The following is a 288,358-nucleotide window of genomic DNA, read 5'->3' on the forward strand; positions in this document are numbered from 1 at the left end:
AGCATCATGTCATCTGCAAAGAGTGAAAATTTAACTTCTTCATTCCCAATTTGGATGCCTTTTATTTCAGTCTCTTGCCTGCTTGTTCTGGCAAGGACTTCTAACACTATGTTGAAAAGCAGAGGTAATAGGGGACAGCCTTGTCGTGTTCCTGAACGTAGAGCAAAGGGCTTCGGTTTTTCACCATTAATTATGAGATTAGCGGAGGGTTTGTCATATATGGACTTTATTATGTTAAGGTATTTTCCTTCTATATCTATTTTATTAAGTGTTTTCATCATAAATGGATGTTGTATCTTGTCAAATGCTTTTTCTGCATCAATTGATATAATCATATGATTTTTGTCCTTTATTTTGTTTATGTGATGTATCACATTGATGGATTTGCAGATGTTGAACCATCTTTGTGCCCCCGGGATGAACCCCACTTGGTTGTGATGAATAATCTTTTTAATGCATTGTTGCATTCGATTTGCTAGAATGTTGTTTAGGATTTTTGCATCTGTATTCATCAGAGATATTGGTCTGTCAATGAGTTTTTTAAAGTTAAAAAAACACACATTGTTATATTTACTTAATTTGCCTCTCTCATGCTCTTCTTCTGCTGTTTTACCATTTTCTTTAACTTTTCTTCCACTGACTATGTGCCTACCATATTTCTATATAAACAAGCTTCAATGTGTAATAGTATATATTTATATAACAAATTTTTAATAACTATATTTTAGGTTGCTCATAAAGAGCTGCATAGTCTTCAATGTAACCAAATTTCCAGTACTTTCTTCATAAATTATTCAGAATTTTTTTTATATAAGAAATACTGAATGTAAATTGAAGGGAAGGATGTGCTTATTATTTTTCTTTGTGTCAGGCACAGCTATTTGCTCATAAATGGTGTTCAGTAAGTACTTTTAGATATGATTTACTTGCTTTGTAGATAGATAAATGTAGCTAAGATGTGAAATTTGGTCTTCATGACAAGAAATAGTAGAAGGCTCTATATAAATTTTCTTAAATCAAATGTCAAAAAAAAAGTTTGGGATGATTGAAACATTTTATCCTTTACAGTAATATGTTTTATTCTTTTTATATTTCAAAATTGTTTTTATATACATTAGTCACAGTGTCCTCACAATAACCCTGTAAGGTTAAAAGGGCAGATCCCAATATCTCACTTCAAGGGAAGGAACAAGCCTTGAGGAGACACAGAACTTGTTCAGAATTTAATGATTAGTAAAGTACTGACCATGACTTGGAACCAGTGTTTCCTAGTTTTATGTCCAGAGCTTTTGCTCATGTACATCTGAGTAAATTCTGAACACTCTTCCAAGCCGTAAACAGTGGGTCATCAACTGATATAAGAAGGACATATCTCAGGGTTTGCTCTAAAGAGCATGAATGTGTACAAGCTCTTTATCTCATGCAGCTGTCTAAGGACAAAGTTAACACTCTGTGGTATCTTGAAAGTTAAAAAGGTGGTAGCAGAAGGCATTTGATATGTTTACCTTATTACTCAAGGTTCTCATATGATAGTGAATGGCTATCATTCGCTACCAAGGCCAAACACCTGTGTCCACTGCCAAAGGGTTTCCTCTGACCACAATAGCAACGTAGTTTGTGCATAGGGAAAGTTGTATCTGTCAGGAGGAGCCGTCCACCATTTTATTCCTTCTCTGGTGGCACTACTCTGAGGCATGCTGACCCAGCCTCCTAGCAGACCACAGAAGGTTTGATCCTTGGGTTCCCATATGGTAGCCTACCTATTAATATACCTTATATCAGTTTTCTACCCCTCCCCATTTTCCTCTTCATATTTCCTTGGATCATATCCCCCCAAAAAAACCAAATAATCCATGTGACTCACTTTATTGAGATATTTGCTTCATTGAGGTGGTCTGGAACTAAACCCACAGTATCTCTGAAGTATGGCTGTTATGGCTAATAATTTCTAAATTTAAACAAATGTTTATATACATATCCAAAAAGCTGAATTAAGTCCAAATAGAATAAACCCAAAGAGATCTATACCTAGTTATGTCATAATCAAATTGTTGATAGAAGAATACAGAAAGAACCTTACAACAAAAAGAAAAAGGGGGTTTGTTATATACAGTAATCTTTAATAAGATTAACAGTTAATTTCTATTCAGAAGCCATACAAATTGGAAGACTGTAGGATGACATATTCAAAGGGTTGAAAATAAAAGACTGTAAACCAATGATTCTATATCCACCAAAACTATCCTTCAAAAATTAGGGAGATATTAAGACCCTCCCAGATAAACAAAAAGTTAGAAAATTTTTTATTAACAAATCTTCTGTATAAGAAATGCCTAAGAGAATCCTTCAGGCTGAAATTAAAGCACATTACAAATAATTCAAGTTGATATAAAGGTATAAAGAGCAGCAGTAATGATAACTACATAGGTAAATATAAAAGTATAAATGTTTTGTTTTGCTTATTTTTTCAATGTGATTTTAAAAACAACTATACAACTAAGTAATTATAATTATGTGTTGATGGATATGTAATGAATAAATATGTAATTTTTTTGTCAGTAATGTTACATAGATGGGACAACAAATGAAGATGCATAGTAATAATTTTCTGTGAACTATTAATAGTACTTGGTATTAATTAAAGCTAAAGTTAATTTATAAAAATTAACTTTTTGTAAATTAGGACAACTTAAAATGTTAAGAAGAAAACAGAAAAACATTATAAAGAAATAACAAGTGAATTAAAATGGTTCAGTGTAGTATATCTATTTAACAAAAAAAGGCAGTAATGGAGGAATAGTGAAAAAAACCACTAAGGACATAATAGAAATCAAATAGGAATATGGTAACCATAAATCTTAACATGTAAATATAAATGGATTAAATACCCCAAACAAAATGTACACATGGGAAAATGGAATAAAACATCATCAGTCATCTGTAGAACACTCTACTCAGAACAGCAAATACACATTCTGTTCAAGTGCACATTGATCATTCTCCAATCTAAACCATATTTTGGCCATAAAACAACTTCAATAAATTTAAAATAAATGCAATGTTCAAAGTATGCTTTCTGAACACAATCAAATTTAATTAGAAATCAATAACAAGAAAATTGGCAAGATTCATAAATATGTGGAAATTAAGCAACACACTGCTAAACAACCAATGGTTCAAATGAATATTAGTGGAACTATCACTGCATGCTTTGTAGTCACTAAAAACACAATAAGGTAATGTTAGGAATAACTTTGTGTTAGTAGCTCCAATAATGTAAATGAAATAGACTCATTTCTTAAAAAATAAAACCTACAATTGACAGAGAGAAATATTAATTTAGAATATTCTATATCAGAAAAATAATTAAATTTATAATAAAATCTCTTTGTACCTAAAAATATTCCTGATCCAGATGGCTTCTCTGGTGAATTCTATTAGACATTTAAGGAAGAATTATTGCTGACCTTATTAAAAACAAAAGCAAGCAAACAAACAAACAAACAAACAAACCTTGTTGAGAAAAATAAAAGACAAAATACTTCACAACTTAATTTGTAAGACCAGCATAAACCTGACACTAAAAATTAACAAAATATTTCAAGAAAGGATAAATAAAGACATAAAATATTCTCCCCAAAGTATTAACAAATCAATTTTAGCTTTGTATGAAATAATACTATATTACATGTGGATGGTGTTAATCTCTGAAATACAGTTTAGTTTTACATGTATACCAAAAATAAATTAATGCAATTCATTATATTAACAGAATAAAAGAGAATCCGTTTCCCTAGATGTAGTTGGGATTTATAGATGATATAATACAGCATTGCACACCTGAAATCTATGTAATTTTACTAACAATTGTCACCCCAATAAATTAAAAAAAAATGCATTTAACAAACTTCAATATCCATTCAAGTAAGAGCCAAGTATCTTAGCAAACAGGGAACATAAAGAGTATTCCTCAACCTGGTGAGTGACATCTTTGAAAACCTTACATTGAACTTTATATCTGATGATGGGAGATTGAGTGCTTTCCCTCTAAGGTCAGGGAAAAACAAAGATTCTCTTTCTCACTACTTCTATTCAACATTGTGCTGGGAAACTTTGGAAAAAAAAAGTGAATGGCATAAAGACTGAAAGGGAGAAACCATGATTATTAACATAGAACATCCAAAAAAATCAACAATACAATCAAAATCCATCAACAACAAAATCACTAGAAGTAATAGAAGAATTTGGCAAAGTTGCAGTAAAAAGTGAACATAAGAAATCAATTCTATTTCTGTGTACATGTTCCAAAACATTTTTAAAAAGAATTTAACCACTTAGTACATATAACACAAAATACAGAAGAATTATTTTATGTATTGCAGCTCATTCATACTGCTGGGAATTGTTGCCAGCTCTAGTGGGGAGCCCAGCATAAATGACCACATGTGGCAGAAAATTACTGGTATTCCCTTATTGTCTTACTGTATTTAAGCTGTTATAACAACAATACCATAGACCAGATGACTTAACAAACATTTATTTCTCAGAGTTCTGGAAACTGGGAAATCCAAGATAGAGGCACTAGCAGATTCCATGTCTGGTGACAGCTGTCTTCCCACTGTGTCCTCACATGGAGGAAAGGAACAAGATAAACTTTCAGGGTCTTTGTTACAAGGCACTAATCCCATTTAAGAGGACTCCACCCTCATGACTTATGCACTTCCCAAATGTCTCACCTCCTTATACCATCACATTGGAGATTAGGATTTTAACATATAAATTTTGTGGGGACACAAACATTCAATCTGTAACACAAAAAATTTACCTCAGGTATAACTATTATAGGACTTTACAGCAAGGAAGAGATAGTCTCATCTGACAGGGAGAAGGAACTTCTCTCAGCTCCAAATCTAACCTTTTCTGTCCTTGATTATTCTGAAAGTGAACCAGAAAGATGTAAATAGTGTAAATCCTTCATCTTTTCTTCCCTTTCAAGATTGTTGTGAATATTCTTGGTTATTTGTATGTCTATTTTAGCATTACCTGCTTACCAATTTCTACAGAAATACCCACTGAGATTTTGATGAGAAATGTTATCAAATATTTTTTTTAATTTGGGAAAATATAAAAATATTGAGTTTTCAATCCAAAAGGACAATCATTTTCTGCACATCTGGTATCATCCTACATGGGTCACAGACTTTTTTCTAGAGTCGATTCCAGCCAACCCTAGACTTGCAAGGATGTCTGTCCCAGGAGGGGAGGTCATGCATGGCAAAGAATTGCACAAGTTTGTTAAATAAGGTTTGCAGAAACCTGGAAATACATGTGAGGATATAATATGAGGTGTGTACACTAGAAGAAAACAGTGCATTCAGAGTGCATTTATGGATATTGTTGCTCTAACCAGACATTTTAGAATTTAACATGCTAGATTCATTATCTGAGAATGTTTCTCTTTTTTCAAGGACCAGTAGAAAACCAGCCTCAACAGGCACCTACCCTACATACATTTAAGGCGCCAGGAGTTGTTTGCTAGACTATGTAGGAAATAATCTAATACCTAAGGGTATGTTGGACAGGTTGGAGTTGATTGATAGTATGTGTCCTGAATCCCATTTTCTTACCACATACCCTGACAATGTTCAAAGGACAATTCCTTTATCCACCATTGATAATTACACAGGGGAGTAAAATGCAAGCAATTTTGAAAATCGCTGAAGTAGACGCTTCAGTTGGGTGACTACAGTAGAACAATGTTGTTGAGTTGGGCTCTTAGAGTCCAACAGAAATTATTGAAATCTATGGTAGAAGATGCTTAATGGTCAAAAGAAACACAGTTGGCATTATCGCAGAATAGGCTTTCTTGCAGGATCTTTGAGGGTTGCTAATTATTCAATGCATGCACTTACAGGTTTCAGTAGATAGGTAGCAGGTTTTGTGGACCTTCATATTTACTGTATACAGGCTAGATTTGAGTTACTGTGAGGGATACTTGTCTTACCTACTTTCAAGGATTGTTTGTTCATAGACACAGAGCAATTTGAAGGACAAACTCTGGTAATCCTGAGGATTGTCTTTGTTATAACACCTCAATTACATACATAAAAAAATCAAATAAACCAGAGAAAATAATTACAATCTGTCCCAGCCATTAAAAGCTGTTGCATTTAATCTAGTATCTATGGTAACTCCTCTTATATCAAGATTATTATGTCCATATAAGGTTATTTCTTTTTCTACGTTAATAAAGAACATTCTCATTCTATTCTCACAAATAATATCTGCCTTCCCGTCAGGATTTGACTGAATTTTCTGCTCTTGTGCGTCAGAACTAGTTCCATGAAAAGAATACTGTTGCTGTTATTGTGCCAGTAGAAATGGAAAAAATTTAGGGTTCTTTGCTCCTTGTATATATAGATGTCATTTAAGTTCCAGATAATTAAATCCGATTGCAGGAACCAGAGGGTTATCTGCAAGGGTGACTTGGAAAGTAAGTAGCCTACATTTTAATAGTCTACAATGTGTGGTATCCTTTGTTCCTTTTTAAGACTCATAATGTGCGTGGTGTGGGGGGGAGAGTATTGGGCTCCTTCCTTAACATAGAAAAAATTTAGATTCTGGTTGAGAAAAATGAATAACAAATGACCATATGGTTTCCTCTAATTTGTGATGGGAGTGAATTTTATTTGATGAGACAGGAACACATCTGATTGGCAGAGCTGAATACTACTGAAAGAAGGCATTCCTTTGATCATTAATCTAGTTGACAGAAAAGGAACTTCTCTAAGGGAACCATTGATTTGAGAGCTTTCAAATCCCAGATATGAAGACATTCCCTGCTAAATTGTTTGAAGTCTTATCAACATGCCAGGTTCCAGCAGATGCTCAGAGGGTATAATTGAATCTGAATGAGAGTTATAATCTCTTCAGAAACTCATGGTTGTATTTCTCCTGTCTATTATATTTTATTCCTACCAATATCCACTTGTTTAGGAAATAATAATATTCTTTATTGCTTATTCAGTATAAAAGTTTGTAATTATTTCAATATAATTTCTCCTCAGAGTGTAGCGAAGTGCTGTGTGCTCAGCTCTAGCTTGCCAACCTAATGAATTGAATATTGCTCACATTACACTCTGCCCAGAACTTGGTTCTAGATTTCACAGACTGATTTCTGGCGTATTTCTTTTCTGATCTCCCAAAGTCCTCTCCAATTTCTCCAAATTATTGATATGCCAGTACAAGACTCACCTGCACTTAACTTCACCCATTATGCAAAATTAACTGAAAATGGAGTACAGATCTTAATGTACATCTTCAAACTAATGATTTTAGGAAGAAACATAGAAAATATTTCTGATCCAGGATTGGGCAAAAATGTTCTTGATCAAGTTAACAAAAGCAAGGCCCTAAAAGGAAAAAAAACAAAACAAAACAGAATTTGACTAAAACCAAAAACTTTTGCTCTGTAAATCTCCCTATTAAGAGAAATAAAATGCAAGCCACTAGAAGAAAATATTTCCCAATTGCATGTCTCTCAAAAAATTTGCATCTAAAATATATGATGAAAACTCTAAACCCAAGAGTAAAAAAGCAAATAATTCAAACAGAAAATGAGCAAAAGTCTTTGATACTTCACCAAAGAAGACATATAAATGGCACATAGCAGGTATATAAAGATGATCAACTTTGTTAGTCATTGTGAAACTGTAGATAAAGCTATCATGAGCTATCACTTCAAACCTAATAGAAAATTTTAAAACTACAGACAGTATTAAGTTCTGGAAAGGATGCAGGGACACTGGATCTCTCATACATTACTAGTGGGAATGTAAAACAGTTAAAACCAATCTGGAAACAGTTTATAAAGTTAATTACATACTTAACATATGGCTCAGAAATTCTTCTGGATATTTACCCTAGAGAAACAAAAACCAATTCACGCAAATACTCACATATGAGTCTTTATAGCATCTTTATTTTCAATAGTCAAAACCTGAACATAATATAAATATCCTTTAAATGGTGAATGGATAAAAATACTCTGCGCACTAATCATTAGGGAAACGCAAATCACGACCACAATGAGGCATCACCTCACACTCAGAATGGCTAGCATGGAAAAGACAAAAGATAAGTTTGGCGAGGATGTGGAGCAAAGGGAAACCCTCATGCTCTGTTGATGGGAATGTAAGTTGGTGCAGCCACTATGGAAAACAACATGGAGGCTCCTCAAAAAATTAAAAAGAACTACCATATGATCCAGCAATCCTTCTTTTGGCTATATATCCAAAGGAAATGAAATCAGTTCTTGCAAAGTTATGTGCACTTCCATATTCATTGCAGCATTATTCACAATAGTCAAAATATCAAAACAATCCAAGTGTCTGTCAGTGGATGAATGGATAAAGGAGATAATGTGTATAATATATATTCATATATATAATACACACATACGCACACACACGCGCACACACACAATGGAATGTTATTCAGCTTTAAAAAAAAAAAAAGGAAATCCTGTCATTTGTGATAACATGGATAAACCTGTAGGACATTATTCTAAGTGAAATAAGCCAGACACAGGAAGACGAATACCGTATTCTTTCTTTTATATGTGGAATCTAAAAACGTCGTACTCATAGAACCAGAGAGTAGACTGGTGGTTACCGGGGGCAGGAGGGTGAAGGAAATGGGGAAATGTTGGTTAAAAGGTACAAAGATTTAGTTATGCAGGATGAGTAAGTAAGTTCTAGAAATCTAAAGTACAGCATGGACTAATAATAACTAATAATACTCTATTTTATACTCAAAACTTGATAAGGGAGTATAAGTTGTTTTCACACACACAAAGTAACTATCTGAGGTGATGGATATGTTAATTAGCTTGATTATGCTAATCATTTCACAATGTATATAAAAACATCATGTTGTATACCTTAAATATATACAATATTTGTCAATAATACCTTGATAAGCTAGATAAAAAAGATTGCGTACGTACATACATAGAATGGAATATTACCCTGACTTAAAAGGAATGAATTATTGATATATATAGCAACTTGGACCGATCCCATGAGCATTATGCTGAATAGAAAAAAGATAACTTCAAAAAGATACATGTGGTATGATTTCATTTATGTAATATTTTTTGTGAGCTATTACTCTGTGACTGATATTTCCTGAGTGATTTGTTGATAATTGAATATTTAATCCTCAGAACAAGCCAAGGAGATAGATATAGTTATTATCCATATTTCTTAGACAAGAAATGACAACACAAAGAAGTTAGAATCTCCTGCAGTTTGCATGGCCGCTAAGTGGCAGAACAAATGTTCATATGCCGGGAGTCTCTTTCCAGAGCATGAAACTCAAGGCGTTAATACCACAGTGTCACTCACATATCCTAATGGCTTGTCCTCAAGTTTTCTGCCTTTTCAGGGAGGCATTTCCTGACCATCCTGTCTAATGACATTCCAGACTTCTTCCTCTTTATTCTCTTAGCAGTCTTTATTTTTAATCACAACGTTTGCCCCTGACATATTATGGAAGTATACATTGACTTACTAGGTCTGCCAATTAACTTTGTGAACTTGTTGCAGCGATGTTGATAACTTTTTTTTTTTTATATCGGAGAGATTATTCATTATGAATTGTACCAACTGGACAAACATTTAACCAACTTTACTATTTGGAAATGCTGAAAACGCTGCATGAAAAAGTTAAACGACCTGAACTTTTCACCAACAATTCGTGGCTCTTGCATCACAACAATGCATCAGCTCACATGGCACTATCTGTGAGGGAGTTTGTAGCCAGTAAACAAATAACTGTATTGGAATACCCACCCTACTCGCGTGATCTGGCCCCCAATGACTTCTTTCTTTACCCGAAGGTAAAGGAAATATTGAAAGGAAGACATTTTGGTGACATTCAGGACATCAAGGGTAATACAACAATAGCTCTGATGGTCATTCCAGAAAAAGAGTTCCAGAATTGCTTTGAAGGATGGACTATGCATCGGTACATAGCTTCCCCTTGGGTCCTTTGAAGCTGACCATAGTGATATTCAGCAATGAGGTATAGCAGTTTTTCTAGGATGAGTTAGAGAACTTAATTGTCTGACCATGTGTTATCTAACTTCTCTTTCTAGAAGTTATGCTCATGAGAAAAGGGAACTTTCTCTATGTTGTTCACTTCTGGATTTGTACTGCCCAGAAGAGTAACGGACAGAGGAGTTAATTACTTATTGAGGGTTGGAAGCAACTTTTTTGGGATATATATTCTTTTCACATTTTTATAATTGAAAAGGCTAAGCAACTCACCTGGTGTCACACCACTAGTGAATAATTTAGCTGAACTTCTAATATAGTCCTGTGGTATGAAACACAGTACTCTTAGCCACAATAAAATATTACTTCTTAATGTAATTGGAGTTGAACTTCCTGTCTGAAATGTGCTACCATCAGCTCTCATTTTATTAAAACATTGCCCCAAAGTCTTCTATGAAACTCCCCAGCCTCTGATAATTATTTTTGAGCTCCAACTTCCTCAAATGTCTACAAAATGTATTTCCTCTCAAATACTAGCTCTTGAATTTATTATTATTTTTAATTACACATCTGCTTCATCTTAGAATAAAAGTCTAAGTTCATAGTGTTGGTAAAGTTCTCTGAAAGTTAAAGGATTAAGAGAGATAACAAACCTCGGAAAACAAAGGCAACTGATTGTCTTGCACATGTGAGGATTGGCAATGGTCTCTGTTGTCTTGGAACCATGTTTGAGAAAAGTAAGTTCTTCCTTCATTGTGGGATGCATAATCTTCAAAGACAAAAGAAATAGAAACACACTTATGATATTACATTTGGGTATGGGCCAAGAATGAAGAAAAAAGTAAGAGATAAGGAAAAGAAAAACTGTGCTGAGTTTATTAACTACAATCATTTTTTGATCTCTCCACATCACTTTACATCCCTACTTAAGAACCAACTTAACCGTGATTTTTTTCGGTAAATTCATATTGATAATATCCTTGAATCCTTTTGTGGCTCTTTATATACTTTAGAGCTGTACTGGCCATTATGGTAGCCAACAGTTGCCCATGGAGTGCTTGAAATATGGCTGGTTTGAATTGTGATGTCCTGTAAATATCGAATATATACTGGGTTTTAAAGACTTAGTATGATAAAGAGAATATAAAATATTTCAACCACATTTTATATTAATTATATGTCAGTTGCTAACATTGTATACCTATTAGGTTAAACAAAATCTTTAAGTTTATATCACCTGTATACTTTTACGTGTTTTTAATACGAACCACTATAAATGGAAACTATGTGGCTCTCATATTTTTCTATTGGACCACAAAGACTTAATATTTGCACACTTTTCATCTCATTTTAGTTGGATATAAATTCTATGATGTGTTCACTGGCATTATTAAGATCATTCCCATTTTACAATGTGGAATATACCCCTGAACAAGCTTAAATACCCACATAAAATTTAAATTATTGCTCACTACACAAAGAATCTTCCATCAATGACACTCTGGAAGGAATCGGTTCTTACTTACTCACATAGCTACTTTCATATTAGGTATCTTGTATTAATTTTCTTATGTATTTGTGAGTCTTTGACTAGAATTGGTCATATCTTGGTCTCTTGTCACACTTCCCACTTGGTCCCTGGCACAAAGATTATACTGAAGGAATTTTTCTTTATGTTTCCAAATATTACTTCATTGATTTCTTTGAATTTACTAATTTTCCCACAATATCTAGAAATTGCCATCCCCCAGTAACACTGGCAAGGGAATGCAAAAAACCTGCTCTTCTCCAGATTTTCGTCATCTTCTTAATCTGAAAACTTCATATGATGGAACCAAGCCCAATTGTCAACATGAAAGCAAGTACAAAACCTTACTATGGAGATTGCCTATGGTTTATATAGTCACATACACACTGTGTATGTAGTGTATTCACTATGGCTTAGCTTGAAATATAGGCCCTTAGCTCTTAGAATTAGTTATTTCATCATTAACCCTTTCTTGAAAATCATCAGCAAGTCTCTTTCTATTACAGATTTCTGTCTAAGTGACATTTCAGGGCAGCCATGTAGGCTAGATTTTTAAAATTTGTCTCCTATATCACCAAGAGGGATAAGCCCTGATTAGATTTAACTAGAAATTAATAAAGAGATTTTAGGGTAAATGATACCAGTTCCATTATTTAACTTCAGGGGAAACTTTCTTAAAGTGAAGTCTATCTTTTGTAATTTTATCATTCTTAAATTCAGTTACTGTGATTCTTTCTTATCTCATTAAATACCTTTCCAGACACATTATATCAAGCTGTGTTTTAATAGCATAATCTTTTCCTTCTTTACTAATAGGATTAATTGCATGGTCAAAAAACAATGTTATTGACCATATTTTGGTTTGATACTTTTGGTTATTATGGTTTTAATCCTTTTTTTGTGTGTGTGTGGTGGTAAGGCTTATTTGTTTATTGACTACATTTGTGGAGAACAAACATCAAGCCATTTATTTATTTTTCCTTATTTAATGCCCAGACTCTAGGCAGCATCTTTTCTTCCATTAAAGTTGGCTATATTCTTGAGTGTTTTCATGCTTTTTGCAGTTTTTCTAGATGCAATCAGCCTGTGAACAGACTCTGAAGGCATTCTGTTTGAAAAGGGGCAGGAATATTAACACAGCGTAGGGAGGCACCTCCAAACCAGATTAGAATTAAAGGGATCCCAATTCCTCTCACTGATGTTATATATTTCTCTAGAAATTCAGAAGTGATAATTCTGGAATTAATCCAGGGTCATTTTCCCCCTCTAAACCCTTAGTTTATAGATATTTTACTTTCCATTCTTATTTTTAGATCTGAAATGCCATTTCTGCTTTTTAGGAAAAAAATTCTTACTAACAGATAAACTATCGAATGCCTTTTACAATTTAGAATTTAGTGCTCTCACATGCTCATAGCTCATATGCTAAAAGTTCCATAAGTTGTCCTCCGTAAAAACCAGCATGTTTCTGGAAATTTTCAGTTTATCCAAATTAAGATCATTTCTCAATAATAGCCACTTTTCTGTGATTAAACATAATTCCTTTTAGTTATTCTTCTGGCAGTAATATGTGTGTGTGTGTGTGTGTGTGTGTGTGTGTGTGTGTGTGTGTGAAAAGGCCTAAAATACATAGTTTCTGATAGATTGATATAGGTCAAAATATTATAATAAATAAAAATTTATAGCTTAGAAATTTGTTGAATTTAAGAACAAAGAATCTTCTTAGCTCAAAGAAACGATTACAAACACATCCAAAATCATAAAATAATGTACAAATAATATGTAACTTGCACATAATAATTAGAATATGTAAAAATACCACATTCTAGGATTAATAACTTTTTTTTTTTAGAAATAAATGGCTTGTTATTAAAGGTCACAGAAGATATATATATATATATATATATATATATATATATATATATATATATATATATATATATTTTTTTTTTTTTTTAAATTGGGGAAGGCGAACAGGAGTTTATTGGGGAACAGTGTGTACTTCCAGGACTTTTTTCCAAGTCAAGTTGTTGTCCTTTCAATCTTAGTTGTGGAGGGTGCCATTCAGCTTCAAGTTGTCCTTTCAGTCTTAGTTGTGGAGGGCGCAGCTCAGCTCCTGGTCCAGTTGCCGTTGCTAGTTGCAGGGGGCACAGCCCACCATCCCTTGCGGGAGTCGAACCAGCAACCTGTGGTTGAGAGCCCGTGCTCCAACCAACTGAGCCATCCGGGAGGCAGCTCAGCTCAAGGTGCCATGTTCAATCTTAGTTGCAGGGGGCGGAGCCCACCATCCCTTGTGGGACTCGAGGAATTGAACTGGCAACCTTGTGGTTGAGAGCCCACTGGCCCATGTGGGAATCCAACCTGTATCCTTCGGAGTTAGGAACATGGAGCTCTAACCATCTGAGCCACCGGGCCGGCCTAGGGTTAATAACATTTTAAAAGTGTTTAATCAGTTCAAGTCATTCATTCTATTCCTAGAAATCTCTGTAAGCACGTATTAGGTTGGTGCAAAATTCATTGCAGTTTTGCAAATATTTTTAACCTTTTAAACACAATTACTTTTGCATCAACCTAATAATGACTATCAACAGTGATTGATCATACAGCTGGATAAGTCAAAAGTTCTAAATTGTATGAGAATACAACATATAAGGGAATAGATCAAGATATTAATTCTATTATTATAGCGAGTTTCTTGCCAAACACTCCTGGTACAGTAGAATAATCAGTAAAGAGAAAGGTCAGTGAAGAAAATTATGTATTTGTGGCCTAATGAAAAAGGAGGTAGGGTTGCTGTTATTTCAAGAACAGGGTCCTTGTAAATGGTGCTAATACAACTCCTGGAATGTTTCCTGTTTGAAAATGTTATAGCCTGTCTTAAACCAAAGCACATACTGACTCATACATCTGATGTCTTTGAGATTACAGAGCAAATATAAATCAACAAATAATGGAAGAAGAGAAAGTAAAAAGAGAGTGCACGTTTCCAATTTCATTTAAAAATTAATATTTTTTTCATTACTCAGTGAACATCCTGGATTAGCCCAGGACAACACAGTTTATGAGAATAGTTTTTAAATTTTTAAACAGGTTCAATATATTATGTAGCAGATAGGAAATATTCTTTTTTTTTTTCTCAGCACTATCTTCAGATTCTATATTTGATCCTCTGCTCTGTCCCTGGATGACACAGCAGACAAATCTATAGAATTCCTATTATTTGGGGGCAAAGTCATATTTTTAGAGACTACAAAGTGCTGTTGCATTTTGGGGCTACAAGATTAATACTGACTTGTTGAAAAACAAGAATCCTGTTTAAAATAAATAGAAAATCTAGACAAAAATGTAAAAAATAATTTTGTTTGAAGAAATTGAGGAACACCAAGGCCTTGAGAAATCTAGAGGCAATGATCATATGAAAAGTAAAGCACAGAGAAGGAGCTTTAAATTTAATGTTGCTTTTCCCTCAAAGGCAGTTACAGATTCTAAAACAGAAGTGCGTGGGTTGAGCAGGAAGTGGCAGCTAAGAAACTATAGAGCTTGAAAGTCTCCTGGAGCTGGGGAACAAAGTTGATATTCAGCACACAAGTAAGTGGGGGACCCCTGGTTTTCACCTGGGGTTTCCCTTGGGGCTTCCAGATGGTTATGACCTAGAGGTGGAGCTGATCCTGTGAAACTCTTTAAAGGTCTAGATTATCTTGTTTCCAATTCGCTCAAACTCTGTTTGGATTTCGATTATTTATTTATATGTACTGATGTAAATATCATAGCTTCATCAATTACGTTGCCGTTCCATGTCATGGATTGCTAGCATCCCATTGGTGAGCAGATCTGCACTTTTCTAAATCTAATGGGCATGCTCAAAATGATTCCATTAGTTAGACAACTGTTTCCTATAGAACATAAGAAGTACTAGTAATTAAAACATGATAAATCTTCATCAAAATTTAAAATTTCTGCTCATCAAGACACTGAAGTAAGTAGACAAGACATAGATTGGTCTAAAGTATTTTAAAATCATATGTCTGACAAAGGAATTGTATCCAGATTTTGTGAATTTCTCTTTTAACACACTAATAAAAAAGAAAGATTTCAATTACAAAATGGGGAAAAGATTTGAACAGATCCTTCACAAAATAAGACAATTGAATGGCCATTAAGTACATGAAAAGGAATCCAACATTGTTCTATATTAGGTTGTTGAAAATGCAACCACTGTGAGATACCACTAGAAAAGCTAAAATTAAAAAGACTGACCACATCAAACTTAGACAGCAAGTAGAGTATCTTGGACTGTCATACATTGTTGGTGGTTGTGTAAAATAGTATAATTACTTTGTAAAATACTAGGCAGTTTCTATTTAAAGTTAAACATATACGTCTATCAGCAATTATACACCCAAGTTTTAAGCAAGAGAACTGAAAAATTGTGTACACAAAGACTTGTACAAATAATTTTATAATAACCTGATTTATTATAGCCCAAACTAGAAACAGCACCAATGTGTGTCAATAGATGAGGCAATAAACAAATTTTGATGTATTTGTGCAATAAAATGCTATCCCATAATGAAAGAACAAATATTTTGTATAAGAAATAGTACTGATTGCAAAACATGTTGAGCAACAGAAGTCAGGCATAAATGTAAAGATTCTATTGGTATGAAGTTTTTGAATAGGCATAACTCATTTATGATGCTAGAAATCAGAAGAGTTATTAACTCTGGAGAGAGGAGGCAATTGCCTGAAAAGGCAAGTGAGGGAAATTTGAGGATATATGAAATGCTTTGTAATTGATTGAGTTGTAGTTTCCACTGGTGGATATATTTGTCAAATCTCACTGAACTATATCTTTAAGATCAGTGCATTTCACTGTAGGTATATAATACTACACCAAAAAATAAAAAGTAACAAATTGTCAAAAAGTAATATGTGTTCCTTTTTTCAGTCTTGTTGAAATTAGAGTTTATTTCTTTTTCTATGCTGAATATTGGTATTTTAGTTATCTATTGATTCATAACAAATTATCCCAAAAATTGGCTTTTTAAAAGTGGCTATAAACAACAATAAATATTTGTAATATCACATAGTTTGTGGGGGTTCAGGAATTTGAGAATAGTTTAGCTGGGTGTTTCTGGTTTTGGGTATCTCTCAAAAGGTTAGAGTCCAGTTGTTGGTTCCTGGGTCTGAGGTATTGCATGGATCTGAAGGATCCACTTTTAAGATTCACGTGGCTAGCAAGTTGATGCTGACCATTGGCAAGAGATCTAAGTTACTCACCATGCAGACTTCTCCATGAAGTTACTTGAATGTCCTCACGTTATGACCTCTGGTTGTCACCTGAGAGAATGTTTCAAGAGAGGGAGGAAGCCAGACAGAAGCCATGCTGTCTCTTATTTATTAATTAGTTTGATGCTGTTAATTATTTGGGGAAATTATTGGGGTATGAATTATGTTGTGGAAATTGAAAAATACTAACCCTTCAAATATTGTTTCTGGTCCTTTCTCTCTCATGTCCTTTTTGAATTTTGAAAAATGACTTTTAAAAAATTGTGGTTTTTTTTCATTGTTCTTGGATGCACGGATCCAATATTTTTCACTATCTTTCCCTTTGTGTTTCATTGGGGTAATTTCTAATGACCTTTCTACAAGTTAACTGATTCTTTCTTTAGCCATGTTAAGTTGAGAATGAGCCTGTCAAAAACGTTCTTTATCTTTTACACATGTTGTTTATTTCTAGAATTTACATCCAATTTAAACAATTCTGGCCATTATTTGTTCAAATATGTTTGTTTGTTTGTTTCTCTTCCTTCCCCTTCAAGTTCTTAATGACAGAAGTGCATGAATTTGTTCTACCACTTACCAATGCTATGTTCATTTACTTTTCAATATTTTCCTTTCTGGGCTTTATTATGGATGGTTATTAATGCTATGTCTTCAAATTCAGTAATATTTTCTTTTGCTGTTAATTACATGCAATATGGTTTTCATCTCTACAAGTTAAATTTGGGTATTTTTATATCTTCAGTGTCTTTTCTTAACATGTTCATACTTTTCTCTGACTTCTTCACCATATGGATATTATTAATAATAATTTATGTAATGCCGGTGTTTACTAATTCTATCATCTTTATTATGGAGTGACTTCAGTGAGCAAGAACATTTTTAAAAATAATTTTTGTATATTGTAACTTGGAAACCTTACAATAATTCCATGAGGATAGTAACATTATCTTTATTATAAATCAGGAAAATGAATGTTACAAGCAATAAGACCCATAAAAGGTATCATCTAGTTTGAAACTTCCAACCAGATATTAAATACATATCTACACAAGTCTAAAGAAACTTTTAAATTAATTTTTCTTCCTTATTTAAGTAAATTTTATATTACTTACAAGGCTTGAATATATCTTTCGTATACATTTCAAAGATTTTTAACAAGTGAGTATTCTTGTGTAACCAAAGCTCCAAACAAGTTATTGAATGTTTTATTACCATAATAAGTTATCTTTTGCTCCCTTACAGTCAATCTTGTGTATTGGTAACTGCTGGTCTGTGTTCTACAGCTGAGATTAGCTTTATGTTACCTTTAACTTTATACAAATAGAATTCTGCAGGATCTATGCAACTTCACTCAATATAATACTTGTGAGATTCATTCAGGTATCCAGTTTATCAATTGGGTGTATATTAAATTATGTCTTACTTTGGCCCTTATAGGTAGTTTTTGATCATTAATAGAGCTAGAGAATTCTTCTAATCAACATTAGTCATATAATATCAATCTACTGTAAAATGGCTCTTCACATGTATTTTTTTTCACATTTCTACTGGATTGCTTCTTCTGTGTGGTTTGTAGGAAATCATATGTTATAGATATTAACCTTTTCTTGGTTCTACATATTGCAAATGTTTTCTCCTAGTATATAACTTGTCTTTTCAATATTAAGGTCATGTTTGATGAGTGGAAGTTTTAAATTTTGATGTATTCAAATCTAGCAAAAAATTGCTCTTATAGTTAATGTTCATGGAATTGTCTGATTTCCTTCAATAAACAAAAAATATTAACCATTAATTTATATTTATATTTGCTTTTGGCATTTAATTCTTGAGGAATTATTTTTTATGATATAATATAGGACTTGATTTTAATTTTCTACTCAGACAAGCATTTTTTAGTGTATCCTTTACATTGTTACTTCCTTCTTACAGATCTACTTAGCTATACTATTCCTGATGTATATCAAAGATCCATCACCCATAGTAGGGTAGGTTCATTGTATTTCTGAGATCCTTATTTTGTTCTACTGGTTAATTTGTTTTTCCTGTTTTAATACTATACTATCTTACTTACTCCAGATTCATAGTATATATGATATATGGTAGGAAACTGTGTCTCTTCTTTTTTTCTTATTTGGAAATTCTTTTGATATTCTTGGCCATTAATATTTGATATTCTTGGCCATTAAGTTTTTGAATCAAATTATCAAGTTTCATGAAAAATTCTATTGGAAATTTTAGTGGAATGCCACTGAATTTATAGAATGTTTGGAATTCTTACAATACTAAACTATATCCATAAAAATACTGTTATTTTTTAATATCACTCAATAGAGTTTTACAATTTTTCTCAAATAGGTCTTGCATATCTTTTCTTAGATATCGTTTTTTACTATTGCAAATAGTATCTTCCTTTTATTAATACTTTCTAGAGTTATTTCTAGTGTATAGAATTGTGATTGACTTGTACATATTGTTTAAAAGAAACTTCCTTAATGTACATTAGAGAAAAGTATAATTATTGTTTTCAAAATAGGAACAGTTAAAGAAACCCCTCTATGGCCACTTATATGCAACACTGAAATGTTGTATAATAAAAAAAGAAAATATCTAAATGGAAGATTTGCCGATTGATTATAGGATTGTAGATTTCAAACCCTAAAAGAATCTGTGAGTAGCATAAAAAATTATAGGACAAATGAACAAGCTTCTGGATAAAATAACTCATTCTCAAACATTTACAAATTAATTTTATACACTTTTCTCATAATGTTCCTCTGAGGTAGAAAAGGAAGACCCTATTATCCTATTTCAGAGATGAGAAAAAAAATCAACCTTAATTTGCTCCTAATACAACTCAACCTCTCCCTGGCCCTGAAATGACACCTGAATTTATTTTCTTCAGAACACTTATAAACTGGACTTTTGTTTGTTTATTCATGTGGGTCACTGAGGGTCCAATGAGGGAAAAGAAACCATACCAATTATGGGGCAGGTATAGTTTAATGTTAAAAAAAAAAAAAAAAAAAATATATATATATATATATATTAACTCAGAAACTGAAAAGTCAAGAGGAAAACACTCAAGTGTCCTGTAGGAAACAATTATAGGAACCAGATACCATTGATAGACCTTGGAAAACCCTTCCATTTCTCTTTCTGGGTCTGGCTTATTTCACTAAGCACAATATCCTTCAGGTTTATCCATGGTGTTGCAGATAATGAAAAATATTAAGACATCACTATTATTTGAATGTTAATACATAAATTTATAGAACCTATGCAGATAAAAATATACACACAAGATGCAATTGGAAATATTTATCCAAAAGAGAAAAACACATATATGTACCCACTCAACGACCTATATGTAAATATTTATAGCAGATTTATTCATAACAGCCAAAATTGCAGATGACTCAAGTGCTTATTAACTGGTTAAGAGATAAAAAAATCTATGGTACCTCTGTAAAATGGGATACTATTCAGCAATAAAAATAAATGAACTACTGATACATGCAACAATATAAAGGAATATCTAAAGCATTATGCAAAATGACAAAAGCCCAAAACAATATAAATCCCATATATATGACAATGTGATTTCATTTATATGGCATTCTGAAAATATAAAACTACCGGGCCAAGAACAGATTAATATTTACCGGGAGTGTGTGTGGGGAGAGGGTATTAACTGCAGTGGACCATCAGAGACCATTTCGGAGTGATTGACATTTCCTGTATCTGGATTGTGGTGTCTGGGTGATGAAATACATTGCGGAAAGTCACCAAATCACATACTTTAAAAAGGTGGAATTATTGTGTGCAAATGATAATCCCTTTAAAATAAGACAATGAAGACAAAGTAGATTGGGTAGTTCAGATGCTTTTCTTAGTTGTGGAAAATTCATAGGCTCTGAATTATGTAAAAAATGGAAAAAATATTTTATAAGATGCATATAAATTTAGTATAATTCTCACTGATGCTGCCACATGTTATTAGCTAAGGGATTTACTATCTCAGTGTTCTGATCTGCTGCTCTTCTACTTTTCACACTCAAGATCCAAACCCTTACCAACCGTTCTACTCTCTGCTTCCTTGAATTCAATTTGTTTTAGGTTCCACGTGTAAGTGAGATCATGCAGAATTTTTCTTTCTGTGTCTGGCTTATTTCACTTAGCACCATGTCCTCCAGATTTACCCATTACCTTAAATATATGCAATTTTTATTTTAAAAAACAACTCTATTCATTATCTTCAAGGCTCTCTTCAAACAGCAAAAGACTCCCTCCTTCTGCATGAAAAAAAATCATGTCTTTGTTAAGAAGGGAATTAGGTTTAAAATTTTTTTAAAATGCTCCTTATTGAGGACCAGCTCTATGTTACATAAATTTATGCACATCTGAACATCTTTTGAATTTTTGCTTTTTAATAGTGTTTCTAGTCCTCGAGGACAGTCCCTCCACCTGCCCTGTTGATTTTCTTGTTGTATCTGTTAGATCGTAGTGGGGAAAACAGAGCCCAGGCAAAGTAGCTCAGTAGAAAGACTTTAACAGAAGGAAGCAGTTACAAAAGGGTTGGAAAGGCTAAAAATGCAAATGGGATACTGAGGCAACCCAGAGATTAGCGATGAAAAAAGCCACCGCTGGCCATGGTATTAGAGGGACAGAGGAAAGTGTTGATGTTATCAGAGAACAACAGCCCAGACATTTTATTTCTCTCCAGAAAAGGGAAGAGACTGCTGTGGGAGAATCTGCTGGAAGCAGAAAGATGAGAAAAAAAATGCAGCTTCTCTTTACTTTGGTGTTGGATCTCCCATTGGTTTTTTCACACTGGGGGAATCCATTCAGAAGTCACCTGTGAAGCCATCTAGGGACGTGTACTTTTAAGAAGAGTGGAGATTACATCTGAGAGCAAACAAGCAAAGGATTAGTGCAACCCCCTTCACCCCTCCCACTGTAGCATTTTATGGATTTCATTGTGCTTTATGGCATCTTGAAAGTCTGTGTCTTGGCTAGTTTTTCACCCATGACTTTTAAAATAAACAATTTTGAGTTTTAAAGATGGACACACAAATATACATTTGTCCCTGGCGTCTGCTCAAGTTCAACAGTTTCATGAACACGTCTTTTGCTTTTTTCTTACTATGAGGACACTCAAATTCATGTCTGTAGACCAGGACTGAGCTAATCACTATGTTGTTTTGTACACCTGAAACTAACAAAAAAGAAAAATATTGATCTTGCTCCTCAGATTTCAACCTTTCCATCCTGCTACTTAAGAAAAGTTCTTTTTTTTTTTTTTTTTTGGATGACTCTTAAAGCACATGCAAATCAACATGTTCAAAATCAAACTTACCTTATTTCTAACATACGCTATTCTCCTGTGTTCTTGTTCTCACCATCCAACTAGCTGACCCAGTGAGAACCATGGATGCCACATCCTTGACTCAACCCTCACTGTCGATATGGGTGCCTCTGAATAAATACATCTTGTAGATAAAAAGGGTTATCTACCCTTTTTATTGAACCACCTTCCACCAAGTCTTCCTAATTTTTTTTCTTTTTTAGTTACAACTTGGGTTGGAGGTGCTACAGACACGTAAAGGGTAGAGGCCGGGGACGTTGCTAACTATCTTACAATGCAGAGAATGGTCCCTCTACACAAAGGATTAGGTCCATATGTCAATTCAATAGTGCTGATAATAAGCAAACCTGAGCTCGACTACTCAGAAAAAAGCAAGAAAAGCTAGCTACCATATATAAGGACATTACCAGGGAGCCTACAATAATAAAAGAATAACAAAATAATATATGAACAGCTCTACGTCAATAAATTTTTTAAATGTAGATGAAAGAATCCTTTAAAGACAAAATTATTAAAACTGATGAGAAAAATAATATCAGAATAGCTATTTAGATATTAAAAATTTTCATTTCCAAATTTAAAACAAAAATGCCACCTAAAGTAGCATTAAAAATAATCTACATATGCTATATGTATATGTGTCTGTGTATATGTATACTCACACAAAACTATACTGAGCGAAATTAAAGAAGTCTACATAAATGGAAGGATATGACCATCTATTCATTTATTTGAAGACTCAATATTCTTCAGACGTTAGTTCTCCATGAATTTTTGTATGTATTTGACAAAATCCCAATCAGTAGCATAGCAGGATTTTTATAGAAATTTACAAAATGATTCTAAACATTTTACGAAAATACATAGTTTTCAGATTAATGAAAACAATTTTGAAAAAGAATACATTTAGCAGATTTATAGGGTTACAGTGAGGAATAGAGTTTGATACAGTATCAGGGACAGACATGGATTAATGTAACAGGATAGAATCCAGAAGCATATTTGCACATACATGAAAAACTGATTCTAGAAAAAATTAGAAAATAAGAGTAAAGAGGTATTAATTGCCATTTATGTAAAATGCCAATGGGGAAAAATATTCATTTTAACCAATGGTTCTCTAAGAAATGAATATATCTGAAGAGAAAAAAAAGAAAGACCTTACTTCAAGCCATATACAGTCTTAATAAGAAATGACACACAGACTGTTTCTTAACAATAGGCAAAATTGAAGAGCTTATAGAAGAAAATATAAGAGGAAATATTTTTAAACTTATGTAGGTAAATTTTACTTGGACACAAAATGCATGAATCATAAATGAAATGATAAATGAGACACTTTATAAGCTCTTTGTGATGTCTCAAGTTACAGTAAACTCATTTGTCAAAATGATTTTGACGTTTTCTTTGATTGTCATGACTTCTTTCTTTTTATTTTTTTATTTTTATTTTTTTTGCATTAGCCATAATATTTTAGCATCTTTTCCCTATTCAACAGTTCACTATTATGTAAGATGTTTGCTATAGGTTTATTTTAAAAGATACATAGATATTTAAATAAATTAAGGGAGTTCCCTTCTATTCCTAATTAAGATTTTTTTATTGTGAAAGGATTTTGAGCTTTATTATTGTTCTCCATATCTATCATTATAGTTATATGATTTTTCTTTTTTAATGTCATTCGTATTGACTGATTTTCTAAATAAAACACTTGTGTTCTTGTAATAATCTACATTGTTCAACATATATAACATTTTAAAATAACACTAGATTTGTTTCTTAATATTTGATTTTTTTTATATACTCTAGTTCTCTAGTGAATTATCCAACTTTTCATTTACCTCTCCCCCTTGTTTCTGTTTTTTATGTATCATATTTATCACAGTGATTTTGAAGTCCTGGTGAGCTAACTCCAATAGCTGAATCAAACCTGATTTAGTTTTTAATGTTTAGATTTCTCCTCATTTTCAGTCATATTTACTTGTGTTTACCACATGCCTGCTACATTTTTTAAATAAAAATATGGAAATTGTGCATAAAAATTGAACACGCTCTCTATAATGTCTTCTTCCTCATAAAGAGGGTTTATAGCTCCCTCTGCTGGGCAGGTAGAGTGGTGACTGTTCTCTACAATCCAAGCAGGACGTGAGTTGACGTCGGTCCGCGTTGCAGCCTCGGTGTCTCAGTCTCCCTCTGATATTTGCCTGTGATCTATGTCTGGTGCTTTATTGTCTTTAACTAGGACCTTCTGCATTCTGCATCCTGTCTCTTCCTGTTGTGTCCTGACTTCGAATTTGGTTTCCAGAGATAACAGTGCTTTTCTCTTCAAATGCTTTCTGCTTTCTTTTTAACTTCCCATATCGCATGCCAAATATCCTGAGGCGGGGATTGGTGTGGGGTGTGGGGGACTGTTAGGTGCTTAAAGCCCCCTTGGGCTGGTAAACACTCTGGTACTTTTTCTCTGGGTTTTTACATAGGAGTTGGAGACTATGTATAGGGTCTCCAAGTTCTCCAGATGATGCGGGAGTTAACTCCTTTGCTCTCTCCAGTCCTGATCTTCCTTTTTCCTCTTTCCAGCATTTCTGTGCTTTCTCTGAGCATGTTACTACACTATTTTGATGTGGCATTTCATTGCTTTAGATAGGCATATTCATCTCTTGACAGCTATCCCACACCTCCAGTAAGAAACCTCCGATTTGCTTTCAAAACATAAATACGCATTTTAACCTTCTGAAACAGACTAGTAAACACCTTCATCCAATTAGTAGGGGAATTAATTTGAAATGAGGAAACAGTTTCCCAAACACTTGGTTTTGTGAAACGAAAAGGACAGGGTGCTAGCTTGGTCAGTTGAAGGCCCTCTTCTGAGTCACAGACTTTTCCTGTAGCCTCACAAGGAAGGAAAAAGGGGGTTAGAGATCTCTCTGGGGATTCTTTTATAAGGGCACAAATTCCATTCATAAGGGCTTCACTCTAATGACCTAATCATTTTCCAAACGTCCCACCTCTTAATACCATCACCTGAGGGTTAGGTTTCAGCATATGAATTATGGGGGGACACAAATATTCAGGCCGTAGCACTCGCCCACACAGTAATGGAATGACATGTGTCACTTTATATGGAAATACAATATTCTGATAAATGTCCATTTGCTTCACTCAATGTAATCTATTTAGAGTCAGGAAATTGTATTATTCATCTTTGTATTTTCAGTATCTAGCCTAGCATCATATACACCAAGGATATGGAGAAATGTTTGCTGTACTGCTTTACTGAAGAAAAGCTCTTTAGTCATACGTTGTCGGAAATAAGATTTTTGGCTTCACTCTACCCTGTGTTTTTAATTCATCTTATATGCAACAGTACAATGCCTTCACACTTCTTAAATATTTTCAATATCACTCTGCACTCCATCCGGGATGCAATTATAACCCACTCCTTCCCTAGACTCAAACTTCTCCCATCTCTGTTCAATTTTATTTCCTCTACACTCACTGTGGTCATCCTGAAGTTCAGCGTAGTACACACAGATTTCTAACTCTCTTTGTTATGTAATTTGCCTGTTCTATTAGAGCTCAGTTATTTCAGACACTGCCCACCTTCCGTGCCAGCCTCAACACAGCATATTGTTCACCCTCAGCTTATTTTATGCCATACAGAAATGAGTAATTTTCTGTTGTACGTTTTCAGCACAGAATTAAATTCAAACCCCTGAGCCTAACATAGAAAATTTGTTTGATGCCTTGATTTTTAACATTGAGCTTCTATTATAAACTCATGTATATGTCTCATTCTAATTACTTTATGTTAGTTTTCTTTTTCTAACTTAAACATATTTTTACTGAAATTTGTCCTGTTGCCTGAGATTAAGTAGACCCTTGACTTCTCTTGATCTCTCATGTCCTTTGGAAAACTTTCCCACATCAGTGTACCTACTGCTTCTTCCTAGGGAAAAGTGGTTTTTTTGTCTACCCCTCCACTAACGACTTGATACATTCTTATCTATTGGCAGATAGGGAAACATTCTCTTTTTTTCAATAAGTCTCTTTTGTGCTTTCTTATATTCCAACATAGTCATTTTTATTTAGAAATATTTTTTGTGTATTTTTAAATTCTGAATGTGGGACTCACGTGTCAGAAAAATAACCCAAGATGAGGGACCAAACATAACAGCTGACATGAAAATAAATGGGGACAATAATTTGAGCAACTGAGAATCACATCCTAAGTCACGCTATTAAGAAATAGTAGGGAACAGCAAGGGTTACAAACACACCTAAAATATTAAAAATAGATTTAAAAAACTGCCAATTAGAAAAGGGAGGGCAAAAACCTGTTTGAATAAGGTTTTTTTTTATTGTTTTAAACATTGTAACATATTTTCAAATTTGTATCACGGTCCACATACCAGATTCTTCCTGAGGAACACAAGATTTGGCAGTCTTAAAGATCAACACGATTTCTGTTCTCACTTTGCTTAGAATCTGGTAGGGATGACAGTTGCGCACAAATACTTACTAGTGCGAAGAGGGCTAGGAATGATTATATAGTACTCTGGGCATGTATGATTTCTTTCTTCCTTTCTTTTTTTCTGGTAGAGCACGTTGTTTAGTCTGAAAAGTAAAAGATGTTTAGGGGAAACTAGGAAAATATTGATTATCAGCTGGGGGAAAGCATTATGGCCAGAAAGAACAGCTTTCCCATGGATCCTGAGGCAGGTAAGATAACACCACTTCAAAACAATGAAGAAAAAAAAATGCAGAGTGTCCATGCACGTGAAGAATAAGGATAAGTGTGGAATGTGGAAGCCAGATCATTTACAGAATTTTAGAACTAGACTTTGGACTTGATCCTATTTACTACGAGAAACTTTGGAGAGGTTCAAGTTCGCATTTCCTTTACAGAGTTATTAGATGGAACACAATGGAATAAATTGGTTGCAAAGCAACAATGGATGATGGGGACTGGTTAAAGGACATTGTTTAAGGTGACAGATGTTAGAAGATCTGGCTATATTTAACACAATGAAGAGCAAACATTTATGGTTATCCATTTATTACAGTGATAAATTATAGAATAATTTGAACCATATTGGATTTTTAAAAAAGGAAAAGCAAGGTTTATTATATTTTTAAAGCACAAACTGCCTGCCAAGTTTTTGATTAGAATAGAGAGTATAAAGAACCTAGCAGTGAGCAGAGGATAACTTGAGAACGAAGATAAAAGAGAACGATCATGTGAAAAGAAAATTTTAAGGGTATTCAGGCTTTTAAGGCATGATAAGGAATAGGTGCTTTTATATGCTTTTCTCATTTATTTTTTTTAATTTTACTTCTCTAATACTTAATATTGTTATTGCCATGTAGTATAAGGCATGTGGGCATATGAATAAATGAATACATTAATACATAAATAAAAAAACAAATGAACTCAACATTAAATACAATGTTATGATATAGATAGATGCCCAATTCAAACAAGATGTTCTAAAAAGAAATTTAAGTAAGAGCCTCATGGTTCTGGTTTAGTCAAACCTGTTTGTGTTAAACGTAAACCTATTGTATTAAACTTAAAAGAGCACATTTTAATTGGGATCGTAAGTAACTAGCGTGTGCTCAGATGAAGGAAATCATGATGCTCCAAAAGATCCAGTTTGGGGGAGTAAGAAATATTTTACTTTTTTTTTTTTTAAGCATTGCTTGTGTTTATTCTCTCAGTTGTCTTCAAACACGCATTTATGGAAAGGTTTCTCCTCTTTCCCTTACAATATAAACAACCAGAAAGGAGCGCGGCTTCCAACATAACATGTTCCAGAAAATTTGTAACATCACAACTTGTCTTGAATGCATCAGGGCGCTGAGGTCACAGTAAAGCCAGCTAAGCCCAAATCGAAGGAAATATGGGCACCACTACGGAGGGATCGGCCAACAGGACTTGCCCATCTGGAGCAATCACTGGATTCTGGATGACAGTTCAGACAGTAGGAAGAATTCAGCTAAAATTTTTAACGGAATGTTAATGGCTGATGGAGGACTGGTCTGAGAATAGGGGATCCCTCAGCTGCACAGACACAAGGGGATCCCCACCCACTTGCAGACTCTCTTTCACGGACCTCACTGAGTGTCCACAAGAAAAACTGGGGGCCAGGCCAGAGAGAGCTGAGAAAACCTCCCTTTGAGACAGACCTGGTGATGAAGGACACATGCTGCTGAAAGAAGCATGAAGCCCTCCTGTATCAACCTGAAGCCAAGGGAAGAAGAGCAGATCATCCCCTCATCCTTTAGGACAAAGACAAAGACCCATTGTAGCTCAGGGAAGAGAACAGAAAACCCACGTGTAAACCAGGGCCAACGAACACATCCAGGGCCCAGACCACTAATGGAGAGAATCACTCAGAAGGCCTCACACCAAGCTCCAATGTTCCAGTAACTGATTCATTGCTTCTCAAGTCCAAATTCACACTTCCTTGTCCTGAGTGATGCTGAAACTTTTTTTTTTTTGCCCCTTACGAGAACACGGGAGGAGGAAGGGGCCTTTCTCTCTTCCTGGTTCTGGTCTGCTTTGTTCTTTTTTGTTCCAGTGATGAGGGTCTGGTGTGTGGACATCTGATGGAGCTCACCCCAATGAATGTCAGTGGCATTTTGCAGGTGTCTACACTGACAGCTCCCTCTGTAAAATGGCCCTGCAGTCACCTTTTTTCATCCTCGTATGGGGCCCCCCGGCAGCTTCTCAATTTCCCGGCCCCTTCTGCTCTGCTAGCATCTTCCCAGTAACGTTTTGGTGAGTCCAGCTGGTGTCCAGCCAGGTTTCCCTGCAAGTTCAACAACACACCTGGCTGACAGCTTGACAGCTTCCTGGTCAATTTCCTGCTCACCCACTTCAGCCTACTGTGACATTTTTAGAGGTAACAAAAGTCACGGTTGCCACTCCTGGCTCATAGTCCTCTGTCCAGGACTCAATACCTCAAATCAGCAGTATTCCAAGGGAGACCTCTAGCTTGTCAACCCCAGTTTATAGTTTCTACCCACCAGCTTCAGCCTACCAACAGTTCAGCAAAAATAACAAGAACCCCAGATACTCCAATGAAATCTGAATCCCAGGCTTGGAAGGATTATCCTCATTCAAAGCCTGTGTCTTCCTGGAGTACTCCCTCTCAGCAGGAGATGAGTCTTTTAGAGTTTTCTTTTATTCCTGCATAGTAGTCAATTTCTTGGAAATAGTTCATAATTCTTTCATATTATTGTATGATTTCCATCTCCTGACTTAAATGATACAGAATTGACGCCACAAGTGTCCCAGGAGATAGATTCCCAAAGATGAGGTTTGGGATTGATCTGATCCTGCTCTTAGGCCCAACAGATAAACTGAAGCATTTATTAATGTCTTACCTCTCAACCCTAAATTCACCAAATTGCCCTGTGATACTGAAACTTCTTTTTTGTTTAAGTTTTGACAGCAGAGGGCACTGGAAGGACATTCTAAAAGAAGGGGTTTATTTTTTGTCCTGGTTCTAAAGTGCATCGTATACTTCTGCTTCCGGGAAGGTGGGCAGGTATGCATGACCCCAAGGAGGAATAACTCAGTGAATTTCTGTGGCACTCTCACAGTTGGTTTTACAGTTCAGGTGGTTTTCTAGACAGTACAGCAGCACCACTTACAGTTTCCCTACAGGGGCTCCAGCCCCAGCAGACTTCCTTGGGGTAGTTTAGCATTTCCTCTCCTACAAAATAGAGAGTTCCAGAAATGCCTCAGCTGACTTCCCTAAGGCAAGTCCAACGGCTCTCCCCAATAGGATTATCTGGGCAAGTTACATGGGTTCTCCCTCGAATTTTCTAGCAAGTTTAGCAGCCACACATGTGGATGGGTTCCCATTAAATTCCATAGTTGGCTTCCCCAGGCTCAGTAGTGTCTCTCACAGTCAGTTTCCTGGTTCTGCAATCTCCCGAGACAGATTCCCAGAGAGTTTAATAAATCCCTTCCCTCCTCAGCTCACTGTTTCCCAGAAGCTTTCTGTTGAATCCAGCTGTACCCTGTCTAAATCTCCAGCAAGTTCAAAACCACTCCCACAGGCAAATTCTTAGCAAATTTCTTCAGCACCCTGGAAAGTGGTTTCCTGCCCACCAAATGTGGCCTTCTGGCATTCTAGTGGGGGAATTTCCCACATACGATTCCCAGTTCATCCTTATTTGCCCACCAATGTCATTCCACAGGCACCCCAGTGCCAACTGTGGAAAATCTCTCACCTAGGAGTAACTCAGGAGACTTCTCCACTATCCTGTAGGCTGTGATCACACCCATTTCAATGATGACTGAATTCTAGCCTTGGGAAGAGCCCATGATTCAATATGTTTCACGCTTGGATACTCCCCCTCAAGCAAAGGCTATTCTTTTAAGTTCTCCTTTATCTCTTAGTAATATTTAATTCCTTGTTCATAGTTAATCATTCCTTACATTAAAAATTCCCATTTCATTACTCTGAGGTCTCTGTCTACTGACTGGGCCTGACTGATACATTCAAAATGGCAGTGCCTAACTAAGATTGATGTTAAACCCAAGAAGCATAGAATGCCTTCCCTGCTCCATACTTCAGCTAGTATGTATCAACTACCCAAAAAAAAAAAAAAAAATCACACAACAGTCTATGGATTGGAAGCATCCTGTGTAAGACAATCTCAAAGGCAAGAACTAAAGCCAACATTGAGAAAAACTGTATCTCATTTTAAACACAAAATAATGTTAGAAGAATCTGAAAACTTTGGTACATTGAGAATGATCATATAACAAAATCCAAACCGAGAACAACTCACAACTCACCCGGCCCCACCTATCTGGGCAGATCCCTGCAGGAGTAAACAGAACTGCTGAAGCATACGGCTCCGAATCTGGTGCAGGAAGAGCTTTGGAACTGCAAAAGCTCTCCGCATACCCACAAGGACACTGCGCCCTGTGACCCAGGTGAACTATTAACAGAAGAGGAGCCCGTCTCCCAGGGAATCCCCCCATTTTGTGAGAAGCTGGAATAGTGCAGAGGAAACATAGCACTACCATGTGAGAGAGAGAGAAAAAAGGCTGCAGTCGGAGAGAAAATAAAACATTCTACCAACAAGTACTGGAAAACAAAAGAAAGACCTCTTCTTAGCAACCTATTGCAGAAGCCACTCCTGTAGATGTCTAGGAAGAGAAATAATAAATCAGTAATTGCCATGAATAAACAAGGCAACAAGACAGCTCAGAAAGAAAGTGAAAAGTCTCCAGAAAAGGAGCTTAAAGATATGGAAATATGTGACTTAAATGACAGAGAATTCAAGATTGCAGTTCTGAAAAAACTCAACGAGATACAAGAAAACACAGAAAGGCAGTTTAATGAACTCAGAAACAAAATCAAAGAACAACATGAGCATTTTACGAAAGAGATTGAAATTTTAAAAAGAACCAAATAGAATTTCTGGAGATTAAGAACTCAATAGAAGAAATTAAGAATGAAATAACCAGCTTAGGTAGTAGAGTTGACCAGATGGAGGAAAGAATCAGTGACATCGAAGATAGAAACCTGGAAATTACACAGATGGAAGAAGAAAGAGACTTGAGACTTAAAAGAAATGAAAGAATTCTACAAGAACTTTCTGACACCATCAGAAAGAGCAATATAAGAATAATGGGCATACCAGAAGGAGAAGAAAGAGAGAAGGGAACAGAGAATATATTCAAACAAATTGTTGATGAGAACTTCTCAAACTTGAGGAAGAACTGAATCCTCGAATCCAAGAAGCAAATAGAACACCTAATTACCTCAATCCCAACAGGCCTTCTCCAAGGCACATTGTAGTGAAGCTGTCTAAAATCAACGACAAAGAAAGAATCCTCAAGGCAGCCAGGGAAAAGAAGACGGTAACCTACAAAGGAAAGCCCATTAGATTATCATCAGATTTCTCAGCAGAAACTCTACAAGCAAGGAGGGAGTGGAACCAAATATTCAAACTATTGAAAGAGAGAAATCATGAGCCAAGAATAATTTACCTAGCAAAGATATCCTTTAGATATGAAGGAGGACTAAAGACCTTTCCAGACATACAGAAACTGAGGGAATTTTCTAACGACCTGCACTACAAGAAATAGTAAAGGAGGCTATTCGATCACCATCAACAGGGACAATTTGTGGCAACCAAAACATAAAAAGGGGGAGAGTAAAGACCTGAACTGCAATATGGGAATGGAGAAAGTAAGCATGCTGGAGAAAATGGAATACTCTAAATATCAAACTTTCTTTTATATAAACTTAAGGATAACCACTCAAAAAAAAATCCAGAACTGAAATATATACTGTAATAAAAGAAGGAAAAGAAGGAACAGAGGGAAACATCATAGAATACTACACAGAAAAGACCACACAGAAATAATAGACAAAAACAAAAAGACAAAGAAACAATGGAGACACAGCCTTACCAGAAAACTAAAGATAGAATGACAGGATATTTTTACATATCAATAATCACCCTAAATGTAAATGGACTGAACTCACCAATAAAAAGGCACAGAGTAGCAGATTGGATCAAAAAACTAAACCCAACCATATGCTGTCTCCAAGAGACACATCTCAGCTACAAGGACAAGCATAGACTCAAAGTGAAAGGGTGGAAATTGACACTCCAAGCAAATGATACCCAGAGAAAATCAGGTGTAGCCATAATGATATAAGATGAAATAGACTTCAGGGTGAAAAAGATAACAAGACACAAAGATGGACATTTCATAATGGTAAAGGGAACTATACAACAAGAAGACATAACAGTCATCAATATTTATGCCCACAATCAGAGAGCACTGAAATATACCAAGCAACTACTAACAGAACTAAAGGGAGAAATTGACCAAAACACAATTATACTAGGGGACTTAAATACATCATTGACAGCTATGGATAGATCATCCAAACAGAAAATAAATAACGAAATAGCAGCCCTAAATGACACATTAGATGAAATGGACATAATTGACATATATAGAGCACTTCATCCTAAAACATCAGACTATACATTCTTTTCTAGTGTACATGGAACATTCTCAAGGATAGACCATATATTGGGACATAAAATCAGCCTCAGCAAATTTAAGAAGATTGAAATCATACCAAGCATATTCTCTGATCACAAGGCTTTGAAATTGGATATTAACTGCAAAAAGAAAGCAAGAAAAACACAAATAAATGGAGATTAAACAACATACTTTTAAAGACCGACTGGGTCAAAGAAGAAATTACAGGAGAAATCAAAAGATACATAGAAACAAATGACAATGAAAATACATCCTACCAAAATTTTTGGGATGCAGCGAAAGCAGTTTTAAGAGGGAAATTTATATCATTACAGGCCTATCTCAAGAAACAAGAAAATTCCAAATAAATAACCTCATGTTACACCTTAAAGAACTAGAAAAAGAACAAGTGAAACCCAAGGTCAGCAGAAGAAAGGAAATAACAAAAATCAGAGCAGAACTAAATGAAATAGAGAACAAAAAGACAATAGAAAAAATTAATGTGACAAAGAGCTGGTTCTTTGAAAAGATTAACAAAATTGACAAACCCTTGGCTAGACTCACTAAGATAAAAAGAGAGAAGACACTAATTAACAAAATCAGAAATGAAAAAGGGGAAGTTATCACGGACACCACAGAAATACAAAGGATCATCCAAGAATACTATGAAGGACTATATGCCACCAAATTCAATAACCTAGAAGAAATGGACAAGTTCTTAGAAACATATAGCCTTCCAAGGCTGAACCATGAAGAACTGGAAAATCTAAACAGACCGATCACCAGTAACGAAATTGAATCAGTCATCCAAAACCTTCCCAAAAGCAAAAGTCCGGGACCAGATGGCTTCACTAGTGAATTCTACCAAACCTTCAAAGAGGATCTAATACCAATCCTGCTCAAACTCTTCCAAAAATTGAAGAAGAGACAGTACTCCCTAACTCATTTTATGAGGCCAACATTACCCTGATACCAAAACCTGGTAAGGACAACACAAAAAAGAAAACTACAGACCAATATCTCTGATGAATACAGATGCAAAAATCCTAAACAAAATTCTAGCAAATTGAATACAACAATGCATTAAAAAGATTATTCATCACTACCAAGTGGGGTTCATACCCGAGGCACAAGGATGGTTCAACATCCACGTAAATCCATCAATGTGATACATCACATAAACAAAATAAAGGACAAAATCATGATTATATCAATAGTTGCATAAAATTATTTGACAAGATACAACATCAATCTATGATTAAAACACTTAATAAAATAGGTATAGAAGGAAAATACCTTAACATAATAAAGGCCATATATGACAAGCCCTCAGCTAATCTCATAATTAATGGTGAAAAACTGAAGCCCTTTGCTCTATGTTCAGGAACACGACAGGGCTGTCCCCTATCACCTCTGCTTTTCAACACAGTGTTGGAAGTCCTTGCCAGGGCAATCAGGCAAGAGAAAGAAATAAAAGGCATCCAAATTGGGAATGAAGAAGTTAAATTGTCACTCTTTGCAGATGACATGATGCTATATATAGAAAACCCTAAAGACTCCACCAAAAAGCTATTAGAAACAGTCAACGAATACAGTAAAGTGGCCGGCTACAAAATCAAAGAATGAAACTGTACTGCTATCTGTCATCATGTACCAAAATTAATTCAAAATGTATCAAAGACTTAAGCATAAGACCTGACACAATAAACTGCATAGAAGAAAACATAGGTACTAAACTTATGGACCTTGGGTTCAAAGAGCATTTTATGAATTCGACTCCAAAGGCAACGGAAGTAAAAGCTAAAATAAACGAATGGGACTATATGAAACTTAAAAGCTTCTGCACAGCAAAAGAAACCATCGACAAAATAAAGAGGCAACCAACTGAATGGGAGAAGATTTTTGCAAACGGTGCCTCCGATAAGGGGCTAATATCCAAAATATAAAAGGAACTCATGAAACTCAACAACAAAAAAACAAACAACCCAATTGAAAAATGGGCAGAGGACCTGAAGAGACATTTCTCCAAAGAGGACATACAAATGGCAAAAAGACATATGAAAAAATGCTCAACATCACTAATCATCAGAGAAATGCAAATAAAAACCACAATGAGATATCACCTCACCCCAGTCAGAATGGCTATCATCAACAAGACAAATAGTAACAAATGTTGGAGAGGCTGTGGAGAAAAAGGAACCCTCATACACTGTTGGTGGGAATGCAGACTGGTGCAGCTGTTATGGAAGGCAGTGTGGAGGTTCCTCAAAAAATTACAAATAGAATTACCATATGACCCAACAATCCTTCTCCTGGATATCTACCCAAAAAATCTGAAAACATTTATACATAAAGACACGTTTGCTCCAATGTTCATTGCAGCTTTGTCTACGGTGGCCAAGACATGGAAACAACCAAAATGTCCTTCGGTAGATGAATGGATAAAGAAGTTGTGGTATATATACACAATGGAATTCTATTCGGCAGTAAGAAAAGATGATATAGGAACATTTGTGACAACATGGATGGATCTTGAGAGTATGATGCTAAGCGAAATAAGTCAGACTTGGAAAAAGCAGAGAACCATATGATTTTACCGATATGTGGTATATAAACCAAAAACAACAAAAGAACAAGACAAACAAATGAGAAACAAAAACTCATAGACACAGACAATAGTTTAGTGGTTACCAGAGGGTAAGGGGGGTGGGGGGTGGGAGATGAGGGTAAAGGGAATCAAATATATGGTGATGGAAGGAGAACTGACTGGGTGGTGAACACACAATGGGATTTATAGATGATGTAATACAGAATTGTACACCTGAAATCTATGTAATTTTACTAACAATTGTCACCCCAATAAATTTTAAAAAAAATTTATGAAATAGTATGAATAACATAATTGAATCCTCCTTGCTCACATTGCTTTCCTCTTTCGTTTCCATAGACTTCATCCCAGGTGTTCCTGTGGTTCGTGGCCTCTTCTTATAAGAATAATTGAGAGAATTTAAAGACTAATTTCTACAAATTATTAATTATGATTTATATGGCCCACTATAAAATTGGTATTATCCTGTGTATTTGGAATGTATTTTCTATAGCTTTTATAATAGTCTTGCAAAGTCGGGATTATTATCCCATTTTCCAGATAAGGGACAGCCAGATGCTCTGAATCTCTTTTGACAGAGTTCATATTCTATACGTCTGGGGAGGCAATGTGTCCTCTCTAAAAGATCCTAGAAATAAATGATAATGTTTCCTCATTATCTGCACCTCTCAGAAATATGGGAATAACTGAACTCTCCACCCTTGTCACACATGGAGTGGATAACTATTTCCACCATATTACTTCTAGGCATGCTGGGAAATACAAGAAGGGAATTTTCAGGGTTTTCTCTTTAAAAAACAAAACAAAAGCAAAAACCAAAGCTAGCAGATAAGTCCCCCAACTTCCTTAGCTTAACAGCAAAGAAGAGTTTGGTTGTGACCAAGAACACAATTGTGCTTCATCTCAGGGCTGTTGCCTTCAGGAAGGAAAAAAGAACATTAAATTTATATTGGTGTCGTGGTTTTGAAACTATAGTATAGCTTTATCCATGAGCCGGCTCTATCTGCCCATCTTAAAACTGTTCTCTACAGCAGCACCTGGTAGATATTTCTAAATAGAAATATTATATTATCTTCATGAACAATCCTTTCATGGTTCTCCTATACCGTGTTGAAGCACAGACTTTTTACCACGACATACAAGATGCTTCAGAATTTGTATCCCACTGGGTCTCCATGCAATTAACACCCCCTTCTTCATCTCTACGTTCTGTGTCTCGGCATATGAGTGAGATTTAGTTGTTCCTGTATATCTTGCTATGCTTGTCTATACTGCTCTCTTTATTCCCATCTCTCGTCCTTTTTGTTTGGAGGATCAACTGTCACAGGTGGAATTGAGTCTCCTCCTTCACATGTTAGGGACAGAAGACAGTTGAGAGTCTCTTCATGTGGGTTTCTACATAATTAGGTACTGTTAACATACTATAGCAATTATATGTTTACCTGACCATCTGTCTTTGCTATAGTAAGGGTTCCTCTATTACACACGTTTGTTTTGCAGTGCCTGGCACATAGTTGGTTATAATTTGTTAGTAACTGAATATGTGATATTAGGTTTTTCAGAAAGATGGCTTGCACTCTTTCTTTTCTTTCCTTTTCTCTTTCCTTTCCTTCCCCTTCCCCTTCCCCTTCCCTTCCCTTCCTTTTCTTTTCTTTTCTCTTCTTTCTTACAAGATATTCAACTTCAGTGCTTACGAAGGCCCCAGTATTTGAGGCTTGTTTTCCTTAAAGAGAGGACACTGTAGAAATACAAATATGATCTTGTCCAATACAGTGCTGCCAACTCCCGCTTGCTACTCTTAACTTGATTAACTTTCAAATATTTTTAAATGTCCCAATCACCAACACAAATACCAAAAAATAGGAGAAGAACCAACCTAGTATGTCTTTATTCAGAAATGAGGGCTGAGTGGTTGTGATGGCATTGGGAATTTGATTTGTGCACAGTTAGAGGGAAAAAAAAAATCTTAAGATGATGACTACAAGTATTATTCAGGATTCTGGTTTCAGCAATTTATAAAATTCAGCTCAAAAGAAAATCTCAAAGGGCACATTCTCAACCAAGATTTGCAAATTGTACGGTCTTCATTAAAAGCTCCTTTTTACTTGAGTGGGAAACATTTCACCGCAGTGATTCCTAGTTTCCAGTAATGTTCTCCCTGCCTCACTGTTTCATCTTTATGTAAATGCCAAGTCTGATTGATGTTGACTGACATACTGTCTTTTTAAAATAGCAGGCAGGTCACAGAGAAGGCCGTTTTTTCAAACAACAGTCATTCTAAAACCACAGATGGATCTGTGGCATCCACACTCCCACGCATCTCGCAAACAATACTTGGCATTTGCATCAGCAGGCAGCCAGAGCTGAGGATTGTGTAGTGTCGGGGGAATCTTGGAGGATTTCTGTGGGCACGAATGAAGACAGCCAACATTGTCATCTGGTGGTTCCTAGGCGGGGGAGGAAAAAAAACCCAAAGTGTTGAATTCAACATTTCAATGAATTAAAGAATTAATAGAAAATGTTGCAGTGAGACCAACTCCCATCTCCAGTTTGCCCAGAAGGACCTCTCGTTTCCTAGTAGCAGAATTTGTATTTCCTTGAGTTTTAGCCTTAATTGGAATAGTCCTTACAGCTTAAGGGAGTAGAGTTTGGATCCTTCTTTAAGTAGCAATAGGTAAATTGTTTATCTATAAAAATCTGGAAGATACTACCTTTTAGGAATTGAATAATGCAGCCAGTATGTACTAAAAGACTACGTACAACTTATCCAGTTAAGTAATAAAAACAAGGAATAGAAATATGGATTTATTTTTCACTGCCCTGAGGCAATTCAAAATTAGGCAGAGACACGGAGAGGCACAGTTATAAACCACTAGAATTTCAAAAGTACATACTGTGAGATACCCATTATATACAAGTCTAGGAAATGCAAACTCAGGTATATAGATACAGATACAGATATAGATGCAGATATAGATACTAGACTTCTATATAAACAGTATCACATAGTATATCCTCTTTTAGTCTGGCATCTTTCACTTAAGATAATCATTTTGAGATTAATCCATTAGTACCATATATCAGTAGTTCTTTCTATTTTTTTATGTGAAGTATATTTCACTGCATGATTTTTATCACAGTTTGCTTCTTCATTTCTCCTGTTGTAGGACATTCAAATTGTCTCTAGTTTTTCGATAATGTAGATAAAGCCACTATAAATATTCATGTTTAAGTCTTTGTGTGGATAGCCTTCCCCTTCTCGAGTAAATATCAGGAGTGGAATGGCTGGATCATATATATGGTAGATTTGCATTTGACATTAAGGAAACTACCGAATTGTTTTACAAAGTGTATGATATATATATTACAAACATGTATATATTGCACACTTTGTAAAACTAACAGTAGTTTTATATAGACAGATTGAGAGATTTTAAGCAATTGGCTCATGCTATTATAGGGCTGGCAAGTCTGAAATCTGCAGGCTGGCCAGCAGGCTGAAAACTGAGGCAGGATTTTTATGTTACAGTTTTGAGGCAGGATTCCCTCTTTTGGAAACCTTAGTCTTTGCTCTTAAGTCCTTCAATGGATCAGATGAGGCCCATTATAATTATGAAAAGTAATCTCCTTTATCTAAAGTCAATTGATTATAAATGTTAATCACATCTGATTGTAAAGGTTAATCACACCTAAAAATATCTTCAGAGCAACATCTAGACTAATGTTTGACCAAACAACTGGGCACTGTAGCCTAGCCAAGTGGGCACATAAAATCCACAATCATGTAATACAATCATTCACACACACACACACACACACTACTAGTACCCTCTCCCTTAAGGAGACAATCCAGAATCACATTTAGTGTCTACTTCCATCTCTAAGTAAAGAATTTTGAGGTGATTTTCATGAGTCTCAGGCAGATCAAACACAGCTCCTGATTATCGTGCAGCCTACGGTTGACTCGAGTAACCACCAGAAATCCTTCCAAAGCATAGAGATCCAGGGAGAACACGATTAAAATGCCAAGGACAAGCGAAGAACATACAACGAATGTGAGTGTAGAGAAGACTTCACATCCTACCTGCCTAATGTAGAGAAAAAGCCCTCCAATAATAACATGAGTTCCTTGGTTTGACAATCTGCCAGCACAGAGTTAAGGTCCCTGGGATAATTGTATTTATGTTTGGCCATCCAATGGTATAACTCAGGGCATTTCAAGTGAACATAATATGGGACCGGAAACCATCCATTTCAATTGGCTACATTATACAGTCTTAGGCAGTGCTTTGCAGTTAAAACAAAACAAAACACAACACAACAAAACAAAACTCAGGCTGTTGTATAAAATTGACTGGAGTTTCTCAGACATAAATGTGGCCCCCTACCAGGCAGCTAGTCAATTTAATTACAACGAGCACCACGAATTAGAAACTAATTATAGAAATGTTGTAAATCCATAATCATGAAATCTGGATCATGCACTTTTTTTTTTTCTAAGCAATAGTTATCTGTTCTTTCTATCCTTTCCTACAGCCCTCCGAGTAATGACATTTATTCTTGTTTGTACCTAGAGATAATACAAAATAGTAAGTATAAGGGATGAAGTATAGCTCAACATTTCCCTGTCACAAGGGTGCATCCATTAAAATGGAAGCAGTTATTACCTCCTCCTTGTGGAGTCGAAAGCAGGAGATGATGGGAGGGTGGAATTAAAAGAATCAACATGACATGTTTTTATAAATACTCCTAGATCCAAAAATTATAATCCCCTCTGCACTTGCCTAATTGTCTGCTTGCAGGTGACCTTAGAGCAAAATGTTTTGTTTTGTTTTGTTTTGTTTTGTTAACTCCTGGAGACCAAAGTCTGATTTGATCCTCTATATTCTAGGACTGTTGGTGTCAGATAGAAAGGGTCTGTCTCTTTTTTTTTTTTTCCAATTAAAAAGTTTCAATTATAGTCAACATACAATATTATTAGTTTCAAGTGTACACCATCGTGATTAGACATTTATGTATCTTATGAAGTGATCACCCTGATAAGTCTAGTATCCATCTGACACCATACACAGTTTTTATAATGTTATTGATTATATTCCCCACACTGTACTTTACATCCCTGTGACTGCTTTTGTATCTGACAATTTGTACTCCTTACTCCCTTCACCTTTTTCACCTATTCCCCTAAACCCTCTTTTATTTGGCAACCACAATTTGTTCTCTGTTATCTACGAGTTTGTTTTTCTTTTGTTTGTTCATTTCTTTTGTTTCTTAGATTCCATGTCACACATGATACCTTAGATAGATGATGGTTCCTTTCTCTCAGGATTCTCCTGGAGACTATAAGCAATAGCTAACATATCTCAACATCCTGAGATATTTCTACCATGTTCTCTACCCTTCTAGGTTTGGTGTGCACAAGGACTGAAATTCAGATAAAAGTTTAACCATCTTTTTTCCTAATGTGTAACCAGCGGGGTTCTCTCTTACTTCTCCCCTCAAAGGATCTCCAATTTATCTTATCTCAATCAGTTCCTTATTTTGAAATATGTTACTTTCAACCCTGCAATCCTAGTCTCAATCTCTATATATTTTGTTAATTATTTGATTTGAAAGTCAATAGAAATCCAACACAAGCTAACGGAAATAAGAGGATTGATTAGCTCTTTTGTCTTGGAAGTTTAGGAGTAGAGGCTGATTGGATGCAGAGACACAAATGATCTCCTGAACTTTCTTTTGTTTTGCTTCCTTCTTCGTACTGACATCATTCAGCCCTTACTTGGCAGTTCTTACACAGATCGTCTGTAGAACAAATTTGCAGAAAAAGTGGTCTGAATCATGACGTTTCAGAAGGAACATTGTGAACCAAGTCAGGGAGTCAACATAGAAGCAGTCAATTCCTTTGTAAAAGTGGGGGGGAGGGGTGTGTGTGTGTGGGGGGAGGATGTGGGTGGGGGGGTATGTGGATTAGAATAGAAAGGAAGTTGCCATAGCAAAGGATAAGGGAAATAGAAAAAAATCTTCACCTGTTCAAAGCTTCCATTGAGGCTGATTCAGCTATTGTAGGTACAAAATCTTACCTCTTTCTATCTCTCTTGGTGGTATTTTATAAGGACAATGAAAGAGAATGGACTTTTCTCTGATTAATATGGGAGATGCTTCATCAGTTAGCAACAAGGATTGAAATTGGGAGGTGGGCTTCTTTCTTTACCCAATGAAAGCTCTTCGTTCTGGGGAAGTGGTGGAAATTAAATTGCCACCAAAACCCACAGGAAGGAGCTCGGTCATAGTCCTTGTAAATTAGGGCCTGAAGAGCAATAAGTACCAGTAAGAAAAGAGCTGAAGAAGCACAAATTGTTGGATGGGTTTTTAAAAATTAATTATTCCCTTATTTTTATGTATTTGACTGCTTGCATTTTCACCACTATAAATAACACTTCCATGCATATACTTGAATTTATATTTCAGACCATATTTTAAGTACTCTCTCAGAACAGATTCCTAAACATAGATTTACTGGATCGAAGTACATAAACATTTTTATGCCAAAAAAAGTAAAATTGGTAAACAGCATGAATAGCGTGCGCGTGCGCACACACACACACACACACACACACACACACACACATACACCTAATTATATTCATATATAACATTGGGTTTTATTTGCATTTCAATGATTGATGATGAATGGACATCTGTAAAAGAGGCTTCTTTGTGAGTTTTATTTGTGTGTGTATATGTATGTCGCCTATTTATACTCTTTACCAATTTTACTTTTGTTGCATTAAAATGTTCTCAATATTATTGCAAACACTTTGCCAGTGTGGTTCAGGAGCTTTAAAATGTTATTTTTCATTTTTTATGTTTTATTATTAAGCAAAATGTATCCCTTTTTCATCAAGTTTTTTTAAGTTTGGGGACAAGAAAAATTTCTTTAAATGTAGGATTTCTGCCCACATCTCAAAATTTCTGTCGCACCACCCTGAACTGTGTGCCCTTCTTGTAAAGTCACATATTATTCCTCTTTTCAAGTAACAGGGAAAGAGAGGGAGAGAAGAAAAATACACTGCAATTTTTTAAATGGCTATTTCTGGGTAGTTGGCTTTGGGTAATTTTAATTTCCTTCTTTATCTTTTTTTAAAAAATTAACTGAATTTTATAATCAATAAAAGTCCATATACTAAAAAAGAAAAACATACAGATACTCAGAGAGCTGAAGTTGATGACTGGGCCTGGTCCAGCTGGGGCACTGCTTTGCAAAGGGCACACACAGCAGGGTGCCCTGTATTGACATGCCTCCAGGGTGCTGGGAAATCGAAGAAAAAACTGTGTGTTTCTCTGGACCATTTGTCGAAGTTCTCATATGAGTCTCCTTTAGATACAAATAGCATGTTGTAGAAGTCTTGCTTAGATTTCCCAGGAGTAACAGTCCAACTATTCCACACGAACAGTCCAACTATTCCAACCCCCACAGCTGAGATGAAAGTCCGGCACTATAACGTGTTAGATGCCTGAAAGCAGTTACAGATTTTCTCCTGGTGACACTTTAGTGGCTTTGGATGGTGTCACAATCCTGGCTACAGGAGTATATTTTGTGGTCAATAGTCTCCTCTTTTATGATGGTCTTGTCTTTATCGGTGAAGAAAAACTTAGCTGACCTCCTCTCTCTTCATGACACTCAAGTTTTTACAAGCAGTGTTCTAGAAAAGCACAGTCCGGGCTGGGTCCCAATAGCTCCCATCTGCTGCTGCCTGATATTTCCCAATGGGGTGGAGTAAATTGTGAATGTTTCAGATGCTGGAGAATAAGGGAACAACAGAGAATTGATGAGCTAGCCTATAAAAAAACTGAGTCACTGAGATGGGGTTTTAATAAAATGGGCTAGAATTTTTTTGTGTGTGTGTGTGAAAGGACAGAATAGTCTTTCATTGTACTTAAAAGTAAAGATTTGATTTGACCATGCAGAGAACATTGTTTCTTTTTTTTCCACCATTTTGATTAGAATGATAATACACGTGTGTTTGGCTTAGATGCTATGGTAGAGATCATGCAGAGATTCTTAGCCCGGGCACTCCCTAAATATTGTCTGATAATAGGAAAATATTTACAGGTTTAGAGATAGGTCATGTCTGATTTGCGAATTTAATAAGTTATGAGAGAGCATCATTAATAAAGAAACAAAAGTGGCCAGGAGATATGCTAAAAGGAGCACTCCCTCAGTCCCCTACCATTTTATTCAGTTAGTTCCTTAGAAACACATAACTGACTCAAGACACAAACACTTAAGTAGAGCAAGAAGGACCTGGAAAGAATTAAAAGAAAAATGACAAAATTATTATAAACATGTAAACCACTGAAAAAAAGCCTAAAAGGATCTATCTCAGATACTTACTAGTTGCTGCCCCTGAGTATCAGCTTTCTCACCTACGAAGGAAGGAGTGGAGATGAATGGCAGGATTTTTCTTGCATGGAAATCCATCTCATTCTAGAGCAATACCCATCTCTTTCTTTTTACTAAACTGTTAAAACTTCCTGCTTATCTAGACTTTTCAGCTCCACACTCTAAGAATTCCCTTCAGGACATTGATTATTTTTTTGTTCCCTCTCCCTTTTCCTCTCTCACTTTATTTCTGTCTTTCTTATATTTTCAATCTCTTCTCTAGTGACTGTTTTCCCTCAGGGAATGAACATGTTGTCATTTTCAAGTAATAATAATGAAAAACAACGTCCCTTGAAAGTTTGTGTCTCTCATTCTATTATATTACCTCTTTCCTTGACTTTCAAGCTAGACTCTGGGGAAGTTTACCCTCAATTAGCTATGTTAACTCACTCTTCACAGGACAGCCATGATCCAGAAATGCAGAATGAGTGGGGCATTTTTGATGCGAAATCATTTCTAACTCAATTAGGTGTGAGGGAAGGCCCAAGTTCACCAGAAAACTTCTCCAAATCCTTTCTCCAATGTGAAATTTAACTTCATCAGAATAAGTTTATGTCAGAATGTAGTAAAACCTGGCAAGATAAATCTGTCATGGTTCTGTACACTGCAAATCACATATACAACCACCCTGGGTGTATTGAATTCAGGTTTTTCACTTTGACTTTGTTCAATCCCCAGCTCTCCCAACACATGTTTGTCTATGTTATCATTGGATATTCACTTTTCAAGTTTTTGTAATCACGGTTCCACACCCCACTGACTCAACTTTTACCAAGATACATAATAATCACCTAATTGGTTTATCTGGTAAGTCCCTTTTAGTCCTCGTTTCATTTGGCTTCACTATGGCGTCCAAAGCTTCTTTGCTATCTATTTCCAGGAACCACAATTTTCTTCTGTTTTGCTTTTTCTTAGTCTCTTCTCAGTTTGCCTTTCTGTGAGCTAAGTTGTTTCTTTTAATCTGTACTTGATAGTCTTCTCTTTTCACTCGATATAGTCTTCATCGGTGAGTTTATTAATTACCTTCTACAGTTTCACTCATGGTTATAGATATATTATTATATATACATATATGTATACATATTTATACAGTTATATGTGGTTATAAATACATATATGTACATATATACTTACAAACATGTTTATGTTTATATATATAAAACATATACAAATAACATATTACACATTTCTGAACCAGATCCCTTTTCTGGTACTGTGTATACCCTGTACAAATATTATAATTTGTTTATAATGTTTAGATCAATGCAAGATATAAATATATTATTTACAATCTCAAGAGTAGCGTCATCATTTGAAAACAATGGAAGTGCTTTCCTATTTTTTTTTTTTGCTTTGGTTACAACAATTAATTTATTTTTAAATTTAAGTAACATATGAAGAGATCAGACATGGATTTTTTTTTTTTTAATGCTGTGAAATACTTGCTACTTGATAGTTCTACTTATTCAACCTCATAAATATTACCTTTGTTCATTTCCTCCTATGTCTCCTCTTCCTCTCTTATTTTTAATAATACAATTCTCTGATTTTAGTTGGGTATATAAATGGTCAGATTCAAACACTTCCCAGGATCCTTTGCAACTAGGTGTGGCAAATGACTAAGTTTGAACCATCAGGTGTCAGTAAAAGTGATGTGTACAACTCCTTGGTCACCTCCCTAAATCACTTGCCATGAGCTTTGGGCTTTTTTTTATGTCCCATAGTAGTGGAACTTCAACATAGCGCTGATAAGCGGGCAGCTCTGGTTGTGCAGACAAGGCCAAAACCAGCAGCATAGTTACAATTAACTTGGAAACCCTAGACAATCTAAGAAGGCAGAGTTGCCTGCCCACTATGAACAATTTTGAACTGTTACATGAGTAACAAATAAAACCTCACTCTTGTTTGAGTAATTATTTAAGTGTCTTTTTGTTTTATATCCTCTACCCTAATCAGTATACTTTTGTTAGTTTAATAAATCTCTCTGTGGAAAGTCACTAAACTACTGACTAAGTTAGTAGAAGACTAAAATAGTGAAATGATTGGTTTTGATGGCATAGAGGTATGTGTGGAATTAAAGGTGTTTGGAATGGGATGGAGAGAGACCCAACTAGACACCCCTTGGGATGACTGACAAAAACCATGACTACAAACAGTTTGCTCGAGAAAAAGGTCAGTTCAGCTCAAATGATTGGTTTCATCTGTTGAAATCTGCTAGACTATGATCTGCTATGAAAGTGAAGATTCTATTTTGATTAGAAATAATAAATCCTATTAACCTAGGGGATTCACAGACCGCTGAGCATAATACAAGAAACTCCCTCCAGATTACTAATATTGCAAGGACTTATCTTCCAAGGATGCTCTTCCTTTTTATTTTTTTCCTTCTTATCAAGAGCAGATGAGTGGCAGGAATAAAAACAAGCAATGTAAGTCAGTAAGTATGTAATACACACACTTACCTGAAAGTCTGTCTCCTCAAAAAATGTGATTATGTTCAGTGATCACAGCTGAAATATTAAGAATCTGAGATGTGATACAGTCGTTTAGCCAAGTTGCTAACCCATAGACAATCCGTGGACTTTGTCAGTTTATCCCAAAACTTTATAATCAGTATATCCAAATTAGAAAGAGTTTCTTCCCCATCAAACTCCTGTTTTTATATTCTTTTCTTTGTGATGTTGGACCATATTATTAACCATCTTTGAACACTTCCTAAATCTCTCTCTCATCACATGGCAACATGAAACTTTTGCATTACTTCATCCCTGATGAGCTATTGCAATAGTGTTTTTATGGTCTCTGCCTAAAATCTTATTCCAACTCACGCCAATCATCTACCACAGTTCTGAAAATATTATATCCCTACCATCAAAATTGCGTATTAGTTTTCTCTCTCCTAAACCTTTGCATAGCTGCTCATGATGTTTCCTAATTGGGCGACTGCCTTCCTCTCTAGTCTCTTTTCTCACTACCTCATTCCTGTACTCTGCCCTTTCATCACACTAACACTATCTTGAGTATTTCCTTTAGACTGGGGCTCTTTCCTCTTGAATCCGCTTTTCCAGCTTCAACCGGCAATAATCAAGTCAAAAGGCGTCTCTTCTGTGAAATTTTTCCTGAACACCATTTCACCTCGTTTAACTCCCATATCTATTGGCACAATGGAATAAGCCAATACCACCTTTTCTCTTCTTTCTATACGTCAGGCAAATTTGTCATATTACCTGTAATATTAAAATGGCTTTTGTGAATTTCTAAACAAAATGCATTTTGTCACCCAACATAATACGTGGCACATGACAGGTACTCAGGAAGTATTTGCTGACTGCAAAAATGAATTCATGAGGGAAGATGGTAAAATTACTATTTTTAGCAAATGTGAAATAGGATCTTAGAAGGCTGCTGATTTGAGTCATAGAATTTAAAAATCTTAGCGAGCTTTTTATTTTATGCCTAATATTAATATGGCCAAAGGATCATTTAGCCGAATAACCAGTTCACTTAATTCACCAAGTTTCTCCAAACTTGTACTTTAATCTACTTCTAAAGTCTACAGCAATTCAGGTGGGATGGATCGGGAAGGCTAAAGTGAGGGGTGTGGAGCTGTGATCTGAGGATATTAAGGTCTGCCATCAAATCCTCCTCTTACCTTTAGAGCCTCCCTACCTTCTGCCCAGCTACGCACCGAAGCTTCTCTAGGATTGGCAGACCAGGCAGCATTTGCACTGACTCTCCCGTCTGTCTTTCTGCCAGCAGAGGGGCCCCTCGCTCTGCACCGGTTTTCAAGATCCAGTGTCAGGGAGTTGGCAGAGACTAGTGAATATTTCTTAATTAGATTGTTATGGTAGCAAAATAAAAAACTGGCCTAATAACCCTTTGTGGAAATCTTCAGACCCAGTTAAAACCATCTAGATTAATATTAAGCACTGTGTATTGTCTAAATAGTTAAAATGAATGTTATTATTTATAAGTAAATAGGAAAATTTTTCAATCAGCAGAATTTGGAAATAATTTTTTTTTAAATGCTAAAATGTTGGAAAATAAGGAAAACACTTCAAGAAGATTAGAAACAAATCAACAAAAAATGACATCCCATAGGAAATGACATTTTATAGTCATGGAGAAAAAAAATTTAAGAGGACAACAAAATAATCCGGTTGGACAAGTTGAACATCCCCTTAAAATATTTTTACAAGTTGATATTGATTAAACATATTTAACAACATTCTTTTAATAATAAGATTTTACATCAATGAGAAGATAGATCATCATCAATGAGATTGTGGTAAATTGATACATTAAGTTGGATTTTCAACAAAATGATGCTTTAATGAATTAATGAATTAATTTCCTCATATGAGAAAATGAGAGCCCTCTCCGCTACAGGATGTGCATGCTGGTGGCCAAGCTGGAAAAAAGAAAATAATATCTTCTGGTTACAATTGACCTCTCTTTCTGGTGTAATGCATTGACCATGTTGATTTCATAGCCACAAAATATAAAAGCAGTTAATTTTCAGATAAAAGAAAGGAATAATTTCTAAGTCCTCAGCATAGTATAGCTTTAAAATAAGGTGAAGTTGCACAGAATAAGACAATGGAAGTAGAACTCATGGGACATCTGTCAGCTGTACTTCATCTATTAGAAATAAATAAATATTTATTTGAATTTCAAGAACGTGACTTTTCCAAAGCCACACAAAGAGTAAGTTTCTGCAGTTCATATCTCATCACTTCCTCTTTCTCTCATCCTCTGCCTCTACTTCATCTAGGATGCCAAGATTTTCTTAGACCTGATTTGGGTGATACATGTCTTCTCATCTTCCATACTTAGCTGAAAACCCAGAGCCATTCTGCTAATGACACATTGGTTCTGTATTCCACACGTGCTCTCTGTCAGTGATGTTTTAGATGTTGTCATGTAAAAGTATTCCTCTCCCATTCTATGCTGTATTCCCATTATGTCTTCCCCACCTTGACTTCAAGCCGAGGTAAGCAACAATGAGGATACTTAAATTTATTTCATCATGATGTACCAACTGTTTGGTAAATGCTTGAAATGTCCAATTAGGGCAGTGCATCATAGACAGTTCCCCAAAGAATAGGCAGGCAAAGGGCATCCTAAAGCCACAGGAAAACCTCAGTTTTCAGACTACAGAGGTTTCACCACAGGAATTTCCACCACATCTTAGGTAGAACTGAATGATTTCCTCTCTAGTGTCCAGTATTGGGCTACTATTCTGTGTAGACTCTCCAAAGGGCAGACTGATATCTGAATCATGGATGACGAAAGTTAAACATCAAAACTAATTTTCAGCATATGACAATTTAGCCCAGGAACACACTCCAACCAAAGGGAACTGAGTCATGGTAGTAGGTAATGCTATGTATTACTGGAATGTTGTTGAAATAATGATGGAGAGATGGAAATTCATGGAAAGTGTTTTATCCTGCTTCTGCAATGACTTTTTCTTTACATGGATATTTTAAGAAACTGAAGCTTTGTCCAGTTTTTCGTATCAGTTTCTGCAGTTCTTCCTGCCAGTTACAGACGCTGATAAAATGCATGGGAACTTGATTTGTTCTATGTCTCCAGTGATAGTGGTATGCTAAAAAGGAAATAGCACACATTTGAGCAAAGCAGGCCAGGTACAAAAGCCTACATTCGTTGTGGAGTCAACTGGTAGAATTCTGAGTCAGTTTAGATGACTTAGTCTAGTACAATACATTCATTTCACATTTTGCGAAATTTAAACCTAGAGAATACCAGTGACTGTTTCCGAGAGAAAAGGAAGTGTTAATTTTTGCTTCTCTATTATGTGTTAAACATTAAATTGATAATTTTTAACATTTGTTTAACATTAACATCATCCTAGAAAGGTAGTATTATTTTCATAGTTTGAAAGACAGAACATGAAGAATTAGGAAATTTAAATAACTTGTCTGAGGTCACATAGATTACAAATGGCAGAGCCACATTTTAATTCAGATTCACTTGATTTAGCTGTCACCTTATTATTATTATACAAAAGGTCTAACAAATTGAACATTCCTTTTAATCAGTTCACCAAGTGGTTCAGAGATGCTTCTAACCTTTTTTTCATAGGGCCTCACTTCTAAGGGTGAATGAAACTACAACACCTTTCATAATTCTACAGTTCAAATATTTATATTAATAAAACCAATGTTCTAAGATATTGATTCAGAACACACAAAATAAATTTATACTAATAAAATGCAACTTTCACCACATATCTTTGGCTTCTGTATAATATTATATTTAAGGCTGAACAAAAAAAGAAAGAAAAAATTAGAAAAGGAAGGAAGGAAGGGAGGGAGGAAAGGAAGAAAGAAAGAAAGAAAGAGAGAGAGAGAGAGAGAGAGAGAGAGAGAGAGAGAGAAAGAAAGAGAAAGAGAAAGAAAGAGAAAAAGAGAAAGAAATGAGGGAAGGAAGGAAGGGAAGAAGAAAGGAAGGAAAGAAGGAAGGAAGGAAGGAAGGAAGAGAAGAAAAAATATTTCAAACTCTTAGGGTTTCTAGGCAGACTTGGCTAGTGTGTGACAGTATAATCATGAATAATGATTTGATTTCCTGATTCTTTTTCCTTTGATTATTTCTTTGCAATATATTGCTTCCTTCAATCACTAAACTCCAGAAGTTATGAATTGACTCTCATTTTAAAATTTGTTCTTTCTCTAATTTAATATGATTGGCAGATTTTCCTCTAAAGTTAATGTATTCAAAAATTATCACTCACAGCAGTTATTACTACGCCATAGATGCCAAATAAAAAAAAAATTACAGCAAGAACATCAACAAGAGAAACTAGGTTTTCAAAAGCCAGGGAAAACTCAAATTTAATTTCTAAGGGACAATTTTAAATTTCAATAATGTAAGATTCAAATTGCAGAAATAAAGACCAGCTTGATTGAAAACATCCAGAAATAAAATAGTAGTGGAAGACTTTGACAGGATGTAAAATCCCTAAAATTAGAATTGTTCTCTCAGAATCTGGTAATCCAAAGGGTTTGTGGAAGGTTTACAGGGAGTCTGTGAATGAAGTAGTTGTATCAAATGTGTGTGTGTGTGTGTGTGTGTGTACAGATACATGTATTTTTCAGGATAAGAGGGTCCATAGTTTTCTTCAGACTTCCAATGAAGCTCATGTTAATTATTTTTACAGACTTCAAATTCAGAAACACAAACATGCTTAAAGGTTCATTCCCACTCAAGGTTCTATGAGTCTCAGATGACCATTTTCTATGAGAGAAAAATCTAAAGATTGATATTATTGAGGGTAAGGTGTATCTTACTGAAGAATATTAATAGTTGGATATGCCTGTTGGAAACTCTGAAAGAGCCTGAAAGAGATGGATGAGATGGAGGGAAAAACAAAACAAAACATGTATCCTGAGTTAAACAAGTCTAAAATCCTTGAGGAGAGTTGCCTGGCTTGATTTAATCTCCTATTTACCTGAAGGCCCACTTATCATGATGTATCATCGTTCACTCATCACTTATTCTGTCAAGTGTAAGTTTTATCCCTAATTCAATGAGATTATTAAATTCATGAATATATTCTTCAGCCCCTAAAATTAATGGTATTATACCTCTTTGCTAATCCTTTCTTTAAATATATGTGACAAAAATAAATTCTACCACTAAAACAGGAAGGATTTTAGTACCACTCTGCTCATATTCTTTTTCTAAAAGATTATACTGAAAGTAGATTCCTCAGTAGACATTCTTTCCTTGGATTCTGGATTCTCAAAGTATTATTTATTGTTCCTTTTGAGACCGCATTCGCCCTCATCACTTTCGTTAATACCTCCAGTCCCCAAAGCATGTGCACAGAAAGATTTTATTTTTGGAAAAGAATATCATTTTATTCCAATTTTATTTATTTACTTGTTTGTTTGTTTTTAAACAACTTTATTGAGTTTACATATTTAATGTATAGAACTTGATGAGTTTGGAGATACACACCTTTGTAATCATCACCATAATCAATATTATAAACATACCCATCATTTTCTGCTCTCTTTATTTATTTGTTTGTTTGTTTGTTTGTTTGTTTGTTTGTGATAAGAGTTTAGATTTGTTTTTCCTTAGTACATGACCAAGCCAAGACCTTATATTTCCAATTCAGGAAGAAGCTTATAGAATACATTGATCTTATTTCTTAATTTGTTCAGTGGTATTAGGAATGCTCCGAATAGCTCTAATTTTCTTCCATTCTCTTAATACAGATTTATTTCTGCCATTCTATTAATAAGAGATTATATGTCATTGCTGGTAAAACTTAGTAATAATAAACCCATATTTATTTGAATTTGGACAATGACTACACATTTTATAGTCAATGGAATGTATCAGTAATGGTAACATTTCGGTTACCTGTGCCATAAAGGCTGGAAAGCACAAAGGGAATTTTAGGTAAGGGTGCCACTTTAGAGGTGTCTTTCATATCAAATCACAAAGGCCATCACCTACCATACCTACAGTTCAGTTAGCCACTCTTGAAAGAAAATATATAAAATTAAAGAATCTCTAATTGTCCCTGTCCCCCAACATTCCTAGGAGTTATAATCCTCTTTCCTTTCCTGGATGGCAAGCCAGATAAAACTTAGTTCCAGTAATATTAAGGAAAGGGATAGGACAGACATTAAAGTAGCAGTATTCATTATCACATAGGGACCAAAACTGGATAGCAGATACTGAAGAATGAGTGAGAAGTGAGGGAATGAATATAGTAGGTATTGTGTTACCAACAGATTGAAATTCCCATGGAGTCAGAGACAGCTTCTCACACTGGTTTTGAATATCTGTATTCTCCTCTTTTCTATAGATTCCTCTTAGTACTTTGCTCAAAGAAGACATTCAAAATATGTAATCTATTTATGGTTTCCTTATAATAACAATTTATTAAACCAAGTGTCCCTATCAGTGATTTCAAAGTATAGTCATTTTCTGATAACTTTTCTATTGGCTTACCACAAACTCCAGAAGGAAATTATGCTTCAAACGTACTGTTAGTCTTCATTTGCTTTTTCCAACTGGACACTCAATATCTTGAGCTCATGTTGTATATGGCTGATGTTGGGATCCATGGGGGTTGTGCTGTGCGGAACTTCCGAGGGCAGGTGCTATTAATTATGTTGCCCAAACATGTCAAATTGTATGTGGTCATTTTGTAATAAAGAATAGATGGTAGAAACTTAACTAAAACCATGAATTATTCAATGTATTTTATTTCAAAGTCTCATCAGATATGTTTTTTTCAGGAATCTTTTGTTTCCAGCTAAAAGTAGGATCCAGGAAAATTCCCAATGTTGGCCCAAAATAGAGTTGTCATTACTCCCATAAGAAGTCATATTGGACACAGATATTGGGAAACAGATCCAAATTTTCACTTGGTGACATTTTGTTATGTCACCAAGTGTGTACTCTAGTCATGAAATTAGCTATTTCTCCAACACCTAAAAAAATAACAACAAAAAACAGGTGGTCCAGATGAACATTAGAAATGACCCAAATTAAAAGATAAAAATTAAAACATTTAAATTACACTTTCTAATACTTGCTTGAATAATTTTTTCACACTCTGTATGTGTGGAAAAGAGCCATGTAGATTAAGTACTAAATGTGTCAGGAAGTGATAGTGGGTTAATATTTGGAATTATAAAAGCTATAATCCTGCCCTAGAGCATTGTTCAGTAAAGAGAAAAAGACAAACAAATAAACACATGATAAATCTTTAAAGTGATGAGTTCAATAAAGCAGAAATTTGGTTGGATCTTAGATGAAGGGGAAAAAATGTCAAATCAGTGATACATGACCAGTTTAAGATTATATGTTATGGAAAGTGAATGGTGTCAGAGATTGAATGAAAAGACTATGGCTTAGTTAGGTAGATATTATTATAACATGTTAAGAGATTGTAACTCTATAATTGAATGATTCTTTTGTTTGGACTGTAGAGAGGTGTAGGGTAAGGGGTGGCACATACTTACCATGTGTGTTTTCCCGAAAATAAGACCTAGCGGGACAATCAGCTCTAATGTGTCTTTTGGAGCAAAAATTAATATAAGACCTGGTAATATTATATTATATTATATTATATTATATTATATTATATTATATTTATTATATTATATAAGACCTTTATATTATATAAGGTCTTATATTAATTTTTGCTCCAAAAGACGCATTAGAGCTGATTGTCCAACGAAGTCTTATTTTCGGGGAAACACGGTTATCAGTTTTAGAACTTCTCAAATGTATATAAATACTTCTGTGACTAATGCAGATTAATACAGAATGCATTGTTGTTTTCATTTTTATTTTTTTTGTGCAATAAAGTAAGAAAGCAAGAAGTAAATAATTAAGGTACAAATAAGGCATACAGTTTGGAACAAAAGATATAAAAGTGTCTTTTTGCCTCTGACATTTACTTTGTATGTAGAAAACCCTGGAAATTATAATTGACCGTTAGAATGAAAAAGTGAATTTTGTGGTATCTCAGTATACAAGGTTAATATTTTAAAAATTGTATTGTCATATACTAAGCACAAAAATATAAAAAGCAACACAAAATTTGTTTTATTTATAATAGCATCAAAAATAAATTGTAGGAACGAATTAAAGAAATACATGATTTCTACACAGAAAAAAAGGTGCACATACAGTATATCCTAGTTATGTAAATCTCTAGAAAACGCAATACTATTATATCTACAATAAGACAAAAATCAGTGAGTGGTTTAATGGGTCTTGGGACAGAGAGTTTGAATTCAAAGAGGCGTAAGAAAAACCTTGCAGGTGAAGCATATAATCTGTAGTTTTATTGTAGTGGTAATTTTGCAGGTGTAACTCATCAAATTGTACATTTTACATGGATACAGTTTGTTATATACAAATTACACTTAAAGAAAATGGATTTAAAAATCACTTCATCGGATATGATTTACTTGATCTCCATTATTAAAGTACATAGCAAACTTTATCAGCTTGTCCTAGTTTTTGTTCATATTTGAAATATTCTTTTTTTACAATTAAATTTATTGGGGTGACGACGGTTAGTAAAATTACGTAGGTTTCAAGTGTACAATTCTGTATTACATCATCTATATATCACATTGTGTGCTCAACACCCAGAGTCAGTTCTCCTTCCATCACCATATATTTAATCCCCTTTACCCTCTTCTACCATCCTCTCTCCCCCCTTACCCTGTGGTAATTGCTAAACTGTTATCTGTGTCTATGAGTTTTGAAATTATATTCTTTATTTGTAGTTTTGTTTGATAATTATGTGGTTCCCTAACATTTGTCTGCCTTTCCATCTTAATAGAATATAAACTCCTTGAGAAGAGTTGTCTATTTTGTTTTTTTGCTGTATTCTCAGAGCCCAGAACAGTGTCAGACATATATGTATTAATACTTTTTGCAGTTAGGATAAATTATATTTACAATTTTCTACCTGTATTGATTAATATTATATGGAAAGCGATTGTCAAGTAGTCAAAAGTTATCAAAAGCATAATTATACAAGTCATAATCATCTTTAAAATAAATGTACCATAAGTTATATAAATATTTTAATGCTGAATATTTAGATGTTTTTAATAGCTTTACATTAAAAAAACAATTTGAAAGAACGTTCTTGCAATTACAATGTTGTTATCCTTTGTGATTGTTTAATATCTACTTTTAAAAGTGAAATTATTTCTATAAAGGGTGTAGGTGTTTTAAAGGCTTGTAATATATATTAGTAACTTCATTTCCAGAAATGAAATGCCAGTTTATCTTGAGTTCCATTTGCTAATGATAGAATCTCTTAAATCCACGTCATCTCCGTTTCTGACTCTGAACAGCAGTGTGTAATATGTCCTGCTAGCAAATTCTTCCTGTAAATCACTCCTTCCAGGAAACACAAACAGCAGCCTCTCGATTTTAGTGGAAAAACACAGTGGAAGCTGTATCCATGTTCTAGAATTAGATGGGCTCTGAAAAAGTGAAATTTAAGAAGGCAGAGAAAATATTGAAAATAAGATAAAAATTAGATTTTTGGGAACCTAGTAGATATTCACTTGGTTCAAGTAGAAAATTTAGGAATTAACTTGATGATTTAGGAATTAATATGAGACATAATTGCCTTGACTGTGAGAAAATAAATTAATTTCATCTGAACACTTATACGATTTATTATCCACCTTTAAAAAATTTTTAGATATAAACATATTCCACAAATTATAAGCACTAATACAATTAAATTGGGCTTGATCTTTCCATTGTAACTATGCCTTCCTAGACTAATATTTTCCTACTTCTTATATAGCTATTTCTCAGTTTCAGTTTTCATATTTAGACATTTTTTATTATCCACATAGAAATACTGCAGCTACAAGATTAGAGAACAGATACTCAAGGACCAAGTCCTAATATGAATTTAAAAAGCCACAGGAAAATTAGAAACAGAATGGTGCGTTGATTAAGCTTCTTTATCTCTATTTTGGCAGGAGGGGAGTTCTGGGTGGTAGGAGTCTGAATGTCTAGAAAAGATTAAAAGATGGTATTTTCTTCTGTTAATCTCCCTATGAAGAAATCACCGGCTACCTTATGTAATGGAACTGAGATTGCTAAGGCATCACTTCTGAATATGAATCATGCTGTGGGGACCTAGCCAAAACCCTGCTCAGAAGTGGTGCCCTGTGCTGAATATTTCATCTAACTCCTATGTGAACACAATAGGTTAATAGTTAACCAATAAATAAAAAATAAAAATAAAAAGTGCATCATAAACAGGGCTACGTTTTTCAGTCTCCTCTGGGCCACCCAATTCAAACCTAGAACAAAGATTCTTAAAGTTGGGGTTGAATAGGAAAGAGAGTTGCAATATAAGCCCTGTTATAGACCTTGTCTCCAGACAGTGAACCCCCATTTTTGACTCTCATACGGTGCTAGTACAGCTGTAATTCATAGGATCATGCTTTGAGAAATGCTGCCCTAGAATATATTGGAGTGTTTTCTTCAAAGAGAGATTCAGCACTCCTTTCTGTACTTTTTGTGTTCAATAGGTCTTAGACTTGTGCCAAAATTCTAACCATTCAAGGAAATGGTTACTATATTTTATACCTATATTAATACATCTCTTCCATGAGGAATTAGTACCACTTTTTAAAAGGTAACTCATATTTTCACCTTAAAATCAGTATGTGAGATCACCTTAGTAATTTCAGGAAATCATGATAACATTTTTAATTACCTTTATATTTAATTATACAATAATTATAATTACCTGTATAATCATAATGTTTAGAAGAAATACTAACCATCTGCAAAGACAAGGGGAAATTTTAAGTGTATATTTTATGTTGTTATCAATGTTTTTATATAGCTCTGTGACTTGGAGTATGTCATTTAAATTATCTGACTCCTAATTTATTAGGGCAAAACCAGCTATTTGAATATTATTTCTGAAAAACTCGTTTTAATTTTTTATGTTTATTTTGTTTGTTTTTCAAACATGTCTCAAAGTGAATACTTAGAATTCGCTTTATTGGTTGATGGTTTCCCATTATTAAAAAAAAAAAAAGTTTGACCAGTAATTCTCAACTGTAGCTGATCATTAAAATCACATGAGGAATTCTTGAAAGGGGCGCACACCAGACCAATTGAACCAGAATCTCTAGAGATGGGATTAGTGTATCATATTTGTTTTAAAACTATCTAGGTAATTCCAGTGGACAGCCTGAGTTGAGAATTACTGGCGTGGATTCTTGACAAAGCAATTTCTGGTTCTAAGATTAAAACTCACCTTTTCCATTAGCTTTGCTTACATTTCTAGCCCAGCTGAGGTTTGGTTTTCAGCTTACCCTTTTTTTCAGTTGTATAAATGCTTTTTTTCCTCTTTCTATTTTCTGGAAATAGGCACAAGTAGAAAGAAACTGTCTGAATCAGTATTTCATAAATGACAAGTTGTAGCTATGACAGAATTTGCAAAAGTCTGCTATAAGAACAGGAAAAAAAAAAAAAACTAGAATAAAATTGTCAGTTTTTCCTGAAAGTCATTTTCTTTCAGCTTAAAGATTTTTTTTCTTTATTCTGAAATAAGTATTTGTTTTACCATTTTGGTGTTAAAATATTTCCTTGAAGAAATCAATGGTAAAATTACATGATTATTTGATGTCTAAATGGCTTAATTTGGGAAAATAAATTTTAACAACTCTATGTCAGACCCTATTTATCTTGTGAAATTTCTGATCAGTAAAAGCATTGACTTAAATAACGGAGCCAGTACCCAACACTTCTTTGACCTACATAGCTCAGGGAAGTGGCTATTTACCAACCATTCCAATTTAACCATGCAACTGATAATCACTAAGTATGAGCTGTGCTTATTTATATATTGTTCTTGTATGATGTCTATATGACATTTACATGTTGTTCTATGACCTGATTTTCCACCTCATAACATATTATGAAAATAATAAGTTTTAATATGAGATATGTAGTATGATTATATTTATTACTATATCATAATTATATTAATTATTCTACTATTGATGAATTTAGGATAGTCTCAGATTTTTGTTACTATATTGATGTCAATCAACGTCCTATTCCATGTATATTGCAAATGTGCACATATTTCTAAAAAGTGTATTTTAGAAATTACTCTTTGGAGAGATACTATTCTTTTCAAACAGTCAGAATTATTTTTCATTCTTAGCAAGAATTTATTAAAGTTCGTGTTCCCTTACATGAGCTATTACCAATATGTATCATTTCTAACAATCCAATAGGAGAAAGTTGCATCTCCAAAAAAACTCATCTTTTTAATTTATATATTTGAACATTTGTAGTTTTTCTTTTGTGAACTGTATGTTTATAGTAATCTTTTTCCATTTTCTGATTGTTTTTCTAATTCAGATTATTTTTCTCTATCGTTCTGATGAGAAAATGGACATTTAAGAGAGACAGTGCACACATAGCTCATTTATTGCAAAGGTCAGATCTAAACCCAAGCAGTTTGGCTCTATTTTCAGAATCTCTACCCCTTTACTGATTGCTGGGCTGGAAAGGCCAAAGCTAAAGAGTAGAGCTAAAACAACAAGGTAGACAGTCAAGGAAATAAAGACCGTGTTTCCCTAAAAATAAGACCAGCTCTAATGTGTCTTTTGGAGCAAAAATTAATATAAGACCTGGTCTTATTTTACTATAATATAAGACCAGGTAATATAATATAATGTAACATAACATAACATAACATAACATAACATAACATAACATAACATAACATAACATAACATAACATAACATACCAGGTCAATATAATATAATATAATACAACATAATGTAATGCTAGGTTTTATATAAGACCGGGTCTTATATTAATTTTTGCTCCAAAGGATGCATTAGAGCTGATTGTCTGGCTAGGTCTTATTTTCGGGGAAACATGGAATTAGATTTCAGAACCTGTTCCTGGAAAAGGCACTTGATCAGAAATCTAGATAGAAAATAGCGAAAGAAAAGAAAATTTGGTGCAAAAATTCTTGAATGACTGTGTTATATTAAAAGTCAGCAGGGCCAAGACAATAAACAAACTTGGGAAACTAGGATTGAGTTTTAGTGAGTTTCCATGGAGTTTGTTTTTCTTCTTGCTCATGGAAGTCATAAAACTCCACACAACTCAGCAAGGAACTTTGTTATAAAGATGTGGCTCATCATCACATTCAGGCACAGTTTGGTCCTTGTCAAATGGTCCCACCTAAAAATTTGCTCTTCTCATGATGGTGCTACTGTCACTTCTTTGATATGTTACCTAATAAATCCAGGTGTCATTTCCCCATAGTCTTTTTTTTTTCAAAGGTTTTACAGTAGGACTCATACTCTGTGCTTCAGACTGTGTGTTTCAAAGAGAGAGATAAAAGGGTTTTACATTTCCTGGCCTGTCTGCTATCTTAAACTTTGTGACACCCAAGCCAAGTGATTTAAACATCAGTGATTTAAGCTTCGCCCAAGAGCTGGACAGAGACTTAAAAGAAAACTCAAACGCCTGAGCAAACTAGCTCCATGGGTGGGGTCTCACAGCCTAAAGCTTGCAGACCCTAATTTAGACTGAAAATACCAAAGGAAATAGAGCAAACCGAGAGGAAATCTATCTGCCAGGGAGACAGCCCAACAGAAACATCTGAGAAAATGATGTCCCATTGTCCTCTAACACACATTTTCTTTAGATGTAGAATTTTCTTTTCTATTTCATTATTTTTTCTCTTTGTTTGCTTGAAAGTTTACATATTCAATCTTCACTGGTACTGGTTATATTTAAATTAATATTTAGTTTATCAAACTTCATACATAGTTTAACAAAACAGTTTAATTTTTCTTCCAAACAAGAATATTAGAATATTGTGGATTGTATTTTCTCCTGAATGAAATGCTATTGCAATTTAGTGATTAAGTTCCATCTTATAAACTGTAAGTCCAAAATTAGATATTATTGTTATGATATTTATAATTGTTGTTTTGTTTAATAGATTAATTTTTCTCAACCAAGCCATATGTTTACTTGTTTTTTCTCTCATTATTCTTCCTTTTTTCATTTCATCTTTATTCTGACATTTTTTCGACTATATTTGTTATCATAATTTTATAAAGTGCATTTTCTTCTTCCTTGAGCATATTTGAATTTTTTTTTAGTAAATCTTTCCAACTTTTGTATGTCTGAATTCTTAATTTGCTCTTGAAATGTGTCCTGAGAGTAGTTTGTTTCATATTGTAGATATTATGACACTTTTTTAAAGTTTCTTTTTTTACTGTTACAAAATCATTTCTCATTCTTGGTATTTGTTTTCCATTTTTGGCTGCTTTTTTGTTTATCACTTTAATGGCAATATTATTTAATTTTACATTAATATTTTGAGGTGTCAATTTTTATAATATTTGAGCTTCCTGAATATAATAATTCTTGTCCTTATTCAGGAGTAAAAGTTTTAAAATTATATTTCAAATATGTGCTTGATCTTATTATTCTGGTTCCTCTGGAATTCCAATTAGGCAGATGTTTTAAAAAATAGTTATTATTTTATTATCTTATATTTCTTTCTTGGCTTAATATTTCTTTCATGGTTTCTGTCACTTAGAACCTCCACGTTGCGTTATAATACTTGAATTTACGAGTATCTTCAAATTACTCTCTTTTTCACTTTGTCTTAATTGATGTTTAATCTACCTATTAAATTTCTAATTTTAATTATCTTATGCTTTTAAACAGTATTGATTTTTTTGTTTATTTTTTTTTAAAGGGCTATTACTGATAGCCTCTGGATTAGGTACCCTATATAAAAACTTTTAAACATTAAAATCAATTATTTTATGTTATATATTTGGTCCTTCTAATATCAGCAGTACTTTTGTCTCCAATTCTGTCACTTAATAGCAAAGCTTTATCTGGATCCTGTTTGCTTGTTCCTTATGTATGTATTGTGAGTTAATAGCCCTTGAACCTTTATCTGTAAATTCTGACTTTTAAGTTCATTTCCCCAGGGACGATTCCTGTTTGCGTCCCTAGAGTCATATAGGCATTACTATCTGTGGTCCCTTTAATCTAAATGACCTGCTTGCAATATTTTTAGGTTGTGAAGGAAGAGTGAATTTTCTGTTCCAACAGGTATGAGGTCAGACTTGTGGCTAAGAAATCTTAGGTGGAAATTTTTTTTCTCTAGTCCTTCTGCTATCCAGATGCCTAAATGCATTCACATCTTCTTCAAAGAATAAGCGTTTGCTTTGTTTTTGCTTGTGTTTTTCCTGGTTCATCCACTGTAGTTATCTTTCTCGGGGTTCAGATTTTATGCAGGGTCTCTGATCAGATAGACATCTCATTTTGCATGGATCTTAGGCTTCCTCTAAGTCGCCAAGGAAAACCAGCATCCCCAGGACAAATGCAGGTTGTAACGATTGTTCACCTATTGAATAGGTAAACTCTCACATTTACTGAAAATATTTTCTTTCTCTACTAACTCAACCATATCTTTTCAAATGTATATTTTACTTACCCATTGAATACTTTTAGGTATTCTACACCTAGAAAGTTTCTCTATACATCTAATCTCCTATAGTGTTGAAAAAAAAAAAAAAAAAAAAAAAAAATATATATATATATATATATATATATATATAATGGGTTGATGTAAAAGTAATTGCAGCTTAAAAGTTTAAAAATAATGGTAAAAACAGCAATTACTTTTGCACCAACTTTATATACATATATATGTATATATATTTTTATTAAGGAAATGCAAGTTTGTGAAATTGTCAATTTACTCTGTATTTATCCATAAATAAAAATTAAAGTCACTGAAGCAAACCATTTTGAGAGATGTTTGATAACATTATTAACCTGAAACACACATGCAAAAATAAATTTGAAATTTAGAAAATAAAAACTTAAAAGGATGAGTAAATGAAGTGAAAGAGCCCTGCCAGTTATTAAGACATATTTCAGAACTTCAGTAATTATTAAATGTAAAATAATGGCATAAGGAGAGACACATCAGATCAACAAAACAAAGTGGATTTAAGTATTATATCCAAGGAGATATGAAAATTGAAAGCAGAATTCCAATATAATGTAGAAAAAATGAGTTACACAGTAGCTGATGTTATAAAGGTTTGGCTAGTCATTTGGAAAACACACATTCCAAAACAAATTCCAGATATACATTTCAATATAATCATAACAATGATTAACATAAAATATTAATACTTAATAGTTATATATATATCTGTATTTAGATTTCACAGGCCATTCTGAATTCTGCTGTTGTATCGATAAAACAACCATATATAATATATAAACAAGTATGGCTGCATTCCAATAAAACATTGTTAAAAAAAAAAAAAAAAAAAGCAGGGTATGGACCAGATTTGATCCATGGACCGTAATTTCCTGACTCCTTATCTTGGCAAATGTCTAGCAAAAAGTGGGTGGTGACTTAAGGCATCTAATACTGAACGTTCTGTAACACCCTTCCCAAGACTCTGTCCATACTCTTACAGCTCCCTCTTCTACACAAGTCAGATTCCAACTGGCCTTAGGATATGAAGAAATTATCTGTGTTCAGATTCCTCCCCTCTTTTCTCTACATCACCATAAGATATCAAGGCCCTCATTCTAACAAAGGATTGGTGACAAAGCAATATTAACATGGCCTTTGAGAACCGGCTTTCTCTTGAAGCCAGGCCTATTTTGTTCTCCTCCTGTATACTTACTTGAACACATATATCCAGTTTTCTTCTGCATACAATTCAGGGCCCTGAGTGTATGTGATTTTTGGACCAGTCCTAACCGAGCATGGGTACCAACACCTCAGAATGTATATTCAGATGCTGTCCCTGAACAAAGCATGTCTCAGAACTCTCTGCTCAAAAGTCAGGAGGATGGGGACTCTGGGTTACTTTGGCCATGTTTTCCAAGTGTGATGTGCCCAGAGAGGACAATTACTTAACGTTCTAATGTCCTTTCATTTCTAGTTCTTCCTGACTTGGCCCTTCATCCTTTCTCTCTCCCCAAGCACTTACTTGTAATGTCCTTGTCATGGCATTATGAAATGCAGTAGCATTATGGCCCTGAAATGCAGTGGAATCTCAGAAGGCATGGAACATTTGAGACTCAGTTTTAATAACACCCCTGGGAAATGGGGTGCCAATGGCCCAGGTATCTCATTTAAACCCAATGACCATTTCAGATTTGAAACAGAAGGGTTTGCCATTTTAGAAGCCTGTCTCCATGGCACTTGCTAACATGACTGAATGAAAATTTGGCTGCTTCTTGGTTTAAAGTCCCGCAAAGCCAAATCTCTATAAGGGGAAAAGTGGGAAGTGGGAACTTTGGTAATTTATCTATAGTACTTGACTGAACAACCCTGAGAAAAAGTTGCTTTTTTTGCTTTTGTTTTAGTTTCGCTTTGCTTTTGTGTTTTAAGAGAATGGGGAGAAATATTTTCTCAGCTTCCCTGATTGGTTCTCACATCTTCCTTCCTAATTTGTAGATTTTGCCTCTTTTATAGCACTGCATTTGACCAATTTTATCAAATACTTATTTAATCAAGTAGTCAGTATCAACTTTTGGCAGTTATCTTAATTGAATATGTGAATAGTTATTCAGTGATTTTAATTGAATATGTGAATTTCCACTACCTTTAAATGGTGTTCAAAATTCTCCTCCCATGGAAAACAGGTAGTTTATTTTACTCAGCAGGTTATAACTGTTGCAATTTTCTTAAGTCTTTATTAGGGGAAGATTTAGCCCTGCATTTAAGCCTAAGTGATTCAGACCTATCAGATTATCCAGGATAATCTTCCTTACTTAAAGTCAGTTGATTAAGGGCTTTAATTACATCTGCAAAATCTGGTGAGTTGAGCTCAACCACACTGACCTCCAAAAAGCTATCACAATTACAATCCTCAAATACTATTTTCCACTTTCCTTTTCTTGCTCTTCCTTTTGTTTTCCTTTCCTCTTTTTAAAAAAAATCCTTCCCTCTCTTTCTCCTTTTCTCTCTTCTTTTATTCTTCCCATGGACTCGACTTGTGTCCACACATATTTCTGCTTCTCCTTCTTTCTAGACAGATGGTGGGTTTCACTTCCTGGGCCTCCAGTAGTCGTATTGGCTCCTGTATCCAGGGCTGGCCAAAGAAATATGAGGGTGTCACTGGTGAGAAATCACCTACAATATAATGGACACAAACTATGACTTGTGTAGGTTATAATCCAGATGGGGAGATAAGCTATACACCTATGAATTATGGACCAATAAGTCTAATTAATTTATAATAAATTCCAGAAAGACAAAAAGTTCAGAGAAAGGAGAAATCCTAGTGAGCCCAAATACGGGTGCACCTTAGCTGGGCAATGGAGTATAACAAATAAAATAGTGTGGGGGTGGAGGGAGTACAGGTTCTGTGAAACATATCTGGTTTCAATTCCTTTTACTATTTAAAAAAAATTTTAAGTGTGTTTATTTTTTCACATTTTCTGTGTACGTAGTTTGCTCTAGATATTATTCTAAGACCCAAGTCCTCCTAGAGATTATGAAGTAAATAAATAAATATATATATATATATATATATATATATATATATATATATATATATATATATATATAGTGTGTGTGTGTGAAAGCTATAGCCTGAGTAAGGAGAAATCTGCTGCATGAAGATCAAGGGAAAGAACAGACACAATGGCCATAAAGTGGAAAATTTTGATAACTGGAAAGTCAGTGGAACTGAAACAGAAAGAAAGGCAAAGAATGGAATGAGTGAGGTGGCGACATAGGATACTATCAGACTTATTTAGGATCATGTAGGCTATAGAAGCCAAGGTAAAGACATTTATTTTTAAATGTGGAAGGCATCTGTGTGACCTAATGTAAGACAGTTCCATCTCTGAACCTCAATTTCCACTTACTTAAAATAAAACTCAACCCCCAAAATCAATATAAGAATTTTAAAAAAGCAAGGCATGTAAAAATCTTAGCATAGTACTGAGCCATTCAAAACATAAAAACCAAAAAAAAAAAAAAATCTTAATATCAGGACCCCATCATTTTTCTTAGTAAACATGATCTTTTATCATTAATTCTAGGGTAACTTAAAAGAGAAAGTTGACCTAGTTTGTATGAAAAATCTTAGTTTGTTTTCTTTTGGCTGCATGACATTAACTTAAGTAGTCATCTCAAGCTATAGCCTACTTAAGAGAGGAAATTTTTTACAAATACTTTAATACTAAAACATTATATATTTTAACTACTCCTTTTCACTCACTGTGGTACCACATGCAAAAAAGTACACAGATGAGTTTTTCATGTCCTTTAGCTCAACTGACATTCAGTGATTTAAAAAATACAATAGTTTCTACATTATTATTTGTAAAGAAAATTACCTGTATTTTATGGGTGACTGAGGTTCATTGTCTAGACATGCGAAAGATATAAAAGGGCGTGGAGTGAAAGCTGTATTTTAAATGACTTTAGGCAAAAACACAAAAAGGGAGAAAAGGAAAGTACTGTACAAACATATGACCATTTACAATTTTTGAAGATATTGTGGTTTGCAGAAAAATATTAGAGAATGGAAGCAGACATATTGCAAATTTTCTATTTCTCAGAGTTCCGTTCTTATTGTATTTCTACTACTCTGTCTCCACAGAATCCCATTATTATTTTTCATTAAGACTTTGCTGCAAATCCACTGTGGAATTTGGCAACTGACATTTAAGCCCTCTCAGACCTAGTTTCATTATAAGTAAAATGAGAAAGTTGGATGAAATGATCTCTAATGTCATAAAAAATTAGGTCTCTCATTTCTTTAGCTCCCAGAGAGATATGTTAGGTTGCAGTTTAATTTGCAAAGTAATTTGACAGCCAATTCTCTTTGATGATATCTTATTGTTGGGGGAGTTAAGATAAAGATGAGGATCTCAAGTCATGGCTGCAAAAGCCAAAATTCTCTCGTATATGAAGCAACCATTTCTTCTCTTTGTCATCCTGTTCTTCCTTCTCCTTCTTATTTTTCTTCATTCTCTTCTTTCCTTCATTGTGATCATCACCAATTATAAAGTTATAATAAAAATGCCTCATTGCATAGACAAAACTCTAATGCTAAACCGTATCCTTTGGAAATGTATCATCTAAAACCAACATCAGGGCGCACTTAACTGTCTTTAACATATGAAGGTACATCTAGATCTAGGTTTACTGAGACTCAAGAAATATCTAACTGGTCTACCAAAAAAAATGACTTTTATCAATTCCGCTTTACTCACTGTGCCCAGCTCTGCTCAGATATAATTTTCTACCAAAAGCCTTTTATCATACCCCCAATACCATACTCATTACGTTCTCCTTTAGGGAAACTTGATAGAAAAAGTAAAGATCATGTATATCTGAATCACCACTGTATCACCTTAATATAATTTCAAGCACAGCGTAGTTTCTTAATCAAAATCTGAAAGGGCAAATGTTTTACAAACGGAAACCACTGAATGCAAATACATTGCAGGTTATATAACACAATCCCCCCCGCCAACATAAGTACACTTAATAAATATTTGTAGCAATGAAAATGGTATCAACTAGAAATAATAATCTTACGTTGACAATCCTGCCAGGATAAAAGGTGGTATCTAGTCTTTTACGCTCCTGCTTGTGCTGTTACCTGCCTTCAATTGCTTCTCTTCTGTTAAATATTCTTCTTTAAAAACGAAATCAAACACCCCTTGCCCAAATGCCCCAATGTCTTCCCAAGCTTTAGGTAGGATATGTATTTTACTGTGTTTTGAACACTATAGCACATTATTTACATTTGAAGGATTATTCTTAACATGTTATAGCTGGTATATGAACCCTTGTAGGGCATTTAAGGATATTTGTATAAATATTGCCTATTATTTTTACTAGTACTGTTATTAGTTTTATTGACAGCTATGTCTCCAGAATCCAGAGAAAGCCCAAGTACATAACCAGTTTGTAATAAATAGCTTTTGAATGACTGAAAAAATAAACCATTTTTTCATACTTCTCTTATATTTATTGCATTTTCATACATAAACTTTTCTTAGAGAAAGCACTGGCTTTCTTCACATCACTTTAAACTTAGAAAATTTATACTAATAATTTGGGGAATTAAATTGAAAATAACAATTGTTGATTTTAAATTTCTTGAGAATATACTTTAAATCACTTAAGTTTTACTTCTGTTGTTTGCAACCAAGAGACCTTAATGGCCCAAACTTATTTAATTCCAAAGGACAGAAACACTCATTAATCAACTCAACATGACCTCCTTAGAGAAGTTTTCCCCAAATTTCCTAGCCAGATTTCCTGCAGCGATTTGTATGTTCCTCTCTCTTGCACTTAGCATGTTTTTCTCTTTCATTATAGTTAGGTATGTACATGTTTCTTCTCCCCTATTAACTAGTAATTTTGCTTCCCTTGTCAATAGTTTTCACAGTCCCTGATGTATTGTAGGCAGTCAATAAGTATACGTTAAATGAATACATTACTGCTGATAAAACATGTCTCAGATTCCCTTCAACTCTAATTTAATAAGTACAATAAATGCTCCTACATGGAAAAGCTTTTCTAAAATTTATAACAGGTCAGAGAGAGATCTTATGTTTTATTTATTTGGCCTGATGTAAGGTTCTTTTTCAAGAGGGGTATGTGTAATCTTACCAAATACAGTACATTCTAGCCTTTTTTCCTATTACAAAGCAGTATTTTATCAAGCAGAATTTCATAGTATATGGGTTTACTGAAGCTATCAATATTTTATATAATATCTCCTTCAGTGTAAGCACAGTACTAGAAAATTTCTTGTCACAAATAGTGATAAAGAAAAACTATTTCAGCTTTAGATGAATTACATTTTTTCAATAGATGGAATTAGATGGACCTCAAATTTCTGTGAGTTCAAAACTCAGCAAAATCCACTTAACATCAGTATTATGTCAACATTCCAGCACTCTGAATCCAATGGTTATTAATGTCATTTTCAACATGACTTGGTTGTGGGCTGCTTTGACTCTGCAGCGTCTGTTGAAAAGAGATGAGATTCTCTCTGGCATTTCTGCAACAAACAAATGTCTTCTTAAGCCACTAACCCCTGGAATTTGGGAAGATGGGAATAGACCATGATTCCGATGTTGGGACGAACCAAGAGATTATCTTGGAGTATAAAATCCTAGTCTTTTGCTGATAGGCAGCAGGTACGTGGGGGCATCAATTGGGTTTGTAGTTTGTCTTTGAGTATTGATATTAGATACATCAACATTGTTTTAATTACTATATTAGGCCTTATGTTTCACAGCTTCATCATAGTTTTGACTATTGGCTCCCAAGATCTTTTGTGAATCTCTCATCTGAATGATGCTATACGAATATAAGACCAAATCCACATTGTTCTCCTCTGTCTGTTAAAATCTGCAGAGTTTCTGGTCCTATTGGGTTACCTGCTCTCCAGTGAAGGTAAATAACCATCCGGATGTGCCTATATTCATGCAGAACGTGGATTTTCTAGTAAGCTAATTCATGTTCACCATAGCTGAAAGGATGCCCGCTCTAGACAGCTTCCGTCTCTCGGAGGCCCTCAGGCTGAGAAGGCAGCTTAACATTTTGTTTTCTTTGTCTATGGAAAATAAGAGCTTGCTAACTTAGGTCAGACTGTGACAACTCTATTTCTGAAAGAATCTATTCATTAGTCACTGAGCCAGTGTTAATGTGGGAATTTCCCAGGAGGTAGAGGGAAAAAAAAAAAAAAGCACTGATTCTTTTCTTTTCCTATAGAGCCTGGGATCTGGCACTTACTAGATATGTGACTGTGGTGAAGCCACTGAACTTTTGGGGGCCTCAATGTCCTCATTATCATTTTTAAATAAGAGCAAAATCACCCCTTGAATAAGTGTGGCACAACTAGAAACATGCTTTGTAAGGTACTAAAGCATAGAAATGCAAAGTGTAATTTTGCTTAGCAGAATTTCTAAATTAACAACAATAATATGTTTTTATAGATTAAATCCATAGATTTGAGAAAAACAGTGTGCTTGAGAACAATTAAGCTCTGGATTCTGAATTTTTCTAAAAAACTCAAAAAATGTAAAAGGTATATTTCTGCTTAAATCAGTCACACAATATATATCATATTCATTTCTTGATTCCTATTTTAATTTTCTTTCCCCTAAATCCATTCACATTATTTTCTTTTCCTTATAAATACATGAGTTATAATAACAATTAGATGCTATTTTTGGTTATCAAATGGACAAAAATGGTAACAAGCCAAAGTGTCCACTGTTGTGTATGTAAGTGAGTGTGTGTGTGAGTGTGTGTATGTGTGGGTGTGTGTATAGGTGAAGGAGATGGTGAAAATGTTTTCCTTGAGTCAGAATTATTACTTTGAAAGAAAAATAGAACTGGATTGTGTTCAGTAGATGAAATAATTGCATCAAGTAGGTAGGTACATTTCACAAGGCAATGAATCTTAATTGTTATGAGATACATGATTTCAGGAACCTTAGGAAAACATGAAACACTTTTTAGAGTGGAAATTCCCCACTGACTCTTCCCAAATAGTTGAGACACTGGACACAGATTCACCCCATTCTCTCTACAAAAGTAGCAGAAACTGGGCAGAAGAGGTCACTGATTTTCAGAGAATTTTAGTAGCTCTTTAGTAGCTCTTACTATCCATTTATTAAATAGATAGCAAATAGGAACTAGAGTATTTTTTTTCTGTAAGAAGGTGTGGCACATCCCAGAAGAGGGTGTAACACAAGATACCAAATGAGAAAGAAAATATTATAGGAGGATTGTAGGCTCCGATGAGTAAAAGGAGATAAAGACCAAGAGAGCACCCCAGTGGACCACTTTAAAGGATCTAGGCCCTGAGCCTTTTTACAAGGTAATAATGTAATTAGACCAGAGGCTTAATTTCTTATTTCCTTCCCCATCCTCCTGGTACTACTATTTGAGCCCTTAATAACAGATGACTTAAACCGTCATCAGAATCCTCTGTAAATCTGGTCCAGAGAAGGTAAAGAAAACAAAACTCAGAACTGACGAATGGTAACCATGGCTTCCTCCATAATTCCACGATGGACATCAGTCGCAGTCTCGTCTACCGAAATATTTATAACTGGTATTTCCAATGGATAATAAGGATGATTTTATTATTGCTGGTTCTCATTTTCTCTTCTTATTATGGTTTATTTATATATATATATTTTTTTACCTAAATTTATCTAATGACAACATAGAATCTTATAAAAAGGGGAAAAAAATAACATAAACTCTGATGGTCAATTTCACTGTAAGGAAATGTTCCTAGTCAAGGCCACGGGACAGGAAGACAGTATAGAAGTCAGTGTACTGGGTGGTGATCAACAGTGAGACCAGGAACGTGGACAGAACAGTCGGACTCTGTGGGAGGATGATGATGGTGGTGGTGACAGTATGTTTAAAATGGTTGCAAAGATGAGGTGTGCGCATGAACTAGGATTTCATGGTAAAACCTACATTTCTCAAGTTTTCAAAGTTTGCTTTTTTCACAGGATTGTGCCCTGACACCCTTACAGGCCTTTTCTCATGGGCTATATTTGGTGTCAGACACCATCCGATGAAGAATCAATCTCGCCTTGTGTGGTGGGTATTTCTGTTAGCTACTCGCACGGCAGGAAACTGCGAGGACTCTTCCTCCGAGCTGAGTTTTGTAGTAGAAACTGCGAGGCCTGAGAAAGAGTATTATTGGCTCTCCGTATGCACAGCCAATTTTGTCCCAATCTCACAGCCCCCTGGGTGCTACCAGTTTGCCCTGATAGTCTAACACATTGGCTCATTTACCGAAACCACTTCCCAGGGGAAGGTTCCCACTCCATTTACCCCAAGAGCCAGACTTCCCTTTGGATTAATGCTGTCCTCTTCATTCCTGATTGGGATGAACAGGATGTGTGTGTGACAGAGGGGAGAGCAGGACACTTGCAAGTATTCATTTCAGGCCCAGTCACAAGCTTTCCTCTGTTTTAAATCCCAACAGAAGAAACCTGCCCTGGTGAAGATGGTGATGTTTAGGTGATCTCTGCTTTTCCCCAGGATTTGTGCATGAGGAAAAGAGAATGGTCTTGAGTTCATTTCCCTATTCCTAGAAGGTGAAAACTGGAACATGGATGTATACCCCCATGTGAAAAGAAATTCACCCACACTACTAGGCTATGTATAGCTAAAGTAACAGCACAGACGAATAGAGTAGATTTCGATATTTGGTTTTCAAAATAATTTTCAAGCTTGCCATATATACGTCTTTACCTTTCTGAGCCTCTTATTTATTTTCTAATATGTGAATATGTTTAAAAAGTCTTTGACTGGATTGTTTTAAGGAATAAATGAGAAAATCTTTGTTAGCTGCTCTATGGAAGCTCACAATTGTAGCTTCATTAGCATTCTCATTATTTGCACCTAGGGAATTTTCTCCTGACCCCCAGATGGGCCTGAACTGCGTGTGTTCTTTCAGAAAGGACCACAATTCTTAATGTTTTGTTTTGTTTAAATCAAAAACACATGACATGGGGCACGTATGACCCCTTCCATGCTTTATCTTGTTCACTGTCTCATTTTTTCCTGCTAGGTTAAAAGCTCTTTGAGACTGGGGATTTTTTTTTGTTTTGTTTTGTTTTGTTTTAATCCTGGCACAGGGCAGACACACAGTAAATATATGTTTAATAAGTAGATAAAAAGATGTATTTGGATACAATATGATGACTATAACGTAATGGATATAAGTACAAAGTGCTCCAGGAATCCAAGGGAGGAATAATTAACTTGGCATAGGAGAATCAGAGCAGGCTTGTAGCTCGTGTTGGGCTCTGTTGTACTCTAGGACTCAATCACCCTGTAATTCCAAAGAGTGTCTTCCCTGTCCAAGGACTCATCGTGGAGGAACTGATAAAAGCATTCAGAGTAGACGTAATCCTACTGTCATACTGGGCTATTTTCAACATCCAGGAAGCAGCATGAGCTCACTTTTTCGTTGGAAAAAGCTGCCTCCGTGATAAGAGAGGTGCCATGCATAGGGCAAAAGTCTATGAATGGAGTGAAAGAGAAGTACAGAAACTGAAAAAAAAAAAAAAAAGCAAAAGTAGAAAGAAAGACAGTAATGAAGGGCATATATTTTGTTGTTGATAGAGTGAAAAAAATTGAATTATGTGCAGACACACACACCATACACACACCAACGAAGTCAAAAAGACGAAAATTCTCTTGAACATTTCAGTCTAAAAGGCCTATGAAATGCAATTTTCTTAGTGGAGATATGTTAAACAATCTTACTTTGGGAATTCTTGACTAAAAAGAGGATTCTACTGGATAGAGCGTGATACTTAGAAAAAAAGTTCCCATTATGCCTTGAAATCTTAGACAAATCATTTAGGCTACACCTCAGCACAAAGGTCTGTGAGAAAAAATAAAATTGAGGTAGCAGATATCAATAGAATATTCTTTTTCAAACACTATAAAAATCAAACTATTATTACTTTCTAAACTAAGTATCATACAAACAAAGCACAATAAAGGTAGACATAAGTAGGCAAAACGTTACTTTTAATATTGTACTTATCAGAGTTGCCTCTAAAAATTAAATCCAACTGTATCAAATATAGGGGCTCAAGCCAGAACTAGAGTACAGAAGACAAATATATCCGGCAGAATTAGTTGCTTTGGCAACTATTAACAAATGTGTATAATATAGGTCAAATTCCCATTACATTCTAAGCAGGGACTGTACAATTGCCAGCATTGTCTTTGATGTTTTCTTCAGATTTGATTGCAGTAAATTTAACCAAAGAGCCTTATCATATCGCAGTAATTTTTGCCAAAAAAAACCAAGCTCCTGAATCAGCAAAATTTTTTTTTTTATCATGTATTCTTTAGGAGGAAAAAAAAAATGTATATGTGCGCAATAAGATAGTCAGTCAGGAAATTATTTAATAATAATAAAATTTGCCCAATAATTCCAGATAACAGCTTTCTTCTCAAGCCAGAGTCTTGCACATTAAGGTCACTGATCAGAAAATTGAGCCATGAGCACCTCACAATCCTAAACTAGGGAATGTATGAAATTGTTCAGTTTTCTCTAAGGCAGAAAAAAAGTAGCAAAGAGCTGACACAGAAAGTAGATTCTGGCAAACACTAAATTGAAATTTTTGTCAGTGATTTCACAAATTTCTTTATTATTTCAAATGTTCTACTTACTATGTGTATAAATTGATTTTTAAAACCTTTTTAGGATTTTTTTCCCAGCAGTGCATGTGATTATTTCTCAGGCTTTGGAAATGTGACAAAGATGGTTTTAGCAAAGAGGGATTGCTATAAACGGTCTAATTAACTAGGTGAGAAAAGAACTAAATTTAAAAATATATCCTACTGAAATAGAACTCTACAATGCATTTTAATTTAGGAGACGAGGATAATTTTATATTATAAGTTTACCTGTTATGGCAAAAATAGTAATAATAATAATTAACATAACCTTAGAAACTGAAAACTCCTAAGGAATGATCTAGACTGAAAGTGAGAAAACCTGAATACAGCAATGCATATGGCAGCAAAAGAAATTTGATCATCTACAAGGCAAGTTAGGAATCAGGAAATGTATCAGGAGTTTCTTTATCCAAAAATAATATTGTTCCAAGATGACTGATCCTTCAATTCGTTTAGAATCCCAGTCATCCAACAGAATCTGCCAATATGAGGGACTGAGTCAGAGTTGCTAAAAGTCTGCACTGGACTATAAGTCCAAGATTGATCCTCACTCATGTCTGGGACCTTAGCTGGAATGAGCTGGGGCCAAGTCATGCATCCCTTTCTCCATGTGGACTCTGCCTGTGGCTTGGGTTTCGGGGAAACATGGTAATAATTTTTGATATTTTATATGTATATAGTTCTTAATGTACATGGATAGTATTGTGGTATACATTTCTCACTTGTGTTCCACTCAGCATTATATTTTTTAGATTTATCACTGTATGTATATCTGGTATTTCCAACCCTTGCACATTTGCCTACTAATACAGTCCTAGTTTGCCTCCATACAAAGTTTGTCTCCAAGTCCTCACCACGTAACTGTGAATATATTTGTCTATTTCCCTTTAAAGACTTGTGCTTTGAGTCAGGAGTGTTATCACTGGGCTTCAGGGATTATGAATATAGATGTACACTAAATTTTGCCAGATAGTTTATCAATTTCTGTGCTAAATTTTATCAGCAGCAGAAGAGATTACTTGTCTTTCCAAATCCCTGCCAATATGCGGTGGTAACCAGGATCTTAATTTTTTCCCTTTGGATACAGGAAAATGACGTTTCACCCTCATTTTTTTCACTGCTACGTCCACTCCTTCCCAGCACAGAACCTAGAATGTAGTGGATGCTCATAAATGTATGTCAAGCCAATACACACGACTGAATGGTAAAACACTTCGATCTGAAATAAATACTTGGCTTTTTATATGAATTTATTATGCTTAAAGGATTCCAATACTCTGGAAAGTTACATCTTTCTGAGCCACTCTTGGAGTTCTCTAGCAGAGAGGTCAAGTTTAGCAGAGGTCAATTGCCATTTGGATCCTCTATTTTATATGCTATTGACGTTCTTAGTCTTGACATTCTGCTAGGGGGTTCTTTTCAATACATGAAATAGCTACGATTTAGTATCAGATTTATTTGTGCGTGTAGTAGACACAATTCTGTGGTTGTCTTCCTAATCGATGCCCCACTTTTCTGAGACGTGACTCCTCCAGTGCTTACAGTATCATAGCCATTGGAAGGACTGTTGTCTGCAATAAATGACATTGCCCCTCTGGCTATTGCTAATCAGACAGGAATGGATACAGAACCTAGGCAAAGTATCTCAGTGATGGCCAAAGGTCTATAGTCAGACTCTCAGACTGTTAAGCGAGTAGAAGGGACTCAGAGGGAAGCCCCAGAATTCCCTCTTCTCTCGGTAGCTGACAGAACCCAACAGTGGGGAAAGAGTATTAGAGTCTATCTCAGCAGGGTGAGGGTTCCATGGAGAATTCTTAATCTTCTTCTAGTTAGGAGTGCACTTCTGAGCACGTGTGGCGGTACCAATATGCCAAGAGCATGGGTTCCTGCTATATAGAGCTGTCCCAGTGAATAAATGGAGTGCTTTTTTCTTATGAGGCTAACTTAGCATAGCTGTGTTCATAATAGTTGCCACTCGATAGAGTCTAAATTTTACTGTTATTCATGCTACATAGGAAAAATTCCGACCAATGATATTGTTAAAAGGGTATAGTTATGCTGATCAGTTTCTACTAATTTAGCCAATAGTCAGAGGATCATCACAGGAGAGTGTCCAATGGCTAATAACTTGGGAAAGCTCGGTTGAAAGGATTTTAGCTCAGTTTCCTCAAGATGAATTAAATGAATTAGATTCTGCCCTAGTTGTTTAGAATTTAGGCATCCAGTTTCAATTAGTCTCTGTAAGCAGCGTGACTTTGGTGGATGACACATGAATGAAGGAGGTAGTATGGCCAAGTTTAGCAGAGGACACGGAAAAGAGAAAACTAGCTTTATAGAAAGAGAACCCGTAGAAACTCATGGGCAATGGCAAATGTCTAGTTTGTCAGGGGGCCTAGAAGGAGAAGAATTGGAAGATCAGGAGAAAAGAGGTCTGGGTTAGAGGCATTTGGGTGTATCTATGAGAGCAGTCACAATGGGTAGAGGTCTTCCTGTCACAAGTTTATGCCACCAGAGAGTAGGTGCTATTAAACAGACATGATTAAATCAACATAATGATTGAACCTGTTAATGTCTAAACCTCTGCCATTGGCCATCCGAGGGCTGGCACAATGGGCATATGAAAGAAGTAGCTATTTGGGCAGGGATGGAGGTTATGCATGTGCCCCAAAACATGAGCTCCCAGTCACAAAAACGTGATCTAGTTGTTGTCCCTGGCAGGTGTCCAACCTGTCAGCAGCAGAGACCAATGCAGACTCTTCAGTACTGGATCGTCCATTCAGGAGACCAATCTCCCATTTGAGGGCAAGTTGATTGCATTGGATCTCTTCCACTGTGGAAGGAGCAATGATTCATTCCATTGACTGGAGTACTTACATATTCTGGATACCAGGTTGCCTTTCCTACCCTTAGTTTCCATTTGTTACCTTCAGACCTTCCACTGACATTATTTCAGGGCTTGCACAGTGTTTGAATCACCAACATGGGATGCTATGTACTATTGGAATAGACCATAAAATCCACTTTACAGCAATAAAGAGGAGGTAATGAGCACTTAAAAATGGGATCCAGTATTCCTATCATCTATTACACAGCCTATAAGATTTTGGCCTGATAAAATGGTGGAATGCCCTGTTGAAAGCACAGATGAGATACCAGAGATAATTCCTTATGAGGATTGAGAGTCATCCTCCTGGATTCATATATGCATTAACTTAATATGCTACTGTGCCCCAACATATGTAATGCATAGGTCTAGGAACCAGGGTAGGAAAGTAGGAATGGACCCATTTATCATTATTCCAATGACTTGCTTATATAACTTATGCTTTCCATACCCAAAAATGTGGCTTTCTGGGTTGAGAGGTCTTGGTTCTTAAAGGAGGAATGTTGCTACCAGGTAGAACTGCAGAAGTCCTATAGCTGCTGCCTGAGTGGTTTGGGGCTCCTCACCCTAAGAGAAAGCACACAAGAAGAGAAGTCACCATCCTAGCAAGGATGTTTGGCACAAGAGTGATCCATTTCAGTAGCTCTTGTCACACTCCTGGCCAGTTTTTATGACAAATGAAGGAGGGTAGTAGTTACATCCTGAGAATGACATGGTGACCAGAGGCTCACATCCTTCAGGAATAAGGAAGGATTAGGAGATAACGAGTACCGTGGGACAAGAACGTTTATTGGGAGCGGGGAGCTACAGTTGGCCCTACTGAACTTGTTTTTATACGTCACACACATCAAGACACCAGCCAGTATCCTAGAGGAGCTGCTCTAGAACTTATTTGAAGAGTTGGATCTACGTGGTAGAAAGAATAGACTGTAGTGGTCTCTGTGCCACATTTCCCACACCCAGCCTGCAGGATTGCAGGATGTGTCCCCCACATTCTGGGAGGACAGATGTCTCACAGCCCTAATCTGTTAACTCTCTCTCTAGAAGTTGCCCTGCCTTAAAAAGAGCCACCTCATCAAGGTCACATCTATTTCCCAGAGGCAGCCTGCATATCATGATGGCTTGACATAGGAATATAAAACACCCTCACCCCAACTCCGGAGGACTAACAATAATAATTCCATCTTCTGAGCTCCCTATGGATTTGACTGAGGCCTTTACTATGACTTCCTCATCGCCCAACCTCCCCCTCTGCCCAGTTCTGTTGCCTTCTTTTCCAAGGTTTAACCTATAAGCACTCTAATAAAATTCCTGCATGCAATCTTAGAGTCTGCATCTCCAGGAACAAGATTTGCAAGAGTAACCATTAATCAATCAAACAATCAAGTAAATAAACACATACATACATGCATAAATGTTCACATGTTTTTTAAAAACATGTCAAAATCCCCAGTCTGCTGGAGACTAACCATATCAAAATAGCTACTATTTCAAAAACACTATGTTAAAATGTTATAGACTTTTCCTCTATAGAAATAGCTTAAAGAGTCCTCTCAACATTTTGTTATTTTTTAAAAATCAATTGTTGATATCTATGTAAAATATAAAAGGAAGGGTAGGAGAAGAAATGAAAATTTGTTGAAATCTGTTCTCATTATACTCTAGGTGATGTAGCATCGCATACAATCTTTATAACCGTTGGCGTGACGTAGATATTGAACTCATCTGTTTCTTTCTCCATTATGCAGGCGTCACAAAGGTGAAGGGAGTGAAGCTTACATTTCAGACCTGTAACTGACACGGGCTCTTGCCAAGATTCTTGCAGTGTGTGTAACACTAAGTGATTGGTTGTATATGTGAATTTTGTAAAGTGTGGTGTTTAAAATTAGTTCTCTATAAGAGGGACCCACAGATGATATAAGTCTCAAGGCCCCACACAGCCTGACTCTGCCTCTGGTGCTATTTATTGCTTTGGGTTTTTTCATATTGGCCCTATGCTCAGTGCAAATTGGGCACTGGCTGAAAATGAGAGCCAGCATTATTTTTACTCCATTGATTTTTCCTGTGATTTGATCAAAGTTTTGGGTGAAAGCTTAGTTTCTTTCATTGGGTTTGGATAGCAGTTCCTCCAGGACTGTCATTATTTTTCAGGACAGAAATACTGGGGCTTTTTATTATCAAGATTTTTAGGTTTTCAGCCTCAGTTTTCTTAACCTCATCATCATGCTGGAGCACGTTGACAGAATGTGAAGAAAGTTGGCCTATACACCAAAGAAATGCTTCAATAACTTTCCTCTGACCTTAGGGGTATGGGAGCAAGACTTGAAAGTGATTCTCTGAGCATTGGTCTTGTCCCACATAAGAAACCATAGCTTTCAGCCAAATCTCTCTTCCAATGCTGTTTGCTCTTGGAAGCTTTATTTTCTGGCCCAACAATTCCCTCTGCCATTTATCACTAGGGCATGTCGTCATTTTCACTTAAAGGTACAGCATTAATTACAACAGTAGAGATGAAAGCTGACTTGAAATTTCTGAATATAAAATAGATAGCTTTTTGTATGTTACCAAAATGAGTAATAATTCACATCATATTCTTTTAAAGCAGCTATACATTGGGACCGGCGTCCTGCTACAGAGAAAGATATAACAATGAATATAATGAGAATATTGTTTGTTGTTGAATTTGTAACATAACATTTTAATTATTTTCAGTTAAAACTACTATTGATCTGTGATTATCCAGGTTTTAATCACATGAGATAGTGTAGCTGATCTGGTCTGACAAAATTCCATGTTTTATAAACGTTCATTTTCCAAGTATATGAATATAGCTTACCTAACTTGTTTAAAAGGTGTTTTTTTTTTCCTTTCTTTTTGGGGGGTTGTTTAGGAGAATGCTATCTTCTGAGTCCTTAATTATAGATACTGTTTATTTCCAGACCCCCTCCAGCTTTCATTTGTTGCTATGATCATCTCACATTGGAATTAGGCTCGTCTCTATCATTTGAACGTGCAGCTAATACTTTTAGAGGTAATCGTAATATAGATTATGGCTTTCTGACTTGGCATGCATCAATCCTTGGTCTAAGAACCGACATCTAGGTCTCAATAAAATCCCTCAAATTGTATCCAAAACCACATGTATCTGTGCATTTTTTTCTTAAATGTCCATGAAAGAGTTAAACTATTTAAAAATAGTTAGGTTAATTCAATACTTAAGCAACATGGCAATAACTCATTCACTCTTTTTCTAGAGACCATAATGCTTTGGTGTTGGTACCTAAATTCAGACATCGTTTATTAACTCAGAGAGAAGTAATTTTATCTCTTAAGCCTATTTTAGTTGAAATTTAAAAATTGATTATAATCATTGTTTGCCCCAGAAATGGCTAGCTTCAAAGGTTGTGCCCCTGTGAGGTGGGTAGAAATGTATTCTCTCAGTGGAGAATACATTTCTCAACACAAATTTATCCCTTTAATCCCCTCGAAATCAAGGAGCCTTAGCTTTTTGTTTTTAAACTTTAGAAGGCATAATGTGTATAGAAAGATGAGTGTGGCAAAGGTTATAAAAACACACAACAAGAGTGAATCTTGCTGGAAAATACATTTTCTGTCTTGAAGCTACATAGTCTTTATTACACTTACCCCAGAGGCAGACATTATTTTTGGACAGGGTCATTCTATGATCTTATCCCATACTCCAATCGCAATAAATTTTAATGACAAAAAATCCAAACACTAACCAAGACAAAACAAACTGCATGATGGAACAATGGAAATGGATATTATATGAGAAAGCAAAAATCCAACTCACTCCTCCTGATCAAATAGAGAAAAAAGTAGGTTCATTCAATGAGATAAGCCTGTAGACTAAGACTAAATATTTGTAAGATATCCATTCTCTCCAAGTTAATTTATAAATGTAACATAATCCTATTTAAAATGCCAATAGGATGTTTTAGCTGAATAGATTCTAATTACTTTTAATTTAATATAAGTAAAATAACATGACACACATTTGTTTCCCCTGACATGGGAAGGCTTCAAACTTATCTTTCCAGTTTTTTTTTTTTTTAATTACACCATCTTTATGCTTTACTGAATACTGTCTATAGATTACATCACTTCTATAAAGCTTTTGGTAATTTCTCCCAAGTGGAAGTAACTGTTCTTCCATTCTTTGACCCCATGAGTAATTTATGTGTACCTTTCTTTCAACATGTATCACTTCTAACCAAGGTTATATTTCTGTGCATTTCACCCCCCTCCTCTACAAACTCTATGATGGCAGCATCTATATTCCCAGTGTAATGTTCATCATCTTTTCCAAGTGTGCTGCCATCTTCTGAGAGCGTCGCCTTTTCCTTTAAAATGTCCTCTTGCAGTTTACTTCCTAATCTCTCGCTCTGCAACAGACCTCCTGTTAGAACTTGTGCTTTCATCATGAACATCAACGTTTTCCAAAACTCAGTCCCCAAAGAATGGTTTTCAGTTGGTTTAAATTGCCAAAAGGCAGAGGTGTGGTTTTCAGAGCATTCCCCCAGCTCCCTTGCCTTGCAAAACTCTGCTGCTTTCCCGTTAAAGATCTGGCTGTGCCAAGTAGGCAGAGCTCCCCAACCCTCAGCTCCTCACCATCCAGATGATAGAAGTTTTCAGCACGTCTCTCGCTGCCATGAGGAAGCAGAGACAGTCATTTTGTTGCTTCTCCCAGATGAAGCCAGAAATATGTCTATACTGGGAGTCCCCGGGTATGTTCTGTGGACTGGTATTCTCAGTGTGGAGAGGACAACATGTGCTCATGCCTCGGTGACATTTTCCTCTTCTTGTGATGTTCTCATTTCTTCAACCCTCTGCTTCTGCTGCTTCCCAATTTTCCTTGGCAATCACACACCCTGGGTACATCTAGGAGCTGCTGAGAGAAAAAGAAAAATGCTTCTAAAAGCTGCTAATTTAGACAGGAAAGAAACTCTTGTCCACATTAGACAAAGTTCAGTTATTTGAAATTTAGTGTAAAAGAATATGCTTTTTTTTCATAATTGAAGTTGGAGGAGACAAGTATAATAGTAAAGTAAGCTCTAATTTAACTCACTGAATTAAAGAATTTTTATCGAGCCAATTCCATATATACAGCACAGGGAACTCATCACCTGTAGGAAAGGAACACTTTTGCCTTCTTGCCTTCTAGTTTCTTTGGCTGGTCTAATAATTAAATTAACATAGGACAGATTAATAGGGGAAAAACAAATTTAATTTTGTACATGGTGGAGCCCATAAAAACGGGAGGGTCAAAGAAGTGACCAAAACAGGTAGCTCTTATAAGTTTTAGACAAACAACAAATGTGTGAAGAATTGACAAGACAACGGGGTTTGGGCTTAGGCCAGTAAATTAGTGAAGAAATAACAAGTTTTGTTTATATAGCCTTCTGGATCCTAAATTCCCTGTTTCTGGTAATATAGATAGCTTTGACCTTCCTGGTACAGGGAGAATACATTTCACCTGGGGGATTTATTTCCTGATTTCAGGAAGACAAAGAAGAGTTAGAGTATCTTTCTTGTACTGGCTGTTTCTTAAATAACTTTAATTCAAAATAATCAGTATGCCAAAGTGGCCTATTTTGGGGTGACATATTCTGCTCCCCTTTACTTATCAGTTGCAATACCTTTGTAACACAATCCCTGACTCAAAGTGCATATCTGTATAATCCTTGGTGATTTATAATAAATCATTATAGTGAGCTGTCTCAGGCCTATTTCAACAAACAATCTAAAATGAGACATAGAGGTTTAAGTGCGAGTTTAACATTTTCTCTAGTATTGTAAGACTTTTCTTACGTTGTTCAGTTTAACATATTTGTAATGCGTAGCTGAATTAAAAAACGTACATCTTATTAATAAGTATCAGCATAAGTCTACTATTTAGTTTAGTAGAAGAGAACAATTCTTCCTGACGACTTAGATGAATGGTTTTCAAATTCTGGCACCTAAAACTCACCCCTACACACACACACACACACACACAATAATCACATTAAATACCAATATTTATAAACTGATTGTGGGGACTAGAGACCTACTTATTTCTCATCATCTTCCAATCTGTGCAACATAGTGTGTCTGTTACCCACATGAAACCCTAGGATTCTGCACTGAACTGTACCTCAGTTCCCAAGGAATTTCTAATCAGTTTTATAGCTGTGATTCTATAAGGCATAAGGACTTCCAAATTATACCAACTGTAGCAGTACCCTAAAGTATATTCAAAAGAACGGAGGGATTATATCAATGATATCAGCAATGATAATATTAATATTAACCAAAATTTATTGTTTGTTTTTGTCTGGAGACTAATACTGCATTTAAGTACTGTACTATAGCATTATTTAATTTTCATAATGACCTTCATATTATGTGGGCACCATTTTTACCTCTAGTTTACAGTTAAATAACCTGGGATTAATGATTTTGAGTAGCTTCCCCAAGGTCACACATCCAGTAAGTTTCAAAGATGAAATTTGAATCTGTCTGATTTTATCTAACTCTTAGCCAGTAATTTTAAATCATATGTTGTAACGATTTCTCCAGCAAGTCCCTTTTGAAGACTCCTCAATTTCCATAGTAGGATGTTAGCATTCCAAATTGTATATGGTTAAATATAAAAATCCACTGTAATTCAGAGCCAAAAAGAACTCACTGTAATATCTTGCAGTGATAAGGAATGTAAATTTCAGCTGTCACTGACCATTTCTAAGAAAAGCCAAAATAAGAGATTTGATATTTACAGAAGATCACTTAAAGACTGTATAATCTATTCATTCTTTTAGATTTTCTACCATTTAGCCATATATCAAACAATATCAGGAGAAATTTGAAGTTGTGATAAAAACAGATTTTGTAGCTGAACACTTTAGGGAAAATGTATCAGTAATTAAAATCGTATATACAGAGAGACAGTTGGATTGAGTTTCGTGTTTGGTTTTGGTTTTCTTTAGTTATACTGTAAATACATTGAGTTTGAGGCTATGGATTATATATAATATACATGTGAGAATTTCTAATATTTCTTGGAGTTATGTATTTGAAATAAGAAAGAAGTCCAGAGCGATGAATAGGGATTTGGTAGTTAGCAATACAGGGGTGACAGTTAAAGGTATCAGAGCAGAATTTTCAGGACAAAAGAAAAAGACAAAAGCTGAAAACTACAGGCCCCAAACTCCTTTGCTTGAGATTTGAAATAATGATATGAAATAGAGCTCTTTTCTGCTGCACTTTCTTTTAACAAGCAAGAGTATGACATGTGACTGTTTAGAAACAATTCAGTCATTGGATTTGGTTTTCTAGTAGCTAGACGCTAGCGTAATGAGTCAGAATGGTATTTGTGGTGATGAAAGTGGCAGGAGTAGAAGCAGCATCCCGACCTCGGGGTCGTATCAATGACGACATGCCCTTGGATTCAACAGTGTAGAGGTGTTCTTTCTGACTTCCACTCTTCCAATCTATCACACAATTTTGTAAGCAATGAATTAGCAGTATTTAATCCCATACTTCTTGAAATATGTAGAGTGGTCTCTGTTTCTGCCCTGGACACTTGCTGACATAATGACCAAGAGGACCACATTTTACAAATGGGAATCAGAAAGAACAAAGATTGATGACTATCTATTGACTTTAAAAGTTAAGAGTTACCAGAGTAAGGGAGGCGGGGGGGTGGGAGATAAAGGTAAGGGGGATCAAATATATGGTGATTGAAAGAGAACTGACTGGGTGGTGAACACACAATGGGATTTATAGATGATGTAATACAGAATTGTACACCTGAAATCTATGTAACTTTACTAACAATTGTCACCCCAATAAATAAAATAAATAAAAAATAAAAAATAAATAAATAAATAAAAAGCGCACTAAACTGAGAAGAAAAAAAAAAGTTAAGAGTTACCAAAATGTTAATGATAATACAGCTTTGGATGCATGGGGAGAACAGACATTATAATGATGGTGGTGATGACAAAGAGATGGACACCTACCAAGTGCTTATTATGTGACAAGCACTCTTCTAATTGTGTTATCTGTTTTAATTCAATGAATCCACAATTACTCTTTGAGGTATTTGTTTTAAATCCCTGTTTTATAGATACAAAACCCAAAGCATCAAGATTTTATATTCAACACCCAATATCATTCGACTATAAAGAGGTGAGGACTTAATTGGAAATAGAGCAGTTTGGCACCAAGAATTTGTGCTTTTAATCATTATGCTATTCTGCTTCAAATTTTGAGAGTACAGAGTTTAAAGGAACAAAATAAATGATGAAACCACAAAACATGAGAATAGACACAAGAGTTTGTGTCCTTGCATAATGGTAGAGAAAAAAAGCAAAAATGTAAGTGATACCTTAAAAGAGCAGTCGATAAATAATGGTTTTTTTTCTAATGGTTGTTGTCAATTATTCAGCATAGGAGATATGTGTACACATTTCAGGGTAAAGTCGGACAAGACAGGACACTGGGAGTAATCAAAGCAAAAGCAGAGAGGATAACATTGGGTACAGAAGAGAAAAAGGGGCAGCATGTGGGAATCAAGATTCACTGTCATGACAGAGAAGTGGTCACTCCTCTAAGAGAAGATATGGGTATAAAGACAGTGAGTGATCAGTGTGAAGAAAAACATACCAAGTCACTGAAGACAAACGATAAACTAATTCACACTTGTGGGACCCAATCAATGTAGGTAAGGGACTACTGAGAACTTAGTTTTTCTATTCTTATGAAAATTTTCTAAAATATACCAGCCACTGTTTTAGCCTTAGTAGGCACAGCATGGTGACTAAAAGTGATCCTTTCATGAAGGTTTGTAGATATATTATCATAATTTGTGGGAGGAAGGCTCACGATTTTGAATTTAAAGCTCTTGGTACAGGCCTGCAGCCGCAGGAATGAAAGCCATAAGAAACTGAATTAAAGGTGTACAGAAGTCAGAGCAGGCCATTGAAGTTTATTTTCAAATTTATTTTCTTGCTTTTTCTATTGTCGTTCTCCTTGGTGAGTGACATGGATAAGAGGAACAATCACTTTCTCCAAAGTGTCTGCATAATGGACATTTCCAATTAGTCAGAACTCTGCTGATGGAAATTTTTATAATAAGTAAAGTCGCAGATGTCTGAAATGATTTGCCAAGATCACCCACCCAGACTGTCATTAAATATTAATGTATAGCCCCTGGCCATACTCATTTCTGATGTCTAATCAGGAGAGTTTGGGTAGAAAGCAGAAAAAAATACACTTGTATATCACTCTTCATTTTCGAGATTCCTCCATTGTGTGTTGAATGTATGCACATATTTGCTTATTCGACATATTGAAACACCTACTATGTGCCAGGTCTGCTTTTAGCAGTTGGAAATCACTGGATATTCTAAGTTTGAAATCTGGGTATGGATGGCTTGCTCTGAAAAGTTACCAGCACTGATGTGGAGGTGATAGTAGTTACACATAAAGGCAAGGACTATGTAGAACAATGCCTCAAGAATGTCAGCGTTAGAGTCAGCCGGCACACTTTTACAGGACCTATAAAGTTGCCTCTTCACTTCAATGTAAATGTCTTAATCAGAAACTGGGAACTGACGTAGCAATATCTGGCAGATAGGATTGCTTTGAAATTCATATCTCATAAGTTTCAGTAGCTGATTCGGATTGCCTGCAAACAGTGCCCTTTTTGACATTTCAGTACAACATGTCAGGACACAAAGACAAGTTACTCTTTTGAAGGTCTGTTGAACCCAGAGCACCAACTCGAGGTAACAACTAAATCAAAGCAAACCCATGATGGTTTAAAGAGAGGAAGTGCACAAGGAAGGAGAAAAGCCCACGACGCTCAAGAGTGTTACAAAGCAGTATTTTATGCGGTGCGCAGGCTGGTCTGCAAGGCCTTCACATGAATGTATACGGAGGAGCAAGTTAATGGCAACCTAAATTTATTCATCTCTCCTACTGACCCAAAATATTTTCTTTTTTTTTTTTCGGTCGGTCCAGTTTTATTGAGATATAATTGACATATGACATTGTATAAGTTTAAGATATTTAATATAATGTTTGATACACTGGGGGGTGCCCCCAAAATGCACACACATGACTTGTATTCATCTTTTGTTATCGGTATACATTGAGTATTATAATTTTAATATACTTTTTTCCTTTCTTAAAATGTGTATACATTTTTTGTCACCTTCTGTGTGTGTATGTATGTACACTATATATATATATATATACACACACACACACGAGTATGTAGTGAAATGATTACATAGTGTATAAATATATATACACACTAGATAAATATATACACATACATACTATATATATATAGTAAAATGATTACCACAATAAGTTTAGGTAACATCCATCACCTCATATAGTAACAATTGTTTTTCCCTTGCGATGAGATCTACTCTCTTTACAACTTTCAAATATACAATATACTATTGTTAACTGTGGTCATCTTGTTGTACATTATATCCCCAGAAATTATTTTTCTTATAACCACAATATTTTCAAAGAATGCACCATTGCTTATATTTCAATCATCAGATGATTTTCTAGAGTACCATTTCTCAAAACATAGCATGAAGGTCACCAGTATTGGAAACATGTAGATGTACGGGGAACAAAAAAAAGTGGCAATTCCTGAAGTGCACTCTAGATCTACTTAATTCAGGTTTCTGTGGTAGGGCTTGAGAAATTGCATTTTAACCACAAAATTTGAGGAATTATGGTAATTTTTAATTCGGGGTTACAATATATATGGTCTTCAGAAAGACATATATTCTTATGCAAATTTTTGAGTACGTGAATATTTGTTTTTCTAGGAAGATTTATAGTTTTCTTTGAACTGTTCTGTGATGTCAAAACAATTAAAATGAAATTTAAATCCTGGACCTGGAGCTCATAGTTCTCTAACCATCTACTTCTGCTTTTATAGTTGTAGTTATTGTTGCTATTTACTCTAATTTATTTTGCAAATAACCCAGTTTAATCTAGGGAGCTGGGCGGGGTTTCCTTCAGAAGTGATGTTAGACCAAAAGAAGCAAGGACAGTGAGTTGATCCTGGAGATGCAGGCCTCACCAGACTATTTGTGATTTCATGGGCATGTTAAGGTTTCCTCTGGGAAGCCATTGAAGTGTTTTTGGCAGAAATACTGATTTCAGGGTTAAATTGGTTTAACTTTGAAGAAAAAAAACTGTTGTCACACTGTAACATATAAGAGGAAGGTAACTGTGAATATAGGAGGAACAATTAGAGGGGGGTGTTAGTATTCTATGTGAGCTATGGTGGTAACTTGAATTAAGAAATATATGAATGGGCGATGAATAGGAGAAAGAGATTAAAGTACAGTAGAAATCTTTAGGTACTGCTGGATTTTATTGAGAGAATGAGGGAGAGAAAGCATCAACTTCCACTCCTGGCTTTCTGGCTTGTTCAACTAGAGTGAACACAGAGCTTTCACCAACACAAGGAACACTAAGAGAGAGAGAGTTTCATGGTGTGGAAAGCAGAATGAGGTGTGTAGCCTTGGATATATTGAGCTTTAGTTTCCTTTGAGAAAATGAAATGGCTACCTCTTGTAGGCAGTTGAATATAGTATGTCTAGAATTCAAACAAGACATCAGAACCGACGGTATACAATTTGGAAAATATTTGGACTCCTAACTTTGTCTTAATCTTACCTCATTAATTCCACGGTCGCCATCCCAATACTTCCAGAGCTCTTCACAAAAGCTTTTTATCTAAAGAAATGCATTTGCTAAATATAAACCTATATGCTTTCAAAAGACAGATGGAAAGGCATCACTTGTTTTTAAGTTTTCCTGTTTAATATCAGTTTCAGAGCATCATCAAATTTACTCCCAATAATCTAAAGTTCCAGAATCCATACTACCAATTTGTGTGTGGGTGACATAAATAATTTTTCCTTATTCTGTTAGATTTTTGTGTTATGTCTCTCCAATGAGATTTCAAAACCCCTAAGGGAAAACAAAGAGCTTTTTTCTTCTATAACATCTTTCATAAAAATGATTTCAGAGCAGAAGGCTGAGACGATGATTCTATTTTTCTATAACTAGCAAAGCCAACATTGGGGGACATTTAATAACAAATGTAAAATATAATTAGAATCACAAGAAAAATAGCAAATGTTGAGCCAGATTTAGGAAAACAGAGTGTGCACAATGGACCATAAATCTTTGCAGTGGGGATCAAATGAAGCAAGTATGAATGCACTTTGGAGTGTCTGAAACGAATTCAACATGATGGAGCTGAAAGAACAGAGATTTTGTGGTCAAACTGGCCTGGAATTAAAGGGATTTTTTCTATTATTTATCATCTGTATGACCTTGGGTTTGTGAATGAACTTTATGAGTTCGTTGGGAGTCCTCTAACAGAGGCACTGGACATCCCTGCCAGTCCTTACTGGGTATCCCAAACTGCAAAGCCTAACTGTCCTCTGACCTTGAAGTGTTCCTTTCTTTTATCTATCATGTTTCCCTGAAAATAAGACCTAGCCAGACAATCAGCTCTAATGCGTCTTTTGGAGCAAAAATTAAGATAAGACCTGGTATTATATTATATTATATTTATTATATTTAGTATAGTATAGTATAGTATAGTATAGTATAGTATAGTATAGTATAGTATAGTATAGTATAGTATAGTATAGTATATTGACCCAGTCTTATATTATAGTAAAATAAGACCGGGTCTTATATTAATTTTTACGTCAAAAGATGCATTAGAGCTGATTGTCCGGCTAGGTCTTATTTTCGGGGAAACATGGTAGTTGTGTATTCTAAGAAGTAGATAAAGACAATCACAGTAATGTAATGAGTGATACTTGCTCCTATCACCTATATAATGGGTGTAATTATTCTATCTCATAGTATTATAACAATGATGCAAGGATTCACATTTTGATAGTCTTTTGAGAAAAGCTAATTCCAACTCTCCCACTTCGTTGTAGCAGAGGTGTCGTCCTTCAATTAAGTTCAAACACGACCAGTTCAGGCATTTACTTTTACCTCAAGGAAGATTGGCAGTAGAATACCGAGGCCTGGAGGCTACGGAACAGAGGAAGGAAAGATGATTTTGTAAAACACAGTTTTCAATGAGAAATGCTTGTGCAAAGGCAGAGGATCATAGTGACTCATTTTATAATTGTTCGCGCATTACATCACTATCGGATACTGTGTACACATAGGGCTTTCATGTTGTAGCCTAAAGGTGCCTTCCGAGAACAGATCTTTTCAAGCTTATCCTTGACGAATGAAGTGTCAGCCTTAATTCACAGGTTTAATCAAGTGAGAGTTTAGATTTCATTTCCAGAGTTAAAGAAAGAAATTTACCTGGTTAAGGTAGGGAGGGCATGATTTCCCTCTGAATTTCCAATGCAATCTTCTGACTGTATTGGGGAGAAAAGATGGAATAACAAGAGTTTTAGGGAATGAAAGCACCACTGAGAGAAGTCACTGAGGACTCATAAAGGACAAAGCATCTAGACTAGGATAATCCTAAATTACCAAACAAACACCACCTTAAAACCTTTGCTTACCTGATTGCAAACCTTTTTTTTTTTCTTTTTTTTTTTGTAATCACTGATTTCATTTAAGGACTGCCTAAGCTTTTGTATAATAGAAATTTAATCATTTTAGATCTTATAAGAATACAATTTACTTCCACAAGATCACCTAAATCTATATTTTCTACAAACCATTTAACTCTCTCACTCCTGACACCTTTAGCCCCACTCATTTACTTTAATTTCAGAGTTTAAAACATAGATGCCTTCCAGGTGGCTTACATATTTATCTAAATTGGAAAGTGCAAACTGAAATTATGTGTCCTTCCACTAAAAGGCTCAATGAGTCATGTTCTATTTCTGATTATTATTAAAATTCTCTGAAATATCATATGCCAACCCTTATCGTCAAAGATGACTCTGCCAGTGGCAACCAGTAAGAAGAAAAAAAACTTGTCATATAACTCTTTTTCAAAAAAGGTGATGAATTTCTGTAAATCTCTCCACGCCTTCTTAGTTTAAGATTTGCACGCAATAGAACTTTCTAAGTGTATAGAGCATATAAAATGTATTATATATGTTGGATTGAGGTTTGCAAAACAAGTTGTTTTCTAGTAGGGACAGGACTATGGCTGCACGTGTGTGAGACTGATAAGAGTAGAGTGAAAGTAAACATGTTTATGTTTAGAGCATATACATGAAAGTAAACATGTGTATGTTTTTGGGTGAAACTGAGCATAACAAAATTGAGTGATAAACACGTTCACCTAAGAGGTAAACAACTCCTGGCAAACAACTCTGGTTATCACCTAAGAAGTAAACAAGTCCAAGGAAAAGAGGATAAAAGCAGAATTCCAGAGCAATGCTGTGAGAAGTCTGACTGGGTGCTCTGGCTAAGATCCTCTACAAGGTGCAAGGACTCTCCTAAGTTCTTTCGTGCAACACCAGCTCGCCTCAGACCCATCGTGGGCCCAGTCGCCTCTCCCGGACAAGGGACCCTCTTCATCCCTATTCACTGTGGGACTTGGTTTGTTATTAAATTCTATCCTATTCTGTATAACCTTCTGTGCTTACCAGAGCTTTGGCTTCTGGAGGGACATTGGTTCCCAAATAAAGCTGTGTTACTCACTCTATCTGAACCTGTGCGTCAGGACTTTGTTCCCCACTCGTGTCAGGAGTACCACACAGGGACGTAGGGCCCAGCGCAGGGGTACCGTCCCCTTGACTTTCAGGAATAGCCTGAAATGTGGCCACTGCCCTTACAGGCGCTCGCGACATTAAGCAAACCGGGGACACTGCCCTAGTTTCAAAAGACGATTTTTTTCAGCATCATTATAAAAATTTAACCTAGTTGTAAATTGAGGATACTAAGATGAAATTAATGCACGTACCTGTTGCCAGAGGCTCACGGGGATGTCCCAGGGAGGACTCAACCCAGAGCAGCGGCTACTGGGTTCTCGTCTCCACGCAAGAAAGAATTCAAGAGTGAGACAGATGCAGGAAAGCAAAAGCAGTTTATTGAGAATGAAAGTGCACACTTGAGAGGAAAGTGTGGGTGAACTCAGAGAACGAGTGGCGCTGAGAAAATCACAATCAGGGGTATTTATCCCTCCTGGGGAGGAGTTGCTGACATCCCATTGATCTGATTCATTCGTCTTCTCCCCGAGTGGGACCTTTTGTTTCCCACGTTTTCTTCCTTATTTGGTTCTCCCAGAACAGTCACGGTGTCAGATGCATGATGGGAGCCGTAGTAACCTCAATGCAAATGACATTAAAATTAGCTAAAGGTCAGGCCCTGGTCATAGGGATTAACCTCGCTGGATGAAACTGGTTCTTATTTTTCTCTGGCTGCAAGTGCTGGATACTTTTGCAACCTGTGAAGTACCTTACATTGTACCCTGGAGAGGGTTGTCCATGTCCTAGGTTATCTATCCTGCTGCATATCCAACAAAGATTTATACAATGAGTCTTATATTCATAGCGCTGTTCAAGACATTGATTGTAAAATTAATTATACAACTTGGTTCTCAAAAAAGTATCAGATAGTAGAGGAGATCAGCATCAAAATATATTTATATTGCTATGTACCAAGAGTAATGATAGAAAGGTAACGGGTTATTATAAAGATTTTAGAAGTAGAAGGGTATTTAACCTGGAGTTAAGAGTAAGGTTATTAAGGAAGATTTTGCCGAGGTTGGCAATCCATAGACTGAGTTATGAAGGACGAACAGGAATCAGCTGATAGGAAGGGCCTCTTCCAAGCAAAGATTCATAAGCACCTATGTCACAAAGGAGACACAGAGCAGTCAGATGCTATTATAGTGAATTACAAACCTGGAGAGGTAGACAGAGGTTATATTTTAGAGAACCCCACATCCAACCTTAAGGAGCTTAACTCATAAATGGTAAATGATGGAAAGAAAGCATGGGGTTCTGAGCAAAAACAAAAGTGGCACATCCATATTTTCATTTTAGTGTGAATGTAGTCAATTGTGGTAAGCAAACTAATGGCAAAATGAACTAAGATAGATGAGGTTGAAGGTAATCCATAAAATGAATAATGACAACATTTAGTTTTTCATATTGGTGTCCACACCAAATATAGCACAAGACTAATATAATGGCTCACACTTATGTAAAATACAATTTGAGAAAGTATATTGCAATGGAAAAGTAATTACATTTGGGCAGTCACTTAATATCTAAGCTTCTGTAATTTGGGGGTGATAATACCTATTTTAATTCATTCATCGGGACTAAAAAAGCTAAACTATAGATAGCACCTGTTCAGCAGTCACTGGAATAGATAGTTGGAAAATAAGGCAGAGTCAAGAAGGTAGGTGTTCTAAGAATATATATATATATGAGTTATAACTCAAAAATGTCATCAAATACAGGAATAAAAACCACAATTCTCAGGACCACACCATTTTAAGGGGTGTAGCCCATCTGTTAGACTTTTACACATAGGTCTTTTATGTAAAATTTTACACATTGGACTAACATGTAAAATTTTTGTTGGATAATGGTTTAACCATTAAAGCAAAGAAGGAAAAAGGGACGGGAGGAAGGAAGGAAGGAAGGAAGGAAGGAAGGAAGGAAGGAAGGAAGGAAGGAAGGAAGTGAAACAAGCCAAAACCTCTTCATTGCATTCTTTCTTCAATAATTATCACTAAGTAAAATTAGTCTTATTAATTTTATATTAATTGTTCTCATACCCTTTCTCCTCCCTACACCTCCCCATCACCTGCCTAAACCATTTTTAACTACCACAACTTGGGGGATACTTACAGTATCTAGTGAGGAGAGGCCAGGGATGCTGTAACACATCCTATAGTACACAGGACAGCGTCTCACAAACAAACATTTCTGGCCCCAAATGCCAATAATGTCAACATTGGAAATCTCTGAACTAGATTAACATTATTTTAGAGAGGCATGAATGGCATTTTGTAAAATAGCCATTTGTCCTCCCTACTGCCACTGAGAAGCTAAGGCCAAAGTAATGAATTATAACAGCATTTATATATATTAGAAAAAGCTTTGTTTCAAAAAATGCAGTTAGTCAAAATACAAATTTAGTTTAAATTATTTTACACAATTTTTTGAACTCAGTGTCACATGATTTCTAATTTTCTAATCAGATCAGCTACATATTTAGCTGCTTCTCTTGCCTTTATTTAAAAGGAGAACTTTTTAAAAATTGAAAGAGAAACAGCCAAAGTCTGCTTTCTCTGTGAAATTGTATACTTTGAGGACCCAGCCCACCAACAGTGCACCTAACAGCTTCCCCCCATTATAAATGAACTTCAGGGTCAGAAAGAGAGAAGGGGGCAGAGGAAGACTTAAGAAGCTGACAGTTTTATTGCTCGTTATAGATTGAAACAAGAAGATGGAAAGATTATCTCAGGACACATTGCTTTGATTCTACTATCAGGGGGAAACAATATCTGAAGGCTAAAAAGTAAGTAGAAAAGTTGTAAACTTGAAAAAAAAAATTCAGGCCATCATTCAACAAATACAGCAATTCTTGACATGTTCAAGTCAGATGTAAAATATGAAAAGTGGCCTGAAGGAAACAACGATGACAGTTTTGAGGAACCTCGAATACCAGGGGATTCAGATAAGGAATGTGATAGTCTGAATAAGTTGCGTAAAAATTGAAAAAAATACACACTGTGTAGAATTTTCTAAAAATACTGCTTGGGTGGATTGGGTGTGTAAATGCAATGACAAGATGTTAAATAATTTATAGTCATAAAAATGTGTTCAAAATACGGCTAAATGTAGTACATTTTGTAAATTAATTCAATGAAGTATCATGTTACACCTTTTTTTTTGGTCAAGTAATATGGAAGGTTGGGGTTGGTTTTCTACCTTATCCCTCTTTAGTTGTTGACTATATTACTTTACTCAAACCCTATCCTAGCACTAGGTGAAAAATTAGTTGAATTGTATTGACTTGCACTACACTGTCGTCTTCTGATTATTTTTAACCTCCTTAAATAACCCAGAAGCTTCTCATTTTTTCCTACTCCCAGGGGTTCAACTGTCATCTATATGTTAATAATTCTTAAACTTGCATTTCTTTCTAGCCTAATTCACTGTTTCTAATTTCTTCCTATGGACAGTACACATCTTCCATTATTTCATCTTGATGAATGCCTTCCGAACTCCCAAAATAGTAATTTGGAAGACATCTGTGATAACCCCTGGGGTCTTGAAAGATGAGCTGAGATTTTGTACATAAAAAGGAAAGGAGGATGACTGTAAGGTCTTGAGAATATGGGTCCAACCTGTCTATATATGTGTTAATATGTTCAAAATTGGCCAAGACAAGTGAGGTAGAGATTGTCCAGTGTACGTGCCATTTGAGTTAGCAATGATCTTGGCAGGAGCTGCTTCCATGGTGTGTTGAGAAAGAATAATCGGACATCGTGAGCAGAGGAAAGAATGGGAGATAATGTCAATTTCACTAGCTCTTTCTGTCCTATTACCTTGCAATGAACATGGTGTATAGTAGACACTTATTAAACATCTGTTGAACACGAGACTAAGCTGCAACTCAGAAGCTCCAATCTCTTTGGCAAGCTTTTTTGTTTGTTCGTTTTTAATGAAAAGGACCATATAGTAAATATATTAGGCTTTGTGGGACATAGAGTCTCTATTCAACTCTGCCTTTGTAGGGCAAATGCAGCCATAAAACATCACTGCATCCCATGGGTTCATTCAGGATAGAACTTCTATTAACACCTACTCTCATATCTATCCACTTTGGATTATTAATGTCTGCATTCTCTGCTTTCTCACATTTTATTGTCTGTCCATACCCCTAGTTAAGGCTAACCCCTTTCTCTCTAAGCTAGATCCTATTCCTTTTTTCTTAGGAATGCCATTCTATCAATTGTCCTCTCTCCCTTGTATTAATTTTTTCTATCTCTTGAATTAATTCTACCATCACACACATTGTTATTTCTCTCATTTTATTGCAAAGGAACTTCCCTTGATTTCACGTTTCCCCTCCTGTTCTCAGTCCAACTTCTTGGTCTCTTTAAAGCAACATTCCTTGAAAGAATTGTCTGTACTGGCTGTCTCCATGTCCTCATCTTCTGTTCTCTTCTAAATCCACCCCTCCTAACAGAATTTTGTCTTTATTACTGCATCACAAAAAAATGACCCTGTCGGTGGTATCAATGGCCTCTGCATTGCTAACCTCAATGGTCAATTCTCATTCCCCAAATTATTTGACCACCGAAATCATTTGACATAGCTGACTCCTCCCTGAAATACTCTTTCCATGGCGTCCAGGACCTCATACTCTCCTTATTTTCTTCCTACAGTATTAACTCCTCATTCTCAGCCTTCTGTGTTTTTCTCTTTTCATCTCTTAAAATGTTTGACAACTGAGTACGCCAAAGAATTTCTTAACTTCTCTACCCTCACCCACTTTCTTGATGATCTGATCAAATTTTATGTCTTTAAGTAATTATGTACTTACTGATAGCTTCCAAATGTATACGTCCACCCATATACTTAAGATTGCTCTGCTCAATATACACTCACAATCTCCATTTGTATGTCTAATACTCTCATACTAAACTGAACTTCTGATAGCTTCTCATACCCGTACCCCACCAGAAAACACCTTCCCACTCTGCCTCATTGTAATTTATAACAAGTCCATCCTTCTACAAAACTTGGAGTCATGTGATCCTTGACTTATTTTTCTCTGACATCTCACATCCAATCTATCATTATTTGTTACCTCTTAAGTCTACAGTCAAAAGAAACACATAATCTTAACCACATTATACCACTAAAAATGCTTCTATTGTGGCCATGTCATCATTTTTTCTCACTTAGATTACTGCAAACACTGCATCAGTAGACTGTTTTCGCCCTTTCCCTAGCCCAGCCACAGTCTAATCTCAACAGAGCTGCTTACGTGATCCCGCTAAAACTAAACTACAACTTTCCAATCATTCTCCCTGTTACTTAAATTAAAATCCAAAGCCCTTACAGTGTATTGCAAGCTTTACATGATCTGGCCTCTGTTAACCACCTGGCCATGTTCTTATGATTCTACTACTTTTTCAATCCATTCCAGCCACACTTGATTTTTACACTCATACACAAACCATTGCAATCACACTGCAGACTCAGGGCTTTTATACTTGCTACTTCTCCTGCCTGCAATGCTCCCTTCACTCCATATACTCACCTGTCTGCAAGCCTTACACTCTTACTTCCTTCAGGCATTTGCTCACAGGGCCCTTTCTTATTGAGACTTCCCCTTAGTACCCTATATAAACTTGCAATTGGGAACAGAGTGAATGCTCAGTTAATTTTCGTTGTGTAAGTGAAAGAATAGATGCATGGATTGAAGAAATTCCATGAATTGAATAGAACGTTATAGTGGTCACAGATATGATCTGACGTTCCTTCTCCCAATATGGACCATTGCCCCCAGTTTTTCTATACCCGTCAATCTTTTAACGATTATAATTTCCCCCTAAAATGTCTCAAGAGAAACCAAGGAGAACACATGTATGTCATTGAGTTACTACTCCAGCTGTTGTATGGACATCCCTATTAGCTACAGAGCTCATAATTAAATCAAGTTCCTGGACATCTTGGTTATGTCCAATATTGGTTTGCTAATCATAGAACTTTAAAATCACAAAGAGCCTAAGTAATATTTTGCGATCAGTAACATTCAAGTACTAACACTGGGTTTTACAAGCTTCTAAATGTTAAAGAATTTTTTGAGTCCAACAGTACTCTGCCTGAGGATGTGTAAGTAGAAGGACATGGGGAATGCACCTTCGGTGGCTCAGTGAGTTAGTCCCTTCTCCTTAAGGTTGTTCTCCAATGACCTCTCCTTTTGCTATTGCTCTTGAATTAGAGTAGGATCGGAAAGGACCTGAGTTTGAGGCCTAGGATGATTCTTACAGAGACCTTAAGAACAAATACTTTCAGAAATTTCCTCCATGTACAGTGATAATGTCTGTACATTTTCCAGACATAATTCATAAATCTAAAATGCTGTTCTACCTTAATCGGGAATTTGATGAATTATTGGCAAGGGTCGGGTAGATCTGTGTTTGAATTTTGGTTCCACCAGCTGGATCTGTGATGCTGAATAAAATATTTTTCCTCTCTCACCTTCAGTTTCCTCACCTGCAAAATATATAATACATATCAGCCATCACGCAGTGTTTTTATGAAAATTAAGTAAAATTTAAGCCCTGTCTCTACCACATGGCTTTTACAAATACGTATTTGTTAATCTCATTCTCCCCTTAGATTTACAAAGATAATTGAGAATACAGACCTAAACTCAAAATTGAGCTTTGGTCCGTACAGAATGAACTGATAGAAGCTAAAATTTCCTGTTTTCACCAAAACACCCATGACACCTTAAATTTGAGTTTATTAGTTTCAAACATGGAGAGCAGAATTCCAAGAGTAAGAGATTCATAGTCCCATTATATTAATTTTCTAAGCCAAAACTTATTTATTATTTATTATGCATGTTATGTTTTATGATTGCTATTTTTTCCATAACATAAAAAAATTGTTAATAGAACTATCTTATGTGGACATTTTGACAAAAGCTCATGTGTATAAAATTCTTCAGGGGTTAACAATTATATTTATTCTTTGATCCTCACAGCAATTCTGAAAAGTGAATGTTATTATTATTGCATTAATAATTTTAAGAAATGATGCACAAAAAATAGGAGACCTGCCATAATCCCAGCTACGTAGTGAATAGAACTTAAGCTCGAATCGAAGTATTTCATTTCTAAAGAAATATCTCATTTTAATTATACTCCTCTTTCTGTAACCTTAATTATCTCCCATTACTACAAATAAACTGTATCCTAAAATTAGGAATTCTGTGTAAGACATGTGTAATAAGATAAATGTGTGGGTTTATTTATTCCTAGTTGAGCCTTGCCTCCATCACGGCCCACCGTTGTCTGTGACTTTAGTCAATGTATGTCTAGTGGTATAGTCACAGGGAAGCTGTGTGGTACAAAGAAAAAAGATTTAGTTTCCACCCAATTATCTGCATGAAATTGGGCACATTCCCTACAAACCATTTTCCATACAGCAGGCAAGGTGTGTTTTGTTTTTTTTTAATGCAAATCTGACTAAATGCCTTAATTTGGGTTTTTCCAAAATCAGACCCCAAAACAAGGGTTGACGGACCTGTAGATTTCAGTGAAGGCAATCCCAGAAAGTACAATGAGGGAATAAGACAGTGAAAGCAGGAAGGGACGAAAGCCTGTAAGTGGTGCGTTAATGGAGAGTTTACCTCTGTGGGTAAGTAGATATCAACTCTTCGGCCAGTCTCAGAACTCATATGGAACACAGCCTAGAATTGTTCCAGAGTGACAAGGGAGCAATTGTCATCCCTTATTGTTTGAGTGCTGTCCTTGAATGTTTAACCCCCTGGCATTTCAGGAGTGCCCACTGTGCCAACACGGCATGCTCCTACAGGGAAAATCCTGGCAGAAAAATATAGGTGCTTGAGGTAGAAACCCAACTGAGAGTGTAAGAACTGTCCAGCAAGTCAGCTGACCTAGAGCATTTGCTGATCTGCAGGGTTAGGGCTGAGCGTTGATAATATCGTGTATAATAGGTGATGACTACGGTTTTAGAACAACTTGTACTTATATGTATCACCTTTTGCTGTAGTGACTTCTTAGGATCCATAGTCTCCACAAGACCTGAACTTGTGATATGAGAACCACTTGTGTCTTATTCACTAGTCTATTGCCAGTATCACAGTTCATAGTACATAGTAGCTTCTCAGTAAATATCTATTGATTCAATGGAAGAAATTTAACATTTTTTAACAACTTTCCTCAGGTATACCTGACTAAATCATACATACTTAAAGTGAATAATTTGTTATGTTGACATATACATATATTTGTGTGAAACCACCACTACAATCAAAATGAATGTAGCCATCAGCTCTGAAAATTTGTGCCTCCTTATAATGCTTTTCTCTTGCCTTTCCCCACAACTATATTATTTTTCATTACCTAGAATTTGTGTAAATATAATCGCATAGTATGAACTGTTTTTTTACTGCTCTGTTTTCTTGGACTCAACATAATTACTTGGACGTTTCTCAATGTTTTTATATGTATCAGTATTTCATTCCTTGGGATTGTTGCGTAGTATCCCATTGTGTGGGTATACCACTTTGTTGATTCATCTGTTGATGGGCATTTGAGTTGTTTCCAGTTTCTGGCGATTAAAAATAAGACTGCTATAGATATTCATATGCAAGTTGTTGTATGGGCATTTGTTTTTATTTCTCTTGAGTAAATATATAAAACGGACTACTGTACCACAATCTAAGTATACATTTAAATTTTAAGACACTACTAACTGATTTCTAAGATCATTTTTATATTTTATATTTGCACCAGTGTTTATGTAAATTTCAGTTCCTTCAGTTTTGCCCCTATTTTGTGGGCTCAGTCTTTTAAATTTTTGTCATGCTGACACACGCTTCATGGTAACCCAATGTGGTTTTAATTTGCTTTTCTCCAATGACTAATGATATTATCTTTTCACATGCTAAATTGCTATTGATACGTATTCTTTGCTGAAGGGTTTATTAGTATCTTTTGCCTATTTTTTTATTGAGTTGTTTCTTTTTTGAGTTTCAGAGGTTCTTCGTGCAAGTCACTTATCAGATATTTGATTTGTGCATATTTTCTCCTTGTCTGTGGTTAGTCTCTCCATTCTTTCAAACAGTGTCTTTTGAAGAGCAGACACTTTTAATTTCAATGAATTCCCAATTTATCTCTGTGTGTGTATATGGGTGTGTGTGTATGTGTGCGTGCATGTGCATGTGTATTTATGAACCATGCTTTTGATATTATACCTATAAAATCTCTACTTAACCACCTAAGGTCACAAAGAATTTTTCCCATGTTTTCTTATAGAAGTTTTGTTATTTTGAGTTTTACAGCTAGTACTGTAATTCATTTTGAGTTCATTTTTTATGTGTTCCAAGGTATGGATTAGAGTTACTGTTTTGCATACGGTTACCTCATCATTTCAACAACATTTGTCAAAAAAATTAATCTCTTCATTAAACCTTTGCACTTATTCAGAATCAGTTCCTCAACAGTGTGAGCCTTCTACACCCTTTTCCCTTTTCATTAGTTTGTCTTTAGCAGCAATGCCATAGAAACTCGAGAGTTCTCTGTGCAGCTATCACGTCTCTGACACTTTGCTCTGCAAATTCCAGCACTTTGGTCTTCCTGGACTCAGCACTATCTCCTGAACTCGGAATTCTCTGGAGTTGTTTTTATTTTTATTTTTTTGTTTTTGTTTTTGTTTTTGATTGGGCTCCTGTTTCCTGCACTGAAGCTTGGAGAGTTTCTCCAGCCAGTAAGTTGGGGCAATCATTTGGCTCATCTTCTTTGGGTCTCATCTTCCAGGAATCATCAACCTTTGTTTCTTGATTTTTCAGTGTCTTCAAAATTTTTTCCTATTTGTTTAGAATGTTTGCTTGTTTCAAGTAGCAGGGTAAATCCATTGCGTGTTATTCCCATTTTAGCCAGTAGCCAAATTTATCATTTCTGAGCCCCATTTTTCTATCCAATCAGAGGCAATCAATAATAATAATTTTTAAAAAATCATTCCAAACTATATAGAGTAATAGAAAGATAAAGTGTTAAGTACTTAATGGATGCACGCATTTGAGAATATCACATATAGAGAGAATCAGAAGACTAATGGAACAAATAAAAGAATTGTATATACCTTGGCTTCTGTATAGCATATAATAACTTAGGGCATTGTCTTTCTGCCACTTGGGCTGTTGGAAGAGAACACATTATTTAGTCTGCATAAAGTTCAAGCTGATGGGTTTTGACTGCTTTAACAATTAAATTCTTTTGGCAGTTGATTGGCCTGTTCGTTGTTTATGAAATGTATTGTGCAACTATCCCTAAAGCCCAGCATGGTGACATGCTGCTACATCTCACTTCTCACTTTTACTTGAGAACTTGGATTGGACCATGACGTTCCTTTGGTTACAGGATTGTTATTGAGTTGTATTTCTCTCCTGTCGAGTGGGAACTATGCTATTAAATTGGAGAAGTCAGCCAAGGCAGAGGAAAGATTACTTCTCAAATGGCTGGTCTGCCATTTGACAAAATAGCCCCAAAAATAGAGCTTGAAAATAGAGCTTCAGGAACAGCACAGAGACAGTCAGGGTTTCATTCAGCTGTATCATCTTATAGCACGTACAGGAGCATGGATTCCTAAACGGTTTAATAACTGTATGTGAAGTTCAACAATTTTTAGTGTCTATAACCAACCTATATTTTCAGGAGTAGAAATTTGGACATAAAGTGGTTAGGAAGTATTTTGTTCAAACTGTGCTCAGGTAAAAAATGTAACTTTCCTCAGTCAACTCCAGGAACAAATGCTTCATTTCCTCTACCTTTGCTTTTCTCTCTCACCCAGTCTCAGTTCTAATAATAATTGTTCAAACAAAAATAGTCTGTTTTTCCCCAACCACTGTGCTAAGTATTAAGAAAATAGACAACTAAGGTTATATGGTCTCAGAATTTTCTTTCTCAAATTAGTGAAGAACAAGTCAAGAACAATAAATCACATAATAATTGTATGGTTTAAATTTTCTTATACATTTTATTCCAGTCCATCTCAAATAGTTTTAGTGGAGGGGGTTGGTTTCAGTATAAATAATTAGATCGAATTGCATTCCCCAGGATCCACTCAGAATAGCATGATACGATAGAACAATGCTTGAACTGGGATGAGAAGGCGTTGCTTTTATCTGAAATAAAGCCACTCATTAGGTAAATGAGTTTAAGGAATTCTTAGTCTTTAGAGTCTTATTTCCTACAACCAGACATTGGAGATAATATACTTCAAACAACATTGGCAGGACAAACTGAAGGAATGTAAGTGAACATTTTTATAACACGTCGGTATTTTGAAAAAGTAAAAGACCATGTAGTATAGGCATACTATTGTCCATTCAAAAATCCTTCCATAGAATAAAATTATTCGTGGGAATTGGATGTCCATTCAGGGACTATGTTTCCTTGTCCCCATTCTATCTGGATGAGATCTTACAGACCTCATCAAAGAGAAGGGATGTCACTTCCAGGCCCAGGTAATTAAAAAACAACGTATACTCTCTGTGATCATTTTTTCTGCCTGCCAACTGGATACAAAATACACTTGGTACCTAGGTAACAAAAGAGCCATTCTCGGGAAAGAACCTGGATTCCTAAATTACCACTCTAGAAGCACCATCTTCCTGGCAGATAATAATCACATTGGATTATGTAAGAAAAAAGTAACTTCTAATTTTTTAAAGAAATGTTGGGGTTTATTTGCAACAATTAGATTTACCTGGCAGAGTAGCAGAAGGGAGAGAGCTACGTGGGAGGAGACCCCAAGAGAACTAAAGAGGATCTCTTCTTTTGAATAAAATAGCGGTCAGCTAAACACTGTTCAGAACTTGTGCATGAGGAAACTGCCTGAGGGGAGGGAAAGAACCACCTGAAAAAATTAGAGGTAAAGGTAAACAACAATCAAAGAGCCAGGAATAGTGCCTGCTTCCACCAACCAGACAGGAAAAAAAAAAAAAATCATGTTTCACAGGATGTTAAATAGAATACACAAAAGAATCATGCTTCAAAAGTAGAGAATAATTAGCCCTAGAGTGAGCATTGTTCTTAAAAATATTTTGCCCCTAATAAATCTTCAAAGCAAGATCTGAAAGTATCAAATTATTTCCAAGTAACTTATTGCATCTGAGAATAAAACTCCAAAATGCAAAATGTAATTATAAATGGAAAAAAAAAAAAAAATCCAGCACCAAGCAAGGTAAAAGTCACAGCATCTGACATTCAGTTAAAATATACCAGACCTACAAAAAAAGCAGGAAAATACACCCCAAATTGAGAAAAAAATAATAATCAGATGTAATGACACCCAGAAAAGACAGATGTTAGAATTACCAGATAAAGCCATTAAAATTTGAACCTAATCCTATTGCATATGTTCAACAATTAAGTAGAGGTATGAAAATAAAATAAAACCTCAGATTGAAACTCTACGGAGGAAAATTAAAATTTATGAGCTCGAAACTACACTAGATGGGAGGAGGGTGGATTAGACCTTGTAAAAGGAAAACTAGTGAACCTGAGGACACACCATAGAAACAAGTCATAATGAAAACAGAAAAAAGCATTATAGAAAATGAATAAAGCATAAGCAAGTTGATTTCAAATGGTTGAATATACATGAAACTGGAGCCCCTGAAGGAGGAGGGAGAAGAAAATGTATTTGAAGAAATAATGCCTACAAATTTTCCAAATTTGATGAAATTATTAACTTACCGATGTAAGAGACTCAATGAACCTCAAGCACGAGAAACAAGAAAAAAAGTAAACCAAGGTGCATTGCTTTGCATATTGCTCAAAAATGGTGATAAATTTGGATTGGAAGGTTCAATGCTGTTATCACTTTTCCCCCCAAATTCATCTATATATTCAAAGAAACCACAACCAAATTTCCACCACAATTCTGCTGCTCCTCTTCCTTCTGTTGTTGAATTGTCCAGCTGAGTTAAAACACTTATGGAAAGACAAAGGACCTAGGTTAGCCTTAATTACTTGAAAGAGAGAGAGAGAGAGAGAGAGAGGAAGGGAGGGAGGGAGGGAGGGAGGGAGGGAGGGAGGGAGGGAGAGAGAGAGAGAGAGAGAGAGAAAGAAAGAAAGAAAGAAAGAAAGAAAGAAAGAAAGAAAGAAAGAAAGAAAGAAAGAAAGAAAGAAAGAAAGAAAGAAAGAAAAATGTTAGAAGATTACTTGATATCCAGGCTTATTTTAAAGCAGTAATCAAATAATGTGATATTGGTGTAAAGATAAACAAATAGATTAATGAACAGAATAGAGAGTCCAGAAATAGATCCCAAAGTCATATAAAGAGAAGAAAAAGGCAAACCCACAGACTGGGAGAAAATAGTTGCAAAGTGTGTAACTAATAATAGAATATATAAAAAACTTTTAAATTTCAATGATAAGAAAACAAAATAAAAAACAAAAAGACAAAAGTTTAAACAGACATTCTATTGTAAGAAGGAAGAGTTTACAATGACTCAAATTTCTAGCCTGAGGAACTTGGTAGTTGGTAGGGACAATGGAATAAAATCGGATTTATGGGGAGGTATGTTCGGATTTCTACATTATGTCGAAGACTAAAGCCTTGACTAGACCCCAGTATTCATATCCCCACTTACGTAGTAATAAATTGCTGATTTTAGTCTGGCACATGGCCACGCAAAGTAAAGAGAACGTTTCACTCTTAGAGCTAGGTGTAGCCAAATGACTAAGTTCTAGCTAGTGGTTTGCAATGTAAATTTGATGTTATGAGTTATGTTTGCAACTTCTAGTGAATGTCCTTAAAAGGAGGAGTGGGTTTTTCTTCACTCTTTTCTCCTTCCTGCAGGGGGAATGTGAACATAATAGCTTGAGCTCTACTCACCATCTTAGTCCAAAAGTTTACCTTAGCCAAGGAAACCCCAAAAAGCAGAGCAGTGAGATAGAAAAACCTGGGACTTTGACTTTTTAAACATGAGCAATAAAGAAATTCCTAATGTTTAAAATACATACATGCATACATACCAGACATTCTACCAAAGAAGACTTATATAGTTGACAAATGAGCACATAAAATGATACTTAATATCATTAGTTGTCAATAAAATATAAATCAAAACCACAATGCTCTTCCTCCATACCTATTAGAATGGTTAAAATGAAAAAACCTGGACCATACTAAATGTTGGAGAGGATATCTAGGAACTGGAGCTTCAATGGAGTGTTTTAGGAAAGCAAAATCGTGCCACCACTTTAGAAAACAATTGTCACATTCTTACAGGATTAAACATATACTAGACATATGATTCAGCCATTTTGCTTCTAGGTAAGTACATGATAAATGAAAATAAGTGCACATACAAAGACTTGTATACTTATGTTCATAGCAGCTTTATTCATAACAGTTCACCACTGGAATCATCCAATCATCTAGCAACATGTGAAAGAACTGTGGTCCTCAAACAATGGAATACTCGGCAATAAAACGGAATATGTTCTCTTGATACATTGTACAACCTGGATCAATCTCAAAATATTTATGCAGTCTTTTAGGTTCCTAGATCCAATACCAACATATATGTGTTTGGGGGCGGGGGTTGTTCCCACACAACACCAAGCTATTCTTGGACTCCAGCAGGATGTTTGAGAATTCAACTTACTTCTGACACTGTCTGCTGGAAAGCAGTGTAAGATTCTACAGGTTGAAGGCTCAGTCCTACAAGACTGCTCCTCAACCTCTTCAAGGTGCCTGTTGTAAGCCTAGGCTGTTACCTGTGCTTCTGACCCACTGGCTACAAATCAGAGATTCCCAGGATCTCCCCCTCGGACTCAATTAATTTGCTAGAGGGGCTCACAGAATTCAGAGAAGCATTTTATTTACTAGATTATGGGTTTATTATAAAAGTCATAACTCAGGAATGGCCAGAAGGAAGAGACACATAGGGCAAGGCATGGAGAAAGGGCTCCCATGCCCTCTTCAGACAGACCCCATTCCCAGCGCCTCCACATTCTCACCAACCTGGAAGTTCTCCTACCCTGTGCCTTTGGTTTTTTATGGAGGCTTCATTACACAGTTATGACTGATTAAATCATTGGCCCTGGGGGGATTGATTCAACCTCTAGTCCCCTTCCCCTCCCAGAAAGTTGGGAGGGAGGTACTGAAAGTTCCAACCCTCTAACTGGTTCCCCTGGCAACCAGCCCCATCCTTGGGTTACCTAAGGGCTTCCCAAAAGTCACCTCATTAACATAACAAAAGACATTTATTGCTCTTATCACGGGAAATTCCAAGAATTTTAGGAGTGCTATGCCAGGACCAAATATATTTCTTATTAATCAAAATATCACAGAGTGAAAGGAAACAGATTTTTTGTGATTATATATATACACTACATTACCCATTTACATTAAATTCTAGGAAACTCAAAGTAATATAGAGCCACAAAAAGTGGATCACTGGTTGCTTGGAAAGAGAGGAGTGGGGGACAAAAGCAAGGGGGATCAAATTTATAAGGAGAGTGATGGATTGGTTCACTTTCTTGATTGTTGTGATGGTTTCACGAGAGTCGATGTGCCAAAATTAATCAAACCCGTAAATGCATGCAGAGCGTTATGTCAATAAAGCTATTAAAAATACAGACTGTCATTATACTCATCAGTGCAATATCTGCCTAATATCTGCTATTTACAGGGCACACCCTGGACAATTGGAAAAGTACCGTCATTCTTTTTGACCTCTCTCCAACAAATTCTTCCTCAGTTTCCAGGGTTTTTTTTCTTCTCTCTCTTTAAGTCTTGTGGAATTCATGTCTTTATATTATGCTGCTCAAGTCAGAAAGAGTGGAGAGACAGACAAGTATACAGGTTGCCCAGGTGCCAGGTATTTAACATAAGGTCCTGGAGACCTATTCACTCTGAGCTATGATTCTAATTGTTTCTCTTCTAGGAGGCATTTCCATCTTAAATGGAAACCCGAGAAGGCTTACTTAGCATAAAGCAATGCATTACACATGGTAAGATGACAGGTAGTATTACATCTTACTGGATGTGGGTTGATTTGGGGAAAGAGGTTTCCAGGGGTCATTTTCATTGATCAACAAATAACATATTCTTTCCTGAAGTTGGCTTTGAGACTTAGTAATAATAATGACTTATATTTGTATAGGATGTTAGTGATTACCAAGTGCTTTCACATTTATTATCTCATTCAGGCATGCAAAGGCCTTTTGAGGTGAATTAGCTTCAATTTATGGATAATAAAGTTGACAGTTAAAGCAGTTCAACAATTTGGTTTCTGTTCTAAGGCCGAAGTGGAATGTGAAGCGAGCTAATTTGACTCCCAGTTCAACAATCTATTCTTGATGCATAGCTGCATCCAGTTTAAGTGAAAATTTCTTGAAAGTGATACACTTCTCCCTCTTCTTATCTTCGTAAAATACTTCCTGAAACAATCAATGCCTTTGCTTGACTTACAGTTCAGAATTTGGGCAATTTTCAATCAACATTTCATTTCAGGCTAAAGAAATGGCCAGAAGAGACCCTGCAAAATAATAAAGTGACTTATAGAGAATCAAACGCTATTGACCCTTGGTCTAAACCACTAGGATTCATGTTTGACTTCTTGTCCTACTGAAAAAAGAGAGGAGAGGCTAACACAAAGCAGTATGTGTATGATTAAGGCGCGTACTCATGTCCCAACATTCCTGACCTCCCCTGAACTTTGATTAGCTTAAGAATTTGTTTATACAGCCAGAGATCCTGCTCTTCACTACCTTCTCTGAGGATTCCACCCCTCCTCCCGACCCTTCCTTCCCCTTCATCTCCCCCACCCCCCCAGTATCTTGTCCACCATAGAACAAAATTTCTATGCTGGAGATTGTGGAAGTAGAAAACAACAACAAAAACAGTCCCTTACTTTAAGGGGCTACCAATCTAACTAGAAAGGAGAGATTGAAAAATTGTTAAAAACAAATAAACAAAAATACCACTTTTGAGTATGACTAGATAATAAAAATTTAATACCTTATTTCACAGAATTATTAAAGAAATCGCAAACGTTATACATTACAATCACTTTTTTCTAAACCAAAACACTGATTCATAATAAATGGCCTTAGAAAGCAAAGCTAGAAAATGAAAGAGACAAATTTAAATTCTAGTACAACTCCAACATTGTAATCTTTCCACTAATCCAAAATGAAAGGTAAGCACTTATGTATACAGAGGGTTCCAACAAAATGTATACACATTTTAAGACAGGGAAAAACTGTATTAATACATACCAATAACAAAAGATGAATACAAGTCATGTTTGACTTCTGCAATTACAAGAGGTACTCAAAGTGGTTACCATCAGCGTCCAAACACTTCTGATTATGGCGAACTACTGCTTGAGCAACGTTGACCAGTGTTAACATCTTTAAAACGTGTATACATTTTTTTTGGCACACCTGGCATTTCCTACTGATTTATGGAAAAGGTGCCAAGGTAATTCAAAGGAAGACTATAATCTGTTCAGCATATAGTTCTCAAACAATTACAACACATCTAAATGCAAAAAGTGAACCTCAGCCCTTACCTCCCACCTTATACAAGAAATAAATCTAAGTGTGTTTCAGACTTAAAAATGTAAAAGGTAAAACTATAAAAGTTCTAGAAAACAACAGAAGAAAACTTCTGTGACTTTTGATTAAGCAAAGATTTTTTAAGCATGACACACAAGAAAACACAGACAAGAAAATAAAAAGAAACACTGGACTTTATCAAAATTAAAAATTTATTCACATAGACACTATTAGACAATGAAAAGACAAGCTATAAACTAGGAGAAAATATGGCCAAAACAGCTGAGTAATAAAGGCATATTTAAAATATATAAATATTCTTAGGTCTCAATAATAAGAAGATAAACAACCCAGTTTTTTAAATCAGTCAAAGATTGAGCAGACACATCACCAAAAGGGATACATAGATAGCAGAAGCAATATTTGATATCGTTAGTCATTAGTAAAATGCAAATTAAAGACACAATTATATGTCACTACACATCTACTAGATACCTTAAAAACATAAAAAAACTGACAATACTAACTTTGTTTATGTGATGCAACTAAAACACTCATACATTGTTTGTTATAATGCAAAATTATACAGGAACTTTCAAAAAGTAGTTGACAATTTTACATAATGTTAAACATGTATTTATACATTATAATCCAGGAATCTCACTCAGCATTATTATCCAAGAAAAATGGAAACACTTTCCACATGAAAATTGATATGCGAATATTTACATAAACTGATTCATAATAGTCAAATATTGGAATCAAGCCAAAGGTTTATCGACTTAGTAAACATGTAAACAAATTGTGGATAGCCATATGAGGGAATGCTACTTAGCTAGGAAAATGAATCAACTACTGATACATGAAACAATATGGATGGGTCTCAAAGTTATTATGCCAGGAAACACATATTGTATAATTCCGTTTAAATGAAATTCTGAACAAGGCAAAACTATGGAGACAGAAAATAGATTAGTGATCACCAGGCACTGGGGATAGAGCAGGAGAAGATTGACTATACATAGTCATAAGGGAACTTTTTTTGATGATGAAAATATTCTATATCTTGATGGTAGTGCTGGTTAAACAACAGTCTATCTTTGACAAAGTTCACCAAATGGCTCACTTGCAAAGAGAATTTTACTATATATAAATTACCCTCCAAAAACCTGATTAATAAAAAAGGTAATACATATTAGTTAGTGCAAAAAGATTGCAGAGGAGGTAGAGAAGTCTAGGGAATGGAGTAATCCACAAAGACTCCCTTGTAAAGACGGGAGAAAGGACGTTTAAGATGTGATTTCATACAGAAGAGGGGACAGTTCACTTTCTGGACTGGAATCGTGTTGAACATCATGAGTCAAGGCAGGGAGAAAACACATTTTTAACTCAAATCTCTGACTGATGTCCACATTTCAGAAAAACTGTTCTGTGCGAATGAAGTGGAAAATACAGAATAATTGTAGTTTCTGAGAGTGGAGAGGTCACACACACACACACACACACAAATGTCTATATAGTGTTGATTCTAATCCTGTATATAATATTTTATGTCATTAAGAAGACATTGAACATTAATTAATCGAATGAGAACATGGGATGAACTAATCTCTATGATTCTTTCATGTTTTTTATTCTGTGATTTCCACTTTTCTCAGAGTAAGAAACACTGGTGAAAATTATTTCAGATATAGCAGTGATTGGCTATTGTTGATACTGGGTATGCTACCCAGATTCCCCTTTCTGGGCCATGGTCTTTCTTCCCTTCTCTGCCAGAAATACAGGCTGCTATTAAATAAAATCTAAGGCCCTCTCCAGTTAATTTCCCCAGCTAAAGAGAGTCACCCCACTTGATTGTATGTTTCCACCCTCAAAGCTCTCTTCACAGACTGGTTGGTGTTGGGGTATAAGTGGTTCTTAGTCCTCAACTCAGAACCTCTCTGAACAGGCATTCCAGCTTCAGAGTGCCCTGTGATTGCTGAGACTTCTTTGTCTCTTGCATTGTAGTTCAACTTCTCTTTCTGCCCAATCCTTCTTTTCTTACAACAGTGCAGGTGTTATGCCCTAGGTTATTCTCCGATAAATCCCCTGCATCCAAATCTCCATCTCAAAGTCTACTTCCTGAGCACCTGGGCAGGGACCTAGGCCATAGATCAAATCAAGAATTCATTATTCACAAATACCATTTAAATTGTTGTACATTTAAAAAATAACTGTGGTTATACTGGAACAGTGGAGCAGATCTGAATTTGTCATCTTTTCTATACAGCCCTCAAAAAATTTTATAAGGTAGTAAGTCCCTGTATGATGTATAAGCTAATAATAAGAAAAATTGGTCAAAAATAGCTGACCAATTAAATATTCATTTGTATACCATTCTACAGTTTACTTATGTGCAAAGCATTTTAGAAGTATAGTAGGAGATACCAAGAATTGTAGAGTATAGGTCCTTCAGAACCTTTAATAATAATAATAATCATTCACAGGGTTATTGTGAGTTTAATATAGTTTTACTTTAAGAGATTATTAAAATATGAGGTGAGAGGAGATAAGGGACAAATGAGAGGCATGGACCAACTATGTTAGAAATGCTTGGCTTCAGTAGCTTAGTACAGGAGAAGGTTCCTGACTGAGTTGACAGTTGAGATAGGTCTTGAGCAACAAGTAAGAACTAGACAGATGAAGTACGGAAAGGGAGAGCTTTCAAATGGAGAAAGTATGTGAGGAAAAGGACACAGATCACTCTTTACAAAAGAATGAGACGATTCGTCTGCTTGTTTCAACACTCCTCAGAAAATCAAGGGCCCTGGGCCTTTGTTGGAGGAAGTTTGAGATTTTAAGGACCAGAAATGGGCACAGCAGGAAAAGTGGAGCTAACCTAATTCTCAAGCTGGAGATCAAATCATGGAACTCTTCAAGGCAGTATCCAAGGTGGGTGCATAGCCAAGGAATGATAGTCTGAAGCAAAGCATCAAAGGATTGTGGTCTGGAGGACCAAAATCAGGGGACAGGAAACTGGACAGAAATCAGAAAAATAAAATGGCAGTGAAGTTTCCAAAGGTGAGTAAGAGGTTAGACCTGGAGAGACTCCTTCAAGGTCTGTTGGTACCTGGAAGTCAGATACTTTTATAAAACCTGGCAGCCTTGCCCATTGTAAGAAAGCAACTCTTAAGCACATTAAATTACTAGTACATTGTTTTGTACACCTGAAACTAACAACTTTAAAAAAAAAGAATATTAAATTTGTTCAGGTAGAGAGATAGTTCACAATCATGGGAGACACAATTACAGATGTAATTTGTCCAATCTACTTCTGTCTATTTTCTACTGAATTCGAATAATGCTAACATGTAGATTTTGATGATGATAATCTCTGTCTTGATATTGTAATCTTTTCTTAATAATCAAAACAATTTTCCAAAAAGTTTCTGTTCCTTACATCTTATAATAATTGATTTCACATATTCAGCAAACTGAGAGATTTAGTGAGGCAATCAGTGGCCTGGGGAATGAAAAAGTAGTTGGCTTGAGCTATGCTTACTTGGCCCTAAATTTTATTTCTTAAGATTCAAGGCTGATGTTACGATGATTGAATGATGGGTGCCAGAGGGTGTTTCTCAGCTGCTTCCTGGAAGTACTGCTGGCTGCTTCATTCCCTTGCTTTTTAGGGCAATTGCATGAATACGTTATTTTCTTTAGTTATTCATTCATTCAGTAAACATTTATTAAACATCAATTATATTCCTGGCACTGTTATGTGTTCTGAGGCTCAGGGTACCATTGATGCTGTGTGGTGGGATGTGAAGCTCTAAACACAAAGATAAATAGGATGCCATTCCCATCTTCAAGTACTCACAACAAACTATATATAAAAGTATATAACTGTTAAATGTACTGGGATCTCACCTATGCTCCATGAAAAGGATTAGACCATGAGCCATCTAATAATTAAAAATCCTGTTGTAAGATACAGTGGTAAAAGGTAGGATTCTCATAATACTTCCTAGGAAATGCTATAGCATTTTCTATTCTTTTACCAATAAAATTTGTATTTAGACTTCAAAACAATCAAAGCTGGTAAGAATCAGCTTCTAAAAATTATCTTATTAACTCAAGTTATAAAAGAATATTGAGAAAATACTTGGTGCCAAGAATTTTAAGGGATAAAAATATGAATAAAATAGTGGTCATAAAGATGAATGAAACTTAGCCTGAAGGAATGGTAATTCATTTCTTCAATCAATCATTTGTTGATCTTCTGCCATGTATCAAGTTTGTACTGGAAGATGTTTCCGTAATGATCTTATGGAATCTGAGCTGCACATTTTTTTTCAAGCAGAATATGTGAAAGTATTTGTTACTTTTAGAATCCTAATAGCTTTAACTACTAAAGAAAGAAAAATACATACATAGCTAACAATTTCTCAAATTGACAAATTACTTCTGATTTTTAAATATGTTTATATTTCAGTGTTTTTATGTTTAGTTCTATTCAACTAACAATTATTGTACACTTACTATATGCAAAGTCTTATAAAAGGGCTGTCAGAGCCTCAGATGTGATGAAGGTCTTTAAAAGTTTATTATTTATTGAGAAAGAAAGAAAAAGAGATGAAGTTCCATTAGAAGCTAAGATATGATACATGTTTCTACAACCCATATATATATATAGATGCTGGAAGTGGCTAAAAATGCGAAGCCCAGACAGAGAGAGTGATTAATGATGTAAAAGAAAATGTAGACAGAAAAAAATTTTGTTTTGAAGTTGTTTTGTGGTGTGTGTGTGTGTGTGTGTGTGTGTGTGTGTGTGTGTCTGTGCAAGTGTGATAAATCAAGACTCACTGAAAGTGAGTCATTTCCTTACAAAAACCAAGGAGGTTAATCAAGGCCACCCTTTCAGCAGGGATCCAAAAGCTACTCTTAGATTCTTGATTGTTCACTGACAGCTGTAGCTAACAATTTTGTAGACAATGCTATGGAAGCAAATAGTAGTATTTTCCACGTTAACAGATTTGAACTCAAGACATTGACGTCTGCTATGGAAAAATATATACACGAAATCTAAATTTTAACACTTTTATATAGAGTCTGAAAAATCTTGGCAAATGTGTTAGATGTGATATAAGCAAGGAATAAGCCCACTGTAGGAAAGTATGCAATGTGGCAACAGCAACAAAAACAAAAGAACAATGACAAACAAGCAAAAGCAACCTAAGGTAGAGAGGAAAACCTAAGAAAGCAGTAAAGAAAGGAGTGTAAAGACTAAATTTTAAGGAAAATCAAGGAAAGTATCGTAAGGCAAGAATCAGGAGTAGATCATAAGGAAAACACTTATTTTAATGATCATATCCTTATTAGTTCAAATTCAACTGGAAGATTCTGTAGCTAAGGTAGATGAAAATGTGTACTGATCTGAGATCAGTCAGGAAAACACAGTTCATACCCAGTAGTTCGATGGAAGAAATTCAGTACAGAAAAATAGCTGTGAACATATTGAAAAAGCCGAAAAGCCAGTCTGAGGACAGGGGAACACACAGAGATGAACAACCCAGAGAGCTGGTAACAGTCCCTGAGCTGGAGAGCCGTAGGAGGTGCAGATCACAGAGGCCAAGAGCCAGCACATCCAGTAAAAGCTGGAATCATGGAGGAGACACAGCCAATGTTGGAACTGCTGCCCAAAGCATAGTGAGGGGAGGAAATACCCTGAATTGTCCCTTCCTTACTGTTTCCAACCTACTGCTAACACTTTCCATTTATTAGTAAAACTGTTGAGAAATGTGGTTTGCAGAGATCAGACTTCCAAAACCCAGAGCAAAGCAGGGGAAGAGTGTGGAACGCATCTCAGAGCAGAGAGGCAAAGGAACAGCCCAGAGACTAAAGAATAAGTGGTCTTCTGGCCTTTGTGGGGAAATCAACCCAAGGGAGAAAGGATGAGAGTATAGAACAGAATAGAAGAGAATAAGGTGAAGGAGTCCCGGGACTAAATCTAGATAATATGTACAAATCAACAGTCACTTAGAGAATAACCCAACCTACTTGTAGTGAGGGCGAGATGCCGTCTATGAAATGGCAATAGATAAGGAGAATTAAAAGAACCATGAGTGCCCCACTAAACCAGACCGGTGAGGAAATACCATAGGAATATAGAACTTCAATTTTGAAAAGACCATTCAAACAGAATTACTTGTAGGTAGGAAATCAGAAATGTTAGCTGAAAGACTCATTCAATTAGAAGACGAGGCATGAGAGCAACATGCTTTTTTCTAAACCTTGTTCAGTGTTGGAGAATTAGCTTTGCATGTACCACCAGGTCAGGGGCCAAGAAGACTGGGAGCGGGTGGATGGCACTCCTTGCTATGTGAGTCTCAGTAAAGAGGGACTAAAAATACACTGAGGTTAGGTGTCTAGGGATTGTAGTCTACTTTGGGTATCTGTGTACATGTGGCTATGTTTCCATTTAATGGTACCGTTCATTAGATTGGATGAGGTAATGTAGCCTAGTGCAGAATAAGTAAAATAGAGACCTTGGTGCACAGTGTGTAGTGCAGTACCAGGCATATAGTAATCATTAATAAATGTGATTACATTGTTTCAAGAAACTTTACATGTAACTTGGCTCCACCCCTGGATTTCTAAGTAAATGAGCGTTCTTTATTTTATGTCTCTGACCTAGTGCAAAGTGGGGACTGTTACTGAATTTCTGGGTAGATTAAATGACTCTCTGGATAGAAAATTATTTTATATATCTGACCACAAATTGGTGCCTAAAATAGAGAAGACAGATGTTAACAGCCCTCACCCTTTTAGCATCCCAGGCAAACAAGGCCCTATTATAGGCATATACATGTATGTATTCACTCAGCTTCATTGATACAGATGACACCTACATTTACATCTTTTCTGAACCTCGGTCACATACATTAGACTGTCCCTGTGACATCCCATTTGGATGTCCCCAAACACCTAACATTCATCATTTTAAAAATAGAACTTAAATCTTGTGTTATCCAGTCTAGGGAAGTGCACCACCATAAACTAGTTCTCCAGAGATTTTATGAATTATTCTTGATTTCTTCAGTAGTTACTTCTACTTCCAATTGTTAACCAGGCATTTGAAGTCTATTTCCTGTATCTTTTAAAAGCAATGTACCTTTATTCACCCCATCGCTGGTACTTTAATATAGAACACCATAACCGCTTGGCTCGATTACCGACACCAGCTTCTAAACCATCTCCCATCCTTTGTACTGTATTGGTCTCCCTATGCACTAATGTCTTTATTTTATACCCTGAATGAGATGGATTTTGCGAGCATCCATATTTGATGATGCCTTTTTCATATCTAAAACTCATCAACTGTCCTTGCTTTCAGAATAAACCTTCCTTGACATAGAACATAAACGTCTTTATGACCTGCACCCATTTTCTTCTCCAGCCTCATCTCACACAAGTTCTTATCTTCTACTCCTGCCTCCAGAGTTGCTAAACACTTGTAATTCTTCAAGAACGCAGAACATTCCACGCTGGCATTCCCTTTTCTGGAGTTTCGTTTTTTGTTTTTGTGTTTTTTGTGTGTGTTTTTTATTTACTTAACTAATCTCCCGTAACTGTCTAACTTCTGAACACAAGCAAAAAAGAAAAGAGACTATAGCTATGGAGGACATCTGGAAAGTTACGGAAGTTATCTAAGCATGAAGGAAGAATTTATGGTCTGGAATGTTAAGGCCTGAGATGGAGGGAAAAGAATAAATCCTAGTAATAGTGCAATGGATTCTATTGAAAAGTCATAAATAGATAAACTTCCAAAGAAACACCAATATTCTGTGTGTGAGAGAATATGGGCGACTTGGAGACAAATAAGGAAATTGACATAAGTCTCTCCATCTATAAAATGAGAGGGATACCGTCTGCTTTCCTCTTCTCCTACAATCATCATGAAAATAATGTAACACCTGTGGAAGTGCTTTGAAATAACATAATTTCCGTGCAATGAAAAGGCTTTATTTCATGATTTGGCCGGACCACACGGTGCTGTCAAGGCTAAGGATACTCTCCCCTCTTCTGTGGGGCTCTCCATCCGGAATGCAGCACCACAGCACAGAAAAATGCTGCATGGGTCCCAAACTATTTCAGTGGGTCCTTTCATCAGAAATGATGGTATTTAGGTATATTCTTTGACAGACCAAGTTTTTCTTGACAAATGAAGTTTTCCTTTTAAGCAACTAATTTGGTGCTGAGATATACAGTTCTACATGGCGTGGAGGGAGTTAAATAAACGGCTCAACTGCTAATACCAGGCTTCAGAGACAGTTCCAGAACACTGACGTCAGCTTATTCATCTGGCAACTTTTCAGCCAATTTGGAGAATACAAAAGAAAACAAATATTACGTCACAATTGGGCTCTATATTAAAACACACACACGCACTGTGATAAAAGAGGACAACGAATCAATTACTTTTTCGGAGGTAAAGATTTTTAGACTGCACAATGTGCTATTTAGCATTCTCCTTCGTATACTTCATTCTTAGGGGCTAGAACGTGCAGCGTGCAGTGAACTTTAAAAACAGATCAGAGATTTTTTTCAGACTGTATGTCTCTGGATCAACTTGTTTCAACATTCATTTGCAAGAAAGGACATGTAGTAGATATTTGTTTGGAGTCGTACTTTAGGACCTCAAAATTTCTCCCTATTTCAAGTAAAAGAAAATAAAAATCATAACTATTATAATTAAATAGAAGAAATAAAGAGAAGAAAATTTAGACTGTGGAGAAAAATAATCAGAAACTGATTTTATTTATGACCGTCACAATAAAAGTTCAGAATTAAAGGTACCAGAAATACACCTAAATGAAGGCAAAATCTTTTTCAAATTTCTTTTTTCTTTTCTTGTTTTTTTTTTTTTAAAGAAGCAGCAGCTTTTAATGTTTGTATAGGAGAAAATAAAATATTTGTAAATGAAAAGTTCAGTTAGTTTTAATAAAGTGTGATCTTTGAGGATATTTTAAAGTAACTATTTCCCTATTTTCTGTAGAGAAATGCACAGTCTTGCATAATACAGAAATTACACAGGCTGCTGTATGTATTTACATTTTGCCCCCTGTCTATAACGTGTCTGCCAAGTCAATGTATGTGCATGTGTAAGAATGTTTGGCTGAAATTTCAGGTCCCTAATATTTGAAGTAATTTTGCCAAAGAACATGCTTTTGAAGAGTTCAGATATGATCAGACACAGGTACTTCCAACTGGAAGGACAGGTCCTCCACAGGCCTTTCGTGGAGGTTTCTTTGCCGATGGAAGGTTAAGTCCTTCCCATTCTGAAGAAGCTTATAAACTGCAGATGAATATGGCCATCCTACCCACCTCCCTGAGATGCCCTGAGTCTACAGCAAGCCCACATGTGAAAGTACTTTGGAGGAGTTAAAAGCATTGCAGAAGTCTGACGTGTTATGAAATGCAGACAGTAAACAGAATGACTTCTGAGGAACCTTCTTTGTATCCTTGGGACTGTAAAATTATCAACCAAACTGGTTGGAACCCAAGTTTGGGAATTAGTTATCGCATCATTCCCAAATAGGTTTTAATCAACTATCATTTTGTACGCTGAATCAATTTAAGTGCCTTAAGCTGGAAGCTACAGAAAAGCCATTCCAGCAAACGTCCTGCACAGAATCTGTGACATAGTTTGTCGGTTTGGTGTTATAGATACACTGCATGCCACATGGTGTCCCCTTGCCACACAATACCTCTACAGAGGCAATTTTGGGTATTAACTCTTCCAAATTGGGGAAAGGGCGAGACCAACCCTGAAACAACGCATCTTCTAAAGTTATTGACTTCATTCCACGAATAACTCATTTGAGACTTTCACTGAAGAAATGTTATCTTTACTGATTGTGTATATTCATGCGCAGTTCACACATTTTTAATTTTACTTTTATGGGATTCTCTAGGGTTGATCTCCTTTTTGTCTTCATCTTCAGTTTCACACAACAGATTTCAAAAAGAACCTAATCAGCCATAATGAACTTTGCCTACATTTCTATAGTTTTGGACCCCTTATCTTATATTGATGAAGATTATCTCAACCACAAGCTTCTTTTCACTTTTGTGCCCCCTGAAGTGGTTTTAGAAGTGGAGAACATTTCACGACCTCTCTCGTTTCTTTCTCTGTAAATTCTGTCAATTTTCTTCGGAAGAAGGAGCTGACGTACAACACATTTTTTTTTTTTCCCTCCTGGACTCTGTTTAGCCTCTCTCTTAGGGCAAACTCTTCATCTTTATCAAATTGATAGTAGAGCACCACAAAGCTCAATCATTCTTAGTCGTTGTACCATATCCTTAAATCCAACCTGTTATCCTATTATGTTAAGTTTTTCTGGTTGGGAGAGACTGATTATAATTCTGATTTATCTTGGTACTATTGATTAAAATACCAGCCAATGGCATTCCATTATACTATACCCAAATATAAGGGTTTAAAATAAACAGGGTCCTCTTGCACTGACTCAAATGAACTCTCTTCATTCCTCATTCTATGCATTGATTTTCAGCTATACTGGCTTAAATTTGTTCTAACACACAAAATCCATTTCTGCTCAAGACCCTTTTCCTAGCTAAACCTCTTCTTGGGGCTGGGGGGCGGGGCGGGCAGAATGCTCTACTTCCTGATAATCTGATCTTTCTCTGTCTCAGAGAGATCTTACTTTACCATCCTCACCTCCTACCCGGTCTGACAACCATGAATCTACTTATGTCTTCTTCATGGATTTACCAGTCCCTGAAGTCATTTGTTTATTTATGATTAGTTTCCCCTGTTAGAAAGTGAGCTCTATGAATAGAGAAACTGTGACCATAGTATTCTAACTTGTCCCCAAAGCCAAGGATAATACCTGACCCAGTAGGAACTCAATAAACTTCTCTCTGAAATTGCCTTATTTAATTTTCATGGTAATACAATGAAAGATATTGCTCCTATATAATTGAAAATCCTGAGCACAGTGTTTTTTGTTTATTTGTTGTTATTTTTGGTTTTATAACACCTCTTTCAGCAGGTTTATTATGTATTAAGCAGTCCCTTTATTCCCCTTACATATTTCCATCTTTACAACAACCTTGGGGATTTGTAAGATATCCTGCATAATCTCTTTCTGTCATTCAGGGGTAGATTTTTAGAAAAATGAAAACATAAACAGAGGCTTTTTGGAAAATGTTTGCCTTGGAGAGTACACTAGAGTTATTCCTCCTTCCTTTGGCCTTGAAAATCCATGTATACAATGCCTAAATCTGCATCAGTCAGTTATATATACCACGTGTAACAAACAGGCCAAGAAGATTCTACGAGTCACTCTGATGTAATTGAACCAACACCAGCAGCTAGCTATCTCCAGACTCCTTGTTATTTGGAGAGAGAGAGAGAGAGAGAGAGAGAGAGAGAGAGTTTGTTACACGGCTCAGCTACTTTGTTTGGCAAAGAGAATTCACATAGATAGATGTTTTCTATCAGTTAGCAGCAATTAGTTGTGCCATGTAACAAACCACCCTAAAACTCAGTGACTTAAAACAACACCTATTTATGATTTCCCCTAAGACTGAGTCAGCTGAGCGGGTCTGCCCGTCTGAGCCAGGCGTGGTTGATCTCAGCTGAGCTTGCTCACGCATCTGTGTCAGTTGGATAAAGGTAAACTCTTCTAGGGTATCCTCGACAAGACTTGTACCACATGGTCTCTCTTTTTCCAAGTGACTTGTCTGGGCTTGTTCTCATGGTGTGGCAGGGATTCTAAAGAGCAAGGGGACACACACAGGTACAATTTAAGCCTCTACTTGTGGCAAGTTTGTAATTACCCTAATGGCCAAAGCAATTCACATGGCCCAGCCTAGAGTCACTGAAGAAAGGAACTACCAGAAGAAATAAATAAGTAAAGGTTGGAAAATTAAAGCCAATCCACACAATGATAATTTCATTCAAAACTTTAGATTTATAGTAATTGTTGGAAAGAGTGATAGTTTCCCATCACAGCATCTAGATTGTCCTGTCTCCTTAGAAACAGAAGTTTCATTTTTGTGGGAATATTCTCACTCAGGATTAAAGACCACATTTCTTTCCACCTTTGGAGCTATATGCAGCCATGTCACCAAGTAGCAAAGTACTATAAGTAGTAATGCCCAATGTTAATTCCAGAACGAGCCCTTAAAAAGGATTTCATCTTGATTTTGTCATCTCATCGTTCCTCCTTCTTCTGGGCTCCAGCACCAACTTAGACTTCAGAGAACCGTCAGCCATCTTTTACTATGAAATAACCGCGGAGAGGAAAACCACATGCTGTAATGATAAAATGGAAACAAAGGAGCTTGTGTCCCCGGTGATGCTATGGGGCCACCATGTTAGCTGTGTCATGCCTACTTTTGGACTTGTTTTCCCATGAGAAAGAAACAAGCTTCAAACTTTTCCAAACACTAAATTTTTTGTGTCATTTTTATCTGAAGCTAAATCTAATTTAGTAGATAGATCTGCAGATCTGAAATATAAATGCTAACAAGTTGTACATTTAAAAAAAAAAAAAGAAGGGAGCAAATAAAGCAAAAAAAAATCTGATTATGAAAACATTCTAACAGGTTTCCTCTTTGTAGGATTTTTCAGAACTTTGAATGTTAACAGCTTAAATGTATAAGAAGGACATAGCATTCTGTGCTTGCCATGAGTTTGTGGAGTCTTTTTACCAGGATGAGTGTTTTTTTAGAATAGAGTTCTAGAAATTCTATTATATAGTTTATATAGGCTATACCAATATACTAGAATGTTCATAGTTTCAACTAGTTTTTTTCTAAATATTATTTATGTCACCAAATACTATTCTATTTGTAAGAAAATATGGCCACTAATACCATAAGATGCCCAGTTATATTGTTGTGTGAAAGGGGATGGTAGCGGGGGGGTGGGAGGTGGAGGGGAATGTGTCCCAATTTGGATTGAAATGGAAATGGGGAAAGAAGAGATTTCCTGTAGCAAAGTATTTGTGATAAATAATCGCATTACAGAGTCTGCAACATAAGAAAAATGGGCGTCTGTGTAGAATAAACTGTACAATTCAGTTTGGTTTTCTGACAAGAGACACCAAACTAAAAGAAAGGAAAAAGATCAATGCTAAGAAAAACCTACAAGGATGAAGAAAAGGGCATGTTGTGTTTATTTCCTGGTTCACTTTGGAATATTTCTTTTTTCATGGAATTTATTTTAGCTTGGCATCAGCCTGTGACAAAGGTGATCTCTTAAACTAGAACATTTTCACAGGCTTCCCCAGCTGTAAAAATAATGAATGCTTCTTAGAAAAGGACCAAGTAGTTCCTAAATATGGCCTCTGAGGATGAATACTCTGGCTCTAGTATTTTCTCTGGTGATTCTCTAAATATTTAATGGCTCTTGATTTCACAATTCTCAACTCCTTTTAAACTAAGCTCAGTGCAATCAGCAAGAGTATTTACATTTTAAATGCAACTCAACAGCAATGTATCCAATATCTCATATTTCTAGAGCGCTGCATAAGCTACTATAGAGAGTATGTTATATAAGGGATTGAGAATTTGTCCTCATGGTGTTTACATTTTGATTGGATTGACTAACATAATACAAAGAAAATGTGTTCTTGGCTACCTTATAGTAAAAGCAAGCACTTAGAAATATTAGAGAGAGGGAGAAGGAGAGAAGGAGTGAGGAAAAAAGTGTGAGAGAGGAAGCCCATCTCAGAAAGAAATAAGGGCACAATTTAGGGAGGAAGGATTATGAAGAAAACTTCTGAATTATAAGAAGGAGTCATACTTCAGAGATTCAGGGAGAACATGTCAAGCAAAGAGGATTACAGAGACGAAGACACGGAAACAAAACAACCAAAGATACATTTGGGTCATATAAATTAGCATTTTACGAGGTCACGTATTTGGTGAATATTTCATAGAAACACGATATTTTGTGGAAATAAAATAGACAACAAAAAATGTTAGAGATTTTCAAGCACGCTTAGATCTGTGGAACAGGATGATTGTCCTTTTGGTAGCTTATAGAATGGAAATAATTGGGGGAAAACTACAGGCAGAAATCGGAAGTAGAAAAAGGTTGCTGCAGTTGAAAAGTTAGAGAATCACAGACTAAACTGGGAAGTTAGCAAGGGGGTATACACAACAGTTGAAGGCAAGAAACATGAAAGGCATAGAGTTATAGTATTTGAGTACTGATTTTGTTAACTAAGTGCTGGTTGTTAGGGACGTCTCTGAAGAATCATTCTATCTCAGGAGCACCCCACTGGGGTTGTCCAAGACATTTTCTAGACCTGCTTCACAGCTCGACTTCTCCCTCTGCCCACTTCTGTTTTCTTCCCTTCCCTTCCTCAGATGTTGGTTCCAACTCTTTAATAAATACCTTTCACACTGAATTCTATCTCAGAGGCTGCCTTCCCAGAGTCAATCAGTTCCAACAATATTGCCCATGTATGCTGTATCTACATGAGCCATCCACAGAAAGGAAATTATTCTGTAGTGCTCTCTCCTTGTGTCATATCACACTCAACATAAAGACAATCAAGAGGATTAATCCTTAATCATGGATCTATTCTAGAACATAAGAATCAAGAATGGCAGTCAGCAGGCAGAACTGAGAAAAGAAGCAAAGACACAAATATAATAGCACGATGAATCTTGGGAATGCTGTTAGATGTGGTGGAGTGGAGGAGAGGTTGTTTAGAGGAGTTCAGAGGTTGCATGTTGTGGTAGGCAGAAAAATGTCCTAGAATGTCCAAGTCCTAATCATTGGAGCCTGCCAATATGTCACCTTGGCAAAAAGAATTTTGTAGATGTGATTCAGTTAAGGACCTTGAGATAGGAAAGTACGCTGAATTACTCAGGTGAGGCTAATGTCATCACAATTGCTCTTAAAAGTGGAGGAAGGAGGCAAGTTGTCGAGTCTAAAGGAAATGTGATCAGGGAAAAAAAAGAAAGTTCATAGAGATGCAACATTGCTGACTTTGAAGATGGGGCAAGATAGCCATACACCCAAAAAAATGTGTGTGGCCCAAAGAAGCTGGGGGGAAAAAAAATACACAAGGAAGCAGATTATCCCCAGAGTCTCCATGAAGGCAGACAGCTGGCACCTTAATTTTAGCCCAGTGAGACCCATATCAGCTTTTTAATGCAGTTTGTGGTCATTTTTCCCAGCAGCTTTATGAAACTAATACAATGCTGATACCAGCTCTATGGCAAATGTGGGGGAAGAGGAATCATATACTGGGATTGTATTACAGGCACTGGTGACCAAAATCTTCATCTGCCACTTGGAACTATGATCTTCATCAGATCACAGAGTACATCTGCATTCAAGCTTCTGTATCTAGAACCTGAGCGATATAACTAACTCACAGAGATTTTTCAAGCTTGTTGTGTCAGACACTTGCTAGACACGTTGCATGGGCTTCCAAGGATGTTGATTGGACTCAAGAACTTATTTTAGTTCTGTATAGTTTCCTCCTTTATCTCATTTTCTTCCTTCCCTCTGGAGCTCTTGAGCTGTGCCCCCATTTTTATCGGGAGCCCCAGGGAAGAGAAGCCATAGAGATAGTGGGCCATCTTTGCTACAGTCCTTGGATGTTTAAAGCTCAGGCAATTTGGAGTCTTTGTGAATCCTGATTATGTCTAAGAATATATATTTTCCTCAAACAAAATTGAGGGAGAGGGATAGACAAGAAATGAAAACACAGTTTCATACAACGACCATTTGTCTCAAGGGGCACTGGCCTTCCCACTGAAGAGCATCTAATTATTTGTTAAGTTGGTATCCATGCTCTTTAAGATGGTAACAAAATAAAACTTACAGTAAAACAAAATTTACAATATGTACATGTCTAATAGAATGCATTTTTCTCTAAGGTAAAAGAATGGTGCAAAGGTTAGGAATAATGAAAATTAAAAAATAGAATTGTATCTAAACATGTGTGTCAATTCATACTTGACTAACTACAAGAGAGAGTGTAGTAATCGAGGGATGTCCCCTTGAGTCGCAGGGCAGTTGTTTATGGACAGAGGAACAAGGCAGATACGTGACTCTGTCTTAGAAACCAGGTCAACCTTTGGCCATAGTTTGAGTTAGTCACACCATGAAAAGAAAGCAATGGGTCAATCTGATATATTCAATTTTTAAAATCACAATGGGAGCAACATCTGCACTGAGGAAAAGGCAACTCTTGGGAAATGTGGCTGCTCTGTCAGCACTGCATAATGTAAGAGAAGGCATGAGCAACCGGATGGAATTAGAATTGTTCTACACGTATGTGTCAGAATTCTGTTGAAGCCCAACGGGTCTTAGCATTCGAAAAGCTGCACTTCATATGGGGCATTTGCAAATCTTACAAATCTTCTGCATTGAAAAATACAAAAAAAGAAAAGAAAAAAAATAGCTCTTTTCCATCACATTATCCCTCCATTGGGTCTAATACAATTAATTAATGTCAAACCCAAAATGTTTATATCCACTAACTGTTAGAATGTATATTTATCTGTGAAGTAGGCAAACCAGATTTAACTCACCCATACACATGCATCATTTGCTTAGAAATGTTCGCCTGCTTTTTAAGTGCTTCCTTGCACATGGTCCCTTTCACTTTGAGTCATTCTTCATCCATGTCCACCATCCATAGTGGGAAAGCTGAATGCCAACCTGGTTTCTTTGGCCTCAGGGATGTCTATGGAAAAGGTTACTAAGGTTGACCCTAGAGGGTTGGTTCTTGGGCCAAGGACAGCAGTAAATTCCTCTTTTCAGTTTGTACCTTACACCTTAATGAACGTATACAGGTCATCTGGTCTGAGCCTCTTCATCTTCCAATCTATGACCCTTTAATTCTCTCTAACTACATCCATTTTAAATCTTCCTTTCTTGACTCAGAGAAATATTGTCCCTCTTTCTTTCTAAAATTTATTCCTTAGTTTGAATCTAAATTCACTTCTTTCCCATCCCTTTGAGACTTTGCTTCGATTATCTCGTCATATAAACATATATGTATATATATAAAATATATATATATATTTGTTTGTTTGTTTGTTTTTGTTTTGTTTTGTTTTTTTGGTCATCTCTGTCCCTACTCTAAAGGTTTCTTTAAACTTTGCTTGGTCTCAAAGTCAAAAACATAAGCAAAATCAAAGTTCTCATGACTCTGCCACACTCACCATTCTACTGTTTCTATTTCCAATCACTAACAAAAAGTTTCTTCTATATTTACTGCTTCTATTTCCTGCATTTTCCTCAATGATATCTCCAAAACTCCAGTAAACCAGCACTTTTATCAATCTTTTTCCAATTATTAATTCAGTGAAATTTCTCAGTTTTAATTTTTCTTGAAACTTTTGACTCTATAAGACTTAAATGTTACCACATTATCGTAATTCTATTTCTGCTTTCCAATAACTTCTACAATTTCTCTTAGGGCTTCCCTTTATCTTGCTCTTCAATTATTCCTCAAGGTTAATTATCTGGTTTCTTACATTCTCTTCCACAATATCCTCAGCAAATTTACTCATTACTTTTTTTTATTTTTCCTCATATAAGTCAACCATCCTCTAAAAAAATGATTTTCGAAATGTCATCACAACTTATGACCTCATTGGTTATTCAATCATAACACATTTATATTTATCGAGTACCTTTTATGACCCAGGTATCATATTAAGTGTATTATACGTTTTATCTAATAAGTAGTGAGTTGAAATATAACTCTGTTTAATACCAGAGTCTATGCTCTTAGTCCTACATTATAGAAACTCCAGTTAATATACTTTGCAAACCAAAAATATTTACGTCCCTGACCAAAGAAGCTATCATCTAATTCTCTTTGAAATTCTACTCCTTTATTTTGATCTTCCCAATGATTTGCATGTTTCTTCAACATTGCAAACTCAACACACATAAATTTATCTCACTGGAAACATATACTTTTTTTTTTTTATTGTAGTTGTCCCACAGGGATAATCCTTCATGTAACATATGGAGAAAATATCACAATATCCCTTTCTTCTATGTTTTAAAGTCCCACCCAGAACCCCTACCTACCACCTCCCAGAAATAAAGATGAAAAGCACTATGTATGAGCATAGATCTCACTGCAAGATGCTGCTTTTAGCTGATCTTGTTTTTGCTTTCTATGAGTGAAGGGGGCAAAATACGATTTCTTCGAAAGACACGGGAATGTGACTAATGTTTTAGAATTTTCAAAGCCGATTTTAAGTATTGTCCTATTTCATATTCTATCACATTTCAGACAATTGCAGATTGTGTTGTGTTCTAAAGGGAGGAGGCATTATAATTTCAATATAGAAAGGAATGGAAGAACATTGTGTGAGGAGCCCCAACCACACTCATTGTATTCTAGCTTTCCTATTTGTATTAATTTTCCAAGAATCTCTAGTCCAAAATCTTGCATCAAACTTTGGCTCTCTTTACTCTCTTGAGAAATATATTAATTCTTCCTTCTCCTTATATTATGTTAACCTGTTCCACAGATGTACTGTTATGGCCATTTTAGTTTAGACTCTCATTACCTGAACAGAAATAACTGTCTGCAGAATCTACCCTTAAGAATATACAATTTACTGGAAGAGACAGGAATGCAATTAATGAACTATATTATAAAGCAAAATAGGAATTACATCAAAAATATAACTCACTCTGGGAATGCTTGTGGTTGGCTTGGCACATTTCAGCTATGCATAAGTTGCTGTTTAATTTAATTTCGTTTTGCTCAACAACTTCTAGTTTGCCTACTACAAAAAAGCTAAGAACCAGTCCATTCTCCGAAGGAGCTATAAAAAGAGAATAAGATTTGTGTTCATGCCCTGATTTTGCCAATTAGTTGCAATAATGAGACAGATGACAAGGGATTCCTCTAAGTAATAAATCGAAGGTTCTCAACCTGGTAGAATATTCACTAGCCTTTAACAGACATTTAGCATTTCCTTCAATTATAAATGTAGTAACATATGAGCTTTTGCCTAGAATATGGAATGGTATTAGGAAGGGTAATTAAAATAGGCAAAGTGGAGTATCATAAATAAAGACGCAGAGTTGTGAATGAGAATGACTCTTTCAGTTGAAAGAGTAATGACATATTCTTAGGGCATAAGCGATCCCTGATGACATAAAGGAATTGGCAGAACATTTCATCGTATGCGAAACATTTTCGCCAGGAAGTCACATCTACTGTAGGAGAATCTGAATCAGTGAATTTTAGGGTTGAATCTTTCTCTTAGCACTATTTTTTTTTTAACTTACATCATGTACGACTTAAAAAAACAACAATATAAGGGTTTTACATCATCCCCACTTGTTTCCTATTTGGTCTCGATTATATAGTACACATGTGAGCAGAGATGGTTTAAGAACACAAAGGGCAGAATAATGCTTGGAGGGAATGGGACCTGAGAATCGATAACCCGTAGAGAGAGATCAAATCAAGACGTGATGCAAAGTGACAGGACCCACAGACCATTTTTTAAATTTCCTGTCCATTCACACTCTTGTTCTAACCCCTAATGGTTTCTAACCACCAAGATCAACCTCTAACTTTTCTTCAATAAACTGATGCCCCAATTGATGCTCTTCAATTCCCCTTAAGTAGCATAAGGTCACTGACAGAGCTGAGTACGTAGAGTAGGCAGGGGGAAAATTTGGCTCTGGGCTACATTGCAATTTAGTTGAAAGCCCACCAGACCAGTGTGGTTTTTTTTTTTCTAACCTAATCCTCTTCATCATAAATGTGCTTAAGAGAGAATCTCTGAAGCTTTCTTCTGCAACTCTGGTTTTTGTTTGATTCTTGACATATGTTCATTTGTTATTTTTGAGCAGGTTGTATATACTTTTTTTTTAAATCCACATTAAACTTGATTAACCACATGTCAACCTTGTTACAGAGCAGACCCAGAGTTTTTATTTTGTGTGATTGTTGCTTCACATGGAGTAGTCAGGAGCAGGGGTAGCAAAGAGAATCCCTTCTGTCTTGGCCTTGAGTCTAGATTACAAACAGCAGATAAAGAAGTGATGGAAGCTTCTGGAGAAACATCCCCACTGTGGGTGAGTTTGCTTTACAATTTTGTCGATTTTCATTGTTTGTTCAACTTTGAATCCAGTTATTTTTGCCCCACTCGCTTCTATAGCTTATTCCAGCCAAAACGCCCCCAACCAGGAGAGAAGCTTGTAAAATAAATGCTAATTGCTACCAAAGGGAATTCTAACAGGCGTGCTGGATGCAGTGTTACGGCACTTACGAAATTCAGACCTTTACCACTGGAGTCTAAGAAGACGGCAAATTCTTGGGACAAGACTGATAAATAACTTTTCAAAACTGATGCTGGAGTTGGTGTGTGTACCTTGCTCACTGCAACTTCCCTGTTCTTTTTCCATCCTCTCCATCCTGTCTATCCTCCATGTTAGAATGAATATTAGAAAAGATACACTGTCCAAACCTTAGTGATTTTTCTTCTCGATTCACTCCCCTGGAAATTTATGTGTCACTCTATTCAAGGCGGCATTTCATCACACTGAATTGCTCCCATCACTTGTGTATGCCTCCCCCAGTTCACAGAGCTCTGCCAAACCTGTGTGCTTCTAATTACATTCCGGGAATCCATTATTTGTTGTATTGAGTGTTGACTATGCATTTAGTACTGAGCCCAGTACTATAAAGTAGAAGAGGGAAGAATCTATGTCCAGAGAGACAAGCCTATAAAATGAAATGGTTAGGAAAGCACATATAAGCAATATATGAAAGTATTTAATTAACCACAGTATACTTCAGACAGTTTAATATAATGTGGAAATGTATATGGGCTGGGGGAACTCTTCTTAGTAGAAGATGTCAAAAGACAGGCATAGAGATATCCTGACCCTCCTTGTCAGGGGAGCAATGAGAGGGACAGTATGGAAAGAATTATGATAATGGTACATTTCTGAAAGGGACTGATCGGCCTACGGATTCATTGGGATGGTAGGTTAGCGGGGGAAACTGGATTCAGTCTTCCGGGGTTGGAGGAATTCAAATTCTAGCTCTACCGCTTGCTAAACTGGGTAACTAACTGGGGCATGTTCCTTCAAAACTCTGCGTCTCAGTTTCCTCCCCTGTGAAACGAGGATAATAATGGTACGTAACTCACAAGACTGCTGCGAGTAGTGAATAAGGTCATGAAGGTAAATTTCTTGGATCAATGCTGGGCACCTAGTAAGCAGTCAAGGAACATGACCTGTTAGGTCGTTATTATATTACGTTGGTTAGGGGCAGTAGATTCCCAGGTTGTGGAAAATCTGAACAAATTTAAGTTCGTGGTGAAAGGACATGTGGGCTGTTGAAACTTTTAAACAGGCATTGCAGCAGACGCGCTCAGTACTCTATATCCAAACTAGTCAACTAGGGGATCCCCATCCCAGGGCTTTCCAATGAAGTGTTGCTTAGCATGTACGGCTGAATACCTCCTAGAAGCCAACAATATGCGAGGTGCGGTGGCACATAGAGAAGTTGGGGGAAGTCTTTGCCCATGAAGAAGTTGGCATTCTTTGGAAAGATAAGACATACATATGGATAATGTCTAATGTCGGAGGAGGTGCCAGAGTTAGTGATTACAAGGGGCATTTCTACACATTTGACCCTAAACCTTGCCTAACACTTAGCATAAGTCAGTCTCTGTTCTAAATACTTCACATGTACTGACTCATTTCATCTTCCCAACAACCTATGAAAGCGGTACTGTTCTTCTTCCTATTTTATAAATGGGAAGCTGAGGCCAAGAGGGGTTAAGTAAGTTGCCCAAGTCACAGTAAAAAAAAAAAAAAAAAAGCGTGGCATGCGGGTTTTGAACCCAGGCTGTATGGTCCAGATTCCATGCCCTTTACAATGATACCACAATGTCCCTTGATGGTACACCTGGACCTGTTCCCTCCAAATAAGAATTGTGTTTAGGGTAAATTAAACACACAGGACATTTAAGCTTTTTAATTTAATTTTATTTTTTTAAAGATCTTAAAGAGAAGATACTGAAAATATGTGACCACGCTATTTGGCATTCTCTAGGTAAATCTTCAACACATAAATTTCCTTTCATATACATCATTACACAAGAAACTGAAGTTGCCATTGGTAGGAAAGAGATTCACATACTGAGAAAGTGTGTTTTCCTAAAGCTCTATGGAAATGAACAGACTTTTTCCCCCCCCAAATATCGTCCATTTTCAGCCCTCTTTTAAAGAGTTTTCACATTGGAAATCTCTCCCTGCCTGTCTTTTTCTCTTCTCTTTTCCCACCTTCCTTCTCCCATTTCCCTCTTATTGGCATTCAGTGACCTAAACAAAACAAAACAAAAAAACTTCATCCAGAGTGCATGGGTAAAATATGGAAATTCTTTTATCCCTCCAAATTTCAATCAGAATCCTTCTTCTTGTCTCATTCTTCTACCTGCTTCTCACCCCAATATGTTCACAAAGCAAACCTCTTGTTTTTGCTACTGAGTTTTTTCACCGTTGTTCAAACATTTCATGATGTTTTATGATGCTCTGTCTTTGCATGTGCTGTTCCCTTTGCTAAACTCTCCTTTCGGTTTCTCCGTCTTGTTAATGCTACTTATTATTTAAAACCCAAATGAAATGTCACCTCTTATGTTGAGATATCTTTGACCTCTACAGGGAGAGAGGCTCCCAGAGCACTTGGTTCTTTCCTCTGTCACTTCACTGAGCACATTATAATATTTTGCTTATATGTTACTGCTTCCCTAAACCTCCTGTCACTAATACACATTAGTCTGTGAGTTTTTGAAGATAAGAATGATGTCATATTGACTGTTATGTGATTGGATCTTGACACTTATAAGGCTTCGATAGATGCTGCTTGTTTTGGGATCTGTCCCTTTTGAAGATGGTAGGCGACAGCTCTTAAACCTGGACAAAGTGATCTTACAAAGCTAGGTTCTCGACTTCACACCACTTCTCCGTAGCACTGAACACACTCAAGGAATTGTCATGTTAGTTTAATTGAGATATACGAGTAGTCATGACCGGAAGTCTGCTGCCACAATTTAAATATCAAATTCATTTGCTGTATGCACAGACACCCACAGACACCCTGGTTTATAAAATTTGACAAAACAAATTGTTGTTGAATTTGATAAGGACAACCACTATTTCATGAGAGCTCCAACCCACCATGAGGTTTGCACCTCAGCAAACACCTCCTAGAGTCTCTGATCTGTTGTATCGACTCCTCTGCCCGTTCATAGTCTCCATCACGGTCCATTTCCAAAGGGTCTCCTACCACCTCTGCTAATCAAAAAAGATTGATCTGGGAACTGATATTTGGCCGCTGCTGAAGCAGTTATCTCTCTTGTTACACTCACAGCCTCGTGTAGTCTCTTTTCAGTTCTTGAATGGAGAGGTCAAGGTGACCTGAAGGGAAAGGCGAGCAGAGAAACAAAAGAATGAGCAGACAAATAGAAGTGGGGAGTTTGTTTTCTGGAGAGACAATCATAACAAGTGGTATTAGAGTTCTGGGCTCTAAGCCCTCATACAGTGCAGAAATACTGGCTAATGTTTCCAAGAAATATCCTCTTGTATTTCAGTAAAGACCCCTTCTTTCTTAAATTAGCTTGAATATGTCCTCCTTAGAATGACTACAAGCACGTGACTTAATTACCACTTGAAGCTAACTGTCAGTGTTGCTTTCTCAGAAATACCCTGTACCCCAGACGTACTAAATTTCTTTAAGGCCAAACCCAAATTCCATTTTTTCTCTGAGTTTTTATCACTTTATAGGCATAACTCATTTTGCATTAAACTTCCGAATTGTGTTACTTATTTTTGTTCATTAATTCATTCCACCACTCCACACAAATTCTCAGTACCTTCCATATTGCAGGCAGTATACCTGAGACACGCAAGTACATAAGACTAAATCCTTGTCTCCTAAATGCTGACAACCTTTTGCAAGAGACTTACAAAATGATACAATGTCACAGGATGCAATCAAAGTTGTAGACGTTTACATGAAGCACCATGAAAGCAAAGAAAAGAGGAAACCGAATTCTGCTTTGCAGGGTGAGGGATGGTCTTTTTTTAATAGTATAGTTCATTGCTTGTCATTCTGACACCCTCACCATATTGTAAGTAAGCAGAAACACAGTTAAGGATCCAGCTTTGCAACCAAAAACAACCATCACTGTCCAGTAGAAAGAAGAGCATTTTTCTTTGAATAAGTTGCTTGGGAAAGAACTCTGAACTAGAGATTTATAAGCGGGAGATTGATTAGTGGGCAGTATTCGTGGCAAAAAAGGCCTTTAAAGGGCTAGGACAGCAAGACTGGACAGAGAAAAAAAAATGGGCTGTGGATACAATTGTAATGGAGACCTCACTCATCCCACAGGGAGCTCTAAGTTGAGCTGGCCCTTAAGAGTTGTCTCACTCTGAGGCATAGAGAATAGGCATTGCCCCCTTGCATGGACCACTTATTGGATCCGGCTGGCCTATTTGGAAGGTCCACAAACTTGGGCCTACAAATTCCTTCAGCCGAGGCAATTCCCAGAGAAGTAGAGAGCTGCTCGTTATCCGTAACCTAGACTCACAGCAGCTATGGGATGAGTATTTCATGCTAAAGCAGGAATCTGGGTGTCACATCATAGCAGCTACTGCAGCACCCTGCAAATGACAGCCACTCGGTCACTGTTGGTAGAGTTTTATGCTTTAGCATTCACCATTCTAAAAATGTATTTGTTTTCAATACCAGTGTGCATAGTCTTACCTGAGCACTGGATTCTTTGTTATTTTGTGAACTTTAGCTCTGAGCCCATTTGACACTTATAGTTGTCTTGTGGGGAACGAAGGGAAAAAAGATTCATATTCACATTATACATCTTGCTAGTCAATGGATAAGGCCTCCCTGCCTCTATTACTCAGCAATTGGAATTTTAATCAAGCGATGGTCCCAAAGAAATCAATCATGATCAAGACATCTGCAGTCGGCCAACAACAAAGATAACAGTTAAGGAAGGGTAAGTGGCGTTATATGCTAACGAGTTGGGAGTTCCTTGGAGTTAGGCCCAAGTTAGAGGGGATGATAACTCTTTCCAAAAATCTAAATCAAAGAGATTTTTCTCTGGTAGAGACAGTTTAATCAAAACAAAATAAAACAAGAACAGCAGCCAATGAATTGGCTGAGTAAGAAAAAAATATAGCACTTTATAATCTATGCCAAACTAGCCAGCTTAATTCACTTTATGGAAAAAGTCTAGACCCTCTTCTTTTGGAAGAGGATCCAAAAGCTCTAAATAAATGTCCACCTTAATCAGTACACGAGTAGGTATGTTGCACTTTTTGGCAAAGAAGCAGCAAAGTGATCGCTGATTTGCAGTTGTCCAAATGGTTGGCTGACTGAATGTAACCTGAACCCTACTTGAGAAAGTTTGCTCACAGTTGACTTGGTTTCTAAACTCTGAAACTCCCAGAAACTCCACTAGGAGAACACTCTTTCACATGATGATGGGGCAATCTGACCCTGGGGGTGTTAGAAGGCAGTGTGCTGGTTTTCATTGCATTACATGTGGCAATAGGGAGAGGGGATGTGTGGAAAATCTAATTATGATCCATTTGGAGGGATCATGGGAGATTTGGTCATTTCCATCATTGGCTCAACTTCTCCTTCTATAAATTGGGGATATATCCCCTTTACCTCCCTTCAAGGTAGGATGACCCCATAGAATAGGTTTGGTAAATCTATAAGAAGTTAGGCTATTTACTCCTAGTTCCCAGAGATAATTGAACATTATTAGGTCTGGCAATTCTCAATTCTATCTCCCTTTCTCTCTCTCGCTTTTTCTCTGGCTGTCTCTATGTTTTTATTTCTCTTCCTCCCTCCCTCCCCTCTCTTATTTTTTTCTAAAATAACTAGATTATCATATAATCATAAACTCATTAGATCACAGATTTGGAAAGAGATCATTTAATTTAATCTCATAACACAAGGCCAATATCTTCCAAATGAGTTATTCAGCATTAGTTTGCAGAGTGACAGGGACTCATCTCTTTGCATCTAGAGGCAGCGATGTAATCAGTCTTTCATTGAGTACCTACAATGCATCAGGCATTGTGCTAGAAAGACAACCCAGTCTAGAGAGCTCTAGTCTTTGAAAACATCTTTCTCTGTTTGAAGTGGAACTCTTCCCTCCGTGACTCTCAGGCCCTGGTTATACTTGCGACGATCACACAGCACAAGTGTTAGCTCCCCACCAGCAAAATTTCATAGCAGGCATAGGATATAGGAGCTTTCATTGCAGCATCAGACAACTCCAAGTGTTCCAATTGCAACCCTGCTTTTTGCTATGCAATGGACAAGATACTTAAATGCTTCAAAGCTTCTGTTTTGTTCCTCTTGAAAATAGGGATTATAATAGTACTTAGAAGTTTGAGATGAAAATTACACGAGGGTATTCATGTCGAGTGCTCAGTGTATCAGCGGGCATAGTGTAATTCCTCAATATATAATAACTATCATCATGATGAAATGAAGGATCTTTCTTCTAGTTGAGGCAAATAGCAGAGAAGCAGAAAAACCTGCAGCCACTGCCATTTTTTCCCCACCTTTCTCACTGCTTACTCCACACACTTCTTGTGCTGCTAAGCCTGTTCGAAACTTATACAAAGTGTATTTTAATATTGTAACACTTCAAAGATGAGTGTAGCTGAAGGACCATCAATTGTAAAATGGACAATATAGAGCGATGATCGTCTTCATTTTGTATGATATCAATTAATGGACCATGACTGTCACTTCTATTATTGTGTCTGCCTCTTTAGAGTTTTATGCTAATGAGTTCGTCAGAAATTGAATCCCTGTGGAAGAACGTTGGTTTTATCCTATTTGATCATTCTACTTCTTCATTTAACAAAGATTACGTGGATCTCTTCAATGCTGGGGACACAAAGTTGAATTAGACGTGATTCCTACCCTCAAGAAAATCATAATTTGGGTTGAAAACAACAGACACACAGATAGGACAGTGGCAATAAAGCACAGCGTGTCACCATGAGTCCATTCTCTGATCAGATAGGTGAATGGGACAGAAAACTGAATTATATCCTTTATTTGTATAGAGAGAAACAATGTTGCTTTTATTCAATACTGAAAAAACATCAACAATTGAACAAGGATTTTCAGTTCAACCAGAATTTCTTCAACTTGCTGTTTACCTGACATACATTATGTTAGGTGCTATAGACTATACCAAATAAATAAAGTGCTTCTGGTTCTAATAGAGGTCCCGTTCTAGAGGGTGAAACAATAACTGTATGATCAGAAGACAATGATGCATATGGAATTTTCTTCAGTGGTGAGAATTTTCTGAAAAACCAAGATCACTTCAAAAATTGCACCTCTTCCTGGAGCAAATTTCAAAATGTTACACGGAGTTTGTAAGTAAATATATGCAAAGTTCTAAAATATTTAAGACTTAAAAGCTTTCCCAAATGACATCCTTTTTCTTCTTTTTTCTTTCCTTTCTTGATATTGGGTGTAGAGTAGAATACCGGTTTCATTTTTACCTGTTGCTAAGTTATCACCTTCCCAAATCTGAATGTACTGCTATATAATTCCCCTCATTTTTCTCCCTGGAACAGGAGTATATGTGTGTAATGGCTGTTGACACAGTAAACCGGATAGATAATGCATTTTATAAGGTCATGAAAGTGGCTGATTTAGCTGTGGGACAAATCATGCCTACAAGTCAGAGAAGGGTAGGCCAGAGGAGTCCTACTTACCCCTGCTCCAAATTTTTGTAGAAAACCATAAAATGCCAAAGTCTCTTAGGAAGGAAACCTGAAAAGTCTTTGTTTGCTTCTGACTTAGAAACTCAGATCAATTCAAAGGATGCCTTTGGGCCATGCTTTCTGGAAGAGAATCTTTGAAGGTATTGTGTCAGAGGCTGTAAGTCTATTCCCGGGTTTGCTGGCTATCCATCTTTAATCGCTTACCAAACAAAATCACGGGTAAGACCAAGGAAAAGATAGGTATTTCCAAAAGAACTTTCTTTTCTTTTCTCAAGTCTCACCTTCATCTCTTACAGATCCCATCAGGAATATGAGAAGAGACTTAGTATGTTAATAAATCAAATATCTCCCACTGGATTCTGAGACCAGGGAATTAAGAATCAATATGATACTAAGAGGAAATCTTCTGGATGAATCAAAACCACTTATGAGCCAGATTCAGCAATAAGAAAAGCAGATAATACTGCATAGGGTCCAGGATGACATGCTTTACATTAACAAGGAAGAAGTAGTTCCAAATCCCGCTCTCAGACTGGAAGGCATGAGGTTCTCATTAGCACTAAGGGGTTGGGGCCCATGAGGAAAGCCAGACAGATGTGCTCTGAGAGGCATATTCAAATACCGAGGAGAAGAAGCTTCCACAGTGACTTGTAAAGGATATTTCTTGTTTCAATATGAAAACAACTTAGAAGCAACCAACCAATTGATACCTGTCTTCTGACTGAGGCAGGCCTTGTAAATCTTCATTCTTTTGCACAAAGGAAAACATGAGTTGTTCTGGATTTCCTTCCATAAAATCAAGTGCATTGTCCCTCAGTACCTGCAGGGATTGGTTCTTGGACCCCCCACCAGCCCCCCGATACCAAAATCTGAGGATGCTCAAGCCCCTTCTATAAAATGGCTTAGTATTTCCATATAACCTACTTGCATCCTCCCGTCCACTTTAAATCGTCTCTAGAGTACTTTTAATACCTAACACAATGTAAATGCTGTGTTAATTGTTGTTATCCTGTATTGTTTAGGGAATAATGACAAGAAAAAATAGTCTACAGACACAACCATGTAGGCTCTACTATGGAGTACACGTCAGTGTCGATGTAACGTTGTTTTTTTTTTCAAACGCTTTCAATCTGCGGTTGGTTGAATTCACGGATGCAGAACGCACAGATCTGGAAGGCCAACCATACAAGCAGGAGTTAAGAGCGGTAAAAAGTCACATCACAAAAGACTAGTAAAATGAATAGTTTTGGTTGCTAACTTTGTAAAGAAAGTGAGAGTGATCATAAGACCACGTCATTTTAACTATGTTTAGTGTAAGGTTGTTAATTAGCAAGAACCAGTTAATAATAAACTGAGGATTATGGCAAGAATATACAAGGAGGTGGAAAACAATAGGAAACTTGTTTTAAAAATCAAAAGAGCTAGACCTAAGGATAATAATAACTTTGTTTAAAATTCAATTACATCTTTCATAGGCTGTTCTTTTTTGGACTCAGTTCCCCCACTCTCTCTCTCTTTCACAATATTCTTTTTGGCCAGAGTGGGTCTATAAGAGTAGCAGGCACTTAAACGAACAGAACTTGCTTTCCAATATAGTCAAAATAAAAGTCGAAGTATCCATACCGACTTTTCCTGGGAGTAGTACACAAAGACAGTCTAACTTGATCTCTAAATGCTAAGTATCTTAGGGTAAATTCTAAGCTTCTTAGGTAAAGGGTTAGATATTCTTCATAGTTCTAATCAGAGTATTTTGCATATTTTGGATTCTACAAATATTTAGTGAAATTGACATTTCCCACTCTTTTTTTAAGTATGTGAAAATGTTCATTTCTGTCTATAGTGAAATGTTTAGATGAGCTTGGCAGTTCACTGCGTGGTACAAACTGAAAATCACCAAAAAAAACCTCTTTGATCAACGTTAACTCATCAGTTTTCCTCACTGCCTTATATTGCACCATTGAGATTATTCTTTAGGCTTCAGACATTTCTGTCTCATCATGATGACCTTGATTGTCGGTCACAATGAACAGAGTAGGCTAAAATCGAGGTGAGGTTGTGAACTATTGCAATGAAAGAAGGGACTTTTTCTAGTTTATATAAAAATATTCTAATGCTGAGTATCCATTTCTCTAGTACTATTCTGCCCATTTCTCTACCCTCACAGGATTCATCTAGATTATGACATCAATAAAATTAACAATATTCTGTTATCTTGACATATTTGGCTTCTTTCGAACTATTCCAGAATATCAAAAGGCCATATCTCTGCTGAAGAGTGTCCTAGGATATATTGCTAACTTACAGTAGTGCATGGGTTGAACTAAACTGGGTTGATAATGTTGTTGGGACATGTGGCTCTTCTCTTTGAAATCTGTTCTAAGCCTCCAGACAGAATGACTTTCTCCTACCTTTATACTCTTGCAACAACTTATTGGTTCTCCTATTTCTCGTGCATTCTATTAGCCTTTTTATAACACTCTGATGCTTTCATATCAGTTTGTTGCACTAGATTTTAAGCTTCAAGAAAACAGAGATCACTTTTTACTCTTTTTTTTTTATCCTTCCCAACTTGCCTTTATCTCAAATTTTCCTCCATATCAGTTCTAAGGGGGCGGGGGGGGGGCAGGGGGAATGTTTAACAATAAGTAACTTAAAATCTTAATGTTAATGCTAGAGTCATAATATAAAGAAAGGTCATCATACTTATCTTTTCATGGTCTTCGCGATGTATTCCAAAGTGGGGTGCATGCATCCCAGGCGATATGTGAAAATCTGAAAATCATTAAGTTGAAGGATGAAAATATTAGAAAATCTATTTATAGTCATTTTTAGCTCATTCTTTATACTTTTCACCAGAAGTTCTTTAGTTCTTCAAATGTGAATTTACTTAGCATAATTAATACAAGGAACTTAACCCCTAATAACTGGAAAAGGAAAATAGATTTATAGAAAATCAGGCTTTGTAGAAAGTTGCATATGTACATAATCCTCCTTCCCCCAACACACACACACACACATTACATCCTTCCCTTAATAATATTTTAAAATTTCTTTTTATTTCTTTTTGTTTTCCTTGAATTAGGTTAGGTTCTTACTGTAGGACACCTCAGTAGAAAAAAGATAATACGATATGTACTGTTAATATATCAGTCAAATGTCAAATTAATAAAAGACTTGGTGGGCAGCCAAAATTGAAAATATATATAAAAATGATGGATAAACAATCATATATAAATATATGTGTGTATATATATACACACACATATTTATCACATTTCACCCACTCTAAAATGTCTTTTTTTTTAAATATTTTTTTTAAAGATTTTATTGGGGAAGGGGAACAGGACTTTATTGGGGGAACAGTGTGTACTTCCAGGCCTTTTTTCCAAGTCAAATTGTTGTCCTCTCAATCTTAGTTGTGGAGGGCGCAGCTCAGCTCCAGGTCCAATTGCCATTGCTAGTTGCAGGAGGCACAGCCCACCATTCCTTGCAGGACTCGAGGAATTGAACTGGCAACCTTGTGGTTGAGAGCCCACTGGCCACCTTGTGGTTGAGAGCCCACTGGCCCATGTGGGAATCGAACCGGCAGCCTTCGGAGTTAGGAGCATGGAGCTCTAACTGCCTGAGCCACTGGGCCGGCCCCTAAAATGTCTTTAAATGCTAAAATACACCAGCAATTTAATAATATTTTCTGAAGGAAAATAAAGAAACAAGTTCAATATTAAATGCATATACAAATTAAAATTCACTTACCAATTTAGAAATATTAAAATGGGGCAAAATAATTTGCTGTAGTTTAACTCTCTTTTTAGCCCCCTTGGATATTTTTCTATTCTCTGACATCCACGTCCTCATTGCCGTCCATCTTAAATTATTCTGAACTCAGTTTAAGTATTTAAATAAACAGGAACTTATTGATATCTCTCCTAGTTCTGTTTAATTTAAATTTATCCATTCATTTTACTATCACTTCAGAACCTATTATAATAGTAAGATGTTTTAATGACATTTTTTTACCCTTTAAATCTTCTCTAAAGACAAATTTACTACTAGAGATTCCAAACCAAACAGCCCTTATTTTGCAAATATTTTTGAGCACTAATAAATTAAAGAAGTGGATTGATTGATGTCTGTATAATTTGTACGAAAATTTAAGGACCCATTGAGTTAAGTCAAAATCAACAAATTGTAATTCAAAGATACAGGCTATATAAATGATTTCTAGTTAATACATTGGTAAGGATATTTCATTAGTTAATCATTAAGTATTGATTAATGGAAAAAATGGAACGTGATATGAGTTCTTAGGAGGATTTTTCTCTAAAATATCCTCTACAAATATTTCACTTGTTGTGATAAGCTTTTGTTTAATTAACAAAGAAATATGTTGCTACTAGTAGAGAAATTTTCAGCTATCCGGATTTGGTCAGAAAGAAGCCACACCAATGATTTTATCAGAGAAAATTTAATATGAGGAGTTAGAGAATGGAAAATGCCAGAAGAAAATACTGTGCTAACACAGAGATAAGGGACTAAATGATGTAATTCCATCCCTAAAGTGGCTGACAGAGAAAATAGAGACACACTGAGAATCTAGAAGCTTGGAAAAGAGGCCCTACAAAGCTGACACTCAGACCTCAAGAAAACATATGAACCTATCTGGCTGCTGGCACTTCTAAGAGTGTGAAATGAGGCTGGTTCTGGGAATTAATGTACAAAAAAGTGCTGAATACTGGAATATATTTCTGCCAAGATAAAATGTCTAATAAAAATCCAACTGGTAAAGGAGAAACATGGCTTGTAGAGAACCAGATCCAGCATCACCAAGCAGATTTGGCTGAGAAAAAAAATAGCTTAATAACTGGCACACACACCAAAAAAAACTCTCTGCAAATATACTCAAGATTCTTAAAAATGTGTGTATCCTATGAATAAACACTTTCATTATGGGAGTTTCTTGTAAAGAAATGAATTTAGACATCCGTGGCCAATCTGTAACTAAGCTCAGTAAATTTGATTCTACTTTCTTAAACTTTTTCCTATACATTTCTAAAACCTGTTCCTTAAATTCATTTTTTACAGGCTCAAATATATAGTTTATAATTGCCTAGTGATATTTCTAAATAAAAAAATCTAGTGATACCACTGTATTACTAAAAATCTTTAAACTGCTCTCTTTGCTTTTGGGACTCAGTTTAATGCTTAAGGCCATCGTAATATCATCTCCAACCACTTAAATAAAGTGATGGTTGAGTCTGGGTATCTGGAATCAGATTGTGGGAGTCAAATCCAGGATCCATTTCATATTCATTGTATGTACTTGAACAAGTTACAAAATGTCATTTAGCCTCTGTTTTTTCATCTAAAAGTGTAGGAAAATAATAATATCTACCACGGAAGGATGCTGTAGGGGTTAAATAAGCTAATGATTGTAAAGTGGTTAATGCAGCATCTGGCAAATAAGATATTTTACCTATTACTATCGTTTTCTTCTCTTGTCATATTGAACTAGTCAGGATTCCTCAGAGAGCCAAATCTATTTGCACAAGCTCTTTTCACCTTGAAAAGAAATTCTTCTGTCCCCCAACATGTTATGCATTGAATGCTATTCAGTATTCAATTTCAATTCAAGTATGACCTGATCTAGGTGATCGTCCTAAGACCCTGCCTAAAGTCGATTCTCTTCCTTTTTACTTCCAAAGCAACTTTTGAACATTAGATCAAAGTTCTTACTGAGTTATGCAGAGAACTGTGTTTATTGATTTTTTTTTTTTTTTTTTTTTTTTTGGTCAGTCTTTTCCAGTACATTATAAGGTCCTCACAGGCTGGGCTGTTTTGATTCCTCAAGGACAAGCTCTGGGCCTGACATATATTCAGGGCTCAGTATGCATTGGTTTATACACAAAATGCTTATCTTTATAAGTACAGGTGACCCTTGAACAAACAGATTTGAAATGCATGGATCCACGTATACATGGATGTTTTTCAGTAAATATTGTAAATATATTTTCTCTTCTTTATGATTTTCTCAATAACATTTTCTTTTCTCTAGCTTACTTTACTGTAAGGATACAGAATGTAATACATATCACATACAAAATATGTGTTAATTGGCTGTTTATGTTATTGGTCAGGCTTCCAGCCAACAGTAGGCTATAGGTAGTTAAGTTTGGGGGGAGTCAAAAGTTATATGTTGATTTTTGGCTGTGCAGGGCCTTGGTACCCCTAGCCCTCTGCATTGTTCAAGGGTCAACTGTACAATAAATTGAAATAATATATAAATGATAGATGTGCAGCAGTTAGGAAAATGATTATAAAATATGGAAACCATATCTACTGAACTAATTTATGCACCCATTAAATTGTTTTACACACTACGTAATAAAAAAACTGTGATATTTAATTATATGAAAAAAGTTACAAAATTATTACATACATATAAAAGTAAAGAGCAAAAGAACAAGACAAATGTTAATATTTAAATAAAGAAAAAAGTAAACATACAAAAAATGTTAAGTGTGCTTATCTTTGAATATTGGCACTACAGGTGATTTTATTTTCCTTTATTTCCACTTAATACATTTTCTCAATATTTCATCATGAGCATAAATTTTAAGTACTCATATTAAATATAATTTTTAAATTAAAATAACTTAAAACTTGTTTCAAATAATATTGAAAATATATGCAATATATAATTATAGAATCCCAACTGAAATAGTATTTTAGTATCAGCTGACTCACTTAAATAACTGTCTGTCCTTAGAAGTTGCTAAAAAATCCAAAAAAAAACATCTTACACTCAGAGAGGATGAATAAAATTCATGTTTTCTTTCATGAAAGGACAACTCTCCCATATAAACAGCAGCTAATCCTGGGCCTGCACCAACCAACCTGTGAGGAAGGCTAGTTTTTCCTGGGCAGTCTATTTACTCTGACTTTAATCCATTGTTTCCCTTTGCATCTTCTTCTGAGTGCCTACCACAGGCTAGATTCATCCATTCAGAGTCCCTACCCCAGACTCTGGGTAGAAAGACACACTTTGGTATATTAATTCACAATTAGGTTGCACAAGAAGAATAAATTAATCTTCCTCTCAGTGGTATTTCCATTCAATTAGTAGACCATACACAACTAAAGAGGTTTAGGATCTAAAAAAATAAGTATATAATGGAGAGATTTCAGTTCAAATGACCAGAGGTGGGATATATAAGTAATAATTAATAAATTAAAGTATATACATCTAATACAAAAATAATAAACATACTGAATAATGAACACATTAGTGAAGAAAGGTATTAGTATGAACATAAATATAATATAAACATATATAAAATATATTATAGTTTATATTATATTTAGTTTTATGCTAGATTTCAGACAGTATTCTAAATGTCTTTCATATACCCCCCCAATGAAATCCTCACAGCAACTTTATAAAGTTTCCATTTTAGAGATGAGGAAACTGAGGGAGGCACAAAGGCATTATGTAACCTGCCTAAGGTCAAAGTAATAAATCAAGTCAGTTGTGTTCTGGAACCTGCAATATACACTCTCCATAAATTTCTAGGTTACAGGTATACAACTCTGTAATACATCATCCGTGTATCACATTCTATGTTCACCATCCAGAGTCAGTTCTCCTTCCATCACCATATATTTGACCCCCCTTACCCTCATCTCCCACCCCCGCACCCTCCTTACCCTCTGGTAACTACTAAACTATTGTCTGTGTCTATGAGTTTTTGTTTCTTTTTTTGTTTGTCTTGTTCCTTTGTTGTTTTCAGTTTTATATACCACATATCAGTGAAATCATATAGTTCTCGACTTTTTCTGTCTGACTTATTTTGCTTAGCATAATAATCTCAAGATCCATCCATGTTGTCGCAAATGGCATTATTTCATCTTTTCTATGGCAGAATAGTATTCTATTGTGTATATATACCACATTTTCTATGTAACTTTACAGTTGTCACCCCAATAAACTTTAATTTAAAAAAATCACAGTAAAAAGATTTCTAGACAAAAGCAAGTTCCCAACGCACATAAAATCCAATAGTAAACCACGGACTTCTCAATCTAAAAGAACATCCATTGAAAAACATTTTTAAAATATCTGATGACTGCTTAACACATTGTTGGGTATAGTGGGGATGCAAAAGAAGAAACAATGGTTCAGAGCTTTGAAATCAGATAGATCTGACCTCAAAAATCAACCCAGCCACACACAGTTATAGGATTGAGTATATTAGTTAGCCTTTGTAAAGCTCAGTTTTTGATTTTTACTTTCTTATTTTTCTGGGAAAGGGATAAAATACAGCACAGTGTTTTATGAGGAGTGACAGAGAAAATCCATGTAAAGTACAGAGTGAATATTCAACAAAACTCAATATAGATATATTTACCCTTTTAGAACATACACATGACAATGAATTCCTTGTAAGCTTTAAATGTTTACAATAATATTCAATATGTTTTTAAAAAGTTTTTAAATCAAGAAACTTACAAAATTAAAAAATCTCACTGTCTTTGACAAACACAAGATAGTGCACTTGCAATTAGGACATTGTCTTTGGTTAACCAAAGACATTTTTGTCTTTGGTTAATCAAAATTATGAAACACTATTTGTTTCATAATTCCACTTATACATATTTAATCCCCCTATGCATATTTAATTTAATATCTGTACATCGAGTTAACTTTTTAAAAATTGCTCCCTTCAAAAAATGTTTGTGTTGTAGGGTCTTTTTCCTTTTCCTTCGAATATCACACTAACACTTGTGACTTAGAGCACAGAGCCACAGCCCCGAGAGTGTGATGAAAATCCCCACTGAGTCTCCACTCAAAACTGGAAAAGAATTGAATGAACACAGTGCAGCAACTCATCCACTCCCTGGAGGGAGACTAGATGACCCAATACAGCTTGTTCATTTACAGTTTCTAAGGATTCCTAAACAAAAACAAAACATTGTCTCCACTGAAAAGGGAGAAACACTGATTCTGAGAAATGTTTTCATATGTTCTTGCCGTGTGTGTTCATTCTTTGGTGACCCTGCCCATCATTTCATCAGCATGATTAGGAGGCTTCCTTTACTTTTTGGCAAAATATATGGACACTTCCTCAAGACAGAAGCTGGTAGAGAAGGGAGGTTTTTCAGGTTTCTCTGTTTAAATAGGAGACATCTTGAGTCATGGACTCTTTCTTGCAAAGGTGTAAGGAAGTTTTATACCACATCTCCTCTTTCTTCTAAACCAGTTCTGATTGTGTCTATTTGGGAGCAAGGTCATAGCATAATACATTCAGGACTGAGGTTGAAAAGTACCAGTGGGTGGGGTGACATGAGCTTATTAGTGCTTTTTTGAACTCCACAAAAGTATCACGTATCATAGCTGGAAAGAACTTCAGAGATCTTCTAGCCCTGTAATTTACAACTTCAGAAATTGAAATTTCAAAGAGACTTCTTGACCCCTGAGCTCATTCTTGAGGATCCAGCACAAGGATTTCCTCCTTTTGGAAGCGGTTCCTGGCCTCTTGTTCGCAGCGCTCACCATTCCTTGTGTGGGCCACCACTGGGCCCAGTACATATCTTTAGTATTATCAATTTGCTTATGCATTTCTCTTTTCCAATACTTCAAGCTGAGATGATTTACCTTGGTGAGGTTTATATTTTCTAGAGGGTCTGTAGATGGCCTTTTTTTTTTTTTTTTTTTTTTTTTTTTTGGAGAGGGGGTGCAATGCGTTAGCCCTTGAAATTGTAAGCAGAATTGTATATACAAACCTATGTCACCTCTATAGATTTTGGTGGACAGAATCCAAAGGTTTCCTAGATTCTTGAAGGAGTGTGTTATTCATAAAATCTAAAAGGTCCACTGCAATGGACCATTAGTCCTATGAAAACAGCTAAACTTATGTCCCAGTTTTTAAATATTATTTTTCTTTTTTTAATTCAAATTCTTTTTCAGTTATAATTGACATACAATATTATATTAGTTTCAGGTGTACAACATAGTGATTAGACATTTATATAATTTACAAAGCGATCGCCCTGATAAGTCTAGCACCCATTTGACACCATACGAGCACATAGTTATTATAATGTTATTGACTATATTCCCTATGTTGTACTTTACATCCCCATTACTGTTAGTCCATGCCCCATTTATCTTATTCTCCTATCCTATCTCAGCATTTGTCATATAACAAGCTCTCAAGTTTTCCTTAATGAACAAATTAAAATGTGGTCTATAGTTACTGATTATTTGATGGCAAAATTTGTGCTATAATGTAGGTCTTACATCCCTTGTAAGGTACTTTTCTATTATTTGGGTTCTTTTTCCTTAAACCATTATCTGATCAAAATTGAAATTTAACTAATACATTTCTACCTTCCTTGTACATTGCCTCCATAGTCCTTACAGTTCATGATCCGGGAGATACTAGATTAAAACAGGAAGACTCAGTAGACACTGCTACAATATTGAGGAAAAATCTAGGATCCAAGTCAAAAGAAAGCTACTCAATCCCAGCTCTTTCATGTCTCAGCGGTGGGGCTCTCTCCAAACTGTAATATTCGGCATCTTTATCTCAAATGGAGACAATTATTCTAATTAATATTGTTTTTGCAAAAGTGAGTTGACATGAACACAAATATAAGATATACAAATTAGATCTTGTTAGAAAACAAGAAGTCTTAATTCAAGTTATACTCATGCCTATCTATGAATTCTATGAAATATCTATGAAACTTCACTTCCATTTCCACACAAACATATTCTCCTCCATGCTGTTCTTTGTGCTTTGTTTTAAAAATATTAATTTTTTTTATTTTGTCAACTGAGCCAATTTCCCAGTCAGGACGAAATTTTGTCCATAAAATTGCAGTGACCAACTGTAAGTAGCAGGTCTTAGTGTTAAATCTTGGAAAATACTTTCTAAAAATTTTAAAACATTTGTAAAACAGTGATTCCCTCCCCGCCTTTCCCTTCCCCCCCCCACCCCCATTATTAAGGACCTACAGTGGCATTTCTTTGTCTTAAGAATATTGTTTTTGTAAGTTTGGAAGGGACCATTCTCCAGGCTTTCCTAGAAAATCCTATAACCCATCATGAAAGGTAGTAATAATTTACACATCGTGAATACAAAATTCTCCAGAAAATAATGGACCCAGGGTGCCCCCCTGTTGTCCAAATTCTAATGTAAATTTGGAACGAAGTCTACTGGATTGTCATGCCTGTTCCTTTTTACCATGTTCACTCTGCTTATTTCTCCCCTATGCAAGATACGCATAATAATCCTTCTACCTTTTCTGAGTTAACAGTGATTCTATATAAATTTCATGTTTAAGTGTTAACACAACCCCATGATGTTGCAAGAACGGGTGGTTTTTTTTTCATTCATTTCATTTCATAAGTGAATAGGAGACTCAGAAGACCTTAGAAAGTTGATCAGCCTTCATTCAGCTAGTGAATTGCAGAAGCTTCTTCCTGAATCTATGTCCAAAGAGCTTTCTATGCATTGCAATAATCCAGTCATCTGACTGAAAATCAAATATCATCATGTCATTTTCCTGCTTAACACCCTTCAGTGGTTCCCCACTGCTCCAGCGTAAAGACTAGGATCTTATTATATTACCTGAAGGCTTTTTACAATCACAATGGAAAACATTATCTAAATCATTTCTAAATAGCCTCTGTTCAGATTTCAACTATCACTGTATAATCAAATTTACATTAAAGCCATCTGTCCCTGTGACTGTTTTAAAGTTAATCCTCAGCTTTGAAAATTAGCTTTTTCATTAAAATGTACCAAAGTGAGAATTTATATTTTATTAATCCTGCTTAGGACTTACTATGCTTCTTAAAACTGAAGAGCCACATCTTTCATTGTTTATTGAAAAGTTTCAATAGTTATCACTTTTGACAATTGCACTTTTCCCAATTTCTATGTTTTCTACTTTTTAGACTCATTTTATGAGTTTTTTGGGCATTATAATTTTAATCTACATGTCTCTTAGGCTGCCTTTGTTTCTCTGGGCTGTTTGCAGCATAATGTCCTCAGATCCATCTGCCTGCTCACTAACTCATTCCTCAGTTGTATCTAATCTGAAATATATTACCCTTAGTGAAGTTTTAATGCTATCAAATATTTTAAATTTTATTATTATTATTATTATTATTATTATTATTATTATTCAATTCCAAATGTTTTCTTCTTTTGAATTCCCCTTTCTTCTTCTACCTCCTTCCCCCCACTCGGGTTCAAGCCATTGTTTGTCAGTCTAGTTGTGTAGGACACAGCTCCCTGGCCCATGCTGGTATTAGGAGCCTTGTGCTCCCCCTGGCTGAGGCAGTCGGTTGCCAGTCGTTGTTCAGCCACTCACAGCAGCTCACAGCAGCTCTCATTGGCTGCTGGAGGCTCCCACTGGCTGCCGCCCACTCATGTGGGCCACCGGCTGCTCCTGGCAGTACACAGTAGCCCACAGCACCACACAGTAGCCCATGGCAGCAAACAGCAGCCCATGGCAGCACTGAGCAGCCCACGGCAGCTCACACCAACTTCTGGATGCTCACAGCAGGCCCCGTTTCAGGGAGAGCTATTGTTCACAATCTTAGCTATAGAGGGTGCAGCTCACTGGCCCATGTGGGAATCCAACTGGCAACCTTAGTGTTAGGAGCACGGCAATCCAACCACCTGAGCCACGGGGCCAACCCTCTTTTGAATTTTTGTTGTTTAAATTTCTCCTTTTATTCTTTCAGTCATAATAACTCATGAGAACTCAAACCTTTGGTGGATTTTTTATTTCTTTGTTTTGTTTGAGTCAGAATTTCTTTTGGCAAGAGTATCGGTAATACACATCTAAAACAGGTTTCATATGCTCTCTCTAGACATATCAAATATACTGCCTATGTAAAATGACATTTTATAGTCATTTCTCAAAATTTGCAGATAGTGTGAATTTGAATGCCAAACACACCCAAAAAGAGACCCAAATTTTTATTTCTTAAGGGAATAATAGCTTTTATTCACCCAGATTACAGTAGACACAGACAAGTGTTCATGTAAGTTGCTAGGTTTCTTTTCCTACTACACATTACCAAGATCACAGCTCTTTGAAGGCCTCATCATTGCCTATTGCTATGATTTCCACATTTCATGTTCCCTGGTACATATTGAAACACAGGCCTCTGAGTAAATCAACTGTAAACTCACCAAGGCAGCCAAACCTCAGATCACGTACCCAGCTTTCTACTTTTAAGTAACATCTATATTTCTGGCTTAGTATAATTTTTTTTCTTATAAGCACAACTATGCATCATATGTTTTGTTATTTTACACCACAAAGGTTTTTGGGACTTTTAATAGAAGAGATTCTCAATACTTTAGTTCATCTTGTCTGAGTCACATGTTGCCTATTCTATGATTCTTACAGAACAAGAGATGATGAATGAAGACATTCTGCTCAAGTCACATTTTTTACCTTAGACAGGTCAGTTAGCATCTCAGGGACCCAAGTGTTTACATATGAAAATGCGGGAAATAATTCTTGTACTATTTACTCACAGGGTTGCTGTCAGCATCAAATGATAAATGTATGTAAAATTACTTTGTACAGTACAAAGTGTGAAACAATAGAAAGAACTGCTACAGCTATCATTGATTATTTGGTATTAGAAGCATATTGGAAATCTTTATTTCTTCCTATATAGTGTTGTAGTTGAGTGTAAACTCTGGATCTTGGGTCATGTTGTCCCCAACATTTATAAGATGCATGACCTTGAACAAGTCACATCATGCCTTGTACCTCATTGACCTTCTTTGGAAAATTGAGAAAATAAAAGAACCTACTGATAAGGCAGTTATGGATTAAACACATGAATATGACACTGTTTAGAGCAACTCTACCCAAGCACAGTTCACAGGTAGTGCTGATTTGTAAGTACAGAAATTTAAAGTAAAATTTTAATGCGTTTCACAGTAATTTTATGTCTGTTACATCTAATAATTAAAAATGTACATGTATTTTGTGTATCTTTTTATTTCATTTTTATTTTATTTTATGTTGTAAGTACAAACAAACTAAGCCTTTATCACAGATAACTTAGGAAGCACTGATTTAGTGGCTGCTACATAGACAGGGTTCTGCAACTATCATCCCTTATTGTAATTACTACCATTACAAGTGATTATGCAAATAGCCATGGAACAATTTCTTTCAAAATGAGACATTGTCACCAATCTCTCTGTGGAGGCTGTTAAATAAGCCAATCTCAAAAGGCTACATTCTGGGTGATTCCAGCTACATGACATTCTGAAAAAGACAAAACTACGGAGATTAGTGGTTGTCAAGGGTTCGAGGGGAGGGAGGGATGAATAGAGCACAGAGGATTTTTAAGGCAATGAAACAATGTTTCATTGTATGATACTACAATAGTAGATACATGTCATTATATATTTGTCACAACCCATAACATGTACAATAACTAGCATGAACCCTAACGTAATCTATGTGCTTTGGGTGATAATGATGTGTCCGTGTAGGTTCTTGGACTGTAACTTATGTACTGCTCTGTACCAGATGTTCCAGTTGGGGTGCTTGTGCATGTGTGAAGGCAGATGTATATGGGGAATCTCCACTTTACACTCAATTTTGCTGTAAACCTAAAACTGCTAAAAAAAAAAAAATAATAAAGTTTATTCATTTTAAAAAAAATGGAAGAAAACACAATACTACAAATATCTCGGATTGAAAAAAGAAGATATTGGGAAAACTTCATTGTAAGACATTTGACAATTTAGATGAAAACTCAACTACCTGAAGCTAACATAGCAAGAAATAAAAAAAAATATGAACAAAACTGTTGAATTCTTAATTGAAAACATTTCCACAAATAAATCTGAAGGTTCAAATATCTTTATTGGTCAATTTTAAATATTCAAGGGAAAGAAAACACCAATCTGAAACAAACTCTTCCAGAGAACAAAATAATAAGAAACATTTGCAGATTTGGTTTTATGGGCCCAGCATGACATTCACACAAAACTTGACAAAACGCATGCAACAAAGAGAAAGAAATTATAGGCCAACATCTCTCATAAACATGCATTCAAGAAAATCTAAACAACATATTAGAAAATTAAATCCAGAAATATAGAAATATAATATTACATTATGATCACATTACATTTATTTCAGGAATGAAACGTAAGTTTAATATTTGAAAATAAATCACAAATAAATAGAATAAAGGATAAAAACCTTTATCTCAATAGATCCATAAAAAGCCTTTAATAAAATTCAACACCAATGATAAACCCATGATAAAATAGAAATAGAAACTGCCTTAATCATTTGATAAGATATAGCTACAATAAAACCCTCTAGATCTTATTTAATTATTGAATATTAAAGATACCCCCCCCAAAGTCTGGTGAGAGATATGGATGGTCAGTAATATCACATCTATTCAATATTTCTTAATCATTAGAAACATAACAGAACAAGAATAATAAATGAAAAGTGTAAATTGAAAAGAAATGTAACTGTCATTATTCATGCACAACTTAATTGTGTATATTACAAATGCAAAGGAATTCTATAGATAAAAAGCCAAATGTAATAACTAAATATAGCACTGTTGGATACAAAATGGTATGTAAATTTTAATGATTTATACTTATTAGTAATAGACAAGTAGAAATTTAACATTAGAAATCATTTTGTTTATGATAACACCAAAAACACCAATGCCTCAGACTAAACTTAACAAAAGTCATTCCATACTTCTACACTGAAAACTAAAATGTTACTAAAGAAACAAATTTTAAGAGAGTTAAATAGATGGAAGTACATACCAGATTCATATATTTGAAGATTTAGTATTGTGAAGATGTCAATTTTCCCCAAACTGTTTTATAAATACAGTAAAACTCTAATCACATATGGCTACTGTTGTGGAAATTGGCAAGCCAAGTCCTAAAATTTATATAGAAATCTGAAGGACTGAAAGTATCAAAGAAAATCTAAAAGATGTACAGTGTTAGAAGGCATTAACTAACAGATATAAAAATAAAACAATAAAACAGTAATTAGTAACTATTATTTTAGCCAAAGATACACATAGAGACAAATGGAACATAATCAAATACCCCCAAATAGACCCAAGAATAAGTTGTCATTGATTTATGGTAAACTACAGTGGCAATGCCATGGAAAAAGCAACGTCTTTTAGATAAATGCCTCAAGATTGTGCATCCTATGAAAAAATTAATTTGACATTTTTCTCATACCAATCATCAAAATTTATTCCAGATATACTTTAGATCTAAAATTGAAGGGTAGTTACAAAGCTTCTAAAAGAAAATATAGAGGAAAATCTTCATGATCCTGAATTCGGCAAAGATTTCTTAAACAAGAACACACACAGACACACACACACACACAGACATACACACACACACAGTCATGCATGCAAGCATGATCACAAACCATAAAGTGAGAGATTGATGAATTAGATTTAATTAAAATTAATAATTTTTATATCAAAAAACACCATTAAGAGAGCTACCAGTATAATGCCACAGAGTGAGACATTTGTAATCACCGAACTGACAAAGAACTTGTATCCAGAATATATAACTAAATGTTACAAATTAGTAACACAAATACAACAGTACCCTTTAAATACATGGCAAGGGACTTAAATAGGCATTTCACCAAAAAGGTTATCCAAGTGGCCAAAAAGCATAAGAAAATGGGTTTTCCTTATCATTATTTATCCCAGGGAAGTGCAATTTAAAGTCATACTAAGCTATCCCTACACACCTACTGAATGACTGAAATTTTTTAAATTTGACAATATCAAATGTTGGTGAAAAATAAAGCAACGGGACTCTCATACAATGTTGATAGTAGTACAAATTGGTAAAACCACTTTAGGAAACTCTATGGTAATATCAACTAAAATTTAATAATATATGCATGCACAGTGGCTTGGCAATTTCAGTTCTTGCTAAATATGTAGCAGAATACATACATATTACATTAGAAAAATCTGTGTAACTTTACTAACAATTGTCACTCCAATAAACTTTAATTAGAAAAAAGGCATGTACACCAATGTTCAGAGCAGCTTTAGTCATAATTGCCACAAATTGGAAATAGCCCAAATGTCCATCAACATTAATAAATCATTACATATTCATGCAATAGAATATTATTTAGCAACAAAAAGAATGAAGTAGGCTACAAAGTAACCAAACTGATAAATCTATAATCATAATAATGAGCAAAAATTAAAACAAAAGATAAATACATAAGAGTTTATACCAATACCATTCCATTCATAGAAACAGAGGAAAAAATTTTAAGGTGATAGAAATGAGAAAAGTAATTACTTTTGGGGAAGGGAAAAGTGGTTATTTCTAGAGTGTAAGTTATGTTCTAGATATTTATCTTGGCGATGGTTATAGGCCTGTAACCACTTCTTACAAATTTTCAACCTATATACTTAATGGCCATCATTTTACATATGGTAAAGTTCAATACAAAAGGAACAAAAATATTTTGAATTATTCCTCACATTGTTTTGTCATATACTCAGTGACTATTAGACGATATGACTAATGCTTTTCCAGTTCTTCATTGAACATCGACTTTGTCCAGTACATTGTGCCAGATATTGTTGGAACAGGAGAAAAGTTGACATCTGGCTTCTGCCCTGGTCCAGCTTGCTATTTAACAGAGACAGGATGATATATGAGCACAAATAATAACACAAAGCAGAAAGTGAGGGGAACAATGTATGGATTACAGAGTGGGCCACCAGAAGTCTTCAAGGAAGAGAGGGCAACGGAGTTGGACTTCAAAATCTCAGTAGGATTTCAACCAGTGTAGATAAAAAAATTGTTTCCCTGCAGGAAATAAAAAAACAAAAAACGGTGCAAGTGTAAAATGTAGGGTGTGTATATAATATCTATGTGAAAATATAAAGTATGAATATGGTCTATGTGAAAATGTGAGTGGCACCTGCAGTCCAGCATGTGAATTAATCGGCACCGAAACCTCAATAAATTGAGAAAAGTCAGAAATCGACGAAGTAGTTGCTGTTGGCAGAATACAGATTTTGGTGTGTTGAAGGGCTCTTCCCAGGTTTGGGGAATCATAAAGTGCTTCATCATTGCCAGAGTATTTTGAAGGGAACTGAATTGGCAATCTTGGGAAATCCTTCTCATATAAGAGCCCAGAGGATGATTTTGCTGGAATGCAGGACTTGTACAATAGAACTTAAAGAGCAGCTTGAAATTAGTCTGTGGAGGGTTGGGATGTCAACTGCTCATGATCAGGTGTGTTTGACGGCTTTCAAGCAGATGTATGTATGACTTAGAAAAAGTCACATTTAAGGGCAATTGACCTGACGATGAACAGAAGCATAGAAGTGCTCTAACAACTCAGTAAATACGGCCAGGGCACAAGTGCTTACATGTGATTTCTATGTGCATGTCTCTGTCCAAATATCAATAAACCCAGAGAAAAGGCGGTTACTAGCCAAGAGGACAATGCCCAGAACTGGATTTCACAGAGGTAGAAGCAGGCCTGCTCTCTGCCCAGTCTTCTGGGGGTCTCAGGCATGGCAGTGAACAAGAAACCCTGCTAAGTAACAGGCCACATCTGCACAACATAAACAGACTCATGTGCCTGGCTGGGGGTCAGGCAGCGGGATGCTTGCCAGTGCTTTCCTAGAAATAGGCTACATCACAGGTGACTTTCTCTACTAAAACTCTGATTTAGGGTTGGGGAGGGTAACAGTGTCGTGATGGAGGGTGGAGCAGGATACAGAGATGGGAGAAGGAAGGAGAGACATTGTTGTCTTCAAAAAGGTTTCTTTATGATTTCACCTGATTTTATGACTGTGGCAAGTCTCTGGAAAATGATTTCAGGAACTGTACTTCAGGTCATCGTCTTCCTCACAGTGGTTGTTTGAAAGATTCCTGGAGGATGCTTTCTGCTCTCTCTGCAGTATGAGCCCTGGGCAATGGGCCAAAGTTGTTTTAAATCTCAGTTGAAAGTTCTGGCTCTTTTTATGTGACTAGGTGCCAAAAGGAAGTCTAATAACTTATCAAGTTGAGGCACCTCGGGGAGCTCCAGAAGCATGAATTTTTGAGAAGAGGTTTAGGGAGCAAGGTTATTAACTCTTGACCTCACTGTAGCTATGGTTGAGCTACTATTTGTATTTGGTTAATTAAGAATTTTTTATTTTTGCAAAGACAATTGGCCTGAGAGTCCTGAGGCCTAGGGGTTTTATTTTTCCCCCCTTGAAACTTTTAAATTAACTGTGCCATTGACCAACTCCAAATATCACCTATGTCTCAATTTTCTCCTCTTGAAAATAGAGGATAGTGCGTGTCTGATATTCCTCGTTAATGTCTTTCAGGTGAAAGTTCAGTGAAAGAGCACAAAATAAATTCATCTCAGCAAATTATCCAGCATTGCTTGTGTACTATACTCACAGCTGCAAGGAATTCAAGAAATCTTTAGGACACAATTGCTAGCTTCCAGGAGATAAAGACATGACCTGCAAAGCAGAGAATGCCAGATTCCTTAGAGTTGGTGTAGTGCATACCGGGGTGTGCCACTCACCTGTCTGTCCCTACCCACCATCCTTTTCAGGAAGAAGTACTCACTCCTCCAGGACTGTTAGCATTGGACAGTTCACAGCTAAATCCTCTCTGTCTGCACCTGCCCTTGGTCCTTGCCCAAGGTTCTCCTAACCAATGAGTGGTAGAGAGAGAGATGCAAAGGCCCTGACCCTTCAGAACAATTCTGGAGGGCCGTCATAGCTCCAGAGCTCCCCATGGGATAGGCGATGGCCCTTGTAGAGAGAGTAGAGCCACCCACCTTTTCCTTCAACCAGTCCTGCTTCCTTCACTTCCCCAGGTCTGTTGGTCCCTAGAGAACTCCCCAGTAAAATTCCTTCACATAGAGCTCACTTTGCCAGTACAGACATTGAAACTGGAATAGTACAGGTAAGACGAGCATGGCCCCTATGCAAGGATGACATGCAAATTCATGAAGCATTCCATAGTTCCCAACCAATTAAATCTCAATTATGAAAAAAAAAATTCCTTTATGCTAATCTCCAGAGTGTGCTTCTCAGGGAAATTGACTTGTGGTAATTAATCAGGAAAAACAAAAACAAAAAACAAAAATACTGGCTGTGGGAATTTACAGAAGGAAGAAAGCAAATCCTGTTTGGGGAAGATGAGACAAGAAAAGCTGCAAATGGAAGGGGATATCTGTGATGCAGTTTGATAGGTATGTGGGTTTTCACTGGAAGAGATGGTGAAACAGGAAGTAGGGAAAGAAGTATTTATTACTGTATTGAGAGGGACTAGAATAAGTGAAGGCTCAGAGATCAGAACATAGGATATGTGAATCTGCAAAAAATAAAATGCAGAGAGCTTGGCTATATTCTCCCATTCACAGGGCACTAGAAGATCAGGATGAGTGCCTATCGTGGAGGGTCCTAAAATCCTGCTGTGGAGATTTAGAGTGATGCACTAAATCGGAGAGGAGAGGGGGAAAAGGCATGGAAGGTTTATTTAGTAGAAGAGTTATATAACGTAAGCTATGCTTTCAAAGAACGATCCGGGACCTAAAACAAGGAAGTCCTGCAAAATGGAAGGTATTTTATGATGCTTAATAGTCTTAGATTATTTTTTTTAAGTATTCCAAAGGAAATGAAGATAGGAAAGATGTCAAAACAAATTGAAAATATAATATTGGAGTATGCCCTTTTTTGTTGTTTTTCAATTTAATGATTATCCAGGGCAGCTAGCTTGAGTATGCCTGCAAGGGGGGGGGGGGGGGGGGGGAGAGAGAGAGAGAGAGAGAGAGAGAGAGAGAGAATAATGCAAAGAGAGACTTCTCTGTTTCTCTCACTCTTTTTCAACTATTACTTTTACCGCATGACCAACAGCTTATGGGACCATAGCTCTGTAGCTCTGTTGCCAGCATGTTGAATGCTCTGGAATTCTCACCTGAAACATAAACAGAGTCAGGATGACTGGCTCATTTAGGCAAATCACTTCACTTCTCTAATTCTTATGTTTGCTATTTGCAGAAGTAGATGTATTGTGATGGATTTTTAAGAAAACGTGTGTGAAGCGCTTTGCGGTGCGTGGTGCATAAGAAATCCCCTGTACGAGTTACTCTTGCTGTTAGCTCTGCCGTGAATGGTCTATACCGTTTGCGATTTGTCTCACACCTATGAGCCTGTAATTCTTCATCTAAAGAACAAGTTGCCAGGTTTTTTTTGTTGTTGTTATTACCTTCTATACTTTCAATGCCAGATTCCAAGTATGATTTTCTTTAACACAAAATGAAAAACACAGATTTGTTAATCCAGCTCAACAAGATGAATACATTCAGTGAATGCACTTCCCAGAAACAGGTGAGGCACTAGAATGGGGGGGAGGGGGGGTGCGGGGTGAAGGTGTCATGGGCTTCACTCCCTGCCAGAGCCAGCATCTGCTTTGGAACAGCACCATTGTTCTCTGAGATTCTGTGGGTGCTGGGTCTGCCAAATGCTTTTTTTTTCCTACCAGAAAACTATTATCCACTACAATTACTCAAAAACGTTTGCATCATTGCTGCTTGTTTTTGAGCCCGAGCCAAAGGTCCCTAGTGTGTCTTTTGCATGACATCTAGGTCTTTTCTGTGAAACACTGCGTGGTCAGGAACCGGCCCAAACCTAACCCGTGAACAAATTCCCGTCCCTCTGCCATGCGTTCAGTATCCTCACCAGGTGTCAGGAACAGCTTCGTGAGCGACCGTTATGACAACACATAGCACAGCTTGCATTCTGTCGGGGCCCCCAACACACTGCAGCCAATAGAGCTTGCTGTGACAGAACAAGGATGCATTCCCCTTCTCATCTCCCCACCTTAATCCCTCACAGCTCATCCGGTACAAACTTGGGCAATGTTCATTCCAGACTGAAAAGGGAATCTGAAAGCAGCCCATGTACCCAACTCTCTTCACTCCCTACTTTATGTATGGGGATCTAGAAACAGAGGGGAGTGTGATGAGGGACTATCTCTAATCTACTCTAGGTTTTCAACTCTGTACTCTGGGGTTCAGCAGTCAGTGGCAGTACTTGGATTTCTGTCACAGGTCTTTTGTGCTCTATTTTCTTTCATTATGTGTCACATAGTTTCTATTCAGTGGGGAAAGATTTCTTGGAGCATTACTTCCTGTGAATCTCTAACGGCACATTAGGGAAATGTTTACGCTCAGTGGCTGCCCAGAATTTGGTCTCATCTCTCATCCTCCACCCAGTTACTACTGTAGAAATATGTGTTACAAGTGTGAAACTTACAGAATCCAGACTCGGAAGGCTTAGGCTCTTGTTCTGGCTCTCTCTGTAAGAGTTATACGACTTGGACTAGTCAATTCTACGACTTGAACAAGGCATCCATAGCTTTGGTTCACTCATCTGAAAAACGGAAGTCATGGCAAGCTGTCGTGAGCTTTTGGATGGTTAGACAAGCCTATGGATTTCAAAAATGTAAGAGGCCAGTGAAGTGGAATCATGATTTCCCAATTTGACATCAGGCTGCCCTGACCAGAACTTTACAACCTTTGAACCTCCATCCATAGATATCTTTCCAACTCTGCTGTACATAGAGGAAAAAACAAGACTCATCTTTTTTTACTGTTTGACTGCTATCCTTTATATAACTTCCTGGCAAATATACAGTGGTTTTTCTGGTGAGGTAATTATGTTTTAGTCAATGGCTAGGGCCCAAAACAAACATCTTTACTGTCTTTTTTTTTTTTTTTTTTTTAGATAAATTCTTGTAAAAGGCTAGGGTTGGTGCCAGGAAGGATGTCTTTCTATTCTGAAGGGAAAAGAAAGAACTTCCAGTGGGCTCCTGATTCCCACTGAATTTCTTTATTTTTTCTTAGAACAGGACTGAAAGAGAAGATAACTATAGAGAAGAAAAGCCAAAGAGTGTGATGAACATAAACACCTTTACTTTAATCTCTAGCGTGTCATCTTTTGACCTATTCCTACTTTATAGGTCCCAGTCATCTTCTATATGGCAGAACCAAGTTCCCCAGGACAAAGGGACACTTTCCTGGACATTTAAATACTTCAATATTTCCCTATTTTTCTGCCTTAGGCCCATTAATACCCTGACATCTTCGAGCCAGTTTCCTATTTGAGGACCCTTCTACCTTCATCCAGAATATTAACAGCAAAAATGACTTCCCCATTTAGGAGTGTGTGTTCCCTGTCTAGTCATGTGGCCCCCACAGTATGGTTATTTCTGAACATAAGCAGTAACCTCACATTCATCTCATTTATCCCAAGCAATGCCCTCATAGAACAAGTCATGGTTGTTCTTAGACAAAGAGACATCTGGGAGCCAGTGAGAGGGAAATCCAGCACAGCTGATTTAGTAACCAAATGCGTCCCTTGCATGTTTATCATGCCTTTAAGTATTCAAATACTTTTATGTCTGTGGTGCATGGAAACCCTACCACATGATCGATTAGGTCATATAGCTCCATTTTACATGAATCATGAATAATGTGAGGTTTGTAGAGGTGCGTTCTGAGCCATCTCATAGCCAGAGTGTTCACACAGCCTTGGGTCACTGGATCCTAGACACTCTTTTAAATCACGTCTTGATTTCTAGATCAACTTATTCCCATAGATAAGTAGTTGATATTAGCTTTGGAGAGCCTCTTGTCAGCCTTTTTTAGACCTCCAGGATATGACAACTAGCTAGTATATTGAAGAATCTTCTGTAACTTATTGGGCTTGTAATTATCCTTTCTGGGAAGGAGTAAAAGTGCCTTTATTATCTCAGAAAAAATAAATAAAGAAGGAAGGAAGGAAGGAAGGAAGGAAGGAAGGAAGGAAGGAAGGAAGGAAGGAAGGGAACAGATGTCTCATAATGTAGTACAGCAGCCAGATGTTTTGGAAGGCCTGAGAGGTGGTACAGTAAGGGGTCGACTGTGTTAAACACAATCCTTTTGTTCCACCTCTGATATCCTTGACTGTTTCATTCTTCCAATACTTCACCTGCCTCCCAGATCACACTGATAGCACTGCCCCTTGGTCCAGCACCCTAACTGAGCTCCGCCAAGTAGCTGGATGAGTCTGATTTGAAGCTCAGGCTGAGTTATATTCATGTCACATGTCATGTCTTCTTTGGAGTTAAATGAGATGTCATACTAAGGAACACGGCATCTGCCTTTCTGAGTGGTCACTGAGGGATCAAATGATGTGAACTGGCGGTCAGAAGGAATCAGATCTCCATGGGGATCTTACCCGTGGCAAGGAGGTGGGAGGGAGCCAGACAGATCAATTTCCCCTCCTTCTCCCTTCTGTGAACTACTCTGAGATGCAGTTTTCTATGTAGCCCCTCCACAGAAAGTGTTATGTGCTAGGAAGCAATCCTCACAGCATCCAGTGGTTTCTCTCTGAGACTTATCCTGAAGAAGCAGCCAGCAGAGTAACTCAAGGAAATGTTTCTCATCTTTTCTTGCTCCAGTTCTCTTTTCCTTTTCAATGCACATCAATGGACCTTGCACGCTGCACACAAATGTAGTGTCAGTGCTTCTCTCCTTGCCCTGAGCTTTGCTTTTAGAGAACTGAGCCTAAGAGCACATCTGACTGACTCCTAGTTCACGGTAGGCAGGACAGAAATGGGCACAGTGTACTTCTCAATAAATTTGGAAAAACTAAGTTAAGTTGATTCTTTGAAGTCAAATATGTCAGCTAGCAACAGGGTGCTGGCATTTTGCAATTTGTTTCTTAGTATGAGATGAAAGGTTAGCGCTAGGTAATAGCAGAGGAAGTTTCAGGAAACAAGTTCCCTTTCCTGCGCTTTGAAACCATAGTCCTCAGATCAGATCCTTTTCAAGTAACCAAAGCTGAGGATCATTCTGAATAGATTTGAGTAGCAAAGGGTTTATTTCCTCAGTCCCCCCTCTGGGAACAACACTCAAGCAAATATCTGACTCCTATAAAAGTCCTTCAGAAGAACTTTTCCCTAAGCCAGACCTGAAAAGTCTCCTAGTCACCTGTCTGCCTATCTTAATTTATTGTGATCTAATTCAGATTCCAGAGTCTTCTTCAGAAAAATGTTTTATATGTTTCTATATAGATATAGAAAGATATAGATAGGTAAATGCATCGATATGTAGCTAGGTAAATAAACACACACATATCTTAATGTAAGATCCTGTACTCTTATGTGCAATTCAATTTTCCCATCTAATTAAGGGGCAGAGTGATAGATAGCTTGAGGTTATGTTATACTCAACCCACCACAAAAGGTGTGTATGCGAAAGAATCTGCCAGATGTGCATTGCTATGTGGGGACTTGCTATCTCATGTTTAATTTCCATCTCTAAGAGAGAGCAATATGGGTGGCTTGCCAAAACAAGAAAGTGGGTATGGCAGATCTCTTTTCTTAAGTGAGATCATTATCATAAAAGAAAATAAAAAATGATACGCTGAGGTCCTTCAATTCAGAGTGGAATATGCAGCAATGTTGTAAACATATTACTATGACTCTACGTTTTTCTCACTACACTTATGGTCAGCTCTGTGGAAAACTGGGATGAACATTATTAGACCTTTTGTCCTTCTCATGTAATTGGATAATCCCTTCTCCAAGAAGTTAGCTTTCTTGGATCCCTTGGTGACAGTCTAGAACACAAACACATGGCCCAGCCAAGACTTGTTACTGATTTAGCTGGGCCATCCTTACTAATTTCAGTTAATCTATTAAGCAGTTTGTAAGGTCCCTATCAGCTTTAGAATTCTTGAACTTTATCTGTGGTTTATTCAATTTTCATAATGAGACCTGCTGTCTGGGTTCACAAGACTTTTGCAGTCATAAAATATTACTTCAATGTCAAGTTCACTTACAATTGTAACAGTTGACTAAACTATATTGTCTGGATTCCTGCTACTTGAAGGATGGTCCACAGACTGGGTATGTCAGCATCACCTACCAGCTTGTTAGAAATGCAGAATCTCAGTAGTTAATGCAGATCTATGAAGTAAGAGTCTACATTTTACCAAGATCTCCAATTTATCTTGTTAAATTTAGACACGCATTACAATGTGGACTAGAGGGCTGGCACAGAGGAGATCTTCCGTGTCTGACATTGCGGTTCACTGCAGGCCATCGCCTTCTCAGCAATAAGGTTAATGCACAGGTGCCAAACTGAATACATTACATGAGTCGCTTGGCAGTAAGGAGCTTGGAGCTTCCCAGCTGCAACCGCCAGTGAACACATTTTTTCCAGTTCTGCCATGACTCAGATGGTCCCTTCTTCCACAGTTTTTTTTATAGCCCTTATTCTTTAGGCTCACTTTGTGGCACTCTCACATTTATGCTCAGTGTTATAACTTTAGTTCATTTGGTTCATCAAATATTTCACGCGTTTATCATATAAGGGTTTTCACACACAATATCTTCTCAGCCTGAGACTTTCATATTCAGCTGCTGCTTCTTCATTCTTCAGGACTCACTTCTCATTCTCAGGGAGTCTCTTCTTCTCTTCCAAGGTCAGGTTCCCCAGTATTTCCTATCCCATATATTTTTCTTTTCAATCTTATGAGGTATCATAATTAAAATGGTCATATTTTTAGGTATTAGTTGAGAACTTTTGGTATTACCTAACAATGTAGACTTAAATTTTTATCAATAAAATTAGAAGTGCTTCAATAGGTAACCACAAGATAGCCACGGGGATACGACAGACAGTTTGGGGAATATAGTCAATAATGTTGTAAAGATTTTATAGGCTATCCAATGGACACTTGTCTTATTAGGGAGACCACTTCAGAGATGGTGTAGGTGCCTGATCACTGAGCTGTACACCTGAAGCTGAAGCTGAATAATAATGAATATCAACTATAATTTAATATATATATAGTCACAGGATGTGGAGTACGACATTAGGAATAGAGTCAGTGGAACTGTAACAGCTGTATACAATGTCAAAGGGGTAGTAGATTGGGGGTGGCGGTGTAAGTGTCTAACTATTACATTGTTTTGTACACCTGAAACTAATAATAAAAAAAGAAGAGCTTATCTCCTGGGTTTATTGGGAGAAATAATAGAAGTTCTATATTTAGAACACTATTTCAAACACAATCAGGCCACGCTGAACCCACTCAAAATGTTTCTCTCTCTATCTGGATCCTTCTCTTTTTTCAGATCTTAGGTTTAAATATGATCTCTTCAGAGAATGGGTGTCTTGGCTGGAAACAGAAAGTGAGACAAATTTCTCTAAGACTAGTAAGAAACATCAGTCACCCTCCTTACCACTCAGGCCCTGGATAGGGAAAGAGAGTAGCAGGAGGAGGAGAGGTCAGGGCACCACTTCCTTGCAGCTCTGCTGGAAAAAGGAAAGACCCAATGATTGAAATGTTTATACAGGATGACTAGGCAAATTGCAAGTCTAATAAAAGTTGACTTGGCCCCAGCAGCACCAGAGACAACTATAAGACCTGAAGGAGCCATGAAGCTCAGACCATGGTGATCCTACGGCTAGCTAGAACAGGGACGAGAACCATAGGGGTGTCCCCACCGTGACTCAAGATCAGTGGCATAACTCTAGAGACATACAACCCTCGGAAGGACTGAGGTCATTTTCCTCCAGCAGAATGGGGACTTAGAAACAAAGACAAAGCTATAAAAAATGAAGTTATGTTTCTTAGATACCTCTCAACTGAGCACCAATGCCTCCTCAGACATTTATTGTCTTTATCTCCATTAGATTTGAAGTTTCATGGTAGCTGGGATGAGTTAGCTTGGCACGTTTCTCATAAATTAATCAATAAAATGTTTCAATGAATGACTTGAGTAGTTATCGAAGTTCTTATCCGATAGTAACCCCTTGTATGTGAATTCACATTCTACTTTCCATACAGAAAAAGGAACTTTAGAATTATCTTTCTGTCTTGTACTTGAGAATTTGTTGTATATACCTGTGTGGAGGAAGAAAGAAAACAGAAAAAGATTCATGGAAAAGGTCTAAGTTCAACCATGCTTTAATCAAAATACATTTTTTTCTTGAAAGTGAATCTGAAAGTTGATATACCAATGTGTAGTCAAGACCAGCTTATATTGAAATAATATTGTGAGTTTTGTCTGAGCTCACTGACAATGAAAGTCTGGCTGGGAAATATGGTTGGACGGAATTCAGGTAATTTCCTTCCACAGTGGTAAACAATGTCAGTTTCTGGAGTAAGATACTGTGCCCAGTTATATTTAGTCCACTTGATAAACTGCCTCCAACTCATTCTGAAAATACCTGGGATTTTAGGGGCTTTATTACCCTTCCTTATTGGTTATACAATAAGTCTGTATAACCAATAAGAAGGACATATACTGACTTACCAATCGAAAATGTGGAGTCTTCCAGAAACAGTGCTAAAACAGTGAATAGATATTTAAACAAAAACAATAACAGCAACAAAAAATAAAAGACTTTGAAACTATCAGTTCAATACCCTTCTTTGGTATATGAGGAAACTGAGGCACAGAGAGCAGTTCTAACATGAGAGCCAAGGTTAGAATACACATCTCCTCAATTGCAATCCAAAGATTTCTTCAGAATACTGCTTTTTCACTTCTAACAAGAAAAAAAAATATTTAGGAGATTATATTTTTTATAAAGATTGCAAATATCTCTGTGCATCTATTGTTTGGTAGGAGGTTCTGTGGTTAAGAGCAAGCCTGGGGCAAGAGCCACATTGCATGGCTGAATAGAAACTTGAAAATATCTTTAATTGCACCATTTTTAAGGTAGACAAATCATTCAAGTGTGTTTAAAAATCAGGACAAATGATTGCATGCTGATGGGGGTCTGGCTACAAAAAGGAATGTATCTGTAGGATTAGAAAGAAAACATTTCTTTTATTCTGTATAAATAAATTGATAGATATGATGATAGATAGATAGATAGATAGATAGATAGATAGATAGATAGATAGATAGATAGATAGATAGGCAGGCAAATAGACAGACAGACAGACAGACAGACAGACAGACAGATAGATAGATTGACAGATAAAATATTCCTCCACAACTGAGATGGAGAGACTCACAGAGCTCGATTGTTACAATTTCAGACCACAGTCAGTTGACATTCAGTCTCATTCAGGAAGTATACTGAATGTGAAGTAAAGTTGGTGGGAAGAAGCTGATATTTCAGCCAATATGCTGATGCTTAATTTAGAGTTTGGGGGCATTTAGAATAATTTTCAATTATGTCAATATCTCACAAAGAAGGTTTAGACAGGAAAGTAGGAAAAAAGGACTGAACAACTTTTGAGAAGGATTAAACTGAAAGGAAACCTTGAAGACTGACTTTAAGTAAGCTGCAATGGTATAAATACTACTACCTACACAATAACCACAGTTCAACAAACCAGAAACAACCTCCCTAAAGTGATATTGAAAGGAATTATAATGGACATAAAAAATATAAAACATAAGGGAAAATCCTGAGAAATTAAACCGCATTAAAATTAAAAACACAAACTCTTAATCATTAAAAGACACCACGAAGAGGGTAAAAAAGATAAGCTTCACAACGGAAGACATTTTCACACTTTTTCTATCTAGAATATATGAAGAATTTCTCGTTATTAAAGAGAAAGAAATGAAAATAAAATAAAAAGAGAAAAGACACAGATGGGCATTTCTCAGAAGTTCAAACAAATGATCATAAACATATGGAATGTTGCTCAATCGCATTCAAATTTAATCACTAAGAGAAATACAAATTTAATCACTAAGCCCGTGTTTTGCCCAGACCAGTTTGGTAAAATTATGCAGCTGGATTATATAAAACGTTGATGAGAATGTGAAGCCATGGGAACTATTATCCGCTGCTAGTGGGAGTATACATTGGTACAACCACTTTGGGGGAAAAAATGGAATCACCCAGTAAATTTGAACATGTTTGTGCTATAATACACAGAAGTTCCTTTCTTTGGTGTATATCCTGCGTAAACTTGCATCGGTGCTCTGGATCAAGAGATAGGAACCAGCATATTCCCAACAGAGGGAATATTAGTGAAATACTGGGAAAGACCCTAAATGCTCAGACCAGCTAAATGAGCAAATAAACTATGAAGTATTATGAGAGGAAATAGTAACTATAGGAAACAAAAATTCATCCATTTTCAACAAGGATGAACCTCAGACATATAAAGTTGGATAAAATAAGTATATTTGATTATCCTAGCTACATAAAAGATCAAAATTAAATAATTTATTAAATACAGATACGTAAGTAGGTGGTAAAAAAATAGCAAGACGCAATGAAATGACTGGAACAAAAGGCAGGATTGGGGCTATTTCTTGCAAGGAGGAAAAGAGATGGGCAAAGATAACTTATGTCTACAAAATTGTTGGTTGGATATTGGCTACACAGGTGTTTGCTTTATTATTATTATTTAACCATGCAAATGTGTCCTATATGCTTTTTAATGTTCCATCTATTTCAATATAAAATGTCAAGAAAAATCAGTAAGCTGGAGAAGGGAAGGATAACACAAATAGTAGATTAGGAAAAGAAGATTAAAACAAAAATAGGTTGGTGCAAAAGTAATAGCGGTTTAAAAGGTTAAAAATATTAATACACACACACTGGATGACCCAGACACCATTCTGCTAAGTCAAGTTGCTGTCTCTCAAGGAAATACTTTTTTTGGTCCAGTCATTCTACCCCATCCCCCACCATGCATTTCAGGTTAAAGAGATTAGTGTTTCAGGAGAAACCCTGACAAAGAATTAAATTCCCCACTCTGTTTATAACAAAGGCATTAAGATTTCATTCACTGGTGAGACTGTATGCATTTTATGTGCAGTATACCACACAGGAACAATACTGGTTAAAGTAGCATTCCATAGAAACTAAGCGGGTCACAATGAATTTTGCCTACTCTGATAACCAGAATCTCAGTTGTACCCATTGGGAAGATGGGTTTAAATATGGATTAAATGCTAATTTGCCGTGTTATATTTGGCAGTTCATTTAATTTACATGAACTAGGTTCCTCATTTGTAAGGGGGAATACTAGTAATTTCAAACTCTTAGTGCTGTTGTGAGAAAGCCTAGCATGTTATCTGGCAAACTTAAATGACAGCTTTAAGAGAAACCATCAGATGTGTTCCAACTCGCCTGGACATATACAGAATATTTCATGGAGAGATTTTTTTTTTTTTTTTTTTACTTTATACTGACTGAACTTCACACTATGGATTGAGAATTTTATAAAGCTTCCTTAAAAATGTGAAAGTTTAGTTGTCATTCTCTGTCTTTAACTGCTCTGGGGTCTCTGTTTAAAATTCACTAAGTTTAAGAAAGTTCTCTCTGTCTTGAATACATTCAGAACATGCCTGGTGCCAATTACTTATCACCAGGGAATTGCATTGATGTGTGCCTGCTGCTCTGTTTTGCTCTCTCTCCTTCTCCGTTGCATCTTCCTCTCTTAACAATGACCTCTGTGTTCTGCTTTTGAGCCAACATGGCCAGTTAAGGTTTATATCCATACCTTTTGGCAGGAAGAAAATCTAAAAAATATGCCTCTTACATACAGAGATGACTGAACTCAATCAGATGACTGAACTCATTCCCTTTAAAAATGAGGAATTTACTCTTTAAATATTTTATAGCAATGATAGTGGAAGATAAACACATACAATGAAACCAAGAATTATTTTTTATTATTATTATTATTATTATTATTATTATTATTATTATTAAAGAGAGAATATAAAATTTGATTGAGGTCTGAGATGTTCATCAACATATCTCTTGTATTTGGCGTGGTGTTTGGTAAATGGTCTGTTATAAGGCAGCTATTCATCATATTTATTTGAATGAATTAATGCACTAATGAATTAAAACTGACACAAATGTGAACACTGAACAACGCATTTTTGTGCTAAACGTTGACATGCCTTGAAAGCCCTGATTATTGAGAAAATGTATGAGTCCCTAGGAATTCTTGTCAAGATAAAATTTTTTAAAAAATAAACCTTTTTATTTTAGAATAGTTTTTGATTTACGGAAAGTTCCAAAGATACAACAGAGTTCACATAAACCCTACACAGAGTTTTCTCCATAGTTAACATCATACATTACTGTGATATATTTGTCACAATTAAAGGACCAATATTGACATTATACATTATTATTAACTAAACACCTTATTTGAATTTTCTTAGTTTTTAGCTGTTATAGTCCAAGATCCTTCCAAGTGGTTGCTCCTGCAAAGCTACACATATCACTTTGATTCCCGTTTCATTGACCAGAGCAAGTTCTGCAGCTACACCTTACTCTAGGAAGATAGGGAACTGCAATTCTACAAAGTTTATGGGAGGCTAAAGAAATCAAAATATTTTGGTCGATGATACTAAATGAACGCTATCATAGTAACTCACACATGCACTGCATCTTTACAGTTCACAAAGTTACTCAAGGATGTTTATCGTCTTTTATTCTAAGGTCAGAGAAAAAGGTAGCAGGAATTTTGGAATGGAAGACTCCAAGGTTAAACAGCTTGTCCAGAGTTGTCCAGCTAGCAAATGGCCAACCAAACCTCAAACCAAAAACTTTTCGACAATACTCTGATAAAAAATATTCTTCCCGGTAAACCATAAATGTCTTCTGCCTTTATCAGCTATTACTTGTTCTCAATGACCTCACCAGTGGGCATGAAAAACCCCAGAGGAGGGGTCAGCAAAGTTTTCTGGAAAGAGGCTAATAGTAAATGATTGGGCTTGTGCAATCTTCATGATCTGTCATCACTCCCCAATCCCACCATTGTAGAGCAAAAACACCAGTAGAGAATATATTAATAAATGAGTGTGTTGCAATAAAACTTTATTTACAAAAGCAGCAGGTAGGCTGGATTTGGAGTAGGGTCATAGGTTGCCAACTGCAGCCCTAGAAGCTGGAGGAATCTACATAACAACGTGTGATATATTGATATAGGTAGTCTGTAAGACGTACAACAAAAGTCATTGCTTTGCTTATCCCATCATTCTTTAACACTCTCTCTTTGTCAATGCTTTTTCAATCCTTATGAATGATCATTAAAAAAAGTCCTTCATTCTCTGTGAATCTCCTGTTAACATCTTTCTATACCTCACTGTAACTTATGATGCTCTATAGCCTAACAGGATTGCTTACTTGACTCTCAAGAAAGTGTATGCAGATCAAAGTATTTTGAGGTGCCACTTAAGGGTACAGGAACTCGAAGAAGACGGACCCGGGTAGTTGAAACAATGAAGGGTTAGCAAGGCACATGCTAAAGTTTGAAAAAAAGTCTTTCACCTTTCCTTTTATTTATTTATGTTTTGTGTGTGTGATTTTTAAAAAATCCTGTGTGGTCTTTATCACACACAACATATCAACAAATGATGGGAGAAGCCCAAAAAATGAGCCATAGGGAATTTTTGAAAAGCTTTCAGGCTATATTTATATAAATTACTTTCCTCTTTTATATAATCAAAATAAAGGAGTTGGATTGAAACTTTAAAATATTTTTCACCATGGAAATATATTTACATACAGTTTGTAAATAACAGCAGACTTATATATAAATAATACATATGTTTATATATTTTTATGTATATGAGCATACACGTATCTATACATAAGACAAAGTTAGAAGTTTAAAAGGAAACCAGGTTGGTGGGACTTAAAAGCTAAGGAGATTTCCCCTTATGTGTGGGGTGTACCTAACACAACAAAATATTTTCATAATGATTAATGAACAGGATAATATTCTCTTTTTAAAGAGTTTCCTTGGCTCACTCAGGGTGGTATTTAAGCTCCTCTTTTTTAAGCATCATATTCTGATGCATGTTCCAATGACTGAACAGAACCTCGTTAGGACTTAGTCTCAAATCCAGCTATAAGAATCTGTGGATTAAAATTGGCCTCAAGTTCTTCACAGCTCCTCCCAACAAGACATCTGTTTTCCCAACCCTTGACTTTGGGCTGGCCTTATAATATGCTTTGATCAGTAGACTACAGCGGAAGTGAATTTGTACAACTTCTGAGAGGGGCCTCAAGAAGCCTTGGAGCTTCTGCCCTTGCATTCTTGGAACACTCATACCATGTGGAGAGAGAGGCCATATAACAATTAGCACCAATCACGGGACATATGAGTGAAGCTTTCTTGGACCATCCAATCCTAGGTAAACAAGCAGATGACGGCAGTCACATATGTGACCCCAGGTGACCTCAGCAGACCAGCTACCCAGCAGACTCAACCCACTGAATGGTGAAACATGAGAAGTAATTTTAGTTTTAAGCGTATATGTTGAAAAACAAAATATGATAATTTCAGAAAACCCCTAAACATGTTCAGTTTCTGAATTAGGAAGAGACAAATGGGTGAGTTTGTGTTTCTATATTTGTATACGTTTCTAGGTATGGCTATTGTGTGTGAAAACAGTGTAAATAATAGTGGGACATGACTAATATTTATTGAGTACCTGATGTGTGAAAAGCACTATGAGATATATGTTTATTTAAACTACATCTCATGTGGCTATTCTAATAATTGTATCTGTGTTAACCGAAGAACAAATAAATCTTCCTCTTCTACGTTGACACATGAACAGTTTAATTTTCTGTGTAAACCAGAAAAGATAACATCACGGAAACACTCAAAATAAAATATGTACCTTCCAAAAAATTTAATTTAAAACTATTGCCAAATGCACCATAGACAAAATTCAATGATAGAGAAATTAAGAGGGAATATTTGCAACTTAGATCTCAAAATCTAAAGTTCATGAGCTGTGAAAAAATTTTTGAAAACAATAGTTAAAATTCAAATGCCCAATAAAGTGGAAAAAGATACTATTACTAAACTTATAATACATTTATATCTAAAAAAGAATGTTTATTCAAATAAAAATCTCAAAGCAAAAATTGACATTATATATTTATTGACCAGAACTATTTTGTTAATTCATCCATTTATTCAAATGATATTGTCCATCACTAAATATCAGGAAGTTTAAAGTAAACAAAACAGAATCCTTCCATGAATTAGTCCAGAGCTAAGTGGAAGAGACAGAAAAACAAACGATCAATATAATATAGTGACTTAGCACTAAGTTGTTGAGATATGCAAGAGTATTAAAGGATTTGAGAAGCAGCAAGGAAATTGTAGAGAATCCTTCTTACAGGAAGTGAAGCCAGAAATTGCTTAAAAGACAAGTTAGAATTTTCCAGATGAAGGAAGTGCTGGGGGAGGTGAGGATATTATTTGAGGGAAAGTAGTGACCATATGCAAAGGCTAAGGAGAGAAATAGCAAACTGTTTCAGGTAAGTACAAGAAGTGTAAAGAGAGGCAGTGCTAACGCTACTAGAAGTAAAACTGAAGAGCTACATTGTATTCATTCAAGAGTTCCATTCTAAAAATTCCAGAATTAACCTGAAGGCAGTTTGTGGTGATGGGTCAGCAGGTCTATAACATGTAAAAATTAGATTTTAAATAGACCTTGTTCTCTGGAGGATGATTTTTAGAAGAAAAACGAGCAGCTAAGAGACCACTTAGGAGGGAGGCTGTAGCAATAGCCCAGAGAGGAAGGTGTAGAGTTAAAGATGATTCTTGAGTTTAGAGCTCAGTGTATCCATGCAACTATGAAGCTTTTTATTCATTATAGTGGGAGACAGATCTAAGATGGTACCCGTGATCCCTGGCTCCTGGTCATCACAGCTCTGTGCAAGCTCCTCTCCTTGATGTTGGAGGGTCTGTGACTTGCTTCTAATCAATAAAATTTGGCAAATGGGAGGAATCTGACATCATTCCTATGGCGGGTATGTTAAAATATATGATTCCACCTTGCTAGCCAATTGTCTCTAAAGACCGTCCTTGCTCACTTGACAAATTAAGGAGCCATGTTGGAAAAACTCACATGTCAAGAAACTGAGGACAGCCTCCAGCTGACAGCCAACAAAAGGCTGAAGTCAGCAGTCCTACCACAAGGAAATAAATTCTGCCAAAATCCTATGTGAGCTTAGAAGTGGATTCCGCCTCCCCCAGTCGTTCCTCCAGATGAGAATGCAGCCCAACTGACACCTTGATTACACCCTGACTAGCCAGATTATCTGTGCCCAGATCCACAGAATCTTTGGGATAATAATGCGTATTGTTTTAATCCTCTAAATTTGTGGTAATTTGTTATGTAACATAGATAACAAATCAAGTACTTATTATAAAATTAAATGTATTTCCCTGTGTGGACAGGTCAGGTCCTCCAGAATACAAAAGATTTCTGTAGCTTAATGCTTGAACTTACGTTTGCTAAGTTAACCTTCAATGGCCTGCCTAACTTGCCTGTCTTTTGGCCCTTGATAATGGTTTAGCAACTCAGATTCAGTTTATGGAAATTGCCCTCAGCAATATATTTAAGTACGTTCGCTTTCAGTGCCAAAAATCCTGAGTTCTTGAGTGATAGATATTTCTAGGAGCCTGGTTTAGCTGTCAACCAAAATGCCTTCTCTCTACTGCATTGATCTCATGCCAAGGACAGCAAGGTTTCCAAAATCCCCTGAATGCTTCGATTGATTTTAATTACAGTAAAGTCTATTGACATAAAGCTAAATACCATTTCCATTAGCAACAATGTTGCCAAGCATTATTCGAAATCTCTGAGAGTCCAGGGGAAGTGGCTTCCAAAAGTAGAGCCCCTTGAGTGGACTTCTTTGTCTTTCAACACCTTCTCAGGGAGCCTCATTTGGTATCATATTGGAAGGACATTCTTCTATTCTCCAGCTTTGTTCATTCTCCTCTCTGAGTGGCGTCTTTTCCACCTTCTGACATTTTGTCCTAGTTGTGAAGCTCTTCTAAGCTTCTGAGGAGATTCAGAAAATTCAGCTGCAAGACCAGTGTCATTTAATACATGCATCAGAAAGCTACAAAGACAGAAATATGTAAGAGGGAAGAAAAAGGGACATATCTAGAGCTCATTTCTTCAACAGTTACCATCCCACTCTCCCTGCACTATTACAATGACCATCTCTTGGCAGTGACCATACCCTAAATATCTCTGTAGCCTTGGTCCAAAGCACAATAACTGATACCAGTAGGCAATCTTGTGTTTCTTTAATTGTGGTCAGAGAATAGACAATTTTGCAGGATGGGATTATAATCTTCCTCAACGTGCTATGAAAATTCTGTATTTCTCAGGCAGAATTGATTCTGTATTTCTCAGGCAGAATGGGAAGTGATTCTGGTTTCATGAAAGGCAATCCAAGTGATGAGTGCAAAGTGGGAGTCAGTGCCCGTAAAACAAGAAATTATATATATAAGGGAGGAGGATGGGTGTTTTCAAGGAGTCGAGGATGAGAATAGGGGCTGAGGGACAAAGACAGGGAAAAACTCTGCCTTATTTAAACATAATATTGTAATTGCAAAGGAGTGGAGATAAAGTGAGGTTAAAATTGATTAGAAGGAACTTTAAGCACCTCAGTAAGAATTATGAGCTTGATATGGAATACTGCTCGTTAAATTTTTATGTTTTCTAGGAAGCTTTTCATAGTATTCCTGTTTGATCTAAGAGTCACTCCTTCATTCTCCCTTGGTTACATTTTTCACAAGATAATGAAAATATCGATTTACTTGCCACTTTCCCCCAGTGTATTATAAGCAATGCCAGTAAAGCAATGCCATTATAAATGCAGCTTTTTGAGAAAATTAATATGCTGTGGGAAAGAAGATCAACTCTATCTTCATGGATGGTCATGGAAATTCTATTTTTAATATAAAACGTTGGAAATAAGCTAAATGATCTGTTGTTACAGAAAGTCGCTTAAATAAACATCCATCAGTGGTAAATTAGACGATTGTGTAGTAAAAATAATGGTGTGAAAGGATTTTACATTGTATGGGAATTTTATAATACTATATGAAAAAAATTTCAAAACATTACTAACAAATGACCATGTATATCTGCGTATAAGTAAGTGTGAACTCACAAGTGTGTGTGCATGAGCAAAGACATGTAAACAAATAGAATAACATGGGAAGATTATAGGTTGGTTTCTTATTTTTGCTTCTCTTTTTTAATGAATAGTTTGTACATTGCAAGTGTCAGAACACGTCCCCTCATGTACCACCAGCCTGTGATAATTCCATAACCATGGCCTGATTTCAGGAGAGGCTGGGGTAGGAAGCAGCTGTCCTTTTCAGCCTCAGTGGAGAATGGAGGCATTTTCAGTAAAGCATGAGAGGAAGGAGGTGACTGCTGTGTGAGCAACTGATATTCTCTGCCAGAAAAATATAATGATTGTGTCGTAATCACATTTAAGAAAAAGAAAGAAAGGAAGGAAGGAAGGAAGGAAGGAAGGAAGAAAGGAAGGAAGGAAGGAAGGAAGGAAGGAAGGAAGGAAGGAAGGAAGGAAGAAAGAAAGAAAGAAAGAAAGAAAGAAAGAAAGAAAGAAAGAAAGAAAGAAAGAAAGAAAGAAAACAAAATAATGAATCTAGTTGCAGAATATATCCAGGGGTGACAGAGATTGGACCAGAGTGGCAGAGTTGCCACTTGTCCCTTGTGCTGGCTGCCTACATTCTCAAACTGACTCTCCAGAGCAGTGAAGTGGAAGGAGGACTGGAAAGAGAGGTCATGATGAGACTTAGTGTCAGCCACCTGTAAATCCTCAATTAGGCATACTGCTTACAGTTGTTTATTTCCTAGTCTATATAGAATGACAGTGTCTTTTCTGGCTCTGAAATGCTCCTATGAGTATGGGCATATATACTAGTCTGCCCACAGCCATATATTCTTTCTTTCAACATTTGTTAGTTCAGAACACAGGGAGTGTCTAAGCCTTTTCTAAGTACCACCTGACACAAGTGGAAAAAAAAGAAAGCTATAATACGGTGCATTATGTGCTAGGATTTACTAGCTCGTTTATACATCACAACAATCTTATAAGGTTAAAAAATTGCATCAGTGATTTTATAGATGACGAAAGGAGGTCCAGGGAGGTGAAATCATTAGGAAACAGTGGAGAAGCAAGCCTTTATACCCAGGTATGTCTGAGTCCAAGGACAGTGCTTTTCCCACTAACCATGCTTCTATGTTTCCCAGCTTGTTTTACATGATAATTTTAAACTCATAAGGGCAGATGTCTATCTTGCATGGGTACTGGAATGTACTGAATAATTATTTGTTTAAGGAAAGGCTGAGAGAGAGAGAGAGAGAGAGAGAGAAGGAGTGGAGGGCGAAGGAGGGAAGGAGGGGAGGGAGAGAGGGAAGAAGGAAGGAAGGAAGAAAGGAAGAAAAACAGAAGCTTTTCAGGGCAATAATGATTCAAATGCTTCTTCTGCAGAAATGGATGGATAAATTGAGGTTGAATTAGTCTCACTGTACAGCATTTTCCACGTAGGTTTGATGTCAGATTCTTCCCCTTTTTTAATGGGGTCTATGGTGGGAGGCCAAGGGGGAGACTGGTGATTGTATTTAATTATGTTCAAAGAAAGTTACAGAATACTCAACAGATGTTAGGCTTGCAGCTGGGATCCCATAACAAATGCTGCTCTGCTATCTCGCCTTGCACATTATTGCACCAAAGCAGGTCCCAGAAAATGCCCAACAGACACATTGGCTGGGGCTGAGTGAGAAAAGATAACAAATCTTAGGGAAACATGTTGCCTATTATTCCTCCTAATGAGAGCTGCCAGGGTGTACATTGAGCAGGCCTTGGGCTGATACTGGGACACAAAGGATCTTAATGCATCCCACACAACGATGTCATTTGCAATCTGAAGCAACAAAAGAGATTGAAGCCCTGGAAGGTGGGCTTTGTTTCTTGACACTGTATATCCCAGGGAAGACAAATAACAACCACAGAATTTGCTTTTCCAAGCCCCATAGGCATTCAAAAGCAGCCTGTTGACTGCAATTAGGATACCCCAGCTTTTAAAAGCCAATCCTCTCAACAGGCAGTGGGATACTGTTTGGGCATGTTTCAGATTTACCATGGAGGCAGAACTCCCTGAAGGAGACGATATGGAAGAAAACCCCATTGACTTAAAATGCACAGCCATCTCAAGGGGTCTCCAGTGATGCCTCCCACACAGAATAGGCTAGTTTCACACTTCATGGGGGCGGGTGGGGGGGAGAGAGCCCTCTTTTTAGTCCTACCTATCAAACTAGGTCCACCTAAGAGCTCATCTACACATGGCTTCCCTACACGCTAATATTTCCTCTCTCTCTCCAACTAAAGGCTTTCTTTCATGAGCGTCCTCTTACTATAAGTCAGGCCAGAAGTTCTGGGGCGTTATTGCCCTAAGATTTACCCTTAATGGGTGAAGAGTAAAGTGTGTGGATAAATGGCCCAAATTCCTCACACTGGTAGGGCAACATTATGGGATATTCTAGCTCGCTCAGTGAATCCCAAGCTGAATTAAGCCTTAGATGTCACACTATGGAGTACGTTATATATAACATCCACTAATTACTTTCCTTTTTTCCCCCCATCTCCCTTTTATATTCCTTTACCTTGATCTGTGAAATCATATCCCAAATAAACTACTGGTCCCCAAGTCCCTATCTTAGTCTTTGCTTTTGAGAGAAATCAAATTCAGGGAGTTGGCCAGGAGATTTCAGGATTTCCATCCATGCTCCCATTTATAAACCTTGACGTGCTATCCACTTCCTGCGGAATAAGTGGGAAAAGTCTCAGGGTGATATCTGTGATTCTTTTTAACATGATCCTAAGTTAACTTTTAGATGCATGTATAAACCTTTCTCCATGACACACCAATTCCAGAATACTCTTTATAATTTCATTATTTTAAGCCTTAATATATAGACTTCCTTCAATCTGAATTCCTCACTCAGCAGATGTGTATTTTCCTCCTTTGCCTTTTATAAAGTAATTTCCGACTTAATGAAGCTTTTTATGCTTCCAGAAACAGAGCAGGGTTCTCCCTTTCTAAGGCACCGTTGGTGGGTACCTCTATTGAAAGCATGTATAGTCTTCACCACTAAACTAGGAGACACTTCGAAGTAGACAGGCTCTTTTTTATCTTTATACTCTCAATTTTTGTCACAGTGTCTGACACTTAAAATACCCAATCAAAATATGTTGTTTCAATGAGTAAACGAGTAAAGGAATGAAATATCAACGCTTCCTTTTCAAAGACAGTTGTTTGATGTTTCTGCTACTTTCCCCTGCCATTCTAGGTAAGCGGAAATAGAATTTTCCATTACAGAGTTTCTCGGAAGCCAATAATTTTCCTCAAGGATAGGTAAATTATAAAATGTTATAATTTACCAGACTGGATGTTTTGTTGAAATTTGGGGCCTGTGTCTTCTTTTTATAACATATATTTGAAAGTGTAGGGCCGGCCCGGTGGCTCAGGCGGTTAGAGCTCCATGCTCCTAACTCCGAAGGCTGCCGGTTCGATTCCCACATGGGCCAGTGGGCTCTCAACCACAAGGTTGCCAGTTCAATTCCTCGAGTCCCGCAAGGGATGGTGGGCTCTGCCCCCTGCAACTAAGATTGAACACGGCACCTTGAGCTGAGCTGCCTCCCGGATGGCTCAGTTGTTGGTTGGAGCATGGGCTCTCAACCACAAGGTTGCCAGTTCAATTCCTCGAGTTGCAACTAAGATTGAACACAGCATCTTGAGCTGAGCTGCCACTGAGCTCCCAGATGGCTCAGTTGGTTGGAGCGCATCGTCTCAACCACAAGGTTGCCGGTTTGACTCCTGTAAGGGATGGTGGGCTGCGCCCCCTGCAACTAAGATTGAACACGGCACCTTGAGCTGAGCTGCCTCCCGGATGGCTCAGTTGTTGGTTGGAGCACTGGCTCTCAACCACAAGGTTGCCGGATGGTGGGCAGCGCCCCCTGCAACTAAAATTGAACACGGCACCTTGAGCTGAGCTGCCGCTGAGCTGCCGGATGGCTCAGTTGGTTGGAGTGTGTCCTCTCAACCACAAGGTTGCCGGTTTGACTCCCGCAAGGGATGGTGGGCTGTGCCCCCTGCAACTAGCAATGGCAACTGGACCTGGAGCTGAGCTGCGCCCTCCACAACTAAGACTGAAAGAACAACAACTTGAAGCTGAACAGAACCCTCCACAACTAAGATTGAAAGGACAACAATTTGACCATTGTTCCCCAATAAAGTCCTGTTCCCCTTCCCCAATAAAAAAAAAAAAAGAAAAAAAAAAAAAAAAGAAAGTGTAATGTACTCCATAGTGGTGACCAATAAAAGTAGGGGTGATGACCAAGGTAGTGAACTAGGTAAACGGGATCTGGTTAAATAGTGCGAGATTTGGAACCAAAAGACCTAAATTCAGACCCTGGTTTTCCTAGAGGTTTTAGCCAAGTCACTTCAGATTTCTGCTTCTACAGCTATAAAATGGCAATAATATTTAATCTGCACTGTATTTTGAGCATTTTCAAGAAATATTATATACAGATGCACTTCATAAAATGTCATGTGACTACATACACATATGTCTTTCTATATACATATATTTACTTATTTATAATTCTCATAATTTTAATGATAAGTGCTATATGTAAAATAGGCCTTCAGCAGCCAAACTGAACTTGACCGAAATGCAACCTAGAGATGCAGGTCTTGATATAGAGCCAGAAATGTAGGTTGAATTTTGCTTTTGAACTATTAGGTTGGTACAAACGTAATTGTGGTTTAAAAGGTTAAAAATAATTGCAAAGAACGCAATTATTTTTGCACAACCTAATACATCTTCCAAATTGAGAACTTATCCTAGTTTTAAACACTTCTGAAGAAGTAAACATTTTCTTTGCTCTGCTAGCCTCACAATTTGAATTGGGAAATTTAGGCACTAAACACCTAACTATATAAAGTAATAAAATCATAAGTATTTTATATATATATATGCAGGAAAAATTGCTGTTATCAAGAGAGCACAAACACAGTTTTCTTGTTCTAACAAAAGTTGATTCCGGGACTGACACTTGATATCTTTTTCACTCTCATGGAATAACTCAAGTGGTTTCCCAGGGTGTTGCAAAATTTAATGCTTCTGGTTGTGATTATTTCCAGGAAGAGGAATTGTTCCTGCAAGAAAATGTGCCAGCAGTGCTATATGGCATGTGGAATTATGCAATTCCACACACAGACCAGAATGAGATATTTGTCTGCATATTCGGCAGTTGGGATTTATGGGATCCTGTGTGTCATACGTCTGCCCAAAATTTAGTGATGCATTGGGATGGGGCAAACAGAAAGGTTCTGGGAGAGGTGGGAGCAGGAAATAAAACAGCCACAAATACCAGGAGTGAGTCTGGTCCAGAAACATTACCCCAAATGCAAAGAGTTAAGGACAAAATTGTATTCGAGAACCATTTATTATGAAATAGGGGTTAGAGGAAATGTATATAAAGGCCTACTGAGGGTATAGGATTCAGAGCAGGAGATGGTCAAGAATATAGGTCCCTGGTAGATATCAGGGAAAATCTGCAATTGGGTAAAAATGTTTCAGGCATATAGTAGGCAAGGAGCCAGGGCCAGAATTTCAGTTGCTGGCAACTGGCTTGAAAAGAATAAATCCAGATCCCAGTTTTAGAGGCATAGGACCCCAAATAAAAAGCAAATACATGGGGCAGAACAGAGATCTGGTTACCCAATATGAGGTACAAATGTGGACCAGGTCTCAGAAATAGGGTAGAATTGGGTAATAATCAGAGCTGGAGGCTGAGCCCCAGAGCACTAGTTACATACATTCTATCTTGAGTTAGGAAAATCCTTAAAGACTAGGGCCAGGTCAAGCCTGTAAATTAGTCTGAACTGTTCTGGTTTGGGAAAGCAATGGTAGGAAAGGGCAAGAAGCCAAGCTGAGACTTCTACTGTGGACACTGAATTCTGAAAATGACAATTGTCCATCATGGTTAGAGACTCCACATATAATTAAGCGTTTTCTGTGTCTCAACAATTTATCCTTCAGAATCACTTTCTATGAGAAATCAGACCTCCAGTGTACTCCATCCTTTCAGGAGAAGCACTTTTTTTTTCTTTTCTTTAGAGTTTTAGGATTAGATCTCTATCAGGGATCCTGTCTTGAAGACTAACGTAATGACTTATTCAAGTTTCATGGTGGAAATTAGACTTTCCCAAATCCAATTACATTCCAGCTGGCAAAAGCACTGGCTGTTTCAAAGCCCACACATCTGGAAGAAGGCTTGAATTGGCTATCTCCCTGCCTCTTATGTCTGCAACCTTTTTTAGACAGTAGGTTAGAAACATGTTTCTGGATGGACAAGATTAATGTATTTTTTGACCATCAAATTTCTGAAGGAATACAGACCAAATAAGATATAGAAGACAGAAAAACCATTATATTATAGTTCCAATTTATTTAATAATTGTATGTCAACTACAATACTAAGACCAATGAAATGATGATTGTGTTGTTAATAAACCATATATTTTGACCCTATAAAGATCAAACTGACCATCATTTATTTGTCGGTTAATTAATTGGATGATTCACTGGTCCAAAGATTGATCTGAGTAGAGCTGTTGCCTGGACCCTACGTAGACCAAGGGGTTAAAACGTAGAACTGAAATTAACATGCTCACATTTAATCTTGACCTTCATTCTTTAAGGGTTTCTTTCTTAGGTTTTGCAGAAAACACTGCCACAAGAAAACACTTGGTTTAGGTCTCTATGAAATTGTTTGCTGACTCTGTGAACACAAACAACCTCCTTACTACTTTCTGGTCCTTGGTGTCTTTATCTGTAAAATGTAGATGGTAATCACCATTGCTAGATTTGCTGTGATGATTACAATAGATCCTGTATACGCAAAGTCATGCCAAACAGCAGGCACGCATTACATGGCAGCTCTTATTTTTTATTATTGTTATCATTAAGCTATGAGACAGAGCTCAGACTGGCACTGTACACCAGGAACATTGAGAGTTGTTGCCTGAAATGACATGGGTTTACAATGCCCAATCTGTAATAATTAGTGAAAGTATTCAGGAGATGGTTGACATCAGTGAGAGTAAAATGTGTTCCTTTATATACATCTGGAATTCAGCTGTGGAAAAAGTCCTTTCCCTTCTAAGGATACCCACATAAACATCACACAAGGATTTGCCCAATGTCTTCTTTCCCAGTTCTCATATGGCAGCAAATGTTTGCTAGAGGCTTCCTGCTGAAGTTTCCAAATCTATTTGCCTAGTTTCTGTTGGGAAAATATATTTGATAAGATTCCCCACTCTGAGTTCTACTCCAGCCACTCTGAGAGTGTTTGAAAGACTAGAGGCAGTTTATGAAAGGTAGTTTATTTCCTCTTAGATTTTTTGCCTACAATTAAATTTTGTGATCTAGTATGATAATTTCATGAGAAATCAAAGTTGTTCATAATGTAAATTAATATTCCTAAACTCCCATGGAGGTATATTATTTTTAAAAAAAAATGTTATCTACTAATATAAAACTGTGTTACATTTTTTTCTTTCCACATCAGTTTTTAACTGGATGAAATATTCTTTCTTGTTACCAATTTTCTTAAATTCTAAGTACATTGTTGACTCATTTAACAAATGTTTATTGGGTTATTAATATACCTCAAGCACTAGGGGTATTTTTTTTCCTGGGGAGCAATATGAGCAAAACAAATATCCTAATACTGTTCATGGAGTTTAGAATCTACCATAGGAAATAGAAATGAGACAATAAATCAACCTAATATGGTGGAAAAATGCTTTTTATTAAAGTCAGGAAGTCAGGGGAAGAGGGCGTTTCTCTGGTGTAGAGACTCCATTTATTTACAGAAATATCTTGATAACTTTTCTTAGCATCAAAAAACCCTTAGAGTGATTGCATGAATTTTTAAATGGTTCTCAAACCTGGCTGTACATTAGGTAAATTTAAAACAAAAAATGATGCTTGAGCTCTACCTCCAGAAATTCTGATTTTATTGCTTGGATGTGACCCAGACTTAGGGTGTTTTGTACTGTTCACTGAGCCTTTCTAGTAGTTGAGTCGAAGTGTGTATTTCATTTGTTGTGCTGCCAGGTGAAGAGAACTGCACCCCCTACCACCACCAGTACCATTGCCCCCAACTTTTCCGGAAATTTGAAACACGCCAGCATGATTTTTTTATTGTCCTCTGAGGCATTTAGTGTTTTATCTAAGATGATGGGTATTGACTAAGAAATAGTGTAATGTTAGCTGCCACCTGCCCTCATTGTCAGGTATGGACAGATAGAACTTAGCACCCTTTTCATCTCAATTGTTCCCATTAACTTTTGTATGAAATTAATTATTCAATGTTAATTGAACTTGCCTTTGTGAGACATTGTCCTGAGTATTGAAGTGACAGAGATGATGAATCCCAAATAGCTAGTCCCCTAAGCCACTTGCATACTGAAGTGTGAACTCTAAGGGTATAAAAATTACCGAATTATAAAGCAATGCATGGTCAAATGCCATGCAGAAGTTAAAAAGCTAAATCTCAAAATAGGGTGAAAAAGGAGTGATAAAATTCTGGTAGTCTATACCACTTGACCTTAATGTTTCTCTTTTAAAAATTAACTTCTCCAAAGTTTCTTTTATAATTAGTACCTGGAAGCTCCAATTAGGGGTCCTCAAAACGCAGAAATGATTGAAAAAAGATTGCCTTTTGAGAACAAAGCGGTAAATCTACTCATTTGGAGTGAAAGTAAGGCAAGTTAGTTCAAAATAATGTAGTGACAGAGCTAACAAGAAATACTAGAATTAGTGGATCAGAAGACGAATCATAAGAAATAGAGACAAAAACATGATGTAGAAACAGCGTAGCAGTCAAGGGGGGAATCCTTAGCTTTTGTTCTGACTTTTTCTGACTCTCTTGATTGTCAATAATATTATAATAACTACATATGGTGCCAGATGGGTACCAGACTTATTGGGGGATCACACTGTAAGTTACATAAATGTCTAATCACTACGTCGTACACCTGAAACTAATATAAGATTGTGTGTCGACTATAACTGAAAGATACATTTTTAAAAATAACTTTAAGAAAAAGGCCACTCCAAATCTGGAAGTGTAGATGGCTTACCACTGAGACGGTGGTCTTAGCTAAAGCTGTACAATAGCATATTTGCTCCCATTGCCAAGAGCATCACAGTTGCGAGCTGCACTGTGTGACATCTGAATCATCAGACTCCTTACATCTGATTCCACGCTCATGAAGCAACCTCTGATTAAAATTTGGCTTCCCGCGTACATCTGCCTATAGGGACTCAAGGGGCTGATTATATAGATTCTGAGTAGATCCAGTTCTCACAAAACTGTAAAGTAGCTTCTGATTACGATTTGGCAACCTGTTTACCTTGACTACATGAAGGAACTATATTGGTTACACAAACTTGAGTATCTCTGATTGTGTGACAATGACTTCTCGTTGTAAATTCAAAAATTGATAGTTTTAAAAAATACATCCGTCTCATAATCTTGGCCCATTTTAATCTATCTCAACAGAGGGATCTGTTTGTGTCATGACAAAATTAGATATATGAACCTGCAATATTGAGGTTCTCAGACATGGCACATTCAGTAGAGAATATATCTCTTCCTTGAAGAAATGATAAGCCAGGATTTTGCTGTTGTGACAAGACCACGTGGTTGCTTAGGAGGATTTTCTTTTATTTGAAACTTCAGTTCTATCTAGTTCAAGACTTTTTAGCCACTTCCCAAAATACTGGGGAGAAGCCATGTTTTTTGGAGGGGAGGTCTTTGTTTCTTTGTTTGTTTTAGAGCACAGGTAATGTCTTATAATAAATTCACCTCTAATTAGTGTGACTTAAATAAGATCAAAATTTCAGTCCTCACATGTAACAGCCCAAATTAGGTGGTTGGTCAAATGTGCATACATTTTTCCACTCCACAAAGTTATCCAAAACTCCAGGATTGTGCAGGGCTCTGCGATCCTCAAAATGTGGCTTGTATTTCTGCATTCAAGGATGGTTCCATTGTTGCTATGCTGCATTTCTCTGCAGGTGGGAAGGAGGCGGCAGAGAAGAAATTTAGGATAAGCATGCAAATAGCTTTGTGACATTAAGCTCAATTTACCTCTCTAAGGCCCAGTCCCTACTTTAGGATAATGAAAAGTATTATACCTACATGATAAGATTTATGTGAAGATTAAATAAGTGAATACATGTGTATATTTTAGCAAAAGTACCTGACTATATAGTAAGCAATACATGAGTTATTATTAACCTCGCTTTATTGTTTTGAAATAGGGTTAATAAGAATAGAGATTTGAGTCAGAGAATGGATATGTATCACTGAGTAAACTTTTAAAGATAATAGTTATTACTGTTATTTTATATTTGGAAAAACAGTATGATCACATCCTTTGTCCTATATGATATAGGTTCATGGGTGAGGCTCAAATGACAATTATCTACAAATTCCCCATACTTTATGTTTTAATGTCTTTAATATTAGGATTTCACCACAAATTATATTTGTTTTTTCTTTTATTAAATCGGACCCCTTCTTTAGAAGTTAATCTCTGCTTCTTAATACTTTCTTTCTCTCCTTCTTCCTCCTTTTCTCTCCCTCTCTTCCTTCTTGTTTTCTTTCTTCTTGTTTTCTTTCTCTCTCCCTCTCCCTCTCTCTCTCTCAACTTGAGAATTCTCTCTGTGTGGAGAGAGAGAGAGACAGAGAGAGACAGCGAGAGACAGAGAGAGACAGAGAGAGACAGAGACAGAGAGACAGAGAAGGAGAGAGAGAGACAGAGAGACAGAGTTGTTCTGTGACACAGACAGAATAGGTCTTTCAGTATTCTTCCAGAAATTTTTATGATTAGAAATTAACTGGAGACTGACATAATTCTAAAGACCACCAGGATGACAAATGTAGTCAGAAAAATTGCTCTGGAAACTTGAGAATTCTTAGAATATTTCAAAACGGCATTTGATTGCATGTTGCTTGTTATGTATTATTAATTCACTAAATATTAATTGAGCATGTACAGTGAGCCAATATTTGTGTTCAGCCCTGGGAATTCAATGGTGAGAAACATCTGGCAGCACTCTTGCTCTATTGGAACACATGGCCTAGTGGGGATACATACATTAATGAGAAGATAATATATGCAAAGGTGAAATTACAATCAGTTGGCATCATGTTTCAGCCAAGCACAATGAGTAAGCTCTCGAGATCTGCCGCGATGCAACACTATTTACAGTAAACAATAGTATAGTGTGCACATAAATACTTGCGGAGAGAGTTGATCTCATGCAAGGTGATCTTTTCACAGTAAACAAACAAATAGACAGACAAAGTGAAACCTGAAACTAAAGAAGTTCTACGTGCATTCCACTCTATAAAGCCTTGTGGAGATTAGACACAGACAGGAGGTTCAGGGGCAACTTCTCTAAGAACAATTGAGCAGTAATCATGAAATCATAAACAGAAGAACAGTTTTCTTGTTTACGTATTTATTTAAAGAATGCAAGGGAAGAGTGGGGATGAACATTCCAGGTGTTAACCCTGTGCTCAACTAGCATGCTGCATAGTGTCTTCCAGATTACTCCCTATGGTTATTTATACGCAAGCGTACATCATACTACATATTCTCTCTTGGAACTTAGACAATAGATAATATCTATAGATATGGGGCCTTGGTTTTTCTTCACCTATAAATTGAGAAGTTATACAAAATGCTTCAAGTGTCTTTCAAATTAAAGGTTAAAATCTCATGGCTTTGTAAATTTTCACAGCTTATGCAAACAAACAAACAAACAAACAAAAAACCACATTTGGAAGAACCACATATTTAGACTCATTTTTCATTATCAAATGTGAGCCTTAAGAAGTTTGTTCAGTCATTGTCAATATCTGATCATCACATTAAAACACATATTTCTCAGACATCTACTGTTTTATGTCCTGTTCTCACATCCTACACTCACAAACAATAGCAACAACACCTAGTAATAGAACAAATAAATGCTTAGTAATTAAATGATAACAATAAAAGTAAGACAATGTTAACATAGGAAAACAGGATAAAATATATTTGTAATAAATGTAAATTAATAGCCTAATTAAAACTAATTATGTGTTAAAAGGATGTAAGTACATGAAAATAATTTCTAAGTCTTTGGCAGAGCTGAGAAGAAAATAAATTATCTTAGGCAAGGTAGAGTAAACAACATTTTGCAGAAGGCAATTTTCATAGACTATTACTTTTGATCTCTGTAAATACAAAAATATGCATTATTATTACTTATTTTAAAGATATGGAAAATTTCATTTTAATAGATTACTGTCTAGCCTAAGGCAATGCTAGAATTCAGGGATTTAAACCCTAGAATACTTGAATTGCATCAATAACTGTCTGATTCCAGTATCTTCTTTCCACTAGATTCCTGTTTTGCAACCTATACCTACATTCTGAAAATACCAACTCCTTTCTTCTTCTAATTCTCTCCTCTCCACTAGACTTTCCATTTTTCCCCTAAAAATTGTTTTTAGAAAAGGAACAAAAACAATGAAATCTCTGTGTTTGTGACCAGAAGAACAATCAAGCAGATCTGTCTTTATTAGAATTAGCACCTTGACCTAAAACTTGAAGTTCTATTAATCTAATCTCAGTACTACCATTTCAGCAGACCATAAGCCTCTCTGCAAGACATGAGTTCATGGAGGTGTACTTCTATTCATACCCTAGGCAACGGCCCAATCCACTCAGGTGTACAAAAACTCATAAGATCCTCCAAGAAAAGTGCCCAGGCCATCTCTCTCAAGTTTATTCTTTGTAGCCAGAACGGTGCAGATCAAATTTGGAATAAGATATGAAAAGAACCTCCAAGAGTGGTGGTATCTTGCCCTCTGTGGATAAAATTTGACGAAGGATTTGACGAAGGAAACACTTGCTAGATAGAATCATACCCAATTTTTAGCATTCATATAGGCCTTTCTGGACCCCAAGATGATTGATAGAGAGATGATAGATAGATGGATGGATGGAAAGATATAGATAGATAGATAGATAGATAGATAGATAGATAGATAGATAGATAGATAGATAAACAGGTAAATAAGTTTAATTTTATGGGGTAGTGTTGGTTTGCATTGCTTAGCCAGTGTCACTACCTTCAGTAGCAGCAGCAGCCTCACTACCACCTTCATCAACATCTCCAGTACCCCATAAATTGGCAGGTCACTGGGTTATTTATAAAGCACCTTCATATAGAATATCTTGTTTTCTTTTTTTCCCCCTGTCAGTAACTACATGAGTTAGTCAGGACAATATTTCCATTTTACAGGAGAGAAAACTTCATCATGGTAGGTGAGATGGATTGTGTAAGGTCACACAGATGAACAAAATAGTATAGCACAGCATAGCTAGCAAACATATAGCAAAATAAGTCTTCAAATGCACGTGTTGTAACTCCAAATCTCATGCCACACGACATGTTTTAAAAATTATTTTCCATATACTATTGATTGCCTTAACTATTCTGTTAGAGGTTGTTGTGAGTATAATTCTTACAATGTCACTCATAACTTTCTAAGTCATTTTAACTAATCTCATGGGATGCCTTTAAATGTTATTCAATATGTATTCATAATTATTTTTGTTGTTCGTGGTAATTTTCTGATCCCACTATACCCTCCTTGGGTCCAATTAACTTGCTGGAGTGGTTCACAAAACTCAGAGAAACATTTTGCTTACCAGTTTGTCAGATCGTAAGAGGATGTAACTCAGGAACAGCCACATGGAAGAAATGCATAGGGTAAGGTACGGAGGAAAGGGTGACGGGCTTCCATGCTGTCTCTGAGCGTGCCACTCGCCCCATCTCCACGTGTTCACCATCCCAGAAGCTCTCCTCACTGGTCCTTTTGGGTTTTTCTGGAGACTTCATTACACAGACATAATTGATTACATCATTGGCCATTGGAACTGATTCAATCTCCAGCCCCTCTTACCTCCCAGGGGTTCAAAGCGTTGCAACAGGAAGTGCCAACTCTTTGATCACATGGTTGGCTTCACTGAGAACCAGCCATCATCCTTAGGTGCTCTCCAAGGGTCATTAACATAACAAAAGACACCTTTAATGCTCTCATCACTTAGGACATTCCAAAGGTTTTAGGCGCTCTGTGCCAGAAAAGGGGACAAAGACCGAATACATATTTCTGATAAATCACAATGTCACACAACACTCCCAAATTTTGCTACAATGTAATTAATATGACACCCCCAAAGTTCTCCAAATGTACACGTGGAATAAATGCCATGGTATCAGGTAAGACCTCCATGACATCTAATCCAGACTCTATGTAGCTTAATAAATCTTTAGTAATTTGAGAGGTTAGGCAAAGTCTAATTGAGTTACCTTGCCCTTCCCAGTCAGCTGTCCTACAGATTTCATTGTTATCTTGTCTGTAATTCAACGTACCTGAGATCAGATCATACATAGTTCCACAGCTCTTTGTGAACTTGGTCAGTATGTTTCTCCATAAAATGGTAATAAATATTGGATTGTGGCGATTTTATGAAATAATACATGAAAACAATTAGCACAATCGCTTGCCTATAGGAATTGATCAATCAATAAATAATAGCACGAACAATACTAAAATGATTAATAATTTATTTTTTCTTTTCTTTAGAATGAAATGAATTTGTCTCTCCGTATAGTTTCTTTATTTGATTCTTGATTTCATCCTGAAAGACATATAAAACAAACCCATTACATCTCCATGTATCTATAGCATATAAAAGACACTCAATAAATGCTTTAGCAGTTTACCTAAAACAGTAACAATAGTAGCTACTAATAATCACGTTTTGTTTAGTCTTTGTCTTACGTTATCTGATATATTTATGATAGTCTAGGATGGTGTTATTGTTTTGGTTTTAACATTTGAAGATACTCTGGCCCAGAAGTTTCCATGACTGTTCTAATAAGAGATGGAGATAAGATTTAAACTTGGACTCACTGGCTGTTCTCTTCCCAATATGCTTTTCTACCACCAGGTTAAACTGGATTTCTGTTTCAGGAGACAAAATGCAAATATATGAGAGACTTGGTATATTACCTCCATCATTTTGTCAGAAGTATATCTTGAGCACAAGAAATTAAAAAAATAATAATAATGGTAAAATTTCAAGTGCCAATGAGTATCAATGGGAGATATAGTTATTCTGAAGGGGGTGATTTCTAGAATCTGTTAACTCATAGTAAAAAGATACTAATACTTCTATACAGATATCTGAAGCTGTTTGCCATCTTTGAAATCTTGGAATGGATTCAGATGATATTATTGAAACTGCTTTAAATGGAGAGTTTGGGATTTAAGACATTGACCAAGCAGGTTGACTAGCTGAAGGCAGAAAGTTTATCCAGTATAATCTTACAACATTTTGAAGACCTAGGATTTGAAGGTGACATTGCATGTGATACAAATCTACAGATGATAACAGCCACACACATTAGATATTCAGGAAGAGTACAGGTTGGATGTTGCAATACATTTGAATTAAAAATAATAACAAATGCCACCTTTCTTTGTTGTGTTCTAAGATTTTGAACATGAATATAATGGACCACAAAATTCTAGACCTGAGGAACTTTACCCAAGGAAACATATTACCTGAAAGTATAATGATTTAAAAACAAGGTACGGTATTTTTTGCTTACTTGCTAGTTAGTTCAGTAGAGTGTCCCGGTGTTCAGTTCCTGCCGTGGATGGACAAAATACGACAATGGAACTCTCCCTCCCTCCTCTTTGGCACAGGCAGTTGCTGATTACTTTTTCAGGATGGCAGCAAGAATTCACAAAACACAGATCTGCTGGAAGCCCTGAGTATGAGGAGCACGTTGGTCATGAAACACACAAGAGAGGAATGTTTTGGCACCATCACCACATGTGGTCACAATAACTACAGAGGATGAAAAAAATATATTTATTAATGCAAAATAAAATTCTGTGCTGAAATGTTGCATGGCTTCCACAAACAATTGTATTATTTGAAAAATAACAGAGTTGCACGCCTGTGACTTATGTGAAATGTTGGCTGCGTGCTTCTCTTATTTCGAAGAATTTTCAGTCTTTCCCTCATATTTAATTATTTTGAAAATTGAAGAATACCAAAGAAAGATTATTTTGTCCCAGTGAGAAAATCTCAATATTATATAGTATATATTAGCTCCTCCTTTTTTTTTTTTTTGACAGAAAGAGATTTATCATTCTTTCCACTCTGCCTCTAAAACAACAAAATAGCCAGAATCAACCTGGCAGAATGACAACCAAAACTGCTTTTCTAGAAAAACACAATCTAGGGGTAAATACTGAAATAAGCAAGTGATATACAGAATAATTTCAAAGAGTTTTACGTTATGAAGAAAATAAAATACTGTAGTGTGATAGAAAGTCCCCTTGGGTGTTTTCATCTTCTACTTCTGCATAACAAGTTACCAGAAATTATCGATTTAAAGCAGCAGTTTATCAACTCACAGTTTCCGTAGGTCAGGGGTCTGGGTGTGAATTAACTAGGCCATCTGCTCAAGGTCTCATCAGGCTGAAATGAAGGTGTTAGCAGAGTTACAGTCTCCTATGGAGATCAAAGTCCTCTTCAAATCACATTCATGGTGATAGCAGAATTCATTTCCCTGCAATTGTACAACTAAGGTCCTTGCTTCCTTGATAGCTGTTGGCCAAAGAAAATCTCCGCATCTTGAGACCTCCCTCAGATCCCTGTCATGTGATCTCCTCCACAGACTCTTGAAAAATGATCATTTATTTCTTTCACATAAACAGAAGCTTACCTCTGCTTTCAAAGAGCTTGCCTGATTAGATCAGGGTCACTCAAGAAAATCACCCTTTGAATTAATTTATAGTCAACTTATTAGGGAACTTAATTACGTCTCCATACTCTTTTGTGCCAAATAACACATAGAGGTAATAAATAGCATAATTATGACAGTGAAATCCAAATACATTCACACGTCTCATCCTCCCTCAAAGAGAGCAGATTATACAAGAATATGCGTAATTGTAGGTCATCTTAGAATTCTGACTACCACACTGGGTAAGTCCACAACATTAACTAGCATAGTCAAGAAAGACTGCCTAGGGAAGTAATATTTGTGTTGAACTTGACTTTTGGGAAGCAGTTGGCCATATAATAATCACGGAAAGAAATTGTGAAGGCTCTGCTGTGTGAGATAACTTTATAAGTACAAGAAACAGAAGGCCCACGCACCAAGGGAAGAAGGATAAGACATGAGGTTGGATAGGTAGCAGCTGGATCATGGAAGACCTTATAGGTCACGCAGATTTCAAACTTTAAGATAAATACTAGGGCTATATTACATGATTCATAAGAAATTTGAATTCAAATTTCAACAGGTAGAATTAGGATGATTTAAGCAGTACAGTACCATAATCTATTATTTTGTAAAATTTCAAAACCTTTCGGGTTGCTTTTTATAATTACTTTTTACATTTGAAAATGTAAAATACTCGGAGAGAAGTGCTTACAGGAAATATAACTCCTGATTCAGTCAGCAAAAAGTTTGTTTGCTACTGTCCTTGCACGTCAATGTAGGCTACTCTGATTTTCCTCTAGGAAGATAAAGACAAAATACCAAAATAACTGTAGATTTAAAATTTAATTTCAAATTAAACCATTTGCATAGTTTGCAATTTTTCCAGTTTTCAAACCATTTGCAATTTTTTCAGTTTGCAAATGATTTATCCTAGATGGTTGAACTTTCTAAAGAAGGGAAGAAAGAATAAAATATATTGACTCATTACAGAGTCCAGTATTATTATTTGCCTGCCAATTGGTTCCAGCCACTCACATTAATGTTACATCTGATTTGAAAAAAAAAAAATTTTTTTTAAGTATTGTAGATATTTAACCTTCATTTGGACCAATAAAGTATGCAGTGTGTTTACTGACTCTTCAAAATAAGTAAACAATAAACCTGGAACTAAAAACTAGATCTAGTTTATGATGGCTACTTCTTGCCAAATGGAATGAAAGGGACATAATTTATCCTAGCTCCAGAAAAAAAAATAGCAAACTTGTCAAAATATGTGAAACTACAGTTCTCAATACGTTGGGTACACTGTAATGAAGGAGAGTGGTAACTGAAAGATGGGAGGGAAAGGTAATGAATCCTATGATTGATCATTTCAGGTTATTGCCTGGAGAGAGCTTCCAGGCTGTAATGCAATAAAGGAGAGCCCAGGCAGAACATTGGTGTCTTCCTGAGTTGAGGAGATAAAGCAGAAGTCCAGGAAAGGCCAGATAGAAAGCGTTCGTAAGGCAGAGGACCAGAGAGAAGAGAGCCTGTCAAAAAACATCAGAGATCCGTAGAGTCTCCTTTGAATACTCAGTTGAATACTGATTAGCACATTCATGTAAAAGAAGTACCCAAGGCTGAGAGAAAAAAAAATCAATGAAAGAATCAGGGGAACAATACCCAGCGCTCACATAGTACTATTAAGAGTGCCTGGGTTTCCACCAGTCAGAGAGGAAAACCTTATAATACTCTGGGAATTGGGTGACATACTCAAAATGGTAATGCCTCAGTAGTGGAGAAAATTAACCTGTATTAAGGACTGTTCTATGCCAGCCAAACAAGTCTTAACAGGAAGACTCAAAGAAACAAATAGTTTTCACATAACCTAATCACATCTCAGTACAAAGCTCCAGAATATTTATAGAAAGACAAAACTATCTAATACTCAAAAAAACAAAATTAGCAATGTGTGGCATCCAACAAAAAATTAAGTTTGCAAAAACAGCAGGAAAATACAATAAATACTGAGGAGAAAAGTCAATCAATTAAAACTGATACAGAATGAATACAGAATAAAATTGGTAGATAGGGACATTAAAACAGAGGGTATAACTGTGCTTCATATGCTCAAGAAACCAGGAGAGATATTTAAAATATAATATAGAGACATAAAAGACATTTTAAAAATACTGAATTTGAACTTCTACAGATTAAAATTACAATGTCTTTAATGAAAAATACATATAATGGGATTAATGGTATATTAGACACTGCAGAAGAGATTAGTGAATTTGAAGGCATAGCAATAGAAACTATATAAAGTTAAATATTATAGAAATAAAAACTGCAAAATATTAAGAGATGATCAGTGAGCTGTGAGACAACTTTAAGAGGCACAATATATGAATAATTGTAATCCTTAAATAAAAGGAGAGAGAAGGAGAGACAGAAACATTTTTGAAGAAATAATAGCTGAATATATTCCAAACCGGCTAAAAACAGTAACTTCACGTATCTAAGAAGTTCGATGAATACCAACATACCTGATAAAATGACAACATAGCCTATCATAATCAAATTGCTTAAAATCAGTGATAAAAAGGAAATCTTAAAGCAGCCGAGTAAAAACAAAGATGCATTACATACAAAGGAACAAGGAAAAGGACGACAGCAGTTTGTCTCTGGAAACAAAGCAAAGGAGAAGACAGTGAAGAAGCATTTACATTAAATGCAAGACTCAATTACATACATCTTACAATGAAACAACTTTATGTATAAATGCAAAACCATGATAAAATCAAAAGATGGGAGACAACATAGTACGTTAACGCTAATAAAAGGAAGCAGGGCAGCTTAATTGTTATCAAACAAAATAGATTTCAGAGCAAAGAATCCTATGTTGGATAAAGAAAGCAATTTCATAATGATCAAGGGAACCATTTATCAAGAGGACATAATAATCCTAAATGTTTATGACCCAAACAACAGAAATTCTAAATACATGAAGTAAAAACTAGTAGAACTTCAAGAAGATGTAAATCAATTCACTACTGAGTAGTGATTTCAAGATTATTTCCTCATTAATTGATAGAAAATCAGTAAGATATAAAAGATTAGAAGAATACTATCAACCAACTTAACTGGCATTTTTAGACCGCTCTACCCAACAATAGTGCAATAAATTTCTTTTAATGTGCACAAAGAAAATTTACCAAGATAGACTACATTCTGGAAAAAAAAAGAAGTGAAAGAAAGAAAGAAAAGAATTCAATAATAAAAAGTACATTCTTTCTTTCTTTTTTTTTTAATTTATTGGGTGACAATTTTTAGTAAAATTACATAGATTTCAGGTGTACAATTCTGTATTACATCATCTATAAATCCCATTGTGTGTTCACCACCCAGAGTCAGTTCTCCTTCCATCACCATATATTTGATCCCCCTTTCATCACAGTGAAATCACATTAGAAATCGATACTAGAAAGATACATGAAAAGTCCCCAAATATTTGAAACTAAATAGTGTACTTCTAAATAATAAACTTAAGGATGAAAAAAATGCAATTCTTCAAAAAATCTTCAAGAAATTTGAAGAAAGGACACATCCCAAATCATTCTCTGAGGTTAGCCTTCTCTGATACCAAAATCACACAAAGAAATTAGAAGAGAAAGAAACTACAGATTTATATCCCCCATGAATATAAGTCCAAAACTTCTTAATACAATTTTGCCAACTTGAATCAAATAATATATAAATAGGATAATACATCATGATCAAAGGGTTTTATCCCAGTAACGCAAGATTGGCTTCATATTTTAATGTTTGAACTTTAGCAATTTAATTAACCATATTAGCAAGCTAAAAAATATGTGATCATTTCAATAGATGCAGAAAAAAGTTATCAAAATCCAACATCTATTTCTGAAAAAGTCTCATCAACCTAGAAATAGAAAGCAAATTTCTTAATCTAATAAAGAGCATCTATAAAAATTATGTAGTTTACACCATACTTAATGATGAAAAACTGAACACTTTTCCCTGAAATTCAAAAAAAAGACAAGAATACTGAGTCTTATTACTTTTAATCAGTATTGTCATAGTGGTTTTAGCAAGTGCAGTAAGTCAAGAAAAAGATATTAAGTTGGGTGTCTATATATACAGAACACAAAAAGCTTGAAGCCTTTTCTTCCTTGAAGGTCACCAACATGCTCATATGTGTATGTATGATTTTTGGTCCACTTTAGAGTAAGGGAGTCCTTGACCTCACCCCTAATCATATTTCCCCTTAAAGTAGCTGAGGTCAAAGTAGAGGAGGAGGAAGGAATTAGGGTACATGGTGGAGAAGAGTGGTGTTATGCCAGTAAGCAAAACACGTTTACTTTCTTGTTTCTTGCAGCATGACACCTGCACACCACTTAGTATTTCACAGATACTGTATCTTTTCTCTTTTGTTTTAAAGAAAAGTATCAAGAAATCTGAGTCAGAAAGAACAAATGCTGTGAGGGAAAAACAGCATTTATGAAATTTAGATTATATGAGGTCAGATGATTAAGTTCGCAAACTTGTTGCAACGATGTTGCTAAACCTTTTTTGATATCAGAGGGATTATTCATTATGAATTTGTACCAACTGGACAAACAATTAACCAAGTTCACTATTTGGAAGTGCTGAAAAGGCTGCGTGAAAAAGTTAGATGACCTGAACTTTTGGCCAATAATTCATGGCTCTTGCATCACGACAATGTACCAGCTCACACAGCACTGTCTGTGAGGGAGTTTTTAGCCAGTAAACAAATAACTGTATTGGAACACCCTCCCTACTCACCTGATCTGGCCCCCGATGACTTCTTTCTTTACTTGAAGATAAAGGAAATATGAAAGGAAGATATTTTGATGACATTCAGGACATCAAGTATAATACGATGACAGCTCTGATGGCCATTCCAGAAAAAGAGTTCCAGAATTGCTTTGAAGGGTGGACTAGACGCTGGCTTCGGTGCCAGCTTCCCAAGGGGAGTCCTTCAAAGGTGACCATAGTGATATTCAGCAATGAGGTCTGTAGCACTTTTTCGAGGGTGAGTTCACGAACTTAATTGTCAGACCTTGTATTATAGGTATTAGTATATAGACATTACTCATATAATTTTCAATCTTTAATCATATTTAATTATATTTACCCTATGATGTAGGCATTACTGGTCTCACAATTCGTTTCCTAACCTTAATGTCACAGAGATCTCAAGTAGCATAGCTAAAATTTGAATCCAGGTCCTTTTGACTGCACTTTTCCTGCCTGGTCATATACACACATCTTGCTACCCATGTTTATCTTCTCAGTCAGCTCTCGCTAGTCAAAGTTCTAAATAACGTGTAATTACTGCTTCTAATAAAGCTGTATGAAAGCAGTTCTGAAGTTAAATGAATTCGATAATATATATTAAATCATATGGGTGAGTTTTTCAATATTCTTCTTTCATTTTTAGCCTGAAATAGGTCCTTATAGTATTTTCATATTTCCTTGCTATGACAGTACTATAACTTCTGTAAATATCTTTGGTCTGTGCTCTGTCTGTAAGAGCTTAGGAGTATGATACAGAGAATATGAATTATCCATTGATATTCATATAATAATATTCATATAATAATATTATAGAGCACTCTAGGTGGCCAGGTGGATCAAACACAAGATTTAGTGTCAAGAAACTTGAGTGGACCATCTCTTGATATTTGATTCTTAGTCTCCTGTATTTCTTTTCTTTTTTTTCCACCTTTTTTCCTTCCTCCCTTCCTTCCTTTCTTCCTTCCTCCCTTCCATCCATCCTTCCTTTCATTTTCTTTCTTTCCTTCTTTCCTTCCTTCCTTCCTTCCTTCCTTCCTTCCTTCCTTCCTTCCTTCCTTCCTTCCTTCCTTCCTTCCTTCCTTCTTTTGTTAATTACATAAGCCCTCTCTTTGGACAACTTCTTTAACTACTATCTTGGCTGTTTCTTTAGCTCCTTCTCTTAGCAAATCCACCAGTAAAAACACTGTGCGTTCACTCTCTGGTTTCACCATTAGAAATCTCTCATTTCATTTCCTCTACAACATTTGCATCTCCATCTTGGGCCTGGCCTTCAAATAACCCTTATTAGTAGGAATAAATGAGAAGACAGCTAGCATTTATAGTAGGCATTTAGGAAGATGCTAAATAAACTAAATAAATATTAGTTTTGCTTCCCTTTCAAATGCCTTCTCTTCTGTCATAATGTTAAGAGCTAAAGGAGAAAAGAAAAAGAGGAAACAACTACCTTTAGCGCTGAATTTCCTTTTACTTCAAATTTTCCTCTTGTAAGAAGAGATATTGATGTTTTTGAAAAATATAGAAATAGTTTCATTGACTATAACCAGTAGTACAGCTAATAGACTTAAAAGACTCAAATGGAGTTATTAAGAGTCCACAAGCACTATACATACTTTATCTCTTGTAGAACTTACAAGTATCCTTTTAATTTCTACTATCTGAATTAAACAGATAAAAGAAAAGAGAACCAGAGACCCAGCAAGTATCACCCAAGTGAGTAAACTGCAAAGCTGAAATTTGAAATTGAAATTTCAAGTCTCTCTGACTCCAAAAACTCTCAGCAACATAACCTGTGGCATGTTGCTTTGAACTAGAAATTTCTCAACTGAAAAGGAAGGTAGATGGTGGTCATTGATTTCATTCTGAAGTAGTTATTGAGTTATTATATGCTATCCACGTGCTATAGATATAACCGTAAGCTAGACACAGAAATGACATTCAGTCTAATAAGGGGACAAATATTTGAATACTTATACTGAAGAAATGAATAACTAGAAACTGAGCCCCAATACTCTGGAAAATAGAAACACAACTTCATGTTTCATTGCTATGGAGATAAGGAACATTGGGAGTTGGGAAAGTCAGGGAAGACTTCCCTGAAAAATTTGCTATGAGCTCACAACTGAAGGATAAGAAGAAGTTAACTGAACAGAAGGGGAGAAAGTGGGAAGGATTCCCTTAGGGAATCTGGGCAGAGAAAGTAGTGGGAACAGATGCTGATGGCAAGACAAGCATGGTTCTTTCAAGGCTCTGAGTGTTGCCAATGGAGCTGGATAGGGCGTGGGGGAGATTTCCTTGACAAAATCTTCCTAACCAATGCGGTTGTTCTGTGGTTTAAAGTCAAAGAGAGGCAAAGGCCAGCCAACGGAGAGTGCTCCGTAAATTAGAAAGCACTATGTTAATGTGAATGTTTGTGGGAGTTTTGTTGGTTTCTTATTTTTACAAGACTATAACATTTCCCCCAAACTATTCTTAAAGTCTTAGCATAAAGTGAAACCTTTTCATGGCGTGAAATTGGGGTTTACAGAGGAGCTTCTGTTTTAACACTGACAAAGCTCGAGACACAGTTAGCTTAACTCCTGGGGTGAAAACGTGCTTCAGAGCATTCAATAGGCAGCTTCTGGCTGTTTGTAAAGAAGTCACCCTCAGACTGACAATACACATTCGTAGCTTGATTAATTATGAATGTGTGCTTCTTGGCGGAAGAGAGGAGAGATATAGAAACTCAGGCTGTCTCACAGTCCAGAGAACAGAGGAGAATTTTCCCCCCTGGAAAGTAGAAGACGAGGGGGAGCCGATAGGTGGTGGGTTGGTACCTGACTGATGCTGTGGGAAAATACAACACATTCCCACATGGGAGTCTCACCTTTCTTCTAGGTGTCCTTTCTAGTGAGGACTGGAGCACACCCTCTCTTCATAGCCAGAGATGAAGGCGGGGACCCATCTCCTTCCTGATCAAAATGATTTGCCTTTACTCCTTGTAGGAGGGTTGCTATTTCTTTTCAGTCAGGCATGTCTTCAGTGAGCATTTATGAAGTGCTCACTCTGTACCACTCTATCAGACACTGCAGATTTAAGGACAATGAGAAACCATTTTTGACTTCAGTCTAATGAAGGGGACATAGATGAAACTACATACCAATCCCAATAAAGCAAGGACAGAGAAATATACAAAGTTCTAGAAGAATCCCGGGGCGACAATGATTCATTCTGCCAGGGAATATCATAAAATGTGTTAAAAGGGAGGGACATTTGAGCTGGATCGTGAAGGCTACGTGGAGTACAGTAGGATAAGGAGATGAAAACAAGCTTTCTAAGAAAGAGCAGGGGAACCAAATGCACTGAGGTTTGATAATGCATCACACAAAGCAAGGCTGATAAAACAGTTTGGACCCAGATTATGAAGAAAGGTGAATGTCAGGTTCATGACACTATAAATAAAAGAGCAAATAATCCCCCTGACTTGTTTATTATTGTTTCCAGTTTGTGTATTTTCTAGGCTGAATAAATGTCCAACAGCCAAGAAGCCATTGGTTCCTGCCACTAAATGAGCCAGTTCATCAACATGGGAAATATTTTGTGACATTTAAGAAGGAAAAGGAAGAGAAGGAAGGAAAGAAAGCGAAAAAGGAGGAAGGAAGGAAAGAAAGGAAACGGGGGGGACGGAGAGAGGGAGGGAGAGAAAGCAGGATGAACAAAGATACAGATAAGCCATAACCCATAACCTAAAGAAAAGGAGAAAATAAAGAAGGAAATAAAAAGTAAGAAATCATTTGGGTCCACTGCCAACAAGAGTTAGGAAAGCTGATTTCTTAAGATAAACTGAAGTAAAACAAAATATGCTCCATATGTTGAAACTGTATACTTAGTTTGAGATAAACAAAAACATGTTTGGAGAATAGCTGCCATAATTAAAAAGAAATTAAAAGAAAGAAAGAAAGAAAGAAAAGCCATCTGGGGATAGATATATATTTAAACACACACATACACACACACACACACACACACACACACACACTACACAGTGATTCCAAAACTTGGAGTTTTTCTTAATTTAAGTAAACTTGCTTGTTGCAAAAGGGCATTGCAACAATCTCTGCCCAAAGCACCGTGTGTCCACGCTGGAGCTGTACAGGACTACTCAGCATTGCTCAAACACCAAAAGACCTTTCCAAATCCTGTCCTTTGCTCCTGCTTTCTTCTCTGTTGTGAATGTACGGCCCTCCTTTTCCCAAAGGACTACTCCAACTAACCCCTGAGAACCCCACTCAAGCGTCGAGTACTCTTAGCTGTGTTCCAGACACTTAGCGTGGTTCATAATGGCTTCCTCCTCTGTGAACTTTGTGCACGTGTATCACTTTCCTGTGGCTGCTGTAACAAAGCGTCATGAGTTGGCTGGCTGAAAACAATCGTTTATTGCTTCACAGGCTACAAGTCTGAAATCTGAAATCAGGCAGTTGAAATCAGGGCTGATTCCTTCTGAGGCGTCCGAGGGGAAAACGATCGCAAGCCTTTCTCCTAGCTTCTAATGATGGCTGGCAAGTCTTGGTGTTCTTTAAACTGTAGATGCATCACTGCAACCTCTACCTCCATCTTTACGTGATACTCTCTCTGTGTCTCCATGGCCATCTTCCTATAAGGACACCAGTCATGTTGCTTTAGGGCCCCACCCTACTCCGGTGTGACCTCATGTTAACTTAAGTCACATCTGCCACCACCTCATTTCCAAATAAGATCACTTTCTGAGGTACTGGGGATTAGGACTCCAACATATTTTTTGTTGAGTACAGAATTCAACCCATAGCAACATGTCTCTAAAATAGATATGGCTTCACCAAAAGAGTCAGATGTATGCATGTCTATGGCTCCCATCCCCAAAGAAGCTGATGAGAAACTCCATTTCAAAGACCATATGTGTGTGTGTGTGTGTGTGTGTGTGTGTGTGTGTGTGTATACCTTGTTTCCAAGACCAAGCATAGTAAATTCATAGTTAATGTTTTCTAAATTGAATTAAATATGGAAAATTATAGACAGAGCGTCTGTGATTAAAGCTAAAAGGAGATTAGGAGGCAGTTAAGTCTACATTTGAGGGGAAGCATGAGGCATATGTTGACCCTCACATCACTGCACTTCCCAGGTGGGGATTTCTTTCCTTGCAGTGGGCAATGTGGCAGAACAGTGCCCCTGCTGGAATAACCTCATTGGAATAACCTCATGGACGAGCATCTGAGAATAGAAGACTCACATGTGGATGTAGTTCCATGTAGGTAGCTATACCAATAGTATTGATACTGTCACTTCAATGTTTGCCTCAGTTTAGCCTCAAAAAAAAAAAAAAATGAGAATCAGACAAGAAGGAATGATTTTTAAATGAAATGAAGCATACAAGCTTATTTTCAAAGGAAAATTTGTCCAAAGCCCCAATTTAAAGAGCAGATCTATGTGAAGCTGCCAGTGATAGGATGAAGACAGTTGAGCCTGGAATGCCACTGGAGAGAGAACTGCTAAGGAGGGACAAAGATCTTAGAAAAAGCTTACTGTGGCTGTAGAATTGTATTCCAAAATGCCCTCCCAATGTTATCTCTATAGTCATGTAGTCAATCTTAAATTAGTTCTGCCATATATATATATATATATATATATATATATATATATATATATTTTTTTTTTTTTTTTTTTTTTTTTTTTTTTTACAAAGTCATTGTTGTTTTTCACCATATCCTAACTATATGATCACAAAGGTAACATAGTCTGGCGGAGGGACAGAGAACGTAGAAGACGACATGTGAATTTCAACGCATGCAGATGGATTTGTCATACTCGAGTTAGTGATATCCAAAACAGCATATCATAAATATCCCTTTGCAATTTTTGCTCCAGCAGTCGTGAGTTGGTTCTATTTCCCAGGGCACACATTTTGTTGTAGGCTTCTTTTCCTTAGTGCATGCTGATCCTTCATTCTGATGTACCCATCCCTACTTTCAACCCCTACTCTTCTTTCCAAATAGAATTTAAGCTTAACGTTCTCCAGGAAACCTTCTCTGAACACTCAGGTCCAATTAACCTTCACCATCCTCCATGTGCCTCTGTGCATCCCCTGTAGCTTAGATGAAGTGATACATCTGTACTATCACACTGACTTGTGATATTCATTTGCTGCTTATTTTCAAATAATGGGTTCTTCTGCGGCAGTCTTATTTGTAATGTCTTAACTCCCCAGTAATAATTCAGTGTACCTGGCACATAATGGTATTAATAAGTGTTTGCTGAATTAATTAATGTATAGGAGAGTCTATTTCAAACTGTTTTACAAGTTTTCAGGTAACCTTGGAAAAGTATCAAGATGGGTGTAGGCATACTTTGAATATCAGAATTCTATTTAATTTGTATAAGAGAAATGAAATACTACAGTCAAATCTCTGGTTGTTTTGTATTCCTGATTCAACACAGTCATGAAAAGGGAACACAGAAAACGGACTTTTTTTTTCAAACTTCTCTTGGAAATTAGCCCAGGAGCCAAATGTTTTGTTTTAATGGTATGTTTTTCCTCTCATACCACAACTAGTAAACATTTCAGATCACACATACATACAATGTTTGTTTGTATTTACTATAATTCCCTTTGCAACTCCAGATGCTTGGACCATTTAGGCATCTAATACATGCTTGATGAATTAAGGAATAAATGAAGGAACACTTAAATAAAATGAGCTAAGATTCTGACATCCATTAGCAAGCTGTTACCAGTTTTCATCTGCCTAATTTCAATATAGGCCCTCCATTAGGAGAGACAGATGGAAAAATGTGATGCGAATAACTGATCTGTTCAATGCTTTTGAATCAATATTTAAAAGATCATCCCTTAGAAGACATTTGGTATACCATGAGGCAGAATACTGAGTTCCGACTCCAGGTCTGTCCCCACATTACTATGTGAGATTCACTTTTGGACTAAGTAGATCGAGCTTGGTCCCACCTACATTGCCATATCCTGACTTTATAGAATATAGAGCAGATTTTCTTTAGTCCCAATAAAGTCCAGTGCTATTCTGACATGATTATGCATTATGCTGGAGTACAATATTTGTACATCGCAGCCATGTTTTTAATTTGGTATTTTGGGTAGGCAGGCATCATCTCAAAGTTTTAATTTAAAGAAATAAAATCCTGTCTCTGATTAATTTCTAGGAAAAGTTGTTGGAACAAAACTCATCCTTTGTCCTACAAGCAATGCACCTCTGGTCCCATACTTCTCTCCCGTTCTATATTCAAAAGATCTTCAATTAATAAGACTCTTCTCCTTCTTAGAGAAGAGTTTCATTGAGCAGTATTTGAAAGTGGAGCATACCTCTTGGGGTAGAGTGGTAAGGTATCACACTTAGTATCTCACGGCATTTATTAAACATTTCTTCCAACTACATAACACATTCCCCTGAGAATTCTGGCAAATTAAGCATTCCCCTACCTTCTTCCACTCCCTGCTCACTTTATAAATCATTTCGCTGATCAATGTCAGGGTGACCTGTCATGTCTGATCATGCATTTATACAGGAGCTTAAAACGCACAGTGCTTTCATCTGCGTTATCTTGAGAGAGCCTCTCAAGTCTTAAAAGGGCAGGTCAGATTGATTTCTGCTCATTTTTCAGACATGGAAATTAAGTCTCAGAACTTTCAAGATTTATGAAAGGATAGATAATAAAAATAGAATTGATTACACCATCATGCTCTAGTGGGCATTCAAGAAACAGCTTTTCTTGCTCACATTTTTTCCCCACATATTTACTGAGCATCTAATATTTGCAGGTATTGCACTTAGTGTGGGTGTTATAATGGTAACCAAGCCACACTCCCTTCCCTCACTGGGCTTATAGTAGGAGATAAAAAGATAGAGGCAATCGCAATGCTTAATAACTCGCTCAGGAAACCAAATAAACAAACACCCACAATTACTAATTGGGAGACGCCATCTTCTCTTTTGCCACCGCTAGGATAATCAAGCAAAAGAAAAGTGAGCTTCATCTGTGGACTGTAGCCTGCAACTAGAAACTATTTTCTTCCAATTTAACTCACTTATCAACTGGAGAAAACCATACCACACAAGCTCTAACCTCACCTGTCATGAAGTACAAATTAACCATATATTATAGTAAGTGAGAATCAGGATCTGGGAGTAAATCGGTGATAGGTTGGCTTTTCTGCCTGGAAAGTTTCATTTCTATCGGACTTTTAATAACAAAAGAACAGGATGCCTCTTGCGTTCCAATAGTAAGACAATTCAGATTTTTACCCCAAAATGTGCTATACGAAATGACTCTTTTTCAAGACAAACACTGATTTAAAAAGTTGTAGTCATTCCTACTCTTTCAGTATTGTGTCCTCTAAACTGTTTTCCCATAAGAAACATCAGAAGTCCTGCTTTCAAGCTGCTCTGGTTGTTCCCTTCTTGATAATTCTTAAACCAGTGCAGAAATGACTTACAATCAATGTGGGCAGGGGTGTAAGGAAATGGTGGTGGGCAATTCCCCTTAAAGAAGAAGGAATTAGTTAAAGGACGTGTAAGGAAGAATAAATGGAAGCTATTCCTTGGTTTGAGTAGTTTAGGATTCCTATTTGTAGTGTTTCATTTTACTCATCTGGCGGTGAGTCCAGTCACAGGAAGGAGTGAGCTATTATTGGGGAAAGAACTTTTCAGGCCTTTATCAGAACTGGATGGAAGAATTTTAAGATGATATGCTAACTGAAAGATGCCAATACCCGGCTGTTAAAGTAGTGGTTAATCATCTAATTGAATTCAATAAAGATATCCCATGGATCTCTGAGATCAATTGGGTTATTCATGTGGTTGATTCCCCAAATATATAAATGCCTTGATGCTTCCAAATGGACGCGTTTATCTTTCCGAGGCTTTCAAATAGTGCAACTGATATTCATCAACTTTCTTTCCTTCTGGGCCATGAAATAGTACATTCAGTATTTGAGCATGATGGAGGGAAAAAAAGAGAAAGAAAAAAAAAACTAGCTTGGTTCATTCCTGGGTCTGATTTTTCTCACAATGATTTGGGCAATTTGTCCTCAAGATAGTTTGTCAGTTTGGGGATAGTGGACACAGTCTAAATTGCAGGAGTACACACATGTTTGATAGACCGTACAGTAGAACACTGAAGGCTGAAGCTGACAACGTTGAACTGCAGTTTGCTGCAAAGGCTTGTGTGGACATTGGAGCTAGTTCAGTGTTTTGGCAGCTGACAGAAGTTACAGATAACTCCCATGGTCATCCCAACTTGCCAGAATGGGTATCCACTTACCCTTCTCATGGAAATTAAGTTGAGCACTTGGATAGATTTGTACCTCAGGCTCTCAGAATTAGAGCGATCTGTAATTGCCCCACCACTTTCAGGACCAGACCTTCGATTACTATTCAAACTCAGAATGAAGCATTTTCTTGAAAAATTAGAGAAAGGAGACTTACATATCACTGTTAAGAAACAGAAAATGGATACTCTTCCTATTCAAACACAGGAGCAAATACTGTTAACATTTATAGTTGAGAAAAGAACTGGCAGTTGAATTAAAATTTATGAGATGCAGGACATATAAAGAATGCAGCAATCTTTATCATTTTTATGTTACTTTTTAAAAAGGATGTTTGGAATGAAAACAAAACTGGATATTCAGGGTCAAATCATGTATATTGCAGGTATTGTCCAAATTCTCCTAATAGGTATTTATTTTGCATGAAATATTGAGGTATTTTAATCTATTTACAAATATCTTCAATGCGGGAAATGTCATAGAATAAGTTTATATTACACATTTAAAAAACACTCATTGCATTCCTACTATGTGCAAATCTTTGCTCTGTGGGGGAACATGAGCCAGAAAATAATCCATCCTTGCACAAAGCCTGTTACTTGGTAACTGTGAAAAAATCAAGCTGCTCAGTGTTCAGCCTCCATTTAAAATATACCATATACCTGGCATGAAAATGGAGGAAAAGCTGAAGATACCTTGGGGTATTGGCTTGATATTTAAGAAAATGTTCAAAATTAAGTCTTTTAATCAATTACGAGACCACCTCAGTGAAAACATACTGCTTCAAGAGACCATATTTATCGTTTAATTGGAGTTTTTACCAGAACCTGTTTTTCCTTATGTCTTTTGTTTGCCAAATTCCTCTTGCATTACTTTTCAATGGGCGGTAGCTATTCTTTCCCAAATGCTGTGCCCAGAGGGAGAGGAAAAAAAATAAAACACCATTTCTATACCTTTTCTTTATTTTTTATGTTTATTTTTTTTATAGACCTTATTTTTAGAGTAGATATAGGTTCACAGCAAAATCAAGTGGAAAGTACAGTGATGCCACACACCCCTGACCCACACAGCACAGCACCTACCACCACCAACATCCCACACTGGAGTGGTACACTTTTTACAATCAATGAACACACACATCATTATCACACAAAATCCACAGTTCACATTAGGATACACTCTTTGTGTTGCACATTCTACGTGTTTGGATAAATGTATCGTGGCATCTATCTATAATTATAATATCATATAAAATAGTTTCGCCGTCCAAAAAATTCCTCTACAGTATGCTCTGTCTATTCCTCCCTCCACTACCTTATAACCCCTGGCAACCACTGATCTTTTTACTGTCACCATACTTTTGCTTTTTCCAGAATGTCATATAGTTGGAATCACACAGTATGTAGCTTTTTCAGATTGACAACTTTCACTTAGTAATATGTACTTAAGTAAGCTTCCTCCATGTCTTTTCATGGCTTGAGAGCTTATTTCTTTTCTCTTTTCCCACTGAATAATATTCCAGTGCCTGGATATAACAGTTTATTTATTCACTCTCCTCCTGAAGGATATCTTGACTGTTTCCCTATTTTGACAATTATGAATAAAGCTGCAATGAACGTTTGTGTGCAGGTTTCTGTGTGGCCACAACATTTCAACTTAGTTGATTCAATACTAAAGAGGGCAATTGTTGGAAAGTATGATTTAAGAATTTGTTAAAATTTGTAAGAAACTGCCAAACTGTCTTCCATAGTGGCTGTGCCAACTTTGCATTCCCACCAGCAATGAATGAGAGTTCTTGTTGCTCCACATCCTTTCCAGGATTTGTGTTGTCTGTGTCCTGGACTTTGGCCATTCTAATAGGTGTGGAATATCCCATCATTGTTTTCATTTGCAATTCCCCGATGACATATGATGTGAAGCATATTTTCGTGTGCTTATTTCTCATCTTTATATCTTCTTTAGTGAGGTGTTTCTTCAGATCTGTTGCCCATTTTTAAAATCAGGTTGTTCATTTTCTTATTATTGAGTTTAAAGGAATTTCAGCTTTATCGGAAGTTAAAGAATCTCTTGTTCTTCCAGGCTAAAGGCAAGGACAAGCTAGGAGTTCTCAGAATAAAAATAAAGGATATTCCTGCAGTTATAAGTAGGCCAGGCTCACTCTGGAAAAGTAAACTGGACAATTATTGGTTCTCGATACCTGTAGGAATACTGATAAAGAAAATTAGACATTTTTGGCATACAGAAGTCAAAATTATAACCTCAAAGGACATACAAAATCTCCAGATATAGATTCTTTAAAAAAAAAAAAAAACTCATAGAAAAAGAGATTAGATTTGTGGTTACCAGAGATGAAGGGGGTGGGGGAGTGAGGAGAGGAAATTGGAGGAAGGTGGTCCAAAGGTACAAAGTTTTAGTGAAAAGATAAACTAAGTGCTAGGGATGTAATATACAACATGATGACTGCTATCAATGAAAGTTGTTAAGAGAGTGAATCCTAAGAGTTCTAATCACAAGGAAATTATTTTTCTTTTTCATATATATATATATATATATATATATATATATATATATATATATATATATATGATGCTGGATGCTGATGAAACTTATTGCAGGAATCATTTCACAATATAACTCAAACTATTATGCTGCACACTTCAAACTTATACAGTGACGTATGTCAATTATCTCTCAATAAAACTGGAAAAGAAGGATTTTTTTTTTTTTAGTTTTAGTATAATTTAGGACTATTTTACTAACTACACACTAGAAAGTTCTTCGTGTTTTAGTCAGCAGCTATTATTGTGCTCATGTAAATTAACCCGGCAAATAAAGCACCAAATAAATCATACTGATTTGGAAAAGTGTTAAATTCACGAAGCCTGTCCAATCCTTGCCTTAGAGACCAAAACTTAACACAAGCAGAATTAATGTCTTGCCCAGCCCTCCTGAGGGGTCAGGACACACTATGTACTATGCCAGGGTAAAAAGACTTCCACTCTAAGACAAACCAAAACACAATAAACACACAGAATACTATCATTCTATCAATCGCTAATCCCCCAAATAAATACAGCCTTGAGCCTTTTCTTATAAGTTTTTGTCTCCTTAATGAAAACATCTTTATGTTTGTAGATATGAAAAGTATACAAAAGAAAACTTGCTATTTTTTCCCCATGAGAAGAAAATCTACAGTCTTTTTAATCCCATAAGATCCTCTTTCCTTTAAATTTTATTTGTATTAAAAATGTCAACTTCTATGTTACAATCATAAGACTAAAACCAATGTTTAAAAGTGGAAAAGGATTAAAATATTACGGACAATTCAAAACATGTCTGGCATAGGACCCCAAGTCATTTGTTCATTTGACACTTGTTTCTTGAGCACCTTCTCAGTACCAGGCAGTAAGGATGAATCTGTGAACAAAAATAAAGTGACCAAAACATAAGGAGATAAACATAAGGAGATGAAGCATGGTGGCCTTTCGAATCAGGTGGTTAGAGAACATCTCTGAGAGCTGAGCACAAATGGGAATAAAATGTGAAAGACAAAAAGAAAACTGGGGAGAACATTTCTCATACAGCAAGCATCCAAATCCCTAAGGCGTTTGCCATGTTAAAGGAACAAGATCACATAGGGCTTAGTAAGTCGTAGCCAAGATTTTCGATGTTCTTCAACTGTAATGGGAAGCCATTTGTACTCAACAGATACACGTAATTTATTGAAGCAATATCATGGGGGGGGGAGTCTTAATTTCGATACATATTTTCAGTGATCATCAAATCCAGGATTTTTCAATCTTGGCACTATTGGCATTTTGACTCAAATAATTCTTTGTTGTGTGGAGCTGTCCTGTGCATTGTAGGATGTTTAGCAACATCTCTGGCCTGTATTTACTCCATGACAGTAGCACACCCCTTCCAGGTGTGGCAAACAAAACCGTCCGTAGACAATGACAGATGTCCATTTGCTCCAGTTGAGAAGCACTGATCTAATCCAATCCATTTTGCAGATTTAGTAGCTATGTGGTTAAACCACTTACTTAAGGTAAACAAAGCCAGCTCTAGCATTAGAAGTAGAACTAATAAAATAATGTGTGGATAGACACACACGCATAAAACACTTCATCTAGTGTTTTTGACTGTCTTGTGAGTGTGTTGCCTTTCTTCCCATTTATAGATAAATAACTTGACCCTCAGGAAGATGAAGTGATTTGAAATCAACTTGTGACTCGAACTCAGATCTCTAAATTTCTGTCTACTTCAGTAATAAACTGTCAACTTGGGATGTACTTGAGCCGACAACCACTTAATGTAATCATCTACCAGAAGCTTCCTTGAGCTTTTTAGCAAAATGTCACTCAACAGCAATTCAAGGAAGAGAGAGACAGGGGCCCTTGATCTTTCAACCCCACTTTAACTAGAAAGGGGGAAATAAAAAAGAATTTGGAAGTTAACATAAATGCTCATTTTCATTTTTTAAATCTAAAAATAGTATAAGATACCTTACTCTTAAACTAATCCATATACCGAGGCTACTGTGTTTTGACCAGAGGTTGTTTCAGAGGGGACCATCAAAAACCATATCAAAAGGAAGTTCTCAATCTCTGGGGTCTTCTATAGAGGGGGAGCTTATTCTATTTGTGTTTAATTCACCAGATATTGTATTACTTCAACTTCCAACAGATCTTTGAGTGGATCTAATAGAAAGATTGCAAACCAAAACAATTTGTGGCCTGGGGGGTTTGGAGTTTATTGGACTGTTATTTTCTCCATCTCCTCCTGAGAGAGACCAATGTGCTACGGGACATGAGGGAAGCATCTCTGCATCTCTGTTTATAGTACAATATTGAGCCCTGATAGAGGCTTTTTTAAGTAATGTAGAGAGCTGGCATGGGGAGGGGAGGGAAGGAGTAGGAGAATAACGTTAAGGTAGCAAGAAAGAAGTCTGGACAGAAACTGTAGGTGCCCACTCATATCACCTCAAACTTACTTCTATACACAGCAAGCTGCTTACTACACACCGCAGTGACTCTGACCAAGGGCTGCTTTTCATTGCTACAAAATACTTGACCCACGCACAAAACAAGCCAGAAGTGCCAGAGCGAGTGCTTTTATCCAATGATGAGAGGGTAATTAGTCAATTCCCGTCCCAGCTTGCTTAGCCCTTGGCAAACTCTGAAGTATATTCTACACATTCTTCCAAAGTGTCCTAACAGGATTGAATTCCAGTTGTCCACAGTGATAAATGACTACATAACTCATCTTTTTGTGGCTTTCCCCTCTTCCTTATTTACTCCCGCATTCCCCTAAATGTGTTTCCTGGGATTACCTGCCAAATAAACTGTGAACGCTATTATCTTTGCCTCAGGATCTTCTTTTGGTTTAACCAAAAGTAAGATAGAAAGTTCTTCCTCTCATCACGGCAAAGCTAAAAGCCGTATTTTGAGGTTCAACTTGCATCATTTTTTAGAACAAGCCTAGAAATTGCACTCTTTCTGCTTTCAGAATCTTAATTCCTTCTCCCTTAACTATCCTTCCCCGTTTTTGTTCACCTGGAGGCATCGTAGTTTAGAATGCAACCCAAGCTTCACCTGCTGTGTGACACTTTCCCTGTCCCTTCCCAGGCAGTATTGCTGCTTCCCCCTTTTCCTTTGCTTATTAAGCTTAATTTGTTCGACAGAGAAAATGCAAGCACACATGCATATAAACAAAGCCAAGTGTTGAGCAGAACTATGAAAAAAGGATAATGACATAATTGAAAAAAGTGTTCTTTCTTCTGCTGAGCGTCACTCCAGGAAAATACGTGTTCCTTCTAACTGCACTGGGAAGCAAAAATAAGACATAAAAAATAGATACCCTACCTTTTTCTTTGGACTGTCTCTTTCTCTTTTATCTTATGTTTCCTGAATATTTTCTTAATCAAGTCATTATTCCTGGCACTAGTCATGTTTTTAACACTGCTTAGACTAAATTTCATGGGTAATTTGCAATTTCCTCTTGATCGACCACACATCACACACACACAAGTATGATCAAATGCATATGTATTAGCAAAGATAGGAAATAAAGAAAAAGAAGGGCACACGATGGCTACTGAAAATTGATTGTGGGTTTGCCTTAACTTTTTGTTTGGGAACATTTTCTGATGAACTATGACTAGAATTTTTACTAAATTTCTTATATGGTTAACCCTTGTATGTAAGTGCTGAAAGTTTGTCCTTCATGGAATTCACAGCCATCGTTATCCCAAATTCCCAGTAAACTAACTGTAATTATCAGGTGAGCTTTCAGGCAGGTGAAATGAAGGCATTAGCATCCTGTACCATTGCCCTCGCTAGAGCAAGTGCGGACATCTTCATAGCATAGCTCTCAAATTTAAGAATAGCATTCAGGCATAATTCTTATAACTTGAAATTATAAATAAGTGAAAATTAGAGCAACATCTTGGAGACCAGGCCAATGGATGGAATGTGGTTTTTTCCATGGTGGCTCATTTAAGACCAAAAGATGGAGTAAGTGGATAGATGAACGTGGCGTTAACCCAGTAAACTATATTAACTCATAGCAATCTGAGTTTTCCATGCTGACATGCTGTTTATGGTGCATTCTCTGTTAAAAGTATTATATGTGCTAAGTACGAGTTCACAGAGAGCTATTTGCATGGGGCAACAAATATTCCAGTACAATGTTGAAAGTGGCTTCTGCTTTTGCTTCTGTCATGTTTGCACGCACAAGTAGAGCTTCCCTCAAATTTAGCTAGCACAGGGAAAGTGAGTTTGGTTAAGCTGGAGAAAGATAGGATCAAGCAGTTATGCTTTGGAGGGGGAAAATAATCCTGGAGACAGGTGGAAGAGAAATCCATGACGAAGCAGGGAGCGAAATCCATATATACCTGGATTCATGTGGGACAGAGAGGCGGAGCAGACTTCCTGTGTTCCCAAGGTCATGAACGTGAGCTGTTCAACATGGACTGCTTACTCACCCTCTTATTCACCAGAATGGCTCTGTGAGAATGTTGAAACAGAGCGGTCAGCGAGTCAACCATCACTCACTTCCCCAATGATGGGTGCAGTGTATTCTAGTGGCAGTTTCAACTTAGTGCCTCCCTGGGCCACACAGTAACTTGCCTGGGCAGGAGAAAGTGAAAAAATGAAACAGTGACTAGCTTTCTTTTCCTGCAGGAGAAACAGGTGGTCATCCAAGATATAAATATCTAAGCACTCAGAGGACTTGAGACTATTTTTTTTTTTTTTTTAACAAAATGATTCATAGAAGGTCCCATTAAATAACCAGTGGAGAAATAGCCAAATAAGTTTGGGATTTCACAAGCTTTCCCTACATGTCAAAAATGGAGGTGAAAAAATGAAATACAACTATATAATATAGGTGTATTAAATAATCAATTTAATATTCAACTTAATGATAATAAATTAGACTTTCTAGAATGGGGACTTTCATAGTGTGGATTTTTCTGGAGAATCAAAAAAAGACTTATTTGTGAAGGACAAAACTTGGAAAAAGAATCATTAGAGCCTGGTGTTTGTGATTCTGTTTAATTTTAAACACTCATTCACAACCACATTACTAATTTTTTTCTTCTTTTTTCCTATTTTCATGTCTGATTTATCCATTAGGAGAAATGCCAACCTAAGAATTTCAAATCCCATTTCTGAAATCATATTTCTAAACTGTTTCTCTGCTACAATACATGTGATGGATATATTGGTCACATGCCGTGACTTTTTCTTCTAACAGCAACATCTATCTCCCACATAGAGAGGCCTCTTCCTCCACCTCCTGTAGGAAGGATGTCCTTGAATCCAGGCTTACTGAGACTTACTTCCAAGCTGATCCTAATGGGACATTGCATTTGAGAGCAAAATGTTCTTATTTTGGAAAACAGCAACATAGAGTAGCCAAAAAAAGGGATACACATTCTCTCACTGGAATATCTTCAGGTAGAGAATGTATGTTCAGTCTCTCATCTTTCTTTATATTCAATTTATTGGGGTGACAATGGTTAGTAAAAATTAAATAAGTTTCAAGTGTACGATTCTGCAATACATCATCTGTGTATCACATTGTGTGCTCACCACCAAGAGTCAGTTCTTCCATCACCGTATATTTGACCCCCTTTACCCTCTTCTACAACCCCCTCTTCCTCTGGTAACCACTTAACCGTTGTCTGTGTCTGTGAGTTTTTGTTTCTTTGTTTGTTTATCTTGTTCCTTTGCTGCCTGCAATTTTATATCCCACATATGAATGAAGTCATACAGTTCTCGACTTTTTCTGACTTATTTTGCTTAGCATGGTAATCTCAAGATCCATCCATGTTGTCACAAATGGCACTATTTCATTTTTTCTTATGGCCGAGTAATACTCCATTGTATATCTGTACCCTCATCTTTAAAACAGGTCTTTAAATGTTACTATAATAGTAAGGCTCTTTTTAACTCCACTACTTAAAATATCCTTCCTCAGTACTCCCTATCTTCCAGCCTTGCTTTTTCATCTTTCAGTATATTGAGCATTCACTTAATTATTATGCCTATCTTTTTTTTCCCACCTCCGGTAAGAAGTGAGTTTCCACAAGGTCAGAGACTCATGGTCTAACGTGTTTCCCCCAAAATAAGCCCCAGTTAAGGTTGTCAGCCAGACAGACACATTTAGTACATTACAATGATGTTCCAGAAGATGACATGACTGTATTTGAATAGATGTAGATTGTTGTACATGAGAAAATAAGACATCCCCTGAAAATAAGCCCTAAGGGAGAAAAAATTACTGTAAGACCTGGTCTTATTTTGGGGGGAAACACAATATTTTCTTCATTGCTATTTCCCTGGCACCAGTAGAGTGTGTAGCTCATAATAGCCATTCAACACATGTGGAATGTAAATGAATGAAAATTGCCATTATTCCTGTTTAATACATGGAAAAAATGACAGTGGGGCTTAGAAAGAACAAAAAATTTGTCAGGAGATATGGCTCACAAAAAGTAGAGCAGTTCTGAGACCTCAGTCTCTCTGACCCTAACGTAGGCCTTACTCACCACACTATGTTGTTTTGCAAGTAGTTTTCTGACTGTGATCATTCTACTTGCTAAATGAGTGGGTTTTTTTTTGTTTTTTTTTTGCATTTAGAGAAGATCCATTCTTTGGACTTTTGGTTCTATATCTCCTCCTTATTCATGGCTTAATTGACAAAGCAGCTGTCTACTAGGTTTATATATTGTAAAAAAAAAAAAAAAAACTGTTAATTTTTGTGGGTTTGTTTTAATGTTAGGTTCACAAAGTGCAAAACAAACTAGCCAAATATATTTGGCATTATTTTGGAAACCCCTGCATAATCCATAGGGAAACTGAATACAAATGTTCTAGTTATTTTACATGGGGTTTCAATAATATTTGATGACTAGAGAGTCCGTAGGGCATTTTCAAAAATAAATAATGGGAACTTGGGCTGAGTTAAGAGAGGAACAGTTGCAGCCTCTCTCCCACAATGCTCAATCACAACAAGCTGTGTAATAAAGCTCATGTAAATGATTCAAAAATATGGTAACTTGTTTTACAAATGTCATAAATATACAATATATTTTAAAATAGGAATTCTCAAAGTCTGAAATCTATGGAACAAACCACTGTAACACTTAACCGTGTGGGGAAATTATTTTGCTTGGACTACAGTTATCCATTAAAAACGAGTCCACTTCTTCCTGCTTCTATCTTTGAAGCTTCTCATGAGCTGGTCCCAACCTGGACTGACAATATGCCAACTGCTTAAAGATGAAGAGATTCTTTCCCTAGCATTACTGCCCCTCTTCCTGGCATCAATGAAACCACCAGATTCATCTCCTATCCCATGGCAACAGAAGGGTCCTGTGAAGACCCAGGAATTTTGACAAAACCATGTTTTTTGCTTGTTTGTTTCGTTTCAAAGAAGAATACGCACTTTCAGACTGATGTTCTTGCTCTTGTTAATGTGGCTCTAGGTTATCAGGGTCTCTTAGTAACCGAAAGGTTATTAGGTTGAAAATCTAAAATTAAAAATTTTAAAAATAAAATTAGAACATGTAAACATATTCATAGTAATAAATGACAACTTGTCATGTTCAAAGTCTTCAGTGGATGGAAGTTTAATCAATCTAGACATGAAATATAAGTTTGATGAATTTAAAATTGAAAACACTTTAAGAACCACTTTCTCCAAGAAACTGAAATAACGTTTGAGTACTGTGTGTGTGTGTGTGTGTGTGTGTGTGTGTGTGTGTGGTTTTAAATTTGGAAAAGTCTGAGATCTTAATTTATAAATTGCTTAGTAAACTTAGCTTTTGCCGTGCTATAGCTGGTGTAGTGGAAAGAGACGAGGCTGAAATATAAAACAGACATGTTCGAATCTCAGCTCTATCATGACTAAGCTTTAAAATGGATTTTAATTATAGTTACTCTAAAGGATTTTTGTAACTTTGTGAATAGTTATAGATAATAGATTTTTTTTGGTAAATTATAAAAAGTAAAGCTATGAGGTATTGTTTAAAAACACAAGTTGAAATTGCAGAGTTTTAGGGTTAGGATTTATGCTGTGGCATTTTTTTTTTCTGGAAAGGAAAATTATGTAATTATGTAATTGCAGCTAATGTGAAGTCTATTAGAGAACTCAATCCCTGTACACTTTATCGATATGGAAATATGCTGCCCATATACAGTTAGTATTGAAAATCTGTCCTGGGCCGGCCTGGTGGCTCAGGTGGTTGGAGCTCTGTGCTCCTAACACCTAGATCGCCGGTTCAATTCCCACCTGGGCCAGTGAGCTGCACCCTCTACAGCTAAGATTGTGAACAACAGCTCTCCCTGGAGCTGGGCTGCCATGGGCTACCAAGAGCGGCCAGGGGCCAGCGTGAGTGGCCTGCGAGAGCTGCTGTGAGCCGCTATGAGCGGCCAACCAACTGCCTCAGCCGGGGGAAGTGCAAGGCTCATAATACAAGCTTGGGCCAGGGAGCTGTGTCCTACACAACTAGACTGAGAAACAACAGCTTGAACTGGAGTGGGGGGGTGGGGAGAGACGGAAGAAGGGGGGGAAAAAATCTGTGGTACATATTGCTAAATAATCGTATCACAGACAAATTACCTAGTGCATTCAATTGTCCTATGATACACCGTCTTCCTAAAATAGTTCACATTTTTACTATTTTGTATTTATAGTTGCTAATAATAATATTTATGGAAAAATGCTCTACTTAGCAGTGAAGTGGTCACAATTTATGAGCAAAGACAAGGAGAATGCTTTTGGCCTTTGTAAGCCGCAACTGATAATATTCAATCCCTGATAAGCGAGAGTAGCTGTAACCAAGTGTTGCTAGAATCTGGGGCATTTTTCTCTAAAATCCAGCCTCATCTAAGACGATATACTCCTCAGGCTGATAATAAAAGTTCACATTTCTAATATATATTTTTTTTCCATTTTAGACTCAGAAATGTATTGGTAAATTGGCCATATGGAAGTCAATTAATGTATAAGTATGTATTGTTGGACTGGCTGATTGACTCAGATACACAAAATTTGCTGCTTATGTAGAATTCTGACCATAGTTTCATTTCAGTTCAATAAACTTTTACTAAACAAGTCTCTGGGCTATGTGTTTGTGATAGCATTCTAAATACAAAGTTAATGATATCCTGGATAAGTTTATTGAATTATAGGAGAGATACTCCAACAAATAAATAATTCAAAATAAACAAAGAGATATGATAGTTTTCAGAGACAATTAATGGAAACATGGTGTAGCCTTGACTAACCCTTAAAAAATCAGAGATTTTCTAGAGGAGATAGATATATTTTCGAGCTCATTTTATTAGATATATGTTACCATATAATATATATACATATAACCTTATCTATAGAAGATTATAGCAAAAAATGAAAGGCAGATTAATACTTTTCTCCAGGCAATAAAAATGATGGCAACATTAATTTCTTATTCAACAGCTTTACATTAAACTGTTATTCAGCATCTATTGAGTAGAATAAAAGAGATCAGCGGGATTACCTTGCAGGTGACTACTGTAATCCAAGGTTTCCCTTTCAGTTACTCTTGGCCAACTAAGGTTTGAAAATGTTAAATGGAAAATTAAAGAAATAAGCAATTCATAAGGTTTAAATTGCATGCCACTCTGAGTAGTGTGATGAAATCTCACACCATCCCACCATGTGCTGTCCAGGAAGTGAATCATCCCTTTGTCCAATATCTCCACACTGTATATGCTACCCACCCATTCGTCACTCAGTAGCTGTCTCAGTTATCAGATCCACTGTCATGATACCACAGTGCCTGTGTTCAAGTCACCCTGTTTTTGCTTAATAAAGGCCCCAAAGTGCAAGAGTAGTGATGCTGGCAATTCAGATATGCCAAAGAGAAGCCATAAAGTGCTTCCTTTCAGTGACAAGGTAAATATGTATAGCAAAAGAAACAGAGTATATGTAGGGTCCTGTTTATCTGTAATTTAGGCATCCATGGGGGGGTCCTGGAACGTATTGCCTGTGGATAAGGGGGAACTACTGTACTGAAGTTGTAGGGAACCTTGAAATTTAAGAGTAGCACTCATAGGTCATCTATATACTGCTTTAAAAATACTGTGTGTGTGTGTGTGTGTGTGTGTTTTAATATGATTAAAGATAGAAGAGGAAACATTGAAATTTAAGATTTTTTTTGTTAATTGAAGTTCTTTTTAAATTGAGGACCATCAAGTTACTATTAGCTTCCCACAGTGGTTAACTGTGAATAACCTTTGTAGTTAAATCTCACAGACTGATAAAAGTGTAGGCCATTGGGATATTTGATCTAGCTCTCCAGGCCTTATCTAACATTTGGATCTGTTCACCTTTTCAAAGTCATTCATTAGGAGATTGACAAAGAGGCCGGAGCTCTCAAATTCCCAATGTTTACTATAAACACAGGAAGTTGGTAATTCTTAGAATTAAGACTAATTCAGAGCTTGTCTTCCACGGGATGAATTCTGCAATTTCACAAAAAGCCCAAGTAAAAACTACTTGAAAGAACACGTACACTGACTCTTACTGATTCAGGCCCCATTGATTTACAATCTAGTGTCATTCAGATATTATGTGTGAAATATATCTTTTTCTCTGTCTGTGAAGAAAATCCTGATAAGCAAATCAACAGCGCAAATAAGAGTTCTAGAGAGACATCTGACCAACTGTTTGGAAGTCCCTTTTAAAGATCTGTGTTGTTAATTGTTGCATTGTTATTTCAAGATAATTGCCATCACATGCTAGGTGGTTATTATCTGTGAGTAAGGCGAAAGCTTCTGAAAGACAAAACAATGCAACTATATATTGTTCCACCCTATACTCTAATTAACTTAGGTAACACCATTCATTAAATCTTAGTCAAAATCCCACAGATGGAATCTTGAGGGGTCAATAGGTAGGACAGTTTATGGGGAAGTTCTTCTCCTGGACTCTCATGTGCTTGAAAATATAGCTGTTTGTTTTTGGCGCACCCAGTCTGAAAGTCTGTAGTTCACATGGAAGTAGAGATTATAAAGACTTTCTCTGAAAGAGAAAGACATACACCTGCTAAGAGCTACTTGTGTGCTTTCATATACATTGTTTTACTCAGAATCCTCCAAAAAACACATGAGGTATGTTTGGTTATTTCCACTAAAAGTTGAATAAATTGAGGCTCTAAAAGCTTAAGCAAATATCCCAAGGTTGAACAACTAGGAAGTGGTGAAACTCATCTATGACTCCCCTCTGTGGTCCCCAAGATGCATAATTTTTATACTCCATCACGTTTCATCAAAGGTGCTGTTACTCACCTACGAAGAGTTGCAAAGAGATGGCCCTTCACACAAACCTTCAGCACAATAGTGATCACATTTTATCATAGTGATTCGTGTATCCATTTCCTGCACTAAAATACAACTTTCTCATGTGCATCAGAACTTGTTTTCTTCAAGTTGGTATCAGAGAACCCAACATATGTCTTGGTCCCTGGTGCAGCTCAATAATTTTGATTAAATTAATATATTCAGAACTAGAAGAACTAACCCAGAAGCCAATCTTCAGTTCTCTGGGAGTGATGTGGTACAGGAAAAGGGGTTACTTTAACAATACTTATTTAAGTAAAAGAGCAACTCTATGGACAGTATTTTAAAGCTGGTAATATTACTTGAATTAAACAGAAAATGAATTGTTGAGTCCCACGGAGGGTATGACAGGCAGAATTCCAGAAATGGCACCTAAGAGTCAATACCTTAATCCTGGAAAGTGGCAATATGATGAGATATGTTTCTGGTGATTATGTTAGTTATACAACAGAGTTGGCCTTAAGATAAGGAGATTACCTGGGTGGTTAATCTAATTGGATGAGTCACTTTAAAGGATAGAGTTTTCTCTGGCCCATGGTGACAAGAGGAAGTCAGGGAGATTCAAATTTGAGAACTTGAATCATGGTTGCTGGTATGAAGATGGAGGGAACCACATGAGAAGGAAGGTGGGTGGCATTAAAAACATGACAGGGCCCCTCACTGATAGCTAGTAAGGAAGCAGGGACCTCGGTCTTTGCAAGGCACTGAATTCTGTTAACAAATGGAATCACCTAGGAAGAAGACCCCAAACTCCAGATGACAACGCAGTCAGCCAAACTTGACTACAGCCTGGTGAGATCCCACGCAGAGAACCCTAGAGAATTATGAAGGAGTAAATGGGTATTGTTTTATACCCCTGAGTTTGTGATAATTTGTTATACAACAGTAGAAAACTGATGTATAGGATGATAAACTCTTTTGTAAGAAGTAATACTAAAATAAATAATACTCACTGTCTTCTTTAATGAAATTGTAATGAAACCATTAAAATGAAAAATAAGTTCAGGGAACCATCCCCATCTGTTCCAAGGGGTTCAGTAGGAAAAATCTTCAGTCTGCAATTACAAATTTACATTATACAGCTGTAGTTGTTTTCCACCACATGACAATGGATGTGTGCTCTAAGAATTGAGCATATTCTGTGGACTTCTGATGGGCAACCATATTAAAGAGGCAAACTCCATTTTTTAGGAGGGTACATATTTTAATGATCTTTGAAAGAAGCGAAGGCCTTTTTTGTGGCCGTATTCAACTTCCCTCGAAACTTGCCTCAGACCCTGTCACATTGAGAAAATATATATGACTTTCTTTTATTTTTCATGTGTTTTGCGTTTAATAACATATGCTGTTTATATTTGGTTTCTATAGAGAGTTCCTTTTAGTCTTATAAACAGTTGCAAAGATTTACCTAGCTAGAGCTGTGTGGGTTTTCTTTCTTTCTTTATCCTCCCACCCATTCCCACCCCGCTTGGAAAGTCTGAATAGTTCCAAGGATTAGCAGCAGATTAACTTCAGTCATGAGTTGTAATAGATAAATGCAGTTATTGTTCCATTTTGGCTCTTCACGGTAGTGTGAAATTAACCAGTTGCCTCGTTCTTTCCTCACAGTCTACATGTTAATAATCAGTCCTATTTGTGTTTCATTGACTTGTCAAAAAGTACCCGTAAATGAATCCTCAAATATGAAACGAGGCCCAAGGTCAAGTTACTCTTCTTCCAAATGAGTTATATACTTCTGGAAAGGATAATCAACTTCTTTCTCATAAGGGCCTAATGTATAACAGATACTGAACTAGTCAAATAACATATGCTACTTTTTTATGGTTATTAATATTCCCATTTTGCAGGTCAGGGCACTGATATGCAGAGAGATTGAGACTTGCCAAAGATGTATAGATACTAAGTGGAGGGTCTGTATGGAGTTTAATCCAAGATGATGCCATATTGCTGGGCGCTTAAATAAATGTTAGGCCTTCTAAATTGCCACAGGACTGCATATGTTTTGTCTCCTAGGTAACTCTGTCCTTGACTCTGACACTTGGAAATCTATTGTGGGAGAACGTGAGAGTTCTCTTGGTCTCAACAGAAACAACGTTAACAATAAAACTATGAATTCATCTGATTGCTTTTACATTTTTTAACCTAAGCTTCTTCTTGGAAATAGTATGTTCTATCATCCTGTCACGCTGTAGATAGATGTTGTTCCATAGCAATTTTCGTTTAAATTTCTTAAAATTAAATGATAATTCAGCTCTTCATTCACCGCAGCCACTTTTCAAGGGTTCAGTACCCACAGGCATCGGTGGATACCATGCTGAATGACGCAGGCCTAGAGAACATTTCCATCATTGCAATACATTTTATTGGACAACATTACCACAAGAGCCAAAGTGATATCAGTTAAGCATGTGGCTTTGTGCTGGGAATGCACTGGAAATTTAAAAATTTAAAATATGTGTAGTACATATGTAAAATATGTCTTACTGAGCCTAGGGTCTATAGTGTCTCAAAGTTCATAGCCCCTTTATGCTACCAAAAACATAAAAAAGTGGGTTTTGTTTGTTTGTTTTTCAGAGTTTCTTGTAGCAAGCCCTACCTAGTTCTATTACACAAGGACGTGGGGAAGAACTCTGAATTTCCCCTTATCACAGCTTCAACATCCTCATAGGCTTTAATCATATACCCTCTTCAGTGCCAACATAAATTGTACAAGCCATTTAAATTTCCTTCTTAAAATCAGCTTGTCAAGTACTCATTGAATACTTAAATGTTTTAGGCACTGGACTAGGGATGCTTGAAATACAAAGATTCATGAGATAATATCTCCTAACCAACCTTCGCCTTGACTCCTAGTTAACTCCTATCTACCCTTTGGGTCTCAGTCCATGTGCCATTTCTTCTGGGAAGACATCCCTGATTCTCTAGAAATTTAGTCAGGCGCGCTTGCTCTTCTTACCCACTATAACTCACATTTGTCGCATCATGATAATCATCTGTCCTCATTATCAATTTATTATAGTCATTTGCCTTCCCCTCCTTAAACAGGGGGTAGCAAATGGGCAGGAACTCTGTGTGCCGTGTTTGTCCCTGGAATTCTAACTCCCAGAACAATGCCTGGCACTTGGTAGGGATTTTTTATTTGTTTTATTCTTGAATAGTTTTTGGTTTTGTTTGTTTGTTTGTTTGTTTTGAGAATATAAGCAAGAGTCAGCTTTTTTTCTTTTGACATATGGTATTACGTATCCTATCTACCAATCACAATATCATCTCTGATAAGAATTTTTAAAAATTCATTTTAGTTACCTTGAGAAAATACTCTATGTCTTTGTTGTGTCTTCTGATGTAAAAGAAGCATAATACAGAAGCGTTTTTCCAGAAAAATTGAAGAAAACAGGAAGGAAATAACATTCTAAAGAAGAAGAGTAGAAGCTAAAGACCCAATTTATCATGTTTCGTCTGTTGCCAAATTTGCTATATGACTGTCAACCCATCAATACATCTTTGATCTCTAGGATCCGAATCTATAAAATGGGTATAAGGAAGTCTACCCCACAGGATTTCCAAAAGAATTAAATTGAATAATGCAGGATTCATGTCAAATGCTGGTAGAATATGCCCCAAATGTCAGTGTCTTACCTGTTTTTGTATATTCAGGAATTGTCCCTGTAGTAAATGATTGTCAGTTGTTCTGTATTGTTTTGTTTTGTGTTGCTTCCTCTTCTTCTTTGCTTTCTTTTAGAGATCTTTTAAATTTATTTGACTTTCCTCCCTTTTTGTGTGTATCTGATCTTCCTCTTCCATTTTATTTCTCCCCTGATAGTATCCTCCCTTTATCTGGCTCAGCTGATGACACACAGAGTATAACTGAGCATTGACCTCTGGCAAAAAGAAGCATCTGTCTTGCACATTTCGGATATTATGTTGCCTGTAATCCCTCCTAGCTCATGACTTTAAATTACTTTTGAAATTTCTGTGTAATTTCAGGTTGGTAGGTTAAAATTGCAATTTTATTTTGGCAGATAATGTGTTTTTAAATGAGCTGTTCTTTATGTGTATATTAAATAGTTTCTTATAGTGTGGGGTGACTTTCTTATTTGTCCTTGACCATACTAGAAATTAGAAATGATGACTTGGCAAAAGTTCATTTACTTTTTGGAAAAATCTTAAAATCCTACATTTCATTTGTATTATGCTCATATTGTGTTGGTTATAAAGACACTCAGATGCCTTTCCTTTTTTTTTTTTTTTTTTTGAGGAAAAAAGGAACAAAGGAAATCCTTCATAGCTATATTAGCTATTGCCTTCCAAGTTATTGCTTCCTTGAAGGTTATACATCCTTCTTATTTTTTTTTTACTTATTGATGTGTGTTGTATCTGAATAAAGGACCCCTTAAAAAGGCTGCATTCTAAACCCCCATACCTGTGGATATTTTATATTTCACAGCAGAAAAGAAACTTTGCAAATGCGATTAATTTTAAAATACTGAGATGGGGAGATGACCTGGGTGGACTCACTGTAATCACAAGCATCCTTATAAGAGTAAGGTCAGAGGAGCAGAGTCAGAGAGAGAAATGTGACAATTAAAGCAGAAATTGGAGTGATGAAGGGCCATCAGCCATGTTAGCTGAAAAAAGCAAGCAAACTGACTCTCTCCTGGAGCCTCCAGAAGAAACAGACTTCTGACACCTTAATTTTAGCCCTGTAAGACTCATTTCAGATTTCTGACTGCCATAACGACAAGATAAACCTGTATTATTTTAAGCCATTTAGTTTTTGATAATCCATGATAGCAGCAATATGAAACTAATACAATATGTAAAAGAGAGGATTTTTTTTTCAGTTTCCAAAGTCAAAAGCCAGAGAAAAACCCCAAAATGATGTACCTAAAACATCAACGTGGGCTCATGTACTTACGTGAACATTCTACCAAACTATTGTACCTGCATTTGAGCTGAAGGAATCCTTTAGTCCCATAAAGAGAAAGCAGATATCAAGTACATTCTGGGATATGTAAAATAAACACATTTGTATAACCCTCTGAGAACCAGTATACTGAGAAAAATATATACCGTGGTTGCCAAAAAATGTACACATTTTAGGAGATGTTATCTATGTATTACTTTTCGAAGTTGAATTGAATTACGGTAGCAATATGTAGTATGATGCTCACTCAAAAGGTGACGATAATTAAATGAATGCTAGCGTCATTCATTGTGTTACACTTTTAATACAGTTTGTTCCTTCTTAAAATGTGTACACACTTTTTTGGCATCAATTTATTTTTTAATTGATCCTGAACCAATATGCAAAGCTTTCCTTTCTATCTAAACTAAAGATCAGCTGGGGAAAGTTTTTCTATGCCAAAAAATTATTTCTTGACTGATAGTCTTGGGAGAGTTTAATAAGAACTTAAGTAAATGAGATTGAATGAAGTCAGTTTTGAAGGCTACAGACAGGGACGTGGTTGAGGGAACAGGATAGATAATTCTACATTTTAAAAATAGCCAACGTGCCCCAGTAAACATTTGAAGCCCACCCCTAGGGGGGAAAGATGATTCTCTCCTCACTAGCTTCACTGACTCTTCATAATAGTGCTGAGGAAATTTAATCAAACATAGTACATTGCTAAGCAGTGAGCCTGGTTACCCTGAGGGACCTGTGAAAATGTGTTTGGAACCTCACGTGCCATGTAATGGCTCAATTTGTCTTGGCCATTTTCACTGACTCTCTTGGGTTCATGGATTAAACCTCCCTGCACTTGAGGACAACATATGATTTTAAATATTCTTCCCTATTCTAAACACTGATTGACACTATGATTTCAATTTTCTTTGTATCACATATACAAAAACAATTTGAGGAAAAATTAACGAACTCTTGCTAATATCAGTATACAGCCTCACAAGGAAATCTTCCCTGAGTTCTCTGAGCTAAGTTATATCTTCTCCTCTAGGTTCTATTAACAACCTCAGCAAACTTCTGATATCCTCTTGTTCATCTTTTATTCAAAATACTTGTTTATACGCCACCTTTCTCTTTTGGCTGTAAGCTCCCAAGGGCACAGACCAAGTGTAACTTGTTTTTGTTTATTACAAGCACTCAATAAATACACAGGAAGCCCTGAGTATACATTTGTTGACCACTTCCCGTCCCCCATCCGTTCTTTCAAGGTGCTTAAATGATTTCAATTGGGAACATGAATACCTCTTGCTGGGGTTATTAGAGGTCTTCTCTGAGTCAAGCAAAATACTCTCAGCTTAAATCTTTCATTTTTTTCTCTTGTGTAATGAAAGGCTCCTCATAATACCCAATTTCCTTGGTTGTTTTTTGGTTTGTTTGTTTGGTTGGTTGGTTTCAAGCACATCAAAAACCCTAACACAATAATTCAAACACCCTTTGAAATCTGCATAAATAAACATCAAGACCACATGCTTTCTATCATTATCTAAGTCTCTGCTGGGCTTTCAGATTATTCATAATTAAGTCACTTTCTCAGCAGAGATCACTACTTTTGCTAAAGCACTGACTGTCTTTGGTTAAACAGAGATAATCTTTGCCTTCACCATCTCTAAATAATCTGGAAAGCATGATTCTGGTGTTTACCTACTATGGGATGCTGTTTGCACCCTGAATTTTGCTACCTTTGATATGCTACCTTTGATAACTAAGCTGATCACAGAGAGGGTTTGAAACAAGGGGAAAAAACCATATGTGCTTTGAGTGACTGCATTTGGAACACAGATTTTTCTCAGTGGCTAAAGCCCAAATAAATGTGCTTTTGATAAGCTGCCAGTTTGGTTCTCTGGGATGTGCCCACAATATGCCTTTAAAATGTAATCCAAGTTGTGTACTTCTGGATATTTGGCATTGTTTTCCTTGATTCTCCTTTAGCGGTTAGTCAGTAGATATTCTAACAGCCTGTCTAATGTCTGTCAATCCACCCATTCACCACTATAATGTGGACATTCAATATGCAATACAAAATTAGCCAGCAGTGTCACTGTGGCTTAGTTAGAGTACTTTGACCATTCCAATGCTTTAAACTAGAATCAGAAATCTTAACCTTGGCCTGGGCTGAGCCCCAGAATCAACATACAGCCTTAAATGACTCTATTTTGCTTTTTTTCAGAAAGTCAATTTCCTCATTTCTTAAAGTTAATGGAAAAATGTGCCCAACTCAAACTATGTAACTTGCGATACTGTAGGTGTCTAGAATTCCTAAAGAGATTGAGCAATTATTCCTCTTCCTGATTGAAATGTATTTGGTCATCTAGTCCCACTCTGTTAGGAACATAATGGTATGTATATAAACTTACAACTAAGCGAGACCAAATTAAGAAGATTTTGATGGGTCCTGTCTCAGAAAGGAAGGGCAGAATCATTTTTCCTGTAATGATCCCTGGCACGGCAGGACTGGAAGACCAGAATCCATCTTTCTTTGTGGCTCCTGCCACACTCTGCCTAACCCGTCACTGTCGTTTATCAACCTAAGGGACGTTCTCATATGTGCAGAGGCCTCTTTGAGCACCAGTTTAAAGAAGCCAGACTATCACTCTGTATCACATCATTCTACTTAAACTTATTACCATGTGATATTTTTTTCGTGTGTATTCATGCATTATTTCATTCTGCATTTAAAATATAAATGCAAGGAAATCAGAAGCCTTTCATCCCACTTTATTGTTGAATCGAGAGTACCTTAAAGTAGGGTCTGCCACTTAGCAAATACTCAGTTTAAATATGGTGAATGTTTTTCATTCTTTAATAGCATGGAACATAGAGAAAATCTAACTACTTCACTCAAAAATCTGTCATCATCCTGAATTACCAGGATGTGACAGAGATAATTTATCAATGCAGTACACTTTCTATTGATTGTCTTTCTCAGCACTGGAGGTTGTCACTGTCACTCTACTTTAGTAACTATTTCTATGTCCATATCCATGGTTTAAGAATCATTCTGCTTTGTTCTACATTTAAATATGCAAATGACTATATTGCTTTTTCTAACCTGTTCATCTTTTCTTCAAATTCTCTCACTCTTTACTCCCACTCAGGACATTTGCACCCCACTTTCCTTGCATTCTATCAATGGCCCCTTCCTGTCTTCACTTCCTGCCCCATAATCAATGATTTTGACAGCAAAGTCCTTCCCTAGGTCCTCTTGTCTTTCCACTCTTCTTTTCTGCACAATTTAATCACTCATAGTTCTAAGTATTACCTTGGAAGAGTGAATGTCAAATTTATATAATCAATACTAACTCTTTCTAGAGTATTTCCAATTAATAATTAGACATTCAAGCCTAGAGCTAAAACAGGAGTATTTTAAGAAATAGCCTGAATCTTCCATTTAAAACTTGGTTGTCTGGCACTCATCAGTTGTTCTTTTCTGGCCCCTTCTCTCCTCCAACGTCATTTCTCATTACTTCCTGTTGTGTTCTCTCAGCCACTGCAGAGACCATCTGCTATCAGTGCCCCTTGGAAGATCTCTACCCAAATTACACATGACTTTACTCTGTGCTGTTCTGCCCTAAACCTAACCACACTTGTCAAGGAAAGCCTTCCTGACTTCTTCCAACCAGTACTCAAAACTTTGCCTATTTCTGAAACTTATCTATTTTATTTGTATTATACGTTATATTATATATGTTTTCTGCTATTTGTTTTTTCTGACAATCATTTTCTCTTGTTTTTAAGATTGTTCAATTATATTTGGCTTTTAGTAGTTTGACAATGATGTAAAACATAACAGATATACGTTTCTTTATTAAAAGTTAAGATTTTTTTTTCTTTAAGAACCACTTAAATGTATTTTTAGAATACCAAAATGTTCCTCATTCACTGAAGTTTCCTCTGTTGTATAATCCCTGACTATTCACCTACTTCTTAGAGGGAATGTTGAGATCTAGTATGCCTGGGGTGGAAGAAGATGTAAGCATTTTTAAAGAACAAAATGAGTGAGCAATGCTTGAAACAATACGGAGCTATTAAAGACCTCTTAAAAGAGAATCGATCAGGAACCACCAGTGGTGTGCTGGTAAAGATTTAAAAACCAGCTTTCGGCAAAAAACAAAACAAACAAACAAAAAAATCCTGATTTGTAGCATTTGCTGATTCCGTGGTATAAATGGTCCCGCTGATTTCAAGCTACCAACATGACGTCATTGAACATGGATTTGGAAAGAGAAGAGTGGTAGCACCGTGTTATAAAGTATTTTCACCACATAAATACAGTTGTCATAAATAAACTCAATAACACAGATAATAATGAAAAGTAGTAAAAATAATTCAAAAGTGATGAGTTCTGAATGTTTATACCATTGTTTTTAATATAACGTATTTGATTGTAAGCTTACACCTAACATAATCTAATTTTCAATTATGGCTGGGTTAAACTACTGGTTTGCAAAATTTGTGAAAATGTAACAATTGGTTCTTGCAAGCCAGTGGGAGCCAGCTCCAGCTCACCATTGAAAATGTTGTAGATGTCCTTGTACATGTACCTATTAATGTCATATTACAGAGAAGTAAGTGCTTCTCTGCCAAAGTTATTGAGAGCAAATGTGAATTATTGGAGGACAATCACGAAGGTAGTGGGCATTTCTGAGAAAATTTCTCGATACATTTGTAAGTGGCATATGGATGTTAGAAATCTTGGTGAGGTTTAATCAGCGATAGTTTTATTTTTCTTCAACATAGCCCTTCAGACCTAACCCCTCCCTGTCCCTGGTGAGAATATCAGGAAAATACAATAAGATGTTGAGTTACTTTCTGTCATTATAATAGTTTTATTTTAGTATGTAAAAATGGGAATATATTACCAATAGACTGTGCTCTAATAGTTATACTTTAATATAACATTTAGTTTATTTCCTGCTCTTTCTTCTTGCCTCCTGTTTTGCTTTTTATCCCATCACTTTCTTCCCAACATATGTCTGATCCAAGCTCAATTACTTGTGGGGAAAGAAAATGTGATTGATTTCTTCTCTGGCCTTTTACATTCCCCACCTCACCCCCACTTGCCCCATTCTCTTACTGTTTCCTGGTCCTCTAAGTCTTGAGCAAGAATAAGGAAGAAAAGTAAAAAGACAAAATGGCCCTTACTTACACGATGTTAGTCACACTTCTCTCCCATCTTTTGACTGACTTCTGTCAAGCAGACATCCAAACACTAGCACAGTCATAGGATTTTGAAGCCCACTACCACCGCCATAGCTGAGAACTTTCACCATTCCCTGAAAGAAGGGATGCCATATCTGGCTACCTTTTTCAATTTCCCATCAATTTCTACTCCAATGAGACAGATCATATCAGCTCTTTTTGCAAAAGTGATCTAGAAGTAGAAGTCAGCCTTTTTGGTCAAATTACTGTCAAGATGGATCAAATGCAATCCATCTTGCACTTTCTATAATGATTACTCTAGCTCAAGAAAGACATTACCCTTTTAGTCTGGAAGTGCACGCTGCTCACAAAAATGTCTTTCTATTATTGTAGTCTCTGATGGTGACTTGAAATGAAGCTATAAATTTCTTTATTATCAAATATGCAGACAAGGGGAGAGATGCTAGCTTTCCTTCTTTCTAATAGTCCCCATTCTACAAATGAGTCCCTTCATCCCTCCTCTCCACCCACTCCCCCCCCCCCACACACACACACACCCCTTACTTTCCTTGATGGTGGGATAAAACCTGTGTATTCTTACTCCCAACAGAAAAAAAAAACAAAACAGCATTTCCTACTAGGCTGAAAATTTTTCCCCAGAACTACTTACTCATAAATGTTCATGAATTGCAAGGCTTGTCTTCTATATAAGACAGAGGTGAGTGATAGATAATGGACTAAAGAAATTGTTTGGGCCCCCTCTTAGCAATTTCTGCATATAAGTTTGATAGCTTCTCTACCAAATGTAAGAGACTTTGATACCAGGGTTTTCCACCTTTGGAAACTCAGTCAGAACTTCCAGACAACAGGGAAAGTTTTTGTTTAACCTCTGTTTACTCTGCTCTTGCCTTTATGGGCCTTTTAGGACATGGCAAGTAGTTGGGTATGACTACTTTAAAAGTCACAGCATAATTAATAACACTTAGAAGGTATTAGATTTATTGGGGGTTGGCAGGAGTGTCTAATAATATAAACTCCAGCTGTTCATGTGAAGTGATCAAGGATAGGTATGAAGAAGTAGACTGAAGCACAAGATCTTGGAGGAAAATATATAGCAAATAGTAATAAAATATGGTGTATGTGTACATTTGGGGTGGTTGAGGGCATCATGTTTTAGAGTTTATGTCTTGAAGACTTTAAAACATAAGGGCCTGTATTAGCGATCGCAAAAGCATGTAATTTATGCATAGGAGAGTTGAAGTTAGATGACATGTTCCCAAAAGATGCTCTCCTGGCACCAATTGGCATTATCCTTCGAATGGTTACTTGAGATGCTGAAGAGTACGCTCAGTGACCTGTTAGTCATAGAAATATTGGAATTAGTTTTTGAGTAAAATAATAATAAAGCAGTAAGGTTATTCTTAAGAAGGATTATTATAATTAATTGCATAGTTAATCACACAGATTTAATAACCTTAATGATTAACATATATTGAGAGTTTACTATATGCCAGGCATTGTTCTAGACAATTTACATGTTTGATTGCGAGCAAATACTATCGAGCCAGAAGTGTAAGGTGAGATAAGGCATTTGCAATTATTTCTTTATTGATCTGAGGAGGTGCAAGGGTACCAGAAGGGCATCTTGGAGACTGGTGACAAGTAACAGAGGGGACAGAACTCCAGATCTCCATCCCTTCCTAAATCAGCTCAGCTCTAGACTTCTGTATCTTTTACGTGCTAAGTTTTCACCCAAGATATTTATCTGAGTTAAAAAGTTTACAGTGGACATATATTCAACCTGTTGTAGTGATAATACCATTATTTTTTCTTTAGAGAATCTTTTCCTTACTCTCAGTCCATTTGGTTCAAGTGGACATAATATTCTTTCTGTTAACAACTTATTGCCAAACAACATTAGAGTCAATCAATGAATGAACCCCACCTCCTAGAGTGAAGGGCATATGGCTGAAGCCTGGACCATTGGCTACATTCCAGGACTTTTCCTACAACTAAGAAATGGAATCCTTCTTTTTCTGGTGATATGATTGAGCAACTGAAAGTTGAAATCAGAATAGCTCCTGGTAGCCATCTTGTCCAAACAAGAGGAGAATGTGTCTAAAAGTAAAGGTCTAAATGGGGGAAAAAACAAAAAAGTTGAGAGAAAAAGATCATTTCCTGGTGATAGTGGTAGAGCCTTTGGTTCTAGTCAAGCCTGACTGCAGATCTACCATTTCATTTTTGATTTTTTAAAATTTACATAAACCATTACATTCTTTATGGCTCAAGCCAGTTTGAAGTAAGATTGTGTCACTTACCATTTTATAGTTGATAACTTTATATTAATACATATTTTTTCTTTCAAATCACTCGTCTGAAATGCACGACTAGCACTTGGTAGCTCCATGTTCTCCTTCAAATTATCCACACTGTTTGAGTCCTAGTTTTTTCACAGTAGGTTGAATGTTACACAAGTTACTTTGAAAGTCAAATTTGTGCTCTTCAGCATTTCCACAAATTAAAATTCCTGGTACCCTTACATGTAGAAGAAAGAGAGTCAGCGCTTCTGAAGTGCTTTAGGTCCAATTTGTTATTTTTGTCTTTGCATGCATATCTATTTAGACAGTGTGCTGTTGGCTGCCCTTTCCTAATTAAACATGTAATTCTAGTGTGTCTGCACAATATCAAACATCTAGATGGATAGTAAAATATTCTACATCTGGTTGGAAAGGAAGAGTCAATCCAACATATCTGGATAACGCCAAAATAACCAGATGTTTGACCAACGTTTTCAAAAATTGACTCCTGACTTGAATGGTCTCAGCTGAACTGACCCCAAACCAGCTGAACTCCTAATGTACCATGTACTGAGTGAAGGACTCTCTTATGTGAATTAGCTATATACCTTTTCTAATAATTCTGCCCAATTGGCCATTATTATCCCAGTTTTTACTATAAAAGAAATGGAAGGTGAGTATGGTAAACTATTTCACCCACAGATGAAATGGCAGAGTAAAATACTAGTAAATGGCAGAGTTGGGATGCAAACTCATGCCACACTCTGACATGCTACATAACCTGCACCTGACATATTAAAAGTGCACTGTGTCATCTTTAGACTTTTCTGTCAGCCTAGCTCATAAAACTTTCCTGAGGCAATATGACTACATTTTGCGGGTGTTGTCAATTTTTTTTTCACATGTGACCATTTAATTTTTGAGTTTCTCATCTATACAGGGGTCTTTCTCATCCTCCAGGGCTTTCTTCATGCTAATTAAGCATGACCTTAGACCCAACATGGTTTCAATTTATTGAATCTTTGTTTTTGGTGTTTGTGGAAAGAACATTTTATGTTATTAGTTTTATTTCCACTCATCTACTCCATCAACACAATAAAAAACAGATACATGAAGTAAAGTCGGCCATGCTCTGTAATATGACATTGGCATGGGTGGGGTAGAGCATTTTCCTAAAGTCTTGGGGTAGTTAAATATAATGGGTATACTTATGGTCCATGATTCTCAGACGACAAAAAAGACAAAAACAAAAAACAAACAAACAAAAAAACAAACAAACATTATTTTGCTTCATCAAAATAAAACTTCCTCAACTCTTCCAGGAAGCAAACCTTTCCGAAAATTGTATTTCATGAATTCACCAGGAACCCAAACTCTATATTTACAACAAACACATTAATACTAGAGCCAAAGTAATGCACAACATTTTGGGGGAATGGGTCTACAGTTTTCTATCCATTCTGGTGACAGAAATGGTGTTATCAAAGCATGTGTGGTCTGCTTAAGGATTGTTACTCCCCCTCTATGCTGCCCATAGACACCCCTTTCTCCACGTCACCTGGCCGCTACCCCTTTCCTTGGAGCTTCCATAGCCCTACCCCTAACTGTTTAGTACCCCGGTATTCTTGTGCTCCATGAGTTAATGTCTGTGTGGTCACACATCTTATTTCGTTCAGGGAATGTGCTACTCCTGTCTTTTCCAAGGCAAGTGAATCCGCATATATGTACGGACCAGACATTTGCCTCTCATAACATGGTTGGCAACTCCTAAGGGTCTCAGCCTTCACGTATTGTACCAGTGTTACTCTGCCTCTGGGCCAATGGGTCTCATACTCCAGAGCAGAGAGCGGTACGATTCTTACAACGAAAATAGGCTGAACTGCTAGATCTCTAACAGCAATAAAAACAAAGTAGAAATGTCTTTCTTCATAAATCGTACTCCTGCATTTGTAAACCTTTACATTTGAAATCATAATTTTAATATTTAACATGGATTAATTATAATAGCCAACATTTTTTGGACACTTACTAGTGCCAAGCACCATTCTAAAAGCTTTACATATAGTAGTTAGTTGTACAACCATGTTATCTGCAAGAAGAATGTTCTGTACTATCTTTCTTTTACAGATTATGAAAGGGACGCACGTACCTTGGGGCCTCAGTCACTGACTTGGATGGTCTGGAGGGGGGAATCTGGCCCTGGGGCAGACCAGAACTTGGGCCTGTGGGAGTCAGCCTCAAGGCCGGGGCCAAAGGAGGCAGCTTGGTGATGGAGCAGCCCAGGAGTCTAGGTCCAGGAGAGCCAGTCTGAATGCTAGGTCCATGGAGCTGGCCTGGCACTGGCGTGAGCCACACACCTGGGGCTGTGAGAGCTGTCCTGGTTCTGGGGTGGCTTGGAAGCCTGCAAACATGGTAATTGGCCTAATGCTAGACCTGGCTGAGAGCCTGGTTCTCAGGTGCCCACCCAGAGCCTGGGTTCTTGGGGGTTGATTGGGAGCCTGGTATCACAGAAGCCTACCTGGGCCATGGGAGCTGGCTGGCACAAGGATGGCCAGAGCCTGAGTTTGTGGGGGTCCTGCCAGGAACCTGGTGCCGTAGAAGCTTATGGGGATGTCAGGAGCCTTCTGAGCCGCTGAGGTTTCCAGGGTAGGTTGGGGGCCTGTGTTCGTGGGGACCCTCTGGAAGCCTGGAGCTGAGGGAAACACTTGGAGCTGTGGGACTCTCCAGGGACCACTGAAGCCGGCAGATACCAGGGAGAGCTGCGAGCCTGGGTTCACAGAAGCCCACTGGGGGTCTAGTACTCCTGCCTAGGCTGCTAGACTTGCCTGGGTTCATTGGAGTAGGAAGGCACTGGGTTGAGCTGGGGGCATGGATTCGGGGGAGCCACTGAGAGTCCAGAGCGAACGATGATTCCTGGAGCCTCTGGAGCCAGCATGGGCTGGGGTGGTAGGGGTCTCAGTTTGCAGGAGCCTACAGGGGGCCGCCCGGGGCTGCAGGAGTCCGCCTGTTGCTGGACAGGCCAGATGTGGGATTCATCATGAAATCAGGTGCTCACTTCACTCTCCTTCCATGGGAATGGGGTCTGCACTGGGCTGCCTGGGCTTGGGAAAGGGGCAATGGGACTCGTGTGTGTCTTTCCCACCTTCCTCAACGTGCCTTCCTTACTTCTGTGCTTCACCCAAGTGCTATAATCTCGCACTTGGAATCCTTGGCTCTTGTGAAGGGAATTTTGGATGCGAGTAGTTGTTTAAATTGATGTTTCTGGGGGGATGAGCCCTAGAAATTCCTATTTGCCATTTTGTTCTTTCATATTTTAAGGGGAGGAGTGGCACATTTTTATCTTCACATCTCTAGTGTACATTGATACCTCATGTAGAGAATTGCTCAAAAAGAGTTATTGAATCCAAGTGTAAATATCTGTTATAAATTCCGTTTGTAAGACCTTGAGAACATTATATTTAGCTCAGAGATGCGTAACTTAAGATGTTCATGAAGAATCTGGGCCTGACTCAGAGAAAAGATAAAACATTGATAAATTGCATCAATGGATACAAATGAAAAGAACTTAAATGTATTTGTCTTTGCACTGCCAGTGCATCTCCTGTGGCCTGGGAGATAGTAGGAACTCAGTAAATTGCTGTTGAATGAACTAGATTTAACAACACGAAGAGGCTTTTATATAATAAAATATAGATAATAGCGAATATGGATTTTATAAAGTTTATATCTTAGCATAACCTAGCCCTCTCCTTCTATATAACAAGGACTCAAGAAATGTTGAAATGAATAAAAATTTTATATTATCTGTCATAAGTGAAGATAAAAAGTCATTGAGCAAAAATAAGCATAGTTACTTTGGATGATGACGAATTGTGAGATAAAGTATGAGAACGCTATGTAAAGTCCCCTAAAAAGCAGGGCAAGTTGCAGTCTCTCGCTTACATACTTGCTTTGCTCCAGCCAAACCATTACTGAAACCTCGTCTCTTGGGTCACATGGCCTTGGGTCTCTAAACCATCGCACACAAGTGCAGGCTATGTCCTCTCCCTCTCCCTTCACTTCTCTAATGCAAACATTTCCCCCAACGCCTCGTCAATAGGTCCCTATATAATTTAGAGTGCCTTCCACTATGGTTATCTGATATATTGTGAGGTATTGTACCTTAATTTTCATGACACTGTCCTTTGGTTAGTTTAAAATGTGTATTAGTTTGATATAGCCCCACTTTTGCTTTTGTTGCCTGTGCATTTGGTGTTAGAGCCAAGAAATTACTGCCACATGCAATGTCCTAAACCTAACCCCTATGTTTTCTTTTAAAATTTTTATAGGTTTAAGTCTTACATTTAAGTGTTTAATTCATTCTGAGTTAGTTTTTGTGTAGGGCATAAGGTAAGGACCTAACTTCACTCTTTTGCATGTGAATATCCAGTTTTCTCAAAACCATCTGTTGAAGAAACTGTGCTTTTACCATGTATAATCTTGTCACTCTTGTCAAAAATCATTTGGGTTTATTTCTGGGATCTTTATTCTGTTCTACTGTTTCATATATCTGCCTTTAATTAAAAACCACACTGTCTTGGTAACTGTTGCTTTATATGTTTTGAAATCAGGATGTGTGAGGCCTCCAACATTATTCTTCTTTTTGACGATAGTTTTGGCTATTCAGGGACCGTTGAGATTCATATGAATTTTAGAATAGTTTTTTCTATGTCTGCCAAGAATGCTATTGGGATTGGTACATAGATTGCATTGAATTTGTAGATCACTTTGGGTAGTGTGGACATTTTAACAATATCAAACTTCTGTACATCGAAGGAAACAATAAATTGCGTGCAAACGCAACCTACAGAATGGGACAAAGCATTTGCAAGTCATATACCTGATAAGGGGTTAATATAAAAAATATTCAAGGAACTCATACAACTCAATATCAAAACAAAACAAAACAAAACAAAAAAACCCCAAATAATCCAATTAATCAAAGGGTAAAAGACCTGAATTGACAGTCCTCCAAAGAAGACATACAAATGGCCAACAAACATGAATAGATGCTTAACACTGTTAATCATAAGAGAAAGCAAATCAAAGCCACAATAAGATATCACCTCACACAAGGGTGACTATCAAAATAATAGAAAATTACAAGTGTTGGCGAGGATGTGGAGAAATTGGAATCCTTATGTACTGTTGGTAAGAATGTGAAGTGCTGCAGCCTTTATGAAAAGGAGCACACTAGTTCCTCAATATTAAAAATAGAGTTACCATACGATCCAGAAATCCTACTTCTGAGTATATATTCAAATGAATTAAAAGCAAGATCTCAAAGAGATATTTGCACAGTGATGTTTTTTGCAGTATTATTCATAATAGCCAAGAGGTGGAAGCAATCAAAATGTCCATTGACAGATGAATGGATAAAGAAAATGTGGTCTACACACAAAATGGAATAGTATGCAGCCTTAAAAAAGAAGGAAATCCTGTCACATGATACAACAATGGATCAACCGTGAGGACATTATGCTAAGCAAAATACGCCAATCACAAATGGACAAATGCTATATGATTCCACACATTAAGTGTCTAAAGTAGTTAAAATCCTAGAAACGAAAGTAGAAAGATAATTACCAAGGGCTGGGGGAAGGAGAAGGAAAATTAGTGCTTAATGGGTGTAGAGTTTTAGTTTTGCAAGATGAAAAAGTTATAGAGGTCCATTGCACAGAAATATGAATATATTGAACACTACTGACCTATACACTTAAAAATTGTTATGATAGCATATTTAATATTTTTTTACTAAAAATAATTAATTAATCACCTTTCTATGTTCTGGCTAAGAAAATGGTCTCTGTAATCAGGAAGTTAAAAGCTATAGTTCTGGCTTTTGTTATAAATTTTATTAACCGGAAATTCACCTCAGTGGAAATATGGAGTGACTTAACACTTGTTCTTACCCCTGATATTTTCTGAATATACAATTACATGAGCATTATTACAACAATGAGTCAGGGTTCTCTCAAATCAGATGCACTCAAAAATAAATTGAAGGATGTAGCAGGATTTGTTCAAATGTCTCTGAAATATTTATTAAAATATTAATAGTACAATGTCAAATGTACTCGACTTTCAAGTTTCAGATTTAACTGTTATTTTCATGCATTGCAAATACTTTACCATGGTAAGGCACTTTCTAATTTTTTTATTTAATTTTTTAAATTAAATTTATTGGGGTGACAATGGTTAGTAAAATTATATGTTTCAAGTGTACAATTCTATACACTTGTGACATCTATATATCACATTGTGTGCTTACCACCCAGCGTCAGTTCTCCTTCCATCACCATATATTTGATCCCCTTTACCCTCTTCTACCACCCCCCTCCCCGCTTACCCTCTGGTAACCACTAAACAGCTCTCTGTGTCTATGAGTTTTTGTTTCTTTATTTGTTTGTCTTATTCCTTTGTTGCTTTCAGTTTTATATCCCACATATGAGTGAAGTCATATGGTTCTCGACTTTTTCTGTCTGATTTATATCTAATTTACAAAGTTTTTCCACACATGTTCTCATTTAATCGTAACACCTATCTTATCAGATAGGCAAGGAATGTATTATAATCCCCTTTATATAGATAAAAACACTGAAGCTACATCTCAGAGAGGTAGTGATTTTCCAAGGTCCTACACCTCAGAAATATCAGAACTATTATTCTACCTATGGTTTTCTGGCTCTGGGTGACGCATTCTTTTCCATTACCCCACATAACGTCAGACAATTAAGTTTGCAAACTCATCCTAGAAAAAGTGCTACATACCTCATTGCTGAATATCACTACAGTCACCTTCAAAGTACTCCCCTTGGGAAGCTATGCATCCACACTAGTGCCTACTCCACCCTTCAAAGCAATTTTGGAACTCTTTTTCTGGAATGGCCATCAGAGCTGTCATTGTATTACCCTTGATGTCCTGAATGGCATCAAAATGTCTTCCTTTCAATATTTCCTTTGTCTTTGCATAAGGAAAGAAAACATTTGGGGCCAGATCAGGTGAGTAAGGAGAGTGTTCCAATACAGTTATTTGTTTCCTGGCTAAAAAGTCCCTCACAGACAGTGCCGTGTGAGCTGGTGCATTGTCGTGATGCAAGAGCCATGAATTGTTGGCAAAAAATTCAGGTCATCTAACTTTTTCACACAGCCTTTTCAGCACTTCCAAATAGTAAAGTTGGTTAACTGTTTGTCCAGTTGGTACAAATTCATAATGAATAATCCTCCGATATCAAAAAAGGTTAGCAACATCATGGCAACAAGTTTGCGAACTTAATTGTCAGATCTCATGTGTTACTGATTGTTCCTATGTGTCATTTTTCAGGAGGTAGGAACTCATGAGACCAATGGAAGAATAGTCCTTAGTGCTAGCATGTAGGAGCCAGGAGAGGTGGCAAGCTGTATGGTAAAGTTCATTTGGACTGTCTGAAAGTTCCTCTCTTAAGTTATTAAACACACAGCTATTGTTGATTTGAGCAACAGGGAAGTCTAAGCTCTAAGGTAAGTTGTTCAGCGTGATTTACTGAACATAAAGGATTTACTAAAAACCATCTGCCAAGATCAATCTTATATAAGTAGAAAAATGAATTAAAAATGAATTTCATGCAGACAAGCTTTGACAGCTATCATTGCAATGGGTTTTTGGACGTGAGGGGAATGTGTATTTCATCGCTTACAGTCAGCCCTTCTCCCAGTCCCTTCAAACAAAGCTTTGTGAATCGTATATAAGTACAGCTTGTCCTGGTAACCACTGGAATTTGCTTGCACATTAAAGCTTTCTTTAGAATGCTGAGTTCCAGGTTCTTGGTATTCGTTTTTCTACCCTCACAAGACAGCGCTTTCACTGTTTTTCCTGTTTAGCGCTGTCCTTCTTATTTCTCTTACGCATCATTATTTCATCAAATGTATGTACTCAATATGATTCCCATTTTGTTTTGTTTGTTGGGCCAGTGAACCTGGGTAACCCAAGGCACATGGCCAAGCATCTGGTAACAATAAATTCAACATTACAGTAGAAGAAGATCAAGAATCCTGTAACCATAAGGTAATAGGGAGAATATTCTGTCGCTATGAAGAATACACAATCGTGTGTTTTCTTCTATGATCGTTGTGTTCTCTGAATTGATGGAAATAGGTCAAAGATCCCTGAGAGCACACTTTCGACACATCAGGCCAAGAGAAAACAGTGCTTGTCCTTTGCATCTGGCCCAGATTTTAGTTTTGAGTTACCATTTCTTCTGAGATTCTTAGAATCACATAACCCTAAAAATGGCAAATAAAATATATCCAGCAGGTCACCAGTTTAAAAGAGAAGAGCTGACTGCCTTTATACAACACATCTTCTTGGGGTCATTAGAGTCTGTTTTCACAGTTGGGGGTCCTGGGTAGATGTAAAAGACTCATTGAAAGCTTATTTTTTCATATATATTAATTCTAAATATTCCTTTCTTTCATTTTGGCACACTAGTTTGTCCGAACCTGGGACACTTTTAAGTACCCAGTAGCTGCCAAGATATATTTGGTGAATGAGTAAAGAAATGAGTAACCTACTGTCAGTTTTTCTCTTTTCCCTATTATACACCACACTCTTTTTTGGGTTTTCATTAGCCTGTTATTTATAAACTGTGTACTTTTCCACATACAACTATTTAAATAAACCCTTTCTGTTTTTGTTCTATTAAATTAGAAAGAGAGGCTCACTATTCTTCTCGAGATTGCTTATAGAAATTTCTTATTTGATCACCTTTAAATTATTTTCAACCAAGATGATATAGGAACATTTGTGACAACATGGATGGATCTTGAGAGTGTAATGCTGAGCGAAATAAGTCAGACAGAAAAAGCAGAGAACCATGTGATTTCATTGATATGGGGTATATAAACCAAAAACAACAAAAGAACAAGACAAACAAATGAGAAACAGAAACTCATAGACACAGACAATAGTTTAGTGGTTACCAGAGGGTAAGGGGGTGGGGGGTGGGAGATGAAGGTAAGGGGGATCGAATATATGGTGATGGAAGGAGAACTGACTCTGGGTGATGAACACACAATGGGATTTATAGATGATGGAATACAGAATTGTACACCTGAAATCTATGTAATTTTACTAACAATTATCACCCCAATAAATTTAATAAAATAAAAATAAAAATTATTTTCAACCGCTTAGTTATTTCAGAGTTCAAGGTTTATAGTTAGGTTCACTTTTTCCATTTCCAGTTCCACACAAGTCACTTTCTTTAGCTTGCGGTAAGCACTTAGGATGACCACCTGTCAGGCACCAGAGAAGAATACATTGTCCATTTGGAAATCTAAAAGCTAAAGCTTAGAGTTTGGGGGTTTGCTGTTCTTAGAACATTCCTTAATAAAGTCAATTCATTTTTCTCTTTTATATTAGGATGGTAAGAAGCATAAACAAGACTTTGTAAAAACCACTTAACCAGTCTTTTATTACATCTTCAGAGAAAAAAGATATTAAGCTTTATAACTTTAGAGTCCCTTCCTGCCTTTCCATTAACAAGTCAATGATCCAAAGGAAAGATATGAGATATTTCTGTTCAAGGACTGCTGGCCCAACATATAAGGAAAACACACGATTTATATTCTCTTTACATAATTCATGCAAAAAAAAACTATTTGGCCTGAATTTATCGGCCAAAAAGTTGTCTCCTGTGTTGTCATTCCATATTGCACATGAACTTAAATTTGGCCTTTCTGAACATTTCTGCTTCAGACAATAAGCAATACAGAGAGCTACTCAAAAGGAAATTGTTAGCTCATTTTCTAATTAGAGCACCCCGCACATGGAAGAACCACACTGGTTCTCAACTCTTGGGAAAGGAATTGGAAATTTATGGCCCTTGAAAAAGACTCCTCATTTTTCCATGTATTTTCACCATCTGAATCCCTTTGCAGCAATAACAGCTTCCTTACAATTGATTGTGTCCCTGTTTAGAGAAAAAAGAGAGAGAACCAAAATGACATTTGTTTTCTTTGGCAAGAAAGTAAGACCTGAAGAAAATATTCTGCCTCTCATTTGTCACTCTTGAAGTCTCTTACGCTCTTATATCCTATTGGAACAAAAAACTCTTCTGATTTATCTTTTGATCTTTGTCTTAGCCTCAATTAGAGACAAGGCGACTTCCCTCCTGGAGCTCACGACCTCTTCCTTCCAGAATTAGTCATGACTCAGAACCTCGAGTGAAATACAATGAGATTCTCGAGTATTTAGCACTGAATAAACGTGTATTTTAGTAATTATTTAATTTCTCTGTTGATTAGATCTTTTCTGAACATATGCTTTACCTGACGAGTTGAATATACGTTTCTTACTGTAGGTGTTGTCAAGTTTTAGTATCATCCATGACATCTACAAAAGTGCAGGGCTTTCGATAAGTGCTTTTGCATGTATAATCAGAGAAATAATTACAAAAATGATAACCGTAACGATGATAACCACCTTAGGAAGCTCTAATACATGCTGGACATTGTTTCCCTAAAGATGCCATGTATGTCATAGATGTATGCACAGATCTCAGCAACAAGATTTATATTTAGAAACAAGGTGACATTTCCTTTTATACCTAAATTTCAATAGATTCAAAATCCTGTCCTTTCTAGTTCTACCAGGTTTCTCCTCCAGAGTGGTGTGTGATATTTCCCCTCACAAATACATACACGCTCCACAATTTCATCTTGTCTTTCACTCGTCTCTCCAATTGGTCATCCTACTTTGGGCTGGCTCTCTGTAAGTCACCTGAAAACTTGTGCCTTCATTTTAATTGCTGCTAGGTCAAGGCTATAGTATTTAAAAATTCTTAGGGTAATAGTTCTAAAGCATCAATAAATATATAACTATATTTCAAGTTATATACTATATATCTATAACTACATATAATTATATAATTTGGTATATATCAAACAGACTAACAAACTGACAAATTAATTAATTCGTTGAACACTTTGCTACTACAAATGGATATTCTTAAGAAATAAACACCAACTCTACCCTCACAGTCACTTCCAAAACCCTGCTGTTTCTCTGAGCTGAAATCAAAATAATTCCCAATAATAAGGCTCAGTTTTCACTTCTATTCCTTGGGGTGCAGCTCCGACTTCCTCCTAGCCCCAGAGATAGAAAAACTTCCTTCCACAAGCTCAGGAATAACTCACTTCGGCCCCCAGGATGAATGTAAATAGATAACATCTATTTATTCAATTCCGGTGGATATTCACTCATTTGAAATGATCTCATCTGTTTATTCAACAGATAAAATAATTTCCAGTAGCAGGCATTGTGCTAGAGGGCTGGTACCCAGTGATTACAAACAATAACGACAAAATGAAACAAGAACAAACATTTTCTTTGTTGTCGTGGATCATACAGTCTATTCGGCTGACCACCATTGTATATCTCAAAGACTGGACAATTTTATCTTAAATGTGTGTGAGACACAAGAGTTTTATTCCTGTCGCACTCTAACCTTCTTCTTCACATACTCTTCTTTACTGTGAAGGAAAGATAAGTCTTGAGTTTGTCTCTTACACACACACACACACACACACACACACACACACACACACACCCCTCCCAAAAGCAAACAAGCACACATATTTGGTAATAAAGAAAATAAAATTTAGCGAAAAGAATTGTAATTCTGCCTGGTTCTGTTTACATTAATGAACCAGATTATATTACTGAAGAGACTATTTAACATTCTTACTTTGAAGCACCTGAATTAAGATTACTTGGCTGGTTGAAGTCTTCCTCAAGAATAAAGAGTAGTTGTTTGCTTCCTATTTTCATAATTTCTCCTCTATTTTTACCATAAGCAAAAATATTATCAACGATTCAACCGTGCATACTGGATGAGGGGGACGTGAGGAGTTGCTAAAGCCTTGTTAATTTGTCAACGTTTTATCTTCTCCATATTTTAATCCTTGGCCATCTTTATGGATGAAATTTTGCTCTTATCTTTTAGCTTCAGGTACAGCAACTCTGAGGGTGAGGCTTTCTGAGAAGCAGCTCTGAGCTGGGTGATCAGTACTGAGAGTCTCTACCTGTCTGGGCCTCCACAAAGAGGAACAGGAGCAAGGTTATAAACAGGGGTTTTTATCTTATCTATTCATTGACCTTCTTTTATTTCCTGACCCCTTTCCTTCTCAACCACACTGAATTGTGTTCTTATATACCTCTAGCTTTGGAAACTTGGGGATTTTACAGTGCATTTCCTTACTTCTTATTTTAAGATGGTGAAAGAGAGACCTGGGTAAGTTATGTGATTTATGCAGAATAAGACAGGCAGCTAGTGCTAAAATCAAGACTTTGCCCCAAATTCCCTTGGTTCTTCATTTCTCTTTTAAGCCATTTCATATTCTCCTTGGGCCCATTGCTCAAGGCAATGTCATTGGAAAACATTTAAATCTTCCATTAAGAGACCCAAAGAGTTATTGGGAGATTACTGTATTTAAGTTTTAAACTTTTTAATTGCATATGAAAACTGTGCCTCAAGTTGTACATATGTAGTATATGAAAGCAGTTTGTCAATTGGACAATGCTCTATAGACGTGTAGGAACTGGTGTCTGCACCCTCAGATGCCACTCCTGTTGTCCCTTTTGTGATGCCAGCTTGTGAAAGGCTTTGACTTAAATGGTCTGCTCTAATTGGTAAAATGATACCTGTCTTCCCCTCAAATGTTGGTTCAGGGATTGGCCCACACCCCACACCTGGACCTATGAAAATTAGTACAGAACTTTTCCCTGAATACAGGGATGATGCGAGTAGCAGACCCAAGAGAAGCTCTTCTCTGAGATGATGCAGGTGTGGCTAAAAGACCTGAAGCTTCTACAATTTTACTGCCGTGGAGGAAATCAGCCTACAATTGAAACCACATACACAAGGGGGTAGGGCTGAGAATATCACTGAGAACTGGAGTGAACACTAACAAACTATGCTATATCCTGCTCTGCTTCAGTCTTTTCAGATACGTGTTCCAGTAAAATTCTTCATAATTTTAAACCCGTTGATTTGTAATTTCTGTTCCTCAAAATCCAAAACATCCTAACTTATTGAAAATGGAAGGTAGTCGGCTTCCTTCACGTTGATGTGGGTATTTCCATTCTGACATAGGGATAGCTAAAAGGCAAGGTCATTTGAAAGGAATGCCTGTTTTTATCCTCACCTTTTCACCAGGGTTCTACATGGAATGCCAGTGAGTCAGCTGTGCACCAACTGGGACATCTACAGATCTTAACCCAGATAACTTAAGTGTTGCCAGAGCTCTCTTTCTGATAAGATGGGGATATAACCTTCTGCTACCTGAAATAAGCACGGAAAGAATGTTCTACTGAACTCATGAAAAGTCGTAAGTTCAGTAGATCGCTTTTCCCCTCTGCCACAATCCCCTTTATATCAAGAGGGCATGAGAACAGCAGTCAGCATTTATGGGATATGATGCACAGGAATTTGAGCTGGGGATACATTTAGATTGGATTTAGTGGAACAGAATTATGTGGTTTTGAAATATTACTTGCAGGTATAGTTCCTACTAGCTGTCCAGTGTGGGGATTGGCTCATGAGTACACAGACGTTCTGGGCACTGCTAGTATTAATCTGTTAGGTAATATTAATGTAGGTGATGCTAGTTTGCTGACATAAACATATGCTAATATATTCCAGGGCATCAGGCGACAGAGGTAGGTTAGGAATGAGAGGACAAGCCAGGTTTGAATAACCCGCTCCAGAAGCTATTCTGCGCGAAAAATCTTCACCAAATGTGTAAAATTGTAAGGAGAGGAGTTAGTTCATTGGCAATGAATCAAAATAATAGTTCTCTTCTTTTTTTTTCTTTTTTAATGTTCATGATAATGAAATTCTTTTTATGTTTGTACAGCACAATTTGTCATCTAAAGCGAGAGTATATTTTATGGGAAGTTCCATATTCCATGCATTCTACACATACAAAAAAAAATTCAATCTCTCATGCCAGAATTATTTTTTAAGAAAAAATTATCTAACTAGAAGGCTGAATTATTTTTTTCATTATCTGTATAGAAATGACTTTACAAAGTTATTCAGTTATGGCAAGTTCATTGCAAAATACAGGGGAATGATTATAGATGAGTGTCAACTAGTTCATTAAAATGTTGTTTGTTGCTTTTCTGGGTTTTGTGATTTGGGGGAGCGGGGAATTAGTCAGCTTTTAAAATTCTAATTTGTTTTATATTTTCTTGGTATAAATACATACTTGTATTTATATCTAATTTTATAATTTCAATTGTATTATTTTTTTTCCTAAAAAGGGTCCCCCAGAGTGCGCGCATGTATCAAAGTCCACAAAATTTGGATTTTCCCCAAGGTGTACGTTGAGAATTGTGGAGGAAAATGATAAATTGCTCAGTTACCTGAAGGAGAATGGAAAGCTCTTATAAAGGAGTTTTGTTTAAGAAATGGAGAGAACTGGGCTTAAACAGAGGAAAGGAACCTTAGTCCTTAGTTCAAAAGTCACTGAAATGCCTTTCCCTGTATACCCTATCTCAAATTGCACTCCACTCCCACCCTACCTAGTCACTTTCTAACCAATTGCTCTATCTAAATTGAACGTACATTACTTTTTACTACTTTTATCTTCACTAAAATACGCATATAAGCTTTATGAAGGCAGGATTTGTTCCACCTTGTTTATTACTATACCCCCCTCAGAGCCTAGAACAGTGCCTGTCATATAGTAGGTGCTCTATAAATATTTGTTGAATGGATGGATGAATGCCCAAAGGTCCATGTAGTAACACGAGCTTTTTGATTCCAGTAATTCAGCAGAAAAGACAAGCTGTTAAGATATCTGAACCCTTCCAACTCTCCAGCTAAGTTTTGTTTCTGTACGCTCAGCTTTCAGAATCCTATGGCAATGTAGTTTTAGTTGTGGTCGAGAAAGAGAGAGAGAGAGAGAGAGAGAGAGAGAGAGAGAGAGAGAGAGAGAGAGGATTGAAGGAATCTAGCAAAGGAAAACTCAGATTATATATATTACCCTCTCTACTACCATTTTTAGAAAGGCAGAAAAAGAATGAATATAACCAGACTAAAAAGATACATCTGGCTACCATATTAGAAGGGCAACATCTTGACAACTATTAATTTAATTGAAGGTTGTGCAAGAATTTTCTCACAAAGCCCATGAATCCTAGAATTAAAACTTAGAAGTTTTACTAAAAACTTAGAAGTTATTCTGGTACTTTGTGTTATAAGTCATTTCTTTAATCATGTAACTCTTTTTTAGTGAAAGTTATATTTTGTAATCATAAATGAGAAGACCCAAAGGGTTCTTCTCAGTTACGGGCCATTCTCCAAATAGTCATTAGAACTGGACAAAGATTTCCTCATACCAACTTGGCAATTCCACTAAACCTTATCTAATTTAACTTTTCCCATCAGAGAGTTGAGCCTGAAAGGGGCCTTAGTAAACCCTGTGAAAGAAACAGATGCATGTGAACTAGTCATTCCCCCTTTTTTTTCCTTGCTAATACCATCATTTTGGGTTTGGAGTGAAAACGTGCTCAGGTCCACATTTGCTTTTGCAATCCTTGTTTCCACTAGAGGTGGCGTGTTACATATTTCTGGTTACTGTTATGTAAGACAACGTCTAATAAAGTTTTATTTTTTTTAAAAAGATGCTATCCTAATATAGGGAGCTAGCACAGCAAGTCACACTCTTTGTCCTTCTTGCTGCTACCTGGAATGTAGGCAAGATGTTTGGAGCTAATGCTGCCATTTTATGACCATGAGGCAAAAAGCAAACAGCTCAGAATGATGAAGTAGACATCTGGAAGAAGCGTAAGGGTTCTATGAGGGTTTCATAGAACCACCTGCCCTGTTCTGGACTGTTCATCTTCAGACTACTTATTATGTAAGAAAAATAAACCTATATTTGTTCAAATTACTATTAGTTTAGTTTCTGCTACTTGCAGCCAAAAGTCTTCCTGTTATAGTTATTAATTCTTTTTTTTTTTTAAGAGAAGAAAACTGAGGGTAAATGAGAACAAGCAAATTGGCCAGAGCCATAGATACAGTTAGTGAGAAGCACATTACAAGAGCCCCTGCCTTTACTGGGATATTCGTGAGCATACCCTGTGGCCACTGAGTCAGATTATGGTCCTGCTTTGCCTTCCCATTCAAGGCAAGGAAACAATGAAGGTAGCAAAATGCTCATAGTGGAAGGTGTCAGAATTATTGATAATTATAAGGATAATTGCGAGATGACAATACTATATAATGTCTGTCATATCTGATAGTAATTTTTTGATGATTTTCCTGTAACGTGTTGAAGCCAAATTACTATCATCAGCAATACAATAGTTATTCATTATGGGGTCAAAACATCTGGACGACAAGTCAAAAATTCCACCATTCATCAAGTTATTCTTTATCCTCATTTCTAATTATCCAACTATCTGCATGTTTTGGCATCATGCAGATTCAGTTAAGTTAAGCATTGTGTTAAGGAGGCAATTGTCTTCTGAATTTGAGCAATGAGCTTTCAGTAATTCAGACCTTCAATCTTTACTTTTTCTCATGCTTTTTTTTTTTTTTTTGTCTTAAGAAAGGGTCCCAGAAGACTCTAGTGTGACTTTATGTCATCTATGTATTGTTTCAGTCTTCAGTTATTAATTTATGCTACATCAACTGGAAGTTTGCAACTGCTTATATACCTCCCTGCAAAGGAGGTTTCTTTCACTTACTTGTGCTAAATCCCAGTTCCACTCACAGCTTTCCCTTTGTCTCATTTCCATGCATATTACTCACAAATAAATAAATCCTCTTAGTAAAGCATTTGGCATCTTCATCTTCCTTCATGAAAAATGCAATTCTGAAATTTCCAATTACCCATATGGACCAGATGTGAAACATGACTTAAATTGAACAGGGAATTCAGTATGGTTTGGCAATCCTGGAACATATATTGTATCTCTTTTGTGCTAATGTTTCCTTTCTAATTCCCTGTTGCAGGGCAGCTTCGGCAAGTGCCTGAATGGCTCCTCTCGGCTTTCTTTTTCTTTCTGTGACCTTTTCTGCTTTCCTCAATCCAATAAAAAACCTAAAAATGGAGGCAGACAAGAAATAGAACTTTCTGCCTTTCCTCTAGCATGTTAATGCAAACATATGGCATATACTATGCCACCTCTCTTTTCTCTGTGCCCATGATAGACAATAAGAGTCAGTTATGGCATTCTTTCTGACTCAAATTTGGTTTTGAATTCTTCTCAACACATTATAATTCAGTCAGTTCCAATTGGCACGCAATCTACTTGCAGTCACTATAACCTTCTTATTTTAAATTTAATGTCCATTTTCCCCATTTATGTCCACACTATCAGGTGTTCCTTTGGAATAAAAATACTGAGTAATTTTGTAAAAAATCAATGACTGTGATAGCAAGGAAGAAAATCCTTTGGGGTGTGTGTGTGTGTATGTGTGTGTGTGCATGATTTCACACTGGAAGGGCTGATGACTCCAATGGGGGAAACAATCTCCAAAAATAAAAAAAAAATACAAATTTATCCACCTCTTTTAATCTTGATTTCTTTCAGTCAAAGTATAACTACTGCTTCTTGCATCAAACCTACGCTATGACAATCTCGGTTCTGTCTTTTTATAACTGTACCTCTGTCCATTCATTATTTCATGCAGTAGCCTCAGAAGTTTTCAATAATGCAAATCATTGGTGTCACTCCCATTCTTAAAATCCGTCAGTGAATCTCATCACACATATAACAAACTTAAAAATTAACATGATCTACAAAATCTGCCATGATTTGGGCCCTGCTTTTATTTTATGTTCACTGTACCTTACTCATTTCATTCCAGCTACAAGGATCTTCTTTTTCTCAAACTGCTGTACTCATTTCTGCCCAAGGTCTTCTCTTTCATCCATGTATCCATTTAATTTATATTTATTAAGTCCTTAATATCAAGCAGCCCACTCTTTATTTACCTGGTTGTTTCCTACTTACATTCAGATTGCAGCATGAAAACCCCTTACAGAAAAAGACTTCATCTGACTATGACAGAAATTTCTAAGTGTTCAGTAAAACCTATATACTTTTCTTCCTGGCCACAGTTCTACAATTCTCAGTCTGTTCTTCTATCTCCAGGTGACTGGTTTTCACCTATTAAATGTGAGTGGAACTGTGAGATATCATTTCCAGGCTGAAGTGTTTAAGAAGTTGGAGTGGTAAAAGCAAAAGACCCCACATTTTGTAGCTTTTAGAGGCTACTAACTTCCCTTGGCTCCTGGCCCCGTAGCTTCCAACTTCTGCTTCTGATGCCTAATCATCTCTGACCTTAATTCTGCTGCCTCCCTTTTATAAGGACCTGTGTGACTATATGGGGCCCACCTAAGTAATCCAGGCAAATCTCTGTATCTCAGACTCTTTTTTTTTCACTTTTATTTATTTAAGTGTGTTTTTCCAGGACTCATTATTTCCAAGTCAAGTAGTTGTTTCAATCTAGTTATGGAGGATGCAGCTCACAGTGTCCCATGTGGGGAACCGGCAACCTTGTTAAGAGCACCGTGCTCTAACTGAGCCAACAGGCTGCCACCTGCATCTCAGATTCTTAACTTAGTCATGCCTACAATGTCCCTTTTGCCATGTCAGGTAACATAACCGCAGGTTCTGGGACATGGAAGTCTTTGGGGAGGAGGAACATTTTCCTGTCACCCCAAGTGACAAGATGCAGACCTATAAAAGGATTAGAACAAACAGGTCTCTAACATTCAAACCTGGGGCAAAGGTAACCTTAGAGATGTACCTTTTCTACTAAAGCATATTGTTGCAGGGAGCTTCAAAATAGCCACCACTAGATTTGAAAAAGAATCATAGAGGGAAGGAAGAAAAGGTAACAAATTTTAAAACAAATGCAGTGATAACGATTAAAAAAAAAGAACATCAGAGTGAGTAATAGCATATGAATTTGTCAGGAAACAAATAGAACAGAAGCCTACTCAACTTTCATAGGAATTGTATTGCCAATGAAAAAGAGCTTAGAGTTAAAAAAAATTTTTTTTCAAATTTTAATGTGATTTCCAAGCTCCGCACATGCACCAGTTGGAAATGGACCTTAGAAGTGCTATATCCCTTAATTAGGGCAATATCCCAATGCCTTCTTCAGATGTCATCATGGAGGATAACGGATGAGTAAGAACCTCACAGGGAGTATCACCAAGAGCCAGGGAGAACAATGAATGCTGGAGTTACTCCCGGAGAGCAGAATCAGGATTGAATCAAGCAACTTCTCTCACTTGCCGACAGGGAACCCTCACAATATCTTTAGGCTGCATTTTCTCTTTGCAGTAAATCAGTGACTGCTGTACGTCTCCTTTTCTTATGTAATTTGAAGTATCTGTTATAGCTGTGCTTTCTTTTTTGACCCACAGTTACATAATAGACATGTGGGGACTGCAGGAAAGATTCTACCTGCAGTGATTACCATGGAAACTTGCCTTGATTTTGCAGAATCCTTCTGTAGTAATAGACCCAACTTTTATTTCAATCAATTGGTTCAGAGTTCAGAAACAGGCTCAGTTCCAAAAACTGACAAAGGACCATGATTTCTAACAGGGTTATTGCCCTTAATTCTCCTGATCATCCCTCTTTGTTTTCTTATGATCACACATATTGACCTCTTGGCCACTCCTCTATGCATCTTATCAACTGTACTGTATTACAGAACCCAGTTCTGGAACAGCATCTCCTATTGTCAATCAGAGGCTACTATTGGACTTCTAAATTATTCTGGTGCTCTATTCAATAGTGCATTTTTGTGTTGCTTTGGTAAATGGTATATCCTCTTTGTCTTCCTATGGGACATAGTCCTCTGGTGAGTTCTCTGGCCTGACCTGAAATATTCACTTTAGCACACGCATATCTTGGAAACATTTAATACCTTCTTCCATCATCTGCCACGGTGGTTCTGGCCATAGTTTTCTCCATTCTTCCAGAAGTCATCTTTGTATCATGTTTGCAGCGTCTCCTGGTGTTCTTGCCAGGATATTAAATTCTGTCTATCAGGTCCTCAAACTGATAACTCTCCCTTATTCAATCTTACGTTCCAGACCCCTTGTCATGCGGGGTGGCCTGCGGGTTCTCAGCTCCCGCTCCCCACACAAGAACACAGGATATGGTGAGGCCAAAAAGGAACACCCACAGAGCCATAGATAGGGGAGTCACACCACTGTAGTCTCGCTGGCGGCTGGGTTGGAGACACAGGAAGCAGGAGCCACACTATCTGCAACCTGCTGTCCACTTCTCTGGAATTTGCAACCTGCGCTCCGCCGTGCTAACTGCAATCCGCCCTTGCCAGCCACCATCTTCTTGCTAGCCCCTATTTTCTACTAGCATAGCCACAGCAGTTATATTAGTGGCCAATGGCTCACTGGTTACAGCTGACGGCCAACTAGCCACAGCTGATGGCCATGCAATCACAGTTGATGGCCATTTACTACCTGAGCCAGCACCTTTCCATATGAGGCCGAGAGCCTGGAAACTGCACTCCTGGCTCTGTCCCCACACCCCTTGATCAAGCACCTTTGGAAACCACTCCCATCTCCTGCCGGTACGTGCTGGCTGAATCTTTCAACTCTTTTGGAGGATAGAACCTTTTCTCCCTTCTCAGGACCAGCATGACTCTATTGCCTTATATTGTGACTTAGCTCTATTACTGGTCTAGTGTTGAGAATGTATAATTGTTTCAAACACATGAACTTGGAAAGCCTTTCTTATTTGGAAAGGTTTCTAAAGATTGTTATGTTGTAGGAGAAGATAGTCCCTACTTAGCAGACATAGAGATGTGACAGTGGAGTGTGTGTGTGTGTGTGTGTGTGTGTGTGTGTGTGAGAGAGAGAGAGAGAGAGAGAGACAGAGAGACAGAGAGACAGAGAGAGACAGAGAGAGAGACAGAGACAGAGAGACAGAGACTGACAATTTGACTGAATGAGCATTTCATATTTTAGGAGACAGATGTCCTCTTTGAACTAGTGGAGAAAAAAGTCAATGACTTCTGATCCTCTTATTCTTATTCTCATGACTTAATTGACATTCAAGTACTGGGGATTGATATCCTCCAAAATTATTATATATTCAAATCCAAGTAACTTTAAAAAGTAAGATTAACATTATAGTTTGTGATCCATTCTGCCACCACGGGCTCAGGTACCAAAACAGATACTCTGCTATAAATGTTTTTCTTTTTTAGAAATTTAATATTTCATAGTGTTCTTTAAAATTATTAGGAAAATACCACTATGTTTCTGTGAACATTTACAGTAAAATCTGAAGCCACTCAAAAATAATTTTTGAATAAATATGACCAGAAATAAAAGTTTTCAGGTCTGATTCCAATAGACCACACAATAAGCTACAAACCGTTGAGCAATTGACGTGCTGATTCTCTCAGAGGATAAGTTACCTAAACTTCAGTGTGATGGGAAATAAGGAAACTCTTTAGAAATAAAATTCCCATAGGTTTGTAAAACTTACTATATTTTTTAAATGAAAGCATATATTCATTATTTTTCCTTATATTCCTTTCTTAGCCTTCAACACACAATCCCCATTGTGAGGGGATTGCCTATTATTGCCTATTATTTCTTGATTCCAAGGCTCTTTAGAGAGTCTGAGAAATTACAGAATCCTGCCTCAAATCCTCATATGTTGTGAATGAGAATTTCAATGAACATGTACTTGGGAAATGAAAGACAGATGGTCTTCCAGTCTGCATCTCCTTTATCTCCTGTCAACCCAGAATCGACTTCACATGTCCACCCCATTTTATTCAAATCATTACGCTTGTGTATATTTCATAAATCTTTTTCCCGTTCACTTGAGTGTGTTTACCAATTCTAATTCTCTGAATGTCTTCTTCATGGAACCCCTTTTTTATTGTGTTCCCCCCTCACCACTGTAACATTTCTCAATAAGTTTTTCTCACATTTATTCTCCATATTTTTCTAAGTAAAAAGCCATATCAAATAGGCCTTTCTTTATAATAAAACAAACTAACAGATTATTTCATGTTCAAATCTTCACTGACATCTGAATTTGGGGCATCTGCCACACAGAAGGCAATTAATAGTTAAGTGAGAATGTAACCAATCCATTCCTCTCACCCATTTTCACTTTCCTAAACCTGGAGAATCCAGAAGCATCACTGGGATAGAAGGAGAAAAGCAAGAGAGTGGAGGCGTGGGACATGAAGAACATACTATGTTCCCTTTTCTCACAGCCCGACTGTGGAAGCTGAGGGTCTGGTCTGACCCAGGTGAAGAAGAAATTTTGAAATTGAAAGCTTTGTCTAAAACGGAAGATAAGACTGACCAGTTGAAGATAAGACTGATCTCAGGACTACCTGAGATCCTGTCAAAGGCAAAGGGGAAACTGACACTGCAGGTTTGAGGGAAGTGTTTAAAAAAAAAAAAAAAATCAGCTTCATACCTGTACTCAACCAAGTCCAGCATTTTAAACGATATAGATGTTTACATGAATAAAGATTAGATTGGTGCAAAAGTAATTGCGGTTTTGCAATTATTTTTAACCTTTTAAACTGCAATTACTTTTGTACCCACATAAATATTACATGACCATAGAATAAAAGTATTTTATGAAATACAAAGTAGGCAGGAACAAATACAGACATCGCAGAGGTGCTATTTAGTGATGTAAGACAAATGAAAATTGCCTCTCTGAATCTCAAAATCTTCATGGAAAAAAATAAGAATAATGGGATATCACTGCCTTGTTGTGAGGTTTCAGTAAAAATAATGCATTGAAACATTTAGTACTATATCTGGAAAACAGAAAGCCCTCAATTCATTGTACTTCACTTCTCTCCAAATTTTCTACCTTAGTATATTTTTTGAGGAGCCATTGTATATCTAAGAACTATACTAGAAACATGTGAGCTTTCTTTCTCTGTACATTGTAAGCCATTAAGGGACGCAAAGATTATGCAAATAAAAGCAAAAAAAAAAGAAAAAGAAAAGCAACAAGATGATCATCAAACACTAAAATGTGGTTTAAACTATAGTATAGTTGTTTTAGAAATTCAGAGAAAATGAAGCAAAATGTGAACTAACACAACACATTTCCTAAAAAACAAACTAAAGTTCAAGTCAACAAGACTTGTTTTTCTTCCTTCTGGCTCTTTCCAAATTGAAACACAACCAGAGCCCTTTCTAAAAACTAGGAAGCTTCAAGACTGGAGGAGCCAACAGTAGATGTCATTGTATTAGTTTGTTATCCAAGACACAGATCTGTATTACCCACATTCTTACAGAACACGCCTCACTGGTACCCTGTTTCAACATTTGCAACAGATTATTTGGAAAACATCGTTGGGGGCAAAGCCACATCTAACAACTCCCATTGCTAGAGCATCAGATTCTGATTTTAATAAAAACAAGATTCTAAGCCTTTGGACATCAATTTACGGCAATGGGAGCTGTAAATAAAGTATAGGACCTAGTTACGCTGAGTTTATTAATGTAAAACCACCATGAAATCAATGGTTTGCTTGAAGAATTTAGGTTCAATTTACCTTGGATTCAGAAAACGTTTCATCTCATTGTGTGTGAGAGCAGTGACTAGGCACATATAAAGAAAAAAATTAATAATATAGGAGGGTTTGCAAACTTTTTGACTACTCCAGCCCTCCAAAGAAAGCTTCTCTCATTGCCAGCCCACACCATCCTCTTCTCAACCCAGAAGATTCAGTCTTGTTCTTCCTCTTTTATGATGCACCCAGAGTAAAAACAGAGAAAGCTCCAGAAAGAGAGTGAGGTTGTAGAAGGAAGGTTAACTGAATTTATATAATGAGAGAGAGAGAGAGAGAGAGAGAGAGAGAGAGAGAACGAGATAGCCAGAGTGGGAGATAGAATGAAAGCTGCTTCTACTGGAAGGAGAAAATTGAAAGTAGATGTTGTGAGGAGGATTATAAATGAAAGTCTCTTGAACGTTGCGTATGAGAAAAATGGGGAGAAGAGAAATTGAGATATGAGAAGTGTTGCTGAGGTTATGAATTAGATCTGCTTTACTATTTTCCAAGGAATATGAGTAATGCTTCAAATTTCTTTTGGCCGTATTTAGTTTAAGCTCGTGAATTGTGCTTCTTGAAAGCAAAACCATATATGTAAGTTTTTTTAAATTTCTGGGTTATGTGGGATATCCTCATACCCAAATAGCCAGAAAATGATTTTAATATTTTTTCCCCATACACAGAATGCCATTTGTATGCTTATGCATGTTATTTATCATGGTTAAATCACCGGGCAAGAGAACACTTGTGAGAGTCTCTGTGCACTGGATGAACATAGGATCTGGTGTGTAAACGAGGAAAAGAGAACCACACAAGGAAGAGGGGAAAAGGAGAAGAAGAGGTGGAGGGAAAGAAGTCCGGGTTCAGTGAATGAACACGTGAAATGACTTGGCAATTTAAAAGGTTCAGAAGAACTTGGAACTAGGAGTTTCTAAGAGGCACACGGCCCTTCCTAAAAGATCAGTCCAAACTAAGAGAAGAATCCGGGCAACCCAATGAGTTCTTTCTCCTCAGTGACAAGGATCTGTCACGTGTCCAAATTCTCTATAAGCTCCAACTAGGAGCTAAACTCCATCCAAGACATCTTACGTATTCTGTACTTTCCCCATAGCAATAGATTATAAATATTTGGTGAATATATGAATCTCCTCTCCTAGAGACCACTGCATCCCTCTACCACCGTACTGAGTATGAGGAGTTAAAAGGAACAGTTTAAGTGTCTGACTCACTAACCAACTTTTAGCTCTCTGTGGTCAAGGGCAGTATCACATTCATGTTTGATGTCCCAGTTGGCAAAGTATTCAGTCAATAGATGTTGAACTAAACTGAAAAAGAAATCTATAGAAAATAAGGTCTAGCTTCCATAGAAAGAAGAGTGGGTCGGTGTAGACATACACTAACTTCACAGAGTCAGGCAGGAAAGGACTTGCAAATAGACTGAGGTAAATTCTGGCTTGTTATGAAAGACCTCGTAGTCTAGCAAGGTCTCTATTCTTAGCAATGTAGCAATTGAGTGCTAACAGCATATGAGATGTTATGGCTGACACCATTCTCTGAGTCACAATTTTCATAGGTTTTGTCAGAAGATGGTATCAAGTGCAAATAAGATGATCTGCAGAGTTTCCTATTTAAACTTGACGTTACTTAGAGGTGAATCTAACTTTTATATAGTCACCCCCTGAATGCATCATTTAAGCAAGAGAGAGTGTTTCAGAATAGCTCCTTTGAGAGACTGAATGATTATTCTAATAAGACAGTTTTTTCAACGTCTTTTGGAAACTGCCTTCAAAACCTTTGAAAATCATTTTTTATAGGTGAATATTAATTTGAAAACAGGCAAAAGTCATCCACACTTAAGTCTTAGAAACAAATCTGGGTCATTAAAATAAGTAACGCAGTGTTTCAGAAAGAAAACAAGGTGTACTGATGAAATGACTAGTATTTTGGAGTTGCTTATAAGCTGACTTTGAAATCAATGCCATTACAAGTCACAGAAACATCTTTATCAGGGCAATATCGTGAGAAAAAGTAAAATGCTTTCAGAGAAGACTGCATTGGAAACTAACACTCATGTGAATGCCTAAGTTTTGGCACGTTTGCTCCAGAAAAGTCTTGGAACTTTAAAACACTTTCTTCCCAGCTCTGAAAAATGTCTGGATCCCACACAGTTTTCATTTTTCTCTGTGTGCCTTTATAAGTAATGCAAAAAAAAAATTATGAAAGAGGGAAGAGAGTAAGAGAAAGAGATGAAAATTGAGACACTTTTTGCCAATACAGAGAGTTTAAGTCAAAATGTTTATGAAATTAAGAAAACCACAAATGAAATGATTTCTAAGGGAAAAAGTGGAAGTGGAGCAGACCTATCAACTTCCTGTGTGAACTGTTATCCTAATGGGGTTTGTGCATCCTACTTAGAATAGATATCTATTAAATAATAAGTCATTTATTAAATTACATTAAACCAGAAAGGGAAAGAAATGTAACCCCAACCCATTCTCCCTATTCACATTGGTGAAGTTGTTTGGGCCATCAAAGCAATGAAATCATATGGTTGTGAGAAAATTTATTGGTTTCACATTTCTAAAGTTTAGGGATAAATCATTCCCCCAATCTGAATACGCTACTTTGAACCATTGAGCCTTCACTGACTAGTTACAGGTAAAGATCTCTGCCCTCTACTGGAAAATATTATATCTGCACCAGAAAAGGCTCCTTATTTCTAAGTTTATGGAACCATAAAATAATACACCCGTCACAAAGTGGTAGATTTTCGTTATTTAAATATATACATGTCCTTAAAATAGATGAAACATTTTCCCATTCTTAAATTGTGTAGCTATTAATGTAATCCATTATAGAAAATATATATCGGGGGTGCCAAAAAAATGCATACACATTTTAAGAGATGTTATCTATGTTCAAGCAGTAGTTCACCATCATCAGAAGTGTCTGGACGCTGATGGGAACCACTTTGAGCACCTCTTGTAATTGCAGAAGTCAAACGTGACTTGTATTCATCTTTTGTTATCGGTATATATTGAGTATTACAATTAATACAGTTGTTTCCTTTGTTAAAATGTCTTAAAATGTCTATACATTTTTTTGGCACCCTCTGTACTTCAGTACTCCCATACCATAAGACCGCTTTCTTTGCACTAGCAGTACAAAGGAATTAAGTCCTCTAGACTGGTATGTACATACATGTGTATGCACAGATAGCCAACATGTGTGTAATACATTAGCTACTAGGCACATATAACAATTGAGCACTTGAAATGTGACAAGTACTCATATTGAAATGTGCTGAAAGTATAATATACACACTGGGTTTCTAGAACTTACTACAAAAATACATTAAATATTGTTTATACCCATTACATCTGATTTATATTTGTTTACATATTTATCCTGATTATATTTAGAATAATATTTTGTGTAGATTGTGTTCAATTATAATTAAAATTAATTTACCTGTTTCTTTTACTTTTTAAATCTGGCTACAAGAAAATTTAACATTTATATATGACACTAATTTGTAGCTCACATTATACTTCAATTGGACCGCATTCACCTAGAACAGGGGTGTCAAAACTGCGGCCCGCGGGCCAACTGCGGTCCGCAATCCGTTGTTAATTGGCCTGCAGCAAATTCCAAAAATATATTTAGTTTACTTAAATAAACCAGGTGAGGCAATACGTACTTCACCTCAAGTGAGTGGCCCTGCTGTTTGTGTCTTTTACCGCATATGGCCCTTGGTAAAAAACGTTGAAAAATTTGGACACCCCTGATCTAGAAGCTCTAAAAGAGTGGTACAAATACATAATTGACGATCTAAAATATCAGTGTATTATATATGGTAAAATATATATATGTGGGTATACATCTATATCTATCTATATCTTCTATGATGGCACTGTTGTACTATTATCATTATTATTCTGTAATTTTTTTAAATAAACAAACTGAGGCCAGAGAAACTAAATACCTTTGACCAAGGGGAAAATTTGGGATTTGAACACACACAGGTGGGGTTTAGATGTTGTGTTTTCACCACCACACCACACTCCCTCTGTGTAAAGAACATTAGCACATGAATGAGGTCACATCATTGGAGTAGGAGGGTGAGAAATGGCTTTCTGGTGTAGCTGATCTCTGAGTTGAATTTTTGATAATGAGCAGAAGTTAGGTAAACTTTTTTTAATGTGAAATAAATCAATAGAAATGGGAATTTTGAGTGTCTATTAAAGCTGTGCTGAAGAAAAGGGAGCAGTGTGTTTCTTTATTCCCAAACATGTCAAAACATTGGGGTGCCTGCTTAGGCAATATGTGATACAAAAAGGAGGATGAGGAGAAGGGGAAAGGGAAGGGGCGGAGGGGAGAGAAGGTGAAGAAGAAGGTGAAGTAGGGAGAGGGAAACAGAAGGTTGGCATTTGGCTTAAAGTGGTAAAATTCTAAGCTTTTGCAAATCCATCCCTTTACAAATTTAAAAGTTCATGAGTCTATGACTTTTGCACGTCCCAAAGGTGGCGTCTCGTTCCATGTCTAAAGAGATGAATTGGTAATTGGTGTGCTTCCAATACCAACAGGAGAATTGCCTATGGAAAATACACCTAATGGGGAGTCCCTAGAAGGTTTGCACATTGACAAACTGAGCTAAAATCAGGGTAGTAGGATACTTGCTTCTTCAGTATGTGATGTCCTTCCGTTTCAAGGATTTTGGAAATTTCCTGCTACTAAGAAAGACAAGAAAACACAGTTGTGAATGATAAAAGAAAAATCAGTTTTCCACCTTGTGCTAAATCTCATCTTCCAAGGTCATTGTTTGTGTTTGGGAAAGGAGTTTGGGCATATGAGGCGGGAAAAGGGGGCACAATTACTTTTAGTTTCCACATGAGTGAGGTTATATAGGGCTTTATTCTTCTTACTCTTCCTCAGCGATCTGCTGTGTTTACTAGAAAAAGAGATGTGGTCCCTAACCACTATCAGAAAAGGGGAAGTCGGGACCAATTGCCAGGAAAGTTTCTCAAGAAACCTAAATTTGGAAGCAAAGGAGGGGAAACAGACGCACAGAACGTTAGGATGATGATGAAATAAGAGCAATGATAAAGATGATACGTGCGGGAGCGAGGCTTCTAACCACATCAGCAAAGTCTCCTGAAAGAAATGAGCCTGAGTCAAGATTTAAAGAATGAGTAGAATCTAGTCTGGAATAAATTGGGGTCAAAGGAATACCAGGGCGTGGGGAAAAGGGTGGAAGATGACTCATGTGTGGAATCACGCAGTGTGGGGCTGAGCAATTCAGTATTTCTTAAGAATAGAGGGGAATGAGTGGGAGGGAGATGGGAGATGAGGTGAGCAATCTCAGTTCCTGACAGCCTTTCTGTCCCTTTTTTTTTTTTTTCAACTTTTATTCAAAACGACCCATCAGCTCCAAGTCAAGTAGTTGTTTCAATCTGGTTGTGGAGGGCGCAGCTCACAGTGGCCTATGTGGGGATCCAACCCGCAACCTTGCTAGAGCATCGCACTCTAACCATCTGAACTAACCGATGGCCCCTTTCTGTCCCTTTTAAGCATCTTGGATTTTATCCTTTGGTCAATGGAAATCACTGAATTGCATTTGGAGGCAGTGAAATTGTCAGAGTTATATAGAGAAACATTTTGTTTACCTCCTTAACCTTGCTCCTGTATTTACGCCTCCACTCCAAACTGGCCTCTCTATTTGTTATATCTTCCTTTGGTCCTAGTAAAGGGACCTCCAGTTTGCAAAAATAATTAGGGTATTATTATTATTCTTCCTAATTTATTATAATGAAATAGTTTGGGAATTTGCTAGTTGCCAAATTAAAGCTTTCTGTCAACTAATGCTATTTTATTCATCGTTCAATGTAATCTTTTTGATCTGGTGAAAATCTTCAAATACTGTTGAACGTATTCAGTGAATGCTTACTGACCTTCTTCAGTAAAGGCTAATAAATGTTAACAAAGATATAGCTCAACACTCCTTTTTTCAGCTTCTTATGACATGAGTCCCCTTCTATCCCAAGAAAGAAGAAACCAGAAAAGTGTCTTAAAAGCAGGCAACATGTCTTGCATCTTTCTCCTGCATGTTAAACACAGGGCATTAAATGCAATGTGTATTCAAAAATGAATAAATAAATAGGGGAATAAATCAGGGTTAGGAAAGTGAGTCTTTCCCCTCCTCCCTCCCCTCTGTCTCCTGCCTCCCCGCCCACCCCACCCCCACCCCCCCCACCCCCGCTCCAGTTCAAGCCGTTGTTTCTCAGTCTAGTTGTGTAGGACACAGCTCCCTGGCCCATACTGGTATTATGAGCCTTGCGCTCTCCCCCCCACCCCTTCCCCTGCCCCCCAGCTGAGGCAGTCGGTGGCCATTTGTCGGTCAGCCGCTCAGGGCAGCTCACGGCAGCTCTCACTGGCTGCTGGCCACTCACGCTGGCTGCCGGTCACTCACGCTGGCCACCAGCCACTCATGGCAGAGGAAAGTGCGTCTTCATGTAAAATACTGCCACCTGTTATCTGTAGGTCCTTGGGTCAGACACTCATAGCCTTCTTCTCCTAGATTGTAACATTAGAATAATAATACCAGCTAGCAGATATTGCATAATTGCTATGTGCCCCTCACTGTCCTACTTTAGTGCTTTACATTTATTCTATCACTTAATCCTCTCGGGTAGTCACTATTATCTTCATTCTCCTTTCACAACTGAGAAAAATGCAGCACAGAAAGACATTCGTCCAAGTCACATACCAAGAAAGTCGTCAAGTTCTAATCCAGAATCCACGCTTGTACACACTATCTACCTATAGACCTGGTTTGTTCAGATTCCATTGATGAATAAGTGTGAGATCTTTGTACACCAAAAAGTGTTTGTCAAATTTCGGCCGTACCATTGTTTGGTTGTATTTTGAGATGATGTTTGTCCGTAATGTCTCGCACAAAGGGGTTCTCAGGAACAGGAGTTTCCATCATTCCTCCTTAGAAAGCAGCTGTGGTCCCTGGCTCTGTATCCCCAGGGTGGGAAGGACTTCAAAATAGCTCAATTTCCTTCTTCCCATAACTCCCATTAGAAAGCATTAAAAGACAATGCAGAACTGGTAGCAGATGTTCTGTGGCTGTTTTGGTCTGCCTGGACTCAGTTTCTTGCACAGCACTTCTACTCGGACAGTATCTCTTCGTTGCTCATGTGCATCCCACCTGAAACTGCATGAGGAACACGGTGGGATACGCACACATCAAAGCTAACCTCCTGGCTTCATTTTCCAACTCTCTGGTTTCCTCTCTCAAGATGCACAAGGCTTTCTTGCATTCATACTCATGTGAACAAAGATAGATGGAAGGAAAGATGGATGTATTGCAACCACACCCACCCAGAGCCCTGAGCTCAGTGCTGTACCTGAAACTTCCTTCCAAAATCTGGCAGGAAATTTGAAAGTATTTCAAGCATCCATGGTTTTGCCTCTCTAACCCTAAAATAAGTGAGGAATTCAAATGAAATTTGTCAAATGCCTTACTTGTCTGATACAGTGTAGGCACAATCCAGTGTGGATTTGCTGCATTTTGGATCGTCCACCTGTCAGAGAATCTGAAAACAGGAGAAACTTGGGAGAGGAGACCACAGACACTCAGGATTAAGGTTAAAAAGCAAGGGAAAGTGGTTATATAATAATATAAGTCAAAGGAAAATTATTATTCAACTTTGTATTGATGAGTCAAGAACAATTTCACTTTAATACTGAAAAGAATCTTCAGTGCCTATAAATTTTATCTTTAATCATTTTCTAAATCTCATTTTATCCCCTCTCCCATGAGTCATGATTCCCTATCATTGCTTTATTTACTTGATAGAAACTTTGGCTACCAAAACTGTTTAAGTTTTATATGGGCTGAGTCTTCTTCTGAAATATATGCTCAACAAAGGGTAGGTCCTTAGTCTCTCTTATTCATCTCTTTCCTGGAACAGTGTCTATTACACAGAGTTTGCTTTCAAAAAGTGATATGCTAAATCTTTAGTGAGAATGTTATTATTGTCTTAACAACACTTCGCAACCCAGCCCCAGTCATGTCTTTATAAAGCCTTGTGCAATTACACCAATCCCTAAAAACAACAATGACACGTCAAGTATCCGGGCTATTGTCTAACATATGCTTAGCTCTCAACAAGTGGATGCGGTGATTATCATCAAGAGCTTGTACATTCTTCACAACATCCCTACAAAAAACAATAAACCAGCAGTGTATGCATTATTATCCTAATTATACATATGAGGAATTAAGAGGCCTAGAGATATGAATAAAATAAAAGTTAAAAAGCTAGCTGGTACATTTTATATACATATATAGTACACCTGTTAGCTCTTAAATAAATAAATATGTATACACACTACACACATTTAAGAGCTAGCGTGTGTATACACACATGCACGAGGTTGGAAAATTAGGTTCACGAACTCATCCTAGAAAAAGTGTTACGTACCTTATTGCTGAATATCACTACAGTCACCTTCGAAGTACTCCCCTTGGGAAGCTATGCACCAACCCCAACACCTAATCCACCCTTCAAAGCAATTTTGGAACTCTTTTTCTGGAATGGCCATCAGAGCTGTTGTTGTATTATCCTTGATGTCCTGAATGTCATCAAAATGTCTTCCTTTCAATATTTCCTTCATCTTTGGGTTAAGAAACAAGTCACTGGGGGCCAGATCAGGTGAGTAGGGAGGGTGTTCCAATACAGTTACTTGTTTCCTGGCTAAAAACTCCCTCACAGACAGTGCCGTGTGAGCTGGTGCATTGTCATGATGCAAGAGCCATGAATTGTTGGCAAAAAGTTCAAGTTGTCTAACTTTTTCACTCAGCTTTTTCAGCACTTCCAAATAGTAAACTTGGTTAACTGTTTGTCCAGTTGGTACAAATTCATCATGAACAGTCCTTCTGATATTATAAAAGGTCAGCAACAGCATTGCAACAAGTTCGTATTTTTCTGATTTTTAAACATTCATTTATTTGATATTTACATCAAGTCTATGGTTTAAGAACACTTTTAAACTTAAGAAAAGGAGTGAAGAGATAATAAATAAGTTGTCCCAATTCACAGGGTTACTCAATGGCAAAACTGGGATCAGAACTCCACCTAAGCCCAGGCTTTTACCCACGACTTTTTCTAAGGTTTCCCTAAAATACTGGCCCCAAGACACACAGCTGACAGAACAGCAAGAATCTGAACCATGCCTGACTGGTGTTTTCTTCAACACCACATGCCTTATCCAATGTCCCTATTCTTTGAACTTCAATGTCACTTTAAATTTTAGAGATTAAAAAAAAAAAAAATTAAAGTTGAGCTAACCTCATTTCTTCATTCTTAGCTCAGAGATCTGATGCTCACAGAGGAGAAGGGATGTAGTGAAAGTAACACACAGTAACTCAGTAATGGAACCGAGACTCAAACCCAAATCTCCTCTTCATATTCAGCACGTCCCAACCACGTTGGCATTTCTTCATATCCTGTGTTGTAAATGCTTTCTGTCTCTAAACACTGTATCCACCATAAAACCACAAAAGAGAAGACAAGTCTAAATGCAAAATAATTTCATGAACTGAAAAGAAGTAAATGAATACAAATTGCATTTACACATCTTTCAGAAAAACCGTGTTGGCGATCCATGGAAATATCCGGCATAATTATGCAAAATTGTGAGAGAGAGGACATTTATTTACTTGTCTATACCAGCAGACATTTGTTCTTACAAAATTTTCTATTCATTCAACAATTATGTGATAAATTCCTATGATGTACCAAGCATTAGTTTAAACTTTGAATTCACTTAGATCAAAAGAACTGTCTTTCCTAAGTATGTGTCTTTCCTAAGCATAAGCTTACAGAAGGGGGGGCAAATATTTGTTGAATCCATGAGAGAGTGAGTAAATGAGTGAGTGAGTGAATATGTGAAGGTTCTCTCGCTGTATCATGACTGTGCAAAAATACCAGAACATATAATCAGTGACAGAGTTCCTTGCACCCCTCCTGTAAGAGGCTTTTGAGAAGACAGCTGGGGTATGTTTTGATATAAAAAAAAAATATTTCAAAAATTTCCTGGAAATCTTAGCAACTAGCAATATGCTTATAAGCTTTGCTCCTTCTTGCATTATTACTGTTTCAGTCATTATACTGAAGCATCCTTCTAGTGTGGAAAGAAAATTAAATTGAGGAGAAGCATAGAAAATCTGCAGACTCCTAACTCCAAGAACAGAGACATGGTCTTAGCTTTCATCCATAGTTCCTTTCCTTTCCAGTGAACAAAACAAGGAATTGTGGTAGCAGTGGTTGTTAGGAAACTCAAAAGGTGAACCGAAAAAGGTATTCATAACTTTTAGTATCTAATCTGACCTGAGCTTGAATGGAGGAGTTCTCCACCTACATGAAAATCAGTTTTCCGATGAAGCTTTTCATTAGTGAATACTATTCCCCTAGTATCCAAATCCTCTTGGCCAACACACATGGAAAGTGTGTTGGCTAGAACATTGGATAGCACATGATAGCTAACATTTGAATTTTTATTGATCTCACTGGATTTTTTCCATCCAATAAAAACAATAAAAATTCAAATGTGCTATCCAATGTACTAGCCAACACATTTTCCGTGCAACGTATCTTTTCTACTCTTTAAAAATAACCCTTAAGCCAAATATTTTATACCCATTTTCCAGACAAGGAAGTTGATGCTCAAACAGTTTAAGTAACTTATCCCAGGTCACAAAAAGCTAGTAATACAACCAGGATTTAAATCCACATTCGTCTTATTCCAACTTTTACATTACAGTGCTTCCTACTGGGCTGTATTGCTTCTGTAGCCCGTCACATTTCTGCGCATGCGCATACACTGAAGTTATGACAACTAACAGGCAAAAAAATTACTGGTAAGCTGTACCTCATGCAAACTTACCTAATAAGTTTGGTCATTGTCAGTTCCTGTGCTGAGAGTTGTGTGAGGTTTTTGGCTATCTCACTGCTCAGTGGTTCAGTGTTTTTTCTTGCCTTGCACTAGAAGTTTTAACTATGTCCATATGTTCAGGAGCTCACAGGAAGGGAATTGAGAACAGCTCGATTAGCATAGTCTGGGTGTTGGGTAAACTGCTCTCTCAGTCTAAGACATTTCTCTTCACATTACACAGCATGCAGTCTCTCCACAATTCATCAGTTAACACCATGGCTCCCTTATGACCAAACACTAAGTCTTGGGTTTCAATCCCTTTGGGAATGTTTCACTTACTGATAGATAATCAAGAAAGCATTTATTGAGCACCTGCTGTGTGAAAGCCTCAATCGGGGGTTACAAAGAATTGTGAGACTATGATACTTATCCTCAAGGAATGCAATGCCTACTTAAGAAGAAATAGAGAGCTATCCATACAGCAATAAAGAGTTCAATTAAAAGCCAAGATTATAAGATACCAGAATATAATTCATGGTTGACAGTCAAATGAAAGTCACAGTCAATAGTGCAAAAAATTTCAGATGTGGACTCATCACTGGGCTAAGATGGGCAGTGAAGGATTCTTGGAGGATACTTGATAAAGGCTGTAAGTGTTGAGCTTGTACTAGGTGAAGAGAAAAGAGCAGGAAAAGGGATTATATAAGGTCCGTTTCTTTATAACCAACCTCATTATACAGTTTTCTCTTTTTTTTTTTTTTTGAAATGACTCAGAGAAAATAATATTGTGTCATTCTTTCTTTAAGAGAAACTCAAATTTTGAAAGTTATATCAGGGAAGAAGGTGGATGCTTAAGGCATGCTAAGATCTGTGTCTTGATCAAGGGTAAGCCAGAGTACTTCATAATTTTAGACTCCATTAGTAAATAATACAGCTAAGTATGTATGTTAAACACTTGAGGGTTACCACAGAAAGAATAGAAGCATATTTTCCAAAATAACAAAGAAAAGGGAATAAAGAGAATTTTATCCATCTAATAAAACACAGGAAAGCAGAAAAAGTATAGACACTGCGTAATAAAAAATATTGCAATATAAAATTATTGAGTTACAAAAACCAACTGCAGGGTATATTGTATGTATGGTAGATATTATTTGCTCAGTTAAAGACACATACATGATACTCTATTGTTACAATGGAGGTACATGTAAAAAACTATTAAAATTTTTTTAAAGTGTGTGAAATACACACATTTCAGCATATTGGTTACCTCTAGCAAAGGAATGCGGAGATGGGATGGAGGTACATAGAAGGCGTCCACTAACTCCGTAATTGCTTTTAATTTCTTAGAAAGTTCTAAAGAAAATATAGCAAAATCTTAAAATTTGATAAATGACAGTGGCCTAACTTCTCCATGCCTCAGTTTCCAATGATACCAAAAAATAGGGACTAAGACAGAATCTTCATCATACAGATGTTGCAAGGATGAAATATTCCCACCCAATATAGCACATAGAACACTACCTGGCATATTACAAGCACTTAACATTTAGACCCTAACAAAAGAAAATCCCACTGGCTTCCAGGATCTTGTTTTTATTTAAAGGTAAAACCTTTGCACAAAAGAAATAAACTTCTTGACATGCTGTAGAAATAGGGGTGGGGTGGGGAGGAGGGACAGGATGCAAGCAACTAGCATCATAGGATATCTGAAGCTTTTACATCAGACCTGAACATGATCACACATTTAAAAATCCTGTTAAAATAAGAAATATGAAGAGATTCAGAGAAAACTTATTTTTCCATTCTTGTTCAGCTGTTTAAAAATATGTACCTATTTGGGTTTTCAGGTGGGGTGTCTAGAAATTCAACAGACTTCAAAAAGAAGGCTGTTAAGAAAGAAATCTTGTAGCATGCCTTTGATGGTCCATTCCCGAAAGAAAACAAGTATAGCAACATCAGATCCTTCTGTTATGGCCCAGATGAAGACTGAAAAGATCTTATCTTTGGAAAAACTTTACAGATAATGGAGCTTCTCATACAGCGTAGGGATCCCATTGTTGATCTCCTTGAGTGTTTGTCATGAAGCTTCTGTAGAGAAAGCGGAAAAGCTCAGTACGTGACAAGGAAGTCCATGACCTTTCTAAGTCTCTCTAATCATTTCAGTTTTCCTTCTGAATTATTTAGGAGGAAACTCGCTGGTGTTTTCAGCTATTCTACTTATGAACTAGTTTCTAGGGCTTTTATTATCATGACCACCTTCCTTTTTTGATCAGAGATCACACTCACATGGCCTATGGCGTGAGTAGTAAGCCCATACACTGATTTTAAATAACTTGAATTAATTGCCACCATTTAGACACCAGCAGATTTTAGAAGTGTCTTAAAAGGTAGGGCAGTTTGCCCACCCGTTTCCATGGCTACAAAATGCTATGGGAGACTCTGCCCTCTTCAGATTTTTAGCATGCCTAAAAAATCTTTAGGGAAAGGTTAATGTCTATACAAAGGGGTTATTTTTAGCCCAGGAGCTATCCTGCCAATCCCTTCCTCTCTCCAACCAAGGCTTGATTTATTCTACAAAAATGCCTCAGTGGCTCCAACAGGGAATCAGTGGTGGTCGTTGGCCCTCTGAATGTAGAGTGGATACAGGGATCTTAATCTCAACCACCCTTCAAGATCACACATATTGAGAGGCACATAAGTCTTTATTATTCCAAGTGATTAGTGGATAATTTTGAAACACACACACACACACACACACACACACACACACACACCTCCAAAGTACAAATATTTATTTAAAGAGACAGGACAATATAATACTATGAGACCGAGGGAGCTATATGCTCCTAACGGTCCCTTAATGTTATAAGACTGTGTTCCTCACAATGCTGTTAGGTCTTCAAACTAATAGTACAGAGTAGTATTACAGTCACTACCTTCCTTCCAAATTTACTCCCACCCCAGGACCAACAAGGTACAAAACATGGGCCAATTACTGGACCGTAAAGTCTTGATTAAATTCTTGCCTAAGAATTTCATCACCCATATGTACGTGCGTTTTTTTTTAAAGTTGTCCACATAAACAGACAAACAGGTGTGCACACACACATCATATTTACACACTTTCTATACCTTGACCATCTTGTTCTTGGGAAGTTAATATGTTTTCCTCCTAAGTCCAAGATTTAAAAAAATAATAATTGCTGGGGTGGCCAGGTGGCTCAGTTGGTTAGAGCACAAGCTCTGAACAACAGGGTTGCCGGTTCGATTCCCACATGGGTCAGTGAGCTGTGCCCTCCACAACTAGATTGAAGGACAACGACTTGGAGTTGATGGGCCCTGGAGAAACACACTGTTCCCCATTACTCCTCAATAAAATTTATAAAAAATGAAAAAATAATTGCTAATAATTGTGCTCTTGTTCTAAAAAGATGATTGTTAAAGCTTATGGGGTCATTTTTTAATCAAAATTCTCTAATTTTTGGATCAGTCACTATCCCTTTTACCCAAGCTGAGGGCACTAATAATCTTGATAAGAATAACTTCTGTAGCTTCACCTTCATTATTTATGCAAACTATTCAATAAGACTGAGCATTTGAGAAAAGCCTTTCAGACCTCACTCCAAGGTGGCATTTATCCAATAATAAAAAATTCATATATTACAAGTGTTAAACCAGCTGCAATTTTTTACTATACTATCATCTATCACATATTTCTTTGTCTTGTCTGCCAAGAAATGGTGTTAAGTCTTTGTCAAATTCTTTGGTGAAATCCTGATATATTATTTATGAAATTCATCCTATGTATTTGTTTGTTAACCTTCTCTTGAACGAAATGAAGTGAATTTGGCCTGACTTAAGGGTAGTCACGTCAGCTCATGACGATCATCAAGTCACCACTTTAACAGCCACACAAATCACCTAATTGTTGTTCATTTCAGACGTTTTTCCCTGAGACACAAAGTCTGTAATTTCTAGAATCCATACCTATTCGGGTCGCTAAGATTTCTAAGATTATCTGCAGTAATTCTGTGACTGTGCAAGCGTTGTATTTTGGGTATCACATCAGTAAATTATGTGTAAAATGCATTAGAGCTTGAACTTATTCCAAAGAGCCAAGTTCTCTAACACTGTCTGATCTATCCAGAGCTTTGATTTTCACCTATTCACGTCTGGTCTATTTGTTCCAGTTTGGTGATCATTCTCCTTAATAAAAAAAAAACACAGAGTATATCTGTGGTATACACAGAGTTACTTAGTTGATAGCAATTCCAACTTAAACTGCCTGAAATAGTCAGGGTATGTGTAACTTTCAGAGGTGGATCAGGCTTCAGGATTCGTTAATTTGTAGTTCAACGGTATTATCCTGTCTGCTTGTTTGTTATATCTTTCCAATTTACTGCTTAGATCATCAACGTCATAATAAGCCTGGTTCTGCTCAGTCATACGATAACTACCAGCAACAGTCTGACTTTCGTATTTTCTTAGAAAGAGTATTAGACCTTTCCTCTAGAATAATTGGGTGCCCATATGTCGCAATCCTATCCATATATCAAAGTAGCTCAGCTGCATTAAGCTAATTGGGATCCACCCAGAGAGCTACAAATAGGGAAAACTAGCTTGGTGAAAGTATGAATATCTCCTAAAATCAGGATTTTGTTAGTAAGAAGATGAGGAAGACAGTATAAATGCTGCATAGGAAACCAAGAGTGTTCAATTTAGAAAATAAATGAGAATTAGAGAGAAATTTAGAAAAAAAATGTTTGTTTTTTTAAATTCTATCCATCTTTTAATATTATGCCAGTGACCCCAAGCTGTGGTTCTAGAACTTTCTCATTATTTTTCCCACACCCAACATAATCTAAACATTTTCATATAGAGAAGTCTTAACTACAACATATAAAGAAATCTTAACTTTTTCTAGACTTTTATATTCCAGGCATTCTTCTTAGAGTTGAATTCTAAATTTGTGTTTGTCATTGAGTATATTCTTCTCTTTCAATCTTTTATTTGTGACTATTTAATAATGTTTATCCAAACCTTCTTTTTTGCAGATGAACTAATAATAATACTGCCGCCCCAAAAGGCTGATGACTGTCTCAAAGTCTTTGCATTTAGTTCTTAGCAGATGTGGGTTTAGAGTACAGATTTCTGCTATCCTTGGCCAATGTCATTCTCAGGAGTAGTTGATGACATTCTTTATGGGCCTATGGAAAGAAATCTACTCTTCTTATCTACTGTACACCAAAACTCTTTCTTTGTGAAAAGTTCTACTCTTTCATTATCCTCTCTTTCAACACAGTGGTCGATGGGTTCCAGAATTATGCATCACTCTGATGACTTCCCAATAGCAAGATCACCTTTTGTTGTCAAATTTTATGATTTTGAGGAAACACAAGAAATTTTGGTTGAGCTGAAATTTCATTTCTGCCATTTACTTTAGCAAGTTACTTAACCTCAGAGAGGTTCCATTTTCTCATTTACAAATTTAAAAGTGATATTATTTATCTGAAATACTGTTGTAATAAGAGTCAAGTGAAATTAAAATAAAATAAAGGATTTTGTGCCTAACAGGCAGTCAGGCAGTCAGTAAATGATAGCACTTGAGTGGTAGTTTTCGCTGCTGCTTCTACTGTTATCTACATATCACAAATATGTTAGCCAATATCCCTGAAGACATTGAATTATTTCCCTAGTTTTCCTACCTTTGTTGGTAAAGTTTCCTGTGCCTAGAATGCCCTTCCTATATACCATTAAAATCTGCCTTAAACCATCTTTCTAACTTTTTGTTTTTTTCAAACATAATTTCAGGACTTAAAGGTGCTAGAACAAGTGTCTTATGCAGGTTTAATTTTCTAAAACACTTCATTTTTTTGTGTTGAATCATGCCATTCTTTATAAGAAACCCTACCAAGTAAGCACAAGTGCACCATTAAAGTGAGTTTGGAGGAGCAAGAAGATTCGCTCATGAAGATCTAATGAAAAAAACCTCAAACTGATGACACTTCCCTATCTCAACCAGAGCAAGATGAATGGGAGTAAAAATTGTCATATGGTCTAGTTTAAGACAAAAAGACTATAGGGTGGTGGAGAAGTTATATGTCCAGTCCCTCGCAAATCCAAAAGTCATCAAAATTAGTTAAAAATCACCAAAAAATGTGCCTTTTTCTCCCCTAAGACTACAAAGAGAACAGAAAATATTTTTAGTCTTCCATTAAACTGAAGTATTTTGTATGAAATTGTCATACAAAATAGGATTCGGCGGAATTTGGAAAGGGTGACTGAGAAATGACTTAGCAGAGCAGAGGAAATAAGCAGACAATCGGATACCCAATGGAAACAACCTGTTCGCCCCACAGAAAGCAAACCTCAGGGAACACAGGCAGTAGGCATAAAGGAGATTGTGGTGAAGAGGCTGGGCTAAAAACATGTGGCTTGTCTGAAAGTCTGGAGAGCTGTCATTGTTATTCCTACCCTTGTTTCTCTCCATAGAATAGAGAGAAGTGTATATTCTGCAGAATGTGTACTAAGAAATCTCTTGATCTCAGCAAACAAAGCACAGAAAAGGGTAAGAGGTAAACGTTCCACATAGAAAACAAGAGGATGAAGTCAAAAGACCAATCCTGAAAGGACAGGATCTCAGATTCCTTCTCTTTACTTTAATCACAGGAGGTCGGTATCCTTCTCTGAAGATCCTAAACTGCCCCATGGAAGGAAGAGGCCTATTGATTCTGAAATCTGTGAAAAGTCCTTTTAAAAATGCTAGCTGTCCACGTCATTGACTACTAATTTCTAAGCTCTGACCACTCATTGAATTTCTGCTTTTTAAAAGCTCAAAAATAAATTTCTGCTTCTTAAGGATTCAAAGATTAAAAAACTTTTTGGTGTTAAGTTTTCAACATAAAATATAGAGAACGAAAAAAAAATAGAAAGAACTCAGAGCTATGTTTAAATGGTAGCTCATATCTCAATAACGTAAAAAGATATTATATCAATGAAAGAAAATGATGCTAGAAGTAAAGAAGGACTCTGACAAAAATTAATTCCTGAAGAAAAAAAATATATATAATACATTTTTTTTAGTCAGGAAAAGGATTGAAAGAAATAACAGAACATTTTCCAAAAAGTAGAACAGAAAAAACAGAGCTAGATAATAGAAAATAAAAATTTAGTATGCTAGAAGTTCAATTTATTGAAGTACTAAAATCTTAACTAATAAGTATAACAGAAATCAAATGCCTAGAATGTAGTGTGCAGAAAATTAACAAATAAATAACAAAATAAAATGTCTTTTAACTGAAGGCCATGAATTTCCAGTTTAAAAGAGCCCACAAAATTCAAAACAAAATAAAAATTTAAAAGGCACAGACCGGGGTAACTAATTGGGAAATTTCAAAAACCAAAGTTAAGGAAGAGATTCCAAAAGCTTCCAGAGAGGAAGTAAATAAGATCTTATCACATACAAAAATTCAGGAATTTACATACAAAGACTTGTATAAGAACAGTATCATGTGACTGATAATGAAAGCTGAAAGACAATGGCCCAATACTTTCAAAATTCTGAGTGAAAATAAATGTCTACCTAGCATTCTATTCCCTTTGAAACTACCCACTAAGAATAAAGGTAAAATAAAAATATTTTCAGAAGAGTGAAATAGCAAAAATATTACTGCCTCAAACTCTTTCTCAAGTACCTACTCAAAAAAATGTCTCAACGTAATAGGCAAGTAAATCAAGAAAAAAGACATGAGATCCTAGAAACAGGCAACCCAAAACAGATAAAAATGAAAGCTATTTCTAGGCTACTGGGAAGGAAAGTCCCAGAACAATCAGATGGCAGATGCATACTTACCAAATCCAGAGTGGAACAGATAAAGGAGGACTCCAGAAGATACCTTTATGAAAAATGGGGTTGGCAGATTATGAAGCTGGTTTAAACATGTGAAAACCTCTATTTAGAGATATTTTACAGAGCTTATTTCAGATGTTGGAAGATTTAGCCAAATGTTCATAGTAGGAGAAAATCATGAAAAAACAAATGAGGGAGAAGGCGTTTGGGAAGCTATTCAAGAGGGAAAAACATTATCCCAGAGACTACTTGGTTCAGCAGTGAAAAACAAATGTGTACATAGTCATAATAATAAAAATATGGAATACAAATTTAACCAGTATTTTAAAATACATTTATTGGCAAAAGGGCAAGGAAAAAAGGGGAATTAAAATCCTCATATTTCTAGTAAGATATAAATAGTCATTTTTAAACTTGCTGAAACAAAATATAGCAATATATAGATTTTAACTTGAAATGTGGGACCCCCCAAAAAAATTACCTAAATTTCCAGGTGTAGGTATTATTCTTCAACTTACATATTTTCATGAAATTGTTTATCAATACAAGTGGAAAAAGCAATGATAATATTTACAGTATGATATTGTTTATAAAACAAAAAGCTCTATATATGATAGGTGTATATATATGTCTGCATACAAAGAAAAATATGGAAAGGTATGTGCCAAATTATCAACACTATTTACCAACAGGAGAAAAAATGGAGTCACTTTCATTTGTAACTCTTTCTTTTTTTACGTCTGAATTGGAACTTTAGAGTGACTGTCTTACTTTGTAGTTAGAACCTTACAAAAAAGGTTCTAACAAAACCTTACAAAAAAATAAAATAAAATAAGGAGAAGGAGCAAAGTAACAGGGCAGAATCCTCCAAATAGTAGAAAGGGAAGATGGATCCTGTGAAACAAAGCATAACAGATGCATTATCTTTGAATTCTGACAAAGGAAAGAGGGGACTTTAAATTGTCTGGCCGTTGTGCTGGAAAAGGCTCATATGCAAAGACATTGATATTGTCACCTACCTCCTTTTAAAGTCCATACATATTTATTTATTCAGTTTCTATGCCTCGGGTCCTGTGTTTGGTACTAAGGATTGAAAGTAATGATATGACGTCTGGCCTAGAAATCCAAAGTCAGATTGAGAGGGTGCACGTGTAAACAAATAAAATGCCATGTAATTCTATTCTCTTAGACTGCTTTATCAGTTGTAGAGATATAAGACATTGTTAGTACAGTAGTGCCTTGGTTTTCGAACGTCTCCATTGACGAATGTTTCAGTTTCCAAATGCCATAAACCTGGAAGTAAATGCTGCTGTTTTCGAACACCCCTCGGAAGTCAAACATGTTACATGGCTGCCGCTGAGTGCAAGTCCTGAGGCCTAGCTGTCGTCTGTTTTCAAATGTTTCAGAACTCGAACGGTCTTCCGGAACGGATTATGTTAGAAAACCGAGGTACCACTGTAATAACATCCAGTGTTTATTAAGCATATTCCATGAAACACTCTTTTAAGTGCTTTAATATAATTATTGTCTTTATCCCGATAACACTCCTCAGAGGTGAAAACTTTTGTTTTATAATTTTCTAGATAAAGACACTAAGGTTTATAGATGTTGAATAACCTATTTAAGGTTATACTCCAGTAAATGCTGGAATCAAGGCCTAACCTTTAGCAAGTGTGACTCAGAAGCCATCTTCTTAAACATCATACTCTACCTCAACTGTCTCACACTGTTTCCAAACATTTTTAAATACACAAGACTTCTTTGATGATATCTGTGACAAAAGGAAAAAATATCACTAAATCTATTTTTTAAATGAAAAACAAAACAAATCACAAGCTTCAGCACTGAAAAACTTATTCAAGCAAGGATGGAAGATGGGGTTGTAAAACCAGGTCTCCTGCCTTGTCTTTTTTTCTCCCTATTGCCCAAATCTACCTACTTCACAGTCGGATATCATAAGTCTGTCCTCCCCCATTTCACTGAAGAGAAGACTCCAGAGTTTATTTTTTTCTGAGTTAAAAATAAGAATTTGATTCCAAATCCAAGCTTTTCCAACATGGTTGATATCCTCAGCAAAATTGTCTTTGTGACATGAATAGATCGAGATCTGAGAGCTTCTGTAGAAGCCTGGCAGGGGTTACTTTGAAAGAAAGAATTAACTTAGGTTGTGCTAAGCACAAGGCTGCATTTTCTGACCCAGCACATGGGGAATGGACAGCCTGAAGCATGTCACAGGGGCAAAAAGGAAAACATAAATAATGTCACCCATAATGTAATACGGTTCAGGGGAAGAAATGGGGTCAAGTCATTAAAAAGAAGATGAGATCATTATGCTTTAACAAGGCAAACTGTGGCCAGGGGAAGAAAGTAATGAAAAGTGGACTGGGATACTGCAAGGCAGTATGTGAAGACCAGGGGGGATACAGAGCTTTTTAATCGAAACCATACTCCCAACTCCGGAAATGAAGGCTCGGCACTCCAGCAGTAATGTAAGAAGGATGAATGAGATTATAGCGATAGAAAGCGGACTGAGGAAGTTGTAAATACAGTGAGAGACAGAGGACGGCACGTGGCCTGAAGAAGCACCCTGTAGTTGGGGAAATAGGAGACAGCTTTGAAACAAAGCTGAAGGAAGGCAAAATGGCAGCTGAGTAGTCAACACTAGAAATTCAAAATCCAAATTCTAAACCAGTAGGAGAAAATCAACCTGGAAAGGCAATGTCAAATCACCAGGGGAGAAGAGGAAGAGGTTAATAGAAAAAATATTTCAAGTGAAAAAATATTTCAGTTTGCTTCTGAGGGTGATGAACTGAAGTGTGTGGAAATCCACACGTGCTGAGGGAGGTGGTTCTCAAGTGTTCATGTGAAACTCAAAACCCTCTTGATGTTCTGCCTGGAGAATTCTGTATTTCCTTGTTTTGACCTACAGCCATGAAAACTGTCCGAGGACCTTGGGCTGAGGCCCTGAGAGGATTCAGGTTTCCCTAAAAAGCCTTTAGAACTTTCAAAGAACCTAGTGTACTTCAAATGCCTCCCATCCCCCACCCCTCACCTTCCACACACACACCACCTCCAACACCAGCCCTGTAGGGACAGGCACCTCTCCTTTGATGTGGAGAAGTAAGAGAAGGTTTGGTAAAAAGTTTCCAGGCAACTGAGACCTCTTTTCTACTGCGCTGATTGATTTGATGAGACAAGCATGGGCAGAATCCATAAGGAAAGATGATATCACTGGTCAAATCACGGCAAGACGAGTGGATGTAAGATTCTTAGAAATGGGAAATAATTTAAAAATACAGTATGTACTAGCCTCAGCTATGCTCCCAAAAGATAAGTTATTTGTTTTGCTTGCTTTCCCTACTAGCTTGACCCAGAAACAAAATGACTATGTTAGGTTTGGAGTCTTACCTTCCCCACCTTAACTCTACAGCAGAATAACTATGCAAATAATTCTTTCTTTTAAAGGGAAAGGAGATGAAAGGAAATCGTTAGAGCTGTTTAAGAATCTCTACTGGTTACCCTGAGACTTTAACAAATCTCTGCTTTTTCCCTCATTTCTCCATTTGTCCATCAGTTATTAATGGAATTAATAGGCTAGAGACTGTGCTGAGTGCTGGGGATTTGACAGTAAATTTGACAGACACAGTCCCTGTCAACTTACATCTTCGAAGGAGAGACAGACTCACAAATAATGGCTTAATTAGAGTAGCTGTAAGTGCTTATTAGGAAAATTGAAAGTATCCTAAGGCAGCATATAACAAGAGGTATGACTTACTGGAGAAAGGTTGGCTTAGGAATCTTCTCCAAGAAAGAGACATTTTACCTGAGACACCAAAATGAAAATGCATTGCTAGATATCCCAAGGGCAGAAAGGAGAATAAGGGAGCATTCCAGACAAAAGGAGCAGTTCATACACAGGATTATGGCATTAAAAAGCAGATGTCATTTCTATAAAATTGCAAGAAGCTAAGGGAATGCAATAAGGAAGAGGGAAAGATCGCAAGTGATATAGACACTGTAGACTTTGGTAAAGACTTTATATTTTAGCCTTAGATCATTGGTCAGTCATGACCTTTTAAGCAGAGAAGGCAAAAGTTCTAATTGTCCTTTTAAAATGTATTTTCGTGTGTCTCTAGTACTACGGTCATATTTTGGCTCCAATTTTTTTCCTATGCTGTAACCTGATATATATATATATATTTTAGTGGGGTGACAATGGTTAGTAAAGTTACATAGGTTTCAAGTGTACAATTCTGCAATACATCATCTATATATCATATTGTGTGTTTACCAGAGGGTAAGGGGGAGGAGGATGGTAGAGGAGGGTAAATGGGATCAAATATATGGTGACCTAAATTTTTAAGGTGGTTTTCTCATTAATTTCTTCTGGACTATAAGTCTCAGTCCTGGCCAGAGCCATGTGGTGGTGTGCTGGAACCAACTTGAACCATCGAGAAAGAGCTGACTATGCACTTCTTGTCTCAACTCTGTTCAGTGAAATCAAGGTGGAAGCTAGAAATCAGGTGGAAAAATTTCCACCATAGAAACTGGCAAGCTCTGCAAAATGGAACTTTTTAAATCCTAGAAACTAAATGTACCAACACTTCACATGAACCATCTCTGGGGTAAAGTGATTAGGGAAATTGCCCTGTCACAATTTAGAGGAACAATGATCAGAAAAAAAAAAATAGATAGATAGATGGTAGATAGATAGATAGATAGATAGATAGATAGATAGATAGATAGATAGATAGATAGACAGATGATAGATAGATAGATAGATAGATAGATAGATAGATAGATAGATAGAGGTATATTATCTATGGATACACACACACATGCGCAGAGAGAAAGAGAAAGCTAAAAAGAGCCACTTGCTATTACAGATGGAAGGTTGTTATATTCCTCTTGATATTTTCAAGGGCCTTGCATGGTACCTGGCACACAGTACATATACAATAAATACATATCTAATGAATGGGGGAAACCTCTACTGTTTAACATACACACTTTCTGCCCCTAGCCACAACAACTGTCCAACAGACACGAGCATACACACACAGAGCAAAACAATCAATCCCAATGCACTCTGGAAGAGCTCACAAACATTGCACATGAGAACAGCAATCAAGGTGGCAGGCAGCAGTCAACAAATATGTGAATAATTTGTAATGTCATTTAAAGGGCTCCCCTGATACCTAAGTCCATGAGCTAGCAGAGCTGGTGTGAATTGAGAGATATTATTGCCCCAACTGCTGAGACCATCAGATATCATCCACAATGAGCTGGCAGAGTATCAGAAATTCCTACTACTAGAATCATTCTTAAATTATGATGCAGCAAAATCCTGTTTCTCCTCCCAGGTTAATTGGCAATGCAGCTGCTCCTGAGAATTTCCCACAGAACTTCCAGGAGAAAAAGTCTCTCTCCTCTATGCTCTCACAGCATTTGATTTATAGTACTATTGTTTCATATTACCACAGTTTTCCTCTAAAAATATTAAGTATATTTACTAGCACACATGCATATATTGTATACCTTTCAATCTCCTTAATTATAAAAATTGTCTTTCTTGTCCCATGTCCTCCCCACAAAAAGCTTGAATCAGATAAAACACTCTCTACTTTTATGTTTAGTTAACATCTTGCCCCCACTAGATGACGGTTTACTGGAAACACAAGGCCCTCTTATCATGTTTGTACCCCAGTCTCTAGCAGAGAAGACACTTGATAAATATTAGTTGAATCCATGAATGGATTGCACCACGTCTCCTTTTTCTGCCATCCCTGAAAATATGGAATCTCAGCCCTCCCAAATCTCACTGCTAGCTGAATCATCTGCCCTTTCCATCTTCATATTTTTTCCCTAACTCTAAAGTCCAACCTTCTTTTTTCAATCATAAGATCAGTGAATTAACCAAACCACAGGAGATTTCACTGTCTAGAAAATTTTTGTCAAGTCAGCTCAGTTTTTGAATAACCAAAAGCTGTGTTCTACATACTTCTGTAGATGAGATGATAGAGATAATGAATCATGTTTTGAAATACAGTCATGTGTTGCATAACGATGTTTCGGTCAACTATGAACCGCATATATGACGGTGGTCCCCGAAGATTATAATGGAACTGAAAAATTCTTATTGTCTAGTGATGTCATAGCCATGGTAACGTCTGAGTGCAATGCATTACTGACGTGTTTGTGGCAACAGTGGTGTAAACAAACCTGTGTTGCCAGTTGCACAAAAGTATAGCACATACAATTATGTTCAGTACATAATAGTTGATAATGATAAGAAATGCCTGTTACTGGATTCTGTCTTTACTATACTATACTTTTATCATTATTTTAAAGTGTACTCTTCCTACTTATTAAAAAAAAGTGCCGTAAAACAGTACGCGGCTTTATGCCGGCAGCAGACTCATAGATCTTGTGTTTACCACATTTCTTGATTGCATCATTTTCTCCTGTGCATGATTTAATTTCATGTTTTTTTGTTCATCATGGCCCCTAAGCATACACAATCCACTGCAAATGTTTCCAGTAAGAGGCCATGTCCAGTGATTGACCTGGATGTGAAATTAAAAGTGATTGAGGATTATGAAGGTGGAAAATCAGTGATGGTTATTGCCCATCAGTCAGGCGTGCCCCATTCCATCAAAGCTATGATCTTGAAGAATAAGAACAAAGTGACAATAGCTGATAAAGAATCTGCATCATTGAAGGAACAAGACTAACAAAATTTAAGACGGGCCTGTATCAGACATGGAGAAACTTGTAATGACCGGAGTTGAAGACAAAGAAGTGTATCACTTTCAGCGTCATGACAATCACGGCCAAAGCAAAAAGTCTGTTTGTGATTCAGAAGAAAAGACTGGACCCTATTACAACGTTGAATGTGCTGCTTTCTCTGGTTGTTTGAAATGATTTAAGAATTGTTCTTCATTATATAATGTGAAGATGAGTGGTGAATCTGTATGTGCTGATGTGAAGGCAGCTGATGAATTTTTAGAAGCTCTAGATAAGCTGATTCTGGAGGGAAATTACTTGACAGAGCAGATATTCAATATGGATGAAACCTCTCCATACTGGAAACAGATGCCTTTTGTGGGCTTTCATCCATAAGGAGGCCAAGCCAATGCCAGGTTTCAGGATTTTAAGGACAGCATAACAGTCTTGCTGGGGGACAATGTTGCAGTCTAAAGACTGAAACCCTCTGTGATTTGGTACAGTGAGAACCCCCAGGGCCTTCAAGTATATCATTAAGCACACACTGCCAATATACTACAGAAACAATCAGAAGTCATAGATGACCCAGCTACTCCCTTGAATTGCTATGGCAGCAACATGGAGAAGTACTGTTGGGAGAATAACATATCTTTCAAGATTTTGCTTATTGTTGACAATACTCCTGGACATCCTTCTTTTATTGGTGATTTTCATCCCAATATCAACGTGGTGTTTGTCCCTCCAAATACCACCTCTTTGATCTAACTGATCAAGGAATTATAGCAGCTTTTAAGGCCCACTACATGAGGAAGACCTTTGCCCAGGCTATTGCTGAAACTGAGGAAGATGCTTAGAAGACACTGATGCAATTCTGGAAGGATTACAGCCTGGGCCATGGCTTGGGGTGGTCTCATCAAGGAGTGTAGGGGTGGCATCTAGATGAGGACCTGCAAGAGGTTTGTCCATGACTTTAAAAGATTTGCCAAGGATCAGAGGGTTGTAAAAATCAACAAGGCCATGGTTGAGACGACAAACAAATTTAACCTGGGTTTGGATGAGGATGACACTGAGCAGCTTCTTGAGGTGATTTCTGAGGAAATGACTAATGAGGAGTTGTTAGAACTCAAGCAGATGTGCATAATAGAAGAAGAGGCAAAAGAAAAGGAAACTACAGAAGAAAAAGAAGAACCCTAAGAAAATTCACAGTGGAGGGTTCAGCAGAAGCTTTTGCAGACCTAAACCAGCTCCTTAAAAATAGTTTGAAAACATGGACCCCCAACACCAACAGGTTTTCGTTAATAGAGAGGAACGTTCATGGTGTATTGTCTGCTTACAAGCAAATCTGTGATAAAAGAAAGAAATACACCAAACAAGCCACCATAGACATATTTCTGAAAAGAGTGATACCTCCTCAAGAAGAGCCTCAGGCAGGAGGTATTCCAGAAGAAGGCATTGTCATACTAGGACATGGCAGCTCTATGTGTGTTATTGTCCCTGAAGACCTTCCAGTGGGACAAGATGTAGAAGACAGCGATATTCATGATGCTGACTTCATGTAGGCCTAAGCTAATATGTGTGTTTGTGTGTTAGAGTTTCAACAAAAAAATTTTAAAAAGTGAAAAAAGTTAATAGAAACAAGCTTACAGAATACGAATATAACAAAAACTATTTTTGTACAGCTGTACAATGTGTTTGCGTTTTAAGCTGTGTTATCACAATAGAGTCCGGAAGTTTAAAAACATTAAGAAGTTTATAAAATAAAAAGTTAGTCAGCTAAGGCTAATTTACCACGGAAGAAAGAAAATGTTGTTTTTCTAAATTTAGTATAGTATACGTGGACAGTGTTTATAAAGTCTACAGAAGTGTAGAGTATGTCCTAGGCCTCCACACTCACTCAGCACTCACCGACTCACCCAGAGCAACTTTCTGTGCTGCAGGCTCCATTCGTGGTAAGTGCCCTACACAGCTGTACCATTTTTTATTTTTATACGTTATTTTTACTTTACCTTTTCTATGTTGAGATACGTTTAGATACACAAATATTTGCCGTGGTGTTATAATTGCCTGCAGTATTTAGTACAGTAACATCCTGTACAGGTTGGTAGCCTAGGAAGGAGCAAAAGGCTATGCCATACAGCCCAGGTGTGTCGGAGGCTGGACCATCTAGGTTTGTGTGAGTGCACTCTACGATCTTTGCACAATGATGGAATCACTTACTGATGCATTTCTCAGAACATTTTCCTATCGTTAAGCCACACATGACTGTATATGAGAATAGCACGTCACCTCTCCCCAGCCTCCTTTTTAAAAAATTATTTTTATTAAAGGGTAGTCTACATACAATATTAGATTCACTTTCTTCCCTATGTTCATGGCCCAGGCTTGCCCCGGTGATAGCACTGATATGCCTGAAAGCAGCTATTGTTTCAAAGCAAGGATAACTGACTTATTCTGGGCCCGTGATTCTCCTTCTCTGAGATTGATAATAGATACTGGTGAAATTATATTCTTACTTTCTACTTAGGCTGCTAAAATGAGAATGCCAGTAGCCACGTATCCCACCACGTGGAGAAAATCTGTCTGCAATAGGAAAGAATGAGATCAGCAAGCAAAAGTAAAATGCAGAAATGGGAGAGAGTAGTAGCTGGTGGTTTTGAATGCTAGGGTTCAGCTTTTAATGTTTCGATTTTTGCAGTTACCACTTCAATTTCTGTGACTTCACCTTGGTAGTCTTCCCAGACATGTAAACCAACAATATGGTTTTATTTATTTTTTATTTATTTATTTATTTTTGCTAAAGAGAATTTAAATATGTATTTGTCATTTGATATCAAAGTGTCCTGACTAATAATGAGAACAATGATACCTTCTGCACATCATGGGTCCCTTGAAGTAAATTCACTCTAGGTGCTATGTTGAAAAATGGAGATGGAAATACTATTGCCACTTGGACTTCCTTTGAAACTTACGGGTCTCATTTCCCCTCATCTTTGTGGTCCAACCCACATCTCCTCATCCCCTGGTATTTGAGATGTCCTTGGCACAAAGGGCCTGGTTTTTTTTCTTCATTGTGATGACATGGTTCATTAGACTTGGCTCCAACACAGCAACCTGGGCAAGTCTCTCCACTTGGATGCCTGCTAGTCACAATGCATCAGAAGGAAATGTTATTAAAAGAAAAGAAAGTATATATCATTTATTACTTATTCTTCAACAGGAAAACTACAACAGCTGCAGAAACCTACAGTCTCTACATCCTATAGATCTCAAAGGAGAAAGTCGATCATAGATCCTTAATGAAGAAACATTTTTTATTAAGAAGTACTATATTAGTTTGCCCAATATGACTCTATTTGGTGACTCTAGAATCTTCTTACATCCTTTGACTTCTCCAGTTATTCAGAGACTCCTCAAACCTTCCTGAACCCTACAGATTTTATATTACATGTTCTAGCTATTTCTGTTATGACCTGCATAGACACTACACCCTTTTCAGTTAGGCCGTTTAGGCTAATTCGATGTTTATTTCTGAATTTTCAAATTGTCTCTTGGGAGTCTTCCCACTCCCTTTTTCCCTTCTTATCACAAGACTTTAGAAACACAACAGTCTTGTTACAGAGTCAATTGCAGTGTTCTTACTTTAAACTAAAGGCTGGAAGAATCCCTTTACCAAGGGGTTTATAAAGTCTGACAACTATCCCTAGTTTACTTTTATGAGAAAGTGGAATAGAAGAATCAAGACACTTGAACTCAGCACAGCCACTGTTGGGTATTATTTTCAACCCATGCAAACGTGAGGCTTCCTTCAACAATTCTGAATTTGTTCATTCTAGAGGCACCTCAGTTCTTCGGTGAGCTAAATTTCAGAAACTTATATCAGTTAGGCAACATTTGCATTAAGGGAAGTAGGAAAGAGAACTAACATTAAGTGTACACTGAATTCCTTCCATGAGTTATGGTAGTGTTTTATGTGTGTTATCTGGCATAGAACTTTATGAGGATAGAAAAATATAAATGAAAACAGAATGAATGCCTACCACCAGCTCTAGAATGCTTCATCATTAGAAATGTGAGCAGAGAAGGAGCCAGGCAAGGAGACTGAGATGGGCTGTCCAGTGAGTCACGAAGAAAATCAGAATGTATTGCTCTGAAAACTGAAAGGAGATGTTCTAAGAAAGAGAGAGCACCTTTCTTTAACAATTGCTTCTGAGATCTCAAGTAGGATGAAAACAGATGTGGAAAAGATTGGAAGGATACTCAGTGACTTGATCAGATCTTTTCTCTGTCGAGTATAAGGGAGTGAAGTTTGATGTCATATAAGGAAGTAGAGTCTTTTTTATTTTTCCCAAGAAGAGAAACAGAGAATTACAGTGGTTTCTGAAGAAAATGTGTAATTAAGAAAAAGTATTTAGCTTATGCTTTCAGATAGGGGACCATAGACCATGTTTGTGTGCTATTGAAATTAAGCCAGCTAAAGGGAGAAATTAATGGTGACAAATAAAAGGGGAGAGTAGTAGAGAGTTTCCTGAGAAAGTTACAAGACCAGAACACTGGTGACGTTGATCTAAAACATACTGGCACAGAAAGAAAATCAAACATTTCAGGTACAGATGTGGGCAAGTTGGCATATTTGGCTACAAGAAAGAAGAGGTATTTTCCACATTTTTGCTTTTGTTTTCTTTGTAAAGTATAAGGAAGAGCATCTGTCAAATGTTTAGGTAGGAAGGGTGGACAATAAGCAGTTAACTAGGGTGGTGTGAGGAGAGTGGCAGAGAAAAAATGTTACAAGTAACCTACAATGGCAGGGAACAGGTCAGGCTAGAGGCACTAATGAAACGCCATTGTGAATAAAGCACAACTAAACACAGCACAAAGCACAAATTACTAGGGTATGAATTGAGGTGGAAAGGTAATCAGGGGCTTGATGGACAGCACCATGGGTACATTGATTGTTATCCATTAAAGCAGTGTGCAGCCACTGAAAAGTGTTAAGCACAGAGGTAATTGGCATGTATATGAGGTTTAAAATGATCGCTCTGCCTACAGGAATGGAACACAATGCATGTGAGGAGACCTGTTGGGAATCTCCTGTGGTGTCCACATGAAAGATGGTGTTAGAATGATTTAGAAGGGCGATGGTAAAATGGAATGAGGTGGGTGGAATCCAGGGATAGTTCAATGGTAAAACTGGTTAAGACTTTTTTTTTTTTTTTTTAAATGGATGTAAATAAGATAGATGGAAGAGAGGAGTATAAAGATGTTTTCTATGTTTCTGGCCAGAATCTTATTCCAATGGGATCGACAGTATTTATCGTTCACAGCAATGGTGACAACTACAGGATGTTTAGTTTGGGGGAAGAAAAACTTACAAGTTCAGTGTCTGAATTGTTCAGTGTTTGAACCATTGACATATTCAAGAATAAGATGTTGAATAGTTGTTGGACTGTATGGATTTGTAAAAGAGAGGAGAAATTCAGGCTGGATACATACAACTGAGGTCCTGTCAGGAAAGAGCAACAGTTTCGATCATGAAAATGCAGACTTTTACAACCAGGATAATATGAGCTAACACTTACTAAGTGATTGCAGTTGGCAAGGCACTCTGCCAAGCATTGTATACGGACTACCTCACTTAACCCTCAACAGAATCAAGGAGGTAAGGTACTATTAATTATTCACTCCATTTTGCAGATAGTGAAATATGGACTGAGAAAGGTTAAGTAAATTGCCCAAGTGAAATAGATGATACATTTGAAGCCAGAATTTGACAAGTTTTTAACAGTGATGGGGGTGTACATCACCGAGGGAGACTGAGATACCGGATAAAACACCTTTTGCTTTTCAAATTAAAATCCATCCTGCTTTAGCCACAGATCTCTTTGCATACCCTCAATTCCTCAAGCTCCCAAACAATAATTGTGTATAAGTTTGTTTCTTTGGATTTCTGTATGAGAGTTTGTGTTTACCATTAACTACTGGTATTTTTAGGTTTTTAATGACATTTCTCTTTATGACAGAAGCAATAAATGGTTATTGTAGGCAAATATCAAATTCAGATAAGCATGGAGAGGAATAAAACAGTGCCTATATTTTCACCACCAAAAATAAAAATAAAAAAGTTATTCGTATTTTAATGCATTCTAACACACGTATGTATATTCACATTTGTATCAAAAGTGGACAATATGTACATGTTGATCATAATATATTTTTTTAGATAAGACACTGCAAGCATCTTTCAGTTATTAAGACATGTTATGCTACTTGTTAAGCAAGTTAAGTATCTGTTTCTGCGACCATAAGAGACAGTTTCTTCCTTTTATACATTGATGTGCCTCAGAGGTAGATTATCTCTCAGAGGTATTCCCTGAGAGTTGGTGAAGGGTGTGTGTGTACATTGCATGTGTGTGTGTGTGTGTGAAGGGCTGGGAGTGGCTGTCATTTTATATCAAACTCACGTTCTACCTACTTTAGGAGCAATTCCTAAGAGGTCATGTACCTTTATTTTCTTCTTGATTTCCTCTCTAGTTTCACCCTTTCCCCTTCCCATAACCTCTGACTTCTTTGTTCCCAGTGTCACTGCTGATGGTTTGTAACGTTGGTGGCAAAGGAAGGAAAGCGTTTATTATTATTTTCCCTAAGGCCCTGCTTTGTTAAGGCCAGGGGATGTGTTGCTTTGTTTTCAGAATTGAGGTTGATGTATATTTTGTTAAATTCCCCAAAGTCCTTTAGACACCAAGGACTAGAAAATGAAAAATGACTATTATTGTTACCCG

General features: G+C 36.6%; 1 non-coding gene and 1 pseudogene across 1 annotated transcript; both read left to right on the forward strand.

The window, feature by feature from the left end:
• Positions 1–84,380: 84,380 nt before the first annotated feature.
• On the forward strand, positions 84,381–206,397 carry LOC109434269 (metalloendopeptidase OMA1, mitochondrial; annotated as a pseudogene).
• Positions 157,123–157,229, forward strand: LOC141567959 (U6 spliceosomal RNA). Its single transcript, XR_012491004.1, has one exon. It is a non-coding gene; the product is annotated as a U6 spliceosomal RNA (small nuclear RNA).
• Positions 206,398–288,358: the final 81,961 nt, after the last annotated feature.

This window comes from Rhinolophus sinicus, linkage group LG12 (genome assembly GCF_036562045.2).
Source record: "Rhinolophus sinicus isolate RSC01 linkage group LG12, ASM3656204v1, whole genome shotgun sequence".
In the NCBI taxonomy this organism is placed as follows: domain Eukaryota; kingdom Metazoa; phylum Chordata; class Mammalia; order Chiroptera; family Rhinolophidae; genus Rhinolophus; species Rhinolophus sinicus.